At 40.2% G+C, this 288,358-nt stretch overlaps 6 protein-coding genes, 1 non-coding gene and 2 pseudogenes across 22 annotated transcripts; 3 read left to right on the forward strand and 6 right to left on the reverse strand.

Annotated features, from left to right (window-relative positions):
- Positions 1–60,503: 60,503 nt before the first annotated feature.
- Positions 60,504–65,502, reverse strand: LOC120365088 (uncharacterized). Its single transcript, XM_074398395.1, has 2 exons — positions 65,467–65,502; positions 60,504–62,155 (listed from the first exon to the last, which is right to left on the reverse strand). The coding sequence occupies exons 1-2, from the start codon at positions 65,500–65,502 to the stop codon at positions 61,109–61,111; spliced, it is 1,083 nt and encodes a 360-aa protein (XP_074254496.1). The 3' UTR covers positions 60,504–61,108.
- On the forward strand, positions 60,604–145,187 carry FAM169A (family with sequence similarity 169 member A). 11 transcript variants are annotated; one of them, XM_074384742.1, is made up of 13 exons: positions 60,604–61,028; positions 85,939–86,073; positions 87,141–87,240; positions 88,282–88,367; positions 93,082–93,253; positions 112,167–112,346; positions 120,149–120,277; positions 120,836–120,945; positions 123,995–124,034; positions 124,594–124,744; positions 129,371–129,527; positions 139,313–139,516; positions 140,448–145,187. In XM_074384742.1, exons 1-13 carry the CDS (start codon positions 60,846–60,848, stop codon positions 140,991–140,993), a joined length of 2,193 nt encoding a protein of 730 aa, XP_074240843.1. In that variant the 5' UTR covers positions 60,604–60,845; the 3' UTR covers positions 140,994–145,187. The 11 variants fall into 11 exon arrangements, with proteins under 11 accessions (XP_074240843.1, XP_074240850.1, XP_074240837.1 ...); XM_074384736.1 differs by having other exon boundaries at positions 60,605–61,028; positions 120,833–120,945; XM_074384739.1 differs by having other exon boundaries at positions 60,605–61,028; positions 85,942–86,073; positions 120,833–120,945.
- LOC120363310 (actin-related protein 2/3 complex subunit 1A pseudogene) lies at positions 125,759–126,827 on the reverse strand (annotated as a pseudogene).
- Positions 143,313–143,419, reverse strand: LOC120365641 (U6 spliceosomal RNA). Its single transcript, XR_005580527.1, has one exon. It is a non-coding gene; the product is annotated as a U6 spliceosomal RNA (small nuclear RNA).
- A 237-nt stretch (positions 145,188–145,424) lies between the features above and the next one.
- NSA2 (NSA2 ribosome biogenesis factor) lies at positions 145,425–153,206 on the reverse strand. Its single transcript, XM_003920848.4, has 6 exons — positions 153,028–153,206; positions 151,305–151,492; positions 151,059–151,209; positions 149,741–149,920; positions 147,454–147,646; positions 145,425–146,127 (listed from the first exon to the last, which is right to left on the reverse strand). Exons 1-6 carry the CDS (start codon positions 153,028–153,030, stop codon positions 146,060–146,062), a joined length of 783 nt encoding a protein of 260 aa, XP_003920897.1. The 5' UTR covers positions 153,031–153,206; the 3' UTR covers positions 145,425–146,059.
- Positions 153,207–153,244: 38 nt separating this feature from the next.
- On the forward strand, positions 153,245–212,041 carry GFM2 (GTP dependent ribosome recycling factor mitochondrial 2). 6 transcript variants are annotated; one of them, XR_012513455.1, is made up of 23 exons: positions 153,245–153,470; positions 156,622–156,708; positions 159,332–159,416; positions 160,867–160,924; positions 161,325–161,422; positions 171,707–171,832; positions 173,058–173,146; positions 176,280–176,368; positions 177,861–177,921; positions 178,176–178,355; positions 182,574–182,654; positions 183,153–183,301; positions 184,256–184,396; positions 184,480–184,579; positions 185,919–186,108; positions 190,096–190,172; positions 192,693–192,831; positions 196,082–196,198; positions 197,086–197,265; positions 197,450–197,565; positions 198,775–198,957; positions 199,614–199,795; positions 210,571–212,041. XR_012513455.1 is itself a non-coding variant. In XM_074384720.1 (22 exons), the coding sequence occupies exons 2-22, from the start codon at positions 156,646–156,648 to the stop codon at positions 199,740–199,742; spliced, it is 2,451 nt and encodes an 816-aa protein (XP_074240821.1). In that variant the 5' UTR covers positions 153,245–153,470; positions 156,622–156,645; the 3' UTR covers positions 199,743–199,952. The 6 variants fall into 6 exon arrangements, 4 of the variants coding, with proteins under 4 accessions (XP_074240821.1, XP_003920894.1, XP_074240833.1 ...); XR_012513454.1 differs by having other exon boundaries at positions 210,575–212,041; XM_074384720.1 differs by lacking the exon at positions 210,571–212,041 and having other exon boundaries at positions 199,614–199,952.
- Positions 179,991–180,372, reverse strand: LOC120365273 (E3 ubiquitin-protein ligase RBX1 pseudogene; annotated as a pseudogene).
- Positions 200,031–228,077, reverse strand: HEXB (hexosaminidase subunit beta). Its single transcript, XM_010341140.2, has 14 exons — positions 227,714–228,077; positions 224,414–224,559; positions 219,961–220,026; positions 216,937–216,983; positions 216,579–216,689; positions 210,343–210,444; positions 208,235–208,364; positions 205,747–205,927; positions 204,803–204,889; positions 203,139–203,211; positions 202,546–202,720; positions 200,819–200,909; positions 200,572–200,676; positions 200,031–200,202 (listed from the first exon to the last, which is right to left on the reverse strand). The coding sequence occupies exons 1-14, from the start codon at positions 228,001–228,003 to the stop codon at positions 200,145–200,147; spliced, it is 1,662 nt and encodes a 553-aa protein (XP_010339442.1). The 5' UTR covers positions 228,004–228,077; the 3' UTR covers positions 200,031–200,144.
- A 43,249-nt stretch (positions 228,078–271,326) lies between these two features.
- On the forward strand, positions 271,327–284,352 carry ENC1 (ectodermal-neural cortex 1). Its single transcript, XM_003920849.3, has 3 exons — positions 271,327–271,759; positions 275,571–277,385; positions 281,453–284,352. The coding sequence occupies exon 2, from the start codon at positions 275,584–275,586 to the stop codon at positions 277,351–277,353; it is 1,770 nt and encodes a 589-aa protein (XP_003920898.1). The 5' UTR covers positions 271,327–271,759; positions 275,571–275,583; the 3' UTR covers positions 277,354–277,385; positions 281,453–284,352.
- Positions 284,353–288,358: the final 4,006 nt, after the last annotated feature.

Here is a 288,358-nt window from a genome sequence, read left to right on the forward strand (position 1 = left end):
AAGTGGTGGCTCATGCCTAGAATCCCAGCAGCACTTTGGGACGCCGAAGTGGGAGGACTGCTGAGGCTAGGAGTTGGAGACTAGCCCTGGTAACCTAGACCCCACCTGTACAAAAATTAAAATTTTAGCTGAGCATGGTGGCACACTGCTGTAATCCTAGCTACCTGGGAGGCTGTGATAGGAGAATTGCCTAGGCTCAGAAAGTCAAAGTTGCAGTGAACCATGATCAAACCACTGCACTCCATCCAGCCTGGGCAACAAAGTGAGAGCCTGCCTCAGAAAAATATATATATATATATATTTTTTTTTTCTAGCATGGTCCTCAAAGTGCTTAGAGTTTAATGCTTCTGGCTGGGCATGGTGGCTCAAGCCTGTAATTCCAACACTTTGGGAGGCCAAGGCAGGCAGATCATGAAGTCTGGAGTTTGATACCAGCCTGGCCAACATGGTAAAACCCCATCTCTACTAAAAATACAAAAATTAGCCAGGCATGGTGGCAGGCACCTGCAGTCCCAACTACTAGGGAGGCTGAGGCAGGAGAATCGCTTGAACCCGGGAGGTGGAGGTTGCAGTGAGCCAAGACCTTGCCATTGCACTCCAGCCTAGGTAACAGAGCAACCTCAGGTGATCCACCTGCCTTGAACTCCTGACCTCAGGTGATCCACCTGCCTCAGCCTCCAAAGTGCTGGGATTAGAGGCATGAGCCACTGAGCCCAGCTGTTGTAGGGTTTTAGTTATAACTTATATACACATTCTCCAAGTTATTTTTTACAAGCTTCAACTGTGTGCTGTCTACAACAGACTCCTTTTGGATCTAAGGGCACACATGAGCTAAAAGTAAAAGGGTGGAAAATGATATTTTATGCAAACAGGAACCTAAAAAGAGTAGGGTGACTATAATTGCGTCAGACTAAATAGACTTTAAGACAAAATTTGCCTGTTTGCAGGGAGTATCTTTTTCCACCTTTTTTTTTTTTTCTTCAGACAGAGTCTTACTCTGTCTCCAGGCTGGAGTGCAGTGGCGCGATAGTGGCTCACTGCAACCTTCAACTCCCTGGTTCAATCAGTTCTCCTGCCTTAGCCTCAGCCTCCTGGGAAACTGGGATTACAAGCATGCATGACCATGCCCAGCTAATTTTTGTATTTTTAGTAGAGACAGGGTTTCACCATGTTGGCCAGGATGGTCTCGATCTACTGACCTCAAGTGATCTGCCTGCCTCAACCTCCCAAAGTGCTGTGATTACAGGTGTGAGCCACCACGTCTGGCCCTTTTTCCACCCTTTAAAAAAAATCCATTCAGCCAATCTATGTCTTTTAATTGGCATGTTTAATCTATTAAAGTTATTATTGAGACAGGCACAGTGGCTCAGGCCTATAGTACCAGCTACTTGGGAGGCTGAGGCAAGAGGATCACTTGAGCCCAGGAGTTTAAGGCTGCAGTGTGCTATGATCTGCACTCCATCCTGGGCAACAGAGCAAGATGAGTCTCTAAAATTAATAATGAAAGTATCTATAGACAGATAAGCAGATAAGCAACATGTGGTATATTTATACAATAAAATATTGTTTAGCCATATCAAGATTAATGTTGTGATACACACTACAACATGGATGAACCTTGAAAACATTATGGTAAGTAAAGTAAGCCAGACACAAAATGACAAGGATTCCGATTTCACCTCTATAAGGTATCTAGAACAAGTGAATCCACAGAAAAACAAAATAGAATGGCAGTTTCCAGGGGTGGGGTGGGGACAGGGAGATGGGGACTATTGCTTAATGGTTACAGAGTTCCTGTTATAGGAAATAAAGTTTCGGAAATAGTGGTAATAGTTACACAACATGGTGAATATACTTAATGCCACTGAATTGGACACTTTAAATGGTTAAAATGGTAAGCCTCGTGTTCTGTATAATTTACCACAATTTTAACAAGAAAGCAGGAACTTGAGATGACTCAGGGAGGCCTCATCCCTCAGAAGAGCCAGCATCTTCAGCCCTCACTCCACAGCTTTCTGGGTTCCTACCCCTGTTTCATTTCCCTCACTTTTTATCTACTTGGCCAAATGTGTTTTTTAAAATTTTATTTTATGTAGCATTCTTTTTTTTTTTAGAGTCAGGGCTTCACTATATTGGCCAGGATGGTCTCGAACTCCTGACCGTGTGATCCACCCGTCTCAGCCTCCCAAAGTGCTGGGATTATAGGCGTGAGCCACCGAACCCAGCTGCATTAATATTTTTATAGCAAAAATTGTTTTCAAGATATTTATCATGTTGCCATAAGTGTAAATATTCCCAACTTTTTAATTCTACTGAAGTCTCATTATGTTTTTTTCTTTAAGTCTACTAGATATACTGTTAGTTTTGTTAAAAATCCTATAGCATTGGAAAGTATGTATATAGTACGTAGCCACCTGTGTTTTAGTAAAGAGGGTCAAAGACAGATTTTGACTTGCTATTTTTATGCAAATAATATGCTAGTGGAAGACATAGGTAACTGCTAACAGTTTCTTCTGGAGAGAGAAAAAAGAGACCTAGGGATGGGAGGTAGGAGGAACAGTGGTTTTCGGATTGCTTTCATATTTTACTGTGTGTGTGTGTGTGTGTGTGTGTGTGTGTGTGTGTGTGTGTGTGTAGTTTTCACTTAAACTAAATTAATTTTGGCTAGGCACAGTGGTTCATACCTGTAATCCCAGCACTTTGGGAGTCCAAGGCAGGCAGATCACCTGAGGTCAGGAATTCAGGACCAACCTGGCCAACATGGCAAAACCTCAACTCTACTAAAAATACAAAACTTAGCCAGGCATGGTGGTGAGAGACCCTGTAATCCCAGCTACTCAGGAGGCTGAGGCAGGAGAATCCCTTGAACCTGGGAGGCAGAGATTGCAGTGAGCAGAGGTCATACCATTGCATGCCAGCCTGGGCAACAGAGTGAGACTCTGTCTCAAAAAAAAAGAAAACACTAATTTTTTGAAAGGGACACCAACTTCCAGTTTTCCACAGAAAATACATTAAATAATGTACATTTTATGTGAGCTTTTGAGATTGCTTTTAAAAAAGAAAAAAAAAACGTGCATTTTGTTACAAGTTATAACCATGCTGCTTTAGGTTTATACAACTTTCTACTTTAAGGAACTCATTTACCTGCTGAACTCTAACCTGCAAGCCTCAGGGAGCTGAGCCTGAACGAGGGTTACCGAATCATGGGCAAAGGTGGCCATGGGCGTCCTGCACTCCAGGCCTTCATCTCCAGTTCAACCTCAGCAGGGTAGCTCTTTCTAAGAGATAAGCTTGTATTCTCGTGAGAGAGGAAATGGCTGACCTCATCACACTTCTCATATCCTCTGTGGTGGAAATAAGATATTCCCCCTGAGAGGATGTATCTGAAACTAAACTGATAGCAACAAAAACATTTTCAGTGTAAAACAGTAATCTTTAGCCGGGCATGGTGGCTCAAGCCTGTAATCCCAGCACTTTGGGAGGCTGAGGCGGGTGGATCACGAGGTCAAGAGATCAAGACCATCCTGGTCAACATGGTGAAACCCCGTCTCTACTAAAAACACAAAACATTAGCTGGGCATGGTGGTGCGTGCCTGTAATCCCAGCTACTCAGGAGGCTGAGGCAGGAGAATTGCCTGAACCCAGGAGGCAGAGGTTGTGGTGAGCCGAGATCACGCCATTGTACTCCAGCCTGGAGTGCAAAAAAAACTCCATCTCAAAAAAAATAATAATAATAATCTTTTTTCTAAATAAAAATTAATAGGCCAGGTGCAGTGGTTCACCCCGCTAATCCCAGCACTTGAGGAGGCCAAGGCGGGCAGATTACCTTGAGCTCAGGAGTTGGAGATCAGCCTGGGCAACATTGTGAAACCCGGTCTCTACAAAAAAAATGCAAAAATTAGCCAGGCAGTAGTGGCTTGAGCCTGTAGTCCAGCTACTTGGGAGACTGAGGCAGGAGGTTCACTTGAGCCCAGGAGCCTAGAGGTTGCAGTGAGCCCGGATTCTGCCTTTGCATTCCAGCCTGGATGACAGAGTGAGACCCTGTCCCAAAACAAAACAGAACAAAACAAAAACAAGTAAAAGTTTATCAGAATGAAAAAAAATTAATATTTATTTGAGTGGATATGATCTGTAAAGCCCAGATAGAACTATCTCCAAAAGATATGATGAGAAAAGCTAGTTTTAGAACAATATCTATATATAGTATGTCTCTAAGTTTAAAAATGTAAAATCCAAACCAATGTTTTATAATAAGACTATATCTATATTACTCGTTTGATTTTTTAATGGAATATTTATTGTCTAAATTTTGGTAAATGCAGAGAAGTTTAAGGAAGGAAATTGAAAATGGCTCAATACAGGCCAGGCACGGTGGCTCATGCCTGTCATCCCAGCACTTTGGGAGGCCCAGGTGGGCGGATCACAAGGTTAAGAATTCAAGACCAGCCTGACCAACATGGTGAAACCCTGTCTCTATTCCAAAAAAAAAAAAAAGAAAGAAAGAAAAAAGAATACCTGTTAACATTCTGGTAGATATTCATCCAGCTTCTTCATTCTTTCTTCTTTCATGTATTTCTTCTTTCCCTCTCTTACTTCCAACCTTGCTTCTTTCTCTTGCTTTCCTTTATTTCATCTATTATGTGTATATATAAATTACAGTTGTAAGTGATCTATGTTCTGCTTTACTCCCTTCACATTATAAGTATTCTTCCATGTCGGCCGGGCGCGGTGGCTCAAGCCTGTAATCCCAGCACTTTGGGAGGCCGAGGCGGGTGGATCACAAGGTCGAGAGATCGAGACCAACCTGGTCAATATGGTGAAACCCTGTCTCTACTAAAAAAAAAAAAAAATACAAAAAATTAGCTGGGCATGGTGGCGTGTGCCTATAATCCCAGCTACTCAGGAGGCTGAGGCAGGAGAATTGCCTGAACCCAGGAGGCGGAGGTTGTGGTGAGCCGAGATCACGCCATTGCACTCCAGCCTGGGTAACAAGAGCGAAACTCCATCTCAAAAAAAAAAAAAAAAGTATTCTTCCATGTCAATAAATATTAATTGAAACCACAATTTTAAGTAAGTAATATCACTTTGTATGAATATATAATTTACTCAACTATCTTCTCTTTTTTTGCTTGTTTTTTTCTACTATATAACTTGATGAAAATCATAATATGCAAAACCTATCTGCATTTTCCAACTTTCCTACTGGAAAATTTCCTAGAAGCGGAATTAGTGGGTCAGGAAATGTGAACATGTTAAAGCAACTGTAAGGCCTAATTTTTTTTCCCAAAAAGTGTTTGTACTAATTGTTGTGTTAATATACACTCCTACCAAACATACAGGAATGCCTGTTTTCCTCATCTTGACACTGGGAATAGTCCTTTTTAAATTTCATTAAACACACATACACCCTTTAATTTAAATTTATTCTTCTCTTACAGAGAGAGACAAGGTCTTGCTCTGTTGCCCAGGCTGGAGTGCAGTGGCATGATCATAGCTCACTGTAGCCTCAAACTCCTGGGCTTGAGGAATCCTCCTGCCTCAGCCTCCAAAGTAGCTGAGACCACAAATGAGGTCTCCACCAGCACCATACCAGGTTTGTTTTGTGTTTTGTTCATTTGTTTGTTTGTAGCATCTCACTTTGTTGCCCAGGTTAGTGTTGAATTCCTTGTCTTGATTTTCCTGCTTTGGCTTCACTAACTATTGGGATTACAGTCACCACGCCCAGCCTAAATCTCTTTACAAGAGGTATTGAAAAAGTTTAGACATTTATTAAGCATTTGTATTTTTCCTTTTTTTTTTTTTTTTTTTTTGAGATGGAGTCCTGCTGTGTCACCCAGGCTGGAGTGCAGTGGCACAATCTCCGCTCACTGCAACCTCTGCCTCCCAGGTTCAAGTGATTCTCCTGCCTCAGCCTCCCAAGTAGCAGGAACTACAGGTGCATGCTACCATGCCCGGCTAATTTTTTGAATTTTTAGTAGAGACAGGGTTTCACCATTTTAGCCAGGATGATCTTGATCTTACCTCGTGATCCACCCGCCTCAGCCTTCCAAAGTGCCGGGATTACAGGCGTGAGCCACTGAAACTGGCCTTGTATTTTTACATTTTTAACATTTAACGTTTGCACATATTTCCAAATAATAATAATTCTTTCACTTTGAAGTATGTGTGTGCACATGGGTGTGAGTCCATTGTGTCCATTTCTAGTGGCTAAGAGAAAGTACACAGAGTTACCACAAGAGGTCTCTAGCACACAAATTATATTGAAATCTGCAGCCTTCTTGAACTTCAGTCTCAACAAGCCAGAATCTCCATAACTGGATGTGTTCGTTAATTCCTAATTTTCAGGGCTCCCAACAGTTGACAACAATGTATCACAGAGAACAAGGGACAGTAGCTCAGCAATTCAGAAAGCAAGGTTTAAGCAGTGATTTATTCCTCTGCATGCTACCCGGGCCCTCCTCATTTCCCCACCATGATCTTAACTTGATTCTTCTTGTCAGATATATTCACTCTGAAATTTCAAAACAAATATAATCACTTTGTGTCTGGAATACCCTTTAGTTATTCATCTGATTGTTCATCGAATGCTTAGTACTCTGCATAGCTGATTGTTGAATAATGGTTATTTTCTTTTAACTATCGAAAAAAATTAACTGCTATGTGCCACTGTCCTAGGTACTGAGAATATAATGAGCAAAACCAGAGATCATCCCTAGCCTTACAGAGCTCATACCTGTGACATCCATCCTTGCACATGTAGGCAGACTTTCAAGAAATTCACCCCTAGCAGACAGCTTTGCCTTGGTAGGAGACATCATGAACAGCCCGCAAAGGATGTGTCTGCTGCTCTGAGGTCCAGAACACTGTCTCTGTGACCCATGACTATTTCCTACTGTGTCCTGAGTATTAAGCCATCTGGATTAGTTTGATATAAGGTTTTAAAATTGCTTTCTAGAAAACTTTACAGTGTAATATACATACACTGTGAAGAGTTCAGATTATATGGAAAAGTAAGTAACCAAATGAAAATGGCCCATAGTCACAGTCTTCAGAGATAATTATTTTTAACAGAACTCTTTTTTTTTTTTTTTTTTTTTTTTTTTTTTTTTTTTTTGAGACGGAGTTTCGCTTTTGTTACCCAGGCCGGAGTGCAATGGCGCGATCTCGGCTCACCGCAACCTCCGCCTCCTGGGTTCAGGCAATTCTCCTGCCTCATCCTCCTGATGAGCTGGGATTACAGGCACGCGCCACCATGCCCAGCTAATGTTTTGTATTTTTAGTAGAGACGGGGTTTCACCATGTTGACCAGGATGGTCTCGATCTCTCGACCTCCTGATCCGCCCGCCTTGGCCTCCCAAAGTGCTGGGATTACAGGCTTGAGCCACCGCGCCTGGCTAACAGAACTCTTTTTTTATAAACCAAATCATTATATATATGTACATTTGACATGTATTGACTACTCATTATGTAGAAAGCATATCCCAAAGTCGTGTCTTATTTTGCTTAGGTTGCCAATAATAAAAACAATAGGCTGTGTGGCGAGAACAATAGCAAGTTATTTTCTCATAGTTCTGCAGGCCAGAAGTCCAAGATCAAGGCTCTGGCCAATTTGGTTTCTGGTAAGGGGTCTCTTCCTGCCACCTTCTCACTATGTCCTCATATGGCCTTTCCTCGGTATGTGAATGGAGGGAGCCAGAGAAAAAGCTCTTCTTAGTGTCTCTTTTTATAAAGACACTAATCCTATTGGATCAGAGCCCTCCCTTAAGACCTCATTTAACCTAAATTATTCTGTTACTCTAAATCCTAAAAGCTAGGGCTTCAATATATTAATTTGGGGGCAGGGGGATATGAACATTCAGTTCATAACAGGCTGCACAGTCTCTGCAAATGAACAAGGCACAACCTTTGCCCACTTCTCACTTACGCAGGAGTCTGTGATGCAAACTATATTTCTGCCCCTTTGTGTTTTGTTTACCTTATTATCTTTTGCAACTTCCATCAGTGCCAGATAAACAAGGTTAGGAAAGGAAGGGAGAATGAAGAAAAATTTACTTTCCTCTTGGTTTGGAAAATATTATCTAGAAAAGGAGCCCGATGCACTCAGCTACTCCAGAGATCCTTAATAACACATAATGGTGAAGCATTTGCCACATCTCCTTCTCCAGTGTCCTGGCTCTCCTCTGGGGCTTCCTGCAAGGGTTAGAGTTGTTCAATACATATCATGGATCCCCCCTCTACACTGATCTACTCTAGAACGGAGCAATAATTCCAAATTCCCCTACTTAAGTGCCAGGGTTCGTCCCACAGACCTTAGCTGCATGACAGATGAATAAATGCACTCACACCCAGAATACAGTGAATGAGTGAGCTGAGGGGTTGTGAGCCTCTCACAGAGAGAGATGGCAGCTACATGACACTCACTGCTCACCCTCTCCTTATTCATTTAGTATAGATCTAGTAACAGAGGCTTTAAGTCAACACACTTGTAGAGAAAGATTAAAGGCCAGGTTTTGATGCCTAAAGCAAATACCATTAGTTGATAAAATCCTTGCTTAACCTCCCCTCCCCCCTGACCCCCGAGAGGGCCATCAGGCTCAAAGGTTAGTTTTAAGACTTCATGAGTAAACAAGTTAGGTAAACTCCTCCACATACCTTAGCTATTTGCTTTTCTTATTAACTAAGTGTAAAGGAGATTAGGCTGCCTTCAGACAAAACTTCTACTGAAACTATGAAAAAACCTTTAGGCCTTCTAAAAGGGTTTGAGACTATACTCTATAACTTTCTCTAGTTTTTCCCTTAGTATTTTTGCCACCATCCTGAGTGAATTCCTACACTTAAGAGCGAGGCCAGGACTTGGAATGAGTTTCCCAACATAGCCTGCCACTCACTGGGTCCTTTGTGGGAATCGACACAATGGAGAAGACTAAGTTTTGTGGACTGAATTGTGCTCCTCCTCCCAAAAATCTTATGTTGGAGCCCTAACATACAGTGTCTCAGGAGAGGACTATACTGTAGATAGAATAATTAAATTAAAATGAAGTGATTAAATCAGAATAATGTCTTTTGTGTGGGCCCTAATCCAAAATGCATGTGTCCTTGTAAGAAGAGGACATCTGGACACACAAGGAGACACCAAGGATGTGTGCACACAGAGGAAAGGCCACATGAGAACACAGCAAGAAGGCAGTCATCTGCAAGCTAAGGAAAGGGACAGAAGAAACCAACCCTGCTGATGCTTTGACATTGGACTTCCAGTCTCCAAAACAATGAGAAAATGAATGTCTGTTGTTTAAACCACCCAATCTGTGGTACTTTCTTATGGCAGCTCTAGAAAACCAACACACCAAGCCACAGTGAGAAGTTGAAAACCTTCCTGTAATTTGCAGTAAGTGAAAGTAAAGGTGAGAAAGATGGTTGTGAATAGGTCACTGTCGTAGTCCATTTTTGCTACCATAACAGAATACCATAAACTGCATAATTTATAAACAGTAGAACTTTATTTGTTTCATGGTTTTGAAGGCTGGGAAGTCCAAGATCCAGAGGCTGCATTTGGTGAGGGCCTTCTTACTGTGTCATCCCATTGGCAGAAAGTGGAAGGGCTAGAGAGTATGTGCTAGAGAGAGCAAGCAATCAAGAGAGCTGAACTCACTTTTATAAATAACTCACTCTCATGACTAACCCACTCCTGAGATGGCAACATTAATCCATCTATGAGGCCAGAAGTCCTCAAGATCTAATCACCTCTTAGGAAGGCCCACCTATCAATACTGTTGCCTTGGAGATTATATTCCAAACCTATGGGCTTTGCAGGACACATTCAAATCATGAAATGCAGCCACTAATGAAACTGAATGTAGGGCTGGATTTATTCATTCAGAAAACATTTCCTAATGACTCACACTGTTGTGAGTAGCATTGAGTGAAATATAGTCTCTACTCTTGAGCAGCTTATGACCCAGCAAACCAATAATCAGAGTATCTTGAGAAGTACCACCTAAGATAGAGAAAAACTGGAGAAACTATAGGAGAAGAGAAGAGGAGACTAAAGAGACTTAATGAGAAGAAATCACACTGCTGTTGAAGTCTGAAAGAAAACTGGGTTCTAGTTTGGAAGAAAAGAGGAACAGCAATCCAGGCAAGAAACAAATGTGCAGAGCTGTGTGGACTTGTGACAGCATCATAAATTTAGAGACTTGCAGGTGTGGCTGGAGCAATGGGACCTGCAGGAGAGAGAAGGGGGATAGCATTAAAAAGAGGCCAGGGCCGGGTGCGGTGGCTCACACCTGTAATCCCAGCACTTTGGGAGGCCGAGGCGGGTGGATCACGAGGTCGAGAGTCGAGGCCATCCTGGTCAACATGGTGAAACTCCGTCTCTACTAAAAATACAAAACATTAGCTGGGCATGGTGGCGCATGCCTGTAATCCCAGCTACTCAGGAGGCTGAGGCAGGAGAATTACCTGAACCCAGGAGGCGGAGGTTGCGGTGAGCCGAGATCGCACCATTGCACTCCAGCCTGGGTAACAAGAGCGAAACTCTGTCTCAAAAAAAAAAAAAAAAAAAAAGAGGCCGGGACCAAATCCGGAAGGGCATTTTCTGCAGATACTATCCTATCTAGCCCTTATTCATTCTCCCCATCTTCCTTATGGAAAAAAAAATTCACACGCACACACACACACACACACACACACACACACACACACAGAGAGAGAGAGAGAGAAAGAGAAAGAGAAAATCCACTGCTTAGTATTTATGTTTCCTATCTTCCCTTGCTGTTAAAGTAGCTGTGAAAACAGTTCTGGCAAAAGTGCAGGTCTACTGGGAATTTCTAGGAATGTTCTACTTTCCTGATCGGAAACCACCTTCCCTTCCCACCCCATCTTCCTACCTGGAATGCAGTTTTAGGGTGTACCTGGGTCCTTGGTAACTTCTTTAAGCTGTTGTTCCTGGCTCTTTATTGTTCATTTCTGTTTAGTTAAGCTACTGTGTTTAGGTTTTTCTGTTACCTGTAGCCAAATATAATCCTGATATGACTGGTTTTACAGGAATTCAGGTAAAGAAGCTGTGAGAACATGATCACCCACTCTGAACAGAGGTGGTGATATGAAGTCTTCACAGGTAGAAGTCAGAAACCAAAGTCTTGTCTTGTCTGTAAAACTTCATGCAATGAGGCCGGGCACGGTGGCTCACGCCTGTAATCCCAGCACTTTGGGAGGCCGAGGCGGGTGGATCACGAGGTCAAGAAATCGAGACCATCCTGGTCAACATGGTGAAACCCCATCTCTACTAAAAATACAAAAAATTAGCTGGGCATGGTGGTGCGTGCCTGTAATCCCAGCTACTCGGGAGGCTGAGGCAGGAGAATTGCCTGAACCCTGGAGGCGGAGGTTGCGGTGAGCTGAGATCACGCCATTGCACTCCAGCCTGGGTAACAAGAGAGAAACTCCATCTCAAAAAAAAAAAAAAAAAAAACTTCATGCAATGAAACTAGAGGTGACAGGTCACAAATTATTATCAAAGCAGAATCAATAGGATTTGGTGATTAATTGGAGGTGACCTATTGGGAATTATCATCAAGAGATGATTTTTCTCTCCAAGTTCCTGAACTGTAAATTGCACTCTCCTCCTCCTTGTTTCTTCCAACCCAATGTTTTTTCTTTCTCCCAGCGTTTTCCAGTCCCCATTTCAAGAAGCTGGCCAGTTTTTAATGTGTCTTTTTTCAGGGAAATTTGTGTAGTTGGACCTAAAAGAGATGTTGCACAAGATTGTTCCCTCTCCTGCCTTTCATTTGGAAAAATCTGTACTTGTTTTGGGAGTGTGCTGGTCATTTTCTAGGGACAGGAGACTAACCACTCACTGCCTTCAAGCAAGGAAACAAACCCAATGAGAGAAGCTAGAGGGATGTGCTGAGACTAAAACGGGATGAGGAGCAATAGCCTCCTCCGGTGTTCCCAGCCTCAGTGAGAGGCCCCAGCGGTGGTGCAAGCTGCTAACCTGGGACTCGCCTTGACTCATTCCTCTCCAGTATTTCCTCCCACATTTAGCCCATCACCTACTCCTTTCTATTTTATTCTCTGAATATCTCCCATGTACCTCCATTTCTTTCAAACTCCACTGCCATAATCACACAACCATACTCCACAAAATGATCTTTTCAAATTTGGAGTAAAGTATACAAATGTTTTAAGGTCTCCTTTTGCTCTCAAAGTAGACCAAAGTGCTTAGCATGTCCTCCAGTGACTGGCCTCCACCTAGTACACCAGCCTCACCTCTCTATTCTCTGCCCGAACTCCAGCCATGGTGACCTTGGAGCAACCAGAATATTCTTTCCCTCCTCACAGAATTTCCCCTAGCTGCCTCTCCCCTGCCTGGTCAGATCTACTTAACTGCCACGCCACACCCCTTCTTCACATATATCACACACATACACACACCCTGGCCACCTTCATTCTCTAGGTTCCAGCCCAAATGTCATTTCTTCAGAGAAGCCTTCCCTGACCCCCCACCCTCCTGCTCCCCTAAATCAGGGACCCTGCTTTAAGTCATGGATTTCTTTTTCTTTCTTTCTTTCTTTCTTTTTTTGAAACAGGGTCTCTCGCTTTGCTGCCCAGTCTGGAGGACAGTGGCACAATCACAGCTCAATGCAACCTTAACCTCCTAGGCTCAAATAGTCCTCCCATGTCAGCCTCCCGAGTAGCTGGAACTATAGGTACACACCATCATGCCTGGCTAATTTTTGTATTTTTTGTAGAGGGGTTTTGCCTTGTTGCCTAGGCTGGTCTCGAATGCCTGGGTTCAAGCAAGCCACCTGCCTTGGCCTCCCAATGTGATAGGATTACAGGCATGAGCCACCAGGCCCGGACTATGGGTTTCTTTCATAGTATGTTTTCCTGATATCTTTGTATGATTACGTGATTGTTGTATCCCCTACTATCTATCATAAGCTCCACATGAGAAGGGCTGCACACATTCTTTTCTCTCCAGGGTCTGGTAGTGCAGTCCTTACTGCCCAGGGTAAGTACTTGATAGAGATTTGTTGAATACAAAAAAATAAGAGAAGGAAAAGAGAGTCTAGAATGATTACAGACTTCTGATGCTAGCAACCAGGTGAATTGTGAAATTAGATTCAGTTCAATTTATTTTAATTCTTTTATGAAATAAAGCATGAGAATATGTGCGTGCATGATGCAGATATTTGAAAGAAGCTCATTCCCCTCTGGCACTCTAAGGATTCCCACCGGCTTCTCTGTGGATGGAAATTGTCATTCTATTATGACATGCAGCACACCCAGGCAGAACTAAACTGTTAAGGCGGAGTTCTGAAAGGCCAGGCTGAATTGTTCATTTAGAGGACATAATCTAGACTATATCTAGATTAGGATAGGATGATACCTAGGTTACCTTGAGATTTTATGAAGATGACAAAAAACTTACTGATTTTTAAAAACACTATATGGACTTCAGGCAATAATGATGGGTCAGTGTAGGCGCATCAATTCTCACAAATTGTAACAAATTGTAAAACTCTGGTGCCGGATGTTGGTAGTGGGGATAGCTGAGGAGGGGTTGCAAGGCATTAGAGGGGCTCTTTGTCTTTTCTGCTCAATTTTGTTGTGAACCTAAAACTGCTCTTTAAAAAATTTTTTAAAAACCGGTACATTAAAAATAATTTATATAAAAAGATAAAATTATGATTCTCTTTCAGAAAAAAAAAATGAGCATGTTAAAGATTTTGCTTTACTCAGAATTTGGGAATCAGTCAAGTATTAAAACTGGTTCAAAGGAGAAGTCAGGCTGAGAGTGCTGTGGCTCACACCTGTAGTCCCAGCACTTTAGAATGCAGCAGTGGGAGAATTATTTGAGGCCAGGAGTTTAAGTCCAGCCTGGGCAACATAGTGAGACCCCATCTCTTCTAATAAAAAAATAAATTTGTCCAGGCATGGTGGCTCATGCCTGTAATCCCAGCACTTTGGGAGGCCAGGGTGGGTGGATCACCTGAGGTCGGGAGTTGGAGACCAGCCTGATCAACATGGAGAAACCCCATCACTTCTAAAAATACAAAATTAGCCAGGGATAATGGCACATGCCTATAATTCCAGATACTCAGGAGGCTGAGGCAGGAGAATCCCTTGAACCCTGGAGGTGGAAGTTGCTGCGAGCTGAGATTGCACCATAGCACTCCAGCCTGGGCAACAGGAGTGAAACTTCATTTCCAAAAAAATTAAAAAATTAAATAATGAATTTTCAAAAAGGAGAAGTCAAAGAACACATTTATATAGCCAGAATATTCCAGTGAATGTGCAAATACAGGCAACACTCATTTCCTCCACAGTCAGGGAAGGAAGACAGTTATACCTCTGTTGGACAGGACAGAATTTGCATGTCTGTAGACAAGAACTGTTAAAATGTGCTTTGAATGAAGAGAACCCCCAAATAGGCTTTGTGTGAGAGCATGGCTATTTATTCACTCAGCTGTAGATGGGCTGAGTCTGAAAAGAAAGTCATCGCAGGGTGGTGGGATAGGAATTGGTTTTACAGGTTTGGGGAAGGCAGTGGAAAGTTACAGAAGTTACAGTTCAGGGCAGTTTTTGCAAGCTGGGAGGGCATTGTAGGGTCTGGAGTCATGCGGTTGACCAACATCAGTTACAAAGTCCAGCTGCTTTATCAGTTGAGGCAGGAATAAAGAACAATAGAAGAATGTCTCTAATTAGACGCCACAGGGGTTGATCATTCTTCCCCTTTTTGTGGTCTTCCAGTTACTTCAGACTTTCTAGTTCCAGGAACTCATCTGGAATGTCGTGCAGGTCACGGAGGTTACCATGCCATCCATGGTGTGGTCAGTTGGCCTGAAAGACCTTACATTCCTTTTTATATTAGTAATATGAAGGAAAAAGAAACGAAGAGTGGAGGGCAGTGGAATGTTAGGAAGGCCAGCACGAGGGGTGATGGGGCGATGTTTCTCAGGGTTTCTTTGAGCAGGATTTGGGGTGGCATGGAAACCTAAAAACGGGAAAGAATTTAGACTGCTCAGCACAAGGAGTGATATTGTAGGGTTGTTAGAAGGAGCATTTGTCATATTGACTGACTGGTTATCACTTGTATATAATTCTGTAGGAATTGAGAGGTTAGTCGGAAAAGGCAAGGTCTGAATAAGAGAAGAAGAAAAATAGGTAGAAGGGGTCCTGCTAATGGAAGGAGCTATAATACCCAGTTAGAGAGTGGCCAGCTAGGTCCTGAATAGTTATTTAGCTGATTAACGAGCTTTTGGGCCCTGTCTTTAAGTCCTTTGATGGCGTCATATACAAGGCTGGATTGGTTTAGATGAAAGCAGCATTCTTCATTTAGGAATAGGCAGAGTCCTCCTTTCTCAGCAGTCAATAGATCAAGGCCTCAGCAATTTTGGAGGACAGCTGCAGCCAGGGAATTAACTTGGGCTTAGAGAACAGATAGTATTTGAGTCATGTCTGAAAGGCTGGTGGACAAATCGTTAGAGAGACTGCGGAATGTGGTGACGGAGGTAGTAAGGCCTGCTGTACCCGCCCTGATTGCAGCCTTGGAGACTCCTCATCCTACGAGCAAGGGGATTCATGGAATGACTCTTTTCTGTCATGTAGGAGTTACAAGGAGGACAGGGAGGTGATTATTTCCATTGGCAAACTGGACTTGGGGAGTAAGGAAAATTAAGGTACAGGTGCCTGTCTAGTTAGTAGGAAGGCAGAGGCAGGTGGAAGAGCTACAGAGGAAAAATAAGTCCTGGGCTTAGGCAGAACTGGAAGTGTTAACTGAAATGGTGAGGAAGTGTTTGGGGGGCTGGGGTTTTGTACCCAGATACCAAGGGAACCAGCAAGGGCCGTGGCTGTTAAAGGTTGTAGTGGGATTTGATAGGGTAATTGCATGGAAGGAGAAGTAGCGGCAATAGGGAAAAAGATGCCTACTGAAGGTATGCTATGTTTATACAGGGTTATTCTTTCACTTTGGGGATACGGGTGAGTTTAAGAGAAGTCGGGGAGAGAGTACTTGCGACTTCCAGGAGCAGGCAGAGGAGTCAGGCCAATTATCTGATGGACACAGCTTTATCCTGGAATGATGGACCCACTGGGGAGGGTCTTGTAGATGGACAGCAGTTGGGGTGCTGTAGACGACCAGGAAGGTTCCTGTCCACCGAGGTTGCGGAGACCGAGGGGTTAGGCTTTTAACTAGGACTGACCTTCTGGCTAGGGTTTTTTCACATGGCCGGGTATCCGAAGTGGGTAAGAGGAAATTCGCAGCCTGGCGGATTTCGTGTCTGGCCTGTGGGAGGACTGGAAGATAGTCACCAAGAGGACTGGGGTCTGGAATATGGTTAGACCCAAGCAGAAACGTGCAGCCATATAGGAGTTCAAAGGGGCTGTACCCTGTGGGTTCTTTAAGAGTAGCTCGAATCTGAGTCCTCTGCAGTGGAAAACTCTGGCCTTGGCTGGGGGGAGAGTGGCCTTCAGGAGGGCCTTTATGAAGGGGGCATTGATAATAGAGCAGCCCCGTGTGGTGAGAAAACCTCTTTCTGCCCATGTGGCAGCATGGTGGTGTAGGATGTGGAAGGCGTATTGAGAGTCAGTACCGATATTAACGTGTAGTCCTTTGGCAAGAGTAAGAGCATGGGTTAAGGTAATCAGTTCAGCTTGCTGAGAAGTAGTGGAAGAGGGGAGTGTGGCAGCCTCGATAATAGATGAGTGGGATACAACAGCATAGCCAGCTTTGGCTGTGCCAACCGACTGGGCTTGAAGGAACCGCCATCAATAAACCATATGTGGTCTGGGTCTGGACTAGGAAAAAGAGAAATATGGAGAAATGGGGAGGATGCTATATGGATTAGGGAGATACAGTCATGGGGTTCAGGGTTTGTGCTGGGTATTAAGTGAGAGGCTGGGTTGAAGTCAGGTCTAAGAGTAGTGGTTACGTGGGGGTTTTAATAAAGAGTACATAAAGCTGGAGAAGGCAAGGGGCTGAAAGTAAGTGTGAGGTGTAAAGAGGAAACTAAACGTTGGAGGCTGTGAGAGCTATAGAGGGTAAGTGGAGCATAGCCTGTGATTTTAAGGGATTCTAGGAGTATTACAGCTGCAGCAGCTGCGGTGCATAAACGTGACGGCCAGCATAGGACTGTGAGGTTAAGTCATTTAGACAAGAAGGCAACTGGTCATGGGCCTGGCGCTTGCGTAAGAACCCCGACAGTGCAGCCTTTTACTTCTGCTGTGTGAAGGGAGAAGGGATGGGAGGAGTTGGATGGCCCTGGCGTAGGGCTGTTTCTAAGGTCTTCTTTGCGAATGAAAGGAAGAATGGGGGGAAGGATTTGGGGTTTATGGGATTAGCTAAGTTTTTTTGTTTTTTGTTTTTTTGTAAGTTTATAAAGTGGTTTGGTTAGGAGGGCAAAACCTGGTATCCTACAGGATGGAAGTACCCTACAACGCCTAGGAAGGAGAGAAGCTGTTGTTTAGTGGATGGGGTTGGCTTTTGGGAAACTAACTGGATACAGTTGGCAGGGAGAGCACATGTATGCTGGTGAAGGATTATACCAAGATAGGTAATAGATGGGGAAGAAATTTGGGCTTTAGAAAAAAGCATTTTTGAAGTCAAGAACAGAATCGTGAGTTTTGGAAGTGGGTATGGAAGATAGGAGAGTATAGGGGTTTGGTACAACCAGGTGGATGGGAAGTACAATCTGATTGATGAGGCGGAAGTCTGGGACTGGTCGAAGGGATTTGTCTGGTTTTTGAACGGGTAGGATAGGGTAATAGTAAGGAGAGTTTGTGGGAATTAAAAGGCCTTGTTGTCATAGATGGGTGATAACAGGCATTAGGCCTTTTAAAGCCTATTGTGGGATGGGATACTGGCACAGGGTGGGGTAAGGATGGTTAGGTTTTAATGGGATGATGAGGGATGAGTGAGCAAGGGATGGGGAGGTGCTGTCCCACACCCTAGGGTTAAGGTGGGGGACATAAGGGGAGCTGTTGAGGGAGGTAAGCGTTTGGGGAGGAGGTCGGCAGTGAGGTGTGGCTGTAGTCCAAGGATAGTTAAGGAGGCAGACAGTTTTGCTGGGCTATCTTGGCCTCACAGGGGAATTAGACAAGTGGGGATGATTAGGACAGGATGTGGAAAGGAGTGCTGGCCTAACTGACACAGACTTGGGGAGTTTTGAGAGGGCTGGAGGCCTTGCCGTTAATTCCCACAACAGTTATGGAGGCCAAGGAGACGGGTCTTTGAAAAGAAGGCAGCGTGGAGTGGGCGGCCGCTATGTTGATTAAGAAGGGGATGGGCTTACCCTCCACCGTAAGAGTTACCTGAAGCCTGGCATCTGTGATGGTCCAGGGGGCCTCTGAGAGGTTCGGGCAGCATCAGTCTTCAGCTGCCAGGCCGCAGCGACGTGAGTCGGACAGTCCAACTTCCAGTGGCGCCCGCACAGACAGGGCGGGGCTCAGGAGGAATCCCGGGCTGTGGGCATTCCTTGGCCCAGTGGCCAGGTTTCTGACACTTTGAGCAAGGTCCGGGAGGGGTGGCTGGATGCTGCAGTCTGGGCACTTTGAAGTCTTTGTGAGCTGGTGGTGTGGCTGGGGTTTGTCGTATGGCAGAGGCAAGCATTTACAGTTCTGAGATGCCCTGCTGCCGGGCAGCTTCTTCCCTGTTACTGAACACCTTGAAGGCGAGATTGATCCTGTCGTGGGGTTTGAGGGCCAGATTCTAATATCTGTAGCTTTTTGTAATGTCACCGGCTGATTGGGTGATAAAATGCATATTAAGCATTCTTCAGGGGTGGAGTAGAAGTAAGGATGACGTTTAAGTTACTCCAGGTGAGTAACGGGACGGGGTGAAGTATTGGAACTCTTGTATGTATATAGTAGGATCTGATGTAAAGGAGCCTAACTGTTGGCTGATTTGGGAATGGTCAGGTAAAGAGAAAGGAATGTGCATCCTAACTATGCCTTCGGCTCCAGCACCTCTCAAAGGGGGAATTTTTGGGCAGGGGCAGAGGAGTTAGCCCGGGGACTAAACTGTAAGCTGGACTGAGGATGAGGTGGGGAAGTAACAGGAGGGGCATAAGGAGGTGGGTTGTGGGCAGAAGAAGAGGACGGAGACTCTGGGGGGTTGGGGGTGGGCCTGGATTAGGGCCTGGTTTAGACAGGCGGGAGGAGAAAAGTCGGAAGGGTTGATGGACAAGGAGTATTCTGAGTTACTGGTGGAGGTAGGAGGCATGGGCTGAAGGGAAAGAAGGAAAATTTGGGACGGGTTACATTGAGAGCAGAGATTAGGGACGGTTGGAGTGGAAAAGATGCCTGGACATCGGACACCTTAGACCATTTGCCCATTTGTTGACAAAAATTGTTTAGGTCTTGCAGAATAAAAGAATTGAAAGTGCCATTTTCTGGCCATTTGGAAGCACCAAATTTGTATGGAGGCCAGGCCATGTTACAGAAAAAAATAAGGCACTTAGGTTTCAGATTGGGCGATAGTTGAAGAGGTGTTAGGCCTTTTAGGATGCAGGCTAGAGGTGAAGACAGAGGAATAGAGGCCTGAATATTGCCTCTGGTGAAGGAGGTAAGTTTTAAAGAGAGAGGTCAGGTAGAGACCAGGGAAGGAGCAAGCAGCTCCCAGGGTTTTCAGTAGGCATTCCTGAAAACCTGGGCTGTACTGTGGTGAGTGGTCAAGGCAGGTGTCCCGCTATTGACCAGACATCAATGGAAAACTGTCTTAGTCTGTGACTAATGTTGAAGTTTTTGAGCGTGAGGGAGAGACTTGTTTCCTCTGTCTCTACATGGATAAAGAGTGTCTCCTTTGTCTCTACTAGAAGAAAAAAGATTTAAAGAAAAAGAAAGAAAGGGAGAGATTTGTCTCCTTTTCTCTAAAGGAAAAGAGAGAGAAAGAGGGAGAGATTGTTTACCAGATCTGAAGGTGGCAAGAGAACTGCTCAGCACACTAAGCATGAGCTGCTGGTCTCATCTGATGTGTTGAGGTCTCAGGTGGGTCTTTTCCCAGGATGGGGTGGGGACAGGGGCTGGTCTCCCTAAAGGAGTACCACTGTCCCCGGTTTTGGCACCAAATGTTAAAACACGCTTTGAATGAAGAGACCCCCCCAAACAGGCTTTGTGTGAGCAACATGGTTGTTTATTCACCTGGGTGCAGGCAGGTAGGCTAAGTCCAAAAGAGAGTCAGAGCAGGTTGGTGGGATAGGAGTTGGTTTTATAGGTTTGGGGTAGGCAGTAGAAAGTTACAGAAGTTACAGTTCAGGGCGATTTTTGCAAGCTGGGAGGGCGTTGTAGGGTCTGGAGTCATGAGGTTGACCAAGGTTGGTTATCAGCTGAGGCAGGAATAAGGAACAATGGAGGAATGTCTCAAAGTTAATTAGGTGCCACAGGGGTTGATCATTCTTCCCCTTTTTGTGGTCTTCCAGTTATTTCAGACTTTCTAGTTCCAGGAATTCATCTGCAGTGAACATGCAGCTCATAGAGGTTACCATGCCATCCATGGTACGGTCAGTTGGCCTAAAAGACTTTACAAGGACCATTTTGCATTTCTATTTGTTACCTATAAGGTACAGTGTTGTACAATAGCTCCCAAGGAATTAGAATCTGCCATGTGGAAAGGTAGGCTATAGTTTGCCACTGAAGCACATATTTTCCTCTACACATACATACAACAAAGCATTAAGGCTGGATAGCCCCAAGTTAAGGAGAATCCACTGTGTCTGCACAGACTTTGTGTAGTCTGATCAGGATGGTTTCTTGAGTATCCTTCAGAACTTTGTTATTTATTTATTTGTTTTTGAGATGGAGTTTTGTTCCTGACCCAGGCTAGAGTGCAATGGCATGATCTTAGCTCACTGCAACCTCCCCCTCCTGGGTTCAAGCAATTATCCTGCCTCAGCCTCCCAAGTAGCTGGAATTACAGGCATGTACCACCACGAATGGCTAATTTTTTTTTTTTTGAGACAAAGTTTTACTCTTGTCACCCAGGCTGGAGTGCAGTGGTACGATCTCGGCTCACCGCAACTTCCACCTCCTGGGTTCAAGCAATTCTCCTGCCTCAGCCTCCCGAGTAGCTGGGACTACAGGCGCATGCCACCATCCCCAGCTAATTTTTGTATTTTTAGTAGAGGCGGGGTTTCACCATGTTGACCAGGATGGTCTCGATCTCTTGACCTCATGATCCACCCGCCTCGGCCTCCCAAAGTGCTGGGATTATAGGCATGAGCCACTGTGCCCAGCTTTTTTTGGTATTTTTTAGTAGAGATGGGGTTTCTCCATGTTGGTCAGGCTGATTTGAACTCCTGACCTCAGGTGATCTGCCCACCTTGGCCTTCCAAAGTGCTGAGATTACAGGTGTGAGCCACCGTGCCTGGCTGTCCCTCAGAACTTCTATCTGACATGATCTGATAGATGTAGGAATATCGAAAAGTGCCCTGACATTTCTGCTAAAGCATTGTATTTATTCCCCAGGCAGCAGCAAGGCACGGACTTCTTTGTTCCAGACTTATTTATTTTTTTAAACAGCTTCGCTGGGGTATAATTTACCATAAACTCATCTGTTTTAAGTGTACAATGCAATGATGGTTAATAAACTTACAGACTGTGTTTATCACTGCAATCTAGTTTTAGAATATTTGTAAATATTTATATAATCCTAAAGAGAACTGTCATGCCCATTGGCAGTTAACCCCTGTTCCCACCGCAGCCCCAAGGCCATCACAAATGTACCCTTTTTTCTCCATAGATTTGTCTTTTCTGAACATTTGTATAAAAGGGATCATTCAGTGTGTGGTCTTTTGTGCCTGGTTCCTTTCACTATACTTATTTTCAGGTTTATCTACGTTTTAGCATTTACAAATCGTCAGTCCTTGCATTTCTAAATAAGTATTCCGATAGAACATGTTTTGTTTCTCCGTTCATCATCGGATAGATATGTGGGTGGTTTCCTCTTGCAGTTCTTATGTATAATGCTGCTGTGAACATCCATGTATGGATCTTTATGTAGAAATGTGTTTTCATTTCACTGGGGTAAATGCCTAAAAATAAAATTGCTGGATCATATGGTAAACAGATTGCTTTAAAATGTTGGTTTTATTTTTATCCAGGTCTGGCGAGGTCAACAGATCAGGAGATGACTGCCCTTGAAAAGACAGCCTATCACAGCTCCGAAGAGGAGAGGGTGTGCTTCACCATGCTGGGCCACATGGTGGAGCAGCAGGGTCAGTCGGGGGCAGCGGGAGCAAGAGCCCTTATTCTGGTTTCCACAGGAAGGAACAGGTGAGCCCAGGTAAACAGGATTAGGACTGGCCAATTTGAGCTGTACTCTGGGACATACGGAATGTTTGTAATTATCTGGCACCCAGCCCTGAGATGATTAGGGTCGGACAATAGTGGCAAGATGTGTGAGAGCTCGGTTTGAGGAGGTGGTGAGGAAATAGGCTTAGGATTCATTGGTTTGCACATGGAAGGTGAGTTGTTTGTGATCTCTAGGTGTTGGCTGGTCCTGGGAGGCGCAGTCTCCACAGGGACTGTAAGGCCCCTGATGTCAAAACATGAGAATAAAAAAACATGCTTAGTACACATGTTTAACTTTCTGAGAAACTGCCAAATTGTTATCCAAAGCAGCTACACTTTGGATACACTTACTTTGTCTCAGCCATGAATGAAGATTCTGTTTTCTCTACATCTTCAGGAATAATAGTTATTGTCTGTCTTTTCAATTAAAGCCATTCTAGTAGGTGTGAAATGGCAGCTCGTTGTGGTTTTAATTTGCAAGTTTGCATTTCCCTAATAACTGATGCTGTTAAGCATCTTTTTTTTTTTTTTTTTTTTTTTTTTTTTGTCCTTTTTTTATTTTGAGAGGGAGTCTCTGTTGCCCAGGCTGGAGTGCAGTGCTTGACCTCAGCTCACTGCAACCTGCATCTCCCGGGTTCAAGTAATTCTTCTGTCTCAGCCTCCCAAGTAGCTGGGATTACAGGCATGCACCACCATGCCGGGCCAAGCATCTTTTCTTTCTTTCTTTTTTTTTTTTTTTAGACTGAGTCTTGCTCTGTTGCCAGGCTGGAGTGCAGTGGCGTGACCTCAGCTCACTGCAACCTCCATCTCCCGGGTTCAAGCAATTCTCCTGCCTCAGCTTCCCAAATAGCTGGGTCTACAGGCATGCACCACCCACACCCAGCTAATTTTTGTATTTTTAGTAGAGATGGGGTTTCACCATGTTGGCCAGAATGGTCTTGATCTCCTAACCTCATGATATGCCTCCCTGGGACTACCAAAGTACTGGGATTACAGGAGTGAGGCACTGTGCCCAGCCCCAAGCATTTTCTCATATGCTTTTTAGCCATTCCTTTATCTTCTTTAGTAATGTTTGTTGAAAATTTTACATATTTTTTTTTAACCAGGTTGTTTGTCTTCTTGTTATTGAGTTTTAAGAGTTCATTATATGACCGGGTGTGGTGGCCCACGCCTGTAATCCCAGCACTTAGGAGGCTGAGGTGGGCGGATTACTTGAGGTAAGGAGTTCAAGATCAGTCTGGCCAACATGGTGAAACCCTGTCTCTACTAAAAACACAAAAATTAGTCAGGCATCCTTGCGTGGGCCTATAGTCCCAGCTACTCGGGAGCCTGAGGCAGATGAATCACTTGAACCTGGGAGACAGAGGTTGAGAGCCAAAATCACACCACAGCATTCCAGCTTGGGCAACAAAGTGAGACTCTGTCTCAAAAAAAAAAAAAAAAAAAAAAAAAAAAAAAAAAAAAAGAGTTTATTACATATTCTGCAATCGGATATATAATTTATTTTCTCACAGCGTAACAGCTAGGTTCCAAGAAAGAACAGTGTTGTAAGAGGTAGAAAGTAGGCTGGGCACGGTGACTCACGCCTGTAATCTCAGCACTTTGGGAGGCTGAGGCAGGTGAATCAAGAGGTCAAGAGATCGAGACCATACTGGTCAACATGGTGAAACCCCGTCTCTACTAAAAATACAAAACATTAGCTGGGCATGGTGGCGCGTGCCTGTAATCCCAGCTACTCAGGAGGCTGAGGCAAGAGAATTGCCTGAACCAGGAGGCAGAGGTTGCAGTGAGCCGAGATCGCACCATTGCACTCCAGCCTGGGTAACAAGAATGAAACTCCATCTCAAAAAAAAAGAGCCAGAAAGTAGAAGCTATCAGTTCTTGCAGGGCCTGGGCTTAAGGACCAGAGTGTCCCTTCTGCCACATTATCTTGATCAGGGCCAGTTACAAGGTCAGCCCAGAGGAGAGAGGAAGAGAAGTAAACTCTTCTTGTTATCAGGAGCAGAATGCACCTACAGGAAGAACATGCAATGATGGTGGCCATCTTTGGAGACTGGCTGCTGCTACACTTTCAAGAACCTAAAAATTTAATATTTCTAAGAAGTTAAACTATAAGTATGGCAGATGTTAAGTTGTTTTAAATGGTCTAATATAATTTCTAAACTTATTAAAACTCTCTTATAACTCAAAATTCCAAATCTAAACCAATTACTCATTTATTCTAAATTGGAACCAAAGAGCTGGTCTCTTAGATCCTCCAATTTGCCAAATTTTCTTAAACACTACTGGGACTTTAAGTACTCAACATATACAGATCATTCCTTATAGGAGACAGACTGTAAGGTAAGCGCTTGTGATTTCTTATCTCTTGATATTCATGCTTTGCCACACTCCCTGCCCTTGAGTGTTGGCCGGACTGGTGACAGGATGTCGCTCCCTTGATCAGGTTGTGTAATACGGAAAAGATGATGGGATAGAGAGAGATCCAAGATGGCTGATCACTAGCAGCTCAGGATTGTAGATCCCAGTGAAAGTGCAAAGAATGAGAGGACGCCACACATGAATTCTTGTTGCTCACGCACCAGGAGATTCCCAGCGGAGGAGCCCCACGGGTCGCCAGCACGACTCTTGTGACCAGCGAGGTGATTTTGCCGGCACCTTGGAGCGACAGTTCTTGGTGCAGAGTCAGAAAAGCACCGTCAATCTTAACGCCGCTGATTTAGTCGGTGCAGTGGGTTGCTCAGATTTCAGCGCTGAGAATCAATAAGTCGGACGTCCACTCAGAAAACCAACTATAAAGACGGTAAATACAAAGACCACAGATGGATAAATTTATAACGAAGGGAAGAAAACAGCCAAAAAAGGCTGAGAATACCCAAGACCAGAATGCCTCTCCCTCAGCGGGGGATCACAGTTCCTCATCAGCAACGGAACAAGGCTTGATGGAGAATGAGTGTGTTCCAATTAAAGAAGCAGGCTTCAAAATGTGGATAATGAGAAACTTCTGTGAATTAAAAGAACTTGTTTTAAACCAATCCAAAGAAACTAAGAACTTTGAAAAAAGATTTGACGAAATGTTAACAAGAATACACAATTTAGAGAGGAATATAAGTGAATTGATGAAGCTGAAAAACACAATACGAGAACTTCGTGAAGTATGCACAAGTTTTAACAGCCGAATCGATCAAGCAGAAGAAAGGATATCAGAGGTCGAAGACCAACTCAATGAAATAAAACGAGAAGACAAGATTAGAGAAAAAAGGATAAAAAGGAACGAGCAAAGTCTCCGAGAAATATGGGACTATGTGAAAAGACCTAATCTACGCTTGATAGGTGTACCTGAATGTGACGAAGAGAATGAATCCAAGCTGGAAAATACCCTTCAGGACATTATTCAGGAAAATTTTCCCAACCTAGTAAGTCAGGATAATATTCAACTCCAGGTAATACAGAGAACACCACAGAGATATTCCTCAAGAAGAGCAACTCCAAGGCACATAATCGTCAGATTCACCAGGGTTGAAATGAAGGAGAAAATACTAAGGGCAGCCAGAGAGAAAGGTCAGGTTACCCACAAAGGGAAGCCTATCAGACTTACAGCAGATCTCTCAGCAGAAACCCTACAAGCCAGAAGAGAGTGGGGACCAATATTCAACATCCTTAAAGAAAAGAACTTTCAACCCAGAATTTCACATCCAGCCAAACTAAGTTTCACAAGTGAAGGAAAAATAAAGTTTTTTGTGAACAAGCAAGCACTCAGAGATTTCATCACCACCAGGCCTGCTTTACAAGAGCTTCTGAAAGAACCACTACACATAGAAAGGAACAAACAGTATCAGCCTTTCTAAAAAATACCAAAAAGTAAAGAACATCAATATAATGAAGAATTTACATCAACTAATGGGCAAAATAGCCAGCTAATATTAAATGGCAGTATTAAACTCACATATATTATTATTAATTCTAAATTTAAATTGACTAAATCCCCCAATCCAAAGACAGACAGGCAATTTGAATAAAAAACTAAAACCCATCAGTATGCTGCATCCAGACCCATCTCACATTCAAGGATACACAAAGACTCAAAACAAGGGATGGAGAAGGATTTACCAACCAGAGAGCTAAAATAAATAAATAAAAAGCAGAAGTTACAATTAAGCAACAAAGATCAAAAGAAGCAAAGAAGGACATTATATAATGATAAAAGGATCAATGCAACAACAAGAAGAGCTAAAGATCCTAAATATATATGCACCCAATACAGGAATACGTAGATATTACCACATCATATCAACTTAGAAGTTTAAACGAAATGTTTCTTGGCTCCTTGTTTGTTATTCTCTTCCCTCGTTTTCTTTTGTATCTCCATTATTAAGGACAATTATAGGCATACCCATATTTAGATTGCATTCTAGCCCGGGCAATAAAGCAATACCCCCATCCTCTCTCCCTCTTCCTCTTTCTCTTTCTTCCTCTTCTTTATTCTTTTTCTTATAAAAAAAAAAAAAATACAGATACCTAGTTTCTTTTGAAAAAAACTGGAAGCTCTAGCTATATGTAGCCCTCATTTCCATAAAAAGAAAATGATGGGATATCACTCCTGTAATTATGTTATGTCATATGAGACTCTGTTTCAGCAGACAGAAGTGAAATGCTCCTTGTGGGCCTAATGGAGTAAGCAGGCATGTTGGAGAAGCCCACATGGTAAGGAACTGTGGACTCTTCTAGGAACCTGTGGATGCCTCTAGAACCTGATACAGGCCTCCAGCCAACAGCCAGCAAAAAGCCAGCGTCCTCAGTTGCATAACAGCAAGACACTGATTTCTGCTAACAATCTGAATAAGCTTGGAAGTGGATTTTCCCTCAGTTGAGCCTCTAGATGAAAATACAACCAGTACCTTGAGCACAACTTTTTAAAAATTGTTTTTCTTTTTCTTTCTTTCTTCTTTCTTTCTCTTTCTTTTTCTTTCTTTCTTTCTTTCTTTCTTCCTTTCTCTTTCCTTCCCTCCTTCCTCTTTCTCTTTCTTTTTGTTTCTTTCTTTTCTTAGATGGAGTGTCGCTCTTGTCACCCAGGCAGGAGTGCAATGGTGCAATCTTGGCTCACTTCAACCTCCACCTGCTAGGTTTGATGCTCCTGCCTCAGCCTCCTGAGTAGCTGGGATTACAGGCACCCACCACCACACCCGGCTAATTTTTTTTTTTTTTTGTATTTTTAGTAGAAACTGGGTTTCACCATATTGGCCAGGCTGGTCTTGATCTCCTGACCTCAGGTGATCCACCCACCTCAGCCTCCCAAAGTGCTGGGATTACAGGCGTAAGCCACAGAGCCTAGCTGAGCACAGCTTTATAAGGGCCTGAGCAAAAGACCCAGCTTAGAGTTGTCATCTGCAGAAACTATGCATAAGCATAGATGCTGTCTTAAGCCACTGTGTTTGTGGTAATTAGTTATATAATAATAAAAAACTAATAATATATTTTAATCTTAACACAAGAATATTAATATTATAGATGTAATATACTTCATTTTTAGTACTAATTTCTAATTTTTCCAGAGTCAAATGATATCCATAAAACAATTATACCTGGCCAGGCACAGTGGTTCATGCCTGTAATTCCAGCACTTTGGGAGGCCGAGGTAGGTGGATCACCTGAAGTCAGGTGTTTGAGACCACCTGACCAATATGGTGAAATCCTGTCTCTACTAAAAATACAAAAATTAGCCAGGCATGGTGGTGCATGCCTGCAGTCCCAGCTACTAAGGAGGCTGAGACTGGAGAATGGCTTGAACCTTGGAGGCAGAGGTTGCAGTGAGCCAAGATCCCGCTACTGCACTCCAGCCTGGGTAACAGAGACTCCATCTCAAAAAAAATTAAATTAATTTAAAAAAAATTTTTTTTAATTTTAAGAAAATAATTATACCTAAACACACTGAGGTCCTTATCTCAGCCTACTGAAGTTATATATCAACTAGAGAGATTTTTTTTAGCTGAGACTCAGAATTTGATTTTTTCATAAATCACTACTGAGACATTATGAGCCCTATAAATAGGGCTTTCTACCTTAAAATGGCTGTCTTGGGCTTACATATTCTCTGGATTGCAGTCACACATTAGCTGTTCTTCTGTCTGATTTGAATTTGCTATTTCGTCTTACCCTTCACATAGGTTATAACTTGTTTTTGTTCTTTGTTTAGATGTTACATTTGTGGCTTTCTTAAGATAATGTAATTGTCTTTCTGCATGGCTCAAAAGTTATTTTAATGACATTGTGTAGGATTCTTCCCACACGTATATTATTCTTATTACACCTCTTTGAACTTGATCATTCAGTATCTTTTCTTTTTTTCTTCCTATTTTTTAGCTCACAATTCATATCAATATTTAAATGGCATCTGGATGCTACATATTGCATACTAGAAACAAAGAAAATGGATTTTAAAAATCCCAACATGAAGAGATAGAACAAAAAAAACAGAAAAATTAACCTGATGGAAGCAAATAAGAACAGAAGAAAACAAAACCTACAAGCAAATAATACCATTGGGAAAATAACAGAAGTTTGTGCATTCATAAACCAAGGACATGCTCACGCCTATAATCCCAGCACTTTGGAAGACCGAGCCAGGCAGATCACAATGTCAGGAGTTTGACACAGCCTGGCCAATACAGTGAAACCCCATCTCTACTAATATCACAAAAATTAGCAGGACATGGTGTCATGTGCCTGTAGTCCCAGCTACTCAGGAGGCTGAGGCAGGAGAATCGCTTAAACTTGGGAGTCAGAGGTTGCAGTGAGCAAATATTGCACTACTGTACTCCAACCAGGGCAACCAAGTGAGACGCAATCTCAAAAATAAATAAATAAAATCCAAAAAAGATAACTTGGAAATTTAAAATTAGGGAAGCTGAAATTGAACATTTTAGTTGAAGAGTTGAGAAGCCATTTATCTTCCACTAAATAGGAAAAAAGAGAGATTAAAAAAAAAAAAAAAGAATAGGCCTGGGGGCAGTGGCTCACACCTCTAATCCCAGCACTTTGGGAGGCCAAGGTGGGCAGATCACTTGAGGTCAGGAGTTCAAGACCAGCCTGGCCAACATGGTAAAACTCCATCTGTACTAAAAATACAAAAATTAGCCAGGCATGGTTGTACACATATGTAATCCCAGCTACTCGGGAGGCTGAGGCAGGAGAATCACTTGAATCTGGGAAGTGGAGGTTGCAGTGAGCCGAGATCATGCCACTGCACTTGGCCTGGTTTGACAGAGGGAGACTCCGTATCAAGAAGAAGAAGAAAAAAAAAGAACAGAAAGGAGATGGATGTAGAGGATCAATCCAGAAGACCAGGAGTTATAGAGAAAGAAAAGAAAAAAAGGAAGACAGAAATATTTTCAAGGACAAATACAAGAAAATTTCCCAGAAGGATGAAGAGTCTTCATATTAAAAGGGCCTTCTAAGTGTCTAACACTGTGAATATTTTAGGACATCAGAAATAAAAAGGCAATTATAAAACCTGCAGAGCAACCAGTCATGTATTATGGTTATTTTTTCTTAAACAACAGGCCTTTTAACAGTGAGATATGATGATGGATTTTATTCAGAACAACAGGGCGGGGCGGGGCTTGTCTGCAGGAGTTTAAGTGATACAAGATGGGCCATGTATTCATTTTTGAATATTCGTGATGAGAACATGGGAATTCATTAAACTAGTCTATATCTGTATATGTTTGAAAATTGCCATAATAAAAAGTAAAACAAAAGGAAACAAAAACACGAGTGCTGTGAGCACATTAGCCTACGTACATGACACTGGAGAAAATTTTGGAATTATGGCCAGAGGATGGTATCTAGAGTCCTGGCTCTGTCCCTTCCTAACCACAACTTTAGACAGGGCATGTCACTTCTTTGGATGTCAGGTACCTTCTTTGTATTATAGGGATATCAAACTAGGGGACACAGAGGGTCCCTCCCAGCTCCACTGGTCCATAATACAGTCAATTTGAACACCGTCAACTGAGACTACCATTGTTTTCTAAGAAAACACCCTCACCTCTAAAATAACAAAATAACAAGAAGCAGAGTGCCCTAAGACTTCTCAACACTGCTGAATAGTGGGAGATGGTGGAGTAATACCTTGAAAATTACACAGCCAAACCATGAATCAAGTATGCAGGTTGACCAAACCAAGGAAAATAATTCACTGGATCCGGAGAAAGGAGCCCCAACAGAAGAGAAACCGTTTGGTAGAGAAGATCTCCGGGTGACAGCTTGTGCACTAGGGCTGCAGCAGTGGGAGAGGCACTGTGGGAGGGGGGCTCCAGGAAAGCATGGAAACAATTAATTGCTTAACATTCTTCAGCATGGTTGGGGGAAAAACATCTACTCAAAATTTGACAGAGCAGATGGACTACTTCAGAAAACATTAAAGATAGGTACACGAAATACATAATGTCTTAAAATTTTAATTCCAGAAAAAAATTGTACAAGGTAAAATATACAACAAAAAGGATCATCATGAAACCATAGTCACATTGACGTTACATATTTACAGATCACATGGACTACTGATTTATCTGGGATTTTTTTAAACTATGAGAAAAGAGGAAGAGAAGTAGAGGGTAGTAATACAACAGACAAAGTTGCCCATCCACCTAACAGGAAATTAGTGGTTCCATGTTGATAAATCAAGAAATAATGTAAGTATTTTATTTAGAAATATGAAAGTAAGTGTTAGGGTTTTTTGTTTTTTGGGTGTTTTTTGTTTTGTTTTGGTTTGGTTTTTTTTTTTTTTGAGATGGAGTTTCACTCTTGTTGCCCAGACTGGAGTACAAAGGCACGATCTCAGCTCACCACAACCTCTGCCTCCTGGGTTCAAGCGATTCTCCTGCCTCAACCTCCTGAGTAGCTGGGATTATAAGCATGCACCACCATGTCCAGCTAATTTTTTTGTATTTTTAGTAGAGATGGGGTTTCTCCATGTTGGTGATCCACCCACCTCGGCCTCTCAAACTGCTGGGATTACAGGCAGGAGCTACCACACCCAGCCGTTTGCGTGTGTGTGTGTGTGTGTGTGTGTGTGTGTGTGTGTGTGTGTGTTTAAGCTAAATTGGTTCAAAACACTTGCCTCCAGAAATAGAGGACAGATACTTTCATTAAGACTTTTCAGTACTATTTTGAACACCTACTATATGCCAGGCATCTAACTCCTCTCCCCAAGACCCCAATCATCAGAACCAGCCCTCTCCCAAGGAGACATACAGTGATGCCTTTGATCGCCTCCCCCAGGACCCCGCCCCATCTGTTAATGCTTCTTTCAGTTTTGTCATCAGTCGGTCTCTCCCTTTCTACTGGCATCTTTCCCTTTGCTTATAACCATGTCCAAAAACTTCCAGCTTGGCAACTGACGAGCCAGCTTTGGCTTCATTCCCTGGATTCTGATCTCATTTCTTGGCACAGAGTATTGTTGGAATGCTATCCACTGCTAATGAGCCCTCTTTGGGCCCAGCTCCAGGACCTCCTACATATGGGTACTTGTTGGGTACTCTGTACCATAGCTTAGGGCGTATAAAGCCACCCCTACCTGCAGCAATGGGCATTAGGAGTCAGAAGTACAATAACTGCGGGAAGAACTTGAAACAATAGAGAAAGAAGAAGGAAGAGTCAAGGGTAACGGCAAAGGATGGCAGGGCCATTTTGACACTGGAACCTCAGGCGCAGGGGCATTTGGTGAGGGACATAAGTAAGATGATAAACTTGGCTTTAAACCAATTGCATGTGAAGCTTATAGAACTGGTAGTAATCAGGATAAAGTGGGCAAATTAGTCACAATCCAGGAACAGTGAAATGCAATAGGAAAGCCTTTGGGGTTAATGGATACTAGATTCATATTCTGGCTCTGCCAGTTGCTAACTGAATGACTATTGGTAAGTTACTTAACTTCTCTGTGCCTCAGTTTTCTCATCTACATCACAGGAATTGTATCCTGAATAGAAAGCATGAGCCTAACTTACCCTCTATGGGCCTTCATGCTGAATTTGAGATATCGCCAGGGAAAAGCCACTTGAATCAGAAGGAACAATCTGATTACAGTGTGAAGAGTAGATTAGAGAGATCAAGAGTGCAGTTCAGTATCCTGGCTGCAATAGGGCAGAAGACCAAGGATGATGGGCTCGAGGGGTACTTGAGGGAGGAACGACTAGAGAATAGAGAAAAATGGATGATTTAGGAAACATATAGGTGATACAGCTGATAGGATACTGTGATTTATTCGATTGGGGGTTTGTGTAACAGAAGTGTATCAGTGCTCCATTTTTATGCTTTCAGACCCCTTTACCAATTTCATGCCATGTTTTCACTTCCAACAGCCACTATCTGCAAGGAAAGCCAGAAATGCCTGGGGTTTACATCTCCCTGGCAAGGGCCCTACAAATGACTCCAGGTATAGAAGCATAAAGTCTCCAGCTTCCTTGCACCAGTTCAGACTGCTCTGAGGTATGACTATCTCCAGAATTCCTCTATGGCATTGAGCCTAACTTACCCTCTATGGGACTTCATTTGCTATTGAACACTCGCTTGGCTTCCTTCCTTCCCTGTCTCTCTTCCTGGACCCCTTATTATCTTTTTTCCTGGAAATACTTCCTAGTAAATAGCTTTCACATGAATCTTCATCTTAAGGTCTGCTTCTGGGGAGTCTATCCTGAGCGTAGTAGTCATCAAGGCTGCTTATTAATTTTTCTCTTGGGCACCTGGTAGTGTTATACTTCCTGATCTCCTGTGGTTGGGTGGAAGAGCCAGTTATTAACAGCTGTAGCAGAAGTAATATATGTCACTTCTGGGCTAAGCATCAAATTGCAAGATGAAACCCTTTGGAACTCTTTTCTGTCTCTCGTGATAACGAAAAATGTTGCAGATTGTGGCTGCTCCATCATCCTGGATCGTGGAGTTGGTTTGACAAAGTGGAGCAGAGCCCGTGTTCTAACTCAGTAGTTAGGATGAGAAATAAACTTCTGTTGTGTTAAGCCATTGAGAGTTGGGCCTGTTTGTTACTGCAGCATAAGCTAGCAAATCCTGACAGACACAGAGGGTGAGAAAAAGAGAAGGATTAAGGATGACTAAGAATTCTGACTTGGGCTATTGGATGGATGGTATTAACATTCTTTGGGGTTAGGAAAAGCAGAGGAAAGAGAGAGCTGGGTTTTGTTTGTTCATTTGTTTTTAGGTGGAGAATTAGGTGAAGTTTTAGACATTTTGAATTTGAGATTCTTGTAGACATCTAATTGAGATGTTGAGAAGGCAGTTAGTGACTCCGAATCTCTGAAGAGTGATCAGGTCTGGAGACAGACATCTGCGACATAAGAGTAAGAAAGAAAAATAGGGATAGAAAATCAGGACCAAGGGGAAAACAACACATATGTGTTAATGACAAACACAGAGTTAGGCTAAAAATACAAAAATTAGCTGGGTGTGGTGGCACGCACCTGTAATCCCAGCCACTTGGGAGGCTGAGGCAGGAGAATCACTTGAACTCAAAAGGCAGAGGTTGCAGTGAGGTGAGATTGCGCCACCACACTCCAGCCTGGATGACAGAGCGAGACTCCATCCCCCCAATAAATTGTAATTCCCCAGCGTTGGAGGTGGGGCCTGGTGGGAGGTGATTGGATAATCGGGGTGAATTTTGCATGAATGGTTTAGCACCATCCCCTTGGTACTGTCCTTGCATCAGTGAATGAGTTCTAATGAGATGTGGTTGTTTAAAAGCATGTAGCACCTCCCCCTTTGCTCTCTTGCTCCTGCTTCTGCCATGTAAGACACCTGCTCTTGCTTTGCCTTCGGCCAGGAGAAAAAGCTCCTTGAGGTCTCCCCAGAAGTGGATACTGCATGCAGCTTGCACAGCCTGCAGAACTGTGAGCCAATTAAATCTCTGTCTTTATCAATTACCCAGTCTCAGATTTTCTTTATAGCATTGTGAGAATGGACTAATACAGTAATCTTCCCAGAATATAAATTCTTTGGGCTAGATTTCTGATATAAATTGAATGACAAAAAAATTCCATACATATTCTCTAAGGAGAGTCTGGAGTGCAAGCATTTTTCTTTGTAAATCCCAAGAAGGTAGCAAGGTAGACAACTAATCATGAAAGCTAAAATGTTTAATATTTATGGCTGAGCAGAAACCACTAGAGCTCCACCTGGAGACAAATCCCTGGGGTAACTAGGCAAAGCAGGACTTCTCTTCAGGAAGGAGCTTTGGAACTTTCACAGCATTTATTTCAGGTATCCAAGTTGTCTTGTGAGGTTTTGTGACTTAGAGCCCATCTTGATCTCTCTGTGTTCAGACAGGGTTGCTCTGTATCTGCCAAAAATTCCACTGAGTAGTGACTGCTACCACTTTTGTAGCCATGAAAGTTTCCCAAGAAGTATTATAATGTCTTCAATAGAGGAGAAGGGAAGAGTCCACCACTGAGGGGCCTGGAAGTGATTTTCATCACTAAGAGTGACATTGCAAGATGACTACAATACATAGCTAACGTGATATCTAAGGTTTTATTTCACAGAACAGCAAATCAACTCAGCTTACTGAACAGATATGGTCTTTGTTAAACTATGTATTTGTCAAAGTCTAGTAAGCTTTACAAGAGGAAAAGAAGAATAATTCTGGTACATATATAAAATATCAGCATTTGAAAAGATGGAGGCATTTGCGATGCTGGGGGAAAAATGGGTTGAGGGGGGAATTACACAAACAAAAAGGTGGGGCATGGTGGCCCAGCTACTCAGGAGGTCAAGGCAGGGGGTATCGTGTGAGCCCAGGGGTTCAAGCCCAGCCTGGGAAACAAAGCAAGACCCTGTCTCTATAGAAACTTTTTTTTTCTTTTCTTTTTTTGAGACAGCATTTCGCTCTTGTTGCCCAGGATGGAGTGCAATAGCGTGATCTCAGCTCACCACACCCTCCACCTTCCGGGTTCAAGCTATTCACCTGCCTCAGCCTCCCAAGTAGCTGGGATTACAGGCATGCACCACTATGCCTGGCTAATTTGTGTGTGTGTGTTTTTAGTAGAGAAGGGGTTTCTCCATTTTGGTCAGGCTGGTCTTGAACTCCTGACCTCAGGTGATCTGCCTACCTCAGCCTCCCAAAGTGCTGAGGTTACAGGCATGAACCACCATGCCCCACCAAAAAACATTTTTTAAAATTAGTCAAGTATCATGGTGTGTGTATGCAGAAGGCTAAGGCAGGAAGATCACCTGAGCCAAAGAGTTTGAGGCTGCTGTGAGCTATAATTGCACCATTGCACTCCAGTCTAGGTGACAGAGCAATACCCTGTCTGAGAAAAAAAAAAGCATGTAGAGAAATAGAAATTTAAAATTTGAATATCATATAGGAACCACCAGTATGTGCTGACAAGATATCATGATCTTAAAAATCCTTGTTTTATTTTTTTATTTTTTGAGATGGAGTCTTGCTGTGTTGCCCAGGCTGGAGTGCAATGGTACAATCTCGGCTCACTGCAACCTCTGCCTCCCGGGTTCAAGCAATTCTCCTGCCTCAGCCTCCCAAGTAACTGGGATTACAGGTGCCCACCACCATGCCCGGATAAGTTTTGCATTTTTTTTTTTTTTTTTAGTAGAGACGGGGTTTCACCATGTTGGTCAGGCTGATCTCAAACTCTTGACCTCAGGTGCTCCACCCTTCTCGGCCTCCCAAAGTGCTGGGATTACAGGCGTGAGCCACCACGCCCAGCCAAAACCCTTGTTTTATGGATTTAAGCTCAGTGAACAAAAGCATGACTTTGGTATTCATGATAATATCTAGAAAAGCAATCATTATCCTTTGAAACACAGAGGAAATGATTTAGGTATTTTTCATATTCTCCCTATTTTAATAGGTTCTAGCATGTTTGATGGGAAAGTTTTCAAATAGTGAAAACACTTTGAGAATGAGCAAAGCATAGAGTAAACATAAAAAAAGCCAGTGTTAGATATAAAAAGCACAACCTGTAGAGGAAATATTTATAAATATAGGCGTTAAAATTTTATTTTCTCTATTTATTAAAAGATACTTTAAAATAATTAAAACTTTTTATTCAAAGATGCTGATAATAATACAAACAAATATATTGTGTTTTCTAAAATGCTAGGCACTGTTACAGGACATTACATATAGTAACTTAATAATATTATAGTCATTTTACAGATAAGACAATTGAGGAACAGAGAGGTTTGTTTTTTTTTTTAAATGAATAAACAAGAGAGAAGAATAAACCCAACACACACACACACACACACACACACACACACACACACAAACACACACTCACAGTACATACGTAAACATATGCAATTCCCACAAAATGATAAATAGAACAAAAATAATCCAACACAGAAATGAGAAAAGGATATGAAAAGAAGAGGAAATTCAAGTGGCCATAGCCATATAAAAAGATGTGAAATCTCAGTACTAACCAAAGAAATGCAAAGTAGAACAATAGTGAGATAGCATTTCCATTGCATCCAATTGTCACTTAAGTCTGACAATACCAAGTGTTAGTAAGAATACAGAACAACTAGAACACTATTACACTGCTGGTGGCAGCATAAACTGGCACCACCACTTTGAAGAACAATTTGACCTTATCTAGTATAGTTGACTAGGCTCACACTTTATTATTCAGTAATCTCACTCCTGAACACATACCCTGGGAAATTATGAGCTAGGCCAGACACAGTGGCTCACACTTGTAATCCCAGCACTTTGGGAGGCCCAGGTGGGAGGATTACTTGAACCCAGGAGGTTAAGGCTGCAGTGAGCCATGATCACATCACTGTACTTCAGCCTGTGAGACAGAGCAAGACTCTGTCTTGATTTTAAATAAGAGAGAAAAAAAGAAAATATAAGGCTGGGCGTGGTGGCTCATGCCTTTAATCCCAGCACTTCAGGAGGCCAAGGTGGACAGATCAGCTGAGGTCAGGAGTTTGAGATCAACCTGGCCAACATGGTAAAACCCTGTCTCTACTAAAAATACAAAAATTAGCCGGGTATGGTGGTGGGTGCCTATAATCCCAGCTACTTGGGAGGCTGAAATAGGACAGTCACTTGAACCCGGAAGGTAGAGGTTGCAGTGAGCCAAGATTACATGCTTGCATTCCAGCCTGGGCGACGAGTGAAACTCCATCTCAGGAAAGAAAATATGAGCTCATGAGCACAAGGAGACATGAATGAAATGCTTATTGAGCATTGTTTATTATGGCTAACTATTGAAAACCGTCTTCATTTCTACCAATAGAAGATAAGTTATAATTTATTCATATGCTAGGCTAATAAATAGCAGTAGAAATTTATGATATGTACCTATCTACTCCCAACCCCAGCCTAACTCTGTTTCCTGGGTTCACTAGACCCTTTTCTTCACATGGTCTTGTTGTAAACCTGGCAAATACAATTACTTAATTGTTTTCTGTTTATTAAATTGCAGTTGGTTTTTTTTCCGTATTCTGTCCTTGAGAATATCCAACACCACTTTCTTCTTTTTTTTCTTTTTGAAATTAGAAAACTCCCTTTTAGAGAGTTTCTAAATTCTTCACATTTATACACAATTGTTTGATTTTCTCTTCCAGAGGGCTAATAGGGTTTATGATATATGTGGTTTGTTTGTGTTATTTTGTGGCGATCTTGTTTCTAAATCACTGGGTGGGGAATATCTCACTGTGTCCTCCAGATGGAAAGAAACAATGTTGCATGAGCTGAATTTTGAAAGATGATTAGAGTTTGCCTAGCAGACCATGGTAGGTAAGAGCATTTAAGCTTGAGGGATGAAAATGTGTAAAATCACAGAGATGTGACACAGCTGGGCTTGTTCAAGGACCTAGGAGCAGTTTATAAAGTTCTCAGAGTGACTGCAGCAGCGTCAAAGCCAAGTCCAAACATGGGGAATTCTGTCAGGGAGGGAGTGGACTCTGTCTTTGGGTAGTGGGGGAGGAAGTCCATAAAGCAGGCACTGCCCTGTGGCTCCCTCTCTGCATGGTCACAGTCTTGCTTTCACACTGCTTCCCCTAGGTCTTTTCATTATCCCTGTAACAGTAGTCATGTTGACATATTAATCTTGAAAATAATTGCTGAAAGGACTCCAGTTTGGAAGAAGGTTCTCAGGAAGAGTACTCTTTCTTTCATTCCACCACTGTAGAGCCCTCAAGAGAAGGCTGGAGATAGAGGCAAACAGAGCCCTGACCACACAGGCTTGGTGCAACAGGCAAAGAGCTTGCATGCAACCTGGTAGGTGATGGGGAGTCTGCAAAAGGTTTCAGGCGAAGAAGCACTGCAGTTTTTGAATAAAAACAACACATGCTGGAGAGTAAACATGGCTGGATGCAGCCTGTAATTTCAGCACTTTGGGAGGCTGAGGTGGGAGGAGGCAATTGCTGGAGCTCAGGAGATTGGGTACAGGCTGGACAACATGGCAAAATCCCATTTCTAAAGAAAAAAATAGCAAAATTAACTAGATGTAGTGGGGCACGCCTGTAGTGCTAGCTACTCGGGAGGCTGAGGTGGGAGGGTCACCTGAGCTTGGAGAGATCGAGGCCGCAGTGAGCTGTACTGGCACCACTGCACTCCAGCCTGGGTGACAGAGTGAGATTCTGTCTCAAAAAGGAAAAAAAAAAAAAAAAAAGAGAGAGAGAGAGAGTAAACATATCCTCCCACATTCCCCTAACACACAAACATATATGTGAATATGTGAATAAATAGACACAATATCCTTAGAGACATTAGATAGGTACTCCATAAATATATCGAATATATATGTAAACATATGCCCAAACAATTGCTTAGTTTATTCCTATGTGATGTGTATATACATGTACATATGTGTATATATATATATATATATATATAAAACCCATACGTATATGTATAAACCAAAAAGTGACTGAGGTAAATAATTGATTTAGGGGTTTATTTTGCCAAGGTTGAGGACACACCCAGAAAGAAAAAACACAAGTAAGAGTAGGATCTGTGTCCTGTGCTTTGTCTCCAAAAACAATAAATAGAATAAAAATAACCCAATAGAAAAATGGGCAAAGGATTTGAAAAGAAGAGGAAACCCTCAAAAGAGGGTTTTGAGGACTTCAATATTTCAAGGGGAAATAGTGAACAGGAAGGGAAGGAGGAAAGGCGAAAAAGTGGCAGAGGATAGGCAATGAGGCAAGTAGTCACATTGGTGTGAGGCTTTTTGTGTGTGTGTCGTGGAATTTTGCTCTTGTTGCCTAGGCTGGAGTGCAGTGGTGTGATCTCGGCTTGCCGCAAACTCTGCCTTCTGAATTCAAGTGATTCTCCTGCCACAGGAGAGCAGCTGGGATTTCAAGCATGCGCCACCACGCCCAGCTAATTTTGTATTTTTAGTAGAGATGGGGTTTCTCCATGTTGGTCAGGCTGGTCTCAAACTCCTGACCTCAGGTCATTCACCCGCCTTGGCCTCCCAAAGTGCTGGGATTACAGGCGTGAGCCACCATGCCTGGACTCTGGTGAGACTTTTTTTTTTTTTTTTTTTTAGCACCCAGGGAATCTACATTTTACATGAAAAAAAAAAAAGGAGCCAGGGAAAGGCAATTATGCATTTGTTTTGTGCTCAGATCTACAGTTTGCATAACAAAGTAAGCATGTGAAATTACAGCTATTTGTTTGCGAACAAAAGGAAAGTAGTTGTTGTTGTTGTTGTTGTTTTCAGACAGTCTTACTCTGTCATCCAGGCTGGAGTGCAGTGGCACGATCTCAGCTCACTGCAACCTCCGCCTCCCAGGTTCAAGCGATTCTTCTGCCTCATCCTCCCAAGTAGCTGGGATTACAGGTGCGTGCCACCATGCCTAGCTAATTTTTTTTTTTGCATTTTTAGTAGAGATGGGGTTTTACCATGTTGGCTAGGCTGGTCTCGAACTCCTGACCTCAGGTGATCCGCCCACCTCGGCCTCCCAAAGTGCTGGTATTAAAGGAGTGAGCCACCACTCCCGGCCGGAAAACAGTTTTTGTGTGACTCGGGTCCTAAGCTTAACTTTCTCTTTGTCACGGTGAGTTGGGGCAGGGGGGGTCACATGATTTTATTTTATATATACATATGTGTAACATGTATTTTATATATGTATTATATAATTTACATACACACTGTCTATAGAGAGAGACAGACAGAGAGATGGAGAGAATGAACGGATACCTCTCAAAAGTATCAACAGTGGCTCCTACTGTTTCCCAGACTGGGACTCTGCCCCTCACCCAACTTCTCCACCTCCTGAAATACTACTCATTCTTCAAAACTGCATTCAAATCCTGGTTTCTTCATGAAGCCTCCCCATTCCCACCCTCCTCGCCAGTGTTCACCTCCTCAGTGTGCCCATACATTTTGTTTCTTCCACTTTGGCATTTCTTTCCGCCTGTTCTATCTCTAATTCTTTGCATCTCTTACCCAGACTGTAGCAACTTTGAGGGTAAGAGCCATTTCCCAGTCATTAAAAAAAACAACAACCCGCAGTTCTAGCACAAGGCTTTGCATGTCATAGATTCTCAATAAATAATCATTGAATGAAAGTCATTTTAAAAAAAACTTTATTTTGAGATAGAAACCTTTTTTTTAAGCTATAATTTTCTTTTACTCTCTGTTGATGTCATCTAACAGAAATCTACAAATTTTTCCTTATTTCATTGTACTTAAAATTTAAAAACCTGATAATAACCACCTGTCAAAAAATTTCTTTTTTTCCTCAAACAGTGTTGTTTGATGTCTTATGTATTGACATCTACATTGTGGGGTTTCAACCTTGTCTGCTCGTAGTAATCACCTGGACAATTTTTTTAAAATACCATTCCCAGAGCCAACACTTCTGCAAAATCTCAATTAAGATTTTGGGTCAGTGGTGGCTGACACCTCTAATCCCAGCTCTTTGGGAAGCTGGGGCATCACCTGAGGTCACGAGTTTCAGACCAGCCTGGCCTATATGGTGAAATCCTGTCTCTATTAAAAATAAAAATTAGGGACAGGTTTGCTGGCTCCCACCTCTAATCCCAGTACTTTGGGAGGCCTAGGTGGGCAGATCACAAGGTCAAGAGTTCAAGACTGGCCAACATGGTGAAACCCCATCTCAACTAAGAATACAAAAATTAGCCGAGCATGGTGGTGGGTGCCTGTAATCCCAGCTACTTGGGAGGCTGAGGCTGGAGAATTGCTTGAACTTGGGAGGCAGAGGTTGCACTGAGCTGAGATCAAGCCATTACACTCCAACCTGGGCAACAAAGCAAGACTCCATCTTAAAAAAAAAAAAAAATTAGCCAAGCAAGGTGGCACACACCTGTAATCCCAACTACTTGGGAGGCTGAGACAGGAGAATTGTCGAACCTGAGAGGCGGAGGTTGTGGTGAGCCGAGATCACGCCATTGCACTCCAGCCTGGGCAACAAGAGCAAAATTCCATTAAAAAAAAAAAAAAAAAAAGATCTTTGATCAATTATTCCAAGCTACAGCCTAGATTTCTTTTCTTTTCTTTCTTTCTTTTCTTTTTTTTTTTTTTTTTTTTTTTTTTGAGACAGAGTCTCTCTTGGCTGGGGGCAGTGGCTGATGCCTATAATCCCAGCACTTTGGGAAGCTGAGGTGGGCGGATCACCTGAGGTCAGGAGTTTGAGACCACCTTGAGCAACATGGAGAAACTCCATCTCTACTAAAAATACAAAAAAATATTATCTAGGCGTGGTAGCACATGCCTATAATACTAGCTACTTGGAAGGCTGAGGCAGGAGAATTGCTTGAACACGGGAAGAGGAGGTTGCAGTGAGCTGAAACATGCCACTGCACTCCAGCCTGGGCAACAAGAGTGAAACTGTGTCTCAAAAAAAAAAAAAAAAAAAAAAGACAGAGCTCCCTTCTTATCGCCCAGGCTGAAGTGCACCAATGCGATCTTAGCTCACTGCAACCTCTGCGCCTGCCCCCACCCACCGCCTTTCAAGTGATTCTCCTGCTCAGCCTCCCAAGTAGCTGGGATTATAGGTGCCCACCACCATGCTCTGCTAATTTATATATATATATATATATATTTTTTTTTTTTTTTTTTTTTTGAGGCAGAGTTTCGCTCTTGTTACCCAGGCTGGAGTGCAATGGTGCAATCTCGGCTCACCGCAACCTCCGCCTCCTGGGTTCAGGCAATTCTCCTGCCTCAGCCTCCTGAGTAGCTGGGATTACAGGCACGCACCACCATGCCCAGCTAGTTTTTTGTATTTTTAGTAGAGACGGGGTTTCACCATGTTGACCAGGATGGTCTCGATCTCTTGACCTCGTGATCCACCCGCCTCGGCCTCCCAAAGTGCTGGGATTACAGGTGTGAGCCACCGCGCCTGGCCATTTTTATATTTTTAGTAGAGACAGGGTTTCGCCATGTTAGGTAGGCTGCTCTGAAACTCCTGACCTAAGGTGATCCACCCACCTTGGCCTCCCAAAGTGCTAGGATTACAGACATGAGCCACTGCACCTGGCCGATTATTTTATTTTTAGTAGAGACAGCTTTCTCCATGTTGACCAGGCTGGTCTTAAACTCCCAACCTCGGGTGATCCACCTGCTCAACCTCCCAAAGTGCTGGGATTATAGGAGTGAGCCACCGCATCCAGTCAATATTCTTATTTGTTTATTTATTTGAGTTAGGGTATCCCTCTGTCACCCAGGCTAGAGTGCAGTGGTGTGATCAGAGCTCACTGCAACCGCCAAGTCTTGGGCTCACACCATCTTCCTGCCTCCGCCTCCTGAGTAGCTGGGACTACAGGTGCGTGCCACCACACCCAGCTAATTTTTTCTTTTTTTGTAGAGATGGGGGGGTCTCACTGTGTTGCCGAGGATGGTCTCAAACTCCTTGACTCAAGATCCTTCTGCCTCGGCCTCCCAAAGTGCTGGGATTTCAAGCATGCATGACTGCACCTTACCCCTTGATCCTTACTTTAGAAGTTTCTCAGGTAATATTAGTATGCAGCAGGGCTGAAGTTTTACTGATCTGGTTCATTGACTTATGCCTCATGGGCAATTAATCCTTTACCACAGGGAGATCAAAGTCTTTGCAGGAGCTTGCTTGAGATCCAATCTCACTTGGCCATCTGGCTAACTCTCTGGATCCTACTCATTTCCACCAAAATTCTAGTAATGTTAAATATCTCCCCACACCCACACCCAGAACATTAATCTTACTTTACTTTTTCACTTTTTTTTTTTTTGAGATGGAGTTTCACTCTTGTTACCCAGGCTGGAGTGCAATGGCTTGATCTCGGCTCACTGCAACCTCCGCCTCCTGGGTTCAGGCAATTCTCCTGCCTCAGCCTCCTGAGTAGCTGGGATTACAGGCACGTGCCACCATGCCCAGCTACTTTTTTGTATTTTTAGTAGAGATGGGGTTTCACCATGTTGACCAGGATGGTCTCGATCTCTTGACCTCGTGATCCACCCGCCTCGGCCTCCCAGAGTGCTGGGATTACAGGCGTGAGCCACCGCGCCCGGCTTCACTTTTTTTTAAAACAAATTACAAGTTTTGTCACTTTGCTTTTACAGTTTACTACAAATGTCTTTTAATGATTATTTCATCTATTGCTTAATTTAAAAAATATATACTATGCAGGCTCATGCCTGTAATCTCAGCACTTTGGGAGGCTAAGACAGGTGGATAACTTAAGGTCAGAAGTTTGAGATCAGTCTGACCAACATGGTGAAACCCCATCTCTACTAAAAATACAAAAATTAGCTGGGCATGGTAATGTGGGCCTGTAATCCCAGCAACTCAGGAGGCTGAGACAGGAGAATCGCTTGGACCAGGGAGGCAGAGGTTGAAATGAGCCAAGATCATGCCACTGCACTCCAGCCTGGGCTGCCAAGCGAGACTCTGTCTTTAAAAAAAAAAAAATGGCTGGGCGTGGTGGCTCATGTCCATAATCCCAGCACTTTAGGAGGCCGAGGTGGGCAGATCACCTGAAGTCAGGGGTTTGAGACCAGCCTGGCCAACATAGTGAAATCCGTCTCTACTAAAAATACCTGGGTGTGGTGGCAGGTGCCTGTAATCCCAGCTTCTTGGGATGCTGAGGCAGGAGAGTCACTTGAATTCAGGAGGCAAACGTTGCAGTGAGCTGAGATCACACACTCCACTCCAGCCTGGGGTACAGAACATGACTCTGTCTTTAAAAAAAAAATTATCTGTACTCCAACCTGGATGACAGAGCAAGATTTTGCCTAAAACAACTAAAACTAATCATAGAAAAACATATTTATATATAGGTATTGAATATAAATGAGCACACACACACGTGTGTGTCCTTATATCTATTATTCTGTATTTTGCTTTTCTTTTTTTAAACTTGTTCTTGAAACATATAAGAAATCAATAGTCAATAAATAGGAACATAAACTCAAATGGTCAATAAACACATGAAAATATTCTCAATTTCATTTGTAATTAGGAAAATGCACATTCCAACCATACTAAGATACTTTACATCTATTAAAAGTTTAAAAGTCTGACAAAGGGAGAATGTGAAGCAAAGGGAGTGTGAAAATAGTGCTGATTTGAGTAAAAGTTAGAACAACCACTTTGGAGAAGAAATAGGCAATATCTAATATATTAGTCTAATTAGATACGGCAATATCTAATACATTGCCATAATGCTATGTTAAAGGAAAAAAAAGCCCAAATAAGCAAATATATGGCTGGGCACAGTGGCTCATGCATGTAATCCCAGCATTTTGGGAGGCCAAGATAGACAGATTACTTGAGGTTAGGAGTTTGAGACTAGCCTGGCCAACATGGTGAAACCCTGTCTAATTTTTGTATTTTTAAGTAGAGACGGGGTTTCACCACGTTGGCTAGGATGGTCTCAATCTCTTGACTTCGTGATCTACCCACCTCGGCCTCCCAAAGTGCTGGGATTACAGGTATGAGCCACCGTGCTCGGTTGTAAAGATTTCTTAAACAGGACACAAAAAGGAAAATGAAAAGAAATGAAAGAAAAATTAAAGAATTGAAAAAGATTGATAAATTGAACTTCATGAACTATTCATCAACACTACTAGAAAAGTCAAGAGACTCTATAAAGCAGAAAAAACATTTGCAATAGTACATTCTACAAAAGCCTTGTAATATATAACGTATAAAGAACAACTACAAATCAATAAGATAGAGACAAAAAATGAAAATAAAAACTGGACAAAGACATGAACAGGCATTCTACAAAAGAGGATATTCAAATGGTCAATAAGCATATAAAAAGAAGTTAGTCATCAAAGAAATAGTTGAAATTAAAAAGATGGAAAAATACCATGCATACAGCAAAAGAGAAGTAGAGTGGCTATAGTAACATCAAAGCAGACATTAATGCAAAAAAAAATTACTAGATATATGACATTTTTTATGATAGAAGGGTCAATCCATCAGGAAGATATAACAATTATACATACATAATTACCTAAAACTGAGCCTCAAAATATGTGAAGTAAAACCTGACAGAACTGAATGGATAAATGGACAATTCAATGATAATAGTGAAACTTAAATACCAAACTTTCAATAATAAGTAAAATAACTAGACAGAAAACTAGGAAGGAAATGGATGACTTGAACAATAGTGTTTATCAACCAGACCTAACAGACATATATAGGACACTACATTCAACAGCAGCACAATTCACATTGTTCGCAAGTGCACATGGAACACTCTCCAGGATAGACCATATTTTAGGCCATAGAACAAGTCTCAGTGAATTTTAAAAGATGAAAATTATACAAGGTGTGTTCTTTGTCAATGGAATAAAATTAGAAATAATAATATAAGAAAATTTGAGCTGGGCGTGGTGGCTTACAGCTGTAATCTCAGCACTTAGGGAGGCCAAGGCAGGCAGATCACCTGAGGTCAGGAATTCTAGACCAGCCTGACCAATATGAAGAAACCCCATCTCTACTAAAAATACAAAAATGAGCTGGGTGTGGTGGCATGTGCCTGTAGTCCCAGCTACTCAAGGAGGGTGAGGCAGGAGAATCACTTGAATCTGGGGGGTGGAAGTTGCAGTGAGCCAAGATCCTGCCATTGCACTCCAGCCTGGGCAAGAGTGAAACTCTGTCTCAAAAAAAGAAAAAAGAAAATTTGAAAAATTCAGAAATACGTAAAAATTAAACAACATGCTCCTAAGTAAACAGTGGATCAAAGAAGGAATCCCAATTGAAATTTAAAAAATACTTTGAAGTGAATGAAAATAAGTACACAACATACCAAAACTTCAGAGGGAAATATATACCCGTAAACACCTTCACTGGAAGAGAAGAAAGATCTCAGATCAGTGACCTAACCTTTTACCTTAAGAATCTAGAGAAAGAAGAGCAAACTAAATCCAAAGCATGAAGAAGGAAGTAAATAAAGAATGGAAATAAATAGATAACAGAAAAACAATAGAGAAGGTCAACTAAGCCAAAAACTGGTTCTTTGAAAAGATCAACAAAATATGACAAGTCTTTAGGTAGAGTGATAAAACAGAAACAGAGAAGACTCCGATTTCTAAAATCAGGAGTGGAACAGGTACATTACTGTTGATCTTACAGAAATAACAAGGATATAAGAGAATACTATGAGTAGTATGCCAACAAATTAGATAATTGAGATGAAATAGATACATTTCTAAAAACACACAAACTATAAAAATGAGCTCAAGAAAATTTGAGTAGACCTCTAACTAGTAAAAAGAATCAGTAATCCAGGCCGGGCGTGGTGGCTCAAGCCTGTAATCCCAGCACTTTGGGAGGCCGAGGCGGGTGGATCACGAGGTCAAGAGATAGAGACCATCCTGGTCAACAAGGTGAAACCCCGTCTCTACTAAAAATACAAAAAATTAGCTGGGCATGGTGGTGCATGCCTGTAATCCCAGCTACTGAGGAGGCTGAGGCAGGAGAATTGCCTGAACTCAGGAGGCGGAGGTTGCGGTGAGCCGAGATCGTGCCATTGCACTCTAGCCTGGGTTACAGGAGCGAAACTCCGTCTCAAAATTAAAAAAAAAAAAAAAAAAAAAAAAAAAGAATTAGTAATCCAAAACCACCCACAAAGGAAGCCCAGGCACAGATGGCTTTACTGCTGGATTCTGCCAAACCTTTAAAGAGGAATTAACACTAGTCCTTCTTAAATGCAGTCAAAAATAGAAGAGGGGATACTTCCTAAATTATTCTATGAGGACAGTATTGCTCTGACAACAAAGCCAGGCAAAGCTATCACAAGGAAAGAAAACTACAGACCAGTATCCCTTGTGAACATGGGTACAAAATTCCTCAGTACTGGAAACCCAAAGCCAGCATCATATTTAAAAGGATGATATGCCATGACCAATGGGAATTTATCCCACAACTGCAAGGTTTGTTCAACATATGAAAGTTAATCAGGCTGGGTGTGGTGGCTCAGGCCTGTAATCCCAGCACTTTGGGAGGCCAAGGCAGGTGGATCACCTGAGGTCAGGAGTTTGAGATCAGCCTGGCAAACATGGTAAAACCTCGACTCTACTAAAAATACAAAAATTAGCCAGGCACGATCCCAGCTACTCAGGAGTCTGAGGCACGAGAATCGCTTGAACCCAGGAGGAGGACGTTGCAGTGAGCTGAGATCACGCCACTGCACCCCCACCTAGCCTGGGCAACAGCGTGAGACTCTGAAAAAAAAAAAAAAAAAGAACGTTAATCAATGGAAGGCACCAAATTAACAGTGTAAAAGAAAACCACAAGGTAATCTTGACACAGAAAAGATACTTGACAACAACCAATACACTTTCATGATAAAAAACACCAAAAAATAAGATAGAAGGGAACTTCCTCAGCCTAATAAAGGGCATCTGTGAAAAACCCACATCCAACATCATACTTAATGATTAAAGACTGAAAGCTTTTCTCCTAAGATCAGGAACAAAACAAGGATGTTCTTTCATCATTTCTATTCAACATTGTACTGGATGTTCTAGCCAGGGCAATTAGGCAAGCAAAAGAAATAAAAGCAATCAGGATTGGAAAGGAGAAAGTAAATTTCTATTTGCAGGTGTCGTGATCTTGTCCATAGAGAACTCTAAAGAATCTGCAAACAAACTATGAGAGCTGATAAACAATTTAATCAACATTTCTTTTCTATGCCATAGACATACCACATTTTTTTTGGTCTCAGTTTCTCACCAGCTATAAAGAGTTTTGACAAAGATAGACCTGCAGTGCTTATTTTAAAATTCTTGGTCCCCTTCCTGATTCCCTGGATTGGAATCATTAGAAAGGGAAGACGTAGGGCTCTGCATTTTTGATACTGAAGCTTCAGAATCAGGGCAAATCGGAGAGCCCAAGGAAGCCTGTCCCACACTAAAGACCTAGTTCCATCATCCTGACCCCAGCACTAATTCCTTCCGCTGTAGCATTTTCAGATCAAGGCCAGGATGAAAAATTGAGAGACATTGTGTATTGTTTCAGCCTTGATTTGAGGGAAGCAAAAGAGAGAGTCCCTTCTTTAAGCCTTGGCAGAACATGCCTTTCCCAGTGGGTTGTGTCTTTGTTTGAGTTGAAAGTTTATCTTTGTTCCTGTCTCTCCTTTTGGCGCCTTTCCAGTATAAAAGAATTCAAACGTTTTACTTGAGTTTTTTGTTAGTCCTCCTTGTCGAGTTGGAGTAGTCACAGTTTCACGGGTTTTGTTGGTTTGTTTGATTTTTGTTTTTTTGACGTTGGAGTAAAGTATACTTTGCTTTATATGTTTCTTGATTACAATATCTATTGCTTCCATACGCAAATTTTATTTTGAAAGCATTTTTAGTTCCGGCATTATCTACGGTACAGAATTTAGCTGTTAATCAAATTCCTCATTTGGGTAACTAAACTAACATAAAGAAAACCATGCAGTAATGTTGCTTTCTGCTTTGCAATATTTTTCCAAATCAGTAAATGAAGCTGGTGGTAGAGGGTTGGGGGAATTGGAGGGGTAGGAGCATGAATCGGGGTAGGGAAGTGGGATCATAACGGCTCTCTATCTTTAGTAAACACTTACAGGTATACATACTGTATACATTTTGATTAACTGAGTGTGTAACAAGTCCTCAAAGTATAGTCTATGCCACCAAAAACCAAAATAATGTACTGAAATTAATTTTCGATTATAATGAGTGATATCTTATTATAGGGCCCTATCAGAGATGATCCCAAATTATCTTGACTCTGCCTGCCAATGTCAAACCTAATGTAGTCAGGGTCACCTTAGCATAGAAGGACACTTTGTTCTGATTAGAAAAGGTACTTGCTCTGGGCAGGCAGATTAGAAAATGGCACCTCTTCCTCCGGGTGATGAAGCCTAGAGTTAGGGCAGTTGGCTTGGCATGCAGAACCTAGACAAGATTTCCGCCTTTTCTTGTGCCCTCTCTGGTGTGTGTGTGACCTTGTGTGAGGCCCTGCTGTGTGTGCGGAGGCCTTAGAACAAGGACATCCTGGCATGTGTTCCCAGGATGTCCCTTCATCCATGAACTGACTCTATGGGGGCACTGGGCAAGCAGTAAAGTCCAGGGACTCATTTATTCAGTGATTAACAGGGCAGAGGCCTTTACCCAGTCAGGCAGGAAAAGGACCTGCTCTGCTTGTCCTGGATCTGTCCCCACCCTTTGATCATGGATACCTTAGCTCTTGAGAACTGCATATGTGGCACAAACATCTCCAACTAAAGCCCTGCTCTAAGAAACGACTAAAAACTGATATTGCTTTAGCAGCCTAAGGGCATGTCCCTGGGATGACCTGGCCCACCTTGAGTTCCAGTCTGACAAACAAAGATCAAGGCTGCCAAAAGAATTTATTATTTGTTCCAGCAACACCTGGCCATGGGCCCTTGACATCCCTTTCTCAGAGCATTTATTTTTTAAAAACCTTCCTTTGTCCCTTTGAGATGCATGTGTGTCTTCTACAGCTCAGGAGTGTCTTTGTCAAGGACATGAAACCCATTCCTTTGAATGTTACTAAGAAGGATAAGCCCTCTGCCTCCCGGACCCTGAGGGAGGGTAGAAGCCTGACTTGGGTAAATGCCAGTGGGCAGACACAGATGGCCTAATTACATTGATATTGACTCTCCCTCACTTCCCCACCTTTTGTAATGTTTCACTTCTAGGATGCTACTGGGGCTGGGCTTGCTCCTCTTCCCTACTCCTTCATTTTCCAAGACACCTCTGTGCAACTTGCAGTTGAACTTAGCTGTTTCCCTACCACAGTAAATGACTGAATAAAATCTTTGCTGTCTCTTTGCTATCTTTAACTAGTGTCCAGCTTTTCTTTTTTTTTTTTCTTTAAGACAGAGTTTTGCTCTTGTTGCCCAGGCTGGAGTGCAATGGTATGATCTCGGCTCACTGCAACCTCTGCCTCCTGGGTTCAAGCAATGCTCCTGCCTTAGCCTCCTGAGTAGCTGAAATTATAGTCATGAGCCACCAAGCCCAGCTAATTTTTTGTATCTTTAGTAGAGACGTGATTTCACCATGTTGGCCAGGCTGGTCTTGAATTCCTGACCTCATGTGATCCACCTGCCTCAGCCTGCCAAAGTGCTAGGATTACAGGCATGAGCCACTGCGCCCTGGCCCCAGCTTTATCTTTGATGCTTCTACGAAGTTCTACCTGCATCTTTCTATATAAAGTAATATAACCTGCTATAACTTAATGTTGTAGCACACTTATTTTATCATGTTGCTACCTAGCTTCTCCAAGTATAATATTTGACCATTGGGCTGGGCATGGTGGCTCACATCTATAACCCTAGCACTTTGGGAGGCTAAGGTGGGAGGATCCCTTAAGTCTAGGAGTTTGAGACTAGCCTGGGCAACACAGGGAAACCCTGTCTCTACAAAAAATAAAGAAATTTAGGCGGGCATGGTGGCACATTCCTGTGGTCCCAGCTACTCAGGAGGCCAAAGTGGGAGGATAGATTGAGCCCAGGAGGTCAAGGCTGCAGTGGGCTGTGATCATGCCACTACACTCTACCTTGGGTGACAGAGTAAGACCCTGTCTCAAAAAACAAACAACAAAGGAGTCATCACTGTATATTATATGTTATGTGTCATAAGATTCTTAAGCAAAAATCTATTAAGAGTTTTCTTAGTTTAAAAGGACTATATGTTTAGCATGGAAAATGAGAAAAAATATAATAAATGAAATGCAAACCACCCATCCAATAATTCCACTACCCAGTCTTGCCTCCTTCTAATCCATTTCAAACTTTTGGTGTTATCATTTTTATATACTGCATATCATTATGGTCTAAATATTTTGTGAATATATGTGTATGATTAAGTATAATTATAATTTTAAAAGCAGAAGTGGTATCATAATTTTTAAACAGATGCTTTTTCTACTTAACATTTTCCCATGTCATTAAATAGTCTTCAGAAATGTGATTTAAAGATTATACAACATTCCATTGTATGGCGGTACCGACATTTATTTAACAACTATCTCACTGTTGGTTTCCCCTTCCTTTCCCCACTACCAATATTTTCCCATTGCAGACAGTATTGAAATAGTCTTACAGGCAAGTCTTTGGGCTTATATATAGTTATTTCTTTGGATAAATTCTGCAGAAGCATTTAACTCCACTGATGACTCCCCTCTGTCTCTTGGCTTCTGTGCTATCACACTCTCCCTTGTCTCTCTGGCCACGCTCTGTTTCTCCTGCAGGATCTTCTATAGTCCCTATAAGATTTTGGCTGGGCCTGTGCTTTTCCCCCGCATTCTCCCTAAGCAAGCTCACTCATTCCAAGGCTTTAATTACCATGTCTATACTGGTATTTCCCGATCTATATACCTTAAGTCTACATATTTCCCCTGAGGTCCTGAGATCTCACTATTTCAAATGTCCCCACTTGGATGTCTTACAAGCACATAAAACTCAACGTAGACTGAACGGAACTCAAAATTTTACTCCCCAAATCCTCATCTGCAGTAATTGCTGTTTGAGTAAATAACACCATTATTTATCCAGTGGCTCAAGTCAGGAACCTGATGGCCTTGCTTGCCTTCTCTATTTTATTGCTTGTTTTGCTAGACCCTGTTGATTCTACTTTCCACCTTTGAGGTCTAGAATCTGTTTACTTCTCTTCATCCTCACTGTCGCCTCTAGATCAGACTTTCATCTCTTTGCTAATGCAAATATGGTCCTATCACTCTGAAATTTAAACTCCTTAAATGGTGATATGGTTTTGCTGTGTACCCATCCAAATCTCATCTTGAACTGTAACTCCCACAATTCCCACCTGTTGTGGGAGAAAGCAGGTGGGAGGTGATTGAGTTACAGAGTGGATCTTTCCTGTGTTGTTCTTGTGATAGAGAATGCATCTCACAAGATCTGATGGGTTTTAAAGATGGGGAATTTCCCTCTACAAGCTCTTTCTTTGCCTGCTGCCATCCATGTAAGACATGACTTGCTTCTTTTTGCCTTCTACTATGATTGTGAGGCCTTCCCAGCCATGCAGAACAGTAAGTCCCTTAAACCAACCCTTCTTTCTTTCTCTCTTTCTCTCTCTCTCTCTCTCACCCTCCCTTTCTCCCTCCCTTCCTTTCTTCCTTCTTTCCTTCTTTTTTGGTGCTGAAACCTCTTTCTTTTATAAATTGTCCAGTCTTGGGTATGTCTTTACCAGCAGTGTGAAAACGAACTAATACAAATGACTTCCCAAATACCTTTGGGCCTGGGTCCATACTACTCCTTACCATGGCTGAACAGTAGTTTGTTTGTTTTTTTTGAGACGGAGTTTCGCTCTTGTTACCCAGGCTGGAGTGCAATGGCACGATCTCAGCTCACCACAACTTCCGCCTCCTGGGTTCAAGCAATTCTCCTGCCTCAGCCTCCCAAGTAGCTGGGATTATAGGCGTGCACCACCATGCCCAGCTAATTTTTGTATTTTTAGTAGAGACGGGGTTTCTCCATGTTGACCAGAATGGTCTCGATCTCTTGACCTCGTGATCCGCCTGCCTCGGCCTCCTGAACAGGAGTTTTTTGAGGATAACATGTCCTGACTATTGTTTTCTTTTCTTTTCTTTCTTTCTTTCTTTTTTTTTTTTTTTTTTTTTTGAGATGGAATCTCACCCTGTAGCCCAGGTTGGAGTGCAATGGTACGAACTCAGCTCACTGCAACCTCTGCCTCCCAGGTTCAAACAATTCTCCTGCCTCAGCCTCGAGAGTATCTGGGATTACAGGTGTCTGCCACCACACCCAGATAATTTTTGTATTTTTAGTAGAGACAGGGTTTCACCATGTTGGCCAGGCTGGTCTCAAACTCCTGACCTTGTGATTCACCCGCCTTGGCCTCCCAAAGTGCTGGGATTACAGGCCTGAGCCACCGTGCCCAGACTGAACAGGAGTTTTTTAAGGATAACAGATGCTGCCTATTTCTGCAGCTTCATTTCTTGATACCCAACACTGCTATAAACCATTATTTCATAGGCCAACTTCTTGTTGAGTCTTCCCATTCCACTGTTACATGATCACATCACAGGGTATATCTAATATGGTGCCTGGCATAACAGACACTTCAAAGGACATGTTGAGTTAATAAATGCATAAATATTGGGTGAGAGAATGTTAATACAAATATTTTCTAGAAGCTAGATATATACTGATTGAAAAACAGTAAAGTCTAGAGTCTAGTCTCCAAAATCTAGAGTATTTCAGAACAACAGTCCAATTCCTGTTCTACAGCCTTGGATTAATTTCTTCACTTCTCTAAACTTTAGTTTCCTCATGTATTAAATGAGGATCATAGTATCTACATCAAGTAGATATTGTGGGCATTAAATATGATAACTTAAGTATGCTATTTAGTACAATGTTTAGCATATAAATGTTTGATAAATGAAATCCAGCAACAGTGGCAATGACGATCATGATACATTGCATCCAGATAGGTGTTTCACTTTCTGCCAAACCATTACAGTGTATGGATGTTCCAATATGCTTTGCAAGTTGCTATTAGTAATTTTATAAAATGCCCCCTGTTGTCTGCAGTAATGTAGGTGAAAATTTTATATTTCTTTGGTGAATAGCAATATACCTATTATTAAATATCCTTTTATTTTTTTGAGACAGTCTCGCTCTGTTGCCCAGGCTGGAGTGCAGTGGTGTGGTCTCAGCTCACTGTAACCTCCACCTACCAGGCACAAGTGATTCTCCTGCCTCAGCCTCCAGAGTAGCTAGGATTACAGGTGCCCACCACTATGCCCAGCGAATTTTTGTATTTTTAAATTTTTATTTATTTATTTATTTATTTTTGTTTTTAAAGATGAAGTTTCACCATGATGGCCAGGCTGGTCTTGAACTCCTGACCTCAGGTGATCCACCCACCTTGGCCTCCCAAACTGCTAGGATTACAGGCGTGAGCCACCACACCTGGCCAAATTTTTGTATTTTTATTAGAGACAGGGTTTCACCATGTTGGCCAGGTTGGTCTCAAACTCCTGACTTCAAGTTATCTGCCTGCCTTGACCTCCCAAAGTGCTGGAACTACAGGTGTGAGCCACCACACTCAACCTAGACATTCTTATATTGTATGTTTTGGCTTTCTTTATTTCCTTTTTTTTTTTTTTTTTAAGGGCTTTCTTTTAACAAAATGTTTCAGTGACATCATTCAGTGACATACACGTAACTTTTTTATTCCTAAGTATTTCTTTGGATAAATTTCCAGGAGTGGTATTATGGGAAATGCATTCATATTTTCATTACTTTTGACATATATGCCAGGTTGCTGTCTATAAAACACAGATTACATATTTTAATTTTAGAATCCCTCTCCCCATCCTGATTCTTCTACTTGTTTTAACTAAAAATGCAAAACTTAATTACACTTTTCTGTGTATTTATTTTTCTTTTCTTCTTCAAATTTTATTTCGGATTTACAGGGTATAGGTGCAGGCTCATTCCATTGGTAAATTGCATGATACTGAGGTTTGGGGTACAAATGATTCTGTCATCCAGGTACCAAGTATTGTATCCAATAGTTAGTTTTTCAACCCTTGCTCCCTCTCTCCATTGCCCTCCCACCAAACCTCCAGTTTCTATTGCTGTCATTTTTATGTCCATGAGTACTGAATGGTTAGCTCCCACTTATGAGTGAGAATATGTGTTTTTTGTGTTTTTTTGAGACTGAATCTGGCTCTGTCACCCAGGCTGGAGTGCAGTGGTGCCATCTTGGCTCACTGCAACCTCCACCTCCCAAGTTCAAGTGATTCTCCTGCCTCAGCCTCCTGAGGAGCTGGGATTACAAACACCTGCTACCACACCTAGCTAGTGTTTGTATTTTTAGTAGAGACAGGATTTCACCAAGTTGGCCAGGCTGGTCTCGAACTCCTGATCTCAGGTGATCCACCTGCCTTAGCCTCCCAAAGTGCTGGGATTACAAGTGTGAGCCACTGTGCCTGGCCAAATTATGGTAAATATATATATTTATCAGAGTATATGTATTATTTACTCTAGTATACATATGTATTTATTATTATTTTATTATTTAGTATATATACATTATTTACGCTAGTAAATATATATATATTTATATATAAAAATATATATGTGATATAGTAAATATACTCTAGAAGTATTCTTTTTTTCTAGCTCTGTGAAAGTGACTGTGTTTAACTTCGAGAATTAGTTAGAATGGCCTTTGTTGGCAAGTAACACAGAAGACTGGAAGTGAGCAGCCTGGAATTGGTGTAGCACCCACATAATATCACCATTGTTCCAGGGGTTCCCTTCTCTTGGCTCTAGCATATTAATACTTGGATTTCCTTCTCATGATCAGCTTATGATTCCAAGAAGGCTGCTCTGCTTCCAGACTTAAAGACTTAAGTCTTCCTTCCAGACAGGAAGAAGGAAAAAGTACAAATGTTTGACAAGAGGTAAAAAGGTATATGCCAATTGAGTCTGCCCTCTTTTATTAGAAAATAAAAGCTTTCTTGGAAGCCATATCTAATAATTTCTGTTTACGTCTTGTTGGCCAAAATGACCATATGGTTATCCCAGCTACTAGAGGAGTCTGGGGGAGGAAAACAGTTTTAGTGGGGCACATTGCCACTATGAACAAAATTGGGTTTGTCCTAAATAAAGATGAGAATGGATATTAGTTAAGCAACTTGCAGTACCTACAGTGATGTAAATATGTACGTAATTTTTCATTAATGATGTGAAAAATGACACGTTTTATTTCTTTTAAACCCAAACTAAACTTACCAAATTCTCTGTCCGTCAATCACATATTAAAGCAAATCAAACCAGAAGAAACAAAAGCAACTGGGCTACTCAAACTTATTTCTTTTTCTTTTTCCCCCCCAGGGCACAATATCACTCAGGAATTTGAAATCTGCAGTTATAGTAGTGTTTGACCAATAAAACTCAGTCAAAACACTGCTTTTAATTCTGAAAGCATTCCTGTGACATAGTTTCTTACATGCCAAAGGAAGAAATCAAGCATTATAGGATAGGTGTCCCTTTTCTTCTTTTAGTGCCAGCACGGAAGACTGTCTTTCTCTGTTTTCATAGCTGATATTATTAGCTAATTAGTTAGCTGATTGGCTAATAGTTTCAATTTAGAAATCCCTTGGCTACTCAGTTATTAAAAAGTTCTACCTGTGATTTTATGTATTTAAAACATGTATAATGGACTCTAATTCTACCCATTTTTGTCTTATTGGAGGGTCAAAGATGATGATGAATCTTTCTGAAGAAATGTGTCTTTTCCATTCAAATAAATAAATGTGTTTATTTATTTCCAAAAATAAACAGAAGGAAAACTTGTAATTATGCCCTTTAACTGCGCGGGGGTGGAAATTTGGAGAGCAATTACACTTAAATGATGTAAAAATGAAAAATGTGCTTTTCAAAAATTAACAGATTATAAAGTTTTGCTTAGCATATACCAGAGGAAGCTTTTTACAAGTTTTCTTTCTAATTAAGGGTTTAATTTTCCCTTCATGTCCAAGAAAATACTCCTAGATCTAAGAAACTATTTAAACTTGAAAGTTTAAATAGGATATTTGGAATGTTTTAGAGCTTTGAAAGCAAACTCGAACCATATGGCATAGGATTTTGTGCACATCAAAGGCAGCATGGAATTCTGGTTAAAGGAGTGTTCTCTTGAGCCAACATGCTAGGATCACTATCTGAGTGACCATGGGCAAATTGCTTAGCTTCTCTATGTGTCTCAAGACTCCTCTTAGGTAAACTGGGAGTGACATTAGTATGTACCTGGAAGGTTGGTAAGAGGATTAAGTGAATTAATTTCCACAGATAAGTCTGTAGCGTGCCTGGCAATTTGTTAGCTGTCAAAAACATCAACTATGATTTTAGCTATTAAGAATTCCTCTTTCCCAGTACAACTAAAGAGCTGTTTTCTGGGTCATGTGTATTAGTAACCTTCAAAATCCAAGGTTGTGGCAAGCTTCTTTTACTTAAGGTTGGTTCCACTCCCCTTTAAACATAGAGGAAAAATGCAGTGAAAACAAACTATTAACGTGTTTCCTTTGCTAACAACAAAGTAATAATTAAAGCAAGCATTGCAATAAGAAAAAACGAAAGCAATAATCCTTTTACTCTAAAAAAAATTCAGACAAAAGCCTCAAAGCGTATTTCAAAATATTGTGGTAACAATTTTCAGCATATACTAAACTGTTAAAGGCTCATTTTTTAGTTTTTCTTTGCCTGAAGCAGTAGCGGCCTGGAACAAACCACAGGAACACCAAACTGGGAAGGAATGGCAGTTTTATTCGGCTGGGACCTGCGGTTGGCTCAAGGCCTCAATAACAGAGCTCCTAGACAAAGAAAATCTGCCCTTTTAAAGGTTTACAGTAAGAGGCGCACAAATGAAAGGGTCATGATCAATTAGGCAAGCCTGGGGGAGGTGACTAGGTAGGGGTCTGAGCAGTTAAGCAAGAACAATGCCTTCCGGGGAGAATTCCTCTATACCATGTCCCTTCTGTAGATAGGATTGTGGTTAGGAGTAGGGAGTTTAATCTTTTTTTTTTTTTTTTTTGAGACGGAGTTTCGCTCTTGTTACCCCAGGCTGGAGTGCAATGGCGCGATCTCGGCTCACCGCAACCTCCGCCTCCTGGGTTCAGGCAATTCTCCTGCCTCAGCCTCCTGAGTAGCTGGGATTATAGGCATGCGCCACCATGCCCAGCTAATTTTTTTGTATTTTTAGTAGAGACGGGGTTTCACCGTGTTGATCGGGATGGTCTCGATCTCTTGACCTCGTGATCCACCCGCCTTGGCCTCCCAAAGTGCTGGGATTACAGGCTGAGCCACCGCGCCCGGCCGAGGGAGTTTAATCTTTAACCTTTAGACCTGGCCAGCAGCGCCAACCGGTCCTTCCACTGACTTCAACTGACTGACCTTTAATTTTACTTCCTCCTTTCCTCCAAGCACAAGATCGGAGAAGGGGGTCTCCTTCCTCATGCTCACGAAGATAAAATTTATCTCCGCCGAAGAGGGATGTCAATGGTGATTTAAAAAGAAAAAACCAGCCGGGCGCGGTGGCTCAAGCCTGTAATCCCAGCACTTTGGGAGGCTGAGGCGGGTGGATCACGAGGTCAAGAGATCGAGACCATACCGGTCAACATGGTGAAACCCCGTCTCTACTAAAAATACAAAAAATTAGCTGGGCATGGTGGCGGGTGCCTGTAATCCCAGCTACTGAGGAGGCTGAGGCAGGAGAATTGCCTGAACCCAGGAGGCGGAGGTTGCGGTGAGCCAAGATCGTGCCATTGCACTCCAGCCTGGGTAACAAGAGCGAAACTCCGTCTCAAAAAACAAAAACAAAAACAAAAACAAAAACAAAAAAACCCAAAAACTCTCAAAAATAGCGTCATGGTGCAAGTAGAGAAAAGAGAATCAGGCAGGACGAGGTGGCTCACTCCTGTAATCCCTGCACTTTGGGAGGCCGAGGCGGGCGGATCGCTTGAGCTCAGGAGTTCAGGACCAGCCTGGGCAGCATGGCGAAACCCCATCTTTACAAAATTAGTCAGTGGCGGTGGTGTGCGCCTGTAGTCTCCGGAGGCTGTCGCCGGAGAATCACTTAAGCTTGGGAGGCGGAGGTTTCAGTGAGTCGAGATCGCAGCTTTCCAGCCTGCTTGGGCTGTGGGAGTGAAACCCTGTCCAAAAACAAACAAACAACAACAACAAAAAAAATAAAAAAATTTGGACCTTCTCTTTCATAGGGTTGGGTGATTGCAGTTCTGTCTCTTTCCAGAATAGACAGACATTTGGGAGTCAGGCCTCCCTGACTCAGGCACAATATCCGCACACTTCTAAAACACAATAGCTAAGAGTCAATCACACTTAGGAATTTCAAATATTATGAACAAGTTGTATTGGTTAGCTTTACACTAAGGCCTGAGGCTTCAACATCTGTAGGGCATAGTCTAGTAGCCAAAAAAAGCTTCCCACAATAGCAATTATTTGGGATTACCCTGGGGACTCCTACTTACAAATAGCTCTAGAAATGTAAATACAAGTCATATAATTTCATTCATTACTGCTGTAGATAGAACCCAACTATCCAAAATTCCTGCTCAATTAAATGTAATTCCTTTTCATTAAAATGGTAAATGATGTGTAACAGTCAAGATTTTGGTTAATTAAATATTATACAAATGGAACACAATAGAGTCTTATATGGCAGAAACGTCTATTTGTAAAAAAAAACAAAAATCACTGTCAAATATATCTATATCAGCAGATATTTTCTTTTTTTCTTTTTGAGACCGAGTTTCGCTCGTTACCCAGGCTGGAGTGCAATGGCGCGATCTCGGCTCACCGCAACCTCCGCCTCCTGGGTTCAGGCAATTCTCCTGCCTCAGCCTCCTGAGTAGCTGGGATTACAGGCACACGCCACCATGCCCAGCTAATTTTTTGCATTTTTAGTAGAGATGGGGTTTCACCATGTTGACCAGGATGGTCTCGATCTCTTGACCTCGTGTTCCACCCGCCTCGGCCTCCCAAAGTGCTGGGATTACAGGCTTGAGCCACCGCGTCCGGCCTTGAAATATTTTTTAATCTTGCTAATCTTGCTAATCATTAGTAAACTCGTGAAAGTTGGTATTGTGATTGCTAAATATTTCCCAGGAATACAAGAAGTAATTTCAAACTTATCTGGATGATCTGAAAATAATGCTGTGGTTCTGGGATGAGTAAAAGAAATTCTTGACAATATTTACATACAATATTGTTTTTCAATACATTTATTAAGTATACTTAGGCTACAATATGCATTACTTTAAAGAAAACCTCATGTTTTAAATACTGGAGGGCTATTTTTTACAGTAGGAGTGTGCTGTTAGCAAAGGCGCCAGAGGCCCTAAGACGGTTGAATTGAGCTTGGAAAGGCAGGGGAGGAAAGCAGGATGGAACCCTGCTGTCTTTCTAGGTCAGAGTTAGTCGGTACGGGTTAGACAGTGAAAGAGAAAAGGTCAACGCAGGAATTTGGTATTTCCCTGACTTCTCAAGATGAAAGTCCGGGCCCTAGGGTTTCTCTAGACTGTGAAAGAAGCCCACGAGTCTTCCTGGCATGCTCCTAAGTGGCAGTAGGTTTAGGATGGAGGTGGCAGGGCGGAGGCCCGTGGTCCTCGCCCGCGCCCTCTGCACCCCTGTCCGGAGGCCAGGATGGCCGCGCCCACCCTGGGTAAATGTCAGGAGTGCCTGCCCGGGGCTGGAGAACTCCGCCAGGCTGTGCGAACGGGATCCCGCGAAGGTCGGCATTAAAGGAATAAGCAAATTCAGCGTCGTGGCCCCCGCGGCTTAACCGCATCTATTTTTATATCTAAGCCAAGGTCACTCTTTAATACCAGGCCATCGCCCTGAGCTGGGCGCTCCCGGGTGACGGCGGCCGGGACGGAGAGAGGGGGCGCGGTGGCGAGGCGAGGGGCCGTGTGGCGCCGCGGGGTCGGCGTAGCCCGCACCGGCGGGGCCGGCGTCTAACCGCCGGGGCTGGAGGGAGGCAGGGCGGCGTCCCCGGCGCCGAGGAGGGGCCGCGCAGCGCGGGCGGGCGGGGGGATTCGCGGTGGGCGCGGGCGCGGCGCGGAAGCGAAGGCTGGAGGCGCTGCGGCGCGAGTGCGTGACGTCGGCGGAGGGCACGGTGGGCCGCGGCCGACCCGCGACGAGGAGCCGGGCGTTCGGGAGAGCGGGAGGTGGCCGCGCCCGCCTTGGCTGCCGCGAGCGGTGCGGCCCGGGGCCGGCCAGCGAGCAGCCACCGGCTCCATTCATTCGCGCGGCTCCGCCTCCTTCCTCGGGCTCCTCCAGCGGCACCCGGGGCGCGTCTGAGGTGAGTGAGCTCCCCATCCCGGGCGCCGACCGCGGGGTGAGGCCGAGGCGGCCGCGCCGGGCCCCGCGTCCCCGCCGGCACCGGCCCCGGCCCCGCGGACACCGAGCTGCGACGCGGTCCGCCGGCTGTGGGCGGCCGCTGCGGGCCGGGCCTGGCGCAGACCGGTGCGGGCCGCTAGGGCCCAGGGCGCGCGTCCAGCTGGCGGCGATCTGCGAGGGCCCGCCGGGGCGTGTGGCGCCCCCAGGTGCGCCGGCCTCCGCCTCGGCGCCACCATTTTGTGTGAGTGGACGCCGCTCTTGGGTCTTCTCCTCTCGCCCCCGCCGCGGGCCGGTTCCAAGCTGCGGCTGGCCGCCTCCTCCCCTCGCCGCCCCTCCCCCCACCTGGATCCTCGGCGTACGCGCTGATTGCTTTGGCTTGGGGAGACGCGGACCCGGGGAGGTGTGGAACTTCGCCGTTTGGACTCGGTTCGCGCGAGCAGGTGGCCTCCAGAGATGCTCTGACCGCCCTCCTTTACCTGTAACTACTTTTGGGATAGGTACCGTATGAGTCTCCCTCCTCTAGAATGCAGGTCGTTGCCGTTTCGTCCTACTTCTGTTCTCAGCTCTCCATTATGCCATTTTTCAAGAGGCCTGGGCCTCAGGAGGGGGAGCCTTGAGCCCTGCGTGGTGTATGGCTCGGGGTCTCCATGACACTGACTCCCATGACTGTCCTTGGGGAGAAAGGATGAAGTATCTCACTGGCTTTCCAGTGTCTGGGAACCGGCGTGGGTATCGTGTCCGGTGGATTCGAAGAGAACCACCTGATGCAGGTCACCTTCCCCCTCTGGGAGAGCCATTCCCAATGTGAATGAAAACGAATGTCGGGATTTTGGGGGAGGTTGGAACTGGAGGAACCCATTTCTAAAAAATTACCAGAAGAGAAAGTTTTCATTGTGATTCTCACAGAACTGTGACACACTTTGTCATTTTCAAAGTTCCTGAGAATTTGGGAATTCTTGTTTTAATTTGTTGGCGCCTCGAGAATTACTGCTTAGGACCTGAGCGGATTATACCGGAGCCATTTGTATTTTGTCATTGCATCACAGACAGGGATTACAATCGGGAATGCTGGCTGTTGCATAATGCACACATGTGGGCCCTGAAGGGAATAATTCACCGAAGTGGATCTGAGTTTGGTGTGCCACGCGTTTTTATTTTTTACATAGGATGTACAGATGATCTTTGCAAACTACGTCTTGTTATCCTATTATGAAGTGTTTACAGGAAGAAAGATTTTTAGGGGCTAATATGGACCAGACTAAAATTTTTGCTGTTTCAGTTTTGCTTGTTTTGGAGGAAAGGAGGCTAGGAATGAGATAAGTCCGTTTGTCCTAACACTTGAAGCGCAAGCAAAGATAAAACATGGTGTCTTTCACAGAAAGCTTGTAGCCGTTATAGTGGACTTTTCTGCTTAAATTTATGATGAGGATCCATTTGGGGTCCTTAGAAATAGCTTATGTGAGTAGCAACGTTGACCTTCCACGAGTGACCATAAATTAATGTGTTTTACCTGTAGATTTTAGGTTCTAAAAGGCTTCAAATTAGTCTGACCTTTGAGATGGTATTTAAATCATTACAAGTGGTGTCGTTTATTTAATAAATATAGAGTATATATCAAAGGATTTTGATTTGGAGAAAACAAAATAATTGTCTTTGCGAGTAAATTCCATGTCACTCTCCTTATTAAACTTTTTATTTTCTGTTTTGTTGAAGACACCCCTACTAATTCTGTCTTCAAACAAGTGATTCCATATCGTGTACCATCCGTGGCAGAAATATCATGGTTCCCATTAAAGATATGTTTGTTCCATAGGGAGAATTATGGAGGTGAGGAGAACCTTGGATATTTAGAGATGAGTCTTGGTTTAGGGAATCAAGTAAAAAAAAAAAAAAAATATGCCTGCTAGAGATTGCAGATGACCTGTCTGGACCTATCCTACACCTATGGGGAATGAGACTTTTTTTTCTAGTAAATAACAGCACTGTGTCAAACACAACTCTTACACTTTTACATTGATTCTGTCATTATGCAAGTCAGAGAAGTTCACTGAATTGGTAAGATTGTATTTAATTGACTTCAGTTTGAAAGTGATCTTGGTGTACTTTTTATCTTTGAAGTTGCATGAGATTTTGAGCATTATTTTACCAATGGTTGAGAAATTGAAAAGAAAAACCTGATGTTTTTCTCCATTAGCTCCTACCTAAATACTCCGTTTTAAGCCTTAAGCATATTATGTTCAGTCATCTGCCTAGAAATTCACTAAGATTTACTTTTTAAAGGTGACTAGAATGTAAGAGTTGAGTATTCATGTATAGATTCAAACAGTGTCTCTCAAGGGTTCTGTATAGATTGTTGGTTGGGTAGGAAGTTAAACAGAACTTTTACGTTCCTTCCCCTAAGATTTTATGATTCTAAGTGGAAAAAAGGAATTGTGCGATTATTGTGTTTAAGATGATATTCTCTTTACACACCATTATTTTTTGTATATTTAGCCCTGAAATTGAAGTTTTAAATTGGGTATGCCTCAGTGGTAGTAGGAGTATTTCACAATTATTTCAATGATGATAAAATCACTCAAGGTAGAATTTATTAAGGAAAAGGTGTGATGATTTAAAGATAAGGGAAAAACTAATAATTTATCAGAGACATCCTATAATACTTATAAGACTCATGGAGTTTGAGAGCTGATATATGATACCTTAAGGTTTATGTGCTGTGTATAGGGGACTACTCATCTATGCTAATCTATTTTTTTTAGGCGAGAAAGTTTGTGACTTACCTAGATCCCCGATAACCCACCTTTTTTTTTTCTCTATTATTATTATTTTTTAAAGGATATCATTTTAGTTATTAGCTCTTCAAATAAGATGCTAGTTTTAGGCTAAACAAAGAGCTTTTATTTATTCAACAAACATTGAATGTCTGTTGTGTGTTGTAGGGCACAAACAGGCCTTACTGTCATGGAGTCTATAGTGAAGTATTGTGGATTAAATGTTAACAATTCTTTAGGGTCTAACTGTACAAAGATTTTTTTAAAATACGAGTTGGAAACACATTTAGCAATTACATTTTTTAAAAAGTGCCATATTGCCACGCTTTATTTGTAACTTTTAAGGTATAGAATTATTTTAATTTGGAAAATTCATTCCAGTAGTCCTTGTAATGTGTGTTTTTAGGCTAGATACAAAAACATGAATGTGCAAAGTAATCTAGAAATTCAGTCTTAAAGGTAAGACAATCATTAAGCAGGTAATTCTGTGAGTGAACTGAACAAAGTGATATAGGGCATGCAGAGGAGGACTCCATTAATTCTGTCTGAATGACTCTGGAAGGGCTTTATGGAGGTGGTGACAGTTGAACTTGGTCTTGAACAATGGATGAGTGAGAACTTGTCAGAAGGTTTTTGGGATGTGGGATATGATGAGAGACAGTCCCAGCAAATGCTAAAGCATAGAGTTATAACTGGTGCTGTTGTGAAAACAGTGAAGTCAGTTGATCTGGCCCAGGTCCCATGGTGGGTTGGGGGCCTGATTGTGAGTGGACGTGTGTGAGTTTTGCTCCATGGTGATGGGGAACCATTAATGGGTTTTCGAAGGAAGAAATAAACAGACTGGGGTTCTCTCTCTTTAGGAAGAGCATTCCAATAGCAGTTTAAAAGCTAGATTGGAGTGGAGAAAAGGTATGAGTCCTTGTGATAATCTTGGCAAGGCCTTGAAGCAAAGCTGTGGCAGTAGAGGTGACAGAGGAGGGGCTAGAGTTGAGACACATTTGCTGAAGTAGAGAGGCAGTATTTGAGGTGGAAAGAGGTGTGCTTTGGTGTCACACATACTGGATTTAAGTCAGGGCACCAGGGCTGTGCTGCCATGGTTGTATAAATGGAGGACAGTTACTTAGGCTTGGCTTCTTTAGCAGTAAAATGAGTGTGAGACATACCTTGCAACCTTATTGAAATGACCAGAAGTAGTATATAAAGCTCATTGCTTAACATGTGATATGTGCATATTGATAATACCACCCAATTTTGTTAATGATGATGATGAAGAGTTTGTGGTATTAAGGGAAAGGAATGACTGAGTGGAGGATGACTTCAGCAGGTTTTAGCATACAGCTGGGTAGGTGGTTGCTTTGATAACAGTGTGAAGAGAGGAGGAAGAGAGGGTTGTAGAGAGAGAGAAGTTAATGAGATGGAGTCTTGCTCTGTCACCCAGGCTGGAGTGCAGTGGTGCGATCTTGGCTCACTGCAACCTCTGCCTCCCAGGTTCAAGTGATTCTCCTGCCTCGGCCTCCCAAGTAGCTGGGACTACAGGTGCCCACCACCATGCCTGGCTAATTTTTGTGTTTTTAGTAGAAACAGGGTTTCAACATGTTGGTCAGGCTGGTCTTGAACTCCTGACCTCAAGTGATACGGCCACCTTGGCCTTCCAGAGTGCTGGGAGCCACCACGTCCAGTCAACTTTGGATGTACTTTATTTAGTTTTGGGTTTCCGGAGGGAGAATCCAGGTAGAGGTATTGAGTAAACTGTTAATATGAATCCGACTTTCTGGAGAGCTATCTGGGCAGATAATACAGATTTGGGAGTTACCAGTGTATATGTATATATTTGATAAATGGAGCCACTAGACAGGATAAGATTTCTTTTTTTAATTTTATTTATTTCTTTATTTCTTTTTGGCCAAAAGGGGAAAAGACAGGATAAGATTTCTAAGAGCAAGTGGAATAGCCAAGGCTTATAGTTAGGTGAAATATTGTGAATTAAAATGTTTAAAATGTTCCTTAAAGTCTAAGTCACATTTTTGAAAATAGGAATTGGGAGCAAATCTGTTTATTAGATTTTTTTTTTTTTCCCAAGTGCTACATTGCATGTGGAGGCTCCCTGCATTTATGGATTGTGCAGAAAAGAGGGGTCAGTTGCTGAAACAATCTAAGAAGAATTGAGAGAGAGTATTGTCCTGAGTGTCAAGGAAAAACAAATTTTTAAGTGACAGAAGATGGTTAGTTTGGTGTAGTCTGTCATAAGGCCAAGACGAGTAAGCATGAAAATAATTAGTTGAATTTGGGACTTGGAGGGTTATTGGAGATCTTATGAGGAGTAGTATTAATATAGTGATAAGGGCAGAAGCCAATTTAGGAATTCAGGAAAGTGGAGAAAAAATGAGTTTGACTTTTTGTTATACAATGAAAGATAAAGTACTAAATCATACTAATATGGAATTTTATAGTCTAAAAGCTTGTATACATGTATACCAGTGCTTTCAAGTTTGGATCGGCACCTGATACACCTGATTAATTTATTTTGATCCTTCAGTCAACAGTAGTTAACTACTCAGTGCAGTTCTACAGTTTAAGCCCATAGGCATAGGTTTGAATTCTGACTTTGCTGTTTCTAGCTGCCTTTTATTAAGCTATTGAATTTCTCCTGGCCTCAGTTTCCTCATCTGTAAAAGAGTGGTTATTACAGAATTTATCTCAAAATGTTGTGGACAGAATTACCTAAATGTGATAATGTATTAATAGTGAGCTACTAATATTATTGTCAGTGAACCAGTATCTAGTTCAGTGATCCTGACCTTATCTTTCCTCCCTTTTATTATCTCTCTTCACCCACCCCATGACCACGTACACTTTGTTGAGGTACATTTCTTTCTTTTCTAATAGAGATGGGGTCTCGCTTTGTTGCTCAGGCTGCTCTTGATCTACTGGCCTCAAGCAGTCCTTCCACCTCAGCCTTCTAAAGTGCTGGGATTACAGGCATGAGCTACCATGTTCGGCTTAGGTACATTGCAAAGCAGTAATTTACTTCCGTATCTAAAAAAATCCTGATATATCTATCACTCATCAATCAGAGCTTTTGATCTATATGAGATAACCATGAGTTGAGTTGATAAAGAAATGCTAAAAATTAGGAAAACCTTCATTTTTTGTTAGTTTGTATATTAATATAGGGGACATGTATTTTTTTGAGATAGAGTCTTACTCTGTTGCCCAGGCTGGAGTGCAGTGGCGCCATCTTGGCTCACTGCACCCTCCACCTCACCAGTTCAGGTGGTCTCCTGCCTCAGCCTACTGAGTAGCTGGGACTACAAATGTGTGCCACCGTGCCTGGCTAATTTTTGTATTTTTAGGTTTTGCCATGTTGGCCGGGCTCATCTAGAACTCCTGACCGCAAGTGATCCACGAGTCTTGGCCTCCCAAAATGTTGGGATTACGGGTGTGAGCCACCACCCCAGCCTTTTTTTTAAAAAAAAAAAAACCTGAAAATAATTCATGTTAGCCCTCTTTGTAGCTTTTGTGGATCCCTAACTAAGAGTCTATCTTCTAATTTTAGATATGGTGCTGTTCTCTGTTAGTTCTGTTTCATCAGTGGAAACTATAGCTAAATTTAGCAAAAAAGTATTTAAATTTTATTTTACTTTTTTCTAACTTTTAGTTTTAGAGGTAAATGTGTAGATTTGTTACATGGGTGAAATATGTGTTGCTGGTATTTGGTGTACAAATGATTTAGTCACTGAGGTAGTGTGCATACTATTTGATAGGTAGCTTTTTGACCTTTACCCTCTCCCATCCTCTCCCTTCAAGTAAGCCCTGCTGTCTGTTGGTGTCTGTTGTTCCCCTCTTTGTGTCCATGTTTACTCAGCGTTTAGCTTCCATTTATAAGTGAGAACATGTGATATTTGGTTTCTGTTCCTTCGTTAATTCCTTTAGGATAATAGCCTCCATCTTCATGCATCCATGTTGCTGCACAGGACATGATTTTGTTCTTTTTTGACTGTGTAGTATTCAACAAAGTATCCAAATTTTAGACATCTTGATATTTGGCTTTAGAATATAATGTGTATTTTTAAATATTTGAAATTAATTTCAAACCATGAAAGAAGAAATAGAAGTGATTCTGAATAAATTTCATTTGGAGTATATTAACTTTTCTGTATCTGAGTAGCATCCGTGGTTGGAAAGAATGGCATACTGGCTTGGATAGACCCAAGGGAAGTTCTTGTGCCTGTGAGGGTACTTAGGATGGGCAGAGAGCATTTCTCCTGTCTCTAGTTGGAAGCATACTATCTGCAACTAACAGTATCTTTGACTAGTTTGTTGACTGTTCATGTTTTCATGCACTGTAATTCATTTTGGCTAGAATTTATTGTTGGAAAGTCTCAGTTCTTTTACCTTTTGCAGATATGCAGAATAAGTCTAAACTTCTAACCTTTTCATCTGCATATTAATTCTTCAGCTGTTTTAAGGGTAGCTTTTTTGAGACAAGATCTGGCCCTGTTGCCCAGGTTGGAGTGCAGTGGTGCAGTCTAGTCTAGACTCACTGCAATCTCTACCTCAGTGCAACCTCTGCCTCCCCGGCTCAAGCCATTCTTCCTCAGCCTCCTGTGTAGCTGGGACTATAGGTGTTGGCCACCATGGCCAACAAAATTTTTATATATATATTTTTTTGTAGAAACAGGGTTTCTCCATGTTTCCCAGGCTGGTCTTGAACTTCTGAGCTCAGTTGCTCTTCCCTTGGAAGGGAATAAAACACCACAGATGGTGTCTGATTCATGAAAAATGCAGGGATACTTTTCCATCCCTAGATGGAAAAGTTATTTCACCTTAACTTTAAAAAAACCTTGGTTATGGTTCATATTTAATCTAGTATCATCTAAATCTCAAGGTCGTCTTATTTGTCTGTGTTCTTTAGCAATGGATAATTTAAAAACTGTAGTGCAATTTAGTGAATTTCATTTTTTCCCAGCTCTATTTTGGAGTAACTCATTAAAGATATATTTAGACAAATAAAATAAAATAGCTAGAAATAAACTTAACCAAGGAAGTAAAAGATCCCTACCATGAAAACTATAAAACATTGATGCAAGAAATTGAAGAGGACACAAAAAATGGAAAGATGTTCCATGTCAATATATTGGAAAAATCAATATTGTTAAAATGTCCATATTGCCCAAAGCAATCCACAGATTCCATACAATTCCTATCAAAATACCAATGACATTATTCACAGAAATAGAAAAAAAAAATCCTAAAATGTTTATGGAACCACAAAAGATCCAGAATAGCCAAAGCTATCCTGAGTAAAAAGAGCACAACGGGAGAAATCATGTTATCTGACTTCAAATTATACCACAGAGCTATACTAATCGAAACAGCATGGTACCAGCATAAAAGCAGACACATAGACCAATGGAACAGAATAAAGAACCCAGAAATAAATCTATACATCTATGGTGAGCTCATTTTTGACAAAAGTGACGAGAACATACATTGGGGAAATGACAGTCTCTTCAATGAAAGGTGCTGGGAATACTGGATATCCATATGCAGAAGAATGAAACTAGACCTGTATCTCTTGCCATATACAAAAACCAAATAAAAATGGATTAAAAATTGAAATCTAAGACCTCAGACTATGAAACTATTAACATAAAACATTGGGAAAACTCTCCAGGGCATAGGAGTGGGCAAAGATTGCTTGACCAATACCCCGCAAGACAGGCAACCAAAGCAGAAATGGATAAGTGGGATCACGTCCAGTTAAAACTTCTGCACAACAAAGGAAACATCAAAGTGAAGAGACAACCCACAGAATGCGAGAAAATATCTGCAAACTGTCTCTCTGACAGGGCATTAATAACCAGAATATATAAGGCGCTCAAACAACTTACTAGTTGAAAACTTGTAATAATCTGATTAAAAAATGAGTCAAAGATCTGAGCAGATGTTTTCTATAAGAAGACATACAAATGGCAAACAGGTGTATGAAAAGGTACTCAACATCGTTGATTGTCAGCAGAATGGAAATCAAAACTACATTGAGGCCAGGCACAGTGGCTTATACCTGTAATCTCAGTGCTTTGGGTGGCTGAGATGGTCAGATTGCTTGAGTTCAGGAATTCGAGACCAGCCTGGACAACGTGGTGAAACCCCACCTCAACAACAAAAAAAAAACCCTAAAAAATTAGCTGAATGTGGTGCTGCATGTCTGTGGTCCCAGCTACTGGGGAGGCTGAGGTGGAAGGATCTCTTGAGCCTAGGAGGTTGAGGCTGCAGTGAGCTGGGATTGCACCACTGCACTCCAGCCTGGACAGCAGAGCAGACCCTGTCTCAAAACCAAAACCAAAAACCAACAAAAACAAACTATGTGAGATATCGTCTTACCCCAGTGAAAATGGCCTTCATCCAAAAGACAGGCAATAACAAATGCTGGTGAGGATGTGGAGAAGATGGAACCCTCTTACACTGTTGGTGGGAAAGTAAATAAGTATACCACTATGGAGAACGGTTTATAGGTTCCTTAAAATCTAAAAATAGAGCTACCATATATACCAGCAGGTATATACCACTGCTTGGTACATACCCAAAAGAAAGAAAGAAATCAGTATATCAAAGAGATTTCTGCACTCCCATGTTTATTGCAGCATTGTTCATAATGGCTAAGATTTTAAAGCAACCTGAGTGTCAGTCAACAAATTAATGGATAAAGAAAATGTGGTACATCTACATAATGGAGTACTATTCAGACATAAAAAGGAATGAGATCTTATCATTCGCAACAACATGGATGGAACTTGAGATCATTGTTAAGTGAAATAATCCAGGCACAGAAAGACAAGCTTTGCATGTTCTCATTTATGGGGGAGGTAAAAAAATTAAAACAATTAAACTCATGGAGATAAGAGAGTGAAGTGATGGTCACCAAAGGCTGGAAAGGGTAGTAGGTGATGGGGGAAGGTGGGTCTGGTCAATGGGTACAAAAACATAGATTGAAGAAGATCTAGCACTTGATAGCTCGACAGGGTTTTGACAGTCAACAATTTATTCTATATTTTAAAATAACAAAGTGTGATTGGATTGTTTGTAACACAAAGGATAAATGCTTGAGGTGATGGATGTGATTATTATTATTTTTGAGATGGCATCTTGCTCTGTCACCCAGGTTGGAGTACAGTGGTACAATCTTGGCTCACTGCAACCTCCACCTCCCTGGATCAAACAGTTCTCCTGCCTCAGCCTCCTGAGTAGCTAAGACTACAGGTGTGTGCCACCATACCTGGCTAATTTTTTGTATTTTCAGTAGAGACGGGGTTTCACCATGTAAGCCAAGCTAGTCTTGAACGCCTAACTTCAGGTGATCCACCCATCTTGGCCTCCCAAAGTGCTGGGATTACAGGTGTGAGCCACTGCACCTGACCTGTAGGTGATTATTTATCCTGATGTGATTATGCATTGTCTCCTGGGTCAAAATATCTCATGTACCCCATAAATATATACACCTGCTGTGTACCCACAAAAATTAAAAATAAAAGATATATTGAGTAGGTATTTTACTTTGTCAGTTTATATGTTTTATATATATATATATATATATATATATTTTTTTTTTTTTTCAACTTTGAAACACTTGGTTTCGTTTGATTGTGTAGTAACCATTTAAAAATTCTGAAGAAGATGGGTCATGGTGATTAGATACAGAAAGTCTGAAGAAACTATATTGCAAGATTTAAAAAGATATAACTCCTAAGGAGTGACCGAATAACCTACTTGTTATATTCTATGATTGTATTATACTTAGACACATCATGGATTATGTTGGCGTTTTGTCCTGACCTTAAAACCTGATAATTGCCTAGGCTCAGAGCTGGACTCGGCCACTTCCTAGGTGTGTGAACTTGGGCAGCTTCCTGAACCTGTCCACATCTGAGGCTCCTCATTCAGAAATTGTGTATAGGAATACCTGATTCATAGGATCATATTGAGGAATGAGATATCTAGCGTGTTTCAACACAATGCAAGGTGCAAGACAAGCCATCAGTAAATGGTGGTTTTCTCGTTATCATTAGAAAATACATTGAGTTTAAAAACAGATTGTAAATGATATTTTGAAGGTTATTATCCTTTTGTAAATTATGACCTTTCTTCCTGGCTTCCATCTCTAGGTAAGCTGTAAGTGCTTGGAAGGAAAGTAATCAATTGTAGACCTGTGTGTTATTAATTAGAAGGGCTATCAACGATTATTTGGCCCATCCTCACTCTTTACATGTGCTGAAAAAGTAGATTCTTTATCTCTGGAGTTCTGAGCCTGCTAGGAGAGACAGATGAAGAAAAATGAACCTCATTATTATGTGTTATGTATAGTTATATGATAAGTACATTGAAAGATTTATGCACAAGGTACTCACCTTAACAGTCCCTCAGCTTGTCTCCCTTCAGTTCTTCCTACTAATCCAACCTATATGTTGCTGTCAGATAATTTGTCTTAAAACATAGCCTTCTATTTCTCTCCCTGCCCAAGGTCTCTTAATGGCCTACTGCTTGTATACCAAATGAAGTCTACACCTTTTAATTTGGGATTCTTGGCCTCCTATGTTCTGTCCTTAATTTGTTCTCCTAGTGTTTCCACCACTATTTGTCTTTATATACCTTAACTCTCCTGGTGAATCCAACTACTTGCCATTCTAGGTGTACTTTACGTCATCTATTCAGCATATTCTTTTTGAGGGCCTTTCCCACTATCTGCCTGTTCAAAGGCCATCTGTTACTTTTTATCTAGCAGCATGTCTTTGTTCATCTGTGGTAGCTCTTCCTCCTACCACCAGTGTGTGGTTTATGTATACAAACTTTTATTCAGTCATTCATTTATTTAGTAAGTACTTTTTGAAGTTAGATAAGACTACTGCCGGGCGCAGTGGCTCAATCCTGTAATCCCAGCACTTTGGGAGGCCGAGGCGGGTGGATCACGAGGTCAAGAGATCGAGACCATCCTGGTCAACATGGTGAAACCCCGTCTCTACCAAAAATACAAAAAATTAGCTGGGCATGGTAGCACGTGCCTGTAATCCCAGCTACTCAGGAGGCTGAGGCAGGAGAATTGCCTGAACCCAGGAGGCGGAGGTTGCGGGTGAGCCAAGATCGCGCCATTGCACTCCAGCCTGGGTAACAAGAGCGAAACTCAGTCTCAAAAAAAAAAAAAAAAAGACTACTATCTCTTGTCCCATCTACCCATGGGCCTGCTGCCAATGAGAGGTAAGAATTTACTGAATCTGGGTAAATAAGCTCACCTGAGTTTGCTAGAGAATAGCATGAGCAGGTTAATGAGGCCGTGGCTCCAAGTGCAGAGTTGGAGAGGTGCAAAAGGGAGAGTCTGAGGTTCAGGGGCTGCAGTTTTTCCAAATTGCTGAGATACTGTGCTACATAGTGGTAACTGTGGTTATATTTCTTAGTTGTCTAGTGAAAATACTAGGGAGTTTGTTCTGGTAGTGGTGGGGATTATGACTCAGCAGAATATTTCTCAAATAGTATGCTAAAATGCCAAATTTTGTTTTGTTTTATTTTTGCTTTTGTTGTGAGTTAGACATGTTTCCTTTAAAATGAAAATATCAGTCTTCATTGTTCTAAATGGACAAATCTTTGTGATAGTTTATATTAAAAATATTCACAACCATGAACATATAATTTAGACTCCTATTTTTAAAAATTGATTGTATCCTTGAGGTTTACTATGTCCAACCCTTGTTAACTTTTAATAAAGCCCCTGTATAGTCAGATTTGTGGTAGAGAAGCCAGGTATAATATAAGAAATTTTATATTGTCAGTGTTGAAATGGACACAAGTTTATGATTTGTTAATTTGAATAGTTCTTATCTTTTCTGAGCTTTATACACTGCTGATTATAAACAATGTTTAGTAGTCTAGGTTGTAGGGTACCAGAGTTGCGGACACACTCCACAGACAAATGTATTATTTTCTTTACTCTGCTAGGGTTTGTATGTATGTATGTATGTATGTAGTAGGGTCATGTGGAAGCTTCAGTTACAAGCCGATTTCTATTTCTTTCTGTCTCAAATATCATCTGTCAATTTATCTTTAGACTTTTGCAAATGTTTTGAGGCATGTAAGTAACATTCTCTATATCCTGCTCATAGAATATAGATAATAAGATAATGATTTGTCATCCATTCCTGGAGGTGGTAATTCAGTATGTATTTTGTGTTCCAACTATTGAGCATCTTTGAAATAATATGAATTATTATTTTATATTATTCATGAAAGAGTATGAAGACTACAAATTCATATTCTGTCTCCCTTGGAATTAGGATAGAGGCATGTAACCCAAATTTTGCCTATGACACATATCCAAGAGAGACTGTACTACAAATTGAGCTACTGGAGGAAGGAGGCCCTAAGGGGAGTGATTTTCTTCCTCTTGTGTTTCCTCTCTCGGGGCCCCCTCTCTTCTTCCTTCACCTTACTAGGAGCAACTACTGTTAACAGTATAATGTATCCTTCTAGACTTTGCTGTATAAACATATTAATATGTTTAAAAAATTTAGCTGGGTGTGGTGGCACATGCCTGTAGTCCTAGCCATTCAGGAGGCTTGTTGAGCCCAGAAGTTTGTGGCTATAGTGAGCTATGATCATGCCACTGCACTCCAACCTGGGTGACAGAGGATCCTGTCTCTAAAACAAAAACAAAGCAAAAAACTAATGCAAGTAGGCACTTCTATTTTTCAAAAAAAGAAGTTGAGGGTTTTTAATGTTTGTTTTTCCTGTTTTATGAATTTTCTATTCATGCCCTTTGTTTATTTCTATCTTAGCTTTCAAAGAAAACCATTGCATTATTTGTCTGTATTAAGGTATTAGATTGTATAAGTCATACTGATTATAATTTGGCTCTGATTTTTTTCTTTTTAGATGCAAAAGTTTTGATTGCTATTCAGTTACTAGTTGCAGCAGTTTATTACTTTCTCAGCCAGAAGGAATTTTCCTCTGTGTATTCTATATGTTCAGGTAATTTGCCCATGGTTACACAGCTAGTAATCCTGTTAGTTTGGCTCAAAAACACACTCTTTTAACCAGTATTTTATACCACCTTTCACACACTCTCAAAATCCTTTGCCATATAACTGGATTTTGCTTTTGAAGGCCTAAACAATACCAAATATACAGTACCTTCATGCTTAAATGATTTCTTATCTAGGAGCATTTTCCTGTACATGAAGGGAGAATTAAACCTTGAGTTGGAAAGCACACTTGGAAGACTTTCTCTGACCTATATTAAGCAGTCTTTAGCCTGAGATGCTATGCTTTCAGACATACCAATGTGATGGAAAAAAAGAGACATTGGAGTTGGACTGCCAGGTCCAAATACTAGCTCTGCTGCTTACTAGTAGTGTGCCCTTCAACAGGTTACTCAGCCACTTCGAGTCTTTGTTTCCTTTTTGGCAAAGTGAAGGGAATTAAGCACCTACTTCATATGTTTTTGATAAAAACTACGTCAGGGAATACACATGAAGTGTTCAGAATAGCTTGCTACTTGAAATAAGAGCCAACAGGTATGAATCCCATTCAACTTTCTGCTCCATTACCTAATTTATAGGCAGTCCTAATCCATACCTAATTAAATGTTTTTACTTTCTCAGAAAACAGAAAAGGATTGCTGAACAGTGTTGAGGCTCATTTGAGATTTTGATAGTTGGTAGCAGTTATTTTTGTCATATTTAAAAACTCTGCTCTCATAGTAGAAAAAGGTGAGTGATTGGGGAATCTAGGATTTAGGACCTTGTGTAGCGCAGGAACGATAGAAGAAACGGTAAGTAAGGTAAAGGGATTAGTTCAGCTGGTGTAGTACTGGGCCAAGGTTGATTAGGGAGGGAGATGATGTTAGAAAACAGAAAAGGGTGGAATCAAGAGAGAAATCATCATAAGGTTCAGAAGTAAGGTTGAGAGCATTGCTGATTATGTTGCCTGGATACCTAACCTATTCTCGGTTGGAGAGACAATTGTGAGAGGTAGCATCCTGACTTGGATTGGCTGAGGTAATTATTTTTTTCCCTGATAATTTTTTCAGCTCTAAAATGTACATACTTGTTTTTGGATCTGCCTCTCCTCGCAAAGCCCCCAAATAATAGCAGTAACCCATAGGAATCATGAAATAGCTTTTGAACTGAACGCGTAGATTATGTTCCCCTCTTTTCAGAACATAGTTGACATCCAGTAATCAACAATAAATAGATTTTAAAAAATCACAGTAATATTTTGTTTTCTAACTCTTCTCATGCTTTTCTTCTTAGGGGCATTCGTTCTCTCAAATACATAATTTTTTTTGGGAAAAAGGAGTTATTTAAAGGTAGATACAATATAGCAGATGCTGATGATCTTAGATTTCTTATATAAGAGGTCTTGGTATTATGTTTTTATACAGCTTACCCAGGATTAATGAGCATACCATTTACTTAATTTGTAAATTAGTTCCGACACTTTTTACACTTCGCTGTCCATTCTGTGTCAGTTTTTTGATGAGTTCACTTAAGGCTACATTAAGCTTTCTCATTCATGTAGAATCTAGTTAGGCGTTTTGGTTTATCTCATGGACAGAGCATAAAGTACTTGACACAATTTGATCTGACAGCTTTACAGTTATGTAACATAGAACAGAAGCTTAAAAACAACAAAAGAGAGAAGTGAGGGATTTATCATAGCAACCTGTATTTCTCCCTGGAACTTTACCACCCTTCCCCTGCCTCTCAACTGTAGTAATAGAACCACTGGGAGACTAGTAATTTACATAGTCTTAAATTAACCAAGACACAAAAAAAATTCTAAGTATTTAGGGGTGAAAAGGTCTTTAGGATTATCCTGTCCGGTTACATCACGTTACCAATGAGAGTACAGAAGCCTAAACAGAGTAAGTAACTTGCCTGTGGTCATAAAGCTAGTTAGTGGCAGAGCCAGCTCCAGAGTCAAGGTCATAAAATTTCAATTCTAGTTAGTGCTCTTTCTGGTGTAATACGTGAATTGAATATTTAATAATGCAATTATGTTTTATAAAAGAAAATGTTATGTAACCATAACAAATACTTTGATTTTGCATATTTAATAAAAATAATATATTTAAAACTATACCTGATTTCCTGGGTCAATTTTTCTCTAGCTTCACTAGTGGTGTGATGTTAGTCAAGTCTCTTGTACTCCAAAACTGTTTCTTCAGCTATCAAATGGGGCAGATAAGAGTACCTTGGTGGGTGGGGGTGGGGGTGAGGGGGCAAAAAAAAACATAGAGTACCTTGTTACATAGTAAATGTGACAGTCTTTCTAAAGCCTGGTAAAGGGATATTTCTCAGTAAATGTTACCTGCTGCTGTTACTGATTTATAAATTTCTAATTCTTTTATCTTCCTTTAAATTTGAATAAAATTTAGCATTGAGTAGTAGATTACAAAAGTAGTAGATTTAAGAACAGATTTGCAAACACAAAAATATTTTAGAAGAGAGGTATGGGTGTATGTGTGTTTGGGCCTTTGGAATTATGGAAGTATTTTCCGTTTTTTTTTTCATATTAAAAGCTAGTTGTTTTTATTTGTATTTTTTTTGAGAGGGAGTCTCGCTTTGTTGCTCATGCTGGGATGCAGTGGTGTGATCTTGTTTCACTGCAACCTCTGCCTCCTGGGTTCAAGCCATTCTCCTGCCTCAGCCTCCCGAGTAGCTGGGATTACAGGCATGTGCCACCACACCCAGCTAACTTTTTTGTATTTTTAGTAGAGATGGGGTTTCTCGCCCTGGTGGCTAGGCTGATCTTTAACTCCTGACCTCAGAGGATCCACCTGCCTTGGATTCCCAAAGTGCTAGGATTACAGGCGTGAGCTACCGTGCCTGGCCCAGATACAGTTGTTTTTAAACTGTTTAGAAATCACGACATCTGCCGGGCGCGGTGGCTCACGCCTGTAATCCCAGCACTTTGGGAGGCCAAAGTGGGTGGATCACGAGGTCAAAAGATCGAGACCATCCTGGTCAACATGATGAAACCCCGTCTCTACTAAAAATACAAAAAAAAATTAGCTGGGCATGGTGGCGCGTGCTTGTAATCCCAGCTACTCAGGAGGCTGAGGCAGGTGAATTGCCTGAAACCAGGAGGCGGAGGTTGCGGTGAGCCGTGATTGCGCCCGTTGCACTCCAGACTGGGTAACGAGCGAAACTCTGTCTCAAAAAAAAAAAGAAATCACAACATCTAACTAAGGAGTTTCTCCCCCAGGTGCTCTTTTGTATGCAAATTTCAGTGTATCTAAATAGTCAGACTCTGGGACACAGGGTTTTTTTGTATTTAAATAACATTTTGTGTATTAAAAAAATCTTTTTGTATTTTTTCTGTTAAAAAAACTTAAAAGTTTAAGAGTCACTAATTTCTGTTTTCACACTTTAGTGATGTTCTACTTGCCTTTGATCTATAGTAGTGTCTTTTTGAATAGTTCTGTTTTTTAAGGTGCATGACATACTACTGGTGATTTGGTAGATGATTGTAGATTCTATTTAGGTGAACATTTAAATTACAGAAATTTAATGCTGATTAGGAAAATGTATGATCTAATATATCAAATTGGTGGTTTCATATGTCTTAATTTTTTTTTTCTTTATTGTTGTACCCACATGAAATGGAAGGTTTCATAAGCCTTGATAGTTTAGGTTAATAAAATGTTTCTACAAAAGTGAGTTGAGATTCTGATACATGCTACAACATGGATGAACCTTGTGACCGTTATGCACAGTGACATAAACTTGACACGATAGGACATTGATTCTATAATTTCACTAGAATAGTCAAATTCGTGGACAGAAAGTAAAATAGAGGTTAGCAGGGGCTGCTGGGAGGACAAAATGGAGAGTTATTGTTTAATGGATACAGACTGTGTTTGGGGTGATGAAAAAGTTCTGGAAATGAATAGTGGTGCTGGTTGCATAACACTGAGTATACTGCAACTGAATCGTATACTTAAAAATGGTTAAAATGGTAAATTTTGTTATGTATGTTTTACCACAATTATAAAAGGGGGAGCAGGAATGGGATGAGATGAGTGCATATTGGTTTTTTAAAAAGTGAATTGAGCCGGGCGCGGTGGCTCAAGCCTGTAATCCCAGCACTTTGGGAGGCCGAGGCGGGTGGATCACAAGATCGAGAGATCGAGACCATCCTGGTCAACATGGTGAAACCCCGTCTCTACTAAAAGTGCAAAAAATTAGCTGGGCATGGTGGCACGTGCCTGTAATCCCAGCTACTCAGGAGGCTGAGGCAGGAGAATTGCCTGAACCCAGGAGGCGGAGGTTGCGGTGAGCTGAGATCGCGCCATTGCACTCCAGCCTGGGTAACAAGGGCGAAACTCCGTCTCAAAAAAAAAAAGAAAAAAGTGAATTGAGAAAACTATTAGGTAGTGGTATAGGCACGTGACACTGAGAAAAATGTTGACTGTCGTATGCAAATTATTGAGGTTTGAACAGCACTGGGATAGAGGAAAGATGAGTGGAGTTAGGGACACCTGTTCTGTGTTCCAGTCTCACCCCTGACATGACCCAGTAGGGTGGGCCTGTACACCACTCTTTTTCTTTTCTTTTTTTTTTTTTTGAGAGGAATGCTGGGATTACAGGCTTGAGCCACCGCTCCCGGCTCTACACCACTCTTATCTAAAGCCTGTTAGGGCTGTGCACAGTGCCTTACATCTTTGATCCCAATGCTTAGGGAGGCCGAGGCAGAAGGATCGCTTGAACCCAGGAGTTTGAGACCAGCCTGGGCAACCTGGGGAGAACTCATCTGTACAAAATTTAAATTAGCTGGGTGTGATGGTGTGTACTTGTGGTCTTAGCTACTTGGGAGGCTGAGGCCAAGACTTCTAAGACTATTTGCTACCCTAAAGTTCTCTGATTTTGTGTTATGCCATTGGGTTCTTTATTTAGATGACCTACTTTGCTTATTTAATAGAATTTTCTCCTTTTCAATGTTAAAACTAAAATAAAATGCATATTTAGAATTTTAAATATGAAATTAGCATTTAAACTATTTTAAGAAACATAATATCATAGTAACAGTAGGCAAAAAAAAACTCAACTTGTGAACTTGCTGTTCCATCTAACTCTTTTTTTTTATTTTTATTTTTTTGAGACAGTCTTACTCTGTCACCAGGCGCTAGGCTGGAGTGCAGTAGAGTGATCTCATCTCACTGCAACCTCCACCTCCCAGGTTCAAGCAATTCTCCTGCCTCAGCCTCCCAAGTAGCTGGGACTACAGGCCCCCAGCACCACAGTTGGCGAATTTTTTGTGTTTATCATAGAGACAGGGTTTCACCATGCTTCCCAGGCTGGTCTCGAACTCCTTACCTCATGATCTTCCCCCTTTGGCCTCCCAAAGTGCTGGGATTACAGTCTTAAGCCATTGTGCCCAGCCCTATCAAACTCTTATGTCCATTTTGTATTCTTTATGCTGCCATACTATTTTTATGTGGTTGTGATTAATTATGCTTTTATAGACAGAGTTTCTGGCAGCAGTCTTCAAATACAAATACTCATTTCATGCTTTAGATTACAGTTACTCTTAGTAAATGAAAAATTTAAATGTGTTTTATCTATACTTTGTTTTGGTAGCTAATATTCAAGTGAATCTTTTGAATTTATTTAAGGGGAATACTCTGACGTTAATCCTCTTGAGCCTCATCTGGTCAGTGATATTATATAATAAATGTCTCAGTGCTTTGCTTGGATATTTGAGTCTTTGATACAGTTACTTGGATATTTGATATTTGGAGTCTTGTCTATAAGAGAAGAACAGTTAATACGTTCTGTTTTCCTAGTGATACTTCTTTCATCCACTATTGACCATTTGTTTTGTATTTATAATTTCATCTAAAATTTTAACCTTCATTGGAATTGTTAGATTAGACTATAGAACATACATTTCCTTAGTTTGCTTTTACATATTGAGTTTGATAGAAATACAAAGATTTGCCCAAGCTACCAAAGAAGCTTCTTTCGCAGTAGAGCTGCTATTTTATTTTGTGGTCCTTTTCTAACTATAACATCTTAGGTGCGTGTAAGTTCCTCCTGGTTGATCTCTCTTGAAATTCATAGGCTTTTTAAAAGTTGGCTGGAAGTCTTCTGGTATTACTTCTAAATCATTTCACAAATTTTCTTGCCATCTCTTTAATGTAGACATTTACATTTACTAACAGTTGAACTGAATTTGTACTTTCTATTTTTAGGTTTCGATTTTTAAAAATCAATTTGATTTAAAAAAACATACATATTTACATAAAATTAGGTTCTCAACTGTAGGTACATCAAATTTTAAAGTCCTTAGGACCTAAATTTCAGATTAGGGTAAAAATAGTTTTCTCTATCATCATTGTATCTTCAAAATTCAGGAAAACATACTCCATTATATATAACTGTTCCTGTGTTATGTCAATCCTGTCTCCTTTTTCTTGGTGTTTATCTCATATTTCCATTAGATTTTGAGTTTCTCGCCTTCTAATACTTTCGTGATAAAATAAGCTTTTGAAGATTGTTTCAAAGAGGAAAGTAACTTTTAGTTGACCCTTCTGCCTTTCTCTTTATAAAACTTTTAAAAGTAAAAATTGAAGATGTTATTGGGTAAATACAAACTAGGTAACTTTTAAAACAAGATGTGCTAGATTAGCTTTATTTATACTCCCTTTAAGAACTAATAGCTTAGTATTTGATGTAGATCATAAGTTTATTTTTTATTTAACTTTTTACTATGGAAATTTTTCTTTTTTTTTTTTTTTTGATACGGAGTTTCACTCTTGTTACCCAGGCTGGAGTGCAATGGCGTGATCTCGGCTCACCGCAACCTCCGCTTCCTGGGTTCAGGCAATTCTCCTGTCTCAGCCTCCTCAGTAGCTGGGATTACAGGCACGCACCACCATGCCCAGCTAATTTTTTGTATATTTAGTAGAGACGGGGTTTCACCTTGTTGACCAGGATGGTCTCGATCTCTTGACCTCGTGATCCACCCACCTCGGCCTCCCAAAGTGCTGGGATTACAGGCTTGAGCCACCGCGCCCGGCCGGAAATTTTTCTTTTTCTTTCTTTCTTTCTTTTTTTTTTTTTTTTGAGACGGAGTTTCACTCTTGTTACCCAGGCTGGAGTGCAATGGCGCGATCTCGGCTCACTGCAACCTCCGCCTCCTGGGTTCAGGCAATTCTCCTGCCTCAGCCTCCTGAGTAGCTCAGATTACAGGCATGTGCCACCATGCCCAGCTAATTTTTTGTATTTTTAGTAGAGATGGGGTTTCACCATGTTGACCAGGATGGTCTCGATCTCTTGACCTCGTGATCCACCCGCCTCAGCCTCCCAAAGTGCTGGGATTACAGGCTTGAGCCACCGCGCCCGGCTTCTTTCTTTCTTTCTTTCTTTCTTTTTTTTTTTTTTTTTTGAGACAGAGTCCCACTGTGTCTCCCAGGCTGGCACGATCACAGCTCACTGTATGGTTGAACTCCTGGGTTTAGGTAATTCACCTCAGCCTCCCTACTAGCTGGAACTACAGTCTCATGCCACCATACCCAGCTAATTTTTGTATTTTTTTTTTTTTTTTATAGAGCCAAGGTCTCACTATGTTGCCCAGGCTGGTCTCAATCTCCTGAGCTCAAGCAGTCCACCCTCCTTGGCCTCCCAAAGTGCTGGGATTACAGGCATGAATCACTGTGCCTGGCCTCCTCATGGAAATTTTCAAGAGTAAACAAGTCAGAATACTCTCCACAATGTATTGATGTGTCTCTTAAGTTTCTTTTAATTTACATTTTTTTCCATCTTTTTTTCTTTAAACTTCATGTCATATATTTGGAAGAAACTGAGTTATTCTAAATTTGGTTGACTACATACTTAAGACATCGTTTAACGTATTTCTCTGATGGCTTGGTTAGATTTAGGTCTGATTTTCTTGTTGCATCACATCAGGATGCAGTAGGGTTGTCTCGCTTTTAGTAAGATTGATTAGGCTGTGTATATAGACCTAACAGAAGTGACCAAGTATGTCCACCAGAGAAAACTCATGCAGGAGTGCTCATAGCAGCTTTTAATTGCCAAATATTGGAAATAGCCAAACGTCCATCAGCAGTAGAATGGGTAAATAGGTTAACTGATAGATGCAACAGCATTCATGTTTCTCACAGAAGTAATGTTGAGTGAAGAAAGTTAACACAGTAAAGAGCATACCGAATAATTTCAAATATAAGAAGTTCAAAATGAAAAGTAACAAAAAAAAGTTCAAAATGAGCAAAATTAATGTCATTTAAAAATAAGATAGACCAATGAAATAATAGTACCTATTAAAAAAGTCTTTTCTCAAGCCGGGCGCGGTGGCTCACGCCTGTAATCCCAGCACTTTGGGAGGCCGAGGTGGGTGGATCACGAGGTCGAGAGATTGAGACCATCCTGGTCAACATGGTGAAACCCCGTCTCTACTAAAAATACAAAAAATTAGCTGGGCATGGTGGCGCGCGCCTGTAATTTCAGCTACTCAGGAGGCTGAGGCAGGAGAATTGCCTGAACCCAGGAGGCGGAGGTTGCGGTGAGCTGAGATCGCACTATTGCACTCCAGCCTGGGTAACAAGAGCGAAACTCCGTCTCCAAAAAAAAAAAAAAGTCTTTTCTCTGCCAAATGAGGTATCTCCATTGTTACATACTCAATTTCCATAGATATGTGTATTTCTATATTTTGTTCCATTTGTTTATTCACATGCCTGTATAACATTGTTTTAATTATAGAAGTTTTATAAGATGTTTTAATCTCCGACAGGGTACATTCTTTTAGCTATTTTTGCTTGTCTGTTCCTTCAAATTAATATTATAATCAGCTTTTCTTGCTTGAGGAAAAAAAATCTTAAAGGTGTTAGGATTGCATTAAATTAATTAGATTATTTTAGGGAGATCTGGTACTTTTACGATGCTGAAGCATTCTTTCCAAGAATGTAGTTTCTCTTCCTCTTGTTCATTTTCAGGAATGTTTTTTGTTTTCTGCGTATAGATTTTGTATTGTTTCTGTTGTTGAATTTAAGCCTGTTTTGATTTTTGTTGTTGTAAATGAGATCTTCATCTTTTTCTTTTTCTTTCTTTTTTTTTTTTGCTGCCCCCATCCCCTTAATTTCTTCTTATCGTTATGCTGTATATCTAAAGACCTGGTTTCTGTATGCTAATTTCATGTCCTATTTTACTAAATTTTCTTATTGTTTGAGTAGTTATTTTCATGGATTCTTTTGAATTTTTCATTTAAGTATATTATTTGCAAATAATAGATAACAATAGTTCTTTGCTTCCACCCTACTCTCACCCAAGTTACTATGCCACTAATTGCTTTCTCTTTTCTAATTGCTTTGACCATTGTCTACATAATGTTATATAGTAGAGGAGTCCTTGTTTTTCTAACCTTTAGTGGTAAAGCCTTTAGTGTTACCCCGTTAAAGACCTGGCTTAAAAAACAAACAAACAACAAAAAAAAAACCGAGCTATATAGGCCTGGCACAGTGACTCGGTGTCTGTAATCCCATCGCTTTGGGAGGCCAAGGTGGAAGGATCGCTTGAGCCCAAGAGTTCAAGGTTACTTAGAACCATGATTGTACCAGAGCAGTTAAGCCTGGGTGACAGAGCGAAACCCTGTCTCAAAAAAAGAAAGGTATATATGAGAAATATAATTTATATACCATAACATTCACCCATTGTAACTATGCAATTCAGTGATTTTTTTGTTTTGTTTTTTTGAGATGGAATCTCTCTCTGTTGCCCAGGCTGGAATGCAGTGGTGGGATCACGGCTTACTGCAGCCTCTGCCTCCTGGGTTCGAGCATTTCTCTGCCTCAGCCTCCCAAGTAGCTGGGATAACAGGCGCCCACCACTATGTCCACCTATTTTTTGTATTTTTAATGAAGATGAGCTTTCACCATCTTGTCCAGGCTGGTCTTGAACTCCTGACCTTGTGATCCACCCGCCTTGGTCTCCCAAGTACTGGGATTACAAGTGTGAGCCATTGTGGCAGCAGTGATTTTTTTTTTTTTTTTAAAGTATAAATTTATATGGTGGGTTTTTTTTGTTTTGTTTTTTTTTTGAAATTTATCAGGTTGTGCAGCCATCATCACAATCCAAATGTAGACATTTTTATTATTCCAAAAAGTTCCCTTGTGTTCTTTTACGGTGACTTTTATGTTGAGTGGTTTATGAGAGTATATTTATTTGGGTATTTTTGTGTGTATGTACATATAAATGTCTTATACTTGTGTGACCATATTTATTATCATTTAATGAAGTATCAGTTTCATTGCCTGTTTTTAATATCAATGAATAATATTTGAAAGTTTTCTTTTTGACATACGTGGTTGAATCAGTAGGTTCAAGTTGTAGTCTGTGGGCATAGTGAAACAGAAAAGCCTTGTTACAATAAATATGGAACATTGTAGTAAAATTTATTTTCTCTGAGTAAAGGAATATGGCATTTCATATTCTCAATCGTGTTATTCCATGTTGTTTGTTAAAGAAGATGGCATTCCCTGTGGATATGCTGGAAAATTGCAGCCATGAGGAATTGGAAAATTCTGCTGAAGATTACATGTCAGATTTAAGGTGTGGGGATCCTGAAAATCCAGAGTGTTTTTCTCTTCTCAATATTACGGTAAGGTGTTCTGCAGTGATTGTCATCAATCTTTTCAGTCCAATTTATACACGAAATAAATACACTTTTTTAAAAAAAAAATTACTTTAAGTGTTAACCATTCATTTTTGTAATCTACAGAAATCTATTCAGTAAAATGGGTAAATACTAGTTGATCAGTTTTTAAAAAGACAAAAGTCCAAAGGTTATTGCTGTTTTTCTTTATGTCTTTAAAATTATATGTGAGAAGTTCACCAGTTTTGCTAAAAGTGTTTACTATATTTGAGCTACTTCAGATTTACTTTAGACTTGGAATTTGTGAATTTAGAAAATTTTTTTAGTTAAAAAATCAGTAAAACTAAATTACAGATTTTTTGTGCCATGAATCGTTTCTTCTTTTTTCCAAAAAAGTAACATCAAATTTTCTAGTCAGTATATCAGGATATTTTGTGATAGAAAGATCACTAGACCTGGAATTATTAGAGTTTAATTGTGAACTGTAGTGGACAAATTCCTTAACCTCTCTAGGCCTTCGAGTTTTCTTCTGGAAATGACTCAAATAATTTTTTAAAGTCTTTCCCAGCCCAATATTTTTTATAATTCTCTGAATTGTTACCTCTAAATAGGGAATAAGTGTTGGATTAAATGAAGGCAAAAAAATGTTAAAGCATATTAATAACGTGTATCTTCCTGGAAAAATTAATTTACTTGACTGCTTTTTTTTTTCTTTAAAACTAGAAAATGGAATATGTCTTCCCCAGTAGTCTAAATAACAGATGATAAATTATAGTTGTTTTTTTTAAATGACTTTATGGGCCATTATTGTAGCTTTGGTTTTTATTCAGATGTGTGGCTAGAACTTAGTAATATTTATTGAAACAGATTTTCATATTTTCCCCAAGAGAATAAAATTATTCCAAAAGGAAAGTCTATCTGATTTACCCTTTTTTTTAGAGACTAGAAATGTCTCCTATAAAATAAAGCTATTAAAATTAATGTAGGAAAAGTTTACCACTTTAATAAAAGATTTTTTTTAATGTATTTTCTTAACAGACTGTTCACTAATCTTTATTCATTTGTCATTTTAGATTCCTATTAGCCTGTCAAATGTAGGCTTTGTACCTCTTTATGGTGGAGATCAGACCCAGAAAATTCTTGCTCTCTTTGCACCTGAGGATTCACTGACAGGTCTCTTTTTGCTTAATTTTTATAAATTAAGGAATTTTTCTCCAAACTGTTAGAAGTGTATTTAAAAAGGTAGCTACATGAAGGAATTTGCTTTTTAAAAAATGCGTTTCAAACGGTAATTTTAGGAAAATGTAATTCTTAATTGCTTATGGTTAAATGTTTGATGGATGAATGTATTGGTCTGTTCTCACACTCTTATAAAGAACTTCTTGAGACTGGGTAATTTATAAAGACAAGAGGTTTAATTGACTCACAGAGCCAGGCCTGGTGGCTCATGCCTGTAATCACAGCACTTTAGGAGGTTTAGGCAGGTGGATCACCTGAGGTCAGAAGTTCGACACCATCCTGACCAACGTGATGAAACCCTGTCTCTACTAAAAATACAAAATTAGCTGGGTATGGTAGTCCATGCCTGTAATCCCAGCTACTTGCAAGGCTGAGGCACAGGGATTTCTTGTACCCAGGAGGTAGAGGTTGTAGTGAGCCAAGATCACATCATTGCACTCCAGCCTGGACAGCAAGAGTGAAACTCCATTTCCAAAAAAAAAAGAAAAATAAAAAATTGACTCACAGTTCTGCATGTTTGGGGGGACCACAGGAAACTTACAATCATGGCAGAAGGGGAGGCAGGCACGTCTTACATGGTGGCAGGCAAGAGAGAGTGTGTGTGCATGTGTGAAGGAGGAACAGTCAAGCATGATAAAACCATAGATCTCGTGAGAATTCCCTCGAAAATGGCATTGGGGAACCCCCTGCCATGATCCAATCACCTCCAACTGGGTCCCTCCCTTGACATGTAGGAATTATGGGGATTATAATTCTAGATAAGATTTGGGTGGGGACACAGCTAAAGCATATCAGTGAAATAAAATAAAAATGGTATAACTGAGGCTACAAAGTACAATATTACTGTTTGGTAAAGGTTTATATAGATACTCCGAAATATAAAATATACAGATATTTTATAATATAATGTGGCCTTATTAAATCTAAAAGTGTACTGTAAAACCTAAGTGTTAATGATTATTTATTCCGTTTTAGCTGTGGCACTTTACCTTGCTGATCAGTGGTGGGCTATTGATGATATTGTGAAAACATCTGCTCCTTCAAGAGAGGGGCTTAAGCAGGTAACAAGATCCTCTAATTTTGAGTGTTTCTTTTAGGCCATTTCACAGTGTTTCCTATAAATAGTGATAGGTTTTGAAGTCATAGACCTCTTCCCCATTTAAAAATAATCAGGTTATATTAAACCCTAGAGTTTCATTCTTATGATGAAGCCAGTGTTCAGGTTGGGCTTCGTCTATTTTTATGTGATTCTTAAAGTATCTGAGATTGAGTGAGGAAGAATGAATACCTATGGGTTAGTTGAGCTTTGGCTACCTTTATCCACTTTAGCTTCTGATTTTCTTATTTGGTAGAGGAAAGGGTAGTTTGCTTAGTGTGATTGCTTAGCTTCTGTCTCTAGGAAACTTGTTTATTAGTAGGGCCTCCTCAGGTGATCTTTACGGTGTTCCCAACAGTGGAATGATCAGGTTCAGGAGAGAGCAAGCTTCCAGCCTCTGCAGGGTTATGGTAGAAGCCAGCAAACTGGCTTGCCAGAAGGAAGCTGGTTTTCATGCTAGAGATGAAAGGGTTTAAGAGGGATCTCTGGTGCTGTAGTTACTGGAGGATAAATAGGATAGGATGTAGAAAATCCATAGGAACCAAGATGTAACATACTTGAGGAGGCAGGGCATAATAAAAAAAAAGTTGAGATCTTTGGTGACTGGAAGAGCGAGATTTACAATAATATTGGAGAAATATGAAGCTGACTTGGTAGAAGGGCAATCAACTTTGCTTACTTAACAAGAATACTGAGTTTTTGGAGAAGCAGTACTATTCATTAACTAAGTGTAGCGTTCCTTGTTAATTAATCCTAAAATGAAGAGATGAGACTCTTGCTGAAGAGAATGAATTTTTTTTTTTTTGAGATGGAGTCTTGCTCTGTTACCTAGGCTGGAGTGCAGTGGCACGATCTCGGCTCATTGCAACCTTCGCCTCGCAAGTTCAAGTGATCCTGCCTCAGCCCCTCTAGTAGCTGGGATTACAGGCGTGTGCCACCATGCCTGGCTAATTTTTGTATTTTTAGTAGAGATGGGGTTTCAGCTAATTTTGTATTTTTAGTAAAGATGAGGTTTTGCCCTGTTGACCAGTCTGGTCTCGAACTTGAGGTGATCCACCTGCCTTGGCCTCCCAAAGTGCTGGGATAACAGATGTGAGCCACTGTGCCTGGCCAATTTTTTTTTTTTTTTTTTTTTTTTGTTGAGATGGCATTTCACTCTTGTTGCCCAGGCTGGAGTGCAATGGTGTGATCTTGGTTCACCACACTGTCTGCTTCCTGGGTTCAAGCAATTCTGCTGCCTCAGCCTCCTGAGTAGCATATGCTACCACGCCTGGCTAATTTTGTATGTTTGTTAGAGATAGGGTTTCTCCATCTCTAATAAACATATTATTAGAGATACATGGTCAGGCTGGTCTGGAACTCCCAACCTCAGGTGATCCCCCAGCCTCAGCCTCCCAAAGTGTTGGGATTACATGCGTGAACCACTGTGCCCAGCCAACAGTAGAATGAATTCAACAGAAATATATATGTATCTTGGTATTCTTCCGTTAGAATCCGTTAGAATACTTCTTGGATAGGCCAAGTCTGAAAAAAAATGTTCAGTAGCAAGGTGCCAGCTACTGTTCATTTTTTTTTTGTAGGCAATTGAACCAATCAGAAGAAACAAGGAAAGCATATCAAGAAACTTTGATCCCTTGTCCAGTTCACAGAAAAGCAAAACTTAGGGGCAGCAGCAGCAGGAAAAAAAGTTTGAAATCCAGGATAGGAAAGTGAGAAAGTTGCAGGCTAGTAGGGTGTTTTTATTTCTTCCCTTTGAGTTGGGAACTTTGAAAGAGATGGGAGGATATGAGAATAATACGCTTAGTATTGTTAAGTATTAGTAACTCTTGGATTTTGCATTAATTTTTCAATGTGCCTAAGATTCCCAGAGTGATAGGCCTATTTGCTGAAGGCTAGGAGAATGTGTATACCTGGTTATCAGCCAGTCTGATAAGACACTTTGAACAAAAACTGAAGTGAGGGAGGAATTAAATCCCTATATAAAGATGTAACATTGGAAGAGTACATAGCAATAAAGAAGCATAACTTGTTCTCAAGAACAGTTCTGATAGTGAAAGGACGTATGTACGTTGAGAAAATAAACATTCCGATGTGTTTTAACATGACAGAGGTTTGGCACATGATAGGTATATAGGCTAAAGGATGGAGAAGGGAAAATCTTACTATGATGGTATATTGTAGCTTTTCCTATTCAAGTGAAGAAACTATGAAACATCCAGATATGGCTTGGGAAAAGAGGAGGAGTCACAACTAAAAATAAGACCATAACTGTTTGGACTCCTTCAGCCTTAGTTACCTTAGGGACAACATTCTCTCTCTCTCTTTTTTTTTTTTTTTTTTTGGTTGACACAATCTCATTGTCGCCCAGGTTGGAGTGCAATGACGTGATCTCAGCTCACTGCAATCTCCACCTCCCGGGTTCAAGTGATTCTCCTGCCTCAGCCTCCCGAGTAGCTTGGACTATAGGTGTGTGCCACCTTGCCCAGCTAATTTTTGTGTTTTTAGTAGAGACAGTGTTTCACTATGTTGGCCAGGCTGGTCTTGAACTTCTGACTTCAGATGATCCACCTGTCTTGGCCTCTCACAATGCTGGGATTACAGGTGTGAGCCACCATGCCTGGCCTACATTCCCTCTTAATTTGAGAAATCAGTGAAGGGGGACTGCTATTCCAGTCAAATCCTGGCTGATAAGAAAAAGTCGGTTGGTAAAGTTACAGGAGGGAGTAACTATTTTTGTACTTAGCAAACACATGACTCTTAGCAAGTGACTTTATTTTTATAAACCTCTCTGTACCTGGAACCTGATGCTCAATTATGTGGAAGAGAGGCCCTCAAGAGCATGCTGCAAAACTTTGTCCTTCGTCAGTGAATTAGGGGAAGACATAGATGGGATGCTTACCAATTCTGCATGTCACAGTGCTGAATGGAGGAGCTAATCTGTGAAGGGCAGAATTAAGAAACAAAGAGAAAGCTCTAACATAATAAATAGGGAGAAACATAATACCTATAGGTTCAAAAAATTAACTATACACCATGAACACCAAACTGAAACAACAGGACATACGAAAAAGTATTAGGCTTTAGTTAATTCACAGTAAAATCCAGATAAGCAAAAAAGCTAATACAAACCTTAAGTTTATACAGAAAAGCCCCATTTTCTCAGCAGTACCTTCAAAATATCTTCATGATGTCCATATCCAAAACATAAAGACAGATGATGTTACGAATCTGGAGCAGCTTCAAGAGAGAGAACTAAAATGACAAGAGTACCCCAAATTATGTTAGATTAGCCTTTTCCTTTATTTATTCCCATTTTAAACTTTGGTTTGAAATTTAGGGAAACATCATGGCTGTCTTTTTATAGGCTATGTGGCTGCAGAATATCAAAATATAGTCTTTGAGAAGTAGATTTCAGCTCTGAATAAGGAAGAATTGTTAGAACCATGCAAGGCAGGAATGCATTGCCTTGGAAACTATTGCTAGTCAGCTGTTATTTCCTGTGTTTGGTATATGAGATCCCCTGCCAGGGGTATTTTTGCGAGTAGCGTGTATATATGATCAATCTTTTCTCTATCCACTAAACTAATTAGAGGCTGCACTTGTTTTCCTTTAAGAGACGTGGGAGAAAATAGGCTTATGTACAGATTTTTTTCTTTTTCTTTTGAGAGGCAGTCTCACTCTGTCACTCAGGCCTGAGTGTGGTGGCGCAGTCACAGCTCACTGCAGCCTCACCCCCTTGAGCTCAAGTGATCCTCTTGCTTGAGCCTCCTGAGTAGCTGGGACTACAGGTGTGCATGGCCACACTGGCTAATTTTTGTATTTTGTGTAGAGATGGGGTTTTACCATGTTGCCCAGGCTGGTCTCAAACTCCTGAGCTCAAGCAATTCACCCACCTTGGCCTCCTTTAGGAGTGCTGGGATTACAGGCATGAGCCACCCCACCTGGCCTGTTTATGACAAAAACGTCACCATTTGATATTAGAACGTTCTGAGTGTTGGTGGGGTCCCTGTGACCGTGTAGCCCTGTGTGTAGGAAGTGAGGCTCTCTGTTTCTGTTCTATTATTGCCTCACGTGCGTTTTTATTAGACTTCTTTGGTGTCCCTGTCTTTGTCGACAGCAGAGATAGGGCTGTTAAATGAACATTTTACCAGGAAAAGATGAGACACATTTCTTTCTTAAGAACATAATTATGGCTTCCCTCACCGAATGATGTAATTGTTCTTCAAGTGTTCAGGGGCTAACACTAAGTAAGGCTTTTTTGCTTTTGTTTTTTCTTTTTTTTATAATGTGGAGACTGAAAAGCAGTTGAAGTAGTTTACTATAGTGAGGGCTGTGATTAGGGTTGGTGAGACCCTGGATCTGTGCAGCTGGAAGCAGAAAGAAGATGGCGAGACCCCAGATGGTGGGGATTGGTACATTGGGAACCTGTTTTGCCCGGTTTAGAATTTTGTTGAAAGGCAGTATTCTATGCATATTATGTGTCTGTAGAAATGGATTGTAGTCTGTGTGAATGATTAGTCTCATCTCTGTGGTAATAAAATGTTTTGCAAATCGTTTTAAATGTATTTGAAGTGCTTTGAATGCCAGGATGAGGTATGGGAGCAGGGAACAAGATAAATAGCATCTTCTGATTGATATATATTATAACTCCTGTGCCTGGTGTTTGACTCTCTTTGTAGGTGAGCACTCTTGGGGAGAGAGTGGTTCTATATGTTCTGAATCGAATTATTTATAGAAAACAGGAAATGGAGAGAAATGAGATCCCATTCCTGTGTCATAGCAGTACTGATTATGCTAAGATTCTGTGGAAGAAAGGAGAGGCCATTGGGTTTTATTCAGTTAAGCCTACAGGTGAGTCTTTAAAAGTTATTTCAACTATGTACTATGGAAATCTCCATTTTAGACCCCTCCAACTGTATCACTATCTCTGTTAAATTAATCTCTAGCATGTGAATTGAGGTGATTTTACTTAGTATTTCTTGAAGTACTTTGAGTCTACCATCCTATGAAAGTGAGGATTGTTGGGAAAGTGTTTTGAAAAAACAAACATTTGATCCAGACGATTTCTCCACATATTTGGAGACATGGTTGTACATTGGACCTCATATTTGTCTGTCTTCTTGCCTTCATATTTCCAAAAGTTGTTGTTTACCTTGATTCCCATTGCTGTTATTATTAACAGGCTCCTTCTAAAACCTCAGTCTGCCTGTGACCCAAATGCATAGCCTGTTTCTGCATAGTACACCTGATTCAGCCTGACATACGAAAGAGCAACGTGGCTAATTACCAAGAAAAACAGAATGCTTTAATATATTTAGTAGATGCAAACAGCTTTGAAATTGTTACTCTAAAGTATGTGTTTCTGATCGTAAGAGCCAACTATACCCTATCCTTAAAAAAACGAGTGCAACCTCATACTGGCTTTACTTGTCCCATTCATTCAGCTCCCTAGAGCTGCTGGAGCCTGGAAGCTCTAACCTACTTTCTGTGTGCACATACAACCCACACGTTGTTACCACCAAAGAACAAAGTCTGTCTTGTTCTACATCTTGACCAAAAGACCTTTCACAGAGAATACCTTAGTCTCTTTTTTATTTCCATTTCAGATTTTCCAAACTTAGCTCTTCTGGTCATACCCAGTTTAAAGATCCTGCCAGTTTCACTGCTGATTTGATGAACAGTTGTGACTGTTACCTTGATCTTATAATTAGTACACATTTGTGATGAGAATTAGTGCATATAGTTAATAAAAGGAAGGTCATTTTTTTCCTAAGAATAAAAAACTGATGTGCAGTTTAAAATGTTTTTTCTTGAGGTAAATACTTTGGGTGCTAGTGTGCATTGCAGAATAGCATCACCTTGTTGTTTTCAAATGTTTTTATGTTTGAAGTTGGGCTGTGAATTAATTGCTTTATGCTTTATTTTATGTAAGACAATTCCTGTGGGATTTGGAGGCTTTTTGTCTCTAATACTGGCTCCAGGGGAGTTTCCTACCTGAAACTAGCTCATAGACATTTGGAGCACAATTAGTTCATGCTTTTTTATTGAGGGCTTCTTTCTATGAAAGACACCCAAGTAACGAGTACAGCCTTCCTATTTAGTATTTCTGATCAGTATTTAACTGCAGGAGTGTGCTCTTCTTCTTCATATGCATGCTGAGTCTCCTTCTCTGGCACCTGGCCTCTATTTCTGCTTGTTCTGGGAGTTAACTATTTTATAGCCTCTAGTTTCCAGGTGCTTCTGTGTCTGTCACTTTTAGCACCTTCCATATTTCTCTAATTGTCTTACATTTTTACTATTTATTTTAGTTATTTTCCCTTGTAAGCTCTTTCATCTACCAGGTAACAATGTGGAGTTAGGTGTGCTTATACTAGCCTTTGAATCAGTAGCCATTTAATTCAGGCTAGAAGTGTTTTTTCTCCAAAGGAAACCTAACCATAATTTAAATACTTCAGAGAAATTGTCCAGAACAAATACTAAACACTTTGTGATAAAAGTATTTCTGATATATGTGTGTGTGTGTATAGATATACACTTTTTATATGTAAGTATAAAAATATATATTTATAAAGCATATAAGTATGTAAACATATATGAAGCATGTATTTATATAAACATATTTCATGTATATATACTGATATATATAATGCTTTTCTCTACACCAGTAGCAAAAAAGATAAAATGTTAAGATTTGTAGTTGAATGAAAGTCTTGTGAAATCATTATTTATAATTTTAAAATTAAATAGCAAATCAGTTTATGGGGCTCTTAGGATATAGAATAGCCCTGATAGAAAAGGAGACTTTATTTATGAGATCAAATTCTAGTACAGTACAAAGAAATTCAAATAACTACATAAATTCTTTTTTGCCTGAAATAAAGACGTCACTGTGAGAGACTTAACAGTTGTTCGTTTTTTGGATTAGGTAGATAGTTTTGATATAAAGGTATTTGGTTTTCTTGTTTGTTTTTTTCTACTTTTTTATTTATTTATTGAGACAGAGTCTTGCTCTGTTGCCAGGTGCTAGGCTGGAGTGCAGTGGTGCGATCTCGGCTCACTGCAACCTTCGCCTCCCGGGTTCAAGCAATTCTCCTGCCTCAGCCTCCAGAGTAGCTGGGACTACAAGCGTGTGCCACCACACCCAGCTAATTTTTGTATTTTAGTGGAGGCGGGGTTTCACTATGTTGGCAAGGATGGTCTCCATCTCTCGATCTTGTGATCCATCCGCCTTGGCCTCCCAAAGTGTTGGGATTACAGGAGCCATCGCGCCCGTCCCATTTTCTACTGTTATTTTAATTTAATGAGCTCATTATTCCTTTAAGGTATTTTTCATTTTTTCTCATTATTTATGTGATCTTTTATACTTTCAAACAATTCTCCAAAAGCACCAAATGTTTCAAACTAGTCTTTCAAATGAAGTTAAAAAGAAAAAAATTCAAGCAAATTAGTGTTTATTTTGCAGTTGAAGGAAATATTCAGAAAATAGTTGCTTGTGATTCCTAAATTTATCTTAATTTATTGGTAAAATAAGTTACTTTGATCAGCAGTTGTTTACTTAATATAATTGATTCTTTCATCAGATATTTTTGAAAAAGAACATAGAGATTAAAGGTATTGTCACTGCTTTCAAGTCATGGGTAATTCCTGAGACCTGTTTGTATCTCATTATGTTTTTGGTTATGATGGTTGGTTCAGATCTGTCCTTAAGCTCTAGAGATGATGGAGAACAAAGAGAAGCAGAATGATTTACAACTTAACATATACCACACTTGTCACAGGTCCAGGAAAGTGAAATGATTCATAAGAAATTTGAAAATATACAAGTTGAGTATCTCTAATCTGGAAATTTGAAATCCAGAATGCTACAAAATTTGAAACATTTTGAGTGCCAACCAGACGCTCAAAGGAAATGCCTGTTGGAGCATTTCAGATTTTGGATGTTTAGATTAGGGTCGCCCAACTGGTAAGGAAAATGCAGATATTCCGAAGTCCCCTCAAAATCGGAAATCCAGTCACTTCTGGTTCTCAGCATTTTGGGTAAGGTTTATTCAGTCTGTACCTTAATTACTCTATTCTTTTTCATTTGCATACATCAAGACTGCTGATGAGTTTGAGCTTGAAGAAATTATTAATGAAATAATTAGAACAGCTTATTCAGACAAGTCAATCTATAGAAACTTCCCTATTTAGTCTACTGTACCACTCAGAAATTATCTTAAGGCAAAATCAATATTAGTATCAAAGATTTTGGATTTTCTTACAGTATTGCCTTTAACTTCTAAGTTGTGTTTCTTAAAACTATCGTTTATTAAATAATAATTTTAGCAATAATAGTATTTTAGGTCCTATATATTGCCATTGTGGTAAGTGGTGTAGTTATTTCTAGATGTGAATTTCTAGATGTTTCACATTGTAATGTCATTGATATTTTTGCTATAATTTTTTTGTCAGTCTGTTCTTTTAGTCAACTTATTAAGCATAACTCCAAATTACATTTGTAAATAGTATACTTTGTAAGTTACAATTCTAAATATTTGAAAGTCATCTATTTACAATGAAAGTTGTGCCTACAGAGCAAACAGGAATTTAATTCAGAATTATCTAGAACCTGTAAAAACTGAGTAAGGGCTGGGCGTGGTGGCTCACGCCTGTAATCCTAGCACTTTGGGAGGCTTAGCTGGGTGGATCACCTGAGGTCAGGAGTTCTGGCCCAACCTGGCCAACATGGCAAAACCCATCTCTACTAAAAATATAAAAATTAGTTGGGCATGGTGGCACATACCTGCAGTCCCAGCTACTTGGGAAGCTGAGGCAGGAGAATCACTTGAACCTCTGAGGCAGAGGTTGCAGTGAACTGAGATCATGCGCCTGTACTCCAGCCTGGGTGACAGAGTGAGATGCCATCTCAAGAAAGAAAAAAAAAAAAAAAGAAAGAAGGAAAAAAAAGGGAAAGAAGAAAAAAGAATAAGAATTAAAATAGTTTCTGAGAACAGAGGCTATTTCTTAAGTTATAAAAACCTTATTTACACTGTTTGCCTTCTTAGGGTTCAGAAGGAAAGATAGTATATATTTCCTTTAAATACTGGTGGCACCATTTGAGGGGAAACTTAGGGAAATAAATGCATACAAATGGAAAATAAGAAGTATAAGAGATAACGATAATTGCTTGTAGTGAATTTTTGAGTTTTTTGGCTTTGCTTTCTGAAATAGATTTGGAAACTACCTAGCATATAATTTGCTCCTTTGATTCCTTTATTGTGAGAATTATTTCAAATTTTTAGTAAGTTATGGTTTGAGAGATAAGAATTGAGTGATTTCATTTCTCTTTTGTTACATTAACCATTTCTTTCTCATTGTATTTCAGTATTTGATAAGTAAACTGTAATATATCTCAAGAATATAATATAGTCATTTTGTTTTCTGTCAATTGTGGGGCTCCAAATAGAATATAATTCGGTTTTTAGACAAAAAAGCTGCTTTTAGGTAGCAGTTTACCCTGCAAAGATGTCTGACAATACCTCCTTTTTTTTTTTTTAAAGAGAGATAAGCATATTAGTTAACATCTTCCGAGTTTTATCCATTATAGTAGAATATCCTGTTAGGAAGAGACACCTGTTCCCTACCCCCAAATCTCAAGAAAAAATTGTTTCCAGGTAGAGTTATAAAACTTTATATTCTCTACATTTCAAATCAAATTCTATTATTGTTGAAAAAAATACATATAGACTAACTTAAGCTTTTATCCTGGTTATCTTTTTGTTTTTAATTTTTATGAATACATAATAGTTGTACATATTTTGGGGGTACATGTGATATTTTAATATAAGCATACAATATGAAATGATCAAATCAGGGTAATTGGGGTATATATCACTTCAAATATTTATCATTTCTTTATGTTAAAAACATTCTAATTCCATTCCTCTACTTATTTTGAAATGTACAATAATTATTATTAACTAAATGTATAGTAACTATTGTTAACTATAGTCACCTCATTGTGCTACTACCAACTGCAGTAGGATCCATGCATGTTTGTTTTTGTTTTTGTTTTTGTTTTTTTGAGACAGAGTTTCGCTCTTGTTACCCAGGCTGGAGTGCAATGGTGCGATCTCGGCTCACCACAACCTCCGCCTCCTGGGTTCAGGCAGTTCTCCTGCCTCAGCCTCCTGAGTAGCTGGGATTAGAGGCATGCGCCACTATGCCCAGCTAATTTTTTATATTTGTAGTAAAGACGGGGTTTCACCATGTTGACCAGGATGGTCTCGATCTCTCGACCTTGTGATCCACCCACCTCGGCCTCCCAAAGTGCTGGGATTACACCACGCCCGGCCTCCATGCGTGTTTATAAACATTCCACTGCAAAATATTAGCAAAATTTACACTCCAGGAAGCTGCATTATACAGTAACTCTGTGGCTTTATAGCTTCTCCAGATGCCTACAAGATAGTATTCAGACAGTTTTGAGGGATGATGACTTTTCCTTTCCTTGTTTAGACTCGATTACAAGTCTGTTTTATGTGTTTCTTTTTTGAGATGGAGTTTCGCTCTTGTTGCCAAGGCTGGAGTGCAATGGCGCAGTCTCGGGTCACCACAACCTCTGCCTCCTGGGTTCAAGTGATTCCCCTGCCTCAGCCTCCTGAGTAGCTGGGACTATGGTCATGTGCCACCATGCCCAGCTAATTTTTGTATTTTTAGTACAGATACGGTTTCACAATGTTAGCCAGGATGGTTTTGATCTATTGACCTCGTGATTCATCTGCCTCAGCCTCCCAAAGTGCTGGGATCATAGGTGTGAGCCACTGAGCCCAGCTGGGTTTCTTTCTTTTCTTTCTTTCTTTTTTTTTTTTGAGATAGAGTTTTGTTCTTGTTGCTCATGCTGGAGTGCAGTGGCATGATCTTGGCTCACTGCAATGCCTCCCTCAAGTTCAAGTGATAATTTTGCTTCAGCCTCCCAAGTAGCTGGGGTTACAGGCATGCGCCACCATGCACGGCTACATTTGTATTTTTAGTATAGATGGGGTTTCTCCATGTTGGTCAGGCTAGTCTGGAACTCCTGACGTCAGATGATCCGTCTGTTTTGGCCTCCCAAAATGCTGGGATTACAGGTGCGAGCCACCGCTCCCAGCTGGGTTTCTTTTAGAGGGTCATTTTATTATTTTTTTGAGCCAGGCCTTCCTCTGTTGCCCAGGCTGGAGTGCAGTGGTGCAATCATCGCTCACTACAGTCTCAACCCCCTGGGCTCCATTGATCTACCTGCCTCAGCCACTCAGGTTATTTTAGTTTTCTATTTAAGAAAACTAGACTTTCTTAAAAGTTTACTATTACTTTCCTTTGAACCTGTGTTTAATTAATTAAACAATTAATTCATAAAGCATAGGCTTAGCAACAGATAGAGACTAGATCTGTGTCATAGGAAAATAGCAAATTACTGCTTATCTTTGACCCATGTGGTGCCTTGCATTCATAAGAAACCATAGATGCTAAATCCACAAATACCTTTGTCTTATGGCATAGCACTAAAGACTTAAAGGAAAGCACTTGAAAGATAATTGAAAATGCTCATGGTTGCAAAATCAGATTATTTTATACTCTTTCCATATGAGTACTTAATATGTAACAAAAATTTACCTGCAAAAATAGTTTATAAAAGGATAAAAACTGCAGGGATAGCCTTTTTATGACACAGAAGAGAGTGTAAAAGAAGAAAAAATTGTTCTATACTAAGTTTTACAATAATTGTTATACTAAGTATTACGTAATATTTTTTAGTTTAGGACACCATTCAGAATTTATTGACCTCAGTCATAGAACTTTATATTCAAAGTCTGTATAAGTCATACATGTACTCTTGCAAAGTTTTCTCAGAATTTTATAGTGAAAATTTGGATGGCATGTCGAGGAGTTGACATTGCTGTTGGTAGACAGGGTATGGCTATAATGCTAATGCTTTGGTTAAAGATGTTGGGTTGAACACATGCATCAGCCTCTACTGTCTCTTGCAACACCACCGGAATGACACTAAAGACATTTTTAAACAGCATAAATCCCAAATTGCAAAGTGAATAAGAGGGGAGTGTAAGAGCAACAAAATGCTATAATCTGGGGAAAGGGAATGTAGTAACTGAATCTTAAGATGCCATTGCCAAAGGCAGGAAGCACCACATTTATGTTGCAGAGCCTTCAATAGGTTCAGTTATTAAAACACTAGGTGCTTCTGGGAGATGGAGCTTTAGAAAAGGATTGGCTGAAAGTTCCTTCCCTAATGCAGCACAGCTGGACAGTTGCCCCAGCCTTGCTCTGGGAAAAAACATACTCCTGTGGGCACGTGAAGACTTTCAGGTGTGGTGGCAGCATTTGTGTTAGGGAATAAATTATCTTCCTTCTCCCGTTTTACAAAATGAAGGTATATCTTTCATCTAACCTTAATCTTACTAATCTGGATTTGTAAAAAGGTCCGAAAGTCCCATTTTAAAAAAGGAAAAAAGAAGGTGGGGGGGCTCTAAATAGTTTTGTAGTAGAAGTGGAAAAAGTGACTGGATATAATTAGGTAATACTCTTTTGTAAGTCAGGTGGTTTCTATTTCTTTGTTTTTAACAAAAATGAAAGGATTTAATTGACTTGTGTTTAATAATGTCAGGTTATTAAAGATAATTTTTTATAATAGATCACTGTGTGATATCGGGCACATAACCAAGGGCACTTCCATTGCTGTAATGAAGGATTTTCTAGTTCCTTCTTATTTGAATGAGGTTCTTTAGCACTTGTATCTATAAAAATAAAATAGGAATACGATTGATGCTGAACCTGTCTCATTCTGGTAGTAATTCATGAACTCATAAACCAGTTAAAAAATGATAAGATCCAGGCTTGTGTCTGTAATTCCAGTACTTTGGGAGGCCGAGGCGGGTGGATCACCCGAGGTCAGGAGTTTATGACCAGCCTGGACAACTTGGTAAAACCCCATCTCTACAAAAAAATACAAAAATTAGCTGGACGTGATGGCAGGTGCCTGTAATCCTAGTTACTTGGTAGACTGAGACGGGAGAACCACTTGAACCCGGGAGGTGGAGGTTGCAGTGAGGTGAGATTGTACCATTGTACTCCACCCTGTGTGACAGAGCGAGACCCGTTTCAAAAAAAAAAAAAAAAAAAAAAGATCTATTTCATTCATAGGTGCATTTAAAATAGTATTTTGGTTGTTTTGCTTAGTAATTAGTTTTCCAGATATATATAATACATTTGTGTTTTGATTGCTTATATGCTAATATTATAATAATTCCGAATTTCTTTTGGATTGATACTTAGACCATTAGGCTCACAAGAAGTTTTTAAAATTTATATTTATGTACAGATATATTATTGTAGGGAAAAATGATAGGATAATCAATAAACTTCCATGCATAAAAATATTACATCAGAATAACATTCTGTGGAATAAATATCATAGCAATATTAGTGCAAGGAGAAGAAGGAACAGTGTAAAACTGTTAAGGAATAGTTTGTTCAATGGATGGTAGCATTTATCACATTGATTATTGTTTCTTGAGTCCATCTCATACATTTAAAAGAAGAATGCAATAGTTTTTTTTAAAGTCAAAATTATTAACGCCAAAGGGAAAATGGTAAATTTATACAGAGAAACCTGGCAGGCACCATGTTAACCAATAGATTATAGTTAACTTCACTAGTAATAAGACATATCAACATCATGTGCCCCATGGTACATGATTTACTGAGAAGGACACAGTGTCATTCTGTAGGATTTTTGCCCAGAATTTATTATCTCAGTTTATTTATGAGAAAACATTAGACAAAGCCAAATTGAGAGAGTTATTCTATAAAATAACTGATAGTCTCCTATAGTGTCAAGGTTATGAGTGACAAGGGGAGTTGGAGGAATTATTAAAGACCAGAGTTTCAGGAGATAGTAAACTAAATGCAAGAAGGAGTTCTGGATTGGATTCCAAAAACAGAAAAGAACATTAGTGGAATAATGTGTGAAATCTGAATATGTAGTTTATCTAATAGTACTCATAGTATCATAGCAATGTTAATTTCCTGGTTTTGATAATAGTACTTTGGCTTTGTAGATGTTAACATTAGGGTGAAGGATATATGGTAGCTCTTTGTAATATCTTTGCAAGTTTTCTGTAACTGTACAATTATTTTTAAAATAAATAGTTTTTGAAAAGTCAACAGTATGTCAGAAGTCACATCCTTTGTAATGATGCTTACATGAAAATTTTAGATATCACAAAGATGTGTGAATATATGGCATTTCAAAATAATTTTAATGGCTACATGAGCAAAAATGGAGGAATTGGAGGAATTTGACTAGGCCAAAAGAAAAAAGAAACTAAAAATACCAGTATAAGTGGTTCCCCTAGGAAAGGCTCCAGCCAGATCATCATGCTGTGAAGTTCATTGCCAGCGAGTCCCATCATGCACACAGAGCTTCTAATTAGTTTTGAATATCTCATTCTTAACTATGAACAGATAGTCATAGGTAAGGAAGGCCACTGATGTGAAAAATGGCAATCAAAGCAAAAGAGAATAAAAGAGATTTGGAGGAGAAGACAATGTAAAAAATGTAGCCCTTAAAATTTTGGAAAAGTTAGTCATTGTGTTAATGAAATAAGAACAAGATATATTAACAATGTTTATAAAGCTCTTAGAGACTAAAAAGTCCAATAAAAGGAAGATTAGGTTGAGGAAACTGATGGAGAGCAGACACAAAAACCCTAAATGATGGTAAATGGGAAGAAAAGATAAAGTTAGAGGAATCATTTAAATAATAGATGTTTCAGGAGGAGAGAACAGAAATTGGAGAAGAAATTACCAATGAAATAATTCATGAACATTTCTTGAACTGTAGAACACAAATTTCCAGATTAAAAGGGCCCATTGAGCATCTATTACAATGAATCAAGATATACTCATACCAAGATTATTGTGAAATTACAGAACATCTGGAATAGAGCAAAGATTTTGAAAGCTTCCAGAAAGTGAGAGAATGATTTAGACAAAAGATAAAGAACCAAAATGTCATTAGAGTTCTCAACAGCAACATGAATACTAGAAGCAGAATAATGCCTGTAAGATACAAAGGGTAGAATGATTTCCAGTGTATTCTTTACTCTCACTCTTTATTGTCAAATTACCAATAAAGAGTGAGAGTAAAAGAAGAAAATTTCTAGATTTTCAGTCTTAAAACAATTTACCTGTCATGCACCCCTTTTCTGGAAGTGAGTGGAGTTTGTGCTCTACTAAAGTAAGAAAGTAAGTCAAGAAGGAAAGATGGGATCAGAAAACTAAGAGAGGAAAGGAAGGAGATCCCTAAATCTTAACTATGTCGGTTGTAGAGTTGTATGTTACTAGCTTCTGTTTAAGTTAAATTTTAAAATTCAGTTTCTCAGTCATGCTAGCCACATTTTAAGACCTCAGTGGTCACACGTGACTAGTGTCTACTGCATTGGACAGAGTAGATACAGAACATTTCCATCATTGCAGAAAGATCTTTTGGACACTGCTTTTTCTAGAGATTGACTGGATTAGAGCAGATCAGAAAGCACTGGGACATTGATTTAAGAAGATAGAATTATTAGAATACCTGATGTGTTTGAAATTATTGAGATAAGATTTACACAGTTACTGGAGACTTTGGAGGATAAAGAGATAAGTTAATAGTAGCAAGGGAAATCAAAATGTACAAGAATAAAGAAATTTTCATGGCATACCATATGGCTCAGTTGTCAAAAGCATTTCTGTAATCATAATGTAAATACTGAAAATTGATCTAACAAGCAATTACAAATTACTATTTTGGGGTGTTGGGTTTTTTTGTTTGGGAAGTGTGTTTATGGTGGAGTTGAGATTGGGTGATAAGAGCTAAATTATCACCTAAGTTCTAGCTATCTATGTCTAAAATGGAAAAATCAAGAAGTGGAGATCAAGAAGTATATAGTAAGTTACTTAGAGAAGTAGAAGTAAATACCAAAAAGATCAGCTAAATGGCTTCAAAGTGATTGCTTTTGGGATGTAGAAAGTGTGTTTGTGTATGTGGATCAGGAAAGTGGTCACAGAGCTGCATTTTTTTTTTCCTTAACAAGTCTTACATGACTACTGCATTCTAAACAATGTTACGGATAATTTTGATTAAAAACAAGAAGTATACATTTAAAAAAATGAGGCTATGTCCAGAGTATAATCACTGTCTACCAAAAAGCTAGCTAAACTTTATAAATCCTTATGGGCCTGGAATGATCAGGGCTATCTGTTAAAGGGCTATGCTAACTAGAAAATTAATGAAAAAGTCTCATACAGGTATTAAAATAATACAAAAAAACCACTGGTTAGTTCAGTGGAAGTTTTGTGACTGTTGGCCTATATCAAGAAGTATATAAAGATGCAGATTTGTATAAATTAGATACCATATTTTGGTATAGGCAAGCTCAGAGAAAAAATAAAATTGAGGTCACTATCAGCCACTATGTTTTTGAAATACTCATTGTTATTTGACTTCAACTGTGAATTGCCTTGATCCAATCTGAAGACTAATATTTTGGGGAAGAACAATCTAGTCAACAACTGTTAAGTCAGTCTAGCTCACTACTGAAGGGATTTATGACCAGTACCAGGAAGTGTATTTCTGGTTTTCGTAATCATTTGAGATAATTTGTAATGGAAGCATTTTTCTTTTTGATCCAGCTCCTAGGGAGGCTGAGGCAGGAGAATCATGTGAACCCAGGTGGCAGAGGTTGCAGTGAGTTGAGATGGTGCCATTGCATTCCGGAGCCTGGGCAATAGAGTGAGACTCTGCCTGAAAATAAAATAAAATAAAATAAAATAAAGTATACAATTAAGTTTTTAAAAATACATTCACAGAATTATACAACTCTTACAGTAACTAATTTTAGATAATTTTTATCCCTCCGTTAAAGAAACTTTATTAGCAGTCTCTCTCCATTTCCTCCCCACGCCTAGGCCCCAGTGCACAACCACTCATCTATTTTATATAAATGGAACCATATAATATGCAACTTTTTGTGTCTGACATCTTTTGGTTAGCATAACATTTTCAAGTTTTATTCATATTGTAGCATCTATCAGCAATTCATTCCTTTTTATGACCAAATAATATTCCCTTGTATAGATGTCTCAGTTTTGTTATTCATCAGTTGATGGCCTTTGGGGTTGTTTCTATTTTTTGTTGTTGGTTGCTATTTTGAATAATACTTATAGGAACATTCGCGTACAAGTTGTTGTTTGGACATGTCTTCACATCTCCTAGAGTATGTAGTTGTGGAATTGCTGGGTCATACGGTAACTCTGTTTTGCCTTTTGAGAAACTGCCAAACTGTCTACCATAGGGGCTGTATCATTTTACATTCCTACCATCAATGTGTGAGGGTTGCAGTTTCTCTACATCTTAGCCAACACTTGCTATTTGTCATATTGTTTATAGTTCACCTAGCAGATGTGAAGTGCCCGGGCCATTGTAATTTTGATTTGCATTTCCCTAGTGACTAAGAATGTTGAGCATTTTTTCATGTGTTTATTGGCCATTTGTATGACTTCTTTGAAAGAAATATTTATTCAAATCATTTGCTTTTTTTTTTTTTTTTTTTTTTTTTTTTTTTTTTGGAGACTAGTCCATGCTCTGTCACCCAGGTCGGAGTGCAGTGGCATGATCTCAGCTCACTGCAACCTCTGCCGCCTGGGTTCAAGTGATTCTCCTGCCTCAGCCTCCTGAGTAGCTGGGATTACAGGTGGGTGTCGCCATACCCAGCTAATTTTTGTATTTTTAGTAGCGACAGGGTTTTGCCATGTTGGCCAGGCTGGTCTTGAACTCCTGACCACAGGCCCATCTTGGCCTCCCAAAGTGCTGGGATTACAGGCATGAGCCACAGCTGTGGCCCAGTCATCATTTGCCATTTTTAATTGGGTTGTTGTAAAAACATTTTCCCCAACTTTATTGTGGTATAGCAGACATACAAAAAACTGCCCATATTTAAGGTTTAAAATTGTGCTTTGACATATATATATACAGCTGTGAAACCATCACCACAATCAAGATAATAAACATATCTGTAATCTTAAGTTTATCTTTGCCATTTTGTAATCTATTCCTCTCTCCCCTGTTTGTCTCCAAGGAAGCATTTTGCTGCCTGTTAGTGTAGATGAGCTTGCTTTTTCTAGGATTTTATATAAATGAGGACATAATAGTACATAACTCTTTTTGACAGTTGGTGGGGTGAGGTTTGGGTTCTTTCAGCACATTTTGAGATTCATTCAATTCATAGACCATAGAATTCACTTTTTTACAGTGTAGAAGTCAGTAACTTTTAGTATTTTTATATACTTATACAGCCATTACCACTATCTAATTCCTGAACATTTTCATCACCACGGAAAGAATCCCTGTACTAATTGGCAGTCACTTCCCATTTCCCTTACACCACAGTCCCTGGAAACCACTAATCTAGATTCAGTGTGGGTTGTCTTTTTCTTTTTGAGTTGTAAGATCTCTTTATACATGTTAGATATGAGACCCTTGTCAGATACATACTTTGGAAATGTTTTCTCCCGTTCTGTGTGTTGTCTTTTTACTTTCTTGACTGTGTTCTTTGAAGCCCAGAAGTTCTTAATTTTGATGAGGTCAAATTTATCTACTTTTTCTTTTATAACTTGTGTTTTTGGTGTTGTATCTAAGAAGTCTCTGCCTAATCCAAAGTGACAAAGGCTTACACCTATGTTTTCTTCTAAGAGTTTTAGCAGGTTTAGATCTTATATTTAGGTTTAGAATCCATTTGCAGTTAAAATTTGTATACGATTCAAGGAAGGGGCCTGACATTATTTTGCATTTAGATATCTAGTGGTACTAGCACCATTTGTTGAATATAATTTTCCCTTATAGAATTGTCTTTGCACCCCTGTTGAAAATCAGTTGGCCATAAATATGAGAGTTTGTTTCTGGACCCTCAGTTCTATTTCTTTGATCTGTGTATCTGTTTCCATACCAGTAACATAATGTCTTGATTACTGTAGCTTTGTAGTAAGTTGAAATTTGGAAGTGTGAGTCTTTGTCAGGATTATTTTGGCTATTTGGGCTCCTTATCATTTTCATGTGTTTGGGCTGAACTTCACAGTTTTTGTGAAGCAATTCACTAGGATTTTGAATTTGTAGGTTGTTTTGGAAAACATTGACATCTTAGCAATATTAAGTGTTTAGATCCATGAACATGAGATGTGTTTTCATTTATTTTAGTTGTTCTCTAATTTCTTATAACAATGTTTGTATGAGTTTTGTACAAGTTTTGCATGTCTTTTTTTAATTAGGTATGATTTTTTGATACTGTTATGTATTGTTTTCATAATTCCATTTTTTGGATTGTTCAATTGTTAACATACAGAAATAAAAATGATTTTTATGTATTGATCTTGTATCCTGCAATCTTGCTGAACTACTTTGTTTTAATAGTTTTTTCTTTTTTTTTTAGTGTATTCCTTAAGATTTTCTGTATGTAAGATCATGTTACCTGCAAATAGAGACAGTTTTACATTAACTTCCTGATCTTTTTTCTTGCCTAATCTGGCTAGATCCTCTAGTACAATGTGGAATGCAAGTGGTGAGAGTAAATATCCTTGTCATGTTGCAGATCTTAAGAGGGAATATCTGCTGGTTCACTATTATCATGTTAACTGTGGGTTTTTTTTTTTTTTTTTCTTGGTAGATGCCCTGTATTTGGTTGAGGAAGTTGAGTATTTTTATAGTGAAAGGTTGGGTTTCATCAAATGCTTTTTCTCCAGCTATTGAGATGATCATGTAACTTTTGTTTTATTTACATTCAGATGTTTTATTTACATTCAGAATGAGCTCTTTCATTCTTGATTTTGAGGTAAGTCTCCTGCATTACAGTGGTTAAAGACAGACATTAGTAGTGGTCTGCATTTGTATAAATGGCAGAAGTCTTTTGGGTGAATAAAAATAAATACTCAGAGCACATAGAAAAGAGAAGGCCAGCCGGGCGCGGTGGCTCAAGCCTGTAATCCCAGCACTTTGGGAGGCCGAGGCGGGTGGATCACGAGGTCGAGAGATCGAGACCATCCTGGTCAACATGGTGAAACCCCGTCTCTACTAAAAATACAAAAAATTAGCTGGGCATGGTGGCGTGTGTGCCTGTAATCCCAGGTACTCAGGAGGCTGAGGCAGGAGAATTGCCTGAACCCAGGAGACGGAGGTTGCGGTGAGCCTAGATCACGCCATTGCACTCCAGCCTGGGTAACAAGAGCGAAACTCCGTCTCAAAAAAAAAAAAAAAAAAAAAAAAAGAAAAGAGAAGGCCAAAGATGGAATTTTGAGGAATATAAACAATCTAACATTTGTTCTAAGTTAAATTTAGTCTGAGCTAGTAAATTTAATGAAAACATTACCTAAGGCAGCAGGTTTTAGTTTTTGCTTTACTAGGTAAATTTACAGCTTTTGGTATGTCTTAAAAGTCTTTGATAATATGGAAAGTTTTTCTGCCCTTTGTTTGATTGCATTTGTATGAGTCAGACTCTGGAGAACAGAAGTATTAATATATAAAGTGTAGGCAAAGAAAGAGAAGCAGCATGATTTTCTGATTATCTGAAAGGAACATGTACATGGCAAATAAATAGTAGAAGAACTTTAAACTTTGTGAATACACTGCTTGTTCCATAAATTAGCCATTTTAACACTAGTCTGAGATACTGGAATTTTCCTTTTCTCTACTTGAAGGAATGTTTCTGTGAAAATAGGAAAAAAATTCATGAGAAACTTTCTTCACATAAGTAGTAGTCTTTTGTAGGAGCTTGAAGCATGCAGAGTAGTGAACCATAGATCCTCAGACTTTGTATTGAGAGCTAGAACTAGACTGTGCTTTCCCTTCTCATTGATTTTTGCTTTGTACTTCAAACTTTACTACTACTACTTAATGTCTGTTGATTTCATGATCACTGCTATTCTTACTATGAAAAACCCTCAATTTCAGGGCCGGCCACATTGGCTCACATCTGTAATCCCAGCACTTTGGGAGGCTAAGGTGGGTGGATCACAAGGTCAGGAGTTTGAGACCAGCCTGACCAACATGGTGAAACCCTGTCTCTTCCAAAAAACCCAAAAATTAGCTGGCAGTGGTGGCACGGACCTATAATCCCAGCTACTCAGGAGCTTGAGGCAGGAGAATCACTTGAACCCAGGAGGTAGAGGTTGCGTTGAGCTGGGATCATGCCACTGCATTCCAGCCTGGTGACAGAGTGAGACTCTTGTTTTTGTCAAAAAAAAAAAAAAAAAAAAAAAAAAAGAAAAAGAAAAACCCTCAATTTCAAAACATTGAAAACATAATGGTTGCATTAGCTTGTTGGTCAGAGTGTTATCAGAAAGAGGTCCAAGAGAGGTTCTTGGATCTTGCATAAGAGAGAATTCAGGGTGAGTCCATAGAGTAAAGTGAAAGCAAGTTTATGAAGAAAGTAAAGGAATAAAAGGATGGCTGCTTTGGGGTAAGAGCAGCCTCAAGGGCTGCTGGTTGCCCATTTTTATGATTATTTCTTGATGATACACTTAACAAGGGATATATTATGTATGGCCCTCCTTTTTAGACCGTATTTGGGTAACTCACTTATGTTGCCATTGCATTTGTAAACTCGTGGTGCTAATGGGAGTGTAGCAGTGAGGAAGGTCACTCTCATCGCCATCCTGGTTTTGGTGGGTTTCTTTTCTGCAAGCTGTTTTATCAGCAAGGTCTTTTATGACCTGTATCTTGTGCTGACCTCCTATCTCATCCTGTGACTTAGAATGCCTTAACTGGGAATGCAAACCAGTAGGTTTCAGCCTCATTTTATCCATCTCCTTTTAAGGTAGAGTTGTGCTGGTCCAAATGCCTCTAACAAGATTACTACTTAGGTTCCTATAGGAAATTTAAACCCTTAGAAATAGCCTAACTAAATGTCAGCAGTTAAGATCTAAGTATATTGGCAGGCGTGGTGGCTTATACCAGCACTTTGGGAGGCTGAGGTGGGGCAGATCACTTGAGGTCAGGAGTTCAAGACCAGCCTGGTCAACATGGTGAAACCCGTCTCTACTAAAAATACAAAAATTAGCCGGGTGTGGTGCTGGGCCTGTAATTCCAGCTACTGGGAGGCTGAACAGGAGAATCACTTGAACTCAGGAGGCAGAGGTTGCAATGAGATGAGATCGTGCCATTGTCCTCCAGCCTGAGCAACGAGTGAAATTCAGGCTCAAAAAAAGCAAAAGCAAAAAAAAAACAAAAAAAAAACTACATATATTACCATATTCATTACCAATTCTAAATTTAAATTAGTTGATAGTCTCGGAGATTGTTCCAGAAAGTTATGGAAGTTCTCCAATTCAGTCATAAATAGTTCAAATTACTTGCTTGAACTGAAAAAAAGTTGTTATATTGATCAACTCATTAAATGATATGATTGGTAAGACAAATTTTTGAGATGTTTATCTGACATTTTGTTTCTTGTTTGAACTACATTGTTAGAGTTACCCAAAATCATATGAATAATCTGAGAATAATATTTTATTTGAGGCAAAAATGATAGAATAATGACTTTTAACTATGAATTCTAAAATTAACAGTAAGTATGACACACCACCACGTTCCCTGAACTTGTAAACTATCTTGATATATTAAAGGAGTTAGTATATCTATTGGGATGGTCAAAACCCATACAGCAGGGTTCTTTTTTATTTTTTAATTTTTTTTATTTTTGAGACGGAGTTTCGCTCTTGTTACCCAGGCTGGAGCGCAATGGCGCGATCTTGGCTCACCGCAACCTCCGCCTCCTGGGTTCAGGCAATTCTCCTGCCTCAGCCTCCTGAGTAGCTGGGATTACAGGCACGAGCCACCATGCCCAGCTAATTTTTTGTATTTTTAGTAGAGATGGGGTTTCACCATGTTGACCAGGATGGTCTCGATCTCTTGACTTCGTGATCCACCCTCCTCGGCCTTCCAAAGTGCTGGGATTACAGGCTTGAGCCACCGCACCCGGCCACAGCAGGGTTCTTAAAAGACGAATGAACATAGTTGTAATAAGGAGAGAGATACATAGACACTACAAATTATTTTGCCTGTTTAACCTTAAACATACTAAATATATTTAGCATTATATCTATAGGAAATTATATCCATGTCTAAGACAAATGTTTCCAATTAATTACAATCTATAGTCCTCAAAAATTTGGAGAACTAATTCGTTTCTTTACTATCATGAAGTAGATAAAAATGAAATGGTATTCATTAGGAAAAATGCAGAGGGAAAAGATGAATGTTAAAAAAAAAATAAAATACAGGTCAGAGACATCCTCAAAGAAAAAAGGACATTTAAGTACTAAGGTTATAGTATAGTCATCAGGTTCTCTTCAAATTTGAAATTTTAATAGTTGATGAGTTTTAAAGTTGCATAAGTCTATAGACAGTGATGGTATATCTAATACATATAGTGAAGTATGTATTTTCAAAATGGTACTGAGCTATTTGTCCTATATGTTATGATACTACTGTCAAACATAAAATACGTGGCTTCTGTCATTATCACATGTATACATTATAATGTCTAATAGCTGGAAAACACTTTATAACATTTATATATTTAACATTTTTTGATATAGGAAAATAAACATTTTTAGGAAGACTGTTAACTTATGTCACTAAATGTATATGTATTTTTTAATGTGTGAAATTATTGGATTTCTGTTCTTATTACTGCAGGAAGCATATGTGCCTCTTTTCTTACCCAAAGTTACCAACTGCCAGTTCTTGATACAATGTTTCTAAGGAAGAAATACAGAGGTAAAGATTTTGGGCTTCACATGCTGGAGGACTTTGTTGATTCCTTTACAGAAGAGGCACTTGGCTTGCGGTATCCACTGTCTTCTCTCATGTACACAGGTAAATGGACTAAGTTAAAAAATGATAAACTTGTCTCTGTGTCACTTGTGACTTGTTTCTCCAGAATACTATAAATGTGTATATATCAATAGCACATAAATTTGGAATCTTGGGCTCTGTAGAACTAAATTTTGCCAATAAGCCCTTCTGTATTTGTTTTCTGGGGGTTAGGTAGTCTTAGAAAAAACTTTAAATGTAATTAATGCCATAAAAATTTCCGGACACAGTGGCTTACGCCCGTAATCCCAGTACTTTGGGAAGCCAACGTGGGCGGATCACCTGAGGTCGGAAGTTCAATACAAGCCTGGCCAACATGGTGAAATTCTGTCTTTACTAAAAATAAAAAATTAGCTGGGCATGGTGGCTTGTGTTTCTAATTCCCACTACTCGGGAGGCTGAGCCAAGAGAATTGCTTGAACCCGGGAGGCAGAGGTTGCAGTGAGGTGACATCATGCCACTGCACTCCAGCCAGGGTGACAGAGTGAGACAGAGCCTCCATCTCAAAAACAAAACAAAACCAAACCAATATCTGCCATAATATTTGCCCAGTTAAAAGTATACAACTCAGTGTTTTTTAGTATATTCATAGTGGTTCAATCAAAACCAGCAATTCCAGAACATTCTCATTACCCCAAAAAGAAACCCTGTGCCAATTAGCAGTCACTGTCCATTTCCCCTTCCTCCATCTGTAGCAACCACTAATCTGTTTTCTGTCTCTGTGAATTTACTCATTGTGGACATTTCATATACACGGAATCATATGGCATGTGGCGTTTTGTGTCTGGCTTCTTTCACTTAGCATGTTTTCAAGGTTCATTCATGTTGTAGCATAAATTGGTACTTCATTTCTTTTTATGACCGAGTAATATTCCATTGTATGGCTGTACTGCAACTTGTTCTAAAGAGATGTTCCAATTTACATTCCCATGAGCAATATTATATGAAGGTTATAATTTTTCCACATCTTCATCCTCACCAAGATTTGTTATTAGCTGTATATTTTACTACAGCCATCCACATCCTCACCATTTGTTATTATTTATATATTTTATTACAGGCATCCTAGTGGATATGTAGGGGCATCTCATTATAGTTTTGCTTTGCTTTGATGTTGAATGTCTTTTCATGTACTTACTGGTCATTTGTATACCTTCTTTGGAGAAATGTCTATTTAAATCATTTGACCATTTTGAGGGGGTGCACTGATTTGTTTATGGTAGTTTTTACAATTAACAATAAATTTCAGACATACAAAAAGGTATAAAGAAGCTGAGAATGTTGGGATATGCCTGTTACCTCAGTTACTCCAAAGGCTAAGGTCGGAGGGTTCCTTGAGTCCAGGAGTTTGAGACCAGCCTGGGCAACATAGTGAGACCTCATTTCAATTAAAAAAAAGTTTAAGGAGTAAGGTGTTGGCTGGGCATGGTGGCTCATGCCTTTAATGCTAGCACTTTAGGAGCCCGAGGTGGGCAGATCACATGAGTTCAGGAATTCAAGACCAGCTTGGGCAACATGACAAAATCGTACCCTACAAAAATTACAAAAAATTAGCTGGGTGTGGTAGCTTGTGCCTATAGTCCTTGATACTTGAGGGGCTGAGGTGGGAGAATTGCTTGAGCCCAGGAGGTTGAAGCTGCAGTTAGCTAAGATAACACTACTGCACCCCAGCCTGGTAACAAATTGAGAGCTTATCTCAAAAAAAAAAAGAATAAATAAATGAATTAATAAATAAAAAGAAGGTATCAAATACTCATGTACCATGTCAGCATGTACCATCCGTGAGAAATGGCTTGCTGCCAATGTGGTGGAAGTCTTCTGTGTACTCTTACCCAATTAGACTCACTCCCTTCTCTGGGATGAGTACTGTACCTAACTTGGCACTCACTTTTCTCACACGTTTCTTAGACTTATAATACATATATGTATGTTCTCAAACAATATATCATGTTGCTTTACATATTCAAAAACTATAATATGCACTGTTTGAATTTGTCTGCAGTTTACTTTCTTTACTCATCTTTATATTTGTGAGATTCATCCATGTGGACTCATACAGTTCCATTTATTTTCAATGGCGTATTCTATTTTATGGACATTCCACTTGGTGGTGATTTAAAACCATTAGTGGGTTTGGTTTTGAATTTATGTAAAGGTCATGTAACTTCTGAATGAAGTAAAATTTAATCCTACATAGTAATTAACCTAGAAACTTTATGAAGTATCATTTACTATTGATTTCAGCCTAACAGCAGTTATTTATGTCCACTGAAAATATATTTTTGTTCCAAATCTTCCTCACCTTCTTTAATATCAGAAGCAATCCAGAAAACAGGAACCAAGTACAGAATTGGATGCCCACCTTGAATCATTTTCTCTCTACACCCATACATGAGAGTGGGATGCGCATTATGTGCCCTTCGTTAATCCTAAAATGCCTTACTCTAATTACTGCGTTGCTGAATTTGAGGAGAGATGCAAAGACATCCACTGCAGGCGGAATCCCTTAATACTTACTCTCCTCTGTGATTCTAGTGATAAATAAAATGAATACCAAATGAATTACAGATGATCATCAGCTAATTTCTATCATTGCATAAAGCCTTAGCACTTTGTGAGGCCAAGGTGGGCAGATCACTTCAGGCCAGGAGTTCAAGACCAGCCTGGCCAACATGGTGAAATCCAATTTCTATTAAAAATACAAAAATTAGCCAGGCATGGTGGCACATGCCTGCCATCCCAGCTACTCAGAAGGCTAAGTCACGAGATTTGCTTGAGCCTGGGAGGCAGAGTTTGCAGTGAGCCAAGATCGGGCCACTCCACTCCAGCTTGGGTGACAGAGCAAGACTCTGTCTTCAAAGAAGAAACTAGGCAGGCCTAGTAGTGTGCACCTGTAGTTTCAGTTACTTAGGAGGCTGAGGCAGGAGGATCACTTGAGTACAGGAGTTTGAGGCTGCAGTGAGCTACTGCACTCCAGACTCAGGGAAAGAGCGAGATCCTGTTTTCAAAAAAAAAAAAAAAAAAAAAGGGCAAATATCTATTATTATAATTTATTATATACAATAACATACACCAATTTTAAGAGTACATTTTAATGACTTCTGACAATTGTATGGACCCTTTCTACTGTAGACACAATCTAGATAGATAATACTTTGTTTCCAAAAGTTCCCTTTGTGCACCAGTCCCCCAGCTTCCTTCCCCTCCAAACTCACTCCAGGCAAGCACTGATATGCTTTCTGTCAGTACCATTTAGATTTTTCTAGAGTTTCATGAAAAATGGAAATATATGGTGTATATACTTTATGTCTGGCATCTTAGTTTTGAGGCTCATTGATGTTGCATGTCTCAGTACTTCATTCCTTTTTTTTATTTTGCTGAGTATTTCTCTCTCTCTTTTTTTGAAATGGAGTTTCACTCTTGTTGCAGAGCTTGGAGCACAATGGTGTGATCTTGGCTCACCACAACCTTTGCCTCCTGGGTTCAGACGATTCTCCTGCCTCAGCTTCCTAAGTAGCTGGGATTACAGGCATGCACCACCATGCCCTGCTAATTTTGTAATTTTAGTAGAGACAGGGTTTCTCCGTGTTGGTCAGGCTGGTCTGGAACTCCCGACCTCAGGTGGTCTGCCTGTCTTGGACTCCCAAAGTGCTGGGGTTACAGTCGTCAGCCACCACGTCTGGCCTTGCTGAGTATTTCTCACTTTGATTGTACCACGGTTTATTTATCTGCCTATTGATAGACATTTGGTTTCCTTTCTTTCTTGGCTATTATGAATAAAGGTGCATGAAAATGTCTTTGTATGGACATTTGTTTTCATTTCCTTGGAGCAAATACCTAGGAGTGTCATTACTGGTTTTTATGATTGTGTTTAACTTTGAGAAGTTGCCAAATTAGTTTCTAATAAAGTACTTATGTCATTTTGCATTCCAGTTAGTAATGTGTGGAAGTTCTGGTTGCTCTACATACTCATTAACACTTGGTTTTGTTAATCTCTTTAATTTTAGCCTTTCCTAGTAGTAAGGCTATCTCACTTACTATGTGGTTTCAGTTTGCGTTTTCCTGAAGACTAAAGATTTTGATTATCTCTTCATGTAATTATTGGGTAATCATATGCCCTAAGAAAGGGTAGAAAAAGTGAGGTGTTTGCTCATACCTTTTGCTTATGTTTGTATTGAATTCCTTGTCTTCTTACTGAGTTACGCGTTATTTTTGTGTCTTGGATATGAGTTCTTTGTGTATATTGTTAATTCTTTCTCATGGCCTTTTCCTTTTCTTAATCTATATGCATTTGTTTCAAGTAAGTTTTAATATTATTTAGTTTAAATCTCCCATCCGACTATTCTTTATTTGTCCCATTTGTTTTTTCTCTTTTTTTCTTTCCTTTTGGAAGTACTTATCAGTGTTCTATTTTAGCTCAACAGTTGGTTTATTAGCCATGCCTTTTTGTTTTGTTTTGTGGCCTGTTGTGTTGGTTTTCTCCAGCTTCCTCCATCCTTTTAGTTTTGGAAACTAAACCCAGAACATATGAAAAATATTTTCAAATATACAGGGAAAAAATGGATAGACTAGTATCCTAATTTCTGTACCAAGTCTAGATTGAACAGATGTTAAGATTTTGCCATTTTTATTTTAGTTTAAGAGAGAACTAAATACAATGTTTATTGATTGTAATAAAAGATACAGTCGATGTTCTCTTTGAATCCTTCGCTAATATCATTCTCCTTTCTCCTTTCCTCCCCAGAGATAATTGCACTCCTGATGTTGGTGTTTATTTTCCTGCTTACAGTTTCATATTTATGTCTGTAAACATTATACAATATTATTTAGTGTGCTTTCTTTATTTTTTTGTTGTGGTAAAAAATTGTATATAATACCTTATTTGTAGGTGAACAGTTCAGTGGCACTTGCACACAGTGTTTTGTACCCATCACTACTGTGTATATCCAAAACTTTTTAATCATCCACAACATCAACTTTCTCCCCATTAAACAATTAACTCCTGGTTTCCCCTACTCCCATCTTCTGGCAACCTCTTTTCTACTTTCTGTCCCTATGAATTTGCCCGTGCTAGGTACCTCATCTAAATGGAATTGTAGAATATTTGTCTTTCTGTATCTGGCTTATGTGACTAAATCTAATGTTTTTGAGGTCCATGATGTAGTCCATTCCTTTTTATGGCTGGATAGTTTCCCTTTGTATGAATATACCATATTTTGTTTGACCATTCATCTATCGATGGACTCTTGGGTTGTTTCTACCTTTTGGCCGTTGTGAATAATGCTTCAGTGAACGTTGGCATACAGATATCTGTTTGAGTCTCTGCTTTCATGTTTTTTGAATATATACCTGAGGGTGAAATTGGTGGGTTATATGGTAATTTTGTGTTTCACTTTTTGAGGAACTGTTTTCCATTGTGGCCGTACCACTTTGTTTAATGTTTTTAAGCTTTACATAAATGGTGGCATTTTGTTCATTTATTGGCCCAATTTTTACTGAGCATTTTTAAAAGAGTTATCAATGTTGATTTAGGTAGCTATAACTCATTTATTTTAAGTACTGTATAGTATTTTTGTTACATACATATTACAGTTTATTCATATATTTCCTTACTATTGAGCACTTAGGTTAGGTCCCCATTAAAAATAGTCCTGTAATGAATATTATAAATGTTTTCTGCATATGTACAGCTGGCCCTCGACTTACGATGGTTTGACTTTTGGTTTTATGATGGTACAAAAGTGATACTTATTTAGTAGAAACAGTCATTTGAATTTTGATCTTTTCCTATGCTAATGATATGATACTCTCTCATGAAACTGGGCTGTGGCTGCCAATCAGCTTCCAGCCAGCCAGGTGATCACAAGGGCAACCAACCAGTTGAATACAGAGTACTGTATTCAATAAACTGTATGAAATATTGAAATATTGAATACAGAGTACTGTATGAAATATTCAACAATTTATCATAAAATAGATTTTGTGTTGGATGATTTTGCCCAACTGTAGGTTGTAGTCTGTGTTCTGAACTTAGGTGTTTAGAACACATTTAAGGTAAGTGAGGCTAAGCTATGATGGTTGGTAGGTTAGGTGTAGTGAATACGTTTTTGGCTTAATGGTGTGTTCAATTTATGATGGGTTTAACAGAATGTAACCCCATTGTAAGTCAAGGAATATTTGTATAAGGTATTAGGGTTTATACCTCAAAGTAAAATTGGATCATAAAATGTGTCTCTTCAACTTCGTGTTGCAAAATTATTCTCCCACCAGCAGATTGTGTGTTTCCATTTCCCTTATTCTTGGTGCTTGTCATTATCCCACAGGTGTGAAAATCTAATCTTCTTGTTTTATCTTACCTTTCCTTGGCAGTAGTGAGGTTTATCATCTTTATCTTTGTTTATTGGCCACTCAGATTTCATGAGGTATAAATTTCCTGTTGATAGTCTCTGCCAGTTTTTCTTTGGGATAACCTTGTCTTTTGAATTCCATTGTAGAAATTCTTTATATTTTCTGAGTACTAATCCTTTGTTTTACCCTAAATGTCTCCTAATCTGTGTCTTTCTGGTATCATTTTCATGTAGAAGGGTGCAGTTCAATACAGTAGTCACTAATTTAAATATAAGTTAGAGTTAATTAATATTAAATAAAAATATAAGTTCATTTCCTAAGTAGCCACTGTGGCTAGTGGCTATTGTATTGGACAGTGCTGATGATGGGACACGTCTGTCATCCCAGAAAGTTCTGTTGTACAGTCCTGATATATACTAGGTTTTAAATCTTAATAGATCATAATTTTTCATCATGGACTGTGATTTTTGTGTCTTTCGTAAGAAATCCATCTGAACCCTATTCTCCTATGTTTTCTTTTAAACATTTTGTTTTTCACATTAGGTATTAGAATTTGTTAAGAATTTATGTTGATGTGAGGTCAGGATCTGACTTTATTATTTTTTTTTAATAAGGATTTTAATTTTAGCACCATTATTTTAGTAGTTTATCCATTGTTTGCTGAAATATAATGCCTTTTCCATCATTTGGCAAGTTGTAGTTTATATGTGGTTCTTTCCTAGTGGAGTTTCTTTGTTATTTATTTGTGGGTTTTTTTGTTGGTTGTTTGGTATTTTACCTCTCCTCCTTCCCACCCCACAGTCTGTTTATATATCTTTATGTCAGTACTAGGTTGTTTCAGTTACTGTGGTTTTATAATGATTCTTGGTATTTACTTGGACAAGTCTCTATCCTTATTTTTCTTCTTCAAAATTGACCTGAATATTGTTTCTTTCTTTCTTTCTTTCTTTCTTTCTTTCTTTTTTTTTTTGGAGTTTTAAAATTGATGTATAATAGTTGTACTTACTGAATATTTTCTTACCCTTTATTCTTTCATTTTGGGATTTGGGATCAAGTTTGTCAAATTTTATTAAAAAATAAGTTACGTTGGGATTTGTTTGCAATTGCATGGAATTTATAGATCAATTTGGTGAAAACTGGGACATTTATACTGTTCAGTCTGACAGTCTTTTTATTCAGTTCTGTGTTGGACACCTCAGTAACATTTAATCACTTTTTTCTTTAAAAGCGAAGTACATTTTTAAAGGATGTTTATTGTTTGGTCATGTTAAAACTTGTATTTGGGATTTTATTTAGAATTTTTATTTATAAATGAGACTACTGTATACTTGTGTTGGTGGTGTTTTGGTATCAAGGTCATGTAAGCACCATTAAGTGAGTTAGGAAGCTTTCCATCTTCTGATTTTCAAGACAGTGGATATTTGAAATTTCTAGAAAATTCTAAATGTGTTTTTCAGCTTGCAAGCAGTACTTTGACAAATATCCAGGAGATCATGAACTCCTTTGGGAAGTTGAAGGTGTTGGACACTGGTACCAGCGAATACCAGTCACCAGAGCATTACAGAGAGAGACACTTAAAATACCAGGTAGGAGTGTTTTCAGTTTGAACATAAGTTCAGTTTACTTATTTATTTTTGGTAGCCTATCCTTGCTGGCACACAAGTCCAGTTTAAAAAGCAGTGGCCAATAATGGTTGTGTCTTAGAGTCCAGAATAGTGGTGTATTGTAATGTGATCTATTCTAGTAACATAATCTCTTGTCTGAAGTTTGAATTTTTGTGATTATATTAACGTTTGAGTTCCTAGTAATAACGAGACCTAGAACAGCTCAGTAGGAATTGATGGGTAGGAAATAAACATAGATTACTGAAATGGCATAGAATAGGCACCAGGGGGGTCCAGAGTACCCACTAATCTCATGTACTCCCCAAAGCCCCTAAATACTTAAAATTAACTATTTACCATTGTATATAATGGCAATGTTGCATTATAAGATACTGGTGAAGAGAACATCTCACACCTAGATTTTCATGACCCTTCTGTCTAGGCTGCTCTTCAGGGATTTTAGGAAAGTCAGTACAATGTTACAGTTAAAACCAAATACTGGTTGCGTTACAATTTTTAAAATTCTTCTATACACAGCAGTTTCTCAAAATGAACCTAAAAGACCTATGTCTGGAGAATATGGTCCTGCATCTGTTCCAGAATATGAAGCAGGAACTGAAGACAATCAGTCTAGTGAGATGCAGCTAACTGTAGGTACACTGTATGTTTACCGTAGGAAATGATTTTTGTGTTTTTAAAATATAGATTCAGCTTATATTTGAGTTTTAAATGTTATAGTTCCAAAAAACCTATGTAATTTCTACTATGTTAGTTTTCCTGGCATCTTCTGTTAATATTACTAAGGACTTTAATTTTCTCTGAAAAATAATTTTAATGATGTTAAAAGTATGAGCTAATTAAAGGTAATTTAGAATGAACATAAAATAATATAGAAGAAAATAAAAATATATGATTCCACTATTCAGATATAGCCACTGTTAAACATTTTTGCATACTTATTTAATATTGTATATTATAAAGTATGTATCTGTATATATTTAATTTTTATTCTCTTAGATTGCTAACTGCTTTCCTCCAGTAATGTAATAATGGAAGTATTTTCTTTGGCATTAAATCATTAAAACATGATTGTTAAATAGCAGCACACTATTCTATTATTTGTTTTAATTAAATATCATGATTTGTTTCCTTAACATAGAATCCTTAAATTTTTAACATTTTTAAATGGCCCAGGAGCAAACACATTTATATGTGAATCCTTGTGCATATGTAATTACTTCTCTGAACATAAAAATTTCCAGAAGTGGAGTAAGTAGGTGAAAGATGATGGAGTTGTTATGTAACGTTTGAGGTGGTGTATGCTAGGTCTTTGTAGAATGTAATGCACTTTGCAAATACTAAGTATCCTGAAAGTAGAAGGACAGGTCCCATTACCAAACTTCACAGGACTTACTAGGTCCTTTTCTAGAACTGATGTTTTGTGATACTTGGTATTGCTTAAAATACAGGCCCATTGATGGGACTCTAGAAGTCTAGGGTTTTGGGGGATGGCATTTATTACAGTCACATTTTTGTATGTGTGTATCTAAGTTTATTTTTAATGAGTGTTGAATATGCCTATGTAAATACATGGGCATATTGTATAAACAACTGCTTTAGGGAATTATTTGTGCTTATTTTCTGTCTTAATTAGCATGAGAGTTGACTCTATTTGAGTAGAAAATTTGTAACCATTTTTAAGAATAACAAATAATATAACTATATATAAGGAGTTGGGTTTGTTTCCCCCCTACATTTGGAAAGTCAAACTTGAGAATAAGCTCCTGTTCTATTCATTCCAAATTTCTCAGATATACACAGGTTCATTTAGTGTTGGCCAGTTACCATAAAATCAAGGAAAGTAAAAAATCTACTCCTCTATAAATGTAATGAGAGCAATGATTTACTTTACATTAATTGAAATAATTTTAGATTTGTCATTTGAGTGACAATATATTACAATGGTACAGTATCACACTTGACAGCATAAATTTGATTTTAGAATCTAACCTAATTAAGATTTTAGAAATTCTATTCTGCATATTACTTTAATGTTTTAAATAGTTGAAGGAAAATGTTTATCATATTAAACTATTTGTGTTATATCTCTTTTTATCACTGACCACAAACAGTTTTGTTTATTCAAGTACATGATTTATTCTTTAGGTGATGATGGTGTTATCTATTTTTTCCTTTTTTTTTTTTTTTTTTTTTTTTGTATTTTTTGTAGAGACAGGGTTTCACCATGTTGGCCAGGCTGGTCTTGAACTCCTGACCTCGTGATTCACCTGCCTCGGCCTCCCAAAGTGTTGGGATCACAAGCGTGAGCCACTGCACCCAGCTATATTTTTTTCCTATTTTTATACGTAAAACATTAACGTATATTTCTCTTATGATACTTTTTGTGCCTTTTATTTATCTGTCTTTACATTTTAACCTTTTCTTATTGGACTACAAGTTTCTTGAAGCAAGATTTTTGTCATATCATTTGTCACAATTGCTCTCTTGCTTTTGTTCTATAAATTGAAGGCTGTCTGTCTACTATATTGTGGAGTTTTAGTAAGCATGTAATGGATGAATAAAGTAGTTACTGTGGCAAGCACTGGACATATAAAGATATGGTTCTTAGACGTGGGAGAATTAGATGGTCCTTTGTTGGAAATACAGAATTAAATACTACAGCATAAAAATTGCCTTACTTATTATAGCAAGTGATTGGAGGTATATAGGAGAGGTTGACTTTTAAAGGTGGGTGGGAGTTCTATGACATGGGTTGTTAGGGCATTCCAGAGGATACCATGTAAAAAAATTACAGAAGTGTGAAAGAAAATGGCGTGTTTGACATGAAAGAGGTACTTGGTATTTTGCATATGCTGAGAATTTGTATTCTAAGCAGTGGTTGGCTATTAAAGGTTTTTTTTTTTTTCCTTTTTTTTTTTAAGCAAAGAAATGATACAATTTGTGATTTGAAAGTATCACTTTGTCATCAGGGTGGAGGGGTTTAGATGGGATGTCATTAGAGCGAGGGATACTAGTGAGGAGGCTGTTGGAATAGTTGAGGTTCAAGAGAGTAAAGGCATAAACTAAAGCAATGTTAATACAAAGGATAGGGCAGTTTTGAGAGGTTCTTCAGTTAAAATGGAAAGACTTTGTGATTGATTAAATGTGGGATTGGAAGAAGTCATTACTGCCTCACTGTTTGCTGGCTAGACTGACTGAATTGTCTTTAAGCAAGATGGGGAATAATATTGGGGAAAGATAAAGTTCATTTTAGGAATGATTGAGTGTGAAATTGGATGGGGCATCCACTGGGAGATGTTTCATTGAAAATAGAACTTTGGAAATCAAGAAGAAAATTTGGAGGCTTACATTGCATATTTGTATTCATTGGTAAGCAGATGCTTGAAGTAAGGATAGTGAAGGGAAAGCATGTGGACTCAGCAGAGAAGGTGGCTGAGGACAGAACTAGGAGACCAGTGGACACATTATGACATATTAGATGACTTACATATGTTCTCAGTCTTATAAATTGAAGCTGAACTATAATCTTTTTATTTTTAAAGTAAATGTTCTTAACAAAAAGTGCTATTTGAAAAACATTTTACAAGTTTTTTTTTTTTTTTGAAACTATAAATGAAATAGATCCATAGGAAGAAAAAATAGTCTAAAACTTTAGGTTTAAATCTGTCTCTTTTTTAGATTGATTCTTTAAAAGATGCCTTTGCAAGCACTTCTGAAGGTAAGAAATTCAACCGATATGTCAGTATTTGAGACTTCACATTAGAGCTGTGTGCATGACCATGCATGCATGCATGTGTGTGTGGTGTGTCACCCTGAGTAAGTGAAGACTTTTTCAGCTCTAGAATCCAGATGTGGGTTCTTATGCCATCACTGTCACTGATTTTGCTGTGTGAACACTGAGTAAGCTATTGTACCTCTCTCTTCCTAGTTTCCTTAGCTATAAAATAGGGATGGTAATGTCTGTGTTGTGTATTTTCCAAGATTATTGGGAGAGAATGTAAGTGAAATGCAAAAACACTTTGCAAAGCCCAAGATAACATGGAAATGTGAGGAATGAATTATGCAATTCATATAACTTGACAAAGTTATTATGTATTTTAGAAAAAGATGTAAATTGTAAAATTTCTTAGCTTGACCTAAGTGAGGGGATAGCAAACCTGTGTAATGTGGGGGATATGTGTAAACTAGTGTAGTCTTCTTGCATTTCTGTGTATTTTAATAGGAAGTCCTTTTAATATGTAATCAACTAAGTGCAGTTTTGCTATTTTCCTCCTCAGGTCATGATAAAACATTTATTTCCACTCGTACTCGAAGTAGTAATCTAAAGCGGCCGAAGATTGGAAAGCGGTTTCAGGATTCTGAATTTAGCAGTTCTCAAGGTGAAGATGAAAAGACTTCCCAGACTTCACCTACAGCTTCAATAAACAAGTAAAGAATTGTTTATTTTACTCTCATTTTTTGTTTATTTGTACTTTTATATTACTATTTAACATTTAAGGTAGAAGCTGTTTGTTTTGTTTGTGTAGTGGATGACTTTGGTATAGGAGTTTGTATTTGAATTATTTATATTTGAATTCTTTTTTTTTTTTTTTGAGATGGGAGTTTCGCTCTCGTTACCCAGGCTGGAGTGCAATGGCGCAATCTCGGCTCACCGCAACCTCCGCCTCCTGGGTTGAGGCAATTCTTCTGCCTCAGCCTCCTGAGTAGCTAGGATTACAGGCACGCACCACCATGCCCAGCTAATTTTTTGTATTTTTAGTAGAGACGGGGTTTCACCATGTTGACCAGGATAGTCTCGATCTCTTGACGTCGTGATCCACCCGCCTCGGCCTCCCAAAGTGCTGGGATTACAGGCGTGAGCCACCGTGCCCGGCTTATAATTGAATTCTTATACAAGATTATTAGTTGTTTATCAGCGCTAAGTGTTACCTTGACAACGTTATTGGAAGAAGTTGCTAGTAAGAGACTGGCATAAACTCACTTCATGTGTGAAAATCTAGGAGAATAATCCAGTGATTATATTATCCCAAATGAGTCATTATCACCAATGCTGAATTTGATGGCATAGTTTTAAATAATGATGAGATTTAGTCAGTTTTTTTTTTTTTAAATTCCACATTCAGTTCTTTTATTTAATTTTCTAGTGGACAATTTACATAATCTCCCTTACCCTATCTTTTAAGTTAGTGTGACAGTTTTCCATAATAAACTACGTAAAGAAAAGCTTTGGTCAATAATGGAATGAAACCACAAACAAACAAGCGAAAAACTGCTTTTAAAAAACCAACACTTTCACCAATTTTATATTCAAACAAAACCACATGGTATTGGTGTGATACATGTTTTCAGTGTTTTCTTGTGGCTGGCTTCCATGGCACATTCCACGGCACAGCTGTGGTCAGCCACGGTTTGTCGGGCTGGATGGTGGAAGCTCACTCAGCTTCACGTTATCCGGAGGCCCTTGAAACCACAAACTGTCGTGGCTCTATCAATGCCAGCAGTGCAAAATTTGCAACATACCTTGCTTGTCCACTTTATAAATAGAGACTTGAGTGATGCTATTCTGGTGCAGCATCTCCAAGATCGTGTTGGTGGTCCTCAGTTTTCGCCCTCTTGTCCATGTTGTGGAAGCATTCTGTGGCAGATATGTTGCGTCGGATGGTCTGTTTTGGAATGTCTAACTTGGAGACAAAGGTCAGGTAGCATGGTCATCATAGCCAAAGAGCACTGGGCAGCAGTCATGGCCAGCAGCCTCTGAGGCAAATGACACACTAAGGAGAGGCAGGAACTCCATCAGAGTTGAGACCTGCGTATTTTTGAGGCATCAGTAACAGACATGGTGCTATCATGGCTGACCCAAGCCAGGTGGCTCCCACTGGCAGAGAAGCTGACCCCGTGGACCTAGCCACCAGAGCCACTGCCACCATACTCTGACATCAGCTGCCCAAAAGGCATCTTGCTGTCCCAGGATGTGCTGGCTGGCTTTTCATCCACTTCTTTAATGTAAGCAGAAAGCACTGCATTTGAAGTCACACGATCCTGCTGCCAGCAATACATTGGGATGCCAGTCCAAGCTGAGGACTGTGGAGCGAATCGACTTTTTAATGTGCTCGCTTACCCACCAGTCATTTTCAGACGCAAAGTAACAAACAGAAATGAGTCATGCTCCATCTCCCACAGCAGATTTGTTCTCTGCAGGGGACCACTTTGACAAAAGTAGCTGTGTACTTCTCAGGATCACCAGGGTTGGCTTCCAGACACCATCTTTCTGTCTCCAGACATAGGCATTGCGATCAGCCCCACAAGTGATGATGCGGTTGCTCTTAGGAACCCAGTCAATATCTGTGATGTATTCATTGTGCTCCTTGAGTTCATGAGCTTTCACCCACTGGCGCCCGCTCTTCTTTCAGATGTACATTTCATGATTATTAGGACTGAGGGCAATCTGGGTATTATCCCTGTTCCAGGTATGACAGGTGATTAGCTCTAATAAAAACTGATGCAATGACATTATTCTTAGTGTTTTCAAAGGAGAGAAAGCTGGGGCCGGGAGAGTCCAGACAGGCTTGGAGTGGAGGATTTACAGATTCTGGGCAGTCAGTGCGAACAGGCTCTAGTCAGTTTTAAAATACTCTCAATTTTACTTTATTGATTCATTTTACTGAGCTGTTGGATATAATTGATAAATCAGTGATAAACCGTAAATGTACAGTCAGTTCCTCCAGGAATTTAGTTGCCAGCTGAATCAATGGAACACTTGAGGCCCAACTTTATTCTTTGTCTTTCTTTGCATCTTAAAGCAAGACTCTACATTTTATAATAAAATTAGATTTTTGCCCTACAGTTCAGCCCGCTGTTCCTGAGTTAATTCCTAACTTTGAATTTATTCAGTTAATTAAATAATTAGTTAATTTATAACTTTGCTATTTTAACTGTCCATTTATTTTAGTCAAGTAGAGAATTCTGTAGCTATGCTAATCTCATTATACAAATAATTTAAAATTTGAGTAATTAAGTATATAAATATTTTGGTGAAAAATTTGTAATGTTAAAGATAGATATAAGGAAGTATTTAAATCTAGCAATAAAAAAATGAGTGTAGAAAAATAGTTTTCTCAGTGAGCAATTATGTTGATATATAGTACCCTTTTTAGAAGGGTAGCAATATATTTTAAATTGAACCTTCCAGAATTATTGTGGGATTTTGTTTGCTTTTCATAAACAGAACAGTAGGATTTAATGCTTGAATGTTCCTCAAACACGTGAAGGAATAAAACATGGTCTTTGCTCTCAAAGGATTGACTGCCTCGGGGTAAAGAGAGATATGCACAGTTAAAAGCACTGTGAGGTGGATTGTGACAGTACAATAATGAGACGTGCAGAGTGCTGTGGATACAGAGGAAAGAGTGTTTGATTCTAATTGAGGGGATGGAGAGATTTGGCATTTGGGTCTGGGCTTCAAAGATAAGTAGAAACTGAACAAGCAGAGTTGGGAGAAAAGAAGACCTTCTAGTGAAAGGATCCACCAACTGTGGCCTGCAGGCTAAATGTGGCCTGCTACCTGTTTTTGTGAATAAAATTTTATTGTAAGACATCCATGCTCATTAAGCTGATATATTTTAAATTATTGTTTAGTAAGCTTATATATTTTTATATATTATTAAGCATATATATTTTTACTTATGTTTGCATTGCAGTGGGAGAGTTGAGTGGTTAGAACAGAGACCATATGGTCCACAATGCCTAAAGGAAAGGTTTGCTGACCCCTTATCTACACCAAGGATGTGAAACAACTTTCTGCAATGATAGAAATGTTTTGTACTTGTGCTGCCCAGTATGTAGCCTCTAGCCAGTGTGCCCATTGAACACTTGACATATGGCTAGTGCAAATGAAGAACTGAATTGTTTCATTTAATTTTAATTTAAATGTAAAATAATGAAGTGTGTCTCATGGCTATCATGTCTAGACTAACACATTAACATGAGCAAAGGCACAAAGCTAGGTGGAATGTTGCTAAAGATAACGATAAATAAGGTAAATAAAATTGTAAGGGTCTAGGCTGGGCCCAGTGGCTCATGCCTCTAATCTCAGCACTTTAGGAAGCCAAGGCGGGTGGATCGGTGAGGAGTTCAAAACCAGCCTGAGCCAACATGTCAAAACCCTGTCTCTACTAAAAATACAAAAATTACCTGGGTGTGGTGGCACATGTCTGTAATCCCAGCTACTCGGGAGGCTGAGGCAGGAGAATTGCTTGAACCCAGGAGCAGAGGTTGCAGTGAGCTGTGATCACACCACTGCACTCCAGCCTGGGTGACGGGGAGATCCTGTCTCAAAAACAAACAAACAAAATATATAAGAGTCTAGTCATGTTAGGCCTTCATAGAAGGTATACTTTATTCACTAAGCTTAGAGAACCACCAAGAAGTTTCTGAATTGGGCTGTCACAGGTGCAGATAATGTATATTAGAAAGGCAGCTCTGAAAGCCTTGATGAAGATGTTCTACTCTAAGTCTGAAGATGAATTGGGAAGAAGTAACAGTGGTCCAGAGAGAACTGGAGCCTGAAGCAGAGCTGTGAAAATAGGTATAGAAAGTCAGGAATATATTTGAAAGGCATTTTTGGAGTTAGAACTAAACCACATAATGTGTTGTCCAAGGTGACGTTTTTGAGAATGAAAGGAGCATCATTAATAATTATGCCAGTATCCACAATTATGGACAAAAGTCTGTAAACTACGACTGCCCCAGGTAAATTGGGATATATGTTCATTCTAACAGAATAAGGTCCATGATCCTTCAGTGTAAATTAGGTTAAAAAAAAAAGGTAAGGTCCAATAAGATATAGATAGAATAAAAGAAGGGTCTAGTTTACATAATTGAGAAGATGGTAATATTATAAGAGGATGAAGAGATTGGTTTTAGACTTGTAAAAATCTGAAGTTGTTGTCAACATATAGTTGATTCTCTAAACCATTACTTTGTTAAGAAAGGACTTTTGAGATTTTATATTTATCCTCAGTGAAACAAGTAAGAATGTTTTTCTTTTTTTTTTAGATTGGAGTCTACTGCACACACCTCAGACAGCCCAGAAGAATTTCTGGAAGAAGAACCCGAACAGAGAGGGATTGAATTTGAGGATGAAAGCAGTGATAAAGATGCGTGGCCAGCACCAGAAACCCAGCCACAGCAAGAGAAGCAAGATGGTGAAAAGGTATGAGATCACTTATTCAATAAAGTGAAAATAAGTAAACAAAAATTTAACTTTCTTAATCATATATTGTTAGAAAAATACAATGATATATTTTAGAGTCTTAGAAATTGTGTTTAGTGTTAAAAGCAAGGTCAGATACTAGAGTTGGGGAGAGGATAAAATTACAAGTGTAATTGAGTTTTAAAAAGTTTGAGTTATAATGAAGTTTGAGTTTGTAGAAGTTTGAGTTACGTATATAGAAGATAAAATAAGGGATGTTTAGTAAGATCCTTCAGTGCATTTAAAATATAATTTGTGGAATTAAACACACGTAAGTACACAAATGATATGATCTACCTTATAGAGTCAGTTAGAATGCTTTCAGGTCCAATAAACCTTCAATTGCACCCCCATTTTAGTTAGAGGGGCAGGAATTAGTAATCTAGAAAAAAAATATTTGATCACTGTTGACCTCACAAAATTCTGGAAAAACAACTAAATTCATGTTTTTTAAACACTGGAAATATATATATATATATATATATATATATATATATCCTTGGTAAATAAGTAAACTCTTCATCTGGGTTGATTTCTGCAACTTTAAGATATTTATTGCTATTTTCTTTTTTCTTCCTTCTGTCCATTTCCATTTTTTTCCTTTAATATCTTCAATCTTTCCTTTCCACAGATTCCCTATTTCTTCTTTCATATGTTCTTAAGTTTCTTGAAAAATCTTTTAGCTGTTTGTTAAATCCAGCAGGCAGGTGATAAGTGAAACTATATTATCAATTTTGTTTTCTTTTTCTTTTTTTGAGACAGTTTTGCTCTTTTTGCGCAGGGTGGGGTGCAATGGCATGATCTTGTTTCACTGCAGCCTCTGCTTCCTAGGTTCAAGCACTTCTCCTGCCTCAGCCTCCCTAGTAGACGGAATTACAGGTGCCCCCCACTATCCCCAGCTAATTTTTGTATTTTTAGTAGAGACAGGGTTTCACCACTTTGGCGAGGCTGGTCTTGAACTCCTGACCTCAGGTGATCTGCCTGCATCAGCCTCCCACAGTGCTGGGATTACAGGCATGAACCACTACCCCAGCCAATTTTGTTTTCTTAAGGCACTTTGATTTAGGTCCTGCTTCCTCTGTTTCATGAAGTAATATATGTGATCTCAGCTCACTGCAGCCTCTGCCTCCTGGGTTTAAGCCATTCTCCTGCCTCAGCCTTTCAAGTAGCCAGGATTACAGGTGCACCAACATGCCCTGCTAGTTTTTGTATTTTTTTTTTTTTCTTAAGTAGAGATGGGGTTTTAGTAACTTAAGCAAATCCTAAGAGTTGACAAGAAAAAAAAAAAAGTAGAGACGGGGTTTTACCATGTTTGCCAGGCTGGTCTTGAATTCCTGATCCTCCCACCTTGGCCTCCCAAAGTGCTGGGATTACAGGCATGAGCCACTGTACCCAGCCTCATGAAACGATATTTTTATATTTATTTTTGTAATATTTCAATAAGTTTTTGGGGAGCAGATGGGTGTTTCATTACATGGATAAATTCATTAGTGGTGATTTCTGAGATTTTGGTGCACCCATCATCCATGCGGTGTACACTGTACCCAGTGTGTAGTCTTTTATTCCTCACCCCCTCCTACCCTTTCCCTCTAGTCCCCAGAATCCATTATATCACTCTTATGCCTTTGCATTCTCATAGCTCAGCTCCCACTTGTGAGTGAGAACATACAATGCTTGGTTTTCCATTCCTGAATTACTTCGCTTAGAATAATGGTCTCCAACTCCATCCAGGTTGCTATGAATGCCATTATTTCATTCATTTTTATGGCTGAGTAGTATTCCATGGTCTATATATACCAGATTTTCTTTATGCACTCATTGGTTGATGGGCATGTAGCCTAGTTCCATATTTTTGCAATTGCAAATTGTATTGCTATAAACATGCATGTACAAGTGTCTTTTTCATATAATTACTTCTTTTCTTCTAGGTAGATAGCTAGTAGTGGCATTGCTGGATCAAATGGTAGTTCTACTTTTAATTCTTTAAGGAATCTCCACAGTTTTCCAAAGTGGTTATACGAGTTTACATATTCCCACCATAGTGTAAAAGTGTTCCCTTTTCATTATATCCACTCCAGCATCTATTTTTTTTTTATTGTGGCCATACTTACAGGAGTAAGGTGGTATCGAATTGTTTTAATTTGCATTTCCTTGATAATTAGCATATTAGGGTTCTCTAGAGGGACAGAACTAATAGGATAGATGTATATATAAAGGGAGTTTATTAAGGAGTATTAACTCATGATCACAGAGTCTCACAGTAGGCCATCTGCAAGGTAAGGAGCAAGGAAGCCTGTCCAAGTCCCAAAGCTAAAGAACCTGGAGTCCAGTGTTTGAGGAAAGGAAGCAGCCAGCCCGGGAGGAAGATGTAGGCTGGGAGTCTAAGCCAATCTAATCTTTCCATATTCTTCTGCCTGCTTTTTATTCTGGCCATGCTGGCAGCTGATTAGATGGTGCCCACCTGGATTGAGGGTGGGTCTGCCTCTTCCAGTTCCCTGACTCAAATGTTAATCTCCTTTGGTAACACCCTTACAGATGCACCCAGGAATGATACTTTGCATCCTTCCATCTAATCAAGTTGTCACTCAGTATTAACCATCACAAGTCTACCCCTTGTCAGCTTGAACCCATACACCTTTCCTGAGATCATACATAATCTTCAAATAAAGACAATAATAAGGTCATAATTACACCTAACATGATACAGCTGTCCTTTGTACAACTGGAAACCCCCAACCCAAATACTATTACATAAAGTTAACATTTAAATGCTGATAGGAAGTCAATAAATCTTATGTCACGTGCTAAAGGAAAAGGGAAATAAAATGAAGATATTTTCTTAGTGTAAGTGTATACATGCACAAACATGTTCTTAACAAAATAAGGAAGGAATGCTCGTGACAATTACAGTCCTCATTTCAAGTCGTCGAAGCTGGTATTGATGACTACCTTCTTCTGCTACCCATTCTATATTCCCTTTGCCTTTAGCAATCACCTCAGCAGGTCCTGTTTTTTTTCCTAGTGGAGTAACCCAAACCTTCATTCCTGAAGGATCTGGGCCATTTGTAGTCCTGCCTGGATTGGGCTGTTGTAGTTTCCCATTGACCTTAATCACAGGGCATGGTAATACTAAATGATGCCCCAAGGGATTTCCTATATTCCACAAATATTCTTCCTTACCTCCATTGTGGAGTAGTAGACTGATTTCATCTTGGTAGTCCCAGTCAGTCACTCACAGTGATAGTGAAGCAATAGCAGCTACATATGCTGCCCTTCAGGCTTGTGAGAGTGTGACAGGGTGGGCAATAGTCATCACTCCAGGCAACGCTGTAACTCCCTCCTTAGCCTGTTGACTTAAAGGTAGGAGGAGCCCAGAGTGTCCAGGTGACAGTCTTCCAGTTTAATGGAATCGTTGTTGTGTCTCCTGCTGGCAGCATTCCTCTCTGGAACTAACACCTCTAGGCCAGCAGAACGTAATGTTGTGAGGACAGGAAGCAAAAATTTTGCTAGTGGATCACTAGGGGTGATGGTGAGTGGTGCCACTTACACTTTCACCCCTTGATTCCTGGACCAATATATGCTATGGGAGAAACAGTACCATATGTTGAATCTGATTTAGAGCATACATGGCCTTCTGGAGAACTCTGCCCCAGCCCTGCAAAGTATTGTCACCTAGTTGGCATTGTGATTCTGACTTCTAAATGCCATTCCACCGTTCTATCAATCCAGCTGCTTCAGGATGTTGGGGGAATATAGTAATGCCAGTGAATTTCAGGAGCATGAGCCCTCTGCTGAACTTCTTTAGCTGTAAAGTGAGTGCCTTAATCAGAGGCAATGCTGTGTGTAATACCGTGACGATGGATAAGGCATTCCATGAGTCCACAGACGGTAGTCTTGGCAGAAGCATCGTATGCAGGATAGGCAAACCCATATGTAAGTGTTTATTCTAGTGAGGACAAACCTATGCTCTTTCCATGATGGAAGAGGTCCAGTATAATCAACCTGCCACCAGGTAGCTGGCTGATCACCTTGAGGACTGGTGCCATATCAAGGGCTTAGTGTTGGTCTCTGCTGCTGGCAAATTGAGCACTCAGCAGTGGCCATAGCCAGGTCAGCCTTGGTGAGTGGACTTGTTGCTGAGCTCATAAGTAACCTCCATCCCTGCCATCATGGCCAGTTTGTTCATGGACCCACTGGGTGATGACAGGTGTGGCTGGGGAGGAGGCCGAGTGGTGTCCACAGAACAAGTCATCCTACCCACTTGATTATTAAAATCCTCCTCTGCTGAGGTCACCCTTTGGTGAGCACTCACATGGGATACAAATATCTTCAGTTTTTTACCCTCCAGATAGGTCCATCCACATACCTCTTCCCCAAATTTTTTTGTGACCAATTTTCCAATCATGATTCTTTCAAGTCCCTGACCATCATTCTAAACCATTGGCTACAGCCCATGAATCAGTATATAATCGCACATCTTGCCATTTCTCCTTCCATGTAAAATGCACAATCAGGTGCACTGCTCGAAGTTCTGCCCACTGAGATTTCTCTTCACTGCTGTCCTTCAGGGATGTCCTAGAAAGGAGCTGTAGTGTTGCAGATTCCTAGTAGTAGTGTTGCCACTGTCCACTTTTGGGTGGTGCCTGCATATTGTGCAGAACTATCTGCGAACCAGGTCCTCCCTAGTCTTCTCTACCTCTGTCAGCTGATTATAGGGAACGCCCCATGAGGCAATTGGTGCAGGCTGTGGAAGAGAAGCCAGTGTGGGAGGAGTGGAGACTATGGGCATTTGAGCCACTTCCTCATGTAACTTACTTGTGCCTTCAGGACCTGCTCAAGCCTGATCACATATATACCATTTCAATTTGATGATGGAATGTTGCTGTGCGTGACCCACAGATGGGTCAGAAAACACCCAGTTCATTGATAGGCAGTTTAGGTCATATGGTGACTTGATAACTCATAGTCAAATGTTTGGTTTCCACTAAAGCCTAGTAACAGGCCAAGAACTGCCTCTGAAAAAGAGAGCAGTTATCTGTAGAAGATGGCAGGGCCTTGCTCCAAAATCTTAGAGGCCTCCACTGTGATTCACCTATGGGGGCCTGCCAAAGGCTCCAAACAGCACTGTCTCTCAAAAGGAGAGTAGTTATCTGCAGAAGATGGCAGGGCCTTGCTCCAAAATCCTAGAGGCTTTCCCTGTAATTCATATATAGGGGCCTGCCAGCGGCTCCAAACAGCATCCTTCTCTGCCACTGAGACCTCAGGCATCACTGGATCTGCTGGGTCGTATGGCCCAAGTGGCAGAACATCTTGCACAGCAGCCTGGGCCTGTTCCAGAGCCCTCTCCTGTTCTGGACGCCACTCAAAACTGGCAGCCTTTTGGTTTACTCGATAAATGGGCTGGAGTAACACACCCAAATGAGAAATGTGCTGCCTCCAAAATCCAAATACGCCCACTAGGTGTTGTGTCTCTTTCTTGGTTGTAGGAGGGGCCAAATGCAGCACCTTATCCTTTACCTTAGAAGGAATATTTCAACAGTCCTCACACCACTGGACACCTAGAAATTTCTCTGAGATAGAAGGTCCCTAAATTGTAGTTGAATTTTATTTCCCATCCTCTGGCACACACACAAATATCTCACCAATAAGTCCAGTGTTTTTGCTACTTCTTGCTTATTGGATCCAATCAGCATAATGTCATCAATGTAATGGACCAGTGTGATACCTTGTGGAAGTGAAAAGCCATCAAGGACTCTTCGAACAAGATTATGACACAAATTTGGAAAGCTGATATACCTCTGAGGTAGGACAGTAAAGGTATATTGATGGCCTTGCCAGCTGAACACAGATTGCTTGTGGTAGACCTTATGGACAGGAACGGAGAAAAAAGGCATTTGCCAAATCAGTGGCTGCTAACAGGAAGTATGTTAATTTGGTCAAGCCGTGAAACCACATCTGGTACAGCAGCTGCAATTGGAGTCACGACTTGGTTAAGCTTATGATAATCACTATTATTCTTCAAGATCCATCTGTCTTCTGTACAGGCCAAATAGGAGAGTTGAATGGAGATGTAGTGGGAATCTCCACCCCTGCACCTTTCAAGTCCCTGATGGTGGCACTAATCTCCACAGCACCTCCAGGGATGCGATACTGTGTTTGATTTACTATTTTTCTAGGTAGCGGCAACTCTAATGGTTTCCATTTGGCCTTTCCCACCGTAATAGCCCTCACCCTACCAGTCAGGGAGCCAACGTGGGGGCTCTGCCAGCTGCTAAATATGTCTGTGCAAATTACGCATTCTGGCATTGGGCAAATGACCACTGGATGAGTCCAGGGGACCCACTGGATGTACTGTAAGTCAGACCTGAGCTAAAAGTCCATTCGATTACCTCATCTTCACAAGCCCATACTTTAACTGGAGGACCACAATGATGGTTTGGGTCTCCTGGAATCAACGTCAACTTGGAACCGGTGTTCAGTAGTCTTCGAAATGTCTGATCGTTTCCCTTTCCTCAATGCATAGTAACCCTGGTGAAAGGCCAGAGGTCTCCTTGGGGAAGGATGGGAGAAAGATTCACAGCATAAATTATTGGTACTGTAGTGCGGTCCTTCCTTAAGGGGCTTCATTCAAGGGGTTTTGGGTCTGTAAACCGGCTCAAGTCTGGAAATTGATTGAGGGGCTGTGATTTTTTTTTTTTTTTTGAGACGGAGTTTCGCTCCTGTTACCCAGGCTGGAGTGTAATGGCGCGATCTCGGCTCACCGCAACCTCCGCCTCCTGGGTTCAGGCAATTCTCCTGCCTCAGCCTCCTGAGTACCTGGGATTACAGGCACGCACCACCATGCCCAGCTAATTTTTTGTATTTTTAGTAGAGACGGGGTTTCACCATGTTGACCAGGATGGTCTCGATCCCTCGACCTTGTGATCCACCCGCCTCGGCCTCCCAAAGTGCTGGGATTACAGGCGTGGATTCTTTTTTTTAAAATAATTCAAATTAGTCTTTTATCCACTCAACCTGGAAGTTTTCCACTTACATAAATTAAGTAGGAATGTAGTAGGCTTCCAATCAGTTCCATTTCTGGGAACATTGTGATTAATTAGCTAGTGCCAGAGCTCTACAGAAGGGACTATTCTGATTGGTGCTTTGTCTCTGTGGTCCATCACAGTAGTAGCTTGCCCACCTTGCCTTTGATGGTTGAGTGCTGCCACTTGGCCCCTGCCACCTCAGGATCCAGTTATTCACATTGCATTTAAATTTTGTAGTTGAGTGTGGTTCCCACTGTTAGATCTGGCATACAGAGAAGAACAGTCATAGAGCTCTTCAAGGATTCGGGTGCTACCCTCACAAATCTGTTAACGCAAAGCATTGGTCAAGGGTATCTCTGCTGGACCCTCCCAGCTGCGATGAGTAGGTCTAAAGTGACTAATCCACTTCAGTATCCCAATCTCCATAAGCCTTTGGTTCCCTTCTTCTACATTAAGCCAAGGGAGACGAGGCATTTCCATCTCGCTCACAGTGGGCCATCTTTTAATCTATAATTCAGCTAACCAAGCAAGTAAGTAAGTAGAACCTTTTACCAACTCCCTGAGTGGCAACATTAAATGCAGAGTCCCTACTTAGTGGGCCCAAATTAATAAATTCAGCCTAATCCAATTCTGTGTTCCTACCACCATCTTCCACCACACTCTTAATATCCATTCCCATGCCTGTTCTCCAGATTCCTGCTTACATAAATTAGAAAACTCCAGCAGCTGTTTTCAAGTGTAGCACACCACCTTGTGGGTCACACTCTGAACCTCACCTTTAGGGGCCTGCCGGGACTTGAGTCTAGTTACACATCTAGAAGCAAACAGTGCTGATCCTCTTCTCCTGAGGTTATATTACCACTACTGGGGATGGTGAAGCTGTTTCTTCTGGCAGAAAATGCTTATCAGTTTTACAAGTTCTGTGTCCCCAGCTTCATCAGGGTCCTCCCACATGTCCCCATTCCAAGTTGCAGAGTCCCATTCTTTTCCAATCCATGCCCTCACTTTAACAGTAGACACCTGGCGAGGCTGTGCATGCACCTTTCATTGCTGCAGGTCAGCCACTGACATGATGAGAGGCTGTGTCTGATTTTCAAGCATTTCAAATCGCTTTTGAAGTGAGTATCTGCTTTTGAAGCGGGGAATTAGAGTCCCTGAGTTCATCCTTTTCTTTCATCACTTTTTCCAGTGAACGTAGGAGCAACCAACTAACTTCATTATGTTCCTTAGTTCTCCACATCTGGTCAAAGATACTATGTATACAGAGTCACCAAACTTCTTCCCTTTCAAGAGCGGTGAATCAGGAGTGTCAAATGGATTTATTTTGCATAGCACAAAACAGTTCACACCAAGGACTATCAGTATTCTCTATATTATTAGAAGTAGAGTCCTTAGCATTCTGGGGTCTGATCATATTAAGGAGCCAACTCCAGACACCCCAAAACCTAAGAAAAAACTCCATCCTTAACACTTGGTTCCTTGAACACCATTTCTGGTACCAAAATCTGTTAGGGTTTTCTAGAGGGACAGAACTAATAGGATGGGTGTATATATAAAGGGGAGTTTATTAAGGAGTATCAACTTACACCATCACAAGGTGTCCTGCAATAGGCTGTCTGCAAGCTGAGGAGCAAGGAAGCTAGTCTGACTCCTAAAGCTGAAGAACCTGGAGTCTGATGTTCAAGGGCAGGAAGGATTCAGCACAGGAGAAAGATGGCTGGGAGGCTAAGCCAGTCTCATCTCTCCACGTTTGTCTGTGTGCTTTTTATTCTGGCCATGCTGGCAGCTGATTAGATGGTGCCCAGCTGGATTGAAGATGGATCTGCCTCTCCCAGTCTACTGACTCAAATGTTAATCTCCTTTGGCAACACCCTTACAGATACACCCAGCAATAATACTTTGCAACCTTCAATCAGTCAGGTTGACAGTATTAACCATCACAATTAATGACGTTGAGCATTTTTCCATGTTTGTTGGCTATCAGTTTTATAATTTTAACAATGGTAATAAAATTTCCCTTAGAATGTCAGTAGGATTAATTAGAAATACTTGACATTAAAAAGAAGTAATCTGGTAAACACTGGATTTTAGAAATTGGAGAGTTCATGTTATCAAACAGCATTTTCACACTTTAATGATATGATGCAAGGAGCAGGATTGTTCAGAAATGACCCTGGTGTTGACTGAGACTTCGGCTCTCTCCTTCCAGCAAGAAGCAGTTCCCAAACTGAACTTCCCGTAAGACTGGTAGTGCTTCCTACCTCTGGCAAAGTGAACTGTAATTTCCCATAGGCCCCAAAGATTCCAGATGCTGAACAGCTGGTGTTATGTAAATAGCTAGCATGAAGTCTATACTCCCTCTCGTGTCTTTTTCCTGAAAATGTTCCTCCCATGATTGCCCTGTAAGAAAGAACGAGAAATGGGCAGGTCTTTTCATTGAATCTCTGAGTGACATCATGGGTCCACAGAGCATCCTGGTCCTGCCCCGTCTTTCCTTAAGAGCAGTGGAAGTATGTGGTACTTAGGATTATTTTATTTTGCTGATACTGCCTTATCAGTTTCCCCTTTCCCACAGTAAGACTGTTATTTAACCTATGCCCTACAGTGTTGTAAATTTGAGTCTTGGTGTAGGATAGGTAGGCACTGAGAAGGGATCCATCATGCATGACAAATAAATTAGTTTGTAATCATGTCCTTTTTTCTCCTCTCCTAATGGTGTAGGAATCTGAATTAGAGCCTATGAATGGTGAGATAATGGATGATTCTCTTAAGACCTCAGTTATAACAGAAGAGGAAGACTCCACTAGTGAAGTTTTAGATGAAGAATTAAAATTGCAGTCTTTTAATTCCACTGAAGACTCTACAAATCTTGTTCCACTGGTGGTAGAATCTTCAAAAGTCCCTGAAGCAGATACATCAGATAAGGTAAGGGGGCAATGAGCTATTTTTTAGTAAAGTGTTCCAATGTTGGTGACATTAGGTGGGAGGGTGCATGGTACATGTATTTGCTTCCACCTTAACATGTACAATGCTTTATTAAGATTAACTTTTATACTAGATTTGATACTGTAATAAAATGCTATCAGTAATAGTCTATAAATCTAAATAATTATAACATATCTGATATACGGTAACAAAATGAGTTTTATTACTTTTAATACTTTGTACTTAGGAAATGCTTAGAAAAATGGATAAAGCATTATTTACCAAATATTTGAGTATCTATTGCTTACATAGTCTATGACCAAAATAGTAATTTAAATTTAATTAGGTAGGCAGATTAGGTTAGTGGGGGGAAAAAAGCTTGTTGGAGTATTTTAAAATAAATTTAGTTACTTTTGAATATTAAATTTATGGCTAAAAAACGATTGTATGATATTATTTATTAGTGACTAACCTAAGTAAATGAATAAAACTTCCATTGCCCTAACTTACAATCTAATGAAATCACCATCAAACTTAGTGGGGGTGGCACAGTGTCAAGTCCCAAGGGATTCTTGGTTCTGGCTCCTGTAACACCAGGAAACTAAAAAAACTGAGTTGATTCATGGTTTTGAAGAATCTTCATATGAAGTTTAAAGTATCTTAAATAGAAAATAATTCATTATATCCTCAAAGTAAGAACTTAGTATATTAAAATTACCATGTGACACAATTTTGAAGAAATTGAGTTGTATTCAGAATATATACACATTTAGCAGAAGGAATTTTTAAAAATGTACACAATTAACAAAAGTAGTGAATACTGAATTGTTTAAATTGTAGTTCAGTGTCATTGCATATTAGTGCCTCAGAATAATTTATTTTTAGAACTGTATTACAAGTTTATTTGTTGACCAGGCTTTTAAATTTTCAGACCCCACATACAGCTGACTCAGAAATGATGGATGAAGGCACATCTGATGAAAAGGGGCACACAGAAGAGAAACTGTCCCTATTTCCAAGAAAGAAAGCACATCTTGGGAGTTCAGACAGTGTTGCTACTATGTCAAATGAAGAACGATCTGATGGTGGTTTTCCAAACTCTGTGATAGCTGAATTATCTGAAGAACCGGTCTCTGAGAATTTATCTCCCAACACTACTTCCTCATTGGAAGACCAGGGTGAAGAAGGGGTATCTGAGCCCCAGGAAACATCTACTGCTGTTCCTCAGAGTTCCTTGATAGAGGTTGAACTTGAAGATGTGCCATTTTCACAGAATGCAGGACAGAAGAACCAGTCAGAGGAGCAGTCTGAAGCATCTTCTGAGCAACTGGATCAGTTTACACAATCAGCAGAAAAAGCTGTGGATAGCAGCTCAGAGGAAATAGAAGTGGAAGTGCCTGTGGTAGACAGGCGGAATTTAAGAAGAAAGGCCAAAGGGCATAAAGGACCTGCTAAGAAGAAAACTAAGTTGACCTGAAGGAAGAAGAAATGCAGATGATAAATCATCCTCTTTGTAACATAATTGTTGTTTTTAAAATATGGTAATTAATAAATAGCATGGGGCACAGCACAAAAATTTCCAAAATTTCAATTTGAACTTATCTACTATGCAGTTTTTTGCTTCCCTTTAGAACGCAGAATTCACCATTCCTTTTAATTTTTCAGGCTATTTTTGGTAAATGCAATTTTTTATTTTTTTTATTTTTTTATTTTTATTTTTATTTTTATTTTTTATGAGAGGGAGTTTCGCTCTTGTTACCCAGGCTGGAGTGCAATGGCGCGATCTCGGCTCACCGCAACCTCCACCTCCTGGGTTCAGGCAATTCTCCTGCCTCAGCCTCCTGAGTAGCTGGAATTACAGGCACGCGCTACCATGCCCAGCTAATTTTTTGTATTTTTAGTAGAGACGGGGTTTCACCATGTTGACCAGGATGGTCTCGATCTCTTGACCTCGTGATCCACCCGCCTCGGCCTCCCAAAGTGCTGGGATTACAGGCTTGAGCCACCGCGCCCGGCCAATTTTTTATTTTTATTAATCATGTTTCAATTTTGGGAAACCAGATCATATTATATTTTATCAGGTGGTACATCTGACCATTATTTCAAAAATATAATTAAAAAAATGAAAGTAGCAGCATTTCCATTACTTACAATGATTACAGAAATCTTTTATACTAAAGGTTTTAATAAAGTAAAACTTGGTGAGGGTTCTCGAAGTTTTAAATTTCAAAACTAGTCACCATTTAAAAAAATCTTGGCATGCCTAAACAAGTGTCAGTAAATTACAATAAATATAACTTCAAGTAAACGAGAGCACAAAAACAAACTATGGTCAAAGGTTCATGAAGATACTTTGGTTTTGGCCTCTAGTTTTTTTTCCTCTGATTTCAGCATCTATGGAAAGGTACACATAAACTCTGTTTCTGATTCATTCTATCATCTGATGTTGACAGTACTGTCAGGGATTTAACTGTGGCATGTGGGGACTAATAAAATTTAAAATTTCATTTGAAGTAATAGTTTGCTATAGTTTTTTTCTGTCTGCATATGTGCAGATACCTAGTTTAGACTCCAGTTTCACCTTTAATCGGGTAAAAATCCCAACTAATATAATTTAGGGACATAGTTTAATTTTGACTTCTGGCCTGATCAAGATTAAGATTAAGCTGGAGATTTTACTTTTATCCCCACTCAGTTAACCTGTATATTTCAGAAATGTGAGGCTTCTTCCTGAGGCAGCTCTTTAAATCTTGCCACCTCCCTAATTCTGCAGTCTTATTTATATTTCCCATAGCGTTCATCCACTTCTCTCCAACTCATGGAGTGATTCTCCAATCAACAGTTTCCTGCCTGCCGGCTTATGCCCTTGATGTCCATTTTTGGGTAGGTTTGGAGGTGCACCCCACAATATTAGACCTATATGGCAGGAGTAAAACTTCCCTGGGGAGCTATAGTTACAAGGGCTTCAATCAGATTGGGGGCTTCAGTCATCCTTTGATTTGTTCTGTGAGTACTGGTTGCACGCTAGCCTGTTAAGTGTATATTGTGTTCCCACAGCAAAGGCCTGGGAAAATTTGAAAAAAAATCCTTGACTGTTAATTTTTGTATAGCAATTTATTTAAAAATGAACAAAATGGTAACTCTTAGAATCCAAAGATAATCTCAAAACAATTCTACTCTTTGGAACTATTACATGTACTCACATTTGCCCTTAAGTTGGATAATATTTTGAGACCATTTAGATTGTTTTAAAAATAGCTTGATCTTGATCCTTATGTGAAAGAAACACGACTTTGTGTCATTATTTGAGGTAGCTAAGGATTGATGTTGAAAGTTTATTCAGTTTATATATAGTAAGCTGATACCCAGTAAATTTTGTTTTGAGATGTTGGGATTTTCAGTCTAATTAGTTGAGTTAAAATCTTTCAGCAGTAAAAACAGTAAACCCTCCTATTTGTGTTAGATTTTGAACACTTGTATTACCCTATATTTTCTTTAGTTATTGGTCAGCGGTAAGCCAGGTTATTTCATTCTAAATGAAAATTAAAGCACTTTGGCCATTTTCTTCAACAAACGCTAATATTAAGTAAAAAAAAAAAAAAAGGTATTAGTGAATCTACCAAACATTTATGCTGTTTTATACATTTTATGAGAAATTCCTGTCAGTATCACAAAAGGAAATGTCCTTTTAAGATTCAGTAAACTCTTAACCCTTACAGTTTTCATTTCTTAGATTTAAAAACAACGCTTTTGGATATTTTATTTTTGCTTGGGTTTAAAACATTTTCTTTTCAAATTAAACATGGAACACTTCATGAATCTGTGTGTCATCCTTGCACAGGGTCCATGCTAATTTTCCCTGTATTATTCCAATTTTAGTATATGTGCTGCTGAAGTGAGCACCAAAAGACTTTCTTTAAACAGGTGTACTTTTTTAAAGATTGAGCTCACTGGGTCAACTCTTGATGTGTGAATATAGTTGAGTTTACAAAAAAATGTTTAATCATACATGACCACTGGGAACTAACAGTATAAATTTCTTCTTGTTATACTTGTTTGGATTAAATAGTGAATTGTAGGCAATTTAGAAGTTTTTTGTTCAGCACACAGGAAAACTTATGTTACAGATGATCTCTGACAGAAAATGTTATTTTGGGGTTTATAGATTATAGAGGGAAAAGTTAGATCACATGGAAAAACCTAACTCATGTTCAGTAACTTGAGTATAGAGTTTATAACAGTTTATCTTCAATAAGGAATCTACATGAACTTAAATCAGTTATTTGTAGTTTTTGCAAGGCATCAGAAAAAACTTCAATTACAGAGGACTGAAAATGTGATTTCAACCAGCTAGCCTAGTTGTTGAATGTCCAGTCACATTATACATAGTCCTTTGTGAACTTGTTTGTGAAGGGAGTTCACTTTTTGTGTATATATGTGTATATTTCCTTGTGTAATATAAAGCAGATGGTTATTAGCAATATTTTAGTTCTTTCAAGTTTAAATTATTCAATTGCTAGACATCACAGAAATTAGTATATTTAAGAATTTATTATAAAGCTCCTCTACAACTTTTAAAGGTGAGAGGGTCTATTATGATTTTTTATAAAATCAAATAGCATGATTTAAAATGTCAGTCTTCTACTTAAAATGTGTCTATATTCATGGTATTTCCATTCAGTGTAGATGGTAAGGAAAACATCTAGTCGTTGAATATTTACTTTTAGCAGACTCCAGAACACTACCTACAATGGTTTCAGTGACTAGAAATCTTGAAGGTTTTTATGACTGCGTCAAATTGAACCTGTAATATCTAAATATCTGCTCTTATGTTCTGCTTTATCCCTTGGGATTACTTTCTAAGGTTTGGTCACACCAGCAAACTGAAACAGATCTTAATGTAAATAAAGAATTTATACTAATATTACTCATCTGTGTTACAGTATTTTGGAAACAAGTTTCTGCCTTGTATGTCCATTAGTTAGCAATATGATGTTTCAGGTGTCATCTAGTGTTTCATGGGTGTGATTAGTTACAAGTGTTATGCTTTTGTTTTCATACTCAATATCAAGCTTTCTTTGTACTTTACAAAATAATTTATTTTTGCTTCTAAAAAAACAAGCAAATTTCATTTTTGTAGTATTCAGAAATTACCTGGAGTCATTTTTTTTTTTCCCCACCTTCAAGAAGTTGTGATCCATACATCACCCATTTATATTAGTGGCAAAATTATTTGCTAAAATCTAATTGTAAGAAAGGCTTAGCTTCTCTCATCAGGTGATTGTATCATCCTGGATCATCATTTCCAAGGAACTAGCCTTTCTTTTCCTAAATGTCTGTATGTGTTCTAAAACTTCTAGTGTATTTATAGAACTTAGAAAAAAATGTTACATTAGTCAGAGTAGCAAGTCTTACTGAAGTACTTTGTTTTCTTGGTAGTTTTTTTTTTTTTTTTTTTTTTTTTTAAGTAAGTTTAAAAGTAGTAATTAAATCTATATTTTGTGATTGTTTCCTGGTCTATGTTTTGAAATTCTTTTCCTTCTGTTTTCCTCATGAAGCTGTTTCAGATACTGAATTTGTTTAGACATTGAATGACTTTGTTAAAGGCACAGTTAATCACATTGGTTGTATTCTGAAGACAGACTTTAAAAAAATAAACAACTTAAAACAATGTGGTGATTATAAATTAATTTACAGCCACAACATATCACAGCAGTGGTTTCACTAAGTTACAACCCTAAAACCTTACCTTTTTACATCATCTAAGTAACTGCAAATAAATTTCTCCTCAGACAATCAGTGCAGTCTTCTTTTCCTTTTAAAAGTTAGCAGGAGTTACTTAACTAATTGTTAATACAATTCTGAAAGTATAAATACATTGTTTAGAATACAGAAAATGCTAAGGAAGTACAAAGACTTTAATATATTTTTTTTATTTTCATGATTCAAGTAGAAAATAGTGCCAAGTAGATACATTATATGGTAAATGAGACAAAGGTTTAGAACATGAATTCACTAGACCTTTGCTAGCAGTACTCAGAAATTAAGGATTTCACAGGTAAAAAGATTTCTCTGAGAGTTCTGAACATTTAGTATGTCTTCTCACATACTTTTAGTGTAAACACTATAAACTTAACATCATGTATTGCTACATTTTTTTTTTACGATTAATGAAGTGGAAGATACTTCAGTTAAATGTTCACACATAATTAAGTGTGCACTGACCTTTTTGAAAGGCATTTTCAACTGACACTGGTGGTTTTCCAGGAAATGCGGAATCTGTATTGCTGTATACCCACTCATAAATGCAGATATTGATGAAGTAGAATATTTGTATATTTGCTTTTTTTCAATCAGTTTTATTAACATGGGGGTCTAAGTAGATTTCAAAATAAAGACCATTTATACAACGGGACCATTTTAATGTTTACAGTAAATCTTGATTGCAGACATGTATGGCTGTTTGGTAGTATTGAGAAACAGTACAGTAATGGCAGTTTTTCCAATTGGTGTGTAGTCCTCTACTTATATATTAAATTGCTGTCAAACCAGTAAGACTGCATTTATGCATCCATCATTTTCAGGATTGTTCGTAACCTGGGCATACTTTCCTAAGGAAAACAAAACCAAAACAGGGAGTGTTGTTATATAATAAGAATTAATTTTAAAGAATGTAACTTTTGCCTAACTTTTTGTTTTTGTTTTAACACAGGGTTTCACTCATTGCTCAGGCTGCAGTGCAATGGTGTGATCTCGGCTCAATGCAACTTCTGTCTCCTGGGATCAAGTGATTCTCCTGCCTCAGCCTTTTCAGTAGCTGGGACCACAGGCATGCAGCACTGCCTGGATAATTTATTTGTTTTTGATTCTGGTAGAGATGGGGTTTTGCCATGTTGCCCAGGCCGGTCTCAAACTCATTGCCCACCTCCAAGGTTCAAGTGATTCTCCTGCCTGAGCCTCCCAAGCAGCTGGGCCACCACGCCCGGCTAGTTTTGGTAAACCAGCCAGGCTGGTCTCGAACTCCTAAGCCCAGATGATCTGCCCACCTTAGCCTCCCAAAGTACTGGGATTACAGGCTGAGCCACTGCTCCTGGCAGTTTCAACTAGTTATAAGGTTACCTACGTGGGACAGATAGATCTATTTCTTTAAATTCAGTAGGTATTTTAACGTCAGCATGTAAATATAAGGAGTATTTACATAGTATTTATAAAGTTATGGCAAAAGATTTTTTCTTTCAGAAAACATCTTAAGTCATTGGCTAATACTTCATATCAGCTGACCTCAGTTTTAAAATATGTTTGATAGATACTTTCCTCTGCTCATGGTTATTCTATTTTCTTACAATACTTTTTATAACTTTGCATCTGCTTCCCTTATAATAAGCAATTTTTATTAAAAAGGACAGAATTTTTTTGAGCTGCAGTCTTGCTCTTTTGCCCAGTCTGGAGTGCAGTGGCACAATCTCGGCTCACTGCAAGCTTCACCTCCCCGGTTCATGTGATTCTCCTGCCTCAGCCTCCCCAGTGGCTGGGATTACAGGCGCTTGCCACCACATCCAGCTAGTTTTTTTTGTATTTTTAGTAGAGACATGGTTTCACCATGTTTGCCAGGCTGGTCTCCAACTCCTGACCTCAGGTGATCCACCCGCCTTGGCCTCCCAAAGTGCTGGGATTACAGGCGTAAGGTGAGCCACTGTGCCTGGCCAAAGAGGATCAAAATAATTCTAACAATGTATTATACCTAAAACCAATAAGCTAAATTTAAAAACAACTGTATTTATAACACTTTTGCTATAGCTTTTTTTTTTTTAACTAAAGATTTACATTGTTTTAATCTAGCTCTCCTGCTTTAAGAAAATTTGCTGTGTATTTTATTAATATATCAACTTTAAGAGTATTTCTATTAGCAACAGCCCTGTATTAAAAAATTCACTTACCCCAAATAACTTTGCCTCCTTGCGTCACAAGGCCCAATTCGCTCACATTTACCTCAATGACAGTACCTTTGGTAATAACACCCAAAGTTGTATACAGTGGGGATGAAGGATTCTTCTTTACACCAAGTATCGGTAGGCAAAATGTGGCTTTCAGTTCAGGATGTGTCACATGGGCTTTCTTGAAACGCAAGCCCTAGTAGGTCAAACACAACATTAGGAATGCTTATGTCCAAAATGTTAACAGAGAAGAGTAGTGGTCCTCTTCACTTATCGTTTTCAACCATCTCCAAAAAACCATGGTTGGATAATGTCATCTTAAAGCATCTAACAAAATACATTCTACAGACTAAAAACCTGATGGTTACAGTATTAGTAGGTGGGGAAAACACCCACGCATGTACCTAAGATTTTTTTTTTTTTTTTTTGAGACAGGGTCTTGCTCAGTTGCTCAGGCCAGAGTGCAATGGCACGGTGTCGGAGCACTATAGCCTGGACTTCTTGGGCTCAAGACATCTACCCACCTCGGGCTGCCAAGTAGCTGGGACTACAGGCACATACTACTATGCCTAGCTAATTTTTGATAGAGATGGGGTTTCACCATGTTGCCTGCTGGCCTCGAACTTCTGGGCTCAACCAATCCAACCCCTCAGCCTCCTGGGATTACAGGTTACCACAGCTAGCCTCTGAAGTTACTTATTTATTTTTAACTGTGTAACAGCTACCTAGCAACATACTCAGATTTCTACTGTCTAGTCATCTACACTTAGACTTACTAAGGACTTGATACATGCCAGGCCACTATGCTAGCTCACAACTGGCTCACTTAAACACAATAACCTCACAACAAACACATCCCTCTCCCTTCTGTTTTCGAATGATGTAACAAGGATCAGCAAGTTAAATGACTTGTTTTCAGATTAAATGGTAAGTGGTAAACAGAATCAAACTTAAGTATCCTGATTCCAAGCCTTTATATACCTCAGCTACCTTCCATGATGAAAAAAGGAGTGGATTGTCAGCTTATTTTAGGTTGGTGGTAGGACACTGGAGAAGGCCCAGGGAAGTCTTTCTTACAGAAACCGGTTACGGAGTCATCCAGTCACCTAATAGGGTCTTTCAGGGTCTAGTACTTCAAATGTCACAATATTTTGCAGTCTTACTTGATTTTTGCGTGCATGGGGTGGGGTGACAACACTAAATCAGTTTCCTAGTAACAGGCTCATTAATCAAGCTTGTAAGAAACTGACACTATTCAGGATGCCATCTGATTAATTCATAATGACAAACTGTGAAACTACAGAAAACCCAGAATAGCCTGACTTGTATATTCTCTCCCTGTAGAACTAATAAGGTTAACAAAATGTATTCAGAATATGAATACAAAACCAAAACAAGTAGAGTCCACGATATAATCCAGGGGTGGCAAACATTTTGTGTAAACAACCCAATAGGTAAACATTTTAGGCTCTGCCAGGCCATATGGCCTTTATTACAACTGCTCAACTCTTGGGATGGGGGTTATGCAATATGTAAATGAACAGGCATGGCTGTGTTCCATTAAAACTTTATAGAAACAAGCTGTTTGCCAATATTTTAATCTATTAAAAATCACTCAGGTTGAACACTAGGATTTTAGGATGTTGCAACTTTCCTTTCAGATATTTTGTTTTTCTAAGGAGGCTGTGCATCTAACTGGGAGAATAGTTCAGTCTCTTTGAAGGAATTTTGTAAAAATATATTTTCAATTATTTTTCTCCCCGGGGTGGGGAAGTTTGGGGTCATATTACTATTACTGCCTTCAATAGAAATCAAACTAGATTAAATTGTCTTCCTTTTCCCAATGACTTTCAAGAGCATTTAGATACTTTCGTTACCAAACTGGAATTGACTCTTACAAAACGGTTCTCAAGTTTTCCAAATGTTGTCAAAGACAAGTGTCCGAGGCCTAGACAGTATCAGGCATACAGTAGATCACTAGCTGAATGAGGAAAATATGACTGTGTGTGGAAAATTAAGATTCTATTATGTCATATTTAAAAGTCAGAATTCACTGACAATGTCTTATGACCCTACTTTTTCAAATCTTTATGAAGCTGAAAAGATTTTTGACTTCAGGAAAAAGTACTAAGTAACTTCTGTCACTAACTTAGAATAACAAAAATAGCATAAAAATATCTTTCGACCTGTTCCACATCAATTTAAAGAATTTTGGGAAATTATAATGTTCTTTATCCGATTTAACAAAGATAACTAATATTTCGGTCACTATCCTCTTCTAAGAACTTACCATTGGCCTTATGAATCTTTCATATTTAGGTGGTTTTCTTGTAAAGCCATCTCCAACAAAGCAGACTTTAGTAACCATCCTCTTCCATGCCTTCTTCTTTCTCTTTCCTGTTCGAATAACTTTTAATACTTCTGTTTCTCCCTGGGCACGGACTTTAGGCAGAGGGACTTCCCATTTTCCCTAAAAATATGCCACAGTTAAAGTTTATATTTAAAGGACAATGATAAGTCAAATATGCTCCAGTTGTACAATGCAGTAGATCTATTTTTTTGCTTAGCCATCAACACGTTTTTGACTTAACTGTTTTTCTAGAGCTCTGTATTGTCTCCTCACAAGCTGTAAATTAAAATTAGTTAAGTTTATATATCATGGGTACATTAAATAAACTGTTGGCTTAAGCAAAAAATCTTAATGCTGTGTTATGGGTGAAAAAAATACCACCTGTAATATAATGGTGACTTTTTTTTTTTTTTTTTGAGACAGAGTCTCACTCTGTTGCCCAGGCTGGACCTAATTTTTGTATTTTTAGTTGGGGTGGGGGCAGGTATTACAGTATTGGTCAGGCTGGTCTTGAATTGCTGACCTTAGGTGATCCACCTGCCTCTTCCTCCCAAAGTGCTGGGATTATAGGCATGAGCCACTGCACCCAGCCGATGGTGACGTCTATAAGCAGTGTATGTTTAATAGCATAACACTGGAGGAGTATTTTCACCTCTTATGTCTTTGTATTTCTTCCTGAAATGGATTTGTAGATTACTAGTAAGACAAAGTCCTCGCCAGATGTTTTATGCCTCTCTGGACAAACTCTATAAAAAAAAACTGAAGTTGTGTGAGGCAGTAGAAATAATTCTTTAGGTATAGATACCTCATATTCTTTTATCTGGATTTCTGCTAATCTATTCACAGGAGTTTAAAAAAGCCACATTTTTGTGACCAATTAAGGAGTTTTCCACCATTCTACTTTTTAGCCAATTTTGGCATTACAGGGCAGTACAAATAAGCAGCATTTGTATTTTTCTTTAAGACTGCATAACACTGTGGGTTTTCAAACAGGAAGACAAATATTGAGTTTGAAATTCACTCCTTACCAACTTTTTAATTTCATATGGCATTCTAAGAATTTTTTTAAAAAACAAATTTTAAAACCTTATGAGAGAGTAAGATTTTTATTATTAAATTTATAAAGACTTCAACATCTAAGCAATGGGAATAATAGTCGTATTTCATGTTTCAAATTAAACTGAAGAAGCAAGAACCTCAAATTTGAATTTAAGTAATTATCCTAAACAAAACAAAGACTTAAATTGTTACTGCTTACCGCCTTCTCTTTTCGTTTCTGTTTAATCATATTGGAAAGTACTTTAGCTCGAGATTGTCCTTCTCTGTCCAGCAGATAGGCAGGTACTGCTCCCTGTGGAGTCTTCTCATCATTCTTCTGTTTGGTGTTTCTCTTTTCATGCATCTTGATACTACCGAGAAGGAAAAAAGGTTCAAGATTATCTGTTTTAATAATGATTACTCAAAAGATGTTAACTTGTTATTACAAATAAATTGAACCACTTACGTCTTTTTCATTTGTATTTTCTCAGCGTGGCGCTGTTTATGGTAAAGCTTAGCTTTCAGACCAATCATTTTCTTTGCCTTCTTTGAACGTTCATGAGCTTCTCGGCTTTCCTTCTTTCTCTTTTTCTCATGGTAATCCAAACGGTATCCATAGCGTTTACGATGTAATTCAATGTATTCGTTCTGTGGCTATAATGATGCAATAAATGTTATTTTTTTTAAGTACTCACAATTATTCTAAAATGCACTCTTTTACATACACTAAAGTAGTTAAGACCCTGTTTCATCCAAATGTTCACTCACTTAAATGATTCTTGCACCATTAAGTCTATTCACATTATGTAAGTTAAATTTTGATCTTTAATGATATGAGGTTTTAGGGCTTACATCGCTAATAATCTCAGTAGGGAATGGTCCAAAATCTGGATCCTGATTAGAGCATCTTTTTTCCTTGACACAATTTGCTTTTTAAATAACATCTTCATTTAAATTTTATTTTAAAAATTTAAGTCACTTTCATGGAACCGTAATTTATACATAGTAAAACTTGTCCTTTCTAGCTGCACAGTTCTAACTTCTGAATATACAGTTCTGTAACCACCACAATCAAAACAGAGAATTTCTATTTCCCCCTAAAATTCCCTTGTGTCACTTTGAAGTCAATCCTCCTTCCCAACTCTCAATCTGATACCTATCCCTATAGTTTTACCTCCCCCAGAATGAAACAGGGATCAACAGTAGTACATAGCCTTTTGCATCTGGTTTCTTGCTTTTGGGATTCGTCCAATTTGTTGCAGGTATCAGTACTTCAATCCTTTTTGTTGAGTAGTATGCTATCATACGGATATACCACTGTTTATTTACCCACTGACCAGCTGATAAGTATCTGGGTTGTTTCCAGTTTGGGCTGATTATGAATAAAGCTAAAATAAACAACTGCACTTAAATCTTCATGTGGACATGTGTTTAATGCCAGACTGTTTTCCAAAGTGTATTATTTTGCATTCCAGCAGCAATGTATGGGAAGATTTTGCATTTTAGACGCGTTTTATTTTAAACACGCGGGCAGGCGGAAGTCTATTTGTATTTTAAGACTGCAAAAATAAAAATGACACAAAGCCAAGTCCAGAACAGAGAAAAATGTTAAGTAACAACCAACAAGGTGTGCTATCAACTGCTATCACATAAACTTTGCAGCAATTCCACACACATGAATAGTGTGCAAAGAAACGCAGATTAGAGACGTAGCAGAAAGAGAAAGGATCTGGAGTTAAATCTGAGCGTTAAGCCCGGCTTCGCAATTTGTCAGCTGTCTGATCTTTGGCAAGGACGCCTTCAGTTTCCTCAGCAGTAAAATGAAGGGTCAGGGATTAACATCTAAGGTTATAAGAAAGCACAACCACATTCCCATTAGACTGGTGCTGGTAACCACGCTTGTAGTGAAATCAGGAATTTGTAGGATTCTTAGCAGTGGAAACAAAGAAAACAGGACAGAGTAAAATCTGTCTTGCTCCAAAGCTTGAGTTCTGGCAAACACTCTCCGTGTCTCTAACGTGAAGTTGTTTCCACTTCTCAGAGGCCACCCCGCGGAGTACACCATCCTTTTCCCTCAGTAGTTCTCATTTCCGCCAAACACCGCTCACCCCCTGCCCCAGAGCTCCAAACCCTCAGGTCCTACAAACTGAGATGCCCTATGTCCCGAGCGTCCGAGGCATCCTTCTTACCATGGTGATGGCCGCAGAGCTGCCAGGAGCGGCCCCAGGGACGTAAAAATGCTCTTAGTTTTCGGGTCTCTGAGATCCACGAGCCGACACCACGCAGGCCACGACAGGAAAGGGTAACCCTTTAAAACCGCCGAGTGAAGAGCAAGCTTCACGCAGCAGTTCCGAGCCTCCGTTTTCCGCGTTCAGCTAGAAGAACGGAAGTTCCGGGCTGGCGGTGTTTGGCTGGTGCACCGCCGGAAGTGTTAAAGGGTGGTTGCTCAGGGCGGAAAAGCGGAAAAGCGGAAAAGCGGAAAAATCCTAGGTTCCTTTAGTTTAGGTACACTGTCGTTTGTTCAGGCAGGCGTCGGGACTTGAGGCCGTTGCAGACTTTGGCACGACCTGCTCCTCCTGCTTCAACAGCCTAGCGGTGACGAGCTGGCCTGCGGTACGCAGCCTAATGCCAGGTGAGTACCGCTCCAAGCTCTGAGACGCTGCGGGCCTGTGACCCTGTCCTGCGCTGGGTACCGCTAACCTTCCAGGTGGCGACGCACACAGCCAGCCACGGAGGAGAACAGCAGGGCCTCCGGACTCCCCTCGGTGTTCTCTCAGTGTGGAAGTTTTTCTCTATCCTTCGGCGAGGGCGACTCAAGTTGTTCCGGTCACTGTGGGTAATGAGTGCACGATGGTGAAGGTTACTGAGGAATGAAAACTTATCGTACGGAAAAGTAAACTACTGGGCCTTTGCAATTGTCAGAAAAGAAAGACAGCATTCTGGGTTTTTGGAGGTACAGGACTGATTACAGAAATTCCTGAGGCATTTTAGTGCGTCGAATTCAAGCGCTGAGTGGACTTGCATTTAGTGCCCCCTAGTGCCAGGAAGTTAGTCACTACAAGAAAGTACCTCACTTAAAGACACTGCCAATTTTGCCCTTTTACTGCACAGCTGCAGAAGTTCCCTTAATTCACAGCTTGGAACGTGATTCAGTTGACTGAAGCAAAAAGAACTGTACCAAAAGAATACTTTCATTAATTCTTGGTGCTTGGATTTGAGGTAGTATTTTGTTTTGTTTTTGTGGGGTTTTTTGAGACAGCCTCTCGATCAGGCTGGAGTGCAGTGGCGCGATCTCGGCTCACTGCAGCCTTTACATCCCGGGATCAAGCGACCCTCTGATCTCAGTCTCAAAAGTAGCGAGCTACAGGCGCGGGCCACCACGCCTGGCTAATTTTTTAAATTTTTGTAGGACAGGGTTTCACCATGTTGCCCAGGCTGGTCTCGATCTCCGGGGTACAATCCATCCAGCCGCCTCGGACTCCTGAAGTGTTGGGATTACAGGCGTGAGCCACAGCGCCCGGCTTTGAGGCAGTTTTTGTTTTTGTTTTTTTTGAGACAGTTTCTCTCTTGTTGCCCAGGCTGGAGTGCAATGGCGCGATCTCCTCTCACTGCAACCTCTGCTTCCCGGGTTCAAGCTATTCTGCCTCAGCCTCCGGAGTAGCTGGGATATAGGCGCCTGTCACCACTCCCGGCTGGCTTTTTTTTTTTTTTTTTTTTTTTTTTGTATTTTTAGTAGAGGTGGGGTTTCAGCATGTTGGCCAGGCTGGTCTCGAACTCCTGACCTCAGGTGATCCACCGTCTGTACTTCCCAAAGTGCTTAAATTACAAGCTTGAGCCACCACGCTGGGCCTTTTAAGCAGTTTTTTAAGGCTCCGTCTTTAAAGGTGATCTCATCATTCTCTTTAAAACCAGAACTACTAATAACTAACATTTGTATATTTTAGCTACAGTAAGTTATATAATCTCTTTGCTTGTAATGCACTCCTCCTCACCACCCCCCTCCCCCCGAATTTCCTCCCTCATCTGCTTCTGGTCTTTGCTTAAATGTCACTATTTTAATGAGGCATTCCGTGATCGTTTTCCTTACAGTTTTAACTGTCCCAATTCCTCTTTGCTGCTTAATTCTGTACAGCACTTATCATTATAGGAGAGACTGTATCGTATTCATTACTTTTGTTTGTTGTCTCTATCCCCTGACTAGGATAGAGGCAGTGTGAGGACAGAGATTGTTGCCTTTTGTTCACTGCATTAATGCCAATATCTAGAAAGCAGTGAGTAGACACACAGTAAATTCTTGTTGAATAAATGGAAAGGAATAGGCTTGGGCGGTGGAGGACTGGGTTGTGCAAATTATCTTTTTATTGACAACCACTGAGTTAAAGTAAGAAGAGGAAAATGTCTATTAAATGTTTATTACAGTAGTAACTGTAGAGAGACTATGAGGGCCTGAACTTTGGCATCACTGATGAAGAAAGAGTGGATTCAGGGCTGGCCACGATGGTTCAAACCTGTAATCCCAGCACTTTGGGAGGCCAAGGTGGGCAGATCACTTGAGGTCAGGAGTTCAAGACCAGTCTGGCCAACATGATGGAACCCGGTTTCTACTAGAAATAGAAAAATTAGCCAGGCATAATGACACATGCCTGTAGTTCAGCTACTCAGGAGGCTGAGGAGGGAGAATCGCTTAAACTGAGGAGGCAGAGGTTGCAGGGAGCTGAGATCTAGCCACTGCATTCCAGCCTGGGTGACAGAGTGAGATCCTGTCTCCAAAAAAAAAAAAAAAGAGGTAACAAATTCAAGATACATTTAGGAAATAAAATGAAAAGATTTGATGATTTTCTAAATAAGTGTAGTGAATATTCCTTATCTAAGATCCGGAAAAGAACAGATTTACGCATAATAATGAGTTTTGACATATCTTCTTAATAACATGGATCACAATGGTTTAACCCAGGGGTTTCTAATCTTTTGGTTTCCCTGGGCCACATTGGAAGAATTGTCTTGGGCCACACATAAAATACACGAACATTAACAATAGCTGATGAGCTAAAAAAAAAAAACAACACAAGAAAATATCATAATGTTTAAAGAAAGTTTACAAATTTTTGTTGGGCTGCGTATAAAGCTGTCATAGGCCATGTGTGGCCTGCAGGCTAAGGGTTGGACAAGCTTGGATAAACATGGTCTGTTTGTCTCCCTACCATCCCCAGTCTCAGCTGCATCTTGCGTTTCTCATAGCTTTGATATTGTACCTGAAACATAGTTAATATTTAGTTAATGTTTTTAAACTAAAGATACTTAGTTTCTATAATCAGAGAAAGAGTTCTTTTAAATATTTCTTACATGATTTAGTTTTTACATATTTATGGTAGGAGAATCAGAATCTACAAATGAACCAATAAATTTTACTGCCAATTAGAAGTTACCAAGTTAATATATGGATGCTTAGCTTTTTATACTAAATTCTATATAGTTACATAACTATGCATTTTGGTTAATACAATGTTTTGTAATTTCAGTAAGTTGATTTCTACCATAATGCATATGTTTAAACATTAAAGTACATTGACAAGGAAAATTTTAAGAACCATATTTCTCATATTTAATCAGAATTTTCATTTTCTGAATGATGCATTGAATTTTTGGTAGCTAAAAATATTGTTCTGACTTTTTAAAAGTAATACATTTTAATCATACATATTACGTATATCTAACTTACATATGCCTTGCTGACATATAATACATAAATTTAGTTTTATAATTTTGTATATTTGTTTTTTCAGAGAATAACAGTTTGGAGCATCAAGATGTTGACCAACTTGAGGATATTTGCAGTGAGTCATCAGACAATACTCAGTGTGCATATTAATGTAAGTATTTCTTATAAAATGAAATGTCCCTTAACAACCTCAGCTATTTTACTCGCTAAAATGCTTAGTATATCTCATCAGCTATTGATTCCAAACTTAGTTGAGTCATAACCTTTGGAAATCCTCAAGCCAAACAAGTTTGAAAGGAATCACCTTAGTTTAATCAGAAATATAAGAGGAAATTACCTTAATTTTAAAAAAAAGAACAGCCTCAGCTAAATGCTGGTCTCGGGGTACTAAAATGTGTTGTTTTTGAAAGGAGGGATGGGTTTTATATCTCTTCTAAGAATGTCATCACTTAATACACATCTTTAAACTGCTAACAACAAATGTGCTTTGTACTCTTAAGTATCCATAGATTGAGACTCTTGTGAAATAAAGTTCCTCTTAATATCAAAATATAACATAATTGTACAATGATTGATAAAACTACTTTTGGCTGTCTTCTGCAGAGCTTTTGGAAGCCAGCTTCTTGGGCATTCTGAGATTTGTCTCAGGAATATTGTTTTGGTCTTTAAGCTCTGCTCTGACTCCTGAATCCTCTTCAAAACACTATAAATTATTTTCTAAACTATCATGTCTTCAGTATACCTAAGAGATATTAAACCTCAATGAAATAATACCCCTTTTATCTACAAGTAAGTGAGAGATTAAAGCTTGTTTGGGTCATTTCTTTTTATCTTCAGTGACTTAACAGGGAGTACAATAGCTTCCCCTTATTCATGGTTTTGCTTTTAGCTGTTTCAATTGCCCAAAGTCAACCGTGATGTGAAAATTAAATGGAAAATTCCAGAAATGATTTATAAGTTTTAAGTTGTGTGCCATTGTGAGTACTGTGATGAAATTTCATGCTATCCCACTTAATCCCACCTGGGATGTGAGTCATCCCTTTGCCCAGCATATCTACACTGTGTACACTCCCTACCTGCAAATCAGTAGCCATCTGGCTTATCAGATTCACTATTGTGATACTGCAGTGCTTGTGTTCAAGTAACCTTTATTTTACTTAATCATGGTCCCAGAGCACAAGAGTAGTGATACTGGCAATTTGGATATGCCAAAGAGAAGCTGTAAAGTGTTCCCTTTAAGTGAAAAGGTGAAAAATCTCCGCCCAAAAAGGATAAAAAGTCATATGCTTAGGTTGCTAATATCTATGATGAGAATGAATCTTCTGTGAAATCGTGAAGAAAAAAATTTTTACTAGTTTTACTGGCACACTTCAAAGTGCAAAAGTTATGGTCACATAATATGGTAAGAGCTTAGTTAAGGTGGAAAAGGCATTCAGTTTGTGGGCAGAAGACATGAACAGAAACATGTTTTGATTGACAGCAATTAGGTTCAGTACTATTTGGGGTTTCAGTCATCCATTGGGGGTCTTGGAATATGTCCCCTGTGGATAAGGTGTGACTGCTGTATTGGAGAATCTGTAACCCTTAAGAAGCCTTATCATTAGTCTACAATTTGTTTTTTCTACTTTAAAATCACCTGGGCAGCATTTTGACGAAGATATATTTCTATATTCAATTTCTGATCTCATTAAGTGGGCCGAGGAGTTATCCAGATTTTCATCAGTGCTTTTATTGCTGACACTTTCAGATTATGCACTCTGTGATAGACACTGGGTCTTCTTATCCTGGTCATTATGCAGTGGAAATTGGAGTCTCTACTCTTGAAATATTTTCTAAGGATAGTAGCATATTATTGCCAGAAACTTGGTGACAAATGTAGAAATAATAGAGATAACACAGATATGCGGTTCATGAAACAAAAAGCAGACTGTGGTACCCTCAGTCATTACATACACCAACTATTCCAACTATATTGTCAGCTATTAAATGTGTATCTAGTAGTCTAGGCATAAACTGAGGTGGGGAATATTCAACCTCTGCATGAGAACATGAGAAGGTTAGGTAAGCAGCTAAGGTAGAGGAGGTTAGATTTGGCCTTAAGCCGACCTTCTCTAACTCAGTGATTCTCAATTGAATGCTGCATTGGAGACACCTTGGGGCTTTTAAAAAAATACCACCACCCGGTTCCCCCAGTTCTTTTCTCTCCCCACCGGTGTTTTTAAGAAGCTTTCCAGGTGATTCTAATGTGTAATTACTGTAATCCTGAGTTCATTGCGCCCAGGATCTTTCAGCAGATGTAGAGGAAAACCAAGTTCTATCCGGGATGAGATACCTTATTTAACCTTTCCGACTCAGCTTCTGAGTTTCTGAATCTAGGGTTGTGGTTCTCAAACTACAGCTATCAGAATCACCTGGAGAGCTAATTTAAACAAATTGGTCGGCTCCATCCCCAAGAGTTTCTGATTTTCTTGTCTGGAGTGGAGCCTTAAGCATGTGTTTCAAACAAGCCCTCAGCCCATGTTAAGGCTGCAGGTTGAGGAGAAACATTGTTTTAAGGTCAGTGCAAAATAGCAAATCAGTATTAGTTTCATCCTTAGTCTTTCCCCTAGGATATATTTGGGTTGTACTTTTTAAAAGATTTGGACTTAATAAATTAGGACTACTTTAAAAATACACAAAGTATTTTATCTTCTGACAGCATAATTAACAATGTTAAAACTGTAATAAGTGATGCTAAAATAAAATTAATTCAAGTTTTGTTTTTTCTTTACTAGAATTTATGCTGCTATAAAATAAGAGCAAGTTTAAAAAGATTAAAGCCGTATGTGCTGCTTGGAAGAAATTACAGTTCCCTACCAGGTACAAATGTTAGAGTGTTTTAATTTTATCTGAACTGTTTGCTTTATCTCTTTTCTCTCTCTTTTGTTTGCAAGAATCTCCCTTATTAGGGGTCTCTAACCATTTTTTACTTCTTGGCTAATTCCTTGTGATCATTAGGGGTGGGAGTGTTCTGAGAGGTGCCAGGAGAAAATACTAGTAAGAGTTGTACTCCTCATCTGAGGAACATACTGATGAGCTGAGCAAAGGAAAGGTTGGTGGCTTTAGTAGCTAGTTTGGAAGTTGAGCATGTGAATACCATCTAATTTTAGAGTGATCTTGTGAAATATTTTTTTTCTAGTTTATTCCTGTTTTTTATGCAGGTGTTTTCTGTTAAGAGAAATTTACTAAAATGATTTATTTTGAGGATTGTTATAAGTGGTTTGGTTAAGTGTTTGGGGTAGTTTGGGTTAGATATATGACATCAAGAGCTGGAAGATGGAGGAGCTGACTTACTTTTGAATGTCCATCCTGTGTTTGAAACAAGCAAATGTATGGTAGACTATGAAACTAGGTTAGTTCTGTTGCTTTCTCATTACTATATTTGTCATATGAGAATAATAAAATAAAAATACTGATTGGCTGTTGACTTACAAGGGCAGATTAATGGGCTGCATTATTGGTATGTATCTAGCTCTCTGTTTTTTGCTCATGTGAATTTAACTGTAGTAGTATAGATTATCTTTTGATCTTCAAACCACCATGTAGTTTCAAAAATAATATAAAATTATTATTTTTGTATTATAGAAATATGGGAGAACTGGTTTAAATAACAGGAAGGTTTTAATTAAATTTATAAATGTAACTGCCTTTTTCTTTAGTATTCTTAATATTAACAAACTGTATGTTAAGTATAGAAGAAGTCATATGGATATTTTTATTATAGAAATACTACTTGACTTTTCAAAAGTATTAAATTGTCACAGCTTCTATTCAGTGAAACCTCCCAGGCTGTCTTTAAAGGTATTGTGCCCTGGGATTGCAGAGGAAGGTAAGTTCCAAATTGTATAATAACTAATTATCAACGGACATGAGGATCACTGTTAGCTTTTCAAACTCTGGAAAAGGCAGGTTTAAAGGACTGTGCATTTAAAAATTTTTCTTTGACTCAGAATCAGTGCCTTAAGATTATCATTATGAGCATTTATTCTAATTCTACAATTTTGTAAATAGAAATGAAGTAGGTGGCAGAGATTGGGGTGAATTTGTATTTTTCTGAGGAGATGATCTAGAACTTGATGTTTATTACCTTCTTTTATTGTCATCCATACCTTATGCATTGCTAAAAATAAATAGAATTTTAGATTTATTTAGCTTGAATTGTACTTTGACATTATAGTATTTGCTTAAAGTTATTTTAAAGTTTTTTATTTATGAATTAAAGGAAAATTTTATAAATATAACAGCTCAATTTTAACTTTCTTTTTGTTAGGCTTAATAGGAAATGATATCAAATCCCTTCACTCCGTCATCAGTCCTCCCATAGCTAAGTAAGTACTAACATTGATATGCTTTTGCATAAACTGTCATGAAAATTTACAGATTTTCTCTGATGGACAAGAGTGAGTGCCATAATTTCTATGACTTTCTGCCCTAGCCAGTTTTAAATAGATGTTGATAATATATCTTAGCTATTTTTTTCTCAATTTAATGCTAAAAAGTCTTAATGTAACAGCAGCATACTTTTCATAGAATGAATATAAGACATTCTCAAAATTGTAGGTTGTAGTTAGCCCTTTTGTTACTTAGCTATTTTATCAGAGTAATGTGGATATACTCTGTTTTCCATTTTTCTAGTTTTTACGCAATTTTATAAATTATAGAAATACTAGCTTTGAAATTTGGACAGCTATATACAATTGTTTTACCTTATTTTTTCCTTTTAAACAGAATCCGTAATATTGGAATTATGGCTCATATTGATGCAGGCAAAACTACCACCACAGAAAGAATATTGTACTATTCTGGATATACAAGATCACTGGGAGGTTAGAATGGATTCCTACTCTTCCCACCCCCAATTAGCAAAAGCATCATTGGAAAATATTTTGATTAAGAAGTCAACCTACACACCTTGAATATGGCATAGAGCTACTGATGTCTAAACCACAACTTAAAGATAAGGTAGTTGAAATACCCACCAAAGGGTCTTCTTAGATTCAACGAAATATTCAGACTTATAAGACTATCATAAGCCCCATTTAACACTCATCTACTCAGAATGCTACAGGGCAGGAACCATAGCTTACCAACAGACCAGCATTAGATGTTTCTGTCTAGAAGAGTCTTATAGCAGTCCCCATAGCTGTCTGGGAGCTATCTTCTTCGACTGCCCCAAAGTAATAGATGAGGTGCAAGGTGGCAAGATTCACAGGAACCACTTTAGCTTAGAAGATTCATGCCCTGCAGGAATGAATATCTCTTGTTATAACTTCAAAGGGGTAGCTTCCAGGTTTCACATAAGGTACATGCCATACGCAGGGAAGCCCAGAGTTTTATATCTCCATAAGGTACTTAGAATTCATTTATAGTTCTTCACAATTCAGATTTAGTTTGCCAATCAGAAGTTATTTTTTCCATAAGTTATATTGCCTAGGAACATAGTTGACATACCTCTGTTATCTGGTTTCTAGAAGAAAAGAACCAAAAAAGGTAACCAGAGGTTAAATTCTCATGTTGAAGAGGAGAGGATTTTGTTAATCCTTAACTTAGTTATCTTTTGTTTTTTTAATTGTGGTTAAAAAATAACAAAATTTACCGTCTTAACTATTTCTAAGTATACAGTTCAGTAGTGCTAAGTATATTCACATTATTGTGCAACCAGTTTCCAACTTACAAAATGGAAGCTCTATTCCCGTTAGATAACTACCATTTTCCCCTCTCCCCAATCCCTGGCAACCACCCTTCTACTTTTTCTTTCTATAACTTCGACTACTCTAGGTACTCATATAAGTGGAATCATAAGTATTTGTCTTTTTATGACTGATTTATTTTATGTAGCACAGTATACTCAAGGTTTATCCATGTTGTAGCATATGTCAGGATTCCTTTGTAATTTTTAATTTTTTTTTTTTTTTTTTTTAAGAGACAGGATCTTGCTCTGTTGCCCAGGCTGGAGTGCAGTAGCCCAATTACAGCTCACTGCACCCTCAAACTCCTGGGCACAAGAGATCCTCCTGCCTCAGCCTTCTGAGTCGCTGGGTCTATAGGCAGGTGCCACCACACTTGGCTAATTTTTGTCTTTTTAGTAGAGACAGGGCCTCAGTATGTTGCTCAGGCTGGTCTCAAACTGGGCTCAAATGAAGATTCCCTTTATAAGGCTGAATAATATTCCATGTGTTTTATTTATTTCAAACTAATAAAGTTTATTATAATGAAGGAAAATCCAAGCTTTATAGTAATTATGGTCATTAAGCTGCAAATCACCTACAAAAGTCATGGCACCAAGTTACTTACAGTTATAAAGCAGAATATCAAGACCTTGCTCTCTCCGTAAAATAATCTGGACATACAATCTTGTGATGTCAAGAAACTGAATATATAAAAATAGAACCCACATAGAATGTTCTGTCTTTTTTGTGTACACACACATTTTCTCTGATTGCCCTTAATTTTATGTCTTTATCATAACTGGTTTATTTATAATTAAAGATAAAGAATCTTAGACTTTATATTCTAAAAAGCAGCTAGGTTAACAATTTTCTAAGATTTTTGTTTGTTTTAATAGGTTTTTGGAGAACAAGGTGGTTGATTACGAGAATAAGTTCTTTAGTGGTGATTTCTGAGATTTTGGAGCACCCATTACCCAAGTAGTGTACACTGTACCCAATGTGTAGTCTTTTATCCCTCACTCTCCTCCACCCTTCCCCAAGTCCCCAAAGTTCATTGTATCATTCTCATGCCTTTGCATCCTCATAGCTTAGCTCCCACTTACGAGTGAGAACAAATGATGTTGGTTTTCCATTCTTGAGTTACTATACTTAGAATAGTGGTCTCCAATTCCATCCAGGTTCCTGCAAATGCCATTATTTCGTTCCTTTTTATGACTGAGTAGTATTCCATGAGGGGTGTGTGTGTGTGTGTGTGTGTGTGTGTATGTATGTATATGTACACACCACATTTTCTTTATCCACTCATTGATTGGCATTTGGGCTGATTCCATATTTTTGCACATTGTCGTGCTGTAAACGTGTGGTCAAGTAGTGTTCATATAATTACTTCTTTTTCTCTGGGTAGATAACAAGTAGTGGGATTGCTGGATTAAATGGTAGTTCTACTTTTAGTTCTTGAAGGGGTCTCCACACTGTTTTGCACAGTGGTTATACTAGTTTACATTCCCACTAACAGTGTAAGGTGTTCCTTTTTCACATCCACACCAACTTCTGTTTTTTTGTTTTTTTTTTAAATTTTTTATTATGGCTATTCTTCCACGAGTAAGGTGATACCACATTGTGCTTTTGATATGCATTTCCCTTATAATTAGTGATGTTGAGCGTTTTTCATATGCTTGTTAGCCATTTGTGTATCTTCTTTTGAGAATTGTCTGTTCGTGTCCTTAGCCCACTTTTTGATGTTTTTTTTTTTTTTTTTTTCTTATTCATTTTAGTTCCTTGTAGATTCTGGATATTAATCCTTTGTCAGATGTATATATTGCAAAGATTTTCTCCAATTCTGTGGGTTGTCTGTTTATTCTGCTGATGATTTCTTTTTAGTTTAAGTCCTATCTACTTATCTTTGTTTTTGTTGCATTTGCTTTTGGGTTCTTGGTCATGAAGTTTTTCCCTAAGCCAGTGTCTAGCAGGGTTATTCCAGTGCTCTCTTCTAGAACTCTTATGATTTCAGGTCTCAGGTTTAAGTCTTTGATCTATCTTGAATTGATTTTTGTATAAGGTGAGAGACAAGGATCCAGTTTCATTCTTCTACACATGGCTAGCCAATTATCCCAGCACCATTTGTTGAATAGGGTGTCCTTTCCCCCACCTTATGCTTTTGCTTGTCAGTTGGCTGTAAGTATCTGGCTTCATTTCTGGGTTCTATTCTATTTCATTGGACTATGTGCTATTTTTACTTTATTAGACAGAGTTTCACTCTGTTGCCCAGACTGAAGTGCAGTGGCACAGTCTCAGTTCACTGCAGCCTCTGCCTCCCGGGCTCGAGTGATTCTCATGCCTCAGGCTCCTGAGTAGTGGGGATGACAGTGCCGACCACCAGATTCTATTTTATTTTTAGTAGCAATGGGGTTTCACCATGTTGGCCAGGCTGGTCTCAAACTCCTGGCCTCAGTGATCTGCCCGCCTCAGCTTCCCAAAGTGCTTAGATTACAGGCATGAGCCACCCTGCCTGGCCCTATGTGCCTATTTTTATATCAGTACCGTGCTGTTTTGGTGACTATGGCCTTGTAGTATAGTTTAAAGTTGGGTAATGTGATGCCTTCAGATTTGTTCTTTTTGCTTACTCTTGCTTTAGCTATGCAGGCTCTTTTTTGGTTCCATATGAATTTTAGGATTGTTTTTTCTAGTTCTGTGAAAAATGATGGTGGTATTTTGATGGGAATTGCATTGAATTTGTAGATTGCTTTTGACAGTATGATCATTTTTATAATATTGATTATACCCATTTGTGAGCATGGGATGTGTTTCTGTCTGTGTGTGTGAGATCTATGATTTCTTTCAACAGTATTTTGTAGTTTTTCTTGTAGAGATCTTTTATCTCCTTTGTTAGGTATATTCCTAAGTATTTTTCTTTTTCTTTTTTGCAGTTATTGTAACAGGGGTTGAGTTGTTAATTTGCTTCTCAGCTTGGTTGATGTTGTTGTATAGCAGGGCTACTGATTTGTGTACATTTATTTTGTATCCTGAGACTTTGCTGAATTCATTTAGGAACTTCTTGGATGAGTCTTTAAGTTTTTCTAGGTATGCATTCATGTTATCATCAAACAGTGACATTTCCCACTTCCTGTTTGCCTATTTGGATGCCCTTTATTTTTTTCTCTTGTCTGATTGCTCTGGCTAGGACTTCCAGAACTATGTTGAATAGAAGTAGTAAGGGTGGGCCTCCTTGTGTTGTTCCAGTTCTCAGAGGGAATGCTCTCAACTTTTCGCCATTCAGTATAATCATGTTGGCTGTGGGTTCGTTGTAGATGGCTTTCATTACCTTAAGTTATGTCCCTTCTTTGCCAGTTTTGCTGAGGGTTTTAATCATAGAGGGATGCTGGATTTTCTCAAATGCTTTTTCTGGGTCTATTGAGATGATCATGTGATTTTTGTTTTTAATTCTGTTTATTGACTTGCAGATGTTAAATTATCCCTGCATTCCTGGTATGAAACCTACTTGGTATGGTGGATTATCCTTTTGATATGCTGTTAGATTCAGTTAGCTAGTATTTTTTTGAGGATTTTTGCTTCTGTGTTCATCAGGGATATTGGTGTAGTTTCTGCTTTTTGTTATGTCTTTTCCTTCTTTTGGTATTAGGGTGATACTGGCTTCATCAAATGATTTAGGGAGGATTCCCTCTTTATCTTGTGGAATGGCATTGATAGGATTGGAGTCCATTTTTTGAATGTCTGATAGAATTCAGCTGCAAATCCATCTGGTCCTGGACTTTTTTTTTGTTGGCAACTTTTTAATTACCGTTTTGATCTCACTGTTTTTTTCTGTTCAGAGTTTCTATTTCTTCTTGTGTTACTAGTCTGTTCAGAGATTCTATTTCTTGTGTTATTGGTCTGTTCAGAGTTTTTATTTCTTGTGTTACTGGTCTGTTCAGAGTTTCTCTTTCTTGGTTTTAATCTAGGAGGGTTGTCTATTTCCAGGAATTTATGCATCTCCTCTAGGTTTTCTAGTTTATGTGCATAAAGATTTTCATAGTAACCTTGAATGATTTTTTTTGTATTTCTGTGATAGCAGTTTTCCTATCTCCTGTTTTGTTTCTAATTGAGCTTATTTGGATATTTTCTCTTCTTAGTTAATCTCACTAATAATGGTCTATCAGTTTTATTTGTCTTTTCAAAGAACGAGCTTTTCATTTCACTTAACTTTTGTATTTTTTGTTTGTTTTAATTTCATAGTTCTGTACTGATCTTGGTTATTTCTTCTGCTGAGTGTGGGTTTGGTTTGTTCTTGTTTCTCTAGTTCCGTGAGGTAAGACCTTAGATTGTCTATACTCTTTCAGGCTTTTTGATGTAGGCATTTGATGCGGTGAACTTTCCTCTTAGGACCACTTTTGCTGTAACCCAGAGGTTTTGATAGGTTGCATCACTATTATTGTTTAGTTCAAATAATTTTTTAATTTCCACCTTGATTTCATTGTTGACCTAATGATCATTCAGGAGCAGGTTATTTACTTTCCATGTATTTGCATAGTTTTGAGGGTGCTTTTTGGAGTTGATTTCCAGTTTCATTCCACTGTGGTCTGAGAGAGTACTTGATATAATGTTGATTTTCTTAAGTTTATTGAGACTTGCTTTGTAGCCTGTCATGTGGTCTGTCTTAGAGAATGTTTTACGTGCTGATGAATAGAATATATTCTTCAGTTGTTGGGAAGAATGTTCCGTAAATATCCGTTAAGTTTGTTTGTTCTAGGATATAGTTTAAGTCCATTGTTTCTTTTTTTTCTTTCTTTCTTTTTTTTTTTTTTCTGAGACACAGTCTCACTGTGTTGCCCAGCCTGGAGTGAAATGGTGTGATCTTGGCTCACTGCAACCTATACCTCCCAGGTTCAAGTGACTTTCCTGCCTCAGCCTCCCAAGTAGCTGGGATTATATGTGCCTGCCATCATGCCTGGCTAATTTTTGTATTTTTTAATAGAGATGGGATTTCACCATGTTGGCCAGGCTGGTCTTGAACTCCTGACCTTAGGTAATCCACCTGCCTCAGCCTCCCAAAGTGCTGGGATTACATGCATGAGCCACCGCTCCTGGCTGGTCCATTGTTTCTTTGTTGTCTTTCTGTCTCGATGACCTGTCTAATGCTGTAAGTGAAGTATTAAAGTCCCCCACTATTATTTTGTTGCTGTCTATCTCATTTCTTAGGTCTAGTAATAATTGCTTTATAAATTTGGAAGCAGGCCAGGCGCGGTGGCTCAAGCCTGTAATCCCAGCACTTTGGGAGGCCGAGGCGGGTGGATCACAAGGTCAAGAGATCGAGACCATCCTGGTCAACATGGTGAAACCCTGTCTCTACTAAAGATACAAAAAATTAGCTGGGCATGGTGGCGCGTGCCTGTAATCCCAGCTACTCAGGAGGCTGAGGCAGGAGAATTGCCTGAACCCAGGAGGCGGAGGTTGTGGTGAGCCGAGATCGTGCCATTGCACTCCAGCCTGGGTAACAAGAGTGAAACTCCGTCTCAATAAATAAATAAATAAATAAATAAAATAAATAAATTTGGAAGCTGCTTTATTATGGACATATATATTTAGGATTGTGATGTTTTCCTGTTGGACTGGTCTTTTTCTCATTATATAATGTCCTTCTTTGTCTTTTTTAACTGTTGCTGCTTTAAAGTTTGTTTTGTCTGAAACAAGAACACCTATTCTTGCTCACTTTTGGTGTCTTGTAGCATGGAATATCTTTTCCCCCCTTAACCTTAAGTTTATGTGAGTCTTTAAGTGTTAGGTGAGTCTCTTGAAGACAGCAGATACTTGGTGAATTCTTATCCATTCTGCCATTCTGTGTCTTTTAAGTGGAACATTTAGGTCATTTACAGTCAGCGTTGCTATAGAGATGTGAGTTACTATTGTCATGCTATTTGTTGCCTGAATACCTGTTTTTGTTTTTGTTTTTGTTTTCATTGTATTATTGTTTTATAGGTCCTGTGAGATTTATGCTTTTAGGAGGTTCTCTTTTGGTGTATTTCGAAGATTTATTTCAGGCTTTTGAGCTCCTTTTAGTACTTCTTATAGTGCTGGCTTGGTAATGGTGAATTCTCTCAGCATTTGTCTGAAAAAGACTGTATCTTTCCTTCATTTATGAAGCTTAGTTTCTCCAGATACATAATTCTTGGCTGATAATTGTCTTAAGGAGGCTAAGACAGTACCCCAATTCCTTCTAGCTTGTAAGGTTTCTGCTAAGAAATCTGCTGTTAATCTGATAGGTTTTCCTTTATAGGCTACCTGATCCTTTTTCCCTACAGCTCTTAAAATTGTTTCCTTTGTCTTGACTTTAGATAATGTGATGACTGTGTGCCTAAACGATGATCTTTTTGTAATGAACTTCCCAGGTGTTCTCTGAACTTCTTGTATTTGGATGTTTAGATCTCTCTCTGGCCAGGGAAATTTTCCTTGATTTTTCCCTCAAATACATTTTCCTCTTTTAGATTTCTCTTCTTCCTCAGGAACACCAGTTATTTTTATGTTTGGTCATTTCACATAGTCTCAAACTTCTTAGAGGCTTTGTTCATTTCATTTTGAATTCTTTTTTCTTTGTCTTCATCAAGTTGGGTTAATTTGAAAGCCTTGTCTTTGAGTGCCTAAGTTGTTTCTTCTATTTTTTGGAGATGGAATCTCGCTTTGTCATCCAGGCTAAAGTGCAGTGGCACAGTCTGGGCTCACGGCAACCTCTGCCTCCCGGATTCAAGCATTTCTCCTGTGTCAGCCTCCCAAGTAGCTGGGATTACAGGCACCTGCTATCAGGCCTGGCTAATTTTTGTATTTTTGAGGAGAAAGGGTTTCACCATGTTGGCTAGGCTGATCTCGAACTCCTGACCTTAGGTGATCCACTTGCCTCAGCCTCCCAAAGGGCAAGGATTACAAGTGTGAGCCACCACGCCCGGTCTTTGAAGTCGTTTCTTCTACTTGCTTAATTCTGTTGGTGAGACTTTCCAGTGTATTTTGCATTTATCTGAGTATGTTCTTCATTTCCAGAAGTTGTGATTGTTTATGCTGTCTATTTCTCTGGAGATTGTTCTGTTCATATACTGTAATCTTTAAAAAATTTTGAAAGTTGGTATTCACCTTTCTCTGGTGCCTCCTTGAGCAACTTAATAATTGACCTTCTGAATTCTTTTTCTGGCAAATCAGAGATTTTTGTCTTCGTTTGATTCATTGCTGGTTGAGCTAGTATGATTTTTGGGGGGATTAAAGAGTCTTGTTTTGTTATGTTACCAGAATTGTTTTTCTGGTTCCTTCTCATTTGGGTAGACTATGTCAGAGTGAGGATCTGACATTTAAGGGCTGCTGTTCAGATTCTTTTGTTTCATGGGGTGTTCCTTTGATGTAGGGCTCTCCCTTTCCCCTAAGGATGGGGCTTCCTGAGAGTCAAACTGCAGTGAATCTTTATGTTTTTATACAGGCTATCTTTTGAAGTTTTTTTTTCTAGTTAGGACCATAGCCTAAAACTATCCAGACCATTGTAGAACTTGTTGATCCAAGGTTGACTTTATTAGTCATATGAATAATCATAAAGATAATGTGAAATAAAGATCTTTATAATTGTGAAAAATCTTATTGCTGTGTAAGTGTTTTTAAAACTTATTGTCTCGTTTGGAACTTACAGTTATTTGATCTTTGTATGCTTAATGATATTTATTTTCTTAGTGATGTTGGGAGTAACTGACACTAACACAGTTATAGATGTTAACATAGAGTTGTATTTGAGTTGCTGTCAAATACATTTTTCTTGCTATTTCCTCCTCTGGTGCTTAGGTTATATGTGTGTATACATATTTATACACACATGCACACATACACATATATGGGGCAAGTAGCTACCATTTTAGGGGTTTAATTAATGCTGAAATAAATGGTAGCATAAGGCCATGATAATGGTAAAGATCAACCATTTTTTATTTCTCTAACTTTCTATAAATTTAGTCGTACAGTGAGCAAACTACTTAACCTAGTTTGTAAAATAAGGCCAGTAAAGCTGTCCTTGCTGGGTTGTTATAAAGAAGAAATGAGACATTTCATTATAGAAAAGTACCTTTTCTAGCAGAGGATAAATGGTAGCCACATGGAATGAAGTAGAGAAAAAAATTCTTCCAATAGTAAATTATCCTTTACAAATTATCCTTTAATTTGAAAGCCTTGTCCTTGAGCACTGAAGTTGTTTCGTCTTTTTTTTTTTGAGATAGAATCTCATTTTGTTATCCAGGCTAAAGTACAGTGGCACAATCTTGGCTCACGGCAGCCTCTGCCTCCTGGGTTCAAGCATTTATTTCTCCTTCCTTAGCCTCCCAAGTAGCTGGGATTACAGGGACCCACCATCAGGTTATTAGAATAATATACATAATTCAGCTGCAAAATTTTACTGCAGAATAATTTCAGTGAAATTTTCTGATAAAGTTCAGGATAGTTCTTTTTTTTTTTTCTTTTTTTTGAGATGGAGTCTTGCTCTTTTGCCCAGACTGAAGTGCAGTGGCATGATCTTGGCTCACTGCAACCTCCACCTCCTAAGTTCAAATGATTCTCCTGCCTGAGCCTCCCGAGTAGCTGGGACTACAGGCACGTGCCATCATGTCTAGCTAATTTTTGTATTTTTAGTAGAGGCAGGGTTTCACCATGTTAGCCAACATGGTCTTGATCTCCTGACCTCATGATATGCCCTCTTCGACCTCCCAAAGTACTGGGATTACAGGCATGAGCCACTGTACCTGGCTAAGTTCAGGACAGTGTTTTTTTGTGAGTTTATACTGTAGAAGTTGTGTAAGACTACTTGCATTTGTACAAATAAATCCCTTCTCTTTGGAAAGTTTAGTAATGAGATGGGTTTGTAAAGGATAATTTACTATTGGATGATTTTTTTCTCTACCTTATCCCATGTGGCTACCATTTATCATCTGCTAGACTAGGTACTTTATATAATGTCATGTCTCATTTCATCTTTATAACAGCCCAGCAAGGATGGCTTTACTAGCCTTATTTTACAAACTAAGTAGTTTGCTCAGGATCATAGAGTGCTAAGTGGTAAAGTTGGGATTTAAAGCTATGCCTGTCTGTGTTCTTTCACTGTCCCACTCTGCCTTCTATCAAAGGATCAGGAGGGAAGGATATCAGATAAAGAGGGTGTAATGATAGTTAAGGTATGTAAGAAATAAAAGAAGTATATGAGTCAGTAAACTTAAAAGATTAGTTGGTGAAAAGTTACTATTATGGCAAAATTACTAATCTAATTGAAAACTTTTTCTACCATGAAGATTTACTTAGTGAAAGAGTAAAGGTTCTATTAAACCTAAGGAATGATTTCTCTTAGGGCAGATTAAACTGTCTCAGGTAGATATTGAGCAAAGATAAAATACACTCACTGTTAAGACTAAACTGTATCATCTTCTTCCTGGCTAGATGTTGATGATGGAGACACAGTGACAGATTTCATGGCCCAAGAGAGAGAAAGAGGCATTACTATTCAGTCAGCTGCTGTTACATTTGATTGGAAGGGGTATAGAGTCAATCTAATTGATACACCAGGTATGGTACTGTTCCATTAATACAGAGATGCTGCGTCATTTGGAGTTTTTTGTTTGTGTGGGGTTTTTGTTTTGCTTTTGATTGTGGTAAAAAAAAGTTACAAAATTTACCATTTAAACCATTTTTAAGTGTACAATTCAGTAGTGTTAAGTATAATCACATTGCTGTGAAACAGATGTCCAGAACTTTTTTTTTTTTGGCAGCAGAGTCTAGCTCTGTCATCCAGGATGGAATGCAATGGCACAATCTCGGCTTACTGCAACCTCTGCCTCCTGAGTTCAAGCGATTCTTCTGCCTCAGCCTCCCAAGTAGCTGGGATTACAGGTGCCCGCCATCACACCCAGCTAATTTTTGTATTTTTTGTAGAGACGGGGTTTCACTGTGTTGGCCAGGCTGGTCTCGTACACCTGACCTCATGATCTGCCCGCCATGATCTCCCAAATTGCTGGGATTAAAAGTATGAGCCACTACACCCAGCCTAGAACTTTTTTATCTTGCAGAAATGAAACTATATTAATTGGACAGCAGTTCCCTTTTGTCCCCCTCTCCACCCTTGCTAACCACCATCTTCTTTGTATACCTATGAATTTGACTAGCTTAGATGCCTCTTGTAAGTGGACATTATTTGTCCTCTTGTGATTGGCTTATTTCACTTAGCATAAAGCCCTCAAATTTTCCCCTGTTGTAGCATGTGACAATATGCCACAATATTTCCTTTTTTATTCTGTATAGTATGCCATTGTATGTATGTATCACATTTTTTAAATTCATGCATCAGTGGACATTTGGGTTGTTTCCACCTTTTGTCTCTTGTGAGTAGGGCTGCCATGAATATGGGTATGCAAATAGGTCTTTGAGACTCTGCTTTCAATACTTTGGGTATGTGTGTGTGTATATGTGTGTGTGTATATATATATGTGTATATGTGTATATATATACATATGTGTATATGTGTGTGTATATATTTACATATGTGTATATATGTGTATATACTTTGGGTGGGTGTATGTATATATTATATACACATGTGTGTGCATATATATACATACATATATATGCACACACACACATACACATGCCCAAAGTGTGTGTGTGTGCCTCACCCAAAGTATTGAAATCTCACTCCTAGGTGTACATATATATACATAGTGCAATTGCTGGATCATATAATGGTTTTGTTTTGTTAAAAAGATTTTAGGTATTATACCTCTTGTCTTTTTCATAGGTCATGTGGACTTTACCTTGGAGGTTGAGCGCTGCCTAAGAGTATTGGATGGTGCAGTGGCTGTATTTGATGCCTCTGCTGGTGTTGAGGTAAAAAGTATTGCCAAAGTAAAATGAGGTAGAACAGCATGATTTTTTAAAAAGTAGAATGTATCAGATTTATAACTATAACCATCTATTTGGTAAGTTCATGTAAATCAAATAATGATAAAAAATTAGAATTTAATATGGATATGTAATCTATATGTGATCTCAGAAATTTCATAGTAAAAGGATAAATATGAAATATAGTGTCAAGAACTGTGAAGGGTAAGAGATTCTACCTTGCTTTAAAGCTAACAAGTTAGCTTACGATAGTTTCGTGGATTCTGGCAGAAGACACTATGGTGTGAGGTTGATTATATACATTGTTATTTCTGTTTCTTTTTGGGTCACTTTATTTCCTGGTAGTTCTACCTTTTTGTTGTTACAACTTTATATAAATTTGACGCTTAATCATTCAAACAGATTGCATTACTTACAAGATTGAAATGTACTTAATAGGAAGTTTCTGAATTTGTGAAGCAGAAGCCTCTTGTTCTAAACAATGGATGGGCTTTTAGCTGGCCGGTGGGATGGTGGGAGTTTTTTGTTGTTTGTTCTGATTTGCAGTATGTTTTTGTTCTTTGAAAATTTATGATATTCCGCCCCCCACACCCACCTCATCATATGCAAAAATTAATTTGGAGAGGATCACAGTGTTGTGTGTGTGTGTGTGTGTGTGTGTGTGTGTGTGTGTGTCTGTGTGTGTGTGTATCTATATATGGCTTCTAGAAGAACAATATCTTTACAGCCTTCAGGTAGGTAAAAATTTCTTAGAGGACATAAGAAGCATGAAACATAAAAGTTGATTCCTGGAACTTTATAAAAATTACAGCTGTTCATTAAAACAAAAATAAAAACACAAGGCATAGACTATGAGAAAATATTTGTAATACAGTATTAGATAAATGTATTATACAAATGTTAAATTTACTGAATGCAATAATAGTATTGGTTATATAGAAGAATATGATTGTTCTTGGGAAATAAATGCTGAAGTAGTTACAGTATATGTGTATAACCATGGACTTGTATTCAGGCTATATGAAGAACTATAAGTCAAAAATAACAACCCAGAAAAAAATGGACAAAAGACTTGAATGGACACTTCATAAAAGAAGACATGAATGACTAGTAAGCAAATGAAAAGAGGCATAATCTCACTAGTCAGGAAAAGGCAAATTAAAATTACAGATTCAATTTCACACCCAAAAGAATGCTTATAATTAAAAAGAGTGATAGCAAATGTTGGTGAGGATGTGGAACAACTAGAAATCTTGCATATCGTTGATAAGACTGCAAAATAGAGGCCAGACATGGTGGCTCATGGCCTGTAATCCCAGCAATTTGGGAGGCTGAGGCAGGTTGGTTTGCTTGAGCCAAGGAGTTAGAGACCAGCCTGAGCAACACGGCAAAACCCCATCTCTACAAAATACAAAAAAATATTAGCCAGATGTGGTGGCATGCACCTGCAGTCCCAGCTACTCAGGATGCTGAGATGGGAGGATTGCCTGAGCCCAGGGAGGTTGAGGCTGCAGTGAGCCTTGATCTCACCACTGCACTCCAGTCTGGGTAACAGAAGAGAGACCCTGTCTCAAAAAAAAAGACTACAAAATAATGCAACTACTTTGGAAGACTATGTGGAAGTTTATTTTATTTACGTACTTTTCTTTGAGATGGAGTCTCACTCTGTTGCCCAGGCTGGAGTGCAGCAGCGCAATCTTGGCTCACTGTAACCTCTGTCTCCTGGGTTCAAGTGATTCTCGTGCCTCAGCTTTCCAAGTATCTTGGACTACAGGCATGCACCACCACACCTGGCTACTTTTTGTATTTTTAGAAGAGACAGGGTTTTACCACGTTGGCCTGGCTGGTCTTGAACTACTGATCTCAAGTGATCCACCTGCCGTGGCCTCTCAAAGTGCTGGGATTACATGTGTGAGCTACCGCACCTAGTGTAAGTTTCTTACAAAGTTTCAGTATACTCAAGCAGTTCTCCTATATCTTTATCCAAGAGGATGAAGACATTTGTCCACCAAAGACATGTTCAGAATTTTTATAGCAGCTAAATTCATAAGAGCTCCAAACTAGAAACAATCCAAGTGGTGTCCACAGGTGGATAGGAAAACAAACTGGTACATTTATATAGTTAAAAAGAACTGATATACCTAACAATGTGGATGAATGTTAGAAACATATTGAGCCAAAGAAGCCATGCTATTTTATATGAGGTTCAAGAATAAGGCACTGAATCCATGGTGACAGAAGTTGGGACAGGTTGCTTATAGGAGACAGGGAGAAGAATTTCAGGAGTAATGCCAGAGTGTTCTGTGTCCTACTGGGGGTAGTAGTTACACAGACAGACTTTTATCAAACCTTATTGAGCTATACACTTAATATCTATATTTTATTGTATATAAATTTTACCTAAAAAATAAACTGGCTTTTACTATAACTCATGTTGGCACTTTAGCCTTTTTATGCTTTGCTTAAGGGCTCTTAGACTCTATCAGGCACAGATATAATAGACTCAAACTGTATATTTAATATGTGCAAAAACTGAAACTAAAAGAAGCCAAATGGAAGAAAAGTGAGAATTGTAACTTTTTTCTCCCTTAAAAGTTCTTTAGTTTACCTGAATACTCACAGTAAACTATGTAATTTTTTTAAATCATAAGAGCGTTTTTATAGTACACTCCTATGTTTCTTTTACCTAAAAACAAGTGTCTGAAATAATTAGGGCAAAAATAATTCAGTTAACCTGACGTTAACTGAATTCAGTGTCATATGACCTTTACAATGAAAGTGAAACCAAACAAAAAGTAGGTCTCCTGATTCTCAATTAAGTTCACTTTCCATGATTCTCAGTACCACCTAGGTGTTAATTCCCTTTGAGTGGCCACCTAGTTCACCCAGAGTAGTCTCAAGTGGTTTTAAGGACACTCTCCTTCACACTTCATCACATTCCCAGCTGTGTTCACTTGACGGCAAAAGAGTGACCCTAGAAATATAAGTGCAGTGGCACTAATTCTCTGCTAGAATAGGGCCCAATTCCATGTGACAGATTTTTGGATCTGTTCATTCCAGGTCTAGTAACATAGTTACTTTTGTACAATGTGTATTTTTTCCCTCATCTTTGCTTTAGGCCCAGACTCTCACAGTATGGAGGCAAGCTGATAAACACAAAATACCTCGAATCTGTTTTTTAAACAAGATGGACAAAACTGGAGCAAGGTATTTAAAATGTGTTTCATTGGCTTATCAGAGTGCAACAACAATTTGAGCTTTTAATGAACTATAATTTAGAAATAGCTGTTTTTTTCCTATTGTAGGGTGTAAATATTCCATGGAATCCCAGTTTATTCCCATAAAAAAATTCAAAGCAGCTAATCTGTGAGTTATAGAATAATTTGGGAGTAATAGAGAGCTGATAGGTGGTGAAGCATCCTGTTTCTAGTATACAGAGACTCAATCATGTTTCTAGGATCAAAGTGGCATCTTGATGATTCCACTGAGTCTCTTTAGAACTGTATAGTATAGTCCCTGTATTGCTGAAGGTTAAGGTGCTTCCCATCATTGTGAAAGATAGGGAATAGAGAATTGTTTCCTGCAGTTGAAGGTATTCTTCCTTATTCTCTGATTTTGTTAGCTACTAAGATACTCTCAATAAAAGGGAACTGGAAGAGGAGAATGTAGGTGCTGTAAAACCTGCATATTGGGCAGAAGAGAGTTAATGCTGAGATGTAGTGGTCATGGTCAGAGACTTATAGAGTGGTAACTCAAAATGGATACATTGCTCTGAGAACATAGTTCAGAGAATCAAGAATATTTGAAGGATTTAGAACAAATATGATAGGGAGAGATTGTCCTCTGGTGAGAGAATGGCAAAAATGAAACATAAACTATACCTCCCCTAAAACTACACACTAATATGTTTTGTGTTTATCTCACTCTCTACGGTAAATCTAAGGCTGTTTGTTTAAAGGACCTTGTCTTGATTAGTAATAGCCCAGCAACCTTTAAAATGTACTAGCCTCAAGTTCTGACCCTTTTCTGCTTGGAATTCCTTGTGGTAGATGGAATTACTCATTTATTGCCAGACAGTGCCTTTGGCAATGGGAGTGGGGGAGATGACTGGATTATAGGCTGGATCTAAAAAAAAACATTGGGACCGGAATGAACTGCATGTATGTATAAATCAGCCTGTGTGCCAAAGATGGTATGTGTTCTAGAGTAGCCAGCCGCAGTGTTAGCATAGAAATGAATAGTATAGTGTATGATATGAAGAATGCCAAAGACTAGGCAGGGTCTTGGAAGATAGCTGGTAGCCTTATGTGATAGCAAACCTAGTTGTAGAAGAAAGAATCCTTGACTTATCACAGATCTCGCATTGGAATCCTAATTGCAATTTATTATTCATGTGACCTTGATCAATTCATTTAATCTTAATTGCAAAGTATAGTTATGTGAAGCTCACAATAGTAATACCCCAAGCACCTCTGTGGCAGGATTAGGTTAATTACTGATATCTGAAATTGACCCAAAAGCGAATTCCAGACTTTTTTCTCTAGAAAACTGTTAAATGATGAATGTTAAAGAGAATAAAGTAGGTTCAAATTTTAGAAAACATTCCTAAAACCTGTAAGAGTTTTTTTCCCCTCTTTTTATACCTTTGGTACAGAATTTTTAACCATGTTTTTAACTATAATTATTTTGCTTTCTATAGCTTTAAGTATGCAGTCGAAAGCATCAGAGAGAAGTTAAAGGCAAAGCCTTTGCTTTTACAGGTAAATTGATTAATAGATAGCATTAGCTCCTTCTCAGTTTCCTCATTATTTTATTTTATTGTGACAATATATACATTTCCAAAGCTGTCTCGAAACCTTTTTGAAGAAGTTGGAATAAATAAAAATAGCCATAGATAATAGTTATGGTGATAATAGACATTTTGGGGACAATGGTACAATTAGGAAAGACTTTTCATCAATGTAGTTTTCAGTGATTGATCATTTAATGATGTTAATCTCACTCTGACTTATAGTTACCAATTGGTGAAGCCAAAACTTTCAAAGGACTGGTGGATGTAGTAACCAAAGAAAAACTTCTTTGGAATTCCAATTCAAATGATGGTAAAGACTTTGAGAGAAAGCCCCTCTTGGACGTGAGCGATCCTGAATTGCTAAAGGAAACAACTGAAGCAAGGAATGCCTTAATTGAACAAGTAAAGTATAATGAATGATAAAATGAACACTAATATGTGCACCACTCATCTTAAGAAATAGAATACAATCATACTTTAGCATCTCTTGGGGATTGGTTGCAGGACCTCCTGTGGATACCAAAATCTGCAGAGGCTCAAGTCCCTGATACAAAATGATGTAGTATTTGCATATAACCTATTCATGTCTTCCTCTATACTTTAAATCACTTCTGAATTACTCGTAATACCTAATACAGTGTAATGTTGTATGCCATTTTGCGTTCATCTCTCTCTCCCACTAATCATCTGTCCCCCAAATCAATATATTATTTCAGTATTTCTCTTTCAGTTGCTTTTCTTTATAGTTTACAATAAATCCTTAAAGAACTTAGGTTTACATGTTTTGAACTTTACATAAATGAAATGATACTGTTTGTATCTTATGACATTGTTCATTATTGTTGGAAGTTTATGTTGCTATGTGTAGTTATAGTTTATTCGTTTCAATGTTGTCTAGTGTTCTAATACATGATTTTACCATACTTTATTCTATTGTTTTACTATATTCTCCTGTGGATGGGCTTTGAGGTTGTTTCTCTTTTTTGCTGTTACAAGCAGTGTGGCTATGAACATTTTTTATCTGTCTCCTTGTGTACATGGGCGTAGCATTGCAGTGCACCAAGGAGTAGCATTGCTAGGTCCAAGGGTATGCATCCCTTTTATTTTTTACCAGATGTCAAATTATTTAGAAAATCTTAAAACCAGCAATTTTATAATTGGTATATAGCTCTGGACCTCATCCACCTTTAAAATTTTAATAGAAAATAGCAAGATTAGCCAGGCATGGTGGCTCACGCCTGTAACCCTAGCACTTTGGGAGGCCAAGGTGGATGGATCATCTGAGGTTAGGAGTTCAAGACCAGCCTGGCCAATGTGGTAAAACCCCATCTTTAATTTAAAAAAAAAAAAAAAAAAGATTATTAATATTTGTAATATTTATAGTTAGTATATACAGCAATAAGTAAAACATACTTTAAATAAATTTTTTGAATGTTTTGGTAAAGAAAAACATTGGAATCTGAGCCCTTGATTTTTCACTTCTAAATTGACATTTTAGTCAACAGCAGACCACGTGAATGTTGGCAGTCTCATAAGAGTATAATACTGTATTTTTCCTGTACCTTTTCTATGTTGAGATACACAAATACTTACCATTGTGTTACAGTTGCCTACAGTATTCAGTATAGTAACATGCTGTACAGATTTGTGGCCTAGGAGCAATAGACTATATAGCGTTGGTGTAGAAGCAGGCTATACCATCTAAGTATATGGAAAGACACTCAATGATGTTGGTAGAATGACAAAATCACCTAACAACATAGTTTTCAGAACTTACCCTTGTCACTAAGTGATGCATGACTGTATGTAATAATCATTGCAACTTTATCATTAACATAATTATTTTTGTTATTGAGTAAATGAGGGCCTACTGTGTGCTAGGTTAAGTGCTTTATGTATACTTTTTTTTTTTGGAATCCAACTGGACTTTATTTAACACAGAATACAATATGGCTACAGAAACAGCAAATTGAAAAAAAGCAAAGCAGAAAAACACAGTTCTAATTTATAATTAACAGCAGAGATTGTTACTCATTGACTGAATAACAAAACAATTAAGCTTGATGGAAGAAGTCTTTTCCTAGTGCCCATACTTTTGGAATTCCCACTCTCTGTTGTCCAGTGGACACACCTGTCATGTTTTGAGCCAGGGAGAGATGCATTGGAAGTGAAAAGCATGGTTACAGACTCCCCGTGCAACAGTACACTCTTCTGAAGTAGCAGATTCCTAGTTAGCTTGACATTCTATGCAAAGATCCATAGTGTGGTTCCTGCAGATGGCACAGTTTATCAACCACAATATCCCAGGCCCAGAGGCCTACTGCATTCCCCTTTTCACTTCAAATCGCTTTTTGCCTGCGTAGCTGGTGGTGCCGCTCGGGGTATCGACATCCATTGCTGCGGCCATTTTGGAAACACAAGGTCTGTCGTCCCTGCTTTACATATACTTTTTAATTTAACCTTCACAAGAACTTTATATTGTCCCCATTTTGCAGATGAGGAAACAGAGGCTCAAATACTTAAAGAAGTTGTCACACAGCTAATAAGTGGCTGAGGTGGAATCGGAACCCAGCTTAATCTCAGTTTAGAGCTAAAGCTCTTACCCACTTAGTTACATGCTTTTTTAATTTGGGGGAGGCTAGAAAATATAAAAGTAGAATTTACATTTATTATTGATTTGTTCCTCTTTGAGTTTTTTGTGTGTTGTTTTAATACAGAAGAGCTATAAGAATAAACTTAAAGATCTTGTAATCTAGTTGAGGAGCCAACACACGCTTGCATATATGTCTCATGGTCTTCTAGGATGTGATAGTATGTGACAGAAATCTCAAAGAAAATCTGAGACTGTCAGAAGCTAATAATATGCTAGTTATAAGAAATACATAAGTATGTATAAAATTTACAGAATAAGACTACTTCACATTCGTTAGGATGCCTACTGTCAAAAACAAAATAGGTGTTGGCAAAGACGTAGAGAATTATAACCTTGTGCATTATTAGTAGGAATGTAAATGGTGTAGCTACTATGGAAAACAGTATTGCGATTCCTCAAAAAATTGAATGTAGAATTACTATATTACTCAACAGTTCTACTTTTTGGGTATATACTCAAAAGAATTGAAAACAAAATCTCAGAGAGAGATTTGCACATGCATGTTCCTAGCCACATTTTTCACAATAGCCAAAAGATAGAAGCAACCCAAATCCATGGACAGACAGTGGATAAACAAAATGTGGTACACGAAGACACACACACACACACACACACACGACTATTTCAGTTTTAAAAAGGAAGGAAATTCTGATATATGCTATAGCAGAAGCCTTGAGGACATTATGCTAAAAAGACAAATACTGTCTAATTCTACATGTATGAAGTATCCAGAGTAATCAGATTCGGAGACAGAAAATAGAATGGTAGTTGCCATGGGCCGGGGAAAGGCAGAGAGAATGGGGTATTGTTTAATTAATGTGTATAGAGTTTGTTTTGCAAGTTGAAAAGAGTTCTGGAGATTTATTGTATAATAGTGTGAAAGTACTTAACACTACTGAACTGTACACTTAAAAATGAGTACAATGGTAAATTTTATGTATATTTTGCCACAATTTAAATTTTTTCTTTAACGTAGTGAATAAGATCAGTGTTGAATAGCATCAACTTCTGATGTTGAAGGTGCACAGTAATAATAATAGCTAATACTTACTATACTCTAGTATATATTCCTAAAGCATAATTTGTATTGGTTATTTAATCCTCGTAACAGCCTCAAGACATAGATAGTACTATTATCTCTATGAGTTACTAAGGCAGAGAGTTGACCAAAGTTTGAACTAAAGCTAGTAAGTGGTGGAACCATTTCTAGGTAGTCTGATTTCAGAAGTTGAGCTTAGCCGTCACATATAATGCTTTCCAGAAGGATGGTTAGGTACATTTCTACTATACTTAATTCTGTTAACAGCGTGGTTTTTTTTACCAGGTTTGAATGTTTTGCTCCCTTGTACTGTTACATGCTTTTGAAGCTGTTTTATTAATTTGTCAGCTGAATGATCCCATTTCGTATTAGTGAATGATTATGAAAAGAATGTGAAAAAGACAATTGCATTTTTATTATGGAAATATGCCTATGCCTCCCTCCCCCAACTTAAATGTATTTCTTCAGGATTACAGCAACATTAATTCTCTTAGTTTGACTGTCTTAGGAGATCTGGTGAACATTCAGAATATTAGAGGAAAACCAGATGAAACTTTTTTATAAACTAAAACCTCCAAATTTATCTAAAAAAGGCCAATCCATTGTATGTACTATCATTGTAAGTTGCACATTTTCTTTCATTTCTTTGGAGCACACTGATAGCACTTTGTTAAGAGGCTTTATCAGTCTCTGGCTTTCTGCGAATTTAGGAAACTCCTAATAGGATAGCTTTAGTTTTCCATTTCCTTTCCTTTCCTTTCCAAGAAAAACATTTTTCTTTATCTCTTTAGAAGAAGTAAAGAGTTGCTTGGCCTGGACGAGGTAGCTGTCTTGAAATATTTGAATGTTGTCTGTTTATGGTGTTTAGACAAGTCAGTAGTTATGAAGATAAATGCAAGTTATAGAACTCTAAAACCTTTCTTTATAGGTTGCAGATTTGGATGATGAATTTGCTGACTTGGTTTTAGGAGAATTTAGTGAAAATCTTGATTTGTTACCAGCTGAAAAGGTAAATTTTATTATTCAATTGCTTTGACAAAATTTTACAGATTAGTTATAATTTGATTTCTCTGTCTTTGATATGTGTGCATTTTTAAAAAAAACTTTGCATATTATTAGAATGTGTTAAGTTTAAAGTTAGGAGAACATTAAGTTAAAGTTAGACTATCAAGTTAAATCACAAGTATATTAATCCATTTATTCAAGAAATATTTTTGAGCACCTATTATATTTTAAAGACTTTTCTTGTTTCTGGGGATTTAGCAGTATTTCCAGGGGTAATACTCATATGGATTTTACATTCTAGCGAATGTGAGACAGATAAACTAATAAATATCTAACATGCCAGGTAGTGATTAGTGTTAACAAGAAAAACTAAGCTAACAAAATGATGAAGGTATGGTGAGGAGTGCTGTTTTACATGACTGGTTAGAGAAATTTTGAGATTCTGGCCAAGACCAGTATACTGCACACAAAATAAATGCTCATTTGTATCTTTGCTTTATAGCTACAGAATGCAATACATAGAGTAACACTAGCTCAGACAGCAGTGCCTGTGCTTTGTGGAAGTGCCCTGAAAAACAAAGGGGTACAGCCCTTGTTAGATGCTGTTACTATGTACTTGCCTTCACCTGAAGAGCGTAACTATGAATTTCTGTGAGTATGCAATTACATATATTAAAATTCTGTAGCTTTGAAGAAACAAATGGGAGCCTTTGTTTTATGAAACGTAGTTGAATCACCATTTTTGAATAATAATGGTGAATATTATTGCAAATGATGTAATAAGGAGCCATAGTAATTTTTACTTGAAAGAAACATTTTTTATCTCTTGTAAAAGGAGATGTCTTACAGATGGAGCTATGAGGTGTATCTTTTCACTATGTAAAAGTATAAGTGTTGACCCTGCCATCTTAGTCTTAGAAAAGTGATATCCTGGGGATGTTTGTTAAATAATCTGTAGTTATATTTATATTTGTCTAGATTTCAGGATTTTTCATAAGCTCAGAATATTTTGAAGAATAGTCATTGTTTTACCCCTATTGTCACTAAAAGTTTTTTATTTAAGTAATAAATCCTTTAAAATCTGAGTAAGCAATGTGTAAAATGGCAGCGAAATAGACTTTAATTATCTTTATCCTGCCATTAATAACTTTTCATATCTCTAAATTGTAGAGGCATGATGGTGAGGAGCACAGGCTTTGTACTATTGGATTTAAATCCGAGCTCTTCCAAGTTGCTTAACATCTCAATTATAAAATGCAAAGAATAGGACCTATCTCATGGTGTTCTTTTAAGAATTAAATGATTTGTAAAGCACAAAGAACAGTGCCTAGTATAGTAAGCTCTATATTAGTATTTATTAAAGTTAAAAATTGAAGGGAATAGAAATAATATTGGAGAAGTTCTGTAATAGAAGTGTTTTAAACTACTTTAAAACTAATGAAACTCCTTTGAAACTAAGAGATCTTTGGGGACATTAAGGTTAAGTTTCTGCAGTTGTGGGAAGAGTATTTCATGACATTTTTGGAATGTAAGACAGACATTTTGGAATGTAAGTAAGACATTTTGGAATGTACGTAAGACATTTTTGGGATGTCTGTTTTACAGGCAGTGGTATAAGGGTGACTTATGTGCTCTGGCATTTAAAGTTCTCCACGACAAGCAGCGAGGACCACTGGTTTTTATGCGCGTTTACTCAGGCACAATAAAACCCCAGTTGGCCATTCATAATATTAATGGAAACTGCACGTAAGTAGAAGCTTGGGTTATTTTATAAAACTGTACTCATTTCTTTAAAAATACTGTTACAAATATAAATCATGGTTTTACAGGGAGAGAATAAGTCGTCTGCTTTTGCCGTTTGCTGACCAACATATAGAAATCTCTTCGCTGACTGCTGGTAACATTGCTTTGACTGTTGGGCTTAAACATGTAAGTGACCAAATGATTTCTCTAGGAAATAACAGCTTAAATGTTTAATTATAAGTAGGCAACTTGTAATATCAAAAACCCATAAACAATCCAAATGTCCATCAATAGTACAATAAAGAATATTGTGGCATATTTATCAGCATGGCAGAATCTCATACATTTACCAGGAAGAAAATTAAATTACAGAAGACCACAGATAGGATGGATTGTATTCATGTAAAGTTCAAATCCAGGTAAAATAACATACTGTTTATGGATATCTATATGTATATAGATATGTGTGTGTTTAAGTTTGTATAAAATACTGTTTTGTTTTCATTGGGTTTATTCTTATCTTGAGCATTGCAGAAAATTTAACCTAGACTTATAACTCATCAGGTAATACCAAGATATTTTGTTAGTGAAGGCTCCATGAGGGCAAGGATTTTTGTCTTTTTTGTTCACTGCTTTATCTTCAGTCCCTAGATCAGTGCTTGCATAGAGTAGGCACTCCATAGATAATTGTAGGATGAATTCATGAAAATACTTGATGCCATATTTATTTTTGATGGGTTAAAACTAAGGATATTTCATTTGTGTGGATTAAATCAAATATTTTTTCATTAACCTTTATGTACTAAACATTGTTATTTTAAGCATTTTAACTCTTCGTGAAGATCATGAGATTTCAAGTTTGAAGCTCCTTAGTTGAAAATTCCTATAGGCTGGTTACTGGACTTCTGGCATTGGAATGTCCCCTCTGTCTCCCTGAAGGCAGGACCTCCTTACATGTATTTGAAGGAGCTCTACAAATACATTGAGACCATTGCTTCAGTCAGATTACTTTTACAGAGAAGGAAACTGGCACAGAACTTCATGATATAAAAGTTTAAAAGTGAAATTACAGTTTTTAAAAATAACTGTGCTCTACATGGAAACCATCAATCTGCACAGTTAAGGGTTTTCTTGCTAATTATATATTTAAGTTAATAGAAGATTTTCTGTAAAAAAGAATAAATTCTTATGGGTAATAAAACACTCTAATGGACTTCTCCCTAGACTGTCTTGTCATGATTGAACATTTAGGAAGGTACATTTGTTTTGCCAAATAATTTTGGATGTGTATGTGTTTTATTGTTTGTTAGAATTTATTATAATAGTATATTGGATAGAATTTTTATGCAAGTTAAATTGCTTTACTTATGCAAAGTTATTAATGAGCTTTTTGAATTTTATTTCTCTTTTAAGTTCTGATGAAAAGAAAGTGCCACAAAAATTTTTCTTATATTGTGGTTCTTGGTGTAAGATGAGTGCTTGCAAAATGTTTCTTTTTGTTCCAAGTCATCTGGTTTGCTTGCAGACTGCCACTGGAGACACGCTTGTCTCATCCAAGTCCAGCGCATTAGCTGCAGCTCGTAGAGCAGAAAGGGAGGGAGAAAAGAAGCACAAACAAAACAGTGAAGCAGAGAGACTTTTATTGGCTGGAGTAGAAATTCCAGAACCTGTTTTCTTCTGTACCATAGAACCCCCATCAGTGGCTAAGCAGCCAGGTATGAATGGTCTTGGTGTAGCAACCAATTAGTGCTCTGATAATTTATATAAAACAGTTACAATATTCCCTCAAGAGATTTCTTATGTGATGGAGCTACATTTTATCTGAATATGTTGGTAAACATTTCTTGCGATTGGTCTTGTTTTTTATATAAGATGGTTTGAGTTTTACAAATGCCTTCATTTTTTTTCTTTTCTTATTTCTTGGCCATTCTTCTCATATTATATTCTTCCTAACTCTTGTAGTGCTATCTATAGGATTCTAAGTAACTGGCCTTAGAACTGCCCTTCTAGTATATTAGATTAGACAGTAACTGATTCATAACCCATTCAGTTTCGCATCATTATGTATAAAAATGCTGTTTTATAGCTCAACCTCTAGAACTCAATGAAGATATTTATATATTGTGGATAGTCTTGTTTGACCTTTTGTGAGTTATTTTGTTCTTTAGCATTTTAGCTCCGAATTTTTCAGTGGCTTCTCATTACTTCTAGCACCCACCCAAACTCTTAAGTGTGGTATGTAAAGCCCATGATTCCAATTATAATTTCCATTAGATTTGGTTACATATAGTGGAAACCCCTCCAAATAACAATTCCTTTAATAGGACAAAAGTTTATTTCTCTCTGTCTCATAACAGAAGCCTTGAATTGGTAGCCAGGGATTAGAGTGGCTCCACAGTGTTATCAGGGACCCAGGCTCCAGTGTTTTTGTCCTGCCCTTCTGAGTGCATAGCTCCTGGAGCCTCGGGCATCACCTTGGAGTTCCTGACAACATAAAGGAGTAAGGGGAAGGAAGAAGATATACCCCTTTTCTATTAAGATTTCTTGTAAGTTATTGGCCAGCAATGAGACACATGGCCACCTGTTGCAAGGAAGTCTTGTAAAAGCAGCCTTTTAAAGAGTAGGCAGCGGCAGAGTGGAGTGGAAGGCTGCTTGTAGTCTCTGCCACAGCCTTCTTGCCTGGCTTCATTTCATGAAACTTCCTCCTCCTTTTTGACCCTCTTCTTTAACCCAAAGAAAAATAAAACTATAGCCACACCTTATGCTCCCACAGTAAAGTAGTTGTGATTTCCTGAAGATACCGTGCTCTTTTTTGCATTGGTGTTTCATTTGTTCTCTCTTGCATTGTAATAGTAGCCCATGTACTTAACTGCCTGGAAAACATTCACTCTTCCTTTAGGTCTCAGTTCAAGCATCACCCCTTCATGAGGCTCTCACTGAATTCCTGTCTTAGACTGTGTAAGGACAAACCTTCTGTTCTGGAGGTGGCATTAAAGCTCCTTTTCCTTTGAAAACAAGTTGGACTCAGAGATCATGGAAAAACAAAAGCAGTCTTTATTGCTTCCCCTTGTCTTCCTCAGGACCCAGTGGGGAGAAAGAAGGAGGATCTTTAGCCCAGTAGAGGTTACAGTTGCTCACCTCCCCAGATGGAGTTCACATGAGAGAAATCTGAGTGTAGATGTAAGACAACCCCTAGTACCGAAGGAAAATGAAACTGAGTCTTTTCGGGTCCACTTGCTAAAGGAACAGCACTAAGTTAAAATGGGCTCAACAGCAATTTTTCTGTTACTTTAAATATCTTGAGGCCAGCTAGGTATAGTTTTGACTCTAGCGGAGAAGGATCAGTTGGTGATGAATCTGGCTGCCTGTGTATACCAAAGTTAGCCAAACTGGTTGTATCAGGAGTGGCCAGGCACATAAGAGCAGGGGCTGCCCAAACAAAGTAACCCATGGATTCTTTTAAATATATTTAAGAGTCATTTTATATTTCAAATGCAGCATGAACACCTACACTCAAATTGCAGGATTGCAGTTAAATTGCACCAGCCAGTTTTTCATCTAAGAACTCAAACCTTTAACTACTTCAGGAGAAAAAATTTGGTGTCCAAAGTCTCGTTAATGGGCATTAGCTTAGGGGTCCTAAGCCCCCCAAGAGGGAGGGATTTACCAAAGCTCCCTTACTTAGGCTTCCTTCAAGCATATCTACATGTTTCTTTTTCTGTGCTTTTATTGCACTTACCCCATAATCCAGTTATAACCCTTGATACCCGTTACAATGCTAACATTGCAAATATTTTTGAATGAATTTATTTTACAGTAAAAGTTATTTTTATTCCGAAAGTCACTTGGTGTCATATGCATGTACTCTCTTTGAGTATCTGTATGTGCTTAAAAATAAAATACCCACAATAATGCCTCTTTTTTTTTTTTTTTTTGAGACTGAGTTTCGCTCTTGTTACCCAGGCTGGAGTGCAATGGCGCGATCTCGGCTCACCGCAGCCTCTGCCTCCTGGGTTCAGGCGATTCTCCTGCCTCAACCTCCTGAGTAGCTGGGACTACAGGCACGCGCCACCATGCCCAGCTAATTTTTTGTATTTTTAGTACAGATGGGGTTTCACCGCGTTGACCATGATGGTCTCGATCTCTTGACCTCGTTATCCACCCTCCTTGGCCTCCCAAAGTGCTGGGATTACAGACTTGAGCCACCGCGCCCGGCAATAATGCCTCTTAACCTTGAACATGCATACACATCTCTTGGAATTCTTGTTAAAATGTAGATTCTGACTCAGTAGGTCCAGAACCTAAGATTCTGCATTTCTGTCAGACTCTGGGTGTTACCAGTGTTGCTGGTTCTTAGAGCCCACTTTGGGATGTCAAGGCTCTAGAACAGTATTGTTCAAAAGAAATATAATGTGTTCTACATATGCAGTGTGAAATTTTTCACCACATAAAACTGGTGAAACAAATTTTCATAATATATCAAAATATTTCAATATGTAATCAATATAAAAAATTACTGAGATATTTTACATTCTTTTTTTCATATTAAGTCTTAGAAACCTGGTATTTATTTTACATTTTCAGCACCTGGCAGTTCATAACAGTAATACCTCCAAATGGCTAATGATTACCATTTGGATAGTATGGGTCCAAAAGTCCTGGTTTGTATACCTAAGATACCTTGAATGTGTGACTGATAAGGTTGGCTCATTAATCCAGTGCTCAACTCTTTTCTTTAGCTACACTTTGTGGAATTTCTAACATATTTCTTTTGTAACAAGAGGGAGAGTATACTTACCAGTTAATTGAGTATATTAAAATATCACTTTAGATGGCATACTTAATGCTGTCTAAAATGTATTTTCTCTTTGGTTGTGATAATTCATCAGTCATTATACTAGTATCTGTTTATTTATGATGTAATTTTAGCCTCCTTTTGCCACTTCCTCATTATTGCCAGTTTTTCTGAAGGCATTTTACTTTTTTGTTAGCTCCTAAATTGATCTTTGGAAAATATAATCAGATGATGTTACTGCCCCTCTTAAAACTCTTCACTGGCTTTGCAGTGCAAACCTAAACTTTTCACCATGGCCTACAAGACCTGACATGATATGATCCCTGCCACACATCTCCTTCCTCATTTGATGCTGTTCTTCCTTTTGCCCACTGATCTCTAGCTGCTAGTCTTGCTTTTTTTCCCAACAGCAAATTGTTCCTTGTATAGCCATTCCCTCTATCTGGGATTCCTTTTCTTCAGGATTTTGCTTATAGGTTTCTTTTTTGTTTGTTCATTTCGGTCTTTACTTAAATAATCCTGGAGAGGCCTTCCTAGACCACCCAATCTCAAGTAGCCTCGCATCATTATTATATCACCTTGTTTTTGTCTCTGCAGTATGTATAGCTGTTTGAAATTTTCTTTTTCCTTTCCTTTTTTTTTCTTTTTTGTAAAGACGGGGTTTCGCCATGTTGCCCAGACTGGTTGCGAGCTCCTGGGCTTTAGTATAGCTAAAGAAGATCCTTCTGCCTCAGCTTCCCAAAGTGCTGGGATTATAGGTGTGAGCCATCGTGCCCAGCCAAAACTTTTTTTTTTTTTTTTTTTTTTTTTCAAAATTTGTTTGCTTATCTACCTGTTTTACCCACTGGAACATTTAGTAAGTTATTTTAAAAATGAAATGTAAAGATAACAGTTGTTTATCCCTTAGATTTGGAACATGCATTGAAATGTCTTCAGCGGGAAGATCCAAGTTTGAAAGTGAGACTAGATCCTGACTCTGGACAAGTAGGTATATTATTGCTTGACTTCAGAAGCCTTTCTATGAGAGAGAGAGAGAGAGAGAGAGAGAGAGAGAGAGAGAGAGAGACAGACAGAGACAGAGTCTGTGTGTGTCTGTGTCTGTAAAACATTGATTAGTCTGTGCCCCAAAAGAAAAACCTTTCTTTTTTTATTCTCATAATACAAATTACTGCTTTTTATGTTGACTATCAAGCTAAGTAAACAAATTTTCCTTAATTCTCTATATTATTTTTTTATTTATTTTTTTTTTTTTTGAGACGGAGTTTCGCTCTTGTTACCCAGGCTGGAGTGCAATGGCGCGATCTCGGCTCACCGCAACCTCCGCCTCCTGGGTTCAGGCAATTCTCCTGCCTCAGCCTCCTGAGTAGCTGGGATTACAGGCACGTGCCACCATGCCCAGCTAATTTTTTGTATTTTTAGTAGAGACGGGGTTTCACCATGTTGACCAGGTTGGTCTCGATCTCTCGACCTCGTGATCCACCCGCCTCGGCCTTATTACACTTCACATATATAAACTGTTCTCCAACCTTTTTTTTTTACCTTTCCTGAAGACAGCTTTTTGTGAAATTTTGAAATAAGTTTTAATCAAGACAAAGCCTTGAGTCTTTTATGCTAAGGCTTATAAAAGCAGCATACTAGAAGGAGGCTTGGAAGGTGCTTGTGAAGATGGTAACACATCTAAAATGTAGAGAAGTGATAAACTACAGTGTAACAATGTGAAAGGAAGTGGAGTTTTAAAGTAGGTGCTGTATAATATAGCACAGTAGAACAGATGTTTTGATGTCATCAAGAAAAGATTAAATTATATTCTGCATCCTCTATAGGAGTGCAGGGTAATGTTTATATAAGATTTTAGAAGGAGTTTCTTAAAAAGATTATAAATTTGTTTTTAAAAAGGATAAACTGATTTAGTTAATGTAGAAAGTATGAAGTACTTTATTTTCCCAAAATGCCAGCCAAATGAGCTAGTAATTTATTTTAATTGATACTGAAGGCTACCATAACAGTACTTAAAACAGAAATGTTTTATTTTAAAAACCTATTATTTAAGTAATAGAAATGTAATCCCAGCACTTTGGGAGGATCGCTTGAGCCCAGGATCCACCAGCCTGGGCAACATAAGGAAACACTGTCTCTACAAAAAAAAATTAAAAGTTAGCTAGGCGTGATGGCATGCACCTGTGGTCCCAGCGACTCAGGTTGCTGAGGTAGGAGGGTTGCTTAAGCCTGGGAGGTCGAGGCCACAGTGAGCTGTGATCACACCACTGCACTCTAGTCTGGGTGACAGAGTGAGATCCTGTCTCAAAACAAATAAATAAAATAAAAACTGGCACTACTTAAAAAAAAATAGCAAATAATACACAAATCTACCAAGAGAAGAATTAAGTCCCATTCTCTGTTCCTCCATCTTATTCTACAGGGTAACCACTGAAAACTTGGTGAATAGCCTTCCACACTTTTTATCCAAACACATGTTCTGCCATGCTGTGTTATGCAGCATAGTATAAATTTGCAAGTATATATGTACAGATATCTATAAACAAGTCATTTTATTTGTATTATTTTAGTTTGCTTTTCCCCCAAATAGTTCACTTTTTAACTTTTTAAAGTGATTTTTAAAAAATTTATGATTACAGTTTTATTACAGCAAAAGGATTTAAACTAGGATCAGCCAAAGGAAGAGACACATAGAACAAAGTCTGAGAGGGCTTTAAACATTTGCAGTGCTTCCTTTACCCTCAGGGACATGTTACCCTCTTGGCAGAGTACTGTCAACCAGGAAAGCTCACCCAAGCCTTTGGTGGCTAGAATTATTATTGGGGCTTGATCACATACTGTCCATGTAGTTGACCTTTAGTCTCCAGTACCTCCCATAGGTACAAGCTAACACAGCAATACCTTTAGTCTTCATTGGTTCAAAACAGATAAAAGTTTCTCCCTAGTATGACGGTTCAAGCTAGTCTGAAGGTTTTGACTACTTACAAAGCTGTAAACTGCCCTGGATGCTTGGGAAATGCCCATGTTGTTGAGAAAGGTCATTCACCCCATTTACAAGGTATAGCCCTCATTCTCATGTGTCATGACAGTTGCCTATATTTTTGTTAAGAAAGGGGCTTTACCCTCCTCTTACAGGCACCACCCAGAAGCTGTCAACATTAATTAAATTCATCTTCCATTGGCCAGAAATTTGGCTTTGTGGTTGGGAAGTGTTGGTATATAGCTAAGCGCTGGCATCATTAGTCTTAGCCAGATGCTACTTGCCCAGCAGATAATTCAGCTATCGAAGAAGAGGAGAGTGGCCAAGTAATTCACTTTTTATTGATTCATTATTCCAGTCAGAAAAGTCAAAAGCAGTGTTTCGATGTAGGAGCCCCTGGCCAAAAAGAATTACAAAGGAAACTGTAATTAATGAAAAATAAATACATATTAACATATGTATATATATATTGCAATAAATATAATTTACCCTTAATCTTTGTTTTCCTTCCTTCCTCTGGTAACCAGACTATTCTGTGTGGTATGGGAGAATTACATATAGAGATTATTCATGATCGAATCAAGAGGGAATATGGACTGGAGACCTATCTAGGGCCTCTCCAGGTGGCGTATCGAGAGACCATCCTAAACTCAGCTCGTGCCACAGGTAAGAAGTAAAAAACTTAGGACTTGTTTTATCTCTTTTTATCTCTCTCTCTAGTTGCTTAAAGCAGTGTTCACAGTCACTAATGTCTTCTATCAGAGGAGACAGTTTTTAATATATGTGGGTTTTTTATTTTTTAGGATTTTGTTCTGAATACAGAAAGCCCTATTTAATTATCACCCAGAACATCTCCTGGATGACCATTCATCAACCAGATATACTTTTCAGTGGTCTTGGGATAGGGTAAGCCATTGAAGTCGATGGCTTGTCCCAGTTCTCACTGTCAGAACTAGCCTAAGAATTTCAAGTCAGTGTGTTATTTTTACTCTATAAAGTAAAAGTAGGAAGTCAGTTTTAGTACTTAATAAATAGGATTAGTCTATGCTGATAGTAATCTTGAGAAAGTATAGTTTTTATACTTCTATTCCCAAATGTAAGAACTCATAATATTTCTACATAGAATTTTAATTTGGTTCTCTTAAGCCATAGAACGTGACAATTATTGCTACCCACCCCCAAGAAGAAAATGTGGACAGGTTTGTGGGAAATTGTAAAAAACAAAAACAAAAAAACAAAACAAAACAAAAAAGAGTTTAGGATAACCAGGTGCTTTCAAGCTACTCATTAGTTTGTGAAAAGCCCCGATGGTTACATTTCACTGAAACTTGAAAAACAAGCAGAATACAGGAGCAAATAGCATGAGGAGTTCTCTTTCTGGACTGTTTATCTGGAAAAACTAAAAATGCTAGAAAACGCTTAACAACTTTTAAATGAATATCTGAGCTGACTAGAATGTAATAGAAATTTCCAGAGGTCAAAAAGGAAGCAGGAATAGTAATCTAGGAAAATAAAAGTCAGCACCATAGGCTATAGCTATTCGGGAGGAATCTATAATCATCTCTAACCCTAGTGCTTGAGAGCCGTATCCTCATGGAAAGAATTAACTAGGAAAGGTCCTTTACACGAAAGCAGAGGGCAAGGAAACTTAATCTGGCTCTGTGGTAAGGGGACAAGATTTCTGAGAATTTGTAATCATAGGCTCTGGGTACGGGTCTTTAGCATAAGTTCATAGAACCAGTGTGCCCTGAAAAACTCCAGACCAAGAAGAACTTAGTGTAAAGTGCTCATGACTTGGTAGTATCCCAAGGAACCTGGAAAAAAAAGGGCTTCTCCAAAGATGTCTATCAACCCAGGCATCAAAGAAATCCCACACATGGCCAGGCATGGTGGCTCACACCTGTAATCCCAGCACTTTAGGAAGCCGGGGTGGGTGGATCATGAGATCAGGAGTTTGAGACCAGCCTGGCCAATATGGTGAAGCCCCATCTCTACTAAAAATATAAAAATTAGCTCAGCATGGTGGTGCATGCCTGTAATCCCAGCTACTCAGAAGGCTGAGGCAGGAGAATTGCTTGAACCTGGGGGGCGAGGTTGCAGTGAGCCAAGATAGTGCCATTGCATTCCAGCTCGGGCAACAGAGCGAGACGTTTCAAAAAAGAGAGAAAAAAAAAATCCCACACGGAAAAGAATATTTACTCACTCACAAAAAAATTCTCTTTAAATCACAAAACTGTGAGAAAAAGCACAGTGAGCAGAAAGGCAATTAGAAATCATAGTCACACCAGCAAAGGCTTCAGTTACTGGAATTATGAGATGCAGAATATAAAGTATTATCTTTGAAGAAATAAAAGAGGGGAAAGTACAGTTGACCCTTGAACAACATGGGTTTGAAGTATGTGTCCAGGTCCACTTATACATGGATTATTGTCCTGCCTCTGCCATTCCTGAGACAGCAAGACAAATTTTTCTTACTCCTCAGGCTACTCAGTGCAAAGATGATGAGGATAAAGACTATGATGTTCTACTTTTACTTAATGAGTAGTAAATATATTTTCTCTTATGATTTACTTGGTAGCATTTTCTTTAGTTTATATTATTGTAAAAATATAGTATAAAATACATATAACGTGTTAATTGACTGCTTATATTATTTTTAAGGCTTCCTGTTAACAGTATTCTATAGTAGTTAAGTTTTGGGAGAGACAAAATTTGCACATGGATTTTTGACTGCATGGGGGGTTGGCATCCCTAACCCCCACACATTGTGCAAGGGTCACTTGTGTTAGGAACAAGAAACTATCAAAAATAGTGAGGTGCAACGATCATAATCTCACATATGTGGAATTTTAAAAAGTCGAGCTTGTAGAAACAAAGAGTAGAATGATAGCTACCAGAGGCTGAGGGTTGGGAAGATGGGAAAGGAGAGATGTTGATGACGTGGGGCATGGAGTTTCAGTTAGACAGGAGAAATAGGTTCTGATGATCTACTACATAGCATAGTGATTGTAATTAATAATGTATATTTAAAATCTTAAGTTTTTTGACATGATACATGTGTTAATTTGCCTGATTTTTGTCATTCCATTATGTATTTTTATATATGTATGGAAACATCACATGCCCCATAAATACATATAATTATTTGCTAATTAAAAATGAAATAAAGCATAAAAAATGGCAGTGGAATATCATGCTATGTGTGAGAGAGGAAATGCTCAAAAAATGATGGTGAAAAGGGCATATAAGGACATAGAAAGCAGCTTCAAGAGACTCTACTGGCCAAAGCTGGATGAATTTGAATACCAAGACAAGTATAATAATTATAGACAATTGGGGAAAAAATAATTTCTAAGTTCATACTTATAATACATAGATAAATAGGGAAGAGGGAGGGTTCTTCCTTATACTGGATGCCAAGTACCGACTGTTAGATGTTGGGGAGTAGTGCAGGAGTTGGAAAATAGTCCAGACAACTTTCATAAGCATGTGGAACAAAAAAGCAAGTTGCAGTATACATATGGCATAACAAATTCAAAATGAAGCCGAAGTAAACTATTGCTTAGGGATACATGCATGCTTGATACAACGCTAAAGAAAATGAGAATAATCTATGATAGTGGTTGCTTCACAAGGCATCTAGTTATTGGTAATAATCTGTTTAATAGTTTCATGAGTGCTCATTTTTTAGCTTGTGCATATGTATTTTATATGTACAGTTATTTATATATAAACATGTATGTATGTATTGAGACACTGTCTCACTCTGTTGCGTACATGGCAAGATCTTAGCTCACTCTAGCCTTGAACTCCTGCACTCTAGCAATCCTCTTGCCTCAGCCTCCCAAGTAGGCTACAGGTGTGCACTACCACAACCAGCTAATTTGTATTATTATTTTTTTTTTTTTTGAGACAGAGTTTCGCTCGTTACCCAGGTTGGAGTGCAATGGAGCGATCTCGGCTCACCGCAACCTCCGCCTCCTGGGTTCAGGCAATTCTCCTGCCTCAGCCTCCCGAGTAGCTGGGATTACAGGCATGTATTATTTTTTACAGAGATGGAATCTTGCTATATTGCCCAGGCTAGTCTCAAATTCCTGGCCTCAAGTGATCCTCCCACCTCGGCCTACCAAAGTGCTGAGTGGGATTATAGGTATGAGCCACCACACCCAGCCTATATAATTTTAAATAGAAAATATTTCACAGTATAAAAGTGAGCCTAAAAAGGAATTATGAAGAATTATAGATTATAATTCTTAGTTTTGAATTTGGGCCATGAGTCACTGCATTACATGGCTACTCATAAATATGACATGGTTTTGATTTAGTAAAATATTGGAGGTTGGTAACAGACATAGTAAAATATTGGAAATTGTTGGTTGTTAGCAAATACGAGATACTGTTTTCAATCTTACCAAAAAAATTTTACTAGTTTTTTTGGGAAAGAAATAGTAAACAGTAAGTATATAAAGTATTGCTGGAAAAATACACAACATAACATTTTTGTGAGTTGACAGGATTTAAAATCATTTAATTTTCATTAGCTTAGCTTTGTACATTTAAAGATTTTATCGTTTGATATATATTTTTATTTAAAAATACGTAACTAAAAGAATTTCGATCACCTACAAATATTTTGAAATGTTTAAAAGTATAATCTTCATAACATGCGCCTTAACATACCTTAACATTAAAACAATAGGTGACACAGAACAGCTTTTAAACATTGAGCATCATAGAAGCAGATGCTCTGTTGGTAGAGCTCTTTACTCTGGTTTTTATACTGTATTTAGTGCCATTGTTAATATTCTCTCCTACTTATCTTATATGAGACCCTGAGCTTGTTGATAATTTTGCCATTTATAGTACCTTGATAGCTTTCCAGAATTAATCTCTGAGGTGCCATATTCAATTTGTTTACAGACACCTTAGATAGAACTTTAGGAGACAAACGGCATCTTGTGACTGTAGAAGTGGAAGCAAGGCCAATTGAAACATCGTCTCTTATGCCAGTGATAGAGTATGCTGAAAGTATCAATGAAGACCTTTTGAAAGTCTCCCGAGAGGCCATTGAAAATGGAATTCACAGTGCATGCCTCCAAGGTAAGTCACTCAAAGGAGAGTAGGCATTAGTAGCACACTCAACCATTTAATCACTCTGTGTATTTACAGATTATTTCAGTCTTTTTCCTAACTTTGTTAGTGTTTTCTATTTCTTTGCACTTCTCAGTTACTTATCACTACCCATTGAGCAAAGTATGATACAATTTTTTTTTTTCTTGTCTAGGACCACTGCTTGGATCCCCGGTTCAGGATGTAGCAATTACTTTACATTCCCTGACAGTTCATCCTGGTACCTCCACAACTATGATTTCTGCCTGTGTCTCAAGATGTGTACAAAAGGTATAGAAGTACCCTAATTCTTATTAAGATGACTCTTCTGAGTATAGTACCACTGATCTTGCAGACAGCTGTGCTTACTTTGCTTTACCTTGGAAAGCTGTAGGATATTGAGGCACTATCCCAAAGCAGGCCAGTGGAGTACAGTACTGGAGCACTCAAACTATGGGCTGCATAGGATTTAAAGTTTTTGAGGAAGCCATGTTGAAAGCATTTTTTAAGCTCTCCAGATAGGTAATATTGCTAGGGAAGGATTGTGAAAAGAGGACTAAGAACAGTTCCATGAGCATGATATGCCCTACTTAGATACACAGAATTCAATCCCTTTCTTTGTTGTAGCATTTTTCTTTTTAATTTTTACATCTTTTTCAATTGCATTATTTTATTCTGAAAGACATTTTCAGTTTCCACATTCTTTTTATGCATGTTCTTCTTGGCCTTTGAAATCTAAGATTGTAAATGGATAATTATGCAAGAAAAATTTTTTTTTTTTTTTTGAGACAGTATTGCTTTGTCGCCTGGGCTGGAGTGCAGTGGCTCACTGCAACCTCCACCTCCTGGGTTCAAGCGATTCTCCTGCTTCAGTCTCCTGAGTAGCTGGGATTACAGGCACCCACCACTGTACCCAGCTAATTTTTTATAGTTTTAGTACAGATGGGGTTTCACTGTGTTGGCCAGGCTGGTCTCGAACTCCTGACCTCGTGAACCACCTGCCTCGGCCTCCCAAAGTACTGGGATTACAGGTGTGAGCCATCACACCTGGCCTAAAAGATTTATTTTACATCATGTTTCTACTACCTTATTGCATTAAATGTTTCATATTTTTTTAAAGCTCCCTCCTTTATTGCTGTCTCTGATATGTGGCATGGACTATATTTATAGACATCAAGAACGGAAATAGGCTTAAATAGAATAAATGAATCTTTGAAAGGGGAGGATCTCTTTCTGTGACACTCACCACATGTTCACAGGCATTTTTTTAATAATCAGACTTTTTTCTAAACACCCCCTTGCATCATACAAGAGATCTATAAATTGTTATCATTCTTATACAAGCAAATACTGAGGTTCTTGACTTCTTATAAAATGTTACCTTTAAAGAGTTAATGCAAGCTTATATATTTTTGTATGAGTTCTGGCTTAAGAGTATGGCAGTATTTATTTTAAGTTTTTATTTATGAAAGAGGGGTTAACATTCTTTAATTTCTTTAGGCTCTGAAGAAAGCTGATAAGCAAGTTTTAGAGCCTCTGATGAATCTGGAGGTTACAGTAGCTAGAGATTATCTCAGCCCTGTCTTGGGAGATCTGGCACAAAGAAGAGGAAACATTCAGGAAATTCAGACTCGCCAGGACAACAAAGTTGTTATTGGTTTTGTTCCCTTAGCAGAAATTATGGTAGGTACCTTTGTGACTGAAAAGTACATATTCTTAATTCAGGGGATATAATATAATATGCCAATGAATAGACAATAACCTTAAAAAAGCCTCAAGCCTTTGATTTAGAGAATACATGTTGAGTTTCAACCAGCAGGAAGTGTTAGGACTTTGAATTTAAATTGTTAGGGAAATCCAGGGATTATATATAGCACTTCAAGTGGGTACTTACAGTTCTAAGACCACAAAGTTTGAGGGTGTGCTGTACCAAAATGTGATGCCATTCTATATGGCCATTTTTTCCCTACCAAACATTTCTTACTTCTGCCTTTGTCAGTTTTAAGGTAAGTATCATTCTTCTCCCCCTTCAGCCTCTTGTGCTCTAGGACAGGCACCTGGGCTGCCAGCAGAGTAGTAGGAAGGGCAGACTCATGTAACCGAATGCCGGTACCACAGAATACATCTGCAGCACACATGCACTATTTTGCTTTCTGTCCTCAATATTTTTGTATCCAACTTACCCTGCAAAAAATGAAATTATGTCTTTGAAGGAAGTGATATGGCTAAGCCACATGAGTGGCGACATCACTTTTCCCTGATAATAGTCAAAGGATAGCAGAAAGAGAAACTTGAGGCTTAAATTTGATAAGATAAAGGACTTAAATTATTTTGATTAGGGTTATTCAACTGCACTTCGAACGCTAACATCAGGCTCAGCTACTTTTGCCTTGGAACTATCTACTTACCAAGCCATGAATCCTCAAGATCAAAATACACTGCTCAACCGGAGAAGTGGTTTGACCTAAACGTTTTAGGTTTTTGGAGAGGAATTCAGGAGCGCCTGGCTACTTCATTTTCAGTAAGATTAATTTTTATTGCTTTATTGGATGAAAGAACTAGATAAGCTTTGATAGTAGCACCTGTTTTAATTTAAACCCAATGTACCTGAATCATGCTGTTCATCTATGAAGTTACTACTTTTAGTAGTAAACACTCAACTCTTTGGAAGAGTGGTATCACGAAGTTGTGTTTCTTGTGTGTCTTTAAGCTTGTCTCACAAGAAAGATGTCAGGCTTCTATATATAAGATAGAGGTTCAATCAATAAAAATATTTTATTCAAAAAACAGTCTAATATCTGAATTTAACATGATTTTGAAATGAAGTTGATTGTAGTACAGATTGCTATGGCCTTTTTTCCCCTCCATTTTTACATGTTCTCATGGTTACAATATCCAGCAAAAAGAGGCTGTGCAGCTATTCCACGTCTGTAGATAGATAACATGAATAAAGATATTTTAGATTGATATAATTCATGTCATTTTAACTTAGAAGCTTAAATTAGAATCACTAAATCACAGCATTACTGAAAATAAGGGAAGAAAAAGCGACTGAAGATGAGTTCTAAGTTAAACCAGAATTTTATGTATCTATAAAACAGTCATTAAGTCTGAATATACCTTCTTCTTATAGGTATTATTCTCTTACCTATAAAAAATAATTCCCGGTTTCTCCTAGTTACTACTACTTAGGTGACATACATTTCTATTTATAACAAGAAACTAGCTAATACTGAATAAGAAGGTTAAAAATCATACTGGACTTAATAGTATCCTAGCTTGAGAAATATTTCTTACTTGACCATTCTGCAGCGGTGCCTTGTCAGTCTGTCATAGGCATCATCCAGATTTCTGACATCCTTGGAACTCCAGAGTCTCTCACCAACAGCACTTGCCCGAGGCCTAATATTTAAGTTACATATAAATTAAGTCACATTGCCCCAAGCAGTTTAAATTCATGTTTAGTACTTTTGTACTTAGACGGAGAAGGAAAGCTGAGGCAACCTCAGTTCTTAACTCAAATGTTACTACGTAAATCCCATACCATAATCTTGGAGTGAGGTTAGTTGCATCCACATATTCTCCCCATAGACAAGCTTCTCCACCAATGACAAGTTGTTTCTGTTCCTGTGTACCTAAATTAAAATCACTGAATTAAGTTCAGAAGTTCAAAGCTTACACACAGAGGCAATATTAATTTATCAAATTTGTTTCCTCTGTCTTTATCCTAGGGCAACATTTCTCTCCTGTGGTCAGCAGGACCTTGCGAGATGTTAATGACTGTGGCAAAAAAAAAAAAAAAAAAAAAAGGTGATTTCCCCCCCTCCCCTGCAAAAAAATGGTTGCAAACTTTATTCCCACCCCTGGCCCATGGTTCACAGCACATGTTAGCACCATGGATTAATGTGGTGGGCCAGTATTTAAAAGTTTTGTTTTAGTTTTTATGCAAATTTATCTGGATACCAGAAACCATTTTTCAAATCCCTGGTTACCTATTTAATAGTATGTAGGGAATATAAGTTGGAATACTTACTAGTTTATTTTTCAGTGGACTGTGACCATCATGCCTGCCTGTAATTTCTGCCTCTTGGCATTTAAAACAAAAACTTAGTACTTAAATTTTTTTTTTTTTTAATCCGTCATTAGCGCTTTTTGATCCTCATAAAATGCATTGTGTAGAAGATTACCAATTCTTTTTTTTTTTTTTTTTCTTTTTTTTTTTGAGACGGAGTTTCGCTCTTGTTACCCAGGCTGGAGTGCAATGGCGCGATCTCGGCTCACCGCAACCTCCGCCTCCTGGGTTCAGGCAATTCTCCTGCCTCAGCCTCCTGAGTAGCTGGGATTACAGGCACACGACACCATGCCCGGCTAATTTTTTTTTAGTATTTTTAGTAGAGACGGGGTTTCACCATGTTGACCAGGATGGTCTCGATCTCTTGACCTCGTGATCCACCCGCCTCGGCCTCCCAAAGTGCTGGGATTACAGGCTTGAGCCACCGCGCCCGGCGAAGATTACCAATTCTTAATAGATGTACCATTTTAAAACTTTTTTAAATAGCAAAATCCTTTTCCAAGGCTTTTGTACTAAAGGCTGACGTACAAAACTGGACAAAGTAGAACTGTTCTTTATGAAGGGTTCTGAGAGCCTGAAGCTCCACCCTTCAGATGTCCCCTTCTACTGTTTTCTCCACCAGTGATTCTACTCAAAATCCTAAGACAACATTGCCTGAAATCCACTGAACTAAAACTATAGCTTTGCCTAAGTGTCTTACATTGGAGAAGCAGTTAAGAGGGCATACAAAGTTAATGCAATCAAATAGCTTTCGAATGTAGAGAGGGAGGACCCATCAGTGAAAATGGAGATAAAGTTTAAAGCAGGCATCCCCAAACTACGGCCCCCTGAGGCCATTTATCCAGCCCCCTGCCGCACTTCAGGAAGGGGCACCTCTTTCATTGGTGGTCAGTGAGAGGAGCACAGTATGTGGTGGCTCTCCAACGGTCTGAGGGACAGTGAACTGGCCCCCTGTGTAAAAAGTTTGGGGATGCCTGGTTTAAAGGGATCTATAATACTTTTGAAGTTTTTGAATTTAGGCAACTATATGGTTTCTTGAGAGTGTAAAATGATATTGAGCTTTAAAAAAGTACACAAAATCAAGGATCAAACATAAAAGGGGAGATAGTTGGTAGGTAATATCTAGGTAAGAATTTCTGAGGTGGGAGGTTAGGGAAGAAGACTCATAAAACAAAGGTAACAATGGTTGCTTCACTTACCACCAAAATCAAGAGGTTCCACTTTATAGTATTTCCTCCAATCTTGTCCATAACTAATCAAATCTAAGTACCAAGGAGCAGAAAGGATTACAGGGAAGCCAGATGCTGTGACTCTACTGAGTTCCTCAGGATACCCGCTGTCTTTCCACACTTCAACTATTGTGCCCGGCTCAAGCTATTAAAGTTAGAAATAGCAATACATATTATTAGGTCTAGAACATAGTAGATGAAATGGAAAGTTCAAGGCATTATTACTAGGAACATAATTTTCTAAGATCCTTAAAAAAAAACACTACATTTTCTTTTTCCCCTTCAGAGTTAGTGCCATGTGATATTCATTGTAGGGACTTAAAATGACAAGTTTCACCAACCTTAAGTTTGGATATTTAAGTTTTGCTTACATATGGTACCACAGTGGTTCAGTTAACTAAGGCTGAGACTTGCATTTTCGTCTCATTTCTACATTATGAGGTCCAAAGCGGTCACTAGCCACTCTGGAAAGGTAATACTGGTAGCTAGACTTGCAAACTCCCAGTTGCCCCAAGAAAAATAAGTCTCTTAAACTGATCAGATGCAGTCTTCACGATGCTCACCTTCACTTTATCATCAAAAACCTCCTGCCAGACAATAGATCCCTTTTTTATGGTTGCAATAATATCCAAAAGCCTAGTGTTACAAAAAAAATTACAGTTTATTTTAGATCACAAGCTTAACAATATGTTTAAAATGTACATTTTCTACCAACAATTACTTGCATTGTTGAGAGGCCTTTCAGTATTAGTACGGCGTTACAGCACAAGCAGCTAAACTTGGGAAGTGTCACAAGTAGTTCCCCCTTTTTAGCATATGATACAGAACCTAGCATAGTATAAGCGTTTCATAATCACTTGCTGAATGAGTAAGTATGAGATAGGAAGAAGTGGCCCCAAGTTGAGTTGGTAGGTAACTCATAGGAAATCATACAAACAGCAATCTCTCATCATTTTATGGCTGTCTTAAAATGGTAAGGACCATAATCTAGCCTGTCATATCACATAAATTACATATAAGAGTTGCTGACAATCAGTCCACAAATATTTATAGATATTTAGACAATGCTAGGTGATCTGCGGATAAATAAAATTAAAATGCATCACACAAAAAGCTGAATAGGCAAAGGCTGGAACCTGAGCTTGCCAAATAAATGGTATAGCATAAGGGTTGGCAGCTATAGCTTGCAGGCTGTTTTCGTATGGGCTCATGAGCTAAGAATGGTTTTTACATTTGTAAGACTTTTTTTTAAGTTTAAAAATTTTTAAGTTTTTTTTTTTTTTTTTTTTTTTTTTTTTTAAAGGATGTGCAATTATATGTGGCCCATGAAGCCTAAACTCTCTGGCCCTTTACAGAAAAAGTTTACCAATCCCTGTAGAGCAGCACTGCCCAGTAGAACTTCCTGGAATGGAAATGTATTTATATGCACTTTTCAGTTTGACAGTCACTAGCATCAGCTGGCTGTTGAACACATGACATGTGGCTATTGCAACTGAGTAGCTGAATTTTAAACTTTCATTAATTTTAATTAATTTACATACAGACAGACACCTGTGGCTATGGCTACTTTATGGGATAGCATAGGTATAAAGTAAAATAAATGCTCCTGGAATTGACAAAATGGAATGAAGGATGTTAATGAAGATTTCACAAAGAGCCAGGTATTCAACTGTGAGAGAGAGACAGGAGAGATTGATTGATTTGAGACAGTCTCACTCTGTTGCCCAGGCTGGAGTGCAGTGGTGCAATCTTGGCTCACTACAACCTCCACCTCCTGGGTTCAAGAGATTCTTCTGCCTCAGCCTCCCGGGTAGCTGGGATTACAGCCACCCGCCACCATGCCTGACTCATTTTTGTATTTTTAGTAGAGATGGGGTTTCACCATGTTGGCCAGGCTGGTCTCAAACTCCTGGCCTCCAGTGACCTGCTTGCCTTGGCCTCCCAAAGTGCTGGGATTACAGGTGTGAGCCACCATGCCTCAGCCCAAGCTGAGTTTTTAGAACAGATGACTGCCTTCCTATATTTCAACAGCTATTGCAAAATACTTGGAGTCACCATGTTACTGATTTAAACCAAGCAGTGGATATTGCTTCCTTTAGTGATTTTTCACATCTACACTTAGACAAAGGATGTAGAGAAAATGTAAAAATAAAGCATATTACTGAATAGATTAAACTTTTACAAAAAGTATTAACGAAATACCAAAATAGGCTTTCAAACAACTTACTTTTGAATGTAGAAAGATTCAAGTTTTTTAAAATCTGTACCAAAGCCTTTTTGCCTCATGAAGTCTTGAATTTTTGGATTTGATTCCCTAAAGCAAAAAGTAAAATTTCATTACAAGTTTGATATGCTCAGTTTATTATTTAAAGCAGTATATATCCCTAACAGCAGTTGTGCAGACTTAAAACTGTTAGTAAAAAGCCTAAAAACTTAATTATGAGTTATCTTAATTATCCATTGCAAACAGTTTTTTCAAGAAGCTGATTTCCTGTAGCTCTACCTTACCCACCTTCTCCTCCATCTAAAGCCATTTGCAGAGAGAATTTTTGTTTGAAAAACCTTCCCTATTTAATCACTGACCTCTTTCACTAAAGGTGTTCTTGTTTCATGGTAATTTTTTTTGAATCTCCATTTTCTTCTGCATCTTGTTTTTCTTTCTTAAGCTTTACTTTGCCATACCACCCAAATGTACATTCTAGAAAAATCTATGATCTCAGGAGTCGTGTTGCCCAGTTTAAACCCTTACAAGCAAGGATGTTACTCAATTCTTCCTTATGGTGTGGAGCCCTCTATAGCTACTTCAATGCAACAGGTTTTTTTTTGTTTTTTGGCCCCCCCCCCGTCACCCCCACTGGAGTCTTGCTCTGTCTCCCAGTATGGTGTGCAGTGGCATGATCTCAGCTCACTGCAATTTTCTTTTCTGGGGTTCAAGAGATTCTTCTGCCTCAGCCTCCCACGTAGCTGGGATTACAGGCACCCACCACCACTCCCAGCTAATTTTTAAATTTTTAGTAGAGATGGGGTTTCACTGTGTTGGCTGGGCTGGTCTTGAACTCCTGACCTCAGGTGATCTGACTGCCTTGGCCTCCCAAAGTACTGAGATTACAGGCCTGAGCCATTGCACTGGCCTGTTTTTTTTTTAAAGTGGGTGTTAAGGAATCATCTTACCAACATTTAAATTCCACTTCATCTCCTCCCAAATGAATGAACTGATCTGGAAACACCTTACTAATTTCTTTGAAAAATGTAGTAAGGAAGCTGTATGTTGTATTCAGAATAGGGTTTATAGGTCCAAAAGAGTCCAACTTGTTTTTTCTATTGTAACATGGAGTCAGGAGGTCTTTCTGACCTAGAAGAAAATATTAAGATTCTTTTTAAAAAGAAGTGTACTCATCATAAAGATCTGGTTTTTGTCATTTTATTGAAGCTACAAGATTTTATGCACAAAAGATGAGCATATTTACTAAGAGTTAGTAATTTCTTCCAAATAAGACAAGGAATTGTTTCCTGAATCCTGTCTCTTTGCCTCTTTGTTTCCCTTTATATCTGAGATTTTATCTACTTTAAATGTTAATAACTCCCAAATCTTCAGCTTTCCTCAACCCTTTCTATTGAGCTTCAATTCATATTTCAAATTCCCTGCTGAATACAACTGGAAATCCTAGCTGTACTTCAAATACAAGCTAACAAAAAACAACATCTGCAGTCACTAAGCTCCCTTCTCCAGCTTCTTCTGATTTTTGTATTCTAGTGAGGGTACCATCATCCTAGAGCAGGCGTCCCCAAACTTTTTACACAGGGGGCCAGTTCACTGTCCCTCAGACCGTTGGAGGGCCGCCACATACTGTGCTCCTCTCACTGACCACCAATGAAAGAGGTGCCCCTTCCTGAAGTGTGGCGGGGGGCCAGATAAATGGCCTCGGGGCCGCATGCAGCCCGCGGGTCGTAGTTTGGGGACCCCTGCTCTAGAGTATATACAATACTCTTCCCTCTCCTGGAGCCAATCAGTTGCCAAGTTCTATGGATTTTTCCAGAATGTCTCTCAGTTCTGTCCATTATTTTCCATTCCTACTATCACCCTTTTGGTTCAGAACTCCAATCTGTCCAACTGGAAGTTTGGTATGCTCAGTTTATTATTTAAGGCAGTATATATCCCAAACATCACACTAACATCACATGAAAGTAATACATTGTCATAGTGAAAAAATTAGTTGTCAGAAAACCTTTCCCAAAGGTTTTCCCAAAGTGTGGTTCCCATCACGTTACTCCTCTGCTCGGAAACTTTCATTCGTTTCCAGTGTGTCCTAATAAAGTTGGCATTCCTCACTGAAGGCCCTCTAAATGTACTTTTCCAGATTTATTTCCCACTATTCCCCATGTCTACTCTAATAATATTGAGCAATTGTAAATGCTTGGTACTGTACTATATGCTTTATATTATTTAATTCTCAAAAAAATTACATGCTACTATTAATTCTCATTTTAGAGATAGGGAAACTGAATGAGATGTTGCAACTTGCCCAAGGTCACCCAGTTTATAATGGCAGAAGCAAGATTCAAACCCAAGCTGTCTGGCTCCAGAGCCAAATTCTTAATCACCACCCCATAATGCCTCCTACTCTTTGCTACACTCCCCCTCCAGCTGCATAACTTGTCAAGCATATCTTACACTTTTTGCACACCTTTTTTTATGCCATTTCCTCTACCAGAAACATGAATATATTCTGTGACCTCGCGAAAGCATTTTAAGTATTACCTCATCCATGAAACCATTTCTTGAACTTACTTACCATGTTCTACTTTTTGTAATCACTTTTTGTTTTCTTCTGTTCCCTTTTTAATACTTTAGGCAGTACCTGCTCACAATGACTTGCTCACAATAGAAACATAGTAGTTATTGAATCGTATCTGTCAACAGTGTTACTGATATGCCAATCACAGTTAAAATGAGCAAACACTAGGTCATAAAATAAGAAATGTGAGACCTCAAATATTCACTTCTGCAACTTATAAAATACAGCTCCTGGCCAGGCACAGTGGGTAACGCCTATAATCCTAGCACTTTGGGATGTTGAAGTGGGCGGATCACAAGGTCAGGAGATCCTGGCTCACACAGTGAAACTTCGTCTTTACTAAAAATACCAAAAATGAGCTGGGTGTGGTGGCACGTGCCTGTAGTCCCAGCTACTCAGGAGGCTAAGGCAGGAGAATCACTTGATCCTGGGAGGCAGAGGTTGCAGTGAGCTGAGATCACACCACGGCACTTGAGCTTGGGTGACAGAGCAAGACTGTCTAAAAATAATAATTAAAATAAAATAAAGGCCGGGCGCGGTGGCTCAAGCCTGTAATCCCAGCACTTTGGGAGGCCGAGGCGGGTGGATCACGAGGTCGAGAGATCGAGACCATCCTGGTCAACATGGTGAAACCCCGTCTCTACTAAAAATACAAAAAATTAGCTGGACATGGTGGCACGTGCCTGTAATCCCAGCTACTCAGGAGGCTAAGGCAGGAGAATTGCCTGAGCCCAGGAGGCGGAGGTTGCGGTGAGCCGAGATCGCGCCATTGCACTCCAGCCTGGGTAACAAGAGCGAAACTCTATCTCAAAATAAATAAATAAATAAAATAAAATAAAATAAAATAAAATACAACTCCTTACCTTTTCCCCAAGATAATGTATGTCCAGGGGTATCAAATTCTGGCAGGACTCGAATTCCTCGTAATCTGGCATATTCAATCACCATATGGACATCATTTGGTGTATAAATGTGAGACAAAGAATAGCTTCCCTGTAAAAGCCATATTTATTCAAGTTAAAATGTACAATGTAGAGTTAATCCTGGAAATTGTTAACAATTGTGCTTGCATTTGATATCTGACAGCTAATTTTTTCACTATGACTATATATTAGTTTCATGTGATGTTAGATGACTCATTTAAAAATAATATAGTACCATAGTTTTAGGAATAGAAAATTTCAGAAAGAAAATTTCTACTAAGTCACACATACTCAAAGGATGATAGCTATAGAGGCTTTTGTCAAATCATTTGTTTACCATATTTTAGCAATAAATTCTCAGTATGCTTTGGGCTAATCCCAGATTTACTGATAGAAATATCTATCTCTGTCAGTACCTCCTGTTTCAAGAGTGTCTGCTGTCATGCTGTTTCAACTTCCATGTAAGCATACAACAAAACACATGTCTCCGAAGTGGAACTTCTGAAAACACTGCTCTTGTCAATTTTAGAGTCAAAATGCACACATTACAAAGCATAGCTATTGTCCTTCAAAGGACTATCATCTTCAATTACTATCAGCTTGAAAAATTCCCCTGTAGACTCTACGATAAGTGACTTGGTTATTTTTAATGATTACCTTAGTCCCTTTATAGGTCACTTGAAAAATTAGAACTCAATATTGTCTGTAACTAAAGTTCCATGAAAGGTGTTCCTAGCACATTTATCAAACTATTGGTTATAAGTGCTCAGTTCCTGAAAAGTAGTCTTATCTCCTAGCACCACAAATCAAATTTCGATCAAGACAAGATTTAACTACCACTTTATAGTAAATACAGGGACATGTTAATTGATACTATGAGGTGCAATCAGCAAAACCCAGACCATGGTTTCACTGTAGGACACATGATTCAGTTTCTTCAATAACAAAATTCCAGGAGGAAAAAGAAGTGGGAAGAGGGGACCCACAGATCAAAAGAGAATTACTAGACATTAACTCATCACAGTTATGGAGCTTATTTGTATCCCACTGCAATTTTTTTAAAATAATTTTTTAAATAGGAAAAGACACCTGAATATTGATTGGGTGTCTAAATTACTCTTAATTCTTTAGCTGCAATCATGTATTATGGTTATTTTTTTCTTAAAGAACAGGCCTTTTTAGTGAGATATGGTGATGGATTTTATTCAAAACAACAGGGCGGGGCGGGGCTTGTCTGCAGGAGTTTAAGTGATACAAGATGGGCCATGTATTCATTTTTGAACCTATGTGATGAGAACATGGGAATTCATTAAACTAGTCTATATCTGTATATGTTTGAATTTGCCATAATAAAAAGTAAAACAAAAGGAAACAAAAACACAAGTGCTGTGAGCACATTAGCCTACGTACATGACACTGGAGAAAGTTTTGGAATTATGGCCAGAGGATGGAATCTAGAGTCCTGGCTCTGTTCCTTCCTAACCACAACTTCAGACAAGGCACATCACTTCTTTGGATGTCAGGTACCTTCTTTGCATTACAGGGATATCAAACTAGGGGATACTGGGGTCCCTCCCAGCTCCACTGGTCCATAATACAGTCAGTTTGAACATTGTCAACTGAGACTACCATTGTTTTCTAAGAAAGCACTCTCACTCTAAAATTCCCTACTTCATGTAGTTTCTCAGAGAGAAAAATTGTCATTTAGGGATTTCCAAAGAATTATGTTTATAACAAATGCACTGTTGGACAACTTAATAAATATATTATCTTAACCATATGTAATTTGAGAATTATTCAGGTCTTCTACCTTGAGTTGTTAAATTTCTATTTATACTTCCCCAGATTGTTTATATTTATAATAACAATACAGTAACAGTTATCGCAGTAACAAAAAAAGTTTTATGGAGGTTAAAAAAAATTACAAACCATAAACATCTAATTTTTACACTTTGATTCTTATCATAAGAATAAACATTTAAGCCACAAACTTGTAATGAAACAATACCCAAAGTTTTTGTAGACAGACTACAATGCGGTTTACTCACTTTATTGCTTAACTCAGGAAAAGCGGTGCTCTGATAGGGGAAAGACTGGTCGTCAACTATGTGCCAGTGAAGAACATTAAACTTATTAAAAGCCATGGCATCCTGCAAGCAAACATATTTAAAAATTATATACTACAGATACCATATACAATCCATATCACCTGTCTACATTTGGAATTGCTTCCAATATGTCTGCTTCCTTTAAAATTTTTGTTTGTTTGTTTTGAGACAGGGTCTCATTCTTGCCCAATCTGGAGTATGACATGATCTCAGCTGATTGCAGCCTTGACCTCTCAGTCTCAAGTGATCCTCCCACTTCAGCCTCCTGAGTAGCTGGGACTCCAAGCGCCCACCACCATGCCCAGCTAATTTTTGTATTTTTTGTAGAAACAGAGTTTTGTTATGTTGACCAAAGCCCCATGTTTGCAAAAATAGATGGTGAACTGGATTTGGCCTTTGGGGTATAGTTTGTCAACTCCTAATATAAAAATAGGGAAGGATGTGTGTGTGTACATTATAAATGTATATATACATATGTACACATATTTTCTAGCTCTCTCTCTGCTCAGATGGTCTACAAGCAGTGACACCCTAGTAGCAATGAGCACACCTAGAGCACACCTAGGTTTCAAAATGTTGTTCACCACTAAAAGGGTTCCTTGAAGAAAACTCTGAGGACACAGAAAAGACTGGGACAGGGAAGGCAGGCCTGGAACATAATGTGCCAAAAAGTGAGAAAGTGCTCCAAGATTAAAGAGAACATGCCAGAACATAAGAGGCAACTTGAAGAACTTCCAGTGACCAAAGCCGGGACAATTTGACTATTAAACAGGGAAAGTGACAGATTATAATCCTAAATAACAACATAGTAATCAATGAATCCACACTGATAAAAGTAATGAATACTTAAATGAAAGAGAAGGGATTGCTCTACCTTACAGTGAAATGCCAAGTAATAAATGATAGAAGGAATGATGGAATTAGAAGAATCACCACTTGGTAGCCACCTTAGTAACAACTGATTTAGGCAGGAACCATCTGTGGATACTAAAACCAGTGAGTGAATGCTGGATGAAGAATGGGATTTTACACAGGTCTCAAGATTTCTTCTGACAAGATACTTAATAAGTACAAAGCGCTTTTTTTTTTTTTTTTTTTTTTTTTTTGTGACGGAGTCTTGCTCTGTTGCCCAGCCTGCAATGCAGTGGCACCATCTTGGCTCACTGCAACCTCCGGGGTTCAAGCATCTGTCTCAGCCTCCCAAGTAGCTGGTAGTACAGGTGCCCGCCACCACGCCCGGATAATTTTTGTGTATTTAGTAGAGATGGGGTTTTACCATGTTGGCCAGGCTGGTCTCGAACTCCTGACCTCAGGTGATTCACCCGCCTCGGCCTCCCAAAGTGTTGGGATTACAGGCATGAGCCACTGCACCCAGCCCAAAATGCTTTTTAATTAACATCACAGTGGAGAAACCTGGCAGATGACCTATTAGGCAAGTTATAAGTGAACAATACCAGAAATGAAATAAACAAGACATTGTGTCACCTGATAGGCACTGAGAAGAACATAGCATCACTTTTGCTTTGTTTCTGCCAAAAAGGCATAACTGAATCTAATCTTGTGGAAAATGGACAAGCTAAGCATACTCTACAAAGTAACTGGCCTATACTCTTCAAAACGTCATGGTCTTAAAACACAAGACAGTCAGTTGCAGATTAATAGTAGCTGAAAAGACATACAAGTAAATGCAACACCTGATTTTGGATGGGATGTGGAACCTATAAAAGACATTGTTGGATCAATGAAAATTTGAATGGGTCTGTGTATTAGATGCAGTATTGTGTCAATTTCCTGATTTTGATGGTTGTACTGAAATTACTAAATGTCCCTTTTTAAAGAAATTCATCCTGAAATATTAAGGGAGTATAGTTTCCAAATATTGTTCTAAACCCATATGGTTTAGAAAAAAATATTTTTAGAGAGGAAGAATAAAGCAAATATAAAGCTTAAATTTAATAAACAAAAATTTTTAATTGAAATTGGCATATCTGGATAAAGAGTATATAAGAGTTCTTTGCACTCTTTTTACATCTTTTCCCTAAGTTTAAGACTTCAAACCATAAACAAAAACAAAAATCCAAACTGCTAAAGCTATAGAAATTAAAACCATACGCACAGGCCCAAGAAGATAAACTAGTAAAGATTATGACTTCAGAAAGTAACTTCTGTGTATATCAGAATTTAGTATTCAGTAATTATAACTGAAAGCAATAGGAAATTGTAGATTGCTCAGAAATGAGGGGATTACTGGCTAACCATTTGGAAAGGAAAATTAAAATGTCTACCAGGTTTGATACACTAAAGTAAATTCTAGTGGAATTAATAATTTAGTAAGAAAAAGCATAATCATATTAAAAGAAAATTTAAGAGGTTATTTTTATATTTATATCCCTGTTGTAGAGGACTCTCAGCATACTTCCCAAAGCCAAAAATGATAGAAAGGATAAGGCTGAAATACATTCCTCCTTTAAAAAACTTGTGGCTAGGTGTGGTGGCTCATGGCTGTAATCCCAGCACATTGAGAGGCCAAGGCAGGTGGATTGCCTGAGCTCAGGAGTTCAAGATCAGCCTGGGAAATATGCCAAAAGCCCGTCTCTTAAGGGAAAAAAAAAAAATGTTACCTGGGTTTTTTGCTAAAAAATAAAAAAAGAAAAAATTTGCTGGGTTTGAGGCTCATGCCTGTAATCCCAGCACTTTGGGAGGCTGAGGCAGGGAGATCACCTGAGGTCAGGAGTTCAAGACCAGCCTGGCCAACAAGAAACCTTGTCTCTACTAAAAATACAAAAATTAGCCAGGCGTGGTGGCTGGCACCTACGATCTCAGCTACTTAGGAGGCTGAGGCAGGAGAATCACTTGAATCCGGGAGGTGGAAGTTGCAGTGAGCTGAGACTGTGCCACTGCACTCCAGCCTGGGCAACAAGAGCAAAACACTGTCTCAAAAAATAAATAATTTAAAAAAATAAATTTTCAATGTCTATAGGCACTATATAGTTATTAAAACAAATTTAGAAATTTAGAAAAATTTCACAACAAAATATGATGGATAAGTATATAATACAAATATAAGGTGCGGTGTGGGGGCTCATGCCTATAATCCCAACACTTTGGGAGACAAGACCGAAGGATCATTTGACACCAGGAATTTGAGACCAGCTGGGCAATATGGTAAGACCCTATCTCTACAAAATTCTTTTAAAAAAATGAAAAGTTTAAATTAATTAAATTTTTTAAATCAGATAAATATAAGCAAATATAAAAGTATCAGTGGCACAGTCTACAAATAACATTAAAACATTAAATCAAAAAAGAAGGTATTCACATTCTAGACAACAAAATGAACATAGAAAATAAACTTATATGGCTGGGGCACAGTTGCTCAAGCCTGTAATCCTAGCATTTTGGGAAGCTGAGGCTAGCAGATTACCTGAGCTCAGGAGTTTCAGACCATCCTGGGCAACATGGCGAAACCCTGTCTCTACTAAAGATACAAAAAATTATCTGGGTGTGGTGGTGCATGCCTGTAATCCCAGCTACTTAGGAGGCCGAGACACAAGAATCACTTGGATACAGGAGGCGGGTACTGCAGTGAGCCAAGATCACACCACTGCACTTCAGCCTGGGTGACAGAGTGAGATTGTCTCAAACAACAACAACAACAAAAAAAAACCTTACAGTTTATAATATAAAATATACAAATACCGAATATGTTAAAAAGAAATGGCTTATATTCACTAAAAAGCAAGGAAGTGCAAATTAAAACCAGGAGATGTATTTTATCATCAGATCAGCAACAGACCTAGCAAAGATGTACCACACTGTTGGCCAAGCATATGTGGCTATGACCGACCTGTCCAGAAGGCCCCCTGACAGTATATACCAAAAGTTAAAATGTACCAAAAAATAAATTCACTTCTAAGACTTTATCCTCGAGAAATAATCTTGACAAGTATACAAATATAGGTATAAAAGAACACTGTGCTAGTATTTGTCATAGTAAATTAACTTGGATGTCCATCAGTGTGAGACTATTTAAATAAAATGAAATACTGAACTGTTGAAAGGGTAGCAAAGGCCAGGTACCGTGGCTCACATCTGTAATCACATCACTTTGAAAGGCTAAGGCGGGCAGATTACTTGAGGTCAGGAGTTCGAGATCAGCTTGACCAACATGGTGAAACCCTGTCTCTACTGAAAGTATAAAAATTAGCTGGGTGTGGTGGCAGGTGTGCCTGTAATCCCAGCTACTCGGGAGGCAGAGGCAAGAGAATCACTTGACCCTGGGAGGCCAAAGTTGCAGTGAACCAAGATTGTGCCACTGTACTCCAGCCTGGGTAACAGAGCAAGACTCCATCTCAAAAAAAAAAAAAAGCGGGGGTTGGGGGTGGGGATGGCAAAAATATGATCTCATTTAAGTTTTTAAAAAAGTCACATTGTATGTGTTAATATATTTAGTTTGTTTTGAGATGGAGTCTCGTTCTGTCACCCAGGCTGGAGTGAGGTGGTGCAATCTTGGCTCACTGCAACCTGCCTCTCCCAGGTTCAAGCAATTCTCCTGCCTCAGCCTCCCGAGTAGCTGGGATCACAGGCGTGCACCACCACACCCAGCTCACTTTTTGTAGACAGGTTTCACCATGGTGGTCAGACAGGTCTCGAACTCCTGACCTCGAGTGATCCACCTGCCTCTGCTTCCCTAAGTGCTGAAATTATAGGCGTAAGCCACCATGCCCCGCCTATATATTCATTTTTTAAGTCTAAAATGAGGTAAGTAGGACATAAAAATGTATACAAATCTTTGGCAAATGAAATTATGGGATGACTGCCTATTTGATGCATATTTATATTGTTTAAATTTTTTACACTAAGCATTTATTTCTTAAAAGTGATAGGCTGGGTGCGGTGGCTCAAGCCTGTAATCCCAGCACTTTGGGAGGCCGAGGCAGGTGGATCACGAGGTCGAGAGATCGAGACCATCCTGGTCAACATGGTGAAACCCCGTCTCTACTAAAAATACAAAAAAATTAGCTGGGCATGGTGGCGCGTGCCTGTAATCCCAGCTACTCAGGAGGCTGAGGCAGGAGAATTGCCTGAACCCAGGAGGCGGAGGTTGCGGTGAGCCGAGGTCGCGCCATTGCACTCCAGCCTGGGTAACAAGAGTGAAACTCCGTCTCAAAAAAAAAAAAAAAAAAAAGTGATATAAGTGTCTTTCAGAGAAAAAAATGCAGAGTATTAATGTAAATATAAAAATAATTTTTAAATAGCATAGTGTAATCATAAATGATCAAGTGAAGGCATATGAGAGGAAACCTCCCCACCCCTACAAATTGGCAGGTGATGGTGGTGGGATTAACCAATAAGCAAAAGTCCATAGGAGAAAACAGTTACTGTCAACCATCTTCCTAACCCATACCACCCTGAGGTTCCATATTCCTTTGGAATATTTCCCTAGGAATAAAAGAGCTCCCAGACTCCTTTCTAATGTCACTTACAAAAAAAGTAAGAGGCGGTCACAAAATATAAAGGGCACTAACTAAAAGTATGGTGGCCATGTATTCCTTTTTTTTTTTTTGAGACGGAGTCTCGCTCTGTTGCTTAGGCTGGAGTACAGTGGCTCGATCTCGTTTCACCGCAGCCTCCACTTCCTGGGTTCAAGCAGTTCTCCTGCCTCAGCCTCCCCAGTAGCTGGGATTACAGGTGAAAACTACCACGCCTGGCTAATTTTCGTATTTTTAGTAGAGATGAGCTTTTACCATGTTGGCGAGGCTGGTCTCAAACTCCTGACCTCAGGAGATCTACCTGCCTGGCCTCCCAAAGTGCTGGGATTACAGGTATGAGCCACCATGCCCGGGCGACCATGTGTTCCTAACCAAAAGTCTAGATACATGATTTGACAAAAGGGAGGAGTATGTAAAGGGCCAATGGGCAGTGTTTTTCTCTTAATAGTCTTGGCTAAATACATGTTATACGTGGCTCTTGCACTGAAAACAGGAGGGTGACTCTTAAGGGGAACCTCCGCATCACAGCTGAGGAAATACACTTCCCTAGGGATTGAGGGAAGAATGCCAGTACGTATACAAATTCCCCTATTCCAACCTACACAACAGTAACCAATATGAAGTAACAACATAAAGGGAACATCTTCAGAATACACAATGGATTAGAATGAATTAATTACCTACCAGAGTTTTAAGAATAATCTTAACTGGCAGATAGTGTCTGGATGTATCAATTAAAATTCCTCTATGAGAAAACCTTGGAGAATCAATAATGGTAGATTCATTGATGGTGAACTATGAGAAAAAAAATAAATTATTTTTAGAATTTTCTGTTGTCTTGAACTCAATGAAGACTACATCTATTTATATAAGCATTTGATAAAATATTAATTTAGAACAACAAAAAAGTATGAAATTTACATTTACCAGCTAAGATAAATATCTGGGGAAAATAAACCTTCAGGAAGCGATAAACAGGTTACATTTTTATCAGTAGTAATTTGTCTAACAATTTTTAGTAACATACAGTAATCATACTTACAGTCCCATAAGAATCTTGATAAACTAACTGGCTAAAGGTCTCTAAACCTGAGGAAAATAAAATTTATTGCATTAATTTATAAATCAACAAATTGACATGATAAAAGTTAAATTATTCAAACAGACTCAAGGCAAATAAATATAATAGTGTTATACCTATATCCTCTAAAACATATTGTTATACCTATACCTTCTACCATAATTTCTAAATCAAAGCCAAATTTTTAAAAAATCTATTGCCCTTCTCTACTCATCTAATGAAAGTGCTTTACTTCATTGTATCCATAGCCTGGGGTTTGTTTCAATAAACACAAAATAATAGTAATTTAATAAAATATCAGTTTCTGAATAAATTTATAGCATTATGAGAAAGAATTTTTATAATCAAATATTATAGTCACTTTTAGAAGGCACCTAAATGTAACAGGGGAAAATGGCCGGAAAAACCACCATGAAACTATAAAGGTCAATTTACAATATACAGTTTTACTTACAGCTGCAAAGACTACCTTCTGAACATTTTTTACTCAGGTGGATTATTCCTTTAATATACTAGTTGACAGGCTCTAACTGGCCTTGACTTTATTCAGATACCCATTCTAGCTGACAGTTATAGAGCCAGAGAATTTTTAACCTAAGAAGAGTTCAGTCATTTTTGCTATGCTTGCCTCTCCCCACCACGTCAAGCTCATGGTCGTGCTGGGAAGAATAACTTGGAAAGTTTCTGTTAAGTGACATTGCACTCAGTAATGATCAGTTTAGAGTACGTTACTCTGAAAGTCTGATGGTAAACAGAAAATAAGGACTTCTTGGAGTAGAAATCTAGTCACTACATACTCGCTAGAGTTTCATTTGCTTTTTGTTTTTTGGTTTTTTTTGAGGCAGAGTCTCGCTTTATCACCCAGGATGGAGCGCAGTGGCGTGATCTCAGCTCACTGCAACGTCCGCCTCTCGGGTTCAAGCACTTCTCCTGCCTCAGCCTCCCAAGTAGCTGGGACTATAAGCGTGTGCCACCACGCCTGGCTGATTTTTGTATTTTTAATACAGATGGGGTTTCACTGGGTTGACCAGACTGGTCTCAGACTCCTGACTTTAAGTGATCCACTCACCTCAGCCTCCCAAAGTGTTGGGATTACAGGCATGAGCCACCACGCCCAGCCTTGCTAGAGTTCTTTATTTTGGTATGGATCAGAACAAACATCATTAAGCGTCTCTTCTCCTTACCAGACACAGACAAGACAGGCAAATCAGACGAATAAAAACTTAAAATCACTAACATTATACATAAATAAAATTACCTTTGTTGTAAATATCTAGATATTTTCATATTCTATTTTGAATAAAATTAAAATATTCTTATGGGTATAAAAATATATAGCATAACAATGATTATTTCAGGTAACACTCAATCTGAGTCAAATCCCAAACCTTTATTTTGTCTTTTGAGAAGGAGTCTCGCTCTGTACCCCAGGTTGGAATGAAGTGGTGCAATCTCAGCTCACTACAACCTCCATCTCCTGGGTTCAAGCTGTTCTCCTGCCTCACCCTCCCAAGTAGCTGGGATTACAGGCATGCGCCACCATGCCCAGCTACTTTTTTTTTGTATTTTTAGTAGAGATGGGGTTTCACCATGTTGGCCAGTCTGGTCTTGAACTCCTGACCTCAAGTGATCTGCCTGCCTTGACCTCCAAAGTGCTGGGATTACAGACGTGAATTAAATTACTGTATAGTAGTATAATTACTATAAATTAAATTTATAGTCATGTACTATAATTAATTTATAGTAATTAAAATTTATTTTTATACTATAAAAATATGAACTAACCAAATTTATAGTAATTAAAATTTATTTTATACTATAATTAAAATTTATTTTAATTACTATAAATTTGGTGAGTTCATATTTTTTTAAATTCCCTTTCTAAAAACTCTGATATTTCCCTTTCTAAAAACTGATAATAAATAAAATTTATTTTATACTATAAAAATATGAACTAACCAAATTTATATTTATAGTAATTAATTTATTATACTATTTAATTTATAGTAATTAAAATTCATTTTAATTACTATAAATTTGGTTAGTTCATATTTTTTTAAATTCCCTTTCTAAAAACTCTGATATTTGGAAGTCAGTACAGTATCTTATCTGCCTGGAGAGAAAGGTGAAAGAAACTTTTGAACAGCAAATGTCCTGATGTCTAACTTTAAAGTTCAGACCCTGAAATTCTCAGGAAAAGTTTTTAAAGTTACTCCCTGCCTATTGTCTCTGACCAACTCTAGAGCTTGTTTGCATGTTTACACTGTTCCTTATACAAACTTAGCTATGTTTCTAAATCCACAGGAATTTAAAATGAGGGAGGGGAGACGCTTGCTTCTGAAGGCAACAGAAGCGATAGCTGAAACAAAATTCCCTAATCAGAACAGGTTGTGGCATGTGTAGTGCTATAAACATTACAGGCCCAAGAGCATCCATGAATTACAGCACTGCAGGAATGGAATAACCTCCAGACACTTTTTGAAAGGTCAAATGAGTTTTCTCCTATGCTTATTTATTTGTATTTTTTTGAGATAGGGGTCTTGCTCTATTGCCCAGGCTAGAGTGCAGTGATGTGATCCAGGCTCACTACAGCCTCAATGTCCTGGGCTCAAGCAATCCTCCCACCTCAGCCTTCAGAGTAGCTGAGACTGCAAGTCCATGCCACTGTGCCTGGCTAAGTTTTGTATTTTTTGTAGATATGAGGTTGCGCCATGTTGCTTAGGCTGGTCTCAGACGCCTGAGCCCAGGCAATCATCACCCATCTCAGCCTCTCTAAGTGCTGGGGTTACAGGTATGAGCCACCGTGCCCGGCCTCTCCATGCTTTAAGGAGTTCGTGTGCAATGGAAATCATTTTGGAACTACATAACAAAGCATTCTGTAAAGGATCCAAGGCAGCACAGGTTTGCTGTCCTTGATTTCACAAAGCACCAACTGAAAATTTCCCTTTACTGGAAAGTTAACAATGAAACTGCATGTTCACTTACCTCGTAATGCTCCCCAAACTCTGTTGGCCTTCAGGACAGCCACTGGTTCTCTCACAAGTAAAGTATCTGTATTAGGGATTTAAAATCACACACAAACTTTTGTTAATCCCTCCATGACACACGGTTAAGTTTCCTAAACACATCATTGATATTTCTCGACCATTATTTTCCCCCAAGCACATGACCTACCTCTCTAACTGCCTCCTGTACATCTCCATTTGGATGTCCTGCAGATTCTTTCAACTCTGCACGCCCCAACAGAACTCTTCCCTCCCTCCTCCACACACTTCAACCTGCTGGGCTCCTGTGTTCCACGTTTCAGTGAGTCACAGCACCACCATGCAGTCACTTGAGTTACTCAGGTCAGGAATTTGGGTGTCATCTCCGTGTTTCCTCATTTTCCCCTCTGAGAGAGTTAGTCTCTCCAGCTTCTCCTCAACAGAGTAGAGTCCTAGTTAAGCTAAGAGTTTAGTTGAAAAATGCAAACATACCTCAGTTTCTACTAGTCCTTGGTGACACCCCAGGTATCACTCAAATTGATTCCCCTTAAGGCCAGAGAGTTATCACGACTCTTTTGCCTTCAGTTTTTCTATTTGCCCTGTACCCACCTTCCCTCAGTATCATCCAAATCTGCCTTAAGACTTACTCTCCAAATCTCCTTCGCTTAGTTCAGCTTTGTCCCCCTCAATAAAAATAATTCAGCTTTGTCCCGCTCAATTAAAAGTTCACACCATCCAGAGTGGGGCTCCAGTTAGCCACTTCTGGTGAGAGGCTAATCCTTCGATCTTTGAACATACTCTGCCTAAGGTTGGCCCATTTAGTCATGTAGTCTTTTAGAGAGGTCTGGAGTGGAGCCAACCACAGACATAGTAAACTCACAGAGGGTACGGAGATTTAAAGCTGTAAAGGGTACAACAGCTTTAAAGGGTGTAACAGCTGTGGACCTTGCCATAGCAAATACACTGAAGGCCTGGAGGTTAATGATTTAATACTGGGCTGGTTTATCACCTTCTACCACCACCTCCATCCAGATGCTCACAGGATAGTTAGCTGCAGGTAGACAAAAGTGCTGTAAATAGTGTGAGCATCTCAGGTGACAGTCTTATGACAAGACAGCCTTTTCCATTAGACGACCACAGTGATGAGTTAGCCAATGCCAGGCTAAGAACTATATTGCTATTTATGAGCACAGTCTAATTATGTTTCCTCTCCATCTACAGCAAATAGATGCTGCTGTTGAGACAAAGTCAATCTTTTGCCCAGGCTGGAGTGGAGTGGCATGATCACAGTTCACTGCACCCTCGACCTGCCTCCTGGTGGGACTATAGATGTGCCACCACGCCTGGCTAATTTTTTTTTTTTTTTGTGGAGACGGTGTTTTGTCATGTTGCCCAGGCTGGTCTTGAGCTCCTGGGCTCAAGCCATCTATCACCCTCAGCCTCCCAAAGTGTTGGGATTACAGATGTCAGCCACAGCACCCAGCCTATATCAAATTCCGAATCAGCTACCTAGAGCTCACTGCTCTGCTGGTCATCATTTAAAAAGATTTTTTGCCACATTCTAGTTTTGAGATCTCCCAGAAATAGCACAAAGAGTCACCTAAAAACCTTAATATATTGCATATACTTGATACCAATTATTTTCTAATAGCTGACAACTGGCTGATATTAAAAAGGACTGTACTTCAACTCAGTGGAAAATATATATAACAATTAGAGAGCAATTTGATTTTCCAAATATATGGACACATAGCTACAAAGAATGTGTCCATTTTTACTTCAAAATCAAGTTATTAGTGTTAACAATGATCACTTCCCTGAAGTGGGAAAGGAATGACATCATTTACTTTTCAGTAAGCCCCTTCTCTATCTTTTTGCACCATAAATACATTTGTTTTGGAGGGGGTATACACAAATAATGTAGCCATATATTCTCCTTTAAAGACAACCTAGATAAGGCTAAAATCTCCTTTGAGATACCCACCCACTTCCCTCTATCTTCCTCAGAGGAAGGAAGCACTTATTGGGCCTTTTCTTAGGCTTGACACAGATGTACGTGGAAGGAAAAAATCCTGCTTTATGCGTGTGTTCCTGCATGTGTGTTGATATAGAAACGGGGTCCACCTCTACACATTATTACACAGCTTTCTTTAACTCAGCAGTTTATCTTGGCAGTTCTCCATGTGTGTTCTCTGTAACACTGCTTCTTTATTCTTAACTGTTGTGATCATACTGTTTCGTATGGATTGACAAGATGTAATTAGCCATTCCTCTACGGATGGACATTGAGCTTTGTTGACAGTTCTTCACATTACAGGCAAACTGCTGATTTACGTGTCAATTCATATGCAGTAAAAACTAGCCCACCTCTCAGGGCATGCATATTTTTATTTTTAATAAATAATGGTGCTTTAACATGTATCACTTCCTCCAACATGTCCTCCTACTCCGGACATTTGATATCTTGTTATTTCCATTCATATGTGTTACTTTTATCATCATCAGCAGCAACTAGTTTAAAGACTAAAAGCTAGTTTATACTTCAAAGGAAAATTTCGCAATCACATTGTCTCAAGAAACTCCCCTTTCAGAATAAAGAGGGTTTGTAGAACTGACTCAGAGATGAGCTATGACTCTCCAGTCTCGAAACATTTCATCTTGTGGAATTTACAGTCTGTTGTCTATATTGCCAATGGACAGCAAAGATTCCTGGGCAACGTAATGACCATTTCCATGTCAATTCAGGTTGCAAAACCTACTTCACGTGGTGTCTGAGTGCAGAGTATCAGTTGAAATAATATCTAATGTTGGTGAATTTTCCCATTTCTTGTCTAAGAACAGCTGCAGAATTAGAGAAAGAAAGCTCTTTTTCAAAGAAATGTATTATTGAAAAATCTCATCTAAACCAGCAGGATGAAGACATACTTAACTGTGAGACAGTCTAGGGATAAAGGAGTTGCTCTTTTCTCTAAATTTGTGGCATCATTTTTTTTTTTTTCTTTCTTTTTTTTTTTGAGACAGTCTCACTCTGTATCCCAGGCTGGAGTGTAGCGGTGTGACCTCAGCTTACTGCAACCTCTGCCTCCTGGGTTCAGGTGATTCTCCTGCCTCAGCTTCCCGAGTAGCTGGGATTACAGGTGCACACCACCACACCCGGCTAACTTTTTGTATTTTTTAATGGAGACAGGTTTCACCATATTGGCCAGGCTGGTCTTGAACTCCTGGTCTCAAGTGATCCACCCACCTTGGCCTCCCAAAGTGCTGGGATTACAGGTGTGAGCCACTGCGCCCAGTCTCTGTCTTTACACTCAGTTCCCCTGTCTGCTCTCTCTTGCACTGATCTTATGCTACACGTGTCCTTATACTGCCTTTCTTTGATTCCTTGGTGCAATTCCACATTAGTCCTAGGCAGTGTAACCTATAGAAAAGGTATGTCCACTTGTTTGTTCTTTCTAAAACAATTTGGGAAAAGCCCTAGAGAATAACGTTTAGGCAACAACAGGAACAAAATCATACAGCTAAATGTTGATTACACTGTCAATCAAATGAAACTGCTGTACCCCCCTCTCCCCCCAACTCTGCATTACCTTTGTGTAAAATTAGATTATAAATAAAGATCATGGACACAAACAGATGTTTTCAAAGGTAAAAGTTAAGAAATTACCTAGGTAATCAAAAGAGATAAGCCAAGTCAGCTTATCCATACAGTGAAAGAACATTATTCAGCCACTAAAAATGATATCACAGAAAACTAGTGAAATTCATAAATGTTTGTATTTTGCAAAAAAGTGTGGTATAAAAATATAACAAAAATACATGATGCACATGCACGGAATTACTGCCATTTTCATGGCAGTGCTTATTATATTTGTATTTATGTCTGTGTAAAATGCTTAAATGTTTTACTCTGCAAAAAAAATAAATAAATACACCTAAAATGACAGTGATTAATTCTGTCTGCTGGGATTATTAAGTGATTTATTTCTTCTTCTTCTTCTGCACTTACTATACTTAAAAATTTTCCACAGACTATGTACTACTTTTATAGTCAGACTTTAAAGGTTATTATTATTATTTTGAGATGGAGTCTCACTCTGTCGCCCAGGCTGCAGTGCAGTGGCAGGATCTTGGCTCACCACAACCTCTGCCTCCCAGGTTCAAGCAATTCTCCTGCCTCAGCCTCCTGAGTAGCTGGGCGTGCACCACCATGTCCGGTTAATTTTTGTATTTCAGGGTTTCACTATGTTGGCCAGGCTGGTCTCAAACTCCTGACCTTGTGATTTGCCCACCTGGGCCCCCCAAAGTGCTGGAATAAAGGTCATTTTAAAAATAGGAATCATAAACTCACTGGTCAAGAACTCACAGTGGTTCCTAGCATGAGCCAGCTTTTGGCACTGAAGTCCTCGTCAGCGAGCACCCTGGATATAATACACTAATATTGCACAGGTACTTACAAGACTCATCTGAAGATATGTTGGGGAAAGCATCACACTCTGACTGAAGGGTGACTGAGACAAGAAGTTGTTGAAGCTGGGTGCTAGCCTGGAATTCAGCAGGTTCATGATGCAACTTGTAGGAACCAAAAATATAGTCATGATATCTGTTTGAGAAATAAATGTAAACATATTTTAAAAGCATTTTAGCCAAATTTTAAAAAGAGATGTGTAGTGAACATTGTAGCTAACTCCTCAAATCCATGCCACCTATTTTAAGTCCAACTAGAGATTCTCACCCCAATCTGTACATTGGAATCACTTAGGAAGTTTTTTGAAAACCCCAACGTCCAGACCTTCAGAATCAGAATCTATTTGAATGGGATTCAGGCATGGGAATTTTAAAAGCTTCCCCACACTCCTCAGTGATATATGAAACCCATGTTAAAAACCAATAATGAAACCATCATGGTAATCCATCACTCTTGGGAATCAAAACCCAATTCTGACTAGTCATAGGATGTGGGGGTTAAGGAGAGTTATTCTGAGCTAATCCCAAGAAAATTTTGTTTCTCTGTACGTGACAGCTGGACCAGTTGTCGCTACACTTAAGAGGACAGAGCAAAGGCAGAAAGAATATGGATCCCTGGTAATACTATTGAGCCACTTAGTAAACCTGCCCTATATTCATCCCTACTTTTGGACATCCTAATGTGTGAGATAAAGTTTCTTATTGTTTAAGCCAGATTGAGTCAGGGTTCCTGTTACCTTCCTACTAACATATCCTAGTTTACATATAAACCCCCAAAAGAAGGTCCAGAATTCTCAGGGCCTTTAAAATGTACCTTTTGTTGGTATCCAAAAATCAGAGAATATTAAATAAAAATTTAAAGGCATTGACAAATAAAAAAAGACCAGATAGGCTTCAGAGCAATTGTTTAAATAATATTTTATAGATTTTGGTAAGCTGGAAGGTTGTATATGCTACTTTTGTGTGAGAACATCTTGTGCCTTTTCACATAAGAGGAGGTGGGAAAATTCTGACGTGTTTGGAAAGGTATGGAAGTTAACCAGTGAGAGAATGGAATGGATGAAGGTGTTGAGGGCCCTTCTCATGGGAAAACCTTGACAGATTAAAAAGGAAATTAAGACCACTGAAATACTTACAAAAGGTTAAGATGGTAAATTTTATGTCTATTTTGCCATAGTCAAAAATAAAAATGTTTTAAAAAGATAATTAAAGCTGCCAGCAGCTTCAAGATCTGAATTGGAAGCTGGCTTAGAACCTTGACCCTAGGTAGTAAAATTCCAACAGAAAACTCAAAGGGCTCTGAGGTAGCATGTCAAAGGTATGTGGGTTAATTTCGCCTTCCAGGAAATGAAGGAGTGAAGCTATTCACTTATTTTTAAAAGCAAGTTACTAGCAAGTTACGCTCCTCTAGAAGCTGAAGCAGCAGTTATGTATCTAATAGCCAAACCCTCTGCCTGCAAAAAGCACTGTTTCAAAGCAGGGTTTGTGATACAATGGGCTCTTCAGAGACAGGTGTTACGTGATTCTGAACAATCTGGGGCCTAGGCTGTGTGTGTTCCTGATCACGCAGCGCTTTCTGAACACCCCCGTATTTCCAAACCCTTCCAACCCCACTGTGCTTTTACTCTGCAATAGCTGCTGCCCTCCTGAATTCCTAGAATGCTCACATGCACGCCTTCAAGTCTTAGTCATAAGGGCTAATACATTTTACGACTTGCTTCCTAACAATGCCAGGCATAATCAATGGCTGCCTCACACAGAGGCCATGAATTAGGCAAACTCCTCAGGTAATTGCCTGCACCTGCCTTGAAATGCCAAGCCTTGCCTTCGAACCATCTCACAGCTGATTCAAGTCCTAGTTATATACATATTGTTAACTTACATACCCATGCTTTCTTGTCATACTGAGTTCAGCATATTACCAAGTCCTTGTTTGACCTAGTAGTATGACACAGAAGGAAAACCCAATCCTACAAGCTGAGCTCCAAGGCAAACATAATAAGGGTGTTTGTTTTTAAAAGTATTTCCAACCCTAGTCATCATCTTCTGAGACAACCTTCAAGTACTTTCCAGGTAATCTTCCTATCCCAATGCAACCAGACACTTTGGTTCTACATCTTCACCCCTCTGTGGCCTTAGCAGATTGGATACCAAAGGCCCATTCGAGTGTGATAATACACATTTAGTTGTACAAAACAGAAGGAAAGCATGAGCCTTCTGACAGCAGAGAATGAACCAGCTCTGCCATCGGCATCTTGGGCCTCTTTAGCCTGAGCCTAGGTACCAGTCCCACCTGGGGTCAGAGCACGTTATTCAGTTAGCTCTGCATGTCCTCTCCACCTGCTCAGCATCCTGCAAGCACAATTAAGCTTTATAGTATCCACTGCGTACAGCGACACGTTCAGGGGATGCCAGGGGGCAGTACAGCTAGCACCAAATTACAGTTCTGAGCACGACACACCTTCAAGGACAGTCCCACCTACACAGGCCTCCCACTGAGAGGACAGTGTGTGGCTTCTTCAAACATCTCCTCAGGGGAACCTGCCTTGTCTACGGTGTGACTGGCTGATTCCCATGACAAAATTCACCCTGTCTGCAGCCAAAGGGCGAGAGAGATAGAGGCGCCAACTAGGGGTCTGTAAAAGAGAAAGCAGGGAGAGCAGACCCATGATTGGTGTTGAGAAACAAAGTCCCATATTGCCTAACCACCGGCGGCACAAACACAGATGCAAACATCTCACATTTTACAGGGAACAGAGATTTTAGGAGGGAGGGGAGTTTTTGTCAGTGCTCGAAACTGATGACTTCTGCCATCTGAGTTGTTACTTGGAGATCTGAGGAGTGGCAAGGGGGTGAAACTGGCCTATAAATGACAGCCAGCTTTGGGGAATGCCTGGTCCCTTAAGAGAGCCTAAGCCCTTCGGGTAACTTATCATCCCTTAGGGCGCCCTTCAAACAAGCTGTCACTTTTCTCCCCAGGTCTGGAGCTGGGGAAACGGTGTCCCCTCCATCCATGTCATTTGCCCAACAAGGCCTCAGAGCAACCTCTCTCCCACTTAGTATCCTGCTCTCTAACCAGGGTTCCTGAGCACCCAAGGTGTCTCTTAGGAAGCAGGAGGAGGGTGGGGGCAAGAGTGTGGGTTCAATCCGTGTGGCGCTGGGCAGATCGCCTGCCCGCTCCGGGGCGGTTTCCTCGTCTGTGCAGTGGGGTGGTGGTCTGCACAGCGCCCCGGGGTGGTCCTCCTCTCCCCTTCCCCAGGACAACTCCCGGCAGGGCCGGGAGCGCTCACCGCCGAAACGCTTCCTCCAATAGGGTGCAGGAGGGGCCCGCCGTGGAATTGGGGCTGTGGCTGATGTAGAAGTTCTCCGGGGCGAGGCGCAGCAGGTTCGGGGTCATCTTCACCGACAGCGGCAGGGGCCACAGCGCCGGCCCGGGCTGGGTCAAGACGCCCGGGGCCCGAGCCGCCTGCGCCACCAGCGCCACCTGAGCAAGCAGCGCCAACATTGCCGCCAGCAGCGTCGCCAACAGCAACGCCAGCAGCATGGGCAGCCGGAGCAGCCCCAGCCCGCGCAGCTCCATGGCCGCTCGGCTGCTCTCCGCCGGGTCTGCCAAGCCGGAGCCTCGGCACCCGACTTCCCGCCGGGGGGGCCCGGGTCGGAGGAAGCGCGGCAGCGGGTGAGTCACCAAGTCAGGTGACGGCGCGCCCCGCCCCCAACTCCGCCTCCAGGCCCCGGGCCCTCACCCGGCCCTCCCTGCCCGGGCCGCACCGAGCATTTACTCCAGGGGTGCCCTCGGGTAGAAGCAGAGCCTAGACAGCAACCTCAAATACAGGATGGCCAAAGTAAAATAAAGGGCCGGGTGCCGGACGGGCGCAGTGGCTCATGCTTGTAATCCCCGCACTTTGGGAGGCAGAGGCTGGAGGATCACCTGAGATCAGGGGTTCGAGACAAACTTGGCCAACATGGTGAAACCCCGTCTCTACTAAAAATACAAAAATTAGTTGGGCCTGGTGGCGTGTGCCTATAATCCCAGCTACTCGGGAGGCTGAGGCAGGAGAATCGCTTGAACCCGAGAGGCGGAGGTTGCAGCCAGCTGAGACTGCGCCATTGCACTCCAGGCTGGGCGACACAGCGAGATTCCGTCTCAAATACAAAAACAAATAAAAACAAAACAAACAAACAAAAAAGAAAGAAAAAGAAAAGGGCTCGGTGCACAGGCTCGCGACGCTAGCCCGGTGCTGGGTTGCTGCTCACGCCTGCGCTCTCCTCTGGGATCCTGGCTTCGGTGAAGCTGGAGAAACTGAGCTTGCGGAGCACCTTTCTCCATTCAGCCCAAACACCAGATAACGGAGATGACAGCTGAGTTCGTTTGCTCCTAAGTGTAGGCTTTTCTGTTAAGCTCATTTCAGCTGTAGTCAATATAGCCTTCCCATCAGAACTCCCTGGGGCGGAGCACGCCCAAGAGATCCTGAGAAAACCTCTTGGCAGGGGACAGATGAGAGGACTTCTGAAAAGGACGCTGTGGGCCAAGTTAATAGAAAAATAAGAACTTGTCAAAGAGCGTTAAAAACGTGACTGTTTCAAAATAGAATGATAACGTGTTAAATGTTTATTCAGCTAATTAGAGAATTATTACATTAAGTCTATTTCACAGACAATAAAGCAATGGTACAGGAAGATTGCCAAATAGTCCGTTTCAAAATAGAATGATAACGTGTTAAATGTTTATTCAGCTAATTAGAGAATTATTACATTAAGTCTGTTTCACAGACAATAAAGCAATGGTACAGGAAGATTGCTAAATAGTTTAACAACTGGGTCATGTCCTACAGGAACACAGCGCAGCCCTGTGAGACTGAGCAACAGCACCACCATCCCCAAAGAGAGAGAAAAGAAACTCTGTATCTATAGCACCCCGTCAGAAGCAAATATTTTAGTTGCTCTCAGGAATTCCTATCATGAATTTTATTTTAAATCTATTTTGTTTATATGGAAATAAAAGATATAGATGCAAGCAGAACAATGTTGCTGGATCCAGTGTGGCGGGGACTAAAACAGGCTTTCTCTCTCTGTCCCCTTTTCCCTCCCCTCTCCTGATGCAGCTCTGTCTTTCAACTCGGTTTTTCTGTGTATTAACTTCATTCTCTGGCAGGTTCTTCTCATTACGATACCCCAACAGCCGTAGGGCAGCAAGGACAACTCCTTAAGAAAGCATATGTTGTCATTCATCTGTGTCGGTCCTGATAAAAGATCCCAGCTAAGTTCGATTTCATAAGCCCCTAAGGAAGAGCCAGTGAGGTCCCATGACCAACACGGAACGGAGATGCCAGAGGAGAAGAGGTGTTCTCCCTTTCCTTGTCTGGAAGGAGAAAACGCTGGGCAGACCAAAACCACAGACTCTACAATAAGTATTCTGAAAATGAGGGTGGAAGAACTTTAAGGAAAGACTTCAAAAAAAAAAAAAAAAAATGTAATGATGATTGGGACTCAGAAAATGAGACCCCAGGCTGATACCTGTAATCCCAGCACTTTGGGAGGCCGAGGCGGGTGGATCACGAGGTCAGAAGTTCGACACTGCCTGGCCAACATGGTGAAACCCCATCTCTACTACAGATACAAAAAATTAGCCGGGCGTGTGCCTGCAATCCCAGCTACTCGGGAGGTTGAGGCAGGAGAATTGCTTGAACCTGAGAGGCGGAGGTTGCAGTGAGCCGGGATTATGCCACTGCACTCCAGCCTGGGTAACAGAGCAAGACTCTGTCTCAAAAAAGGGGGAAAAAAAAAAAAGAAGAAAAGAAAATGAGAACTCAGAGTGTGGCACTTTGGTGTGTTGAATACTTTGAACTGAAGAAAAGAGACTCAGAAGATCTTTCTGATTTTCTCCTGCCTTTCTTTCTCCTGCTCCCCCTTCTTCCCCAAAGCAAGCCATAGAAACTAGAATTCCTCTTTTCCAAAATGGGTCAGAGAAACTAGAACACAGTGGGCATGGCGGCTCATGCCTGTTATCCCAGTACTTTGGGAGGCCAAGGCAGGTGGATCACTTAAGGCCAGGAGTTAGAGACCAGCCTGGCCAACATGGCAAAACCTAATCTCTACTAAAAATACTAAAATTAGCTGGATGTGGTGCCATACGCTGGTAATCCCAGCTACTTGAGAGGCTGAAGCACAAGAATCGTTTGAACCCGGGAGACACAGTTTGTGGTGAGCTGAGATCGCACCACTGCACTCCAGCCTGGGCGACACAGCAAGACTCTGTCTCAGAAAGAAAGAAAAACCAGAGCCTGTTTGCCCCCAAAGCCAGTCATAAAATCTAGAAATATTACTCTAATCTTCCCGTGCCTTTCTGTAGGAGCTGGCCACAAAGAGTTTCTCTGACCTACCTTGTCTGATAGTGGCTTTCAAGACTTTTGTTGCAGAGGGACCCTGCTCCATATCCTGGAGGAAGGAATATCACACAGAGAGGCCGAGAAGACTGAACAGACATGACTTGACCTATTTCTCCTCTCTGTTACCATTAGGTTGATCATATCCTTTTTGTCCAGTCACATTTCTGCCTGGCTGTCTGCTCTGCATCAAACCTAAACATCAAAATAGGCAGCTTTTCCTGGGTCTTTAAGTCTTCCTTTCCTAAGGCTCCCGTGGTCGTGTAAAATTGATTAAATAAATCCGTAATACTTCCCTTGTGCTAATCTGCTCTTTTGTTACATGAGTGTCAGCCATGACTCATGATGGATGAGGAAAGGTATCACATCTTTCCACCCCTACACGGTGCATGTTGAAAATTCTCCCATGAAAGAAAACCTCTGTAGCACACTATTCTCCCCTCTTCTTATAATTAAGACAAATATAATTCGCAGTATCTATCTTCACCCCTCTTTTTACTGTCAATGGAAGGCCGGCATCACGTTTCCAAAATTCCATCTCCAATTTGTGTGATTGCAATTACTAAATACTTAATGACAACTTCGTATTGTGTCCTAGTTATCTATTGTTACTCCAAAATTTAAGAGCTTGAAAACAACTACAGATAACAAATAATTTGATGAATATCTCACCATCCTCGTGGGTCAGGAATTTAGGAGTTTAGCTGGGTGATTCTGGATTAGATTATCTCATGAAGCCGCAGTTGTCTGAAGGTTTTTTCTCTAGGCTTGGCTGGTGACAGAGGATCTACTGCTAAGTTAACTTATGTGGCTGTTGGCAACAGACCTCAGTTTCTTACTGGCTACTGGCTGAAAGCCTGAGTTACTTGCCATACCCGCAATATAGCAGGTGGCTTCTCCCAATCAAATGAACTGAAAGAGAGAGCAAAGAGGAAGCCACAATGCCTTTATATAGCTTAATCTTGTAAGTGACATGCATCACTACCACCATATTATCTTCCTTAGAAGTAAGTCACTGAAGAGTTTAAGAACAGATCTCAGATGCAAGGAAATTGAAGGCTAGAAGCCTTGGAAGAGAGAAATTATCAGTGGGAATAATTGTGAGCATTTAGGAATTAGGGTGATGGAGAGTGGTTTCAGGAAGATTTGGAGTTATATTCAGCAAGCCCTGAGATTCTGTGAAAGTATCAGATCTCTTTTTTATTGCACCCATTATTAACTGACTCATTAGTTAAAAGTGTGCTATAACACGGGAATAATATTAACATACTCATAGTTGGGTTATATTTTACTTTTTAGAAACAGAATCTTACTACTTTACTCAGGGCGGACTTGAACTTGGGCTTGACCGATCCTGTCTCAGCCTGCTGAATAGCTCGGACTACAGGCCTCCACCACTACACCCAGTTTGGGTTATATTTTAAATCAGGGTTTTTCAACCTCTGCACTAGTGACATTTTTAGCCAGATAATTTTCGGTTCTGGGTGGCAGTCCTGTGCATTATATGATGTTTAGCAGCGTCTGGCCTCTACTCACCAGTCATCAGTAGCACCACCCCCAGCCTCTGAGCCTCAGTGGTAAAAAACGTAAATGTCTCCAAATATTGCCAAATATCATCTTGTTGAGCAGCAGTGGTCTAAGCAATAATCACTACAACTTACTCACCACCAACAAGGCGCCAGCCACATTATTATCATCCTCTTACTTTATCCCCAAACAATGTAAGAGGTGGGTTTTATTGTCCCCATTTTAGAGGACTATATTGAGGCTCCAAGGCCCCAAAGAACTAAATGATTTGCTCAAGATACCACAGCTAATTAAAGTTAATGTACGGAATTAAAACAACGTGGAGCTGAAATGAAGTTTCCCCAGATGACTGAACTATGAAAACGTGACTGCTATGGATTTACAGCAAATGTGTTACAACTGAATCCATCTGTATGGTTTCTGGTTTCCCTGAGGATCTTTCTAAGCACTAACACCATTGCTTAAAATGCATCACTGGATTTTTACTGTTATGAAGGTGCACTGTTGAATTACTGGTGTTGGCAAAGAGAGCTGAACTTGGCAAGGATCTCTGAGAGGAGTACCAAAAACAAACAAACAAAAAAAGAAGAAAATTAATGCAATTTAATAGAATGCAATACATCCATCCTGCCCCAATAGAATCTGAGAGTAAAATTGGCATTTACTATATCTCCCCTCAAATATCTCAGAACAGTCTGCGCTAAGTGAAATCTGCAGGCCCAGCGAGACAAGAGTTTGGGACTTAGTCATGCAAGTGTGTAACAGGCCACCCCTTTATGCTTGGGGGCAATTGTTTAAAGCTATTTTGTTTCTGTCTAGCTGCTTCATTAATTATCTTCATATTTCTGGAATTTGTGATACAAAGAACAATGTAGCCAGGCTCAGTGGCTCACGCCTATTATTTCCAGGACTTTGAGAGGCTGAAGTGGATGGATCACAAGGGCAGGAGATTGAGACCATCCTGGCCAATGTGGTGAAACTCCATCTCTACTAAAAATAAAAAAAATTAGCTGAGCGTGGGTGGTGAGTGCCTGTAGTTCCAGCTACTCAGGAGAATCGCTTGAACCCGGGAGGTGGAGGTTGCAGTGAGCCAAGATTGCGCCACTGCACTCTAGCCTGGGTGACAGAGCGAGACTCCATCTCAAAAACAAACAAACAAAACAAAGAATATGTATCAATAGCTTATGTTATTTTAATGTAAATTCTGGGTAAACAATTAGGAACTGCCCCTTCTTCCCCCCACCCCACACCACCCCACCTTATTTCTGAGACAGAATCTCATCTGTCATGCAGGCTGGAGTGCAGTGGTGTGATCTCCCCTCACCGCAACCTCTGCCTCCCAGTTTCAGGCAATTCCCCTGCCTCAGCCTCCCAAGTAGCTGGAATTACAGGCATATGCCACCATGCCCAGCTAATTTTTGTATTTTTAGTACAGTCAGCATTTTGCCGTGTTGGGCAGGCTGGTCTCGAACTCCTGGCTAAAGTGATCTGCCAACCTTGGCCTCCCAAAGTGCTAGGATTACAGGAGTGAGCCACTGCACCTAGCCCCTTCTTTCCCTTTAAAAATTCACATGTAGACATGGTGGCTCATGCCTAAAGTCCCAGCACTTTGGACTGGGACTTCACTCCAGAGGATGAGGTGGGAAGATCAATTGGTGGAGGCCAGGAGTTTGAGACAAGCCTGGGCAACATAGTGAGACACTGTCTTTACAAAAAATAAAGTGCACTTGTGACTGTTGATAATTGGAGTGTATATTCAGGGCAATTTGAATCTATGATCCTGGGTTGCACTTCTCAAGCTTGGCTCAAATACATTCTCTACTTGTATTAAAAACAATGACAATGATAATTTTTCCTTCCATATGAGCTTGAAGACTTGATTGACAAGGTCCAAAACAAAAGAAAAAAACAAAAACCGCTTTGGTAGGAATTGCATTCACATTACGGATCAATTCAGAGAAAACTGACATCTTTGCCATATTGGGGCTTTCCACTTAGAAACACTTTCTTTTAATTTATAAAATTATTTTATGCTTGCCACCAAAGTCTTATACTTTACTTTACAAAGGTCCTTCACATTTCCTTTTAAGCATGCTTCATTCTTTTCATTGCTGCTATAAATAAGATTCCCTCCCCACTCAATTTCCCCTCAGGGATAATACAGGAATGAAATAGAGCTTTAGGTGCTGGCCTGGAAAGATCTTTCCACTTACTGCTTACACCACCAGGTCGCCCCTCCACCCAATCAGCTGTGGAAACACAGCTGACAAAGTCATCTTTGTAAAACCTAAAGTCAGTCTTAACACTTCCTTGCTTAAAACTTTTCAATGACTTGTTCCCCATTGTCCCTAGAATAAAATACAGGATCTTTTTTTTTTTTTTTTTTTGAGACGCAGTTTCGCTCTTGTTACCCAGGCTGGAGTGCAATGGCGCGATCTCGGCTCACCGCAACCTCCGCCTCCCGGGTTCAGGCAATTCTCCTGCCTCAGCCTCCTGAGAAAATACAGGATCTTTAATATAGCCTGCACCGTGTGGCAGAACCTTGCATCTGCCCACCTCTCTGCCCCCATCACTTCTATCCTCAGTTTTGTGCTCCAGGGGCAGTGATCGTCATATATTTGAATCCACCAAGCTTTCTCCTCCCTCACAGCGTGGCCTCGTGTAATAGCAAAACGAGGAGGAGAAAGGACTCGTGGACCCTCTTGCTGCTCTGTGCTGAGCACTTTTTCATATATCAATGGACAAAGACTCTCTCGACCAAATTTTAGTCATACTCTGAGCCCTGACTAAGCCTCTTCTGCACTGGACTTCAACTTTGGCCCCTGTCCTTCCTGGGCCTGCATAGCCCAGTTCTAGCAAGAATCCAGATCAGACAGTGTAGTAAGAATCTCCCACCCTTGATATTTAACTGCTCTCTATATCTTAATTAAATTCCTCATTCCCTGTCCTTGATATCTGATCACCCTGGCCTGCCTTCAGCAAGAATCCTCTTGCCCTTGATGTCTCCTTTTAACACGTTTCCATCCACTGACACCCTCACTCTGCTTGTTGCTTGTAAATCTCCTAATGTCTTTGCAATATTCAGAGTGCAGCCTGATCTGACTCCCCTATTGCAATAGTCTGGACACCTAATAAAATAGTCCTGAATAAAGTCCTCCTTTTCATTTTAACAAGTGTCCAAATATTTTTTTTCTGTGACACAACTTATTTGGATCATATTCTGACAATATCTGAGGATCATTTAGCTATGGGAAATGAGGAGAGAGGAATTTAGGAAATGTATCAGACTTCTAGTTCAGACTTACAGGTAGATAATTTATCAGTTATTCAATGCTTAGTTACAGAGAACTGAGAACATAAAATTTAGAAGCTTTTGGAACCTCCAAAAACGCTTTAAGCCTTGACAGAGATGTGGCTGTGATCTGCATCACATATGCTTACAGCTTCTGTTCCAGGTTACAGATTAGCTTGCTTTTTTAATTTTTCTCATTCTGTGCCATGACTAGAGATAAACAAATGGGATCTGGGATAGCAATCTCCTTTTCCTTAATTGATGACCCTTGGACCCTTGTTACAGATTTAACTTCCCTTTGTTTAGATCAAATGACAAACAACCAATGTTTATTACACCCTCTGTTAAAAAATGTTAAATGTACCCTTCTCAAAATGAAACATGACCTACAGCCAATTAAATTCCCATAAGAATGTGCCAAGCTTGTATGAATAATAATGTTGTAATCCTGCTAAAAATTCCTCTGATCCCGCCTATACAAATGAAATCTTTACTTCCCTACTTTGGAATGCCTATTCCATTCCTTTGGAGTTGGTGTTTCTGGGTTGTTCATCCTCACACTCTGAATAAAACTAAAATTCTGACCCTTTTGATTATTTTAGGTGGACAAAACAGAATTCGCTCCAGCTAGTTTTAGGAGGAATTAACTAACTACAGAGTATCAAGTGGCTCACAGAATCCTTGTGAGAGCTGAAGAGCTTGACTCTTGGCTGAAATTCCTTGCGCAACTGCTCTCGTCATGACCAGGAAGCTGCATGCCGTGTGGAGAAGCCTCTGTTACAGCTGCTAACTCTAGAATGATACCATTTCAGCTCCAGTTGACACAGCAAAGGGATACCTCATCCCCCGTCTCAGTCTCCACCTCACTCACATCTGAATTCAAGGCTCATGCAATCACATCTAATGAGCAGAAACGAAAGAACATGGAACCCCAGTAGCAAGGGAGTCCGGGAAGTGTAGTTACCAGCCTCTGTGCTACAGGAGGACACACTGGGAGGAGGGGAGATGGTTGGATGCCCAGTGAGCCAATTCAGCAACCTGTGGAAAGTGATACAATTTATTGAGGTGGGTGGATAGCCTAACACCTGGGCAGACAAGTGAGCAAAGCTGCCTAACTCCTGAAGAGGTGGGAACATTTCGTGGGAGGGAGGGAGCTCCTGATATTAGATGATCACATTTCTCTATCTTCATGACATATCCATCAGCAACCCTGAAATACCTGTGAATTCTGTCACTGCAATTATGAAAACTCAGGTTGAGTGCCATGAGGTGGGAACATTTCGTGGGAGGGAGGGAGCTCCTGATATTAGATGATCACATTTCTCTACCCTCATGACATATCCATCAGCAACCCTGAAATACCTGTGAATTCTGTCACTGCAATTATGAAAACTCAGGTTGAGTGCCATTTTTCAAGGAGGGCTTAACTGGCCTGTCCAAAAGGGCAGAGGAGGGCTTGGAGTTAAATCTGCTCTGGCAGGTGGCAAGCATTTCTCCCTGCTTTGCTAAAATTAGCCATAGAAACAACTTTCTCTTCCTTATCTATTAAACAGTGCCCTCTGGTGGGAACCCACACGCTGTCTTGTTCTCTTGTTTCTATAATTTGAGTATTCATTTGCTCTGTTAATGCAGACCAAATACCAAATGCTAAGAAAAAAAAATCTGAATCTGTCTGGAAACATTTTGGTGACCAAAGGCTGCTCTGATGCCACAAGATGTGAACACCCAGAAGAAGTGAATCTTCTAAGGTTTCTAAATCCAAAATCTCCAGATTGGGGGCAAAGTTCATGTTGGCAACTGCATGTCTATTACTCCTCTTCAAAATATTCCTTCTGGCTGGGTGCGGTGGCTCATGCCTGTAATTCCAGCACTTTGAGAGGCCGCGGTGGGCAGATCATGAGTTCAAGAGTTTGAGACCAGTCTAGCCAACGTGGTGAAACTCCGTCTCTACTAAAAATACAAAAATTATCTGGGCATGGTGACATATGCCTGTAATCCCAGCTACATGGGAGGCTGAGGCAGGAGAATCACTTGAAACTGGGAGGTGGAGGCTGCAGTGAGCTGAGATTGCACCATTGCACTCCAGCCTGTGCAACAAGAGCAAAACTCCATTTCAAAAAAAAAAAAAAATCCTTCTTTACCTTCCTGCCACCCTCCACTATTTGTCTTGTATATGAGATGACAGAGGAAGCTGAACTGGGATAGGACTGGTAAATGTAATGAACAAGGGACTAAATTTGACGTGTGTATATGAATAAGAAGGTGTGACAGGGCATCTCTCGGGGGCAGAAATGGCACTAGCTACCCAATGCAGGGTTTGCAAAGAGGGCATTGCTGTCAGATGGCATGTCAGCCTGCCCTCTCTTCCCTTCTAAAGAGGTCTAGAGAGAGGTGGGGTGTTTGTCTTCTTGAGAGAGAAAAATTCTTGGGGTTAGGAATTGGCATTTGGTTCTGCTCTCTGTCAGAGGCATTCAGTGTGGTCTGTAGCTTCAGAGGTTGTGAGCTTGCCTCTGGGGCACGGAGTGAGGGCTCACTTCACATCGGGACTTATAGGCGGGCAGCTGGCACTGGTGGAATTGCTTTGGCAACATTGGCACGAAGAGCTGTGTGGTATGCAAAGGACCAGAAAGCTCAGGTGGAAGCCTCCAGAAGCAAGTGAAAATATAACTGCTTCTTTTTTGTTGAAGATGTGCTGGTTAGCTGACGGGGCAGTGGGCTTCCCTGGAGAGCTGCCCTATCTAAGCAAAGAGAACATTCCCTGAAGGGCTCGCAGCGTCTACTACAGGCGGAGAGATGGATGAGGGGCATGCAGTGACCACTTTGACAGTTGACTATGTCACGATGCTAGAGAGGGGTCAGGGTGGGGGATGTTGCCTGAGAACAAGCATCACATATACTGGGACAGTAGAAGCTTGGATCAGACAGCAAACTCTATAGGAACAAACCATGCAGACCTCATCAGCCCAAATCCCAGTGTAAGGCACAGAAGTGGAGATAACCAACAGCAAAGGAGTGGCTGCCACCTATTTTCACCAAGGTGCTGTTCTCTATATGAGGAGAATCCTAGCATTCACCAAGGAGTCCTCCCATTGCAGACAGACAGAATCAGACATCCAGGAAGCGTCTCAGGTATCATGGGACCCAGGATTTTACACCTCATTGTGCATCAGGCTCACCTTGAGAGCTTTGAAAAAATACCAGTGCTTGCGTTCTGGCCCAGATCCATTAAAAAAGAATCAGCAGGCCGGGCGCGGTGGCTCAAGCCTGTAATCCCAGCACTTTGGGAGGCCGAGGCGGGTGGATCACGAGGTCAAGAGATCGAGACCATCCCGGTCAACATGGTGAAACCCCATCTCTACTAAAAATACAAAAAATTAGCTGGGCATGGTGGCACGTGCCTGTAATCCCAGCTACTCAGGAGGCTGAGACAGGAGAATTGCCTGAACCCAGGAGGTGGAGGTTGCGGCGAGCTGAGATCGCGCCATTGCACTCCAGCCTGGGTAACAAGAGCAAAACTCTGTCTCAAAAACAAAACAAAACAAAAAGAGTCAGCAAGTATAAGATAAAATTTATTTTTACAGTTTTATTGTGATTGATATACAATGAATTGCGTATATTTAAAGTGTACAGTTTGGTAAGTTTTAAATATACAGCGGTGGAACCATTGCCACAAGCAGATATTGGACATACCCGTCACCCCCACGGCGTCTTCAGGCCCTTTTGCCATCTCTCCCTTTCATCCTTCTCTCCCCTCCCTGCCCCCAGCCCTACTCCCATATAACCTTCCATCCAGACAAGTACCGATCTGTTTTCTGTCACTACAGGTTACTTTGCATTTTCTTTTTTCTTTTTCTATTTTTTTTCCGCTCTTGTTACCCAGGCTGGAGTGCAATGGCGTGGTCTCGGCTCACCGCAACCTCCGCCTCCTGGGTTCAAGCAATTCTCCTGCCTCAGCCTCCTGAGTAGCTGGGACTATAGGCGTGCGCCACCATGCCCAGCTAATTTTTTGTATTTTTAGTAGAGATGGGGTTTCACCATGTTGACCAGGATGGTCTCGATCTCTTCACCTCGTGATCCACCCGCCTTGGCCTCCCAAAGTGTTGGGATTACAGGCGTGAGCCACTGTACCCGCTAGTTTGCATTTTCTAGAATTTTGTGCAAATGGATCACATGGCATTTTTTTTTTTTTTTGGTCTGGTTTCTTTTACTCAGCATAATTATTCTGAGATTCATCCAGGTTGTAGTGTCTATCTATAGTTTGTTTATTCCTATTGTTGCTGAGTAGTGTTCCGTGTGTGGAATTTGTTTATCCATTTACCAGCTGATGGACATTTGTGTTGTTCCCAGTACTCCAGGCTTCAGCAGAGGTAAGGTCTGATGAAGAGATTAGATTAATGAGGAGACATTTATTATTTTTATGGGTCTTGGAACACTTCGTTGGTAGTACTCTTGTGGCATTGTTGTCCTTTACCGTAGTTGTTTTTTGTTACCATCAGTGTTTCTGTGGACCACCCTTTCCCTCGAAAACAGCAATAATACTGATGCAGGACTTTTCTTGGTCACTTTGCTGTCTGGAGACTTCCTGCCCAGCCTTGCTCAGGCCTGGGATCACCAGAGGAGACGCTCTGCCCACTCCGCCTGCTGGGCTGCACTCCAGGGCAGACCCTGCAGCCCCCGAAACTGCTTGCTTGGCCCCTGGTGGGAGGGGTGTGTGAGGGAGCAAGTGCAGGGTCTGGCGATTGTTCCAGGCAGCAGCACAGGAGCATGCTCTGTGCGGGACTTGTGGCTGGACCGAGCATGTTGCAAGCCACTCCCACAGAGGACTCCAGCATCTAGACAAGAGGAATGCAGTGGTGCCCAGGCAGGTGTGTCCCTGACCCCAAAGTCCCAGACGGGCTGTTGCAGTATGCTAACTAGCTCCTTTAGTCCTGCCATCCACAGCCTGACTGACGGCAGCCTGTTAACAGTTCTGTTAGCATCTTTCCCCACCCCGGCCGGTGGCTCCGGGGCTGGCTTGGCCCCGCCGCTGCTTCCTGTTGCATGGGGCGGCTGCCCTTCACTGGCAGAGGGCAGAGGGCCACAATAGTACAACCTTCTGTGTACTTGCATTCGGTGGGTCCCGAATACTTGTCCCACCTCTGAGAAGAATAAAGTTAGGCTGACAATTGAAGGGTGAGGAGGGTAGAGAATAATTTTATTGAGCAACGAAACAGCTCTCGGTAGAGAGGGGCATAAGGGTGGTCTCCCACCTGAAGTTGATGGCTTCCTTCTCAGTGTGGCTGGGTCCAGGGCTCTTATGAGCTCAGAATGGGGAGTGTGTATACTGGTGAGTAGGCAAAAAAAAGCGGCAAAAAAAAAAAAAAAGCACCCCTTACAGGTGGGCATGACAGTGTTAAAAAAAATTAGGGAAAAGGAGGTACGTGTAAAACAGGTGAAAGATGGGGATCAATCAGAGGAATGTGCACCAAATGGGAGAGGGGTTCTTAATTAGTTCATAGATTTATCCAAGGCTAGAAGCTTGGCTTTCAGGTTTCAAACTGTCTTTGGTTTGAAGGTCAGGTTTCACTGGGACCTGCCCCTGTTTGCCTAGGATTGGTCTGCCTCCTGCAGCTATCAGTATGTCTTCCTCAGTCTTACATCCCTTATGGTGTTGCACGTGGCACGTTCTTGTTAACCTGGGGCTCCTGGCCTGTCTCTGCGTGGCTCACTACCTTCCAGTTCTTTTTCACCCTAGCCTCTTACTTACATCCCCCACTGTTCAGCCAAATTGAGATATGTACTTTTCATCATCTTATGAGGCCCTGAACTTCCCCTTTGGCCTGTTTATGCCAAGACCACACTGCTTTCCCTGGAAATCCTCCCTCTTTCCTCTGCCAGCCACTTGGCACCCTGCATCCCCAGCGCTGCTTATCAACATTCTACAGTCAGTGTGGTGCTGGCTTAAGAAGAGGCAAACAGATCGATGATGTAGGATTGATAGTCTGATATAGACCCTGTTCAATGTACGAATTTAATTTATGCTGGAGGAGGCATCACAGATCAGGGAGAAAGAGAAGGATTTTCAATAAATAGCATAGGAAGAATTGATGAGTTCCTCAGGGAAAAATCAATTTAGATAATTATCTCAGTCCTCCCAAAATTAATTACAGATTTATTGACGAGGTAAGTTATTTAAAACCTAGAAGAATTGAAAGTGCATATTTATTAAATCTTTGGTAGAAGGAGGACTGTCTCCCTTTTAGCTTAGATTTGAATAATGCTCATAACAGAAAAAAAAAATCAGAAGTTAAAAAAATTTAATCTTGCATGTCAAAAAAGTAACCCAAATTTAAAGGTACTCTTTGAACTTTAAACAATACTGTGGCAGACCGGGTGTGGTGGCTGACGACTGTAATTTCAGCACTTTGGGAGGCAGAAGCAGGTAGATCACCTGAGGTCAGGATCAACACGGGGAAACCCCATCTGCACTAAAATTACAAAATTAGCCGGGCATGGTGGCACATGCCTGTGATCCCAGCTACTCAGGAGGCTGAGACAGGAGAATTGCTTGAACCCAGGAGGCAGAGGTTTCAGTGAGCCAAGATCATGCCATTGCACTCCAGCCTGGGCAACAAGAGCAAAACTCCATCTCACAAAAATAAATAAGTAAATAAATAAAATACTGTGGCAAACACAGCTAGTAATGGAATAGTATATTTACTATATAAAGTGCTCACACAAACCAATACACATTCTGTAGAAAAATGAACAGAGGACTTGGATACAAATAAGGGCATGCAATTGTGTAATGAACATAGAGATGAATGCTTAGTCTTGGTTTCTGTACTTGAACATACGTACAGTTTAATAAAGAAGGAGATCCAGTCCCTCGTAGACTAAATTACTCAAGATCAGAGACGATGAGAACACTTAATGAATTTCACTATAGTTACCTATTCTTGATCATGACTTGTGTTTATTTGTAGCTTGATGGGTCCTCTGCTGATAGCAGGAGGTCCCTGGGGGCTAATAAAAACCACGATTTTTAAAGCCCTGCTATATACCAGATTCTTTACACAGTATCTCAACCCCTGATAGCAACCCTGCATGGTACATAAGACTGGTCTTATTCAACACATGAAGAACATGAGGTGAGAGAGGTACTACCAGGAAGTTTGAGAGTCAGGATTTGAACTCCACTTGGCCTAACTACACATCCTATTCTCTTGCCATGGGGGCCAGGCCACTTCTCTGAAATTCTCTTACATGGCAAAGAAAACGTTAGCTTCTGCTTTTGCAGCCTGAATCTGCACTGCTCTTTCCTCCTCCACCTCCAGTCCTGAAGATATATGAACATGTTATAAGAAAACAGAATGAAGACGGAGAAAAGCAGAATTCAAAATCAAGGAACAAAGAGTGCTGAGAAACACACACACACGCACACACACACACACACACACGCACACACACAACTAGCTGCTGGAAGAGGCATTTGGCTGCAACTCTCCTGAAGCTCCTTCCCAGGTAAATGTTTCTTGTCCCCACCAGGTAATACAGCCTCCAAATGGATCACAGTTAAGGCATTTTATGGCTGGATATTGAAGAGCCAGGCTCTGTCACTTTGTGGAGCAGTAGGAGAGGTTGTCTGTTCCCTGAGAGCCCTTTATCTCTTCCCAGTCCTACTCCGTGGGGACGGCGGATGTTATAAAACCCTGTGTAGTCATTTATGTCAATACGATTTATTATAGATAGTGTGATGGGGGTGGTAGTGGCTAGCATTTGAGGACCCCTTAATCAGGAATCCACATTTAGGGATGATTAGTGACTCTGAAGTGTCCTAATCAAGAAGACGTACGTACTCCAGAAGTATGGATTTAAATACTGTTTTTGAAATCTAACAACACAGGGTTAGGGAATGATTGGATCAGTTAGTGAAATGCAAGTTGAAATCTGTGGCTGACTGCAAAGACTGTACCAGCCCTGCTGCCCTCACACAAGCAAACCCAGCAAGCCCAGCCCCGCCTTTGGAGCAGCACTTGACGTCCGGACATTCACTTGACCCTGTCTTCTCCCACTTCCCTGTGGACTCTGTCTCCTGACTGAACTTGAAAACTGACTAATTCTGTGGTTAGAATATTTTGTTCCTCCTTGGAGTGAACCTCTCAGGCAAATAATTGTTGTAATGCTTGAAGAGAGATGAGGCTGTTTCCAAACTCCCAAGAATGGACTGTATGATAATTTTTAAGTTAATACTGGCTTGTTAATAAACATTGGCAGAATTTGGAGTCAGATTCCCTTTCACTGCAAGATACACAACCTGGTAGCAAGGTTCTCAGGAGAGGATTTATGGACCCCCTTGTCTCTAATGCCAGAGGCTACTAGCGTTTATAAAAATAACAATAAATATAATATTTATAATAATAAAAACATCAGCATCTACAAAAATAGAATAAATTCCCCAACACTTGCTGCTAGACACATTGGCTTAGCTGAGTTTTCAGGGTGGCCCTTTTAGCCCAAGAACACATCTCAGTCATGTCCTGAGAGCTTTTTCCTACATATACGTGTGTGAAGCGAAGACAGAGATGATAACTTCAGACGGGTGAAGCTAAACAAGATTCTGCTCCCCTTTCTAGTCCCTATTTCTGTCCTGAGCAGGTTGATTGACAGACGGAGAGAACTGACCATGATGAGGTGCCTTCTAATTGGCAGCAATGACTGTGACTGCCAGGGTAAGCTCTGCTAATGCCCCAAGGCTGCTGCTCTGCAGTGCAGGCAGGGCCCCTTAGGGCTGTCATTCTGGGGGCAGCAGGCAGTGGGGGAGCTGGGGCGGGGGCGCAGGGAAGCGGCACCTGCTCCAGCTGAACCTGATTCTGCTGTCTTTACGAGGACAAGACTTCCAACTGGTCCAAGTGAGAATTTTGCCAGCTTGTAGACAATGAGAACCAGGCCTCCAATCACAGCCAACCTGGGCCATTTTCAATGTCACTGCCAACTTGACCTACTATTATGAAAATTGCTCCAATTACGGGCATACACATTTGCATGTGAAATGACAACTAAGTGCTTGCCTAAGAGGCAATTTTTGTAAGTGAAGCCTGGGGTTACTAAAATAGGGTGTTTTGTTCTTTGTTGGGATTATCTGTGACCCAGTGAGATGACAGCCTTCCTCATGCACTGCCTTGTGGCCTGTCATGAATTACTTGTCCCTCAAATGCTTTCTATGGTTTGCAATGGAGCTCCTTGAAATAACTGGGCCTCAATCATCAGTTTCCACAATTCTCCTGTCTCCAAGTAATAAAACATCTGGAAAATTGGGCTAAATGGATAAAACAGTTCTCTGTAATAAGTATCTGGCATCCGTACAACTCTGTATAATGCATTTTCTTAATGACCAGATGTGGTACTTCTGTGTTATAAAGAACAGAGGCATGTTTAGTCATGCTTTTTATTGCATTTAAAATGCAAGGTATATTTTCATAGCTCCCCAGAGAAATGCTCTTCCATTGACTGAGAATTGTTGATGTGTTGGTTTATAAACTTGAAAAGTAAGCGAACCACTCAGAAAATTGCAGATATAATTTAAACAGTCATTAAACTGGACACTCAGAGGGAACTGGCTTAAAAAAAAGAATTCCGTATATAAATTTTCCCTTCTCTCCCAGTGAATTTGCTCCACAGAGTCTTTGATCTTGTAGTTGTTTATGTTCTTATCTGTCTTCTGTAATATTTATAGCTTTATGAAGATATGATTTCATCAAACTTGCTATTCACTTCTTCCCAGTTTCTCATTAAGAAAGCTTAGCTGGTAACCCACCTGCGTAGTCTCTATTTTTATAGTCCATTGTAGGTTTCCAACAAGATGTTTTTAACATGTGTGTACAGGAAAGCAGGGGAATGGGAGATGCCTCGAACACTGTCCATGGGGTTACTATTGCACAACTCTCCTCCTACACACATGCACACAGAAAAGTGTGTGTGGGCATGACCACGTGTATGGATATCAACAGATATTTTTAAAAAGTTAGGAAAACATAGAAAAGTACAAAAAAGAGGTCTGGGGTGCTGGCTCATGCCTGTAATCCCAGCACTTTGGGAGGCCAAGGCGGATGGATCACAAGGTCAGGAGATTGAGACCACCCTGGCTAACATGGTGAAACCCCATCTCTACTAAAAATACAAAAAATTAGCAGGGTGTGGTGGCACATGCTTGTAGTCCCAGCTACTTGGGACGCTGAGGCAGGAGAATTGCTTAAACCTGGGAGGCAGAGGTTGCAGGGAGCCAAGATCACACCACTGCACTCCAGCCTGGGCGACAGAGTGAGACTCCATCTCAACAACAACAACAAAAAAAGAAAATTAAAAAATTCCTATGGAATTCTATTCAGTTATAACCCCTGATTACATATGTACTTTTCATTTTATAGAATTTCAATCATGCTTCCTATATTGTTTTGTCACTTGCTTTTATCACTTGAAATACCAGAAACATTTTTCCTTTTATAAAATATTTCCTTAAGATGTGAGCCTGGATGGATTAATTCTTATTGAACCACTTTCTTATTTGGGGACATTTTAAATTTTTAGAAATTTTCACCACCACAGTCTGTGATAAATATCTTTATGTGAAAATCTTTTTGTAGTCCTCTGATTTGTTCTTAAAAGTAGAATTACTGGATCAAAGGACATGAGCTCTGATTTTTGAGTGTTTCAGTACGAACTGTCCCAAACGTGCCTCTCTGAGAGTGTAATGGTATTTGTCATACCCTCCCATAAGAGAGTGTGGGCACCGTTTTCCTGAGTGCTAGGTCCTCTCATCTGGAACAGTTCCATAGCAAAGATAGTCATCCTTCCTGCCCTATTAACTGTCATGTCTCCTTAGCTCGATACATGCCTTTTAACTTGGATGATGAGCAGGAAAATTTTATTTGTTTTGTCAGGTTTTTTTCCCCTCTCTCCCTCCTTCTGACCATCATTAGAAGTCTTAAACTTCTCTTCTGTAACCCTTTCCTTTATGGAGTCCTCTTCAGCTTTTAAGCTTTACCAGCTTAAAATCAGATTATCGATTTCTGCTTTTCTTAAATTTGTTTTTTCTTTCTAGTTCATTTTTATATTTAACATAAATCTAAAATCTGTCCAGAACTGATTTTGGCATACTACATGAAGTGGGAGAATGTAATTTATTCTTTTTTAAATGGTTAACAGCACCATTTATTCGGTATTCTCTCTCTCTCTCTCTCTCTCTCTCTCTCTCCTCTTTTTTTTTTTTTTATATTAGAGATAGAATCTTGCTTATTGCGCAGGCTGGAGTGCAGTGGCACAATCATAGCTACTGCAACTTTGATCTTCTGAGCTCAAGTGAACCTCTCACCTCAGCCTACTGAGTAGCTGGGACTACAGGGGTGCACCACCACACCTGGCTAGTTTTAAAATTGTTTTGTAGAGACAGGATTGCACTGTTGTACAGGCTGGTCTTGAAATCCTGGGCTCAAGCAATCCTCCTGCCTCGGCCTCTCAAGACTTTGGGTGCAGGCTTGAGACCCCCCCGCCCAAGCCCAATATTCCATTTTTAAGCAATCCGTCTTTTAAACATTAAAAGTGTAGGTTGTGTTATTTCTGAGTCTTTCTTAAATGTGTTTACTTTCATGGATAATTCACTGAGCTTTTCCCCCCTTGGGCTATATGTAATGGATAAGATTGATCTATTTTTGCTAAATGCAAATCACAGTTCTGCCTGACTTTGAAACCCTTGACTCCCAACAGTTCTGTTTAGAAACTAACTCTTCAGTTTTGCTCCTAGCTTGTCCATTATATTTTGAAATGGTATAAATCTCTACTGTGTAAGCATCTAAAGTCTTAATCCTAAAAGCAGTCAGGCAACATGTGATTAGAAAGAGGTCATCTTTGGCTGGGTGCGGTGGCTCACGTCTGTAATCTCAATACTTTGGGAGGCTGAGGCAGGCGGATTACCTGAAGTCAGGAGTTTGAGACCAGCTGACCAACATGGAGAAACCCTGTCTCTACTAAAAATACAAAAATTAGCCGGGCGTGGTGGCAGGTGCATGTAATCCCAGCTACTCAGGAGGCTGAGGCAGGAGAATCACTTGAGCTTGTGGGCAGAGGTTGCAGTGAACTGAGATCACACCATTGCACTCCAGCCTGGGCAACAAGAGAGAAACTCCACCCTCGCCACACCCTTCCCCCCCCTCCCCAAAAAAAGAAAGAAAAGAAAAAGGAAGAGGTTATCTTTGTACTAGACACTGACTCTAGTTCTGTACCAGGTGCCCATGTGGGTTCTTGGGTCTTCATTTACTCAGTTCTAAACTGGCAGAGAAGCTATGACTTGAAGTATATACTTTAAAAAGTACTTATGTTGTTAAATTTTGCAGATAGGTTTGAAGAATTTAAAAATCCACATGATGGTGGTGGGGAGGGGAAATGACTTAGGTCAGCTTCAAAAAGCCTGAGTTGGAGTCTTCACTTAGCCAGTTTAGCAATTGTTTTCTAAATGGCAAAACAATTTTTAAAGGAAATTGTTTATTTAAAGTAAATTGTTTAAATTGTCTACTAAATGGTAAAACAACTTTTTTTAATGGTAAAAAATTTATTTAAAAAGCTTTTAGTAAAAAATTATTTACTAAATGGGGAAATGGTTTGAATTCCACCAGATTTTATTTCCTCGGCAGTAAAATGAGGTTTGTTTCCATGCTAGGACCACATACTTTACAAAACACGAAATTATAGCTGGTTAATACATTTCTGGAAAGGCACTCAAACTCAGTGATAAAGCTATGCCTGCTAATATAATAATTAAATGTGATTTTTACCTATAAATAAGCAAATATTTCTTAAGACACTTACTCCATGCTGCTGAGGATGTGGTCAAAGGGATACTTTGGCAATGTAGGTTGGTAGAGTCATTCTGGGAAGCACTTTTGCAAACAGCACCTTAAAACGTCTGTTCCTTTTGGAACAGTAGCTCCATCTCCAGTAATTTATTCTAAAAAAATAACCTTAGATATAGAAAAAGAGTTATACATAAAGACGTTGATCAGAGACTGATTGGTAGGAGGGAAACCTCAACAATAGGGAGAATGATTAGCTTGTTACATTTGAAAGTAGCATACTTCATTTACATTTTTGCTTAAATGACACTGACGGTAACTCAAAACGAAATGGGCAAAGAAGGATTTCAATTATTAGAAATAATTATGGAAATTATACTGTGCAATCATGAAAAATGACAGTAAGAGTTGCTTAATATTCTGAGAAAATATTCATGTTATAATGTTAGGTGAAAAAAGTCTGAAAATAAAATTGTCTAATCAGCATCATCATGTCTGTGCACAGCACAAAGACTGAAAAAAAAAAGCTTAAAATCATGGTGTTTTTCTCTGGGGTATGGAGGGTTTCTTCTTCTCTTTCTACTTTTCTACAGTGAACAAATGAATTTTACGCTCAGCTAAAAATAAGCCTATTTTTAAAATGAAAGTTTTTTTTTTTGAACAAAAACATGATTCTGGAAAGAGTATCTATTCCTCTCGTAATCGTAGGGTTGTCATAAAGATCAAACAAGGCTGTCGTGAGGACAAACAGGTCGTTTTGTGAACCAGGAAGCACTCGCCATTGCGGCTGCGTGTGGCCGGGCTGCTCACTCAAGGCTCCTGCTTAATTCAGATTTGGAGTAAATGTACTAGGAAAGCTCATTCTATGAAGAAACCCATGTAGTCTGGAATGAACTGTCCACTTACAATGTGAATGATCTTTCAATTTGTTTTGTAGGTTTCAATTTTTGTGCATTAGACCTCCTCTAAGTAGAACTCAGTTTCAAATGTAAGTCATGCAGGCCAGACGTTCTGGCTTGCACCCTTAATTCTAGCACTTTGGGAGGCTGAGGTGGGAGGATTCCTTGAGGCCAGGAGTTTTAGACCAGTCTAGGCAATATTAGCAGGATGAGAGAGAGAGAGAGAGAGAGAAAGAGAAAGAGAGAGAGAATTCGAGAGAGAATTCGAGAGAATGAATTCATGGCTTCTTTATAACAACACTGTCTTCAATCAAAAGGTCCTAGAACAACAGAAGATATTACTTTTAAAAAATATGAGTCATGCTATTCAGGACTAAAAGAGTAAAGATTTCTGAAGATAGAGGGAAACACGGGTCCCTAGCTGGCTTGCCTGCTCCTTTTCCCGATTTTCCTTTCCATTCCTGTTGACTTCACCCCGTTCTCATTCTGTCAGAGGATAACTTTTGAGTTCAAGGACTGTGGATTCAATTTATATTCAGCTTCTGGAAGACTATGGGAAATCTAATGAATGCTTACTACAGAGGCTTATTACTGGCCTCTGTTACAGCTCTGGGCTTGTCATCCCAAGGGCCAGAAAGATGATTTCTCAGTGGCCCCTGGCACCCACAGACACTGTGGCTCCAACTGGTGCTGTCTGGAATGAAGGGTGAAGGTCTCTCTCTCTCTCTCTCTCTCTCTCGTTCTCACTCTCTCACTCTCTCTCACTGACACATGGATCTCTTTCTGCCACATTCTCTCTACCAGCGAGATGCTGGCTATTCCCAGTGCTTTTTCCCCATATTCTTGCTTTCTAAAGTTGATCTTTTTCTTCCTGTCAGTACCTTGTCTTTCTTACTTGTCTGTAGTCGCTTCTCTGGACTTCTCAAACTGCAATTGTGAAGATCCTCAGGGATCAGAGGCCTCTGATGAGATCCATGAGCACTAGAACGTTTTTTATGAGTTTTTTGGGGTGATAATCCAAAATGTGATTTTACCAGTCATGAAGGCAACATTTTCTTAGAATACGAGTTTTGTCTTGAGGTTGCATTCAGCTGCTGCTAGGAAGAGCAGATACAACCAAGGGTAGCTTAGGCAAACAAGTTCTAAGTTTTCTCATTCACAATGGTGTCTGCAGTGGGAACTGCTGGCTTCATTTAGTGGCTTGATGATATTGTGGCTGGTGTCCCTGTGATACTCTTGTTTTGTCTCTTATAGCTATAATCTGGTTGCTGCAGCTTCAAGGATCATGACCTGTGTTTGAAGCAGGAAGAGAGAAAGAGGTGGCATCAGCGCTATCAACCTCTTTTAACAGAAAAGAAAAAATTTCCTAGACACCTCCTAGCAGTCTTCCTTTTACATTTCATTGGCCCAAGCTGAGTCATATAGCTACTCCCGGCTAAAAGGGAGGCTGGGAAATCAACTGCCTGGTAAAGGAAACAGTATTGCAATGGTGTGCTTAGGTCAGTCACAAGTCATTACTTAGGGCTGAACATATTGTTTGGGATCCAATAAGTCTGGCTCATGGAGGAATGGCTGTTGGCATGAGATGCACGGGCCACACTGAGTTGGGGGTCCCTGCAGCCCACCCTCCTCCTTTTGCTTCCTTTCCCAAATGGCCCTTTGTTTCTTTCTTTCTTTCTTTCTTTTTTTTTTTTTTTTTTTTTTACAAAGATTAGGGTCTCTCCTTTCCTTTTGCTTCTTGCCAAGTAAGGCTGGTGACGTCCTTTGGCCTGTCATCTTCTCGACTCCATCAGTTATAGACAGAGGACTGCCCCTCATGCTCCCCTTCTGCCCTTCACCCTCAGGGTGGAAAAGAACATTATTTCTATGCTAAGAGCTTGCTTTGACTTCCGAAGTATGATACTACATTTCAGATATTCATCAAACTTTTAAGGTTTAAATTCCATTTATTCTCATCAAAATTCACTCTCCTGGGTTGAGGAAGAGCACGCCATGCTCAGCTGCCACTATGGTAATATTAGTTTTTGCTAAAAACCCCTAGAGTGAAGTGTTGGCTGACTGAAAAGATAAGGGAGAAAGAATTTAACAAAATCCTTGGTTTTTCCCAGAGCAGGAATGAGCCGGGCTTATCCACCAGCTCTCATGCTTACGCTTCTTCTACTGGAGACCCCACTCTGCTTTTTCTCCATATTCACCTCTTCTAAGAACCTTCCCATCCTTCTTCACACCTTCTATTTTTTCTTTCTACTTTCTCATCTGCTGCTGTCTGGAACCTCATATTTCACTACCTTGTGATCACTTTGAGTTTAGAATCACCTGCAGCTCCCTCTTTATCACTTTCGTAATTTCCCTGAGGCAGTCAAGTTGCTTGTCTTCTCCAGGATCAGCCATCTACCTGCCCTGCACTGGGGATTGTGTGCTGTCTGGTGCCTTCTAAGCTTAATGTGCTCCTGGCCCTGACTGTGGTCTAGTGGGCAGACTAAGAAGTCAGGCATTGCATGTTCTATTCTCAGTTTTGCTATGAGTGCTGTGAGGTCTTAGGCAGGTGACTTCGTTATGCTGAAAAATGTATACTTCTCTGGGAAATAATTTCAAAATTCAGTATTCTCAAAGTATGTTGGGATTACTGATGCAAATTTCATATAAGTACCAAAGACAAGTTTGTTTTTTTTTTCCAGTTTTAAAAGTCTCTTTTTCCCACAAAAGCTTTTAAATGTGATATAAAGATATATTAAAGTGAATGTTAAATGCAAGGAGAAAGCTACATGTTGCACTGCATTGAAACACCCTGGAGCAGAAGCTCCAGCTTTTTCATGGTGTGGGGATATACCCACAGTTAGCTAAACTGTGAGGTTCGAGGACACGGTACCCAAGATTGCCCTTACTTCGGACACCAACAGGAAGTTTAGGGGGGTGAGTTCTCCAAATCATCCTCAGATTTGAGAATCCACTAGAAGGACTTCAGAACCCACTGAAAGCTATTATGCTCCTAGTTATGCTCTATCCCAAGAACAGGATACAGATTAAAATCAGCCAAAGGAAGAGAAGCATAGGGCAGAGTTTGGGAAGGTTCCAAAAGTGAATCTTCTGTCATCCCTAGAATACATTATTTCCCTGGTACCCATGTGTGACAGTATATTACCATCCAGGGAAGCTTACCTGAGCCTCCGTGTTCAGGAGTTTTATTGGGGGTCTGAGACGTAGGCATGACTGATTGGTTGATTGCTCACCTAGCTGATCTTAGCCTCTAGGTCAGCTGATGCCATGTAACCTAAAGCCCCTAACCTAAGTCACATGAATGGCCTCTCTGTTGTGGCGGGCTCCACCCTAAGATCTGGTGGGTCCAGGCTCTGCCCTAAACAAAGAAAGCAGCTCAGGGCAAAGGCCTGTCTTTGGGCTAGGCCAAAAATTCTTTACCATGCAGGATGCTTTGCTTTTGAGTTATCATTGATATCACTGGTGGTGCTTCTGGGAGAGTGACTAGTGAGAGAGGCCATCAGGGACATCCTGGAGGCAGAAATGTGTTCGTGGGTGCTAGCCTTCAAATGAAGTTGCTTTGAGGCCCATTTTCCTTCTTGCCTGGACTGCCCTCCTAATGCTGGGAGGCACGTGGCCTGAAGTCCCCAGTGCTGCTAGTTCCCAAAGCTCACAGACGCCAGAGGTGCTGGCAAGGCAAGGGCCCTGGGGCATTCAGTATTTCAAGATGCCAGTACCCAGGCACAGGCAATTCACATTTCTGGAAGCTAATGATGGGCCATCAACGAGGCCACAATCTGTGAACACCTGCACTGGAGATTCTTGGGAGCAAAGGCTTAAGGGATTCAAAGAGACCAAGAACCTTGAATCGGAAACTGGACGGAAAAACCCAGACTTTATATACAACAGAAGGGTGACATAGGATGAGATCGGAAGATGCCACATGACATGCGAGGCACAGAGTCCATAACAGCAGCAAGAGGAGCATCTAGGACACAGAGGTCATTAGAATCCATGTGACTACACGATAACTAGCGTCAAGTGTTCAAAGGAAAACACATTCTTAATTAAGGATTTATTAGCTTTCTAATAAAATTTTGATGAATAGCTAACGATCCATTCATTTTGTTTAACAAACATTTTTTGTGCATGAGCAATCCGCCAAGAGCAAAACAGACAAAGTTCTTCCCTGTGTGTGGTTTGATTCCTTGTGGGAGTTGTAAATAATAAATAAACAGACAATGTGAGGTGGTGATAAATGCTCCGAAGGAAGATCCAGCAGGGTGAAGGGATGGAGAGTAAGGAGGTTGCTATTTTAGATCAGGAGCTCAGGGACAGGCTCACTGATGGGAGAGAGCTGAGCAGAGAGTTGAATGAAAGGAAAGACCTGGCCATGTGGTTATTTATGGTGAAACGTTCCAGGCAGAAGATCAGTGAGTGCCAGGGTCCTGAGGCTGGAGAGTGCTGGGTATGTGGGGACAGACAAGGCAGCCAGTGTGGCTGAAACAGAGATGAGACTGATAAGTAGGGCCTCGTGGCTCGTGGAAAGGAGATGGAAGCCACTGGTGGGTATAAAGTGTACATGTATGAGACAGGGACAACAAAAATCCACACACACCGCCCCTCCCCACCCACAGCCTGGGCGGTTGTGTGTTGCCTCCTGTTCTTGTCACTGTGTTTACCAGGGGTGACTGTGGAAGAGCCTTAGAGGGAGCTGAGAGGCTAAACGGGTCCCTATCAGAAAGGCGATGGAATGACTGTGGAAAGAAATGGAATCCAGAGGGCACAGCCTGCAAAGCAGCAGCAAAGCAGGGCTGCTACTGAGATGAGAGAGACTTTGGAAAAAGATATTAGAGGCTGGATGCAGGGGCTCATGCCTGTAATCCCAGCACTTTGGGAGGCCGAGGCAGGTGGGTCACCTGAGGCTGGGAGTTAAGAGACCAGCCTGGGAAACATGGCGAAACCCCATCTCTACTAAAAACACAAAAAATAGCCGAGCATGGTGGTGCACACCTATAATCCCGGCTACTCGGGAGGCTGAGGTAAGAGAACCACTTGAACCTTGAACCTGTAAGGTGGAGGTTGCAGTCAGCTGAGATCATGCCACTGCACTACAGCCTGGGCGAAAGACAGAGACTCCATCTCACACACACAAAAAAAGATTTTAGAATGTTCCACTGTGTGTCAAGCAATGTGTGCAAGGTAGTCCCCAATCTGCTTCTCTAAGCACCCCCCGTTTTTTTTTTTTTTTTGAGATAGAGTCTCACTCTGTCACCCAGGATGGAGTGCAGTGGCGTGATCTTAGCTCACTGTTACCTGAGCCTCCCAGGTTCAAGCAATTCTCGTGCCTCAGCCTCCTGAGTAGCTGAGCTTACAGGCACAGGTCACCACACCCAGCTAATGTTTTATATTTTTAGTAGAGACAGGGTTTCACCATGTTGGCCAGGATGGTCTCTACTCCTAACCTCAAGCGATCCGCCCACTCCCAAAGCGCTGGGATTACGGGTCTGAGCCACTGCACCTGGCCTCCAAGAGACTTCTTATATTAAGCTGCAAGGCTTTTTTGGAGTTGGAGTCATGGTTCTTTTGGACACAATGCTCTGCTGAGACCAACCCCAAGGTGGCCCAGCTTTATTCAGGATTCATTTCTGTCTACAGAGTCCATGAAATGATTGATGAACTAGTTACTTAATAGCCTTTTCTAGTCCATTCTAAATATTTTCCTTTTCCTTGAAGAATTATTTCACTTCAGAATATTTATGTACCTGTCACCATGCAACAGGTAGTCTCAGTAGGAATCTCAAATTTGCTGCTGACAGCTGAATTATCTCAGGCATGACACTTGATCAGTCCAAGTACCAGTATTCTTACCTATAAATGGAGATAATTTTTTCAAAAATTCTACACAGAAATTTTGAGGATAAAAAGGTATTGTGTATGTAAAAAGCAATGTAAATGACTGTCATTATTTTAACTAATTTCTTTTAATTAACAATTTGGATAGTAACATGCTCATTAAATATATGTGGAGAAAATTTAAGAAATGATTAAAATAAATGGTTCTGAGGCTGGGCATGGTGACTCATGCCTGTAATTCCAGCGCTTTGGGAGGCCGAGGGCTGGTGGATCACTTGAGGTCAGGAGTTTGAGACCAGTCTGGCCAACATGGTGAAACCTTGTCTTTACTAAAACTACGCAAACAACCACCACCACCACCTTAGCCAGGTGTCGTGGCACAGACCTGTAATCTCAGCTACTCAGGAGGCTGAAGCAGGAGAATTGCTTGGATCTGGTAAATGGAGGTTGCACTGAGCAGAGATCTTGCCACTGTACTCCATCCTGGGTGACAGAGCAAGACCCCTGTCTCAAAAAAAAAAAAAGGTTTAATACTTAAAGGGTTATTATCTTCATGTTTGTCCAGGTATTGGTTAGAACACTCTTAAAAGCCTGACGTTCTCATCATAGCCCTTTTTAGCGCCTGGTATAAACAACCATGCCATTTTCTATCCCTTTCTGAACAGATACCTGGTGCAGTTGCTGGTGAGAAGGGGCACTCAGAATCAAAGAGCAAATAGTATGGCTGTCCCAGTGCTGCACTCACCTCCACCCTCTCTGGGAGGGCTCACCTGCACTCATGCCTCGGCCCCTGCTCCTGTGCCTGTGAAATCCAGATCCACCTGCAGGTCAGACACCAGCTTCAGATCCCTGGACATTTCACCTCCCAGACTCGGCGGTCCTGAGCTCACCATCTCCCCACTCCCCGCCATCCCAGTCAACGGCATCATCCGCAGGTTGTGTGTGTCCTGGCTCCTGGGCCTCTTAGTGTAGATCCTCATCATCACCTGTATTCGACTGAGAGCTGCCCGCTGGCCTGGCCTAGCTCCCCTCTAGTGCACTCCCCATAGGGCAGCCAGAGTGTTTGCTCTAAAACACTCGATTATGTCTCTGCAGTCTAACCTTTCAGAGGCTCTCTGTGACTTCAGGCCTCATGTGCCTTGTGAGGCTCATTCCTCATTCCCCGTTTCCCCATCTGGACCCCCTAAACTCTCAAACCCAGCTCAGAAATCAACTCCTCCTGGAAGCCTTCCCTGATCTGCCCAGAAAATCTCTCATTCTCCTACATTGTATGCAATGTATTTATTTATATATTGGACCCTCTTAACCAATGACGGTTTACCTTACTACCAAGGAGGCATTGCTCCAGGTAATTGGAGAGCTGTTAGTACATCTCGTGGGAGTGTCTTCGTGTGATTCTGTGGTTCCAGCCGTCTTCTGTGATGCTGTGTCTTGTCAGGCCTCTAGACCCAAGTGCGTTTTGCAGACCAGCAGCATCAGCATCACCTGGGAGCTTGTTAGAAATGCAAACTTTCTGCCCCCACCCCAGACCTCGTGAATCAGAATCTGCAGTTTAACAAGTTCCCCAGGTGATTTAACAAGTTCCCCGTGTGCACATTAAAGTTGGAGAAGCACTGGTGTCAATAAATACCTGCTAACTCTTAGAGACAGATGTTTTCAGTAAGCCACATTCCAGAGAGGCGTTGGCTCCTCGCACTCAGGGGCACCTAGTGTGAGCTGGCAACACCTGGATCCACAATCATGATCTTGGGTTGGGTAAAGGGAATGAGAGCAGCTTCACCACGATGGAGCCGGGAGGACTCACTGTCTACACTCTGGAGCCACCCAATCTGTGTCCATAGGATAAGCAACATCTTGATTTTTTTTTTTTTTTTTTTTTTTGCACAGGAAATTAAACTGCTTGGTGTGGGCATGGCCTTATCACTGGTTTAGAAGCCTTCGACTGGACCACACCCCTACTAGTCTCTGAGCTCTTTGAAGGTGTGACCCATCGACCTCTATAACCAGACACATAGTAGGTGTTCAATAAATGTTTTTTGTTGTTGTTGAATATTGGCCTATGTGCTGTCTTTCCATTGTGCCTCTCATAACTCTCAGGTCAGCCAAGTGTACAATCCACTGATTTAACAGAAGCATTTCAGTCATGCCAGGTTTACAATTCCAGGAACGTTATCAGGCATCGACAGTATCACTTTTGGCCAAAAGTAACAACGACATCAACATCACAACTCCTATGGAAGCGTCCCTTAGCAAACTGTAAATCTATATTGTACATTCAAGCAAAAGGAGAGGATGTGTTTAATGGTTCAAAGTTGAGATCCTGCAGGAATTGATGTCGGCAGCCCTGAAACCACGGCCTGGAAGGTTGGCTGTTGGAGCTTGCTGATCCCATGGTTTCATAGTTTCATATACTTTTACTGGTTCGGTTGTTTCAGGTAGGAGCATAAAGTGGTTCCCTGTTACCTCATCTTGGCCAGAGGGAAAAGTTGCCCATGTATATTTTCTACATAGTATTTTTGTAGTGTTTTGATATTAACTGAGTTATCCAGGAGTGAGATTACTGTGTGAATTGAGGGACAGTTTTTTGTTTTTTTTTTTTTTTTGAGATGGAGTCTTGCTCTTGTTGCCCAGGCTGGAGTGCAATGGCATGATTTTGGCTCACCGCAATCTCCGTCTCCCGAGTTCAAGCAATTCTCCTGCTTCAGTCTCCCAAGTAGCTAGGATTACAGGAATGTGCCACCATGCCCGGCTAATTTTGTATTTTTAGTAGAGACAGGGCTTCTCCATGTTGGTCAGGCTGGTCTCGAACACCTGACCTCAGGTGACCTACCCGCCTCGGCCTCCCAAAGTGCTGGGATTACAGGTATAAGCCACTGTGCCCACCTACCTCCCCCTTTTTTAACTTTAGCAAGAATTGATCATTTTGTAAAAATTACTTTAAAAAATTATTGGTATAACGTGAGTCATGGTACTTGAAGTGCCAATATAGTAGCCCATTTCAGTCTACATTTGTAAATGCGTATTTACAATGATTCTGCATATGTGCGTAACCACCTGACTCCTTTTATAATGTCTCCTACTGTAGTCATGCTATAGCATTCACACATTTGAGTGCATATGATTTTATTATAATTTTCTATTGGGTTCTCCTTTACAGCTAAGACATATTAAAATTTTTTGAAGTTACATTTGATAGAGTATATTTTCTATAAATTTCATTTCGTAAAGCAAAGAGGGCATTAAAAATCACTAGGATATAAAGGGATATGTGTCACTAGCGTAGATGTGGGTAGTTGCCTGAGAGGGAGGCTTTTCCTCCTTCCTCTTTATGGGATGGGCCTGGGACTGCAGCGAGACAAGACTGAGTAGACACTTTATTGGAGATCAGACAGAGTGATGGTTATTTCAGAGTTGGTGCTGTGGGCAGATGTGGGAGGACCAGATGAGCCTCCATCCTTAACCTTTGGCTCCTCAGTAACACTTTGGAACGTGGACATGACCCTGGGAGTAGTCGGGGCAAGGGAGGGAATCCCCTACATGACTCAGACCAAGTTTCCACCAGACTAGCAGATTAGGAGCTTACAGTAAAAAGTTCTGTTCTAGAAAAATTAAGTTACATTTTCTTATAGTCTGTTTGTCCTAACTCTACCCAACTGTAAGGGCTCCTTCGAATGTGAAAAAAATTTGCAAAACATTCCCACACACGGGAGCGGCTGCAATTTTCCTACCATTAATTGAGAAAATATGAAGGCAAAAGGCTACTACGTATTCAAGAGTGGCTTGCTTGCTGGGCACGTGGGCCAGGAGCCCCCCACTAGAGTGCACAGTCCTGAATAAGGAAGTGAGGACTCTGGATTCTGCCATTTAATAACTGGATTCTTGGACAAGTTCAAATGCATCATTGCCCCTGTTTCCTCATGAGCAAAATGAAGATAATGATAGTATCTACCTCCTGGGATTGTTGAGAGGTAAATTGCTGTGACGGTAAATGGGCATTAATGATTATTTATAGACGATCCATGCATGTGTATTACCTACTCACATAAAAGAGATCATCATTTTAATTTCCATGTAGACATCTCATGCCAGAGTAGAATATTAGACCAAGCAAAAGAATGCAGGGTCTGACTTTTTAGACCCTTCCTAGTTTATCTGGCATAAGAGTAGTTTTACACAGAGCTGGTGAATAGACTTACCTACCTGACCACAGGCCAGGAGGATTTGTGCTGGCTTGTTTGAACTAATAACCCATTGCTTACTGTGAACCTGGAGATATGCTCTGGTTTTCCATTACCCAAGTCTTATCATTTCTAGCACCAAGGAATACAGACCAATTAATCATCAAGGAGCAGAAATAAATTACCTCGCCTTTTGGGTGACTTGCTGTTTGGGTGATTTAACACTTCTTATCATGAGACAAAAAGCACAGAGATGCTGGTTAGTTTATCCATAGAACGGTTCATCCTTCAAAGGAGACCCTGGTTATTTGCACAGGTTTATTCATCCTATGTCAATGATTGTCCTTGCTTGGAGATTGGGGGAATCCTCTTTTAAGTGATGTCCCTGAATATGGTCCTATTTCTTGAGGCATACTGTGAAACTCTGATTAAGCAAAATATTCTTTTTTTTTTTTTTGAGACAGAGTTTCGCTCTTGTTACCCAGGCTGGAGTGCAATGGCGCAATCTCGGCTCACCGCAACCTCCGCCTCCTGGGTTCAGGCAATTCTCCTTCCTTAACTTCCTGAGTAGCTGGGATTACAGGCACGCAGCACCATGCCCAGCTAATTTTTTGCATTTTTAGTAGAGACAGGGTTTCACCATGTTGACCAGGATGGTCTTGATCTCTTGACCTCGTGATCCACCCACCTCGGCCTCCCAAAGTGCTGGGATTACAGGCTTGAGCCACCGCGCCCGGCCAGCAAAATATTCTTATGGAGTTTTCTAGATAACATAAGGCAAATCATTGGAGGTTAGTCTGAATCTATTAGAAATGTTTGGTTAGACTTTCTTGCCTTAGCAAGTACAGAGCAAAGGACATAATTTTGATATTTCTTTGTGAGGTAGTAGGAAGAGCCATTCATTGATTCGTTAAACGTATTAAATTTATTTATGCTACAAATAGTTATTACATTCCTACTGTGTGCTGGGCCAAGGGTTAGACATACAGTGATGAAAAGACAGAAGTATTCTAGTGGAGGCCAAGAGAACCCATGTTTAGGCTGCAACGCCACCACTTGGCAAATATGTGATCCTGGGCAAAGTATTTATTCTCTCAGACTCAGTTTCTCATCAGTAAAATGCAGCCCAATAATTATAATACCCAGCTTGCAGGGACACTTGAGGATTACAGAGCATAAATGCACTCTGAAACGGAAGATCACTATGAATGGTCATGTTATGGAATGCCTGAGAAACTTGCCTTATGAAAATGATCCCAAATGGTCCAGACATTACATCATTGTAAGAGATGAAGCCATGTCTTCTGACTATTGTATTAAAAAACATATTTACTGGCTGGGCGCGGTGGCTCAAGCCTGTAATCCCAGCACTTTGGGAGGCCGAGGCGGGTGGATCACGAGGTCAAGAGATCGAGACCATCCTGGTCAACATGGTGAAACCCCATTTCTACTAAAAATACAAAACATTAGCTGGGCATGGTGGCACGTGCCTGTAATCCCAGCTACTCAGGAGGCTGAGGCAGGAGAATTGCCTGAACCCAGGAGGCGGAGGTTGCAGTGAGCCGAGATCGTGCCATTGCACTCCAGCCTAGGTAACAAGAACGAAACTCCATCTCAAAAAAAATATATATATATATTTATTTTTGTAGTTGACTCATAAAAATTCTTAATGTTAGACAAAGTATTAAGTCCACATGGAGGCACAATCACATAGTACCGAAGGACAAGAGGGAAGGTAGCAGCCCCCTGACACCTCCAACCCCCTTCTCCAGCCCAGTCTGCGGAGGGACCATACAAATGTTGCTGTTTTCTGTTCTTCAGCTTTACCTCACAATAATATTGCCCTTTACGGTTAATTTCTGTTTATCAGTTTAAGATATTACTGATTTGTTGCTTGGGGAAACACCATTTGCTTTTAAGAGAATGCTCCAACAGGGAAATGTTTTTGTGTGTTTAGCATCTTTCCTCTAAAAGTTTGATATAGGAAAAATGTTTTATTAATCATTCTAGTGAGTTGGTTTCTAGACAAGTGAGGTTTTACTGTGTTTGGCTTCTTCAAGAAGTGAAAGGCGCTATCACCTGCTCAAGGAGGTTCCGTGCCTGCTCACTGATCGCACGCTTTGCATCTGTAAACCATTGTCCCGTATAAAGACTTCAAACTTCAGCTGAATCTGTGCACTGTGGGTTTTTAAACGTAATGTTGCAGTTGTTGGATACGGCCAAGAAGTTAAACATTTCCTTCACTTTCCATTGCATTTTCACTCTAGGTCCTTCCAGGAGGATACCCAGAGCTTGCCAGGACATTTGGATTGCAGATTTCCAAGAGGAAAAAGAAGACTCTCTCAAGATTTGGGATTTGATCATAGCTGGGGATACAGTGCTTCATCCCATAGTTAAGGAACTATGTCAGATCTAAATTTAAAAGGGCAATTTGATTAGGACATTCCTTTGCTTGTGAATTGACGTAACAATCTCTTGCGGGTACTGTGTGCCAGCATGAAAGAATTATCTGGTATGACATTTAATCAACTATGGGAAAAGTGGATTAAAAAAACACAACTATATAATTTTAGTCAATTGATTTCAGCTTCTCATTTGTCACACCTTTATCAGGCCTGTCAACATGGAGCAAAGTAAACCAAGAAATTCATTTCTTGTAAATTCACTGGGTACATGCCAGGTGTTCAAAGCTGGCATTCCAGAGAACAGGAAATAATGGGCCTTAGATAATCAGGAAAATAAAGGAGGCAATGTAGTCCAGTGGTTAAGCGCTCAGCTCTCGGCTTCACCCAAGTAAAACATGATTCTCTCAGGGTTGCTGTGGGGGATTAAAGGAGATAAGCGTAGAAAGTGCCTAGCACAGAAAACCATGTAAATGTTAAGAATTCTGGTGGGTTTTTTTTTTTTTTTTGAGACAGAGTCTTGCTCTGTCGCCCAGGCTGGAATGCAATGGTGCGATCTTGGCTCACTGAAACCTCAGCCTCCCAGGTTCAAGCAATTCTCCTGCCTCAGTCTTGTGAGTAGCTGGGACTACAGGCATCCACCACCAAGCCTGGCTAATTTTTGTATTTTTATTAGAGATGGGGTTTCACCATGTTGGCCAGGCTGGTCTTGAACTACTGACCTCATGATCACCTGCCTAGGCCTCCCAAAGTGCTGGAATTACAGGCGTGAGCCACCATGCCCGGCCTAGTCATCGTTATTAGCTCCAGGACCATCCCCTTGGACAAATGAGTTCCTGTGCGGGGGCCCTCAGGACAACTTATATGAGTATTGTGCGAAAAGGGGGCAGTGGCACTGGGTTGGCCAGTTCAAAGTTGCTCAGTCTCTGCTGAGAAAATAGATGACCCAGCTGTGCCCCCTGCTAGCCAGTCTAGGGAACACAGGAGCTCATTGCACTGCTGCAGGCTGGCCAGACCACAGATTACATTTCGTTCATTTGAATGCAGAACCTTTAGGGCTACGGCGGCAAGAGTGGCTGCTCAAATGGATCCACAAGAGTCTACACACCACGTTCATTGTTTTCTTTTTCGGTAGGTTGGTTTTTAAGAGTCAGATCCTTTTGTAACTGGTTCTTCACTGTAGCCAGAAGATGGCACTATTGCTTTACCCAAATTTTGTACTGCGGCGTCTGGAAACCCGCGCTTGTGTTCTGTGCTGCAGTGTTCCATTCCTGGTTTTGTTGAGGGTGGCGGTTTCATTCTTAGGTGACTAGCACCAAAAACAAACAAGCAAAACAAACCTTTGTTCACGATAAGACATATGCAAAAACAATTGGTATGTGAAAAGTTGTTTATATTTTATTAAGCCATAGAAAATCATGTATGGAATAAAAAATGAACATCTATGCTAATGAAATTGATCATGATTCTGCCTGGAAAACTAGCGTTTGAAAAAGTAGAATAGACCTAGCTGTTCCTATTCACTTTCAACAAATGTCCCAGAAGAGGTGTAGAAGAAACTGGTGCAGTTTTGGAAAATCCTGAGATGTTTCCTCCCACTCTTAAGACAGTATAAGGTCAATATTACTGTGGGGTAAAGCTGAAGAACAGAAAACAGCAGCGGTTGCATGGTTCTTTCTGCAGACTGGGCTGGAGAAGGGGGCTGGAGGTATCGGGGGCTGCTGCCTTTCCTCTCGTCCTTCGGTACTATTTGAGTGTGACTCTGTGTATTTGCTGCTTTGACTAATATTAAGAATTGTAACACTTGGAACCAACCAAACGCCCATCGATGATAGACTGGACAGGAAAAATGTGGCACGTATACACCATGGAATACTATGCAGCCATCAAAAACGATGAGTTCCTGTCCTTTGTAGAGACATGGATGAACTTGGAAACCATCATTCTCAGCAAACTGACACAAGAACAGAAAATCAAACACTGCATGTTCTCACTCACAGGCAGGTGTTGAACAATGAGAACACATGGATACAGGGAGGGGAGCATCACACACTGAGTTCTGTGGTGGGGGACTAGGGGAGGGACAGTAGGGGGTAGGGAGTTGAGGAGGGATAATATGAGGAGAAATGCCAGATATAGGTGATGGGGATGGAGGCAGCAAACCACATTGCCACGTGTGTACCTATGCAACGATCCTGCATGTTCTTCACATGTACCCCAGAACCTAAAGTGCAATAAAAAAATTGAAAAAGAAAAAAAAATACATCTATATCTATCAATCTATCAATCTATCATCTCTCTATCTATATAAAATAATTGTTAAAAGTCAACTGCAAAAGTAAATACGTTTTTTAATACAATAGTCAGAAGACATGGCTTCTTCTTTTACAATGATGTAATGTTTGGACCATTTGGGATCATTTTCATAAAGCAATCCAAGTTTCTCAGGCATTAAATAAAAGACCATTCACAGAGATCTTCATTTCAGAGTGCTTTTACACTCTGTAACCCTCACGTATCCCTGCAAGCTGGATATTTTAATTATTGGGCCCCATATTACTGATGAGAAACTGAGTCTGAGAGAATAAATACTTTGCCCAGGATCACCTATTTGCTAAACGGTGGCATCGCAGCCTAAACATGGGTTGTCTCTTGGCCTCCATCAGACTACCTCTGTCTTTCAGAGTTGGAAGGAGACGTCCAAATGCGAATACAAGCACGCTGATGGCAGGCCAAGCCTGGACGGTGTAAGAGCACAACGAACGGCTAGAAAGCAGCCCAGTGAAACTGGGATATTCCTCAGCACCAAGTATTAACATGATGCCTGTAAATAAATATTTGTTGAATGAATGACTGATTGGCTAAATGAATGAAACCACAAATTCTCAGATAACTGCAGGTGTGAAAACTGACATAACTATTTGAATCTACATAATTTAAAAAGTTACCATTTCCTCCTGATACTTCAATATTTCCAGATATCTTCAGATAAAGAAATGGCAAGTCTTCCGACTTTATTTGGGATCTTACAGTGAATGTTTTCTGAAATTAGTTATGAGGCTAAGGGAAATTTGCGAATGCTCGTATATGCAAGTTCATATCCTTGTTCATGTTGTATTTTCAAAATCACAAGGAGAAACACTTATGGGAACTTTCTTTCTGACAACATGCTCATCAGTGTCTCTATCTCCTTCTTCATTCTGCTAATTTTAACTTGCAGCTTCCTGATTTCACACTCCTGCCCAGGCTGAGCTGAGAGCAGTAAGTAGCATCTGTGCTCACAGCGTACCATAAAATCCCTTTAATATTCATTCAAAGGTGCAAGTCCTTGGACCACAAAGGTCCCTTCTTCTAGTCCCTTCTTCATGCCCAGACATGCTCAGAGACTTGGCATTGTGCCCTAGAAGCAGAGCATATAGGCCAAACAAAACCTTCATTTTCATTGCTTCAAACAACGGTCAATTGTTCAATGTAATTACTTAGAACAAATTAAGAGTTTGGATCCAGGAGTCTTGGGGTACTCAAAAGATTATGAAAAACAGGGAGAAAAATGGTTCAAGATTCCCCTGGGTTGTGCAGGGCCACACCCCACAGAGGCCTTGTGTGATTCTGATAGATCTGAGTGAGCTTTTACCAAGCACACCCCACAAGATCTTCAGGGCAGGAAAACGTAGGTGCCTATGCTCCATGTATGATGTGTTTTGGCACTGCCTTCTTCTAAATATAGCTAGCTATTTCTTTTTAAAATGTGTGACTTCTTAAATTCTTTTCCCTTTGCAGCAGCTTAGTTTTTAAAAGCAATGGAGAATGAAGAATGAATTGTTTCTTTATCGTCAATTTAAGACCAGCGGTCAGTACAAAACAAAAAGACAGTATCAATAAAAGATGGAAAAAGGCAAAGGCAGACTCCGTGAGTAGGAGCTTTTGTTGCACGAGCCGTCTGCTTCCTGGGTTTGCAGGAAGAGCAGAGCCTCCAGTAAACACACTCAGAGATCTGTGACCTCATTCAAGACACCGGAGTGTCCCTTTACCCAATGCTACCGAGCAGATGTGGAACTGAGCATTTGATAAAGATTCAAGTCACTTTTATTTAGGAGAGTTCCTAGGAGGGAAATCGCTATAGGTTTCAGAAATACCATTCTCCTTAAACGGTTTACTTAGGAACCATTATAAATGCCAGCATTAGACAGCTTTTCCCACAAGCCAAGCACTGCTTATTTAATCCACAAAACCACCTTCCAGGTCCTCTTACTATCCTGTACTACGGATTAGGAAATGAAGGTACTGAGATCTTACAGTAATTGCCCTTCAAACACCCAGCTACTAAATAAGAAAGCAGGGATTCAAGCTTGGTTCTAGAGTCTCTGCTCTTAATTACTTAATTGTTAAATATAAAATACTCTGTGGACATAGGAAGACTGGAACTGAAATGGAGATTAATGTCGTTATCTCCAAGTGATAGGTTTGCAGCTTTTCTTTTGCTTTTCCATGTTTTCTACATTTCTGCCATACACTGCCTTGAGAAAATAGTAAGTGTTGTTTTAAATCCTGACTCTAAAATCTATAACCTACTACAGGCTGTGAAGATAATTGTCTTGAAAGGCCCTGGAGTAGAAACAACATAAGCAGTCTAGATCACTTGATTTCCTAATGACCAAACTTTATAGAGTAATACAAGGAAAGTGACTCAGATATGTCTCTCTCCAGTCCTGTAAGCAGCCAATAAATTGTCTACTCCTTGAAATGTCACTTGGGGCTGAATAAGGCGAGGGAGTCTCAAAGGAAGAATGAATTTCCCATCTATAACAAGCCCTAATAGAGGAGCTCAACATGAACAGTGGCGCTTAGTACTTAAAGGACAAAGATAGACTTTCACACAAAATTTTCCATGAAAGATCGTAATACAAAAGTCGATTGTATTCATATGTAGCCATAGTGAACAATTGAAATTTGAAGTTAAAAATCATACTATATGGAGCCAGGTACTGTGGCACGCACTCGCAGTCCCAGCTACTCAGGAGGAAGAGGCAGGAGGATAGCCTGATCCCAGGATCTAGAGGTTGCAGTGAACCACGCTGGCCTGTGAATAGCCACGGCACTCCAGCCTGGCAACTTAGCACAGCCCCACCTCTAAAAAAAATCATACTATATAATTCAACTTAATTCACAAAATACACATAAGCTGACAACATAAATGTTAAGATATGACTGAACCAGTTTGCACGAGATCTTAAGAATACTCTCAAGGAGGCCAGGCATGGTGGCTCACACCTGTAATTCCAGCACTTTGGGAGGCCGACATGGGTGGATCACCTGAGGTCAGGAGTTTGAGACCAGCCTGGTCAACATGGAGGAACCCTGTCTCTACTAAAAATACAAAAATTAGCTGGGTGTGGTGGCGGGCGCCTGTAATCCCAGCTACATGGGAGGGCTGAGGCAGGAGAAGTGCTTGACTCTGGGAGGTGGAGTTTGTAGTGAGTTGAGATCACACCATTGCACTTTAGCCTGCCTTGTCACCAAAAAAAGAAGAAAAAACAAAAATACTCTCAAGGTTTATCACGGCAGATATTTAACATAACACATGATTTTTTTAATGGGCAAAGATAGAAGATGGTAAACCAAAAGTTAGTAAACTATTGATTTAGACCCCTTGTCTTCCCCAGACAAAAAAGTGATAACTGATTTATAAAATGCTGATAATATCTTATATTGATGACTTGTCTGACTTTTCCTTATTCTCATCTCTTTAGTAAATAGCCAGACTTTCTCTCTTTTTAAAAATAAGAGGATTATAATAAAAAAAATAAAAATAAGAGGATTGCTGATGGAAACTGAGGTCTCATTTTCCTAGGTCTGCGTATCTGTTTTTCTCATTGTTCTGAGGCCCTCAGATACTCCTTCAGGAATGGAGGGCTTACTCCTCCAGCCTCTGAGTATACAGGCAACTCCCTCTGCAGAAGAGCATCACCTTGCCCAAAGCCATGGTCCCTTCCCTGGGAAACCTGCGTTCAGCAATGGGGTGATGTAGCCCTATAAAAGCTTAGCCTTCTTGCCTTAAATGCAGACAATGCTGTGAGGCCATTTCTGCGCCAGAGGTCTCCATGGGGTCAGCCAAAGCTTGGCTGAGACCACATCCCAGCTCAGTGTCTCCATCTGTCCATGCGGCTTCTCTCCCTTCCCCTTCAGAGGTGTTGATCCCAACATATGTGCTACCAGGAGGCGTGGTCTCTGGCTGGGCGTCTGCTTCCCAACACGAACCTGACATTATGGAAGAGGAACACAGATTTGTGGTGGGTAGCTGGCCCTTCTGCCACACTGAGTCTCCAGGACACAGCCTTGAAGTCCATCTAGCAAATAACACAGGGAAGAAAGCTGTGCTGTCTTCCTTGCACAGACCCAGGAAGTGTTCTCACAGAACAAAGAGGGCACTTGTGGAATACCAGCAGGGAACATGTCTGAATTTGGGTGGGGCTTCAAGAGACCACAGGACGCAGGATGGCAGCTGCTTAGCCCACTGTTTGGTCTAATCCCCTGAGCTGTCCTGTCCCTGGTACCATGATCGTACTGTGTTAATTAAATCATTCTCATTAATTCAGCCCAAGTGTAAATTAGGAAGGAATGAAGATAAATTAGGTTTGAAGGCAGCTAATACATTTAACCCCATGCTGCTTATTTTGCGGCCTAACAAAATAACATTGTTAAGGGAGATAACAAGCCCAAAGCCTTGGGCACAGCTTCTTAATAGCATTAAAAAATGAGACCTTGGTTTGATGTCACGAGGCAGAGGCAAAGACCTGCTCCCAGGGGCCTACAGGACTGGCCTAATATCTTGTGTGAAGTGGTGGCTATTGTGTAATGCAGATACAGGGCAAGCAGCATTTTCTGAGTTTTTTGTAACTCAGATATCTGCTATGCCCGGTTTAGAAGTTTCTTCCTGTACAGAATGAAGACTTGCTCAACTTTTCTTTGTGTGAGTGGGGTGATAAGTGTTACCTTTAGGATTGGCTGAGAGATGCTGTGGGATTACACAGTTTGAGTTGCTATGATCATAAATATGCTAACTTGCAAATCATTTTCATCTGCAATAAACATGAGAAACTGCCCAGCTGCCTGAAAACTAGTCATACATTGGCTCAAGCAAACCAGGGTACAGTTTGTAGGAGGTCATCAGTAGCACACATGATTTCCCAACTTGCAATTTGAGTTCCTGTGACTTTCGGCAGGAAAACGTTCTCCAGTTTTTAGAACCTACATAAGCTAATTTCTTTTCCCTTGTGTTGCTTATCTCCTGGAGGCAGATGAAGCGAACGTGTACGGTCACTGAATGCATTTCAAGATTTCCCAGTCTCCAGCTTTTTTTCTTTCTTTTCTTGAAGCAGAGAAAGTGGCAACATTAGGTAGAAAAGACACAGGAAAGTGGCAGTAGTGGATGGTGACACAATGACTAGAGGATTTCTTTCCTTTCTCAGCCCTGCCTTGCAAAGTTCTTCACAAAGAGATGTGAACTTTGCTGTTCCCTTGGCTAAGGACATTCCACAGTTTCTAGGTGGTGAAGATTCGTACTTGTCCCTAGGTTGGTGGCTTCCTGTGGCAAAATCCCCAACCAACCAACGGAGCTATGTACGTAGTCCATTTCTAGGCAAGTTCATCTAGGTGGGGCTTTAGGTAGATTTGACTCACAAAGGAGGCAGACAGAGCGGGTCAAGGAGGTGTCTATAATGTGCGTTGGTGACTGCCTTGATGAGCTCCCCCACACCTTGCCACAGGCTACAGAAACATGTTTTAAAAAGACGTATTCAAATAGCTACACATTTCCACCTCCCATCTTTTCAGCACCTATCTCTGGAGTCTGCAGTGTTTCCATCTGTCTGGTCTTTGCTTCAGAACCTGGGTGCTTCTTGCCTGCACTCTCCTAACCTCGCAGCCGCCGCCCCCTGCCCCCCGCCTCCGGCTCTCCATACGTAGTTCTTGCCATAAATTGATCCGGGCTGTCTATGTGAAGCAGCCACAAGCCTAGACACTGCATTAAAAATATATATAGTTAAAGGTTCGTGGTGAGGCTGCCGAGTTAATGCTAACAAAGGACTTCAGAGGGCACTGTCTTTCTTCCTTTGTAAGGAGCAAAATTTCTCGGCGCAAATACCAGGAGGGAACAAGGGTAAAGGACAGTAAATTAAAATGAAGAACTGACAGTCTCGGTTTTAGTAGTCTGGATTCTGGAAGTGCCAGGTGGAGCCTCCTAAGCCAGTTTAAACCGCTCCTGCGCTTAGTATTTTAAAGCAAGCTGGGAGGCGAAGCGCGAGGGCGCGGGGAAGCGGGGACCCGGGGACGGAATAAACTCTGTCGAGGGCCCCTCACTCTCGAGATGCAGAGCTGGGACATTGTTGCTAAGTGACCTCGACCCAGGCAATTCACATCTCCCTGGGCATCGGTTCCCCGCCTGTAAAACAAGGGGGCTGGACCGGTCATCTATCCGGTTTATTGACTTAATTCCAAATACCGAATAAAAAACAGGCATCTTAACTCCCAGTGGAAAGACAAGTCTCTAGTTGCAAAGATCAAAAAATGATTCGTAAAAGTGATCACCCCACGCAAGATTATTTTTCGAATCGCCTTCCTTTCTCCTGCCACGGGGGGCTATATTAAACGTGTGTGCGCTGGGCCATTTCTTTACTGAACTCCAAACAAACACCAGCGAGCGATCAAAAGCAGAAGAGGGTGATGGAGGCTTTATCTCTAGGAGAGGAGGCGGCGTGGCTGCTGCTTTGAGTTCACTTTGAATCAAGCGGCCGCGGCGATTGGCTGAAAAGCACGTGGTGCGCTCCCCGCAGGACAGCGCCCGGGCTGCCGCCGCAGTCGCCTGGCTTAGGGCAGAGTCCAGCCACGAGTGCCGCACCCACTGGGGAGTGGGGAGGAAGGATACATGGGAAATGCCTGGGGCTGGAGTCTCTTTGGCTCTCTGCCAGCAAGGAAGTTAAACATCCTGGCTTGCTCAAGCCAAGTGTCCCCAAAGTGTCCAGACTTTTGCCCTTGCATTGCCACTATCTCTCCCCACTCTAAGTGTCTTACCCAAGGCGCTATCTGTGTCGGGTGCCCAGGGCCCGTCTTGGGGATACCCAGGTCGCCCCTTGCGGCCCTTTCCAGAGCATCTCGCGGACTCTGGCATCACCGAGCTCACAGCCCCGGGCTGCGCTCCCCTAAGGTGGGTCCCTCAGATCCGGGGCTGTCCATTAACCAGGCTGGCCCAGAGAAGCGAAGACACTTGGACTCGGGAAAACTTATTTTATTTTCGGTTCCCCGGGCTGCAGCTGCCAGCGGCTGAGAGAGCGCGTCCGCTTTGTCTCTCTGCACTCCCCGCAGCCCCCCTCTCCCGCTTCCTCTCTCGATTAACTCCCCCGACACGCTCTTCCCCAGCTCCTCTCCTCCTCCCACTCCTTCTCCTCCTCTTCCTCCTCCTACACCGCGGGCCGCGCAAATGCGCTTCCTCCCTCCCCCGGTGTCGCTCTCTTTGCATACGCGCCCCCTCCCCTCCCCGCCGCGCCACTTATAGCGGGGCGCGCGGCGGCGGGGCGCAGACTGCTCTGGCAGCCGGAGAGGAGGCGGTGCGGCGGTGGCGCTGTGGAGAGTCCAGACGCCTGGCGGCCGCCGGCGCAATCAACGCTTTCTAGCTCCCTCCCCCGAGCGCACAACCCACCTCCTTCTGCGGCGCCTGCAGTGGCAGGCTTGCTCTCCGCTCCGGAGACGCGCTCCGGGAGACGCTCTGCGGGTCCTGGGCACAGGGTCCGCGGCGTGGGGACTAGAGGCAGAGGCGAACGCCAGCGGTAGTCGGTCCGCGAGCCAGCGTTCGGCGCGCAGTCCTCTCCCCGGCCGGCGCTCCTTGCGCGCTCCTTACGCCCGGGCAGTCGCCACCGCTCCCCGGGGCTGAGCGATCGGTTCGTCGCCTCCCGCCCGTGACCGACGCTAGAACTCAGTTGTGCGCTGCGGCCAGTCGCCACTGCTGTAAGTTTCCCCCACTGCCCCGGACCTGTTGCAGGCGCTGCGGGTTTCAGGGGCTGCTTCGGCTGCTGGAGTGTATTCGCCAGGGGTGAGCGTGCTCCCGGCAGCCGGGCGCTTCGACTTAGGCCAAGGGGAGGTGTTCTCGGTGAGAACACGGTGCCCTCCTCTGCCCTCCCACAGCAGGCAGGAGCCGGGCATCGCCGGAGGGGTCGACCGGTTCCCCTCCGCGGTGCAGTGTCCAGGGCGAGCCGCTGGGGAAGCGAGGAGCCGAACTAAGGATACAGTCAGCCTCCCTCCTCCGCGGAAAGCAGCTCTTTCCTGGGGGTGAATGTCGCGTTGTGTCTCTCCCCTCAGCCTCCAGGGACTAGCGCGCGGGTTGGTTGGCCCACGTTGCGCCCTCCTAGGCTCGGAGGAAAGTTGGGGCTACGCACAGACAGCCTTAGTGCGGGCATGTTCACTGCGGCGGAAATATCTACAGAGAATGAATGAAAACTGCTTTCTGAAAAACTAGTTTCTTTATCTGTCGAGTAGCATTATTAGTTACAAAGGATAGGAATCGGTGGGCGGGGTGGAGATGAAACACTGAGTTTATCCATATGCAGTCTGGTGTCGGAGGCACCGCCAGCCTCTTAAATAGCGTTGCAAGTGTTAATAAAAAGACTCCGGCAAGAAGCTATTTTTGTTAACAAGATCTTTATAATGTTCTATTGTTACCGACAATATAAATGTCCAGACAAGAAATCTGCCTAGTTTCTCTTTTGATTGGATTGAGATCAGGTTCAAAACCTGGAGAAGCGTGCGGGGTGCTAAGCATTGGAGGCAGAGAGCCTGAATTAGGAGCATGAAGTGAACTGAAGTTACTGCAACTGAAGCCCTTTTGATGTTCACAGTAATAGCAGCCCTTTTCCCTGTCTTCTTTGTAGACGCAGGTTAAGTATATGTGTGCATGCAAATGTGATTTCTCTGGGGCCTTAAAAATGTTCGAAAGATGATTGATTTTATGTTGAAGGTGTGTTCAGTGACTTGTATACATGGTTTCTGCTGATACTTTGATGTTTGCACAGTTTTAAACCAGAAAGCAATTATTTCCCCTTGGGTTTCCAAGTTTACTTTTTATTTTAATCAAACATTGTTGCAAGAATGTTGATTGTGATTTTGACTGTGACTTGCTTTTCCATCTGGGTGGTATCCAAGATGACAGGCTAGGCTCTTCCTTCTGGCTTGATGGGCTAACCTGGAATATACAGGAGCATAAACACAGGATGCAGAGAGATGTAGATCCTATGTCCTGAGGTCTTCTCAACAAATTGTTTTCTTAGGTTTAAGTAAGTCTGTTTGTGAAGGTTGTTTTGCAGCATCCTGAATCTAATGTTCAGGGAAATGTGTTCTGGGCCCAGCACGATTCCAGCTCAATCTGCAAGCATTTTGGTGCTTGTGCACTTAGTTGCAGGGAGCCTCATTCTTCCTTCAGTCAGGGCTGCATTTGCCCTTAGCCTGAGAGGCGGCAGCTTCTTCATAGGAGCATGTAGACAGTCTTTTGAGGTTTAGGCTTAACATCTTCCTCCAAATACTTCAGATTGAATGTACTAATCAAAATAACAACCATAGTGGCGGAGCGTTGAGAATGCAAATGAGTGTTTTAACTCTTTGGAAACCTGATGCATTCCCATAGGTTCGTTCATATGGTCATTCTCCAGAACACAGCATTGGTTAGACTGGCGTAGACAGTAGAAGCTTAGCTTGAGGTGGGAGTGAGGCTGGCTCCTCACCATTTTTCATATCCCAAGTCACTGTGGAGGTTACTAGCTGCTTTGTAAAGACCTTCTAACACTGGAGCTCTAGGACTCTGTTGCTTCCTTTCTTCCACTAAGCCATGTTTACTAACATCATAAAAAGTTACATTCCAAAAAGAAAGGAAAACCAGTTGCATCACCTAATGGTATGAGGCGTTATGTGTCATGCCCCTGCCTTTGTGGTTTGCTGTGGTGTCTCACAATGGGGTTCACATCTGGTTGGGGAGGTGGCAGGTTAGCATTTTAGCCCATGAATCTGCGGCAAACCATTCATTTGCATTTATTAATAATTTTTAGAATATAAATGTAAAAAAGATCTGAATGGTTAAAGGAAACAGTTTCAGCTGTGCTCTAAGGACTGGCTGTCTGTGTCTAGAACAGATACTGTAACCAGCCACACAGTTTACCCTCTGGGGATAAACAGAGGGATAAACAGCTTCTTTAGGAATCCTTGGGTAGGCAGGTTCTTGAGGACTTCATTCCTTTGAAGTAACGGAGGGGTAATATAAAAGAAAAAGATGAAGGCGTGTAATTCAGTTTTTGAAGATGGATGACAGGGATTTCCTATGTCGCTACCCTACTGTTTTCTTAGTGAAGAAAACCAAAAGATAGCATTCGATTCTGCCGTAATTTCAGTTTAGATACCAAGTGAAAGCACTGTAGCCGGCAAATAAATTCTGGGGTGGCCCTAAATTAACAGCTGGCAAAATACACACACACACACACACACACACACACACACACACACACACGTATTTTTTGATTGAAATAAAGCAGTGTTTGCATTTTGAACGCCCTCTCTGCAGGTTCTCATTTGCAGGTACATAGGAACAGTGCAGTCTTGGTGATGCACTATTTAATCAAAAGACAGGGGCGAATCTTTTGTTCTTGCAACTGGTTTCCCAAAAATTGATATAAGGCAGGAAGAACAGAAAACAGTAGTCATGAGTATGCTACTCAAAATATTCTTCTTTTTATGTGCCAAATTCTCACATGAGAGGCTGTCCAGAGCAAGACAGGTAGTTGGTGATTATGGCCAGAATTTATTCTGTGTTTTGACTAAAGCCTGCTGATCAATATATGGTTATGTTCAAATTGGAATGCTTTTAGTAGTCTTCAGTGGTAGAGCTTTCTGGTTAGAAATTAATCTTTAAATTGGGAGGCTGAGGCAGGAGGATCAGGTGAGGCCAGGAGTTCGAGACCCTGTCTCTACAAAAAAAAAAAAAATACAAAAAATTATCTGGGTTTGGTGGTGCACACCTGTAGTGCCAGCTACTTGGAAGGCTGAGGCAGCAGGACCACCTGAGTCCAGGAGTTCGAGGCTGCAATGAACTGTGATTGCACCACTGCACTCAAACCCGGGTGACAGAGTGAGACTTGGTCTCAAACATATGTATAAAATGAAATACATTAATCTGTAACATTTAAATAAAGGTCTGATCATTGCAGAATTTGGTCTTACATTTCCCATTTACTGTATGTGCTGGATCTTACCAAAGGAATTCTTAATAGAATTAATTATTAGGTGTTTGTTTTATGCATGGCTTTATGTTGCATGGGGCATGAAAGCCGGTTCCCATTCTCTGGCATTATGAGAGCAGGAGACCTGGCATTTGAAGTGGCCTGCAGTGAATCAGCTAGACTAGGACAGGGAGCCGTGAGAATGAGACATCACTTCTCCTGGATTTTGCTGACTTACATTCTAAAAGACTTCAATGGCCTGAAAGTTGGCAGTCAGGTTTTCCAAGATGAACCTGCTTTTTATGCAGTGATTTTTTTTTTTTTTTTTTTTAAACAGTGTGGAGTTCAAATAGTTCAACAGTATTCCAGTGAATAGCTTTCCTTCTGGGTAGTTGTCTCTGGCTTTGTCCTGGAATAGCCATACACTATTCTGGAATAGTAAGTGGCATGGCAACAACAAAGCGTTCTGGGTTTTGCCCCAAGCCATTGTTGCTTTTGTTCTGCTGTTCCGAACGTCAGGAGCATAATTTTCAATGTATTATTGTTATTATTATTTTTAGGAGTGGAAGCAAAATGTCAGTCAGCGTGCATGAGAACCGCAAGTCCAGGGCCAGCAGCGGCTCCATTAACATCTATCTGTTTCACAAGTCCTCCTACGCTGACAGCGTCCTCACTCACCTGAATCTTTTACGCCAGCAGCGTCTCTTCACTGACGTCCTTCTCCATGCCGGAAATAGGACCTTCCCTTGCCACCGGGCAGTGCTGGCTGCATGCAGCCGCTACTTTGAGGCCATGTTTAGTGGTGGCCTGAAAGAGAGCCAGGACAGTGAGGTCAACTTTGACAATTCCATCCACCCAGAAGTCTTGGAGCTGCTGCTTGACTATGCGTACTCCTCTCGGGTCATCATCAATGAAGAAAATGCAGAATCACTCCTGGAAGCTGGTGACATGCTGGAATTTCAAGACATCCGGGATGCATGTGCAGAGTTCCTGGAAAAGAACCTGCATCCCACCAACTGCCTGGGCATGCTGCTGCTGTCCGATGCGCACCAGTGCACCAAGCTGTACGAACTGTCCTGGAGAATGTGTCTCAGCAACTTCCAGACCATCAGGAAGAATGAAGATTTCCTCCAGCTGCCCCAGGACATGGTAGTGCAACTCTTGTCCAGTGAAGAGCTGGAGACAGAAGACGAAAGGCTTGTGTACGAGTCTGCAATTAACTGGATCAGCTATGACCTGAAGAAGCGCTATTGCTACCTCCCAGAACTGTTGCAGACGGTAAGGCTGGCACTTCTGCCAGCCATCTATCTCATGGAGAATGTGGCCATGGAGGAACTCATCACCAAGCAGAGAAAGAGTAAGGAAATCGTGGAAGAGGCCATCAGGTGCAAACTGAAAATCCTGCAGAATGATGGTGTCGTAACCAGCCTCTGTGCCCGACCTCGGAAAACCGGCCATGCCCTCTTCCTTCTGGGAGGACAGACCTTCATGTGTGATAAGCTGTATCTGGTAGACCAGAAGGCCAAAGAAATCATTCCCAAGGCTGACATTCCCAGCCCAAGAAAAGAGTTCAGTGCATGTGCGATTGGCTGTAAAGTGTACATTACCGGGGGGCGGGGGTCTGAAAATGGGGTCTCGAAAGATGTCTGGGTTTATGATACCCTGCACGAGGAGTGGTCCAAAGCTGCCCCCATGCTGGTGGCCAGGTTTGGCCATGGCTCTGCTGAACTGAAGCACTGCCTGTATGTGGTTGGGGGGCACACGGCCGCAACTGGCTGCCTCCCAGCCTCCCCCTCAGTCTCTCTAAAGCAGGTAGAACATTATGACCCCACAACCAACAAGTGGACCATGGTGGCCCCACTCCGAGAAGGCGTTAGCAACGCCGCAGTAGTGAGTGCCAAACTCAAGTTGTTTGCTTTCGGAGGTACCAGTGTCAGTCATGACAAGCTCCCCAAGGTTCAGTGTTATGATCAGTGTGAAAACAGGTGGACTGTACCGGCCACCTGTCCCCAGCCCTGGCGTTACACAGCCGCAGCTGTGCTGGGGAACCAGATTTTTATCATGGGGGGCGATACAGAGTTCTCTGCCTGCTCTGCTTATAAATTCAACAGTGAGACTTACCAGTGGACCAAGGTGGGAGATGTGACAGCAAAGCGCATGAGCTGCCATGCTGTGGCCTCCGGAAACAAACTCTACGTGGTTGGAGGATACTTTGGCATTCAGCGATGCAAGACTTTGGACTGCTACGATCCAACGTTGGATGTGTGGAACAGCATCACCACTGTCCCCTACTCGCTGATTCCTACTGCATTTGTCAGCACCTGGAAACATCTGCCTTCTTAAATGCAGTACACTCGAGACAAAGTGAGCACGAGGTAAGAAGTTTAGCTGTAGATATCAGTATGCATATCATTAGGCTATTGCATAAGTTCAGTACATGGTGTGAGATCTGTGAGAGACTGTAGTGCAGAGGCCCTACCAAAGCTGTAGAAATAAGAGAGCTGGTGCCCCCAGAACTTACCCACTCGTGTTGATCACAGCCTCAGCCCCCGCATGGCATTAGCCAGTGGTTCTCAGCTTTTACTGAGCCTCAGAATCTCCTGAAGAGCTTTTCAAAAACTGTGCATCCCAGAGACTTCGTTTCATTTGGTCTGGATGGGGTCCAAGCATCAGTATTTTTAGGAAGTTTCCCGATGATTCCAATGCACAACCAGGTTGAGAACCCCCTGACCTCTGTTAAGAATGGTAGCTAATGTTGATTGAGCCCTCACGTGTTCTTGGAGCATTGCCACGTGTTTCCCATGGATCATCTCATTCTATCCTCACAACAACCCTGTGGGGAATTATTACCAGCTTCATTTTGTAGATGAAGAAACTTCATGCATTAAGGAGGGTAAGCTGCCCGAGTTAGCAGAGCTTAGTAAGTGGTGGAGCTGGTCAGGAAGCCAACGCAGGGGGTCTGGCTCCAGGGCATAAGCGCTGGAGCATCATGCTGCACTGCCACTGAATAAACTTGGGCTTTACGTGCATGACGCCAATGCCATCCCAGGTGATACTTCGTTTACATTCAGATTTTTCTTCCCAAAACTCTTTCTGGAATGAATAGGGTTTAAAAAAATGTATTGCTCAAATTCATTCCTAGTTTATTCTCTCCAAAATTATTAGCTCATTTTAAATGTTTTTCTTAAAAAAGAATAGCGCCCTTTATGGCGTTTATGATCTTAGAGATAAATCTATATCTGTCTTTGTAAAAGGTTGCACGTAATAGCAGAAATTTGTGCAGATAATACCCAGCCACCTAAACTTCCCTGACTATGGCCTTTCAGAATTAATCAGTCAGGCTGCCCCTATTGTCAAGGCTAACAAAAGTTGTATTTCTGTGTCATGCATCTGAGTACATAATAGTTGTCGTCTGTGTATTTAAGAGTGTATAATACTCTGGGTTCAAATAATTGATAGGCCTGCACAGTTCAGAGTTCGCAAAGCTCATGGCCACTTTGCTGCTAAGCATTTTTAGGACTGGCCCCAGGAATCATTTAGGCGTGTGTCAGTGTAGCCCAGCGCACACAGAATGTGTTGATTTGTTTTGGTGATTTATGGGCTTATTACTGATAATAAGAGAAGAAAGTAACTGCTTTGGAGGAACTGCAATGAAAACAAACTCATTTACTTGGGAACTTTTGGCTCTGTTTTCCCTAGTACGTTTCACACCTTTGAAGGGGACTTCAAAGGGAGAGAAGGGGAATCTAGGCGCAGTAGCAAGCTAAGCAAAGAGGGGTTTCCTCTCATGGGCCTTTGCTTTCCCCATCTCTTACAGCTCATTTAGAAACATCATTAAACCTGGCCTCACTCTCCCATTTCAGCTTGCTATTTTTTTCACTTCTTCAGTTATCTTTTCCACCCTTACTACAGTTAGCAGAGTTCTGAGTTATGTCACACTTTCTTGGAATGAGACTCCTTCAGAACAGCAGGAACAGTCAGACACCACCTCTGGGGAACAGCTGGGCTAACAGCATCCCACACCAAACTGGTTTTTGTAGCCTTGCTGGCCTCTCAGTGATCTTGAACAAACAAATGCTCTGCAAGTGGTTATTTCATTTTTGATATGAATGCGTGACTCACCTCTAAAGCAGGTTTAAAGAACCTCCCAGGCAAAAAGCATCAATTAACAGCACACTTAATTGCGTGTTAGTCCAGAACTGAGTATATTTGCACAGAGAGCCATAAAAATTGCTACCAGCGTGGTGGTACATAAAAAATGACAATGGGTAGGCTGGCTGGCATCCTTGGAACAAGGTAAGGAAATGGAAGCAGAAAGGGGAGAGAAGCCACATGTGTGTTCTGGCCCTCGTTTTAAGTTCTAGACCTTCCTGAGTTTTAGATTGCTTCTCTGTCAAATGAGTGGTTTGGGCTATAATGCCCCTGTGACTGTCCCAACTCAGACTTGGGTCAATTGATAAAGGAGTGGGGTTAAAAGAGGCAAAAATGCCTAGCCCGGTGCTTGGCGTGTAGTAATCGGCGTAGACCCTAACTTACTCTGAGATAATGGCAGTGGAATTAGCTTTATGTGTGGTAGGAAAATGAGGTTTCTTTGACTATTATCTGCTTGTTGTCTTTAGACTTCATTTTTGGTTCCTCCTCTGTCAGCCCAGAGTGAGCATGTTGGCAAATGCTTGACTTCACCCTACCCCTAGTATTTGAACTGAATCATACCCTTCTGGTCCCTGGGAAACAGAGCCAGTAAAGTGTTAAGTTATACGCAAAATAACATCCTCTTCACCCTTGGCACTACCAGTGAGAGACCCAAGCACATAAAAACTAAATTTGACAGGGCCAGGTTTGCTGTGTAAACGCCTGATCAAAGCTGCTCTTTGAATTTCCGACAGGGAGAATGTTGGTTAAAATGTCTACAGTTTACTGCACAAGATAGTGCTAAAACATTTAAGGGGGTTGGAGTGCCTTAAAGGGCTGGGTAGGTAGGTATCAGTCCCAAACTACAAATTCCTCTGCCCTCCAAATGTAGGTGCTAACTGAATTAATAGAGTGTTTAACAGAAAGTTTCCCTTGGTCTTAAAGCTCATCCACCAAGGAGGTTTGATCTGTCTCCTGCTGCTCTGTCAGTGGGTGGGAAGGGCAAAAAGGAAATTACTTTGATTATCCTCTGTTTTCATGGTACTGTGTGGCCTCAGCCTAACCTGGGCTTTGCTTTGCTTTGTTTCTGCTCTGGAATTTTTTTTTTTTTTTTTTTTTTTTGGTGCATGTCCTTTTTTTTTTTTTTTTCCCTGTTTGAATATAAAGGTTTTTGTTTGTTTTTTTGGTGTGTATCTTTTTTTTTTTTTTTTCTGTTTCAAATACGCAGTGTCTTGAAATTTTATTTTATTACAAGATACATTCTTTTGGCCTAATGTTGATGCACAGGTTACAAGGAGGTGGAAGTGAGGCAGTTACACTGTAGTCTAAGGAATGCCTTGAAAGCTTGAATCACTGTTAGGAAACCGCCAGAAGAAACAACTCATGAAATGAATCAGCTTCCGAACACACAAAAGCAAAGCGGGAAGAATTCAGTGCAAATCATGAGTGGCCCCTCCAGAATTCCCTTTGTCTGTACTTAGAGTTACAGCAATAGGGATACAAAAGCCCTCTGCAAAATTTCCCCAGATGAAATCGGAAATAAATAAATGGGAAGGGTGAGCAGTGTGAGGAAATGCAAAGTCTATGAAATGTGTAGGCTTTGTGGTTACAGCACTTTGAACTGATATTCATACTTGATGTAGGTAAATTCTGTAGCATGGGCACACCGTAGCTGCTGGCACCTAAGTGTGGACTAATGAACTTTGAGAATAAACTCCAACCTTGCGCTGTTGAGGCCTGATACATCATTGTGTGAAAGGAAGCGACACTGATTTCTGCCATAAGGGATAGCAGAGATGCATTTAAATAAGAGGATTCGTATGTCTGCCTCCTAGGTGGTGAATAAAGTTAATTTGGAGTCTTTCATGGTCCGTGGGCCAACGAGGGTTTGCACGGGAATCTCCCTTCTTTTGACCTCTTAGTGATCACTTTATAGTGGCTCTGTTTAACCATAGAAAGAAATTTTATGAATGTTGGAAGCAGAAGATAGCAACTCATAATTGCACCTAGACATATAGGTTTGGATTGGAACACACGTATATGCTTAGGAAAGAAGTGAAGGTCCTTTACCAGGCTGGCCATCAGCGGGGATGCATACATGCGCATGTGTGTGCCTTTAAGGCAAGTACATTACATATCTTTGCACAGTTCCTACTGAACATGTAAGACCTTTGGAAGCAGTATTGTCCTGTTCCATCCCAAGTTTAATTTTTAAAACAGTTTTGTGGCTAATAAAAATCTTAAAACGATGGCATCACACAAATCCTTCATGCTTTTTTTGTTTTGTTTTTTTCGTTTCCTTCTATTTCAGCTCACTCCATCACTCAATGAGAGAATATGAGATTTCTACTTTGGAAAGGCCAAGTTTAATGAAGAGAAAAAAAGGAAAAGAAGTTGCAAGACTTGAATACAATCTGCTGCACCTTGTAAATGCTCTAACTGGACATGAAGGAAGGGGGCGAGGGAGGGGGGTGGGATTTTTGGTGCAAGTAGCACATGGTTTAAATATGAATGAACGAACCTGTGATCTAGTCCTTGTCTTGTAATTGTGGATTAATGTCAACGTTAATCAGCCCCTCAAAGGGAGAGAAAAGCTGGACCTTTTCCCTTGCTGTACCATATTCAGCATTTGATTTCCATGGGCTCCGCCATTTATGTGTAAAATTTGAAATGGTTGTCACCTCTCTCTGAGGAGCGAGCTTGAAGCCTCCACACCAGCTGCTGCTGGAGATTCAGAGCCCAACTGTGGGTCCAAGAGGGAAGCTGGCTGAAGAATGAGGACCACTGGACTCTCCGTTAATCTCTAAGGGGTCTGCTCCCCAGGAACGTTTCCGAACAATGGGGACTTTGTTGGTAGCCATTTGGTAGATGTTCTTTTCTATTTATAAGTGACTTTAAACTTTCCCTTGGCTGTTAAGAAGTTTGTTATAGATATAGCTATTTATTGTTCGATGCCTGCATGCTGAAACAATGCCTACAGCTGTCTTCACATGTATGGACGTGTGTGAATGGTTGTATGTTTTGCACATTTTGTGGCTGTTGAGATGTGCTTTGCTGCACAAACATGAAAAATTTTGAGTTACAATTTGGAGTATAACTGGAGGGTGGGTTGGGGAGGGGTGGATTTTTAAAATGTCAAGACAGGGAAGGATGACAAAATGGAAATTTCAGTGACATCCTAGAGGTAGAGAAACCGTGGAGATCACTTTTCTCAGACTCACCAACTTTTTTTTTTTTTTTTTTTTTTTTTTTTGAGATGGAGTTTCGCTCTTGTTACCCAGGCCGGAGTGCAATGGCGCGATCTCGGCTCACTGCAACCTCCGCCTCCTGGGCTCAGGCAATTCTCCTGCCTCAGCCTCCTGAGTAGCTGGGACTACAGGCACGTGCCACCATGCCCAGCTAATTTTTTTTTGTATTTTTAGTAGAGACGGGGTTTCACTATGTTGACCAGGATGGTCTCGATCTCTCGACCTCGTGATCCACCTGCCTCGGCCTCCCAAAGTGCTGGGATTACAGGCTTGAGCCACCGCGCCCGGCCGACTCACCAACTTTTAATGGGATTTCATGGAGTTTGGTTGTGCTGATGGGGTACGGGGAGGCTTCTTTCTGCCCTTTTCCCCCTTCCCATCTGATTTACTTAATTCAGTCTCAGCTGCTGAAATCTGGAAAGGACCAAATTGCTTTACAGTTTTTTTTTCTTTGTGTAATATCCTGAAATCCTGGAAAATTCTATGGAATAGGTCTGTATATAGGGTACAGGTAAAGGCATCGTCCAAAGTTTATTTATTTATTTATTACCCTATAAGAATGCTTTGCCATAACCACAGTTAATGGGGAAAAACGGAAGTGTCACAGATGTAAATTAAATCACCAGATTTACTTGACCTGAACTGGTCCTCTTCTTGCCATATGATTTAGCAAGTTCTAGAAGGTCGCCAAGACAATAATCACATTGGCACAATGTACGCTTTAGTGCTCACCCTTAGGCAGATCTCTTTTTAAAAACTCTTTGGTGCACAAGTAACACATTTGGCCACAAAACACCAAAGAATTGTCTGCAGTGGCCCCTATTGAGAAGTTTTCCGGTAGAGTTGGAAATCAGTTGTGAATACATTCTTTGCTAGTTGGAGTGCTTGTTTACTGAGCATGTGCCGCCCTAGGTATTAGTGCTAGTCTCAAATAGGTGCTTCCCCTGTGGTGCGGGGGACGCCTAAAGTTTGCAACTCAAACTGCTTTCATTGATGTTTCTCACATTGCTGTATTTTAGAAAATAGGGGTTAAGACTGATAACAACCTTTTACCTTGTGACCGTGTTTGCATTGTCTAATGACAGATAAATCCTTAACATTTCTCTCCACCTTAGTACTTTAGACTAGATTGTGCTTGTCTGTCCATGCCGTGAATGAGTGGGCTGTAGTTGGGCCAAAATAAATGAGCCGTTGGAAGAAAAGAATCACAGTACTTTCCAGCAGTCAGTCCCTTGGTTCCTAGATGTGTTCAGAGCAATGCAAATGTCTAGTTGTCCCCCAGTGGGCATAGTCAGTGTCGTTTATATCGTAGCAGTTACAGCGCTGTAGTTTATGATGCAAATCTGCCAAGAGAGATGTATGTGTCACTGCATGGCTTCTGAAAGCAGGATGCATTTTCTGCAGCTGTTTCAAAGTCGGGGTCTGTCCTTGAATCCTCTCTTAATTACTGTGTGTGAGCCAGGGAGAGCCGTGTTAAGCGTTAGGCCCCCAGCCTGCAGGGAACTTTCTGGACTCCCGCTCTTTGAATTGATGTAGGCATTTGGTCTCACTACTTGACCATTCTCACCCAGTGAAACGTCCCACACTTTGAAGCAAATACAATTCACAGCACAGTACACACAAAAACCTTGGCATAAGACAGAGAAGGTTCTTCTTATTTTGTGGGCTGGTTGCTGTAGAAACATGTAACAAAGGGCAGCCCTCCACTTCTGGTAGAATTGTGTAGCCCCTTTTCTCTGGGCTTGACACCTGTCTTGAATAAGAGTGATTAGAGCCGCGTAATATCCCTCTCTTGGCTATTGACTATGTGGTTCACGTACAAAACTCTGTAAGTTGAAGGAAAATGTTCATGTTCATATGTACTTGTTTGCTATGACTACATTTTGAGGTTTTGTAAAACTGTTATTTTTTTTTTCACAATGTGAAACTGAAGGTCAATAAATTATTAGAGATTTTCTCTTCATTATGTGTGTGGGTCTTTATTTGGATACATAATTTGAGCCTTTTCTCGTTTGTCCAAAGAAGGATCATTTCAGGTATTTCGAACATGTTTTATTTCACCATTTAGTGATATTTACAAAGGTAATTTTGCATATTAAATAAAACTTGTTGACCATTAGAGTATCTCTAAGCAAAGCAAAATACCTCATTTATGGGTTATCCATAGCTGGGAATCTAACGAGTCACACACCATGCCATATTAAGACAGCATACTTCATAATAGAAGGAATTTAGTTTTTTGAAATCCTCAACGTGGGTTATATTTTGATAGAAAGCTGTTGGAGAAGGAGCTGGACTTCAATCCTCTTTTCATCTGCTGACATCCGCTTTAGAAATCATTTAAAGTGGAAAGATACGCGTATTATTTCTGTACTGGTACAGAAAAGCACAAGCTTAACTCCCTCAGGGACACTTAGCTTCTTCCAAGCTGATGGCTGTCCTAGCTGGCTCTGCATACGGCCAGTTGAAGCCTCCTGCCCCCACCTCATGATAGCTTCATGTCACACTGAGATGCCCTTTATCACTTGGATTGGACTCCTTATTGTTTCAGTGTGCAGAGCAAGGTTGGGCATAACCTTTTCTGGGTAGAATAAATATTACCTAATTGGAACTCTAGGAGCGCTCACAAGTAGGCATAATGCAATTACAGACTTTGGACTTTGACCAAGATGCCGGAGCAGACGCCTTGGGTTCGACAGGAGGATCATTTGGTTCTGTGCTGTGTGAAGCTGGTCTAGAGCCAGGCCTTTGGGGACCAGTGTCAGTCCTCAGATTCCAAGTGCACGATGTTGAAGACCCATGGAAACCCTGTTGATGACACCATATGTATGGCACCAAATGATAGGGAATTAGGGAAGGTTAGTTAGGAGTTGATGGATGGGATTTAGACTCAGGAAAAAGTCTTGATGTTAATCCCTAGAGGGGTTGAGAATGGTTCCCATAGAAATAATTCTGAACAGACCTTTCATTCTCTGGAATTATTTCTCTTTATCATTCAGTTGGAACATGTAGACAGATTAAAAAGATATTTCAAACTCTGAATTTTCATTCATCTGGAAATTTCATTTCATTTAGATCACCCCAAACAGTGGCTAGGATAATAAAACTCTGGCCACAGCAGGGAAACGGGATGGAGGTCGGCAGTCCAGGGCCGGGACAGCACCCCCACGAGGCCATCAGGCCTCATCCTTACAGGATGGCAGCTGCACCTCATGGCATCACACCCACTTTCCAGGCGGCAAAAGTAGGGCAGACAAAGGGGAAAGGGCTCATGCCAGAGGACAGTCTCCCTTTTTCTTGGAATAGTAATAGTTTACCAAAAAGGCTCACCTGGGAGACTTACACTTACCTCTCAGTGGCCAGAACTGGGACATGTGAACTTGCCAAGGTATAAGAGAGCCTGGGGCGGGCAGTACTTTAGCTCACACACTGCCGCCCCACAGCAATGTGATTTAATAGCAAGGCACAAAGGGAGAGCAGACATTGGAGGCGGGACTACACGGGTTACCCCCTGCAGTAGCTGGTCTTGTCTACTCCAGCAATGGTCCCCAGCCTTTTTGGCACCAGGGACTGGTTTTGTGGAAGACAGTTTTTCAATGGATGGGGACTGGGGCCGGAGGTGGCAGGGATGTTTCTGGGATGAAACTGTTCCACCTCAGATCATCAGGCATCAGATCAAGCTTGTCCAACCTGCAGCTCAGGGCAACTTTGAATGCAGCCCAACACAAATTCATACACTTTATTAAATTATTTGTGTGTGTGTGTGTGTGTGTGTGTGTGTGTGTGTGTAGCTCATTAGCTATTATTAGAGTGTTTTATGTGTGGAAGAGACAATTCTTCTTCTAATGTGGCCCAGGGAAGCCAAAAGATTGATTGGACACCGATTCTCATAAGGAGTATGAAAACTAGATCCGTCACATGTGCGGTTTACAATAGGGTTTGAGCTCCTGTGAGAATCTAATACCCATGCTTCCCCGGCTCCACTGATCTGACAGGAGGCAGAGCTCAGGCAGTGATGCTAACTTGGCCAAGGCTTGCCTCCTGCCGTGCTGCCTGCCCACTTCCTAACAGACCGCAGGTACTGGTCCATGGCCCAGGGACCAGGGACACCTGTACTACAGGGAATCATCCAAGAGTCATTGTCAATCATAGCCCCATTCACTGAGTGATGACTGTTTATTTAGAGCTTGCTATATGGCTGACTCCCTTGCCATAGAGCAAGCTCTGAATAAACAGCTGAGATTGTGCTAAGGACCTGCTTTACAGTCATCTCATTTAATCCTCATGACAAATTTAGGTAAATATAGGGAGATTTCTTAACATCTCTGAGCCATAGATCCTCTGTCTGTAAAATAAGCATGACTAACATGCTTTCTGATAGAAACATTTCATAATATAAGAAATTTAAGAGAAAGTACCAGGCTCAATACCTGGCACACAGTAGGTCCTCAGTAATTTTTGATTGCCATTTGAAAACATTATGGGGAGAGATACATATGTATAAATCTGAGTGCTTACTCTGTGCCAGGGACTATGTTAAGAGTTTGCATGCCTCTCACCTTGCTCATCCTCCTGGCAGCCCTATGGGAGCAGGCACTATTATTACTCTCATTTTGGAGATGAAGAAACAGGTCTTGAGAGATTATATAACTTGCTCGAGGGAGTGGTGGAGGTGGATTTCAAGGCACACTCTGACCTGCTCCTCCAGGTCCAGGAATGTAGAGGAAGGTGATTCATGGGGCTGAGCCTGACTCTGAGAAACTCAGGGCTGCCCTGCGTCCATCGTGTCTGGAACACACGATTCTGTGAGGTGGGCCGAGGAGACCTGCAGCTGCTGAGCCCCGCCCTGGACGTAAGAACTGAAGAAGCCAATGGAAAGAGTCAATTGAGACTCAAAATGTTCCTTGACAACCAGAAGATAAAGTTGTAGAGAATTTTAAAATAAATGGGGGCTTCTGGGAGGTTGTCACACCTGATCATTCATTGAGCTATACATGGATGCTTTTAGTGCTATTCTGTTTGTAAGATGTTTATTGACTGATTGATTGAATATACCCATGGATCACGGCCAGACCATGTATAAGAATAGAACTCTGACCCGCAATCTGCAGCAACCAGCCTGGGAAACCAACACATTATCTATAGTGATCAGCCCAGGAAGCCAGCCTGCTCTCTGTAAATCAGACCTGTAGAAAGTCAGACCAGCAGGAAGTCAGCCCTGGAGGAAGTCAGACCACTATCTCTGGCAACTGGTTTAGAAAGCCAGATAATAACCCCTGTATTATTCACAGTCAGCCCCAAATGGCCAGGACTTGATTAATAACAGACTGCTTCCCTAATTTTTGTCCTTGCTTCTAACTAAAGACCAGCCAGAGATAGCTAAATATACACCCTTACCCAGACACCACAGGATACCCACTTCTGGTTGCCCCACCTGCAGCTTCCCCGTGCCAACAGCCTCCAATCAAACCTGAAGACATCCCTTTTTCCCCCACAATGAAACTTTCTCTTTTCTCTGTCTTCTTTTGAGTCTCTGCCAAAATGCAAGTGACAGTGGCTGACTCCCCTGTCATGTAGCAAGCTCTGAATAAATAGCCTTTGCTTGTTCACATTTGGCTGGTCATTGTTTATTTCCACAGACAAATGTTTGCTCAAATAATTAAATGTTTCAATAAAAAGGTTCACAAAAATGAAGTGGGGACCAACATTTTGGGTTCTAGGCAAGCTGGGTTTTCAGAAGGTTCTTATCCTCCTGACTATCTGGGTAAATGAAATGCACATAGTGCATACAGCATGAGAAAAATGGATTTTGAGTTAATGGGGTTGAGATTAGGTTATCTGGTTTGCAAAAGGAGAACAGTTGCTTTGTTTGGGAATATTCTGAATAAAGTGAGAACACTTAAATAAGTTTTACAGCCATATTCATGGTGTACATGAATGTATGAATAAATGCAAAAACTTAGCAGTTA

Source organism: Saimiri boliviensis, chromosome 1 (assembly GCF_048565385.1).
Source record: "Saimiri boliviensis isolate mSaiBol1 chromosome 1, mSaiBol1.pri, whole genome shotgun sequence".
NCBI classification, from domain to species: domain Eukaryota; kingdom Metazoa; phylum Chordata; class Mammalia; order Primates; family Cebidae; genus Saimiri; species Saimiri boliviensis.

Excerpts from the sequence above, each read along its gene's own strand:
- FAM169A (XM_074384736.1), top strand. The coding sequence starts at position 60,846 with ATGCTCCTAAGTGGCAGTAGGTTTAGGATGGAGGTGGCAGGGCGGAGG. Across the intron at positions 86,074-87,140 it reads TTTCTCTTCTCAATATTACG|ATTCCTATTAGCCTGTCAAA; the intron begins GTAAGGTGTTCT and ends TTGTCATTTTAG. Across the intron at positions 112,347-120,148 it reads GTCTTCTCTCATGTACACAG|CTTGCAAGCAGTACTTTGAC; the intron begins GTAAATGGACTA and ends TGTGTTTTTCAG.
- LOC120365088 (XM_074398395.1), bottom strand. The coding sequence starts at position 65,502 with ATGGCAGCACAGCCCTGGTGCCCTGACTTAAATCCA. Across the intron at positions 62,156-65,466 it reads GGTGCCCTGACTTAAATCCA|AGGAGGGAGACTCATACGGT; the intron begins GTATGTGTGACA and ends CCTGCATTCTAG.
- NSA2 (XM_003920848.4), bottom strand. Across the intron at positions 151,210-151,304 it reads AAAATACAAATGAAAAAGAC|TATCAAGATGCATGAAAAGA; the intron begins GTAAGTGGTTCA and ends CCTTCTCGGTAG. Across the intron at positions 146,128-147,453 it reads AGGAGGCAAAGTTATTTGGG|GAAAGTATGCCCAGGTTACG; the intron begins GTAAGTGAATTT and ends TGTTTTCCTTAG.
- GFM2 (XM_074384720.1), top strand. The coding sequence starts at position 156,646 with ATGTTGACCAACTTGAGGATATTTGCAGTGAGTCATCAGACAATACTC. Across the intron at positions 159,417-160,866 it reads AAATTACAGTTCCCTACCAG|GCTTAATAGGAAATGATATC; the intron begins GTACAAATGTTA and ends TCTTTTTGTTAG. Across the intron at positions 183,302-184,255 it reads GAGCGTAACTATGAATTTCT|GCAGTGGTATAAGGGTGACT; the intron begins GTGAGTATGCAA and ends TCTGTTTTACAG.
- HEXB (XM_010341140.2), bottom strand. The coding sequence starts at position 228,003 with ATGGAGCTGCGCGGGCTGGGGCTGCTCCGGCTGCCCATGCTGCTGGCG. Across the intron at positions 220,027-224,413 it reads CATATCTTCAGATGAGTCTT|ATACTTTACTTGTGAGAGAA; the intron begins GTAAGTACCTGT and ends TCCCTAATACAG. Across the intron at positions 210,445-216,578 it reads AGATTATTCTTAAAACTCTG|GATGCCATGGCTTTTAATAA; the intron begins GTAGGTAATTAA and ends GTTTGCTTGCAG.
- ENC1 (XM_003920849.3), top strand. The coding sequence starts at position 275,584 with ATGTCAGTCAGCGTGCATGAGAACCGCAAGTCCAGGGCCAGCAGCGGC.